Source organism: Phocoena sinus, chromosome 8, assembly GCF_008692025.1.
Source record: "Phocoena sinus isolate mPhoSin1 chromosome 8, mPhoSin1.pri, whole genome shotgun sequence".
NCBI classification, from domain to species: Eukaryota; Metazoa; Chordata; class Mammalia; order Artiodactyla; family Phocoenidae; genus Phocoena; species Phocoena sinus.
In genome coordinates, this window is record NC_045770.1 from 85179524 (window position 1) to 85467881 (window position 288358).

At 43.9% G+C, this 288358-nt stretch overlaps 4 protein-coding genes across 8 annotated transcripts; 1 reads left to right on the top strand and 3 right to left on the bottom strand.

The window, feature by feature from the left end:
- Window positions 1–28616: 28616 nt before the first annotated feature.
- Window positions 28617–164579, top strand: KIAA1549L (KIAA1549 like). The gene is given in 23 exon segments (XM_032641184.1): window positions 28617–28638; window positions 32293–33990; window positions 34367–34660; window positions 34663–34717; window positions 34719–34975; window positions 36995–37110; window positions 39735–39954; window positions 40783–40916; window positions 46968–47130; window positions 48636–48695; window positions 58440–58591; window positions 63893–64064; window positions 74606–74769; window positions 80719–80909; window positions 87867–87994; window positions 94480–94658; window positions 101945–102162; window positions 108953–109082; window positions 136474–136824; window positions 148200–148297; window positions 150890–151038; window positions 152188–152339; window positions 164298–164579. Coding segments are annotated over 23 exon segments (5385 nt in total).
- Window positions 164580–187435: 22856 nt separating this feature from the next.
- Window positions 187436–195024, bottom strand: C8H11orf91 (chromosome 8 C11orf91 homolog). Of its 2 annotated transcripts, none has more exons than XM_032641334.1 (2): window positions 188926–189423; window positions 187436–187688 (listed from the first exon to the last, which is right to left on the bottom strand). In XM_032641334.1, exons 1-2 carry the CDS (start codon window positions 189419–189421, stop codon window positions 187603–187605), a joined length of 582 nt encoding a protein of 193 aa, XP_032497225.1. In that variant the 5' UTR covers window positions 189422–189423; the 3' UTR covers window positions 187436–187602. The 2 variants fall into 2 exon arrangements, 1 of the variants encoding a protein (XP_032497225.1); XR_004351180.1 differs by lacking the exon at window positions 188926–189423 and adding an exon at window positions 194891–195024 and having other exon boundaries at window positions 187456–187688.
- A 12084-nt stretch (window positions 195025–207108) lies between these two features.
- CD59 (CD59 molecule (CD59 blood group)) lies at window positions 207109–228185 on the bottom strand. Its single transcript, XM_032640862.1, has 4 exons — window positions 228058–228185; window positions 218605–218689; window positions 214778–214879; window positions 207109–208654 (listed from the first exon to the last, which is right to left on the bottom strand). Exons 2-4 carry the CDS (start codon window positions 218669–218671, stop codon window positions 208452–208454), a joined length of 372 nt encoding a protein of 123 aa, XP_032496753.1. The 5' UTR covers window positions 218672–218689; window positions 228058–228185; the 3' UTR covers window positions 207109–208451.
- A 3210-nt stretch (window positions 228186–231395) lies between these two features.
- Window positions 231396–263684, bottom strand: FBXO3 (F-box protein 3). Of its 4 annotated transcripts, none has more exons than XM_032640234.1 (12): window positions 263524–263651; window positions 259066–259155; window positions 256959–257122; window positions 248173–248287; window positions 246450–246654; window positions 244838–244883; window positions 241896–241980; window positions 240928–241050; window positions 239520–239635; window positions 237684–237874; window positions 233920–234105; window positions 231396–232532 (listed from the first exon to the last, which is right to left on the bottom strand). In XM_032640234.1, the coding sequence occupies exons 1-11, from the start codon at window positions 263625–263627 to the stop codon at window positions 233962–233964; spliced, it is 1383 nt and encodes a 460-aa protein (XP_032496125.1). In that variant the 5' UTR covers window positions 263628–263651; the 3' UTR covers window positions 231396–232532; window positions 233920–233961. The 4 variants fall into 4 exon arrangements, with proteins under 4 accessions (XP_032496125.1, XP_032496124.1, XP_032496126.1 ...); XM_032640233.1 differs by having other exon boundaries at window positions 233915–234105; XM_032640235.1 differs by lacking the exon at window positions 233920–234105 and adding an exon at window positions 261476–261891 and having other exon boundaries at window positions 263524–263639.
- Between the last annotated feature and the right edge of the window lie 24674 nt (window positions 263685–288358).

Sequence of the window (288358 nt, forward strand, 5' to 3'; positions counted from 1 at the left end):
ACTGAGTAGATTAAATTACTTGTTAAATAAATCCCTACCATCTGAACTTTGATTACTCTTTTGATGATGCTCAGAGAGCAGCTAATGCACTGGGTGGCATCCCTCACTCTCCAGACCTGTATCCAAACTCTCCTAGGTTAATACTTATATTTCATATATTTGGGTATTTGGGGGTGGGAGTGGGGAATAGGGAGTCTGTATTCCCACCCTAGAATGTAAGCGTTATTGAAGGTGGAGTCAGTTTCCATCCTAGCCCTATGGTTTATTTAGCACAGCGCCTGGCATGTAACAGGTGCTCAATGAATAGTTGTTGATTGAATGAGTGAAGAGAATGTTATGTGCAGAGGCTTAACGCTCCCTGAACCAGAGTGAACATGCTCATCTCTCCATTCTGGTTTTTGTGCAGTTAGTTTTTGGACCAACTTGTAGGACCTCAGAGTTATCTCTATTTCCTCTTGTTAGATCTTGTCAGGATTTAAATCTAGAGCTTTCTGTCTCTAAATATAGTACTCTTATGGTGCTGATATGAGAATTAAATGAGATAAAGTATGTATAAAGCCCCCAACACAGTGACCGGCATGTAAAGGCACTCAGTTTCCTGATAGAGAATTCAAATTCATTCCCCATGAATAAAGCAAACAAACAAGGAGCACACATGAATCATTCTCCTTTGAAACTCAATGCAGTTCATAGCAAAATAAAGGAATTTATGTGGGGGTCTTACTTAGCTCCAAACACCTGCGTTCCTCATATTATGAACCATAAAGTAGAGTATTAGGGAGGGCGGGAGGGAGGGAGACGCAAGAGGGAAGAGATATGGGAACATATGTATATGTATAACTGATTCACTTTGTTATAAAGCAGAAACTAACACACCATTGTAAAGCAATTATACTCCAATAAAGATGTAAAGTAAATAAATAAATGCCTTCAGCACATTTGGAAGCTGTTGCCGTTGCTGTTCGTGGTGCTGAATCGTTGTTGCCCGATCTCCCTCAGAATAATATTCTAAATATCAGGATAAGGAATGGTAACAAGGAAGAGAAGGGGCAGGAACACAGAGACAAAGCAAACAAAATCTGTTGGAAAGGCCTATTTGCTTACAGAAATTTCCAGGGAGAAAAAAGTGAGCCCTTTGTTTGCTGTTCTTTTCAAATACAGACGTCACTCGTCATTCAAACTTGGGATCAGCTAGCTACAAATATATTTTCAGATAAACCCCCTGCTCTCCAAACTCTTGGTACTGGTACTATTATAAAATCAGGAATCAAACAGATTTGTATAACACAGTATCTCTGACAGTTCAAACTTGCTATTTAATCTCAGAAACTTAAATAATTTAGGTAACGAAGGACAATTGTAATTGCAGTTCATTTATTCTAGTAATGTGTACTGAGCCTTCTGTGTCTCGGGGACTGTACTTGGCAACCAGACACAGAGGAGTGAACAAGAAGGATGAAATCACTGTTGTCATGGAGATAACATTTTTGTGGGAGAAGACTAAAGATAAACAAATAAATATAAATAATTTGAGATTCTAGTAAGTACTATGAAGAAAATAATCAGCAGTTATCAAGAAGGAAAATTATCTCTTTTCTTGGCAGTTGTATGTGTATGTGTGGAGGATATTGTATATAATTGATAATACTAACAAGTACTAGCACATATTTAGTGTTAGGTGACAGGCACTACTGTGAACATCTTACCTGTATTAACTCATTCAATAATTACAACAACTCTATGGTGTGGCTACTGTTTTTATCACCCCCATTTTATAGATGAGATGGCTGAGGCACAGGAAGGTTAAGTACTTGTCCAGGGTCACATGGTAAATCAGGGATAGAGCTGAAATTTGAGCCTAGATAGTCTGCTGTTAGAGTCCACCCCAGAATCTGAGATGCCCAGAAGCCAGTGGTGAGAATGAAAGGAAAATGGTAAGAGAAGAAAGGATAAGAGCAACCTCCTCAAGCAACCTCTCTCGGGAGAGGTTGGCCTTTCAGAGAAGCTCATGCAGAACTTTGCATCTTGCTTTTGCAGAGCTTAACCTTCCAGTCTTCAGGAATCAGTCTTCATCTTCCCCTCTTTTTACATCTGTGATTCTATTGCTGAGACCGGATTCTTAGTGGGATTCTGCTCCACAAGCTTCTGGATAGAGCTCCATTCCATCACTCATGAGAAGTCAGTTTTTTTTTCTTTTATAAATTTTTAATTTTTATTTATTTAGTTTTTGGTTGCGTTTGGTCTTTGTTGCTGTGCGCAGGCTTTCTCTAGTTGCGGCGACTGGGGGCTACTCTTCATTGCGGTGCACGGGCTTCTCATTGTGGTGGCTTCTCTTGTTGCGGAGCACGGGCTCTAGGCACGCGGCTCAGTAGTTGTGGCACACGGGCTTAGTTGCTCTGCGGCATGTGAGATCTCCCCGGACCAGGGCTTGAACCCATGTCCCCTGCATTGGCAGGTGGATTCTTAACCACTGTGCCACCAGGGAAGCTCTGAGAAGTCAGTTTTAATTGGGAATTTTTATGTTACTACCTTCGGTCTCTGAGAGGAACTTCAGAGATAGGGAAAAAGGCTTAGGTCAGTTTGGTTTATGAAAAATTTTGTATTGAAAGCTTTAAACACTTCTTCAGAGCATCCATTTTTCCTTTATGTGAAGGCAACTTGGTGATATCTGAATCTAATTCTCTCTAACCTGCCCTCAGGCACACTCACTTTAGGAGTCGTTTTTTAGTTTCTCAAGTTGACCATGTAAACTTAGTTCAGAGTTTGTCCTGGAGTTTTAGTGTTTTATTCACAAAACTATACAAAAAGTGACATCTAATAGGAATATTGGTATCTTCAACTTTAAATGTTCATGAAACCTAACAAGCAGATGCCAAAGACAGATATATCAAAGAAATAGTTATTTTTATTACCAGAACATGCTTCATGGAGTATAATGTGGTCTCATGGAAAGAGCATGAGCTTCTTAGTCTGTGAGACCTGGTCCAAACCTCAGATCTACCACTTGTGAGTTGTGACCTTGAGAAAGTGATAATCTTAGAACCTTGATCATCTTGTGTCTTAAAATGGGGATAACCTCATACAGTTGTCTGTCAAGGTCAATTGGAATCATGCAGATAAAGTTCCTAGCACAATGCCTAGCTAGTAATTGCTAGTTGATTTCTTTTTCTAATGCAAACTTTGTATGAAATATATACAATAGAAAAATGCACAAACCCTAGGTATACAGCTTGATGATTTTTTTTCAGATGAACGCATCTATATAACCACACCTAGATCAAGAAACAGAACATTACTAGCCCACCTGAACACCCCCTTATGCCGCTTCCAGTCACAGTCTCACCTTATAGATAAATTTTGAATGTTTTTGAAATTCATATAAATGGAATTATAGATTAAATTCTCTTTTGCGCCTGACTTCTTTTCCTCAGCGTTATGTTTGTGAGACTGAACCATGTTGGTATGTGTAATTGTGATTGTTTATCCTCCTTGCTGTATAGTATTACACTGTATGAATATATCACAATTATTAATCCATCCTGTTGTTAATGGGCATTTAGGTGGTTTCCTTTTTATCTATTATGGATTTTGCTGCTAATTATCATTCTAGTATGTGTCTCTTGGTGAACATATGTAGGCATTTCTATTGTATATGTATATTTTTTATTGGGCATATTTCTAGTAGTGGAATTGCTGGGTTATAGGATATGGTAGACGCTGTCAGTGTCAGCTTTGGTAGACACTGTCAGTCAAATGGTTTTACAAAGTGGTTCTACTTCTTCCTTTTCCTTCTACAAAGGAATATATCTCAAGGTTTTTTTAAATAAGTGAGTATGTCTGGGTGTGTTTGTAACTTTATTCCTGAGAGTTCCTTTTCCTGGGAATTATTCACTCTGCCACCAGAAAGTCATCTGACAGTTTCAAATATGTCAGGGCTTAAACTGGTTGATTTTCAGTAGTAGCTTCAGTGTTTATGCCAAGCTTTTCTCACCTTTCAATTCTGTGAGTGTAACCCTTGAATTATTTACTAGCTCTCACTGAGTCTTGGCTTGAAGCAGGGACAGTTAACAGAATACACCCACTGTCATTATTCAGCTCAAACAACATTCACAAAAATTCTGCCTTCAAAATGGCCTAAAGGATTGTTATTTTGCAATCTCCCGTTATGTAAGTTCTCCCCTTGCAATTTAAGAAGTTTGATGCTGCCTCCCATCTTTACTATCCCCGTCATTTATTGCTTGCCTCTTGTGAACAGAGAGCGCAGAGTGAATTACTTTACATGTGTTTCATTTAATTTTCATAGCAAGGCCATCAAAGAGGAATCATCACAGATTACTGAGCTAAGGCACAGAGAGGTGTTAAGTTGCTCCACAACAGCTCCCAGGTGGTGGAGTCAAGGTTCTAACCACAGTGCACAGGACTCCGAAGTCAGACCTCTTTCCTTCTATCACACGTCTTCACATCTCTGTATCCTTCCCTCAGAAGTACTTAAATCACAAAGAACAAAACACCCCGTGCACAGAACTGCCTGAAGCGAATGTTCTGTTCACTCAAGTTCATTAGTTGGTTGTGAGGAGACTCTCCAGTGAATGCATTATCTGTGCTTTTAGTCAAGTAAAGGCTGAAAACTCTGCATCTGTGAACTTTTTGTCTCTCTTCTCTCCTTGCCAACTAGCGCAGTTATTCTGCGGCCAACACAGCCTTTCTCTCCTATTCCTGTTACCTGATACCCCATGCTCGATTCGCATTGGGTTCCAAATCAATTGTAAATTTTTAGCAAATTGCAAATCCAGGCCACCTCCCACTCCTGCTCTGCACCCCCTCCCCATTTCCCTCTGTTTATCTTCTATTCCCACTGCCATCAAATTGAGCCTTCACCTATTATGTCTGCTCATCCTCTATTATTTCGGGTCCGAGCAAAGCAATGGAGACTTCCTTTCTTGTACCATCTGTGCTCTCTAGGAGGTTAATATAGCAATATTTGTGAAAATTAGTGAAAAGGAATCTTCTCTTTGATCCTTCCCACCTGTAGCTACAGTTCTGGGTTTTTGGTTTTTTTTTTTTTTATGGCCAGATGTTTGGCATCTGGGAATATGATTCCAAGACTACAAAATCTTTCAGTGGCAAAGGGAAAGATTCTGATGTTCGACCTCCACAAAAATAATGGCTTCTATTTATTAAGCTCCCAGACCTGGGATCAAACCCATGTCCCCTGCATTGGCAGGCGGATTCTTAACCACTGCGCCACCAGGGAATTCCCCATATGACATATTAATTTATCAACATGACAACCCTATGAATTCTGTTCTTCTCATTTTACAGATGAGGAAATTGAGGCAGAGAGAGTTAAGAAATTGACTCATGGTTATCAACTTAAAAATGGCAGCATGAGGATTTGAACCCAGAAAGTCTAACTCTAGTAATGTTTACTCATTCTGCTCCCCTGCCCAATGGTGGATGAGTCCTGGAAAGAGCTCTGTATCTGAAGTTAGGAAACTGGGATGGTTCCTGGCCCTGCCATTTATTAGCTGGCCGTTTAGAGTGGAGAGGTCGCTCAGTTTCCCTCTGTGTAAAATGAGGACAAGCTGGGTTGATGTGATGTCCCATGAGAGTGCTGCATGTAAAAGTTCTCTGTGAGCTACGAAGGCTAGAGCGGCATTATGAGTATTGTCTCCTCGCATTACTCTCCTTGAGGTGCAGCCTCAGTTCATTTAGATTTGATTCAAAACACATAATGGGGCTGCAAGGAGCTGGCATTAATAACCATTTGCTATTTTGTCAAGCTGGTGGGTTTTTTCATCACCATTTCTGCTACCTCCAAACTATGAAAACAGCCAGATTTTGGCCCATTGGAAGAAGATAAAAATATTTGAAGTGTTTCTGAAATTAGGCTTCACTTGACATTGGAGCTCTACTTTAACAGGTCTACCGATACCAAAATCCAGTTTGTTGCAGGAGCCCCACCTCTTCCTAAACCAGGCCTCAGATACATGGAGGGCATGATGCTTGGGAAGAACCTCCGAAGGGTTGAGGTCCTTGGAATAAATAGGGTCCAGCCCTGTTCAGTTTTCTTTGCCAAACTCCTGAGCAGCTTGATTTCTAGGGAAAATACCTAATTTCTGGTATGACAGTACCTTAAGTGGGAAACAGCAAGGCGTAGTGGAAAGAACACAGGGAGATTTGGGTCCTTTTGAATGATGGCTTCTTGAAATACCACCAGATTACCTGCAGCCAAGACAAGGCTGAGTTTATTGTTTGCTTCAGTCGGGCGAAGGCCACCTTGATGGAGTAGCACCTCAGGGTGAGGAAAGTTAAGATATTTATGAGCTTTTGAGGAGGTCTTGATAAGGATTGGGTGAGGATCAAGGTAGAATATTGATAGTTTAGGATTAGGGGACACAGCAAGGCAAGAGTTTCTAAGGGTCTTGGAGTATCAATAGTCATTTGATGCTATCATTGAAAAACCAGGCAGTTTTAAGTAGGTTTTTGGGAAGTCTTTGAAATGAATAATAAAGTTATTTGTAACTTACATCTTCCTGGCCAAGAGTTTCCTGGAAGAGCAAAGTCATGTTGATGAAGACAGTGGAATAGTACAGTCCTGTCACTGAAGCCAGTGGAAGAGTCCCATTAGTGTAGACAGTGAGCTGCAGGTGTAGACAGTTTTCACCTCTCAGCCTGACCCCTGGTAGAGCTTACCAGCTGTGTAACCTACATCATTTTGTGTGAGATGGAGTTACTCGTGCTTACTTTACAAGATAGTTTTGAGGATTGATTCATAGAACGTATATAAAATACCTCGAACGAGTAAGTACTGGACTATTTGTAAGTTTCTGAACTTTCAAGAACAACTGCCAAAAACTATCTTGAAGGACTGTGCTCTGAAAAATCAGGAAGCTGCTATCATAGCTGATGGTTTGAGAATCACGCTGCTATAGCCACGACCCCTGGCAGCAGAGCGCATGTGCTACACCGTCCTTTCTCTGCACGTGACTTAGCTCCAGATGGAAATCTTGTGCGGTGCATATACTTGTTGGAACCTAATTCACACACAAAACCCCAGCTGCAAGGGCATCTGGTAAATATGGTTTTTGGTTTTCCAGCCTCTTCATGCTACAAAGCGGTTGGACTGGGTATTGAGCAAAACAGTCAGTTCACATTATCCACATAGACAGTGTGCTACTGAAACCTTACCCAGACACTCTGCTCTTTCCCCATCCTTATCATTTCACTGCCTGTTAGACTCCTAACCTCCAAAGGAAGCAAAGGCAAGGAGTGAAAGAGAAATAAATTGCTCTGCTTTGCTTCTTGCAGATGAAAGAGGTAAGGTTAAAATTAATGGCTGCTGGTATAGTGCACAGAGCTCCAGAGTTGTGGAATTACACCTGAGTGTCTACTCAGGTTCGTTGTCCTCATTCTGCTTACCCCGGGCTTTGGGCAAGGTGATTATCCCCATAACGCAGATGTGGCTCACATCCTTCCCCTCCTACCGCTACCATGTCTGTACTTAGCCTGCTCTTCATTTAGTCATTTATTAATCAGACCACGTTACACACTTGCGTGAGAAATGGATGTCTCTGTTGTGCACCCGGACATCTCCCACCACCAACTTGCAAATCCCTTTGAGATCTCTCCTCTGAATGAGGAAGGGAAAGAGCAGTGTTCAAGTAAGTGGAAGCCTGGATTTTTGCCTTAGGGCAGCCCATTTCTCTGCTGTGTGTATTGGTCAGCTCAGGCTGCCATAACAAATACCACAGACTGGGGGGCTCAAATAATAGATACTAATTTTCTCACAGCTCTTGAGGCTGGAAGTCCAAAATCAAGATGTTGGCAGGTGTGGTTTCTCCCGAGGCTTGTCTCCTTGGCTTTCATGGCTGCCTTCTTGCTTTGTCCTCACATGGCCTTTTCTCTGTGTGTGCTTATCCCAGATGTTTCTCTCTTCTTATAGGGACACCAGTCCTATTGGATTAGAGGCCCATTCTTATCCTCTCATTTAGCCTTAGTTACCTCTGTAAAGACCTTCTCTCCAAGTACAGTCACACTGAGGGTTAGGGCTTCAACATACAAATGGGGGAGTGGGCACAATTCAGTCCCTAACACTGTGTGGTCTTGGACAAGTCGTTTAACATCTGACCTCCATTTCCCCATGTATAACCTGAGAGGATTGGGGAATATGACTTCCTTTCAGCTCTTTGATTCTACCATCTCTTGGGGGGAAGTTCAGCTCCTAAATGACAACTGAGGGGGTGACTTGTTTTCTGAAGAGAGACCAGTGGCTTATGCCACCTTCTCTTGACCTTGACACCCCACTGCAGACTCCCTTCCTGCTCAGTTTCCATCACTCTTCTAGCATTCTCCATACTCACTGCATTGTACTTGTAATGATTCTTTGGCGTGTCTGTCTTTCCCACCGTCTTTACAGACAGGGACTGCTCTTTATCTTCTTAACTTTAAAAAGAAAGGCCAAACCTACCCTGCGTGATTTGCAAACAGGAAATACCAAAGCACTGTTCTAGGTCCCACTGTAGTTTCTGTATTTTACCTCCAGCAGGAAAACTTGCACCTGCTCCCCCTTTATTCTTGTTCCTTACTCCATTATCCCAAAAGACCGCCTATTTTATCACCAGTGGTGATGGGATCACATCAGATAACATTTGTGATGTTCAAGAAGTACAAAGTCGGGCTCCCCTGGTGGCGCAGTGGTTGAGAGTCCTCCTGCTGACGCAGGGGATGCGGGTTTGAGCCCTGGTCTGGGAAGATCCCACATGCCGCGGAGCAACTAAGCCTGTGTGCCACAACTACTGAGCCTATGCTCTAGAGCCCGTGAGCCGCAAGTACTGAAGCCCACGAGCCTAGAGCCCGTGCTTCGCATCAAGAGAAGCCACCGCAGTGAGAAGCCTATGCACCACAACGAAGAGTGGCCCCCGCTCACAGCAACTAGAGAAAGCCCGTGCGCAGCAACAAAGACCCAACTCAGCCAAAAATAAATTAATTTATTTGAAAAAAAAAGAAAATAATTATGGTACAGTGGACTCATTTTTCTTATACACACAATTAGACTTTTAATTTGGCCATCATTTTCTTAAAATATTTACCTTTTTTTTTTTTTTTTTTTTTTTTTGCGGTACGCGGGCCTCTCACTGTTGTGGCCTCTCCCGTTGCGGAGCACAGGCTCCGGACGCGCAGGCGCAGCGGCCATGGCTCACGGGCCCAGCCGCTCCGCGGCATGTGGGATCTTCCTGGACCGGGGCACGAACCCGTGTCCCCTGCATCGGCAGGCGGACTCTCAACCACTGCGCCACCAGGGAAGCCCAGAATATTTACCTTTTAATACCGCAGTGGTGGTAACGATTAATACATAATAGTCACATTTTTTTCAGGCAATCTAGTTTATTTCTGTTTTATAACAATCCCAAGGCAAGGAGGTGGTTCTACCTCACAAAGCCATCCAGGGATTCAGGTGCTTTTCTCTTGCTCCTTAGCCATGTCCTAAGGTGTGTCCCTTGTTCATACAGTACAAGCTGGCTTACCAGTTACGTATGTTATGTTCCAACCCAAAGGGAGAGTATGAAAGAATGGTGGAGGGACAGCATTTGTAAGAAATAGAATATTACTTTTGTTCACATTCCACTGGTGAGAACTTAAGTAACCCGGTCACGTCATTTGCAAAGGATAACGAAATATTGCTGATGGTTACTATGTATTGTACTAGGCACTATTCTGAACTCTTTTAATGCCATGTCTCCTTTAGTCCTCACATCAGCTATGTAAGGAAGGTATTTCATAGGTGAGAAAATCGAGGCAGAGAGAAGTAAAAAGCGACTTGCCCAAAGTCACACAACAAGTGTGCTGGGATTTTTATCTGGGTCTGTCAGGTTCCAAGGCTCACGTTCATATCCACTGAGACGGAAGAGAAAAAAGAAAGCTAAGAGAAAAATTGCACAGGGTTGAGAAATCTGAGCTCAGGTCACCTTTGTCAGTGTCACATTGGCTCCAGCCCCCTTCCCCCACTGCATGCTTGATGATGTGGTGCAGTTGTCATCAGGACACAGAGACAGAGACTGTCAGCAGCGCTTTCTCCCAGGCCTCCCCTACATGGTGGCCAAAAGTGTCAGTTGGGAAGCTTTCCTCTAAATTTATAGTCAAATTCATCAAGTGTCTTTAAGAAAAAATGAATTTCAGGTGTTATTATGGTGTTTGGGACCGTACTGAACTGTTCACAGATAGACTCCCAAAATGGGGTAAAATGAAAGTAAATCAAATTTCTTCCAGCTCAACAGAAAATCCCCTGGTGACCTAGAGTCTTATAGTGGAGGGATTGACAGTTTTCCTCACAGGGTTGGGGTGGAGGTGGATTGCAAATGTACAGAAGGTTTGGATGGTTGGAGTCTTTGGGTGCCGGTAACACTCATACTAGCTGAACCAGAGATGGGGGTTTTATTGGAAGGCTGCAGGGGTACATCAAGGAACCCCAGAAGAGAGAGTACCCCCAGGCTTGGTGAGAGAAGAACCAGCAGATCCAGGGCCGACCATCTCTGTTTCTATTGTCTGTCTCTGCCTCTCTCTCTCTCTCTTTCTTATCCCACCGCCCCAATTCTCTCATTTCTGCTTCTCTCTGGTCCTCTCCTTTACGTTTATCTGAAAACTTTCTCTGGGTCCATGGTATTCAATACAAATAGCCAACCTGAAAGGGCAGCATGGAGTCCAGTGTCCGCCCCCCACCCCCAACACCTTACTGAAGCTCTCTGTGGCCCAGGGACAGCTTGATTGCTGCAAGGTCAGGTACAGTGAGCTCCCCCTGGGGCAGGTGTCCACTCTTGGACACCTGAGTGTCGGCAATAGGGGATGAGAGCAAACCAGCTTCATGTTTTCAGGAGAGGGCGCTTACTGGCAGAGGGGCTGTGCACTGGACAGAAGCTCCAAATGGTGTCTTCTGCAGCTGGACAGAATAATGACTGTTTATTGGTCATTTACCTTGTACCAGACTCTCTACCATCTGAAAATGGAAATCAAGACTGCCTTGATCATTCCATAGTATCTTACTCATACCCCAATCTAGGGCATCTGGACAGGTCCAAGGCCCAAGGAGGTAAATGGCAAAGGCAGATTCAGTTACAGCTCTCTTTGCTCCAGGTACAAAGGTCGCTCGCTTGGAGAGTTTGGTTCGTGTTGCAACGTGAGCTGCACAGCTGCTCCTCGCCGTTCCAGGTACCTCTTTTGAGGCATCTGGGTGACTTCAAGGTTGACAACCGGGAAAAGCTCCAGAGGTTTATCTTTTTAGAGGTTAAATGTTACACGTGGTCTTGGAGTCAACTAGAGGAAGAATAAACTCAGCAAAACTAGAGTAGTATTTTATGCAAAATCGCTAAAAAATTCAGAGATAATGAAAATTTTAATCTGGAGCGTTCATTTCCCAGAATGTGTGGTGGAAACCGCACACCGATCAACGCTTTGCAAATCGCATGACTTTTACAGGTCTACACTGCCTGATGCTGGCCATGGGGACATATCAACAGGATCTTCCCTCCACCTTCTCATTTTCTGTACCAGATTTGGAGGACTTCAGTGAAAACCCAATCCTTGCAAAAGTGAATTGTCTTTTAAAAAGAGTTTATCTCTCCCTACTTTATATCACTTTGCTTTCCTACAAGGAGGCTTCGGAGCAGTCTTTCAACAGGCTTTGCCTAAGCGCTCACCGACACTTTATTTAATCATAGTTTTATGAACTCTTCCTATGCCACCAGCCAATTTTACAGCCCCAGAATCTTGCTTAGGAGACAGACACTGCATTTTCCCACAGTCGATTTTAAAGGCTTTACCGTCTGGGATTTTTAGTAACTTGTGACTAGCAAACGGGTGCCATGTTTTCAGGACTTTGCAGCCTGAAAACTCTAGGGTTGTTGTGCAGAAATGCCTGGTAATAAATAAATGACATATACTTGTTTCACATGCATTTGAAAAGCTAGCCATCAAAATAGATTTTAAGTAGCTGATATCTTGTTTAATTTGATGTATTGCCTTAGTGCCTTACTTGGTGGATAAAAGCCAGTACATTATTGCAAAGGTTACCGTATTATGTCAGATTTTCTGAGAACATTTGACCTGGAAAAGGATACTATTTCTCATCTCCTCCTCTCCACAGCTGTCATTGTGTTCATAGAAAATGGAAACCAACCAGGGTTAGGTTGACTTGGCTGAGGTCATATTTGCTTGCAAAGAACAGAAGCCACCTGAGCTAGTTGAGGCCAAAAAGTCTTATATTTTGGGAATCATGCAAGGGTATGTCACAGAACACAGTGGTCTGGACCCCAGCTGAGTCCCCCTAGAATGTGGAACCAGAGCAGCTAATCTGTCTCTTCTTAAGATTACATGGTCTCTTGCCCGTGCAGCTCCTTGCATCTGTTTCATTCTTCTCTCTCTCTTCAAACCAGCATTCTCTGTTTTGGCATGTATGTGTGCCAAACGTGGCTTCCTGTTCTGTATCACTTCCCTAGTCAAGCACCCAACACAGAATGACAATGGTCTCCAGGTCCCAGTTTCAGATTCTGGGGAAACAGTTCGGTTAGCCCAGCTCTGACCAGTTATCCATTCCAGGTCCAAGCATCTGTGACCACATGACCAGAGATCTGCTCAGATGGGGCTATAAGAGTTGATGCTCAGGGATGGAGCAGGGGAGGGGATACAAGTAGGTTCTCTCAGGTGAGTGGTGAGGAGGAAATTGTCAGTATCTTGGACTCACTAGGTGTGGAAACAGCTAATTTGCATACCCCCTGTAGCCTGGAAGTCATGTCTATCCTCTGACCCATCCCTATTAATCTTGCTGATCTTTTCCTCTCTTTCATTTGGTCCCGCAATCATTCTTTAACTTCCTCTCTTTGCTTCTCCTCACTTCATTTTCTCTCCCCTGTCTCTTAGTTGATGCTTCAGGAAAGTAACATGATGCATCGGGTGATAGAAAGCACATGGTCACTGGGAATCCAAGACCAGCCTCTAATTCGTACTTGCCCAGAGCTAGACCTTGGCCAAGTCACTTAACCACCCTTGGCCCTGGTTTCATCTTCTGAAAATGAATGGAGCTAGGCTAGATGCTGGAAGAAATCTTAGAGATCACGTTGTCCAGGCTGCTAAATATCTATCTGTCTGCTAATGCTGCCATTGTGCAAATATGGCATCTGTGGCAGACATTACTAATAGATTCCAGCATGCTTCCCTGCTGATCCAGAGCTGTGCTTAGAATCCTTCACAGCAGTCTGGGCAGCCACTACCAATCAGTTGGAGGCAACCCACCTTTGAGATGAGACCGATTAGCCATCTCTAAAGCAAGAAATCAAGGCTCAGATGTCTACCAATTTTTCTTCCTTTTACCTTCCTTAGAGGGATGGGGTATGTGAAGTCACTATTCCTAATTTCCTGAAACCTTGAAGAAAAAATAAATGCCCTCTTCTGCCCTTTTCTTCCTAATATTCATTCAATCCAATCCATCCAGTTCAGCCTTTAATTTCTCCTATGACTGAAAAATTGACAGTTCTTTTAGCAAAGATGTGGAATCGGCCACATTTGTCTGAGAGCCTCAGAATTAGACTGTCTCACTTTGCAACTGTGTGGTGGAAGGCAACAGTGAGCGTTATTTTACTTCTTGAAAATATGTTTTCTGCAGTTATATTTGGACTGAAAAAAGATCCTTGCATTCTCAGCTCAAATTATGTTCAATGTTCCTAATTGCTGTTACCCTCAAATACGATATTGAGTGAGGTCACATCTTCAATTCACATTTCTCATCTATATTTACAAATGAAACAGCTTTGGAACATCTGCTCTGCCTACAGAACACTCATTTTTGCAGATGATGCAGCTGTAATGGCTGGTGGCAGAATTGTTTCCTCGACGACAATGCTGGGAAACATATCTTTCTCCCTTTCTGCCTTTCCTGCTAGATGCTGTTTTTTTAAGTCGCCTTCTGGAGTTCATTTCCCCAGGAGAGACGGGTTTAAACTTCTAAGGTAGCATATTCCAATTATTTCTGCTGAAAGGCTGCCTCCTTAGAATAATTACTGATGGCAGCTTCCATGTGGTTAGGGTTAGGACCACCTTATGTAACGGCCTTGAGGTGGGGGAGCTGTAGGTCTAGAAAGGAGACTGATTGTAAGTAGAGGGATGAAAGGAAACTTTTCCAAAGAAGACCAGACCTGGGAGAAAATGCCTGTCTCCAATGCATTGGAGCTGGGAGAAAATGCCAATCTCGAATGCATAGGAGTCTAGAGCTGGCTTCCTAGTAAAAAAGAATCCTTGCTGTTGGTAGAGAATCTGGCCGTACCACTTTATTCCTCCTTGGAAAGGAATAGTGCTCTAGGTGAATGAGGAAGAGTGGGGTTACAGTCCATAAAGACTGCGTTTAAATGCTTTTTTGTTGTTGTTATGTACTTCCCATTTAAAAATATTACAAGGTAATAACAGTGAGGACTTAAATGCTTTCATTTCTGGAGCCAACTGTCATTTGCAGGAACTTCAGAGGACAGAGGTATATGTTGAATTGCATCGTGAGTAGGTGCTGACCCAGTTCAGACTGTGGGAACTCTGCAGGTTCAAGGTGACACATTGTAACGTCACAAAAGGAATGGAGGGCAGAACCTGGAGATTAAAAGATACCTAAAAGACATAACAAGTTTTTGTTTGTTTTTGGGCAAGATTAATATATATCTAGGATGATAAAACTATTGAAAAATAATTTCCTAGATTAAATCATGCCATAATTAATGGGCTCTTCTAGATGATCAGTTTTACCCTCTCATGTTACTGAGGAAGAACCTGGGACCCAATCAGACAAAGTAATTTGCTTCACATCTAAGTGGGAGAAGGTAGGAGAACCATGGTCAGAATCCAGATGCCCTGGCCCATGTGTGATGTTTCTACTACTCCCCGAGTATGATCTTTGTCATACATTAATTTTATCTTTGAGTTGACTGAAATAGATAAGATCACAGCAGAGCCACGTACATATTGGAGACTACTTTGTGTTAATCTGTTCTGTTACTTGCTTTTCAAGCAAAATTGGCTATTTGTCCTTTATATAGTGGCTGTAAGGAAGCCCAGGAGCTGCAGCATTCTCTGACTTTCAGATTCAGAGCATAAAGTTATTCTTTTACTTTCTACTTGTTTTGATATTATAAAGTCACTTTCAATGTTCAGCACTATTAAAATGCTCTAAAGTTGCAATTAAAGCTATTAAATAATCTTTACCTTTGTTATTAAATTTCTTTTTTTCCCAGTAGTTCTTCCAGCACTGATTTAAATTACATATTTTCACATGTAGCACTTCTTCTTGGGGAATTCATTCTTATATAGACTGGATGTTTTGAAAATGGGAACTACCTGATGTAGGTTGGCATGAAAAATAACTAGTTAAAATTTCAGAATTCTGAATAAAGATGTGTATCACTACCATGAAAACAACTTAGCCAACAAATTCACCTTCTAAAATAGATTTAGGATTTAAATTATTCAATATTTCAATATAGTTTGAGAGAAAATAGATTTTAATGAAGTCTCTATAATAGAGATGTTGATTTCTATATGACATATATTTGTCATTGATTATTTCTATTTTTGAAAAGAGCCAGGATTTCAGGATCACTTACATGTAATTAACAACCCAACCAGTGTGCCACAAGAAACATTTAATTTCTCTTGGTATTTGTAAAGAGTGAACAAAACATGCTACTATTTCACTGGTAATGGTTCTAACAGTTATTTACTGTGAAAATAATAGTGTTAACAATTCAGGGTAGAAGAGGGAATTGTATGTTATTTATTTTGCCGGTAATAGTGTATGTTTTTAACTTCAAGAAGCTTTATATTGATACTAGGTGGCAGTTCGGCAGGAACACACAGCATCTCCCCCCTTCTCCCACCAAATGGTGTGTAGTCAGTCATTCCTAGGCTTCTTCTGGACCAGAGTGGGAACTGTGATGGATAGGCCAGGTGCAGAGAGTACCAGCGTTCTGGTTGCCTCTTGTGGGCAGCCCTAGTTCTGGCCAGACTCTGTTGCTAGTCACTCCTCTCTGGAGGAGACTAGAAAGATGAAGGAAAATCCATTGCCAATACTGAAAAATCATGTCTAATGATTCTGGTTAATACTAGGTAAGCCAAAGTATTGGGAGAGAGAAATGGAAATTCTGTTGAATGGAATAAACTTAATATAGATAGATCTTACTATTTTATACCAAATGAGGGAAAATGTAGTCTCAGAAATGTCTAAATTATAGAATTCTTAAAAAATAAATGCTATCTTGATAGGACCACATGTGTAAACACTAAAGGCAAATAAACTATAACTGAACTAACACAACATTGTAAAACAACTATACTCCAATAAAAATTAATAAAAAATAATGTAAACTATAAATGGAAATTGCTATGAACATATTGGCTATCTTATTGAATTTTGGTGCTTCTAAAGGGTTTGAAAATTATTTACTTAGAATGAATATTTTCTTTTTTATCTTAGAGGTAATCGGCTTGATCATTATTCAGTCCTAATAGAGTTGATCAATAATTTCTTCCTACAAGGATCTGAATTAATAAATCCTGAAATAGTGATATTCATATTAATGAAGTTAGACTTCTGTAGTAAAACATATGCCTACATCAGTCACCAGTGAATATGACTTAAGAGTCAGTAATAATATTTGTATTAATATTGGCTACTTATTCTGCTTCTTTGGTCTCCACATAGTTACTTGCAGGTTTTTAGTGTCTAATTGTAAGAAAATCATCAGTATCCATGAAGCATCACACAACCTTTTCCAGTAGAGCACTTTTTTTTTTTAGGTCTCCAGTCAGGGGGGAAAACAGTCAAGTTATTGATATTATTATTTTACCTAAATTAAATTAACTTAATGCCCCAAGAAGGCGTTAGAGCCATTCAGTATAATAATGGTGGCCCTTTACGTTAGTGACAGTGCTTTACAGGTTTCCTAATGGTTACCCTTGTGTTATCTCAGTGATGTGCATCGATAGAAGAGTTCCTGAATAAGTCTGATAAGGTATACCGGGAAACAAGCAAACAGAAGCAGAATTTGTCAGCTATATAATGACCAAGGGTATGTTTTCTGATTCTTTAGTGGATTCAGTCCACCCATCAGTGCTTCTTTAGTTTTTCTGTGTGTCTGAAATTGCTCGAGGGCAACAACTTTAAATTCTGCAGTGATCTAAGCTAGAATTCCAAAGTGTTCTTCAGTTGGGATATTAAGTGGTATCAAGCAAAAAAGAAGAAGAAAAAGTCCCACAGTCAACCAGCTTGAGTATTTTCAAGATGAAGTAGATCTTTTGTTTATCGCACACTTTTCAGAGTCTTTAGTGTATTTGTTTGCACTGTGAATCTCCCACAAGAAATTTCCTGAACTGTTTGGAATACAGAACTTCTTTTCCCTCAGATCATTGCATGGGACCAGGATTTATTGGAACAGATGTTGGGAACTGGTTGTCTTTCCTTTTTCTCAGGTTTAAGAATGTCAGGTTGTCTGGATGTCCGTAGGATTATTTTCTTATCAATATAAAAAAAAATCGTGTGAGATACAAGATGAATGAGAAGGACTCTGCCTATCATGAATAGCAATGCAAATGGTACAGAGTTGAGGTTGCACACATTGAGTCCAGAGTTGGGCCTAGGGTCATACTATTTGGTCTTTAAATGCAGTGGAAAGTTTTACATTCTCCTTTTGTGTGTATGGATATTTTGTGCATGCACTTGTGTGTGTGTTTGTGTTGACTGTCACAAACCTTATAAAATTTTTATTATTTATTAATTGATAATTTATGCATTGCATAATTTATTACTATATACACATACATAATTTTTATATAACTGCACAAATGTATCTTGGAGTGTTCACTGCTGTCTTTTCCCGCCCCCTACATACACAACACTTTTGCTTGGCTGCCTTGTATTCACTTACATATTTTGATCATCGCTTATTTGTTTAATATATCCATACTGGATTTGGGTGTTAAAGCAGTACTGGTTTCATAAAACAAATTGGGGACATTTTCACATATTTCAAAGGCCTGAATTAGTTTAATAACATTAGAATTACCTATTTTTTTTTTAAGTTAGATAGCTCTCAGCTGAATATATCTCATTCTGGTGCCTTTTTTAGTAGTGGCTCTTCTTTTTGTATATTAATTTGTTTAGGATTTTCATATCTGGTTTAATTTTGGTTATCAAAATTTTTCTCATGTAATAAGTAAATAAATATTAATAAATACATTAAGTTTAAAATTTGAGATAAATATGTGAGAAGCTCTTGTTCTGTCTCTGTTTTCTTCTCTCAGAGTCTCAGCGATAGTTGTAGTTAGATTTGTAAAGAATCTTATTGGGAAAGTGTTCACTTGGCAACTATGCTGAATAAATCATCTACAAAACCACATTCTTGACTGTGGAAATAAGCAGGCTTCAGGGGAGAAATCTAATGCAGAAGCTCTGTGAGCTCTTACTAATGCCTAAGAAAGCCAGATGGATTATTCAGGTACTCATTGGAGAATTACGGCTGGGGAAAAGGGATTCATTGTAAGGAAAGAGAACTATTCCTGAAAAGATAGAAGAAGTTTACCCTCAAAAGTGGGAGTATAAGAATTTATTTTTATCATAGTTTAGAAAAAAGATATGCCTCTGAAACCTCTCAGTTGGATTTTGTGCCCCTTGATGATAATCATAACAAGTAACATTTTTTTTAGCATCTTTATTGGAGTATAGTTGCTTTACAATGGTGTGTTAGTTTCTGCTTTATAACAAGGGGCAGGACAGGAATAAAGACGCAGACATAGAGAATGGACTTGAGGACACAGGGAGGGGGAAGGGTAAGCTGGGATGAAGTGAGAGAGTGGCATGGACATATATACACTACCAAATGTAAAACAAGTAACTTTTTTTTTTTTTTTTTTTGGTACGCTTGCCTCTCACTGTTGTGGCCTCTCCCGTTGCGGAGCACAGGCTCCGGACGCGCAGGCTCAGCAGCCATGGCTCACGGGCCCAACCTCTCCGTGGCATGCGGGACCTTCCCGGACAGGGGCACGAACCCGTGTCCCCTGCATCGGCAGGCGGACTCTCAACCACTGCGCCACCAGGGAAGCCCCAAGTAACATTTTGACTGCTAACCACATACCAGGTTATGTTTCAAATACCCTACATGGATTAATGCATTTAAGCCTCAAAACAGCCTGTGAGACAGCAATTCCTACCATCCTCATCTTAGAAGGGGGGAAGCAGGCATAGAGAGGTACTAACTTGCCTAAATTTACACAGCTGGAACAAGGCCATCAGCTGCTCTGTCCCCAGGTCCCACACCCTAAACTGTGACCTTTGCCCACCTTCCCAGTGAGATCAGTTTTTTTTTAAATTTTTTAAAATTTTATTATTATTTTTGGCTGCCTTGGGTATTTGTTGCTACACGCGGGCTTTCTCTAGTTGTGGTGAGTGGGGGCTACTCTTCATTGCCGTGCGCGGGTTTCTCGCTGTGGTGGCTTCTCTTGTTGCAGATGGAGCACGGGCTTCAGTAGTTGTGGCTCGCGGGCTCTAGAGCGCAGAATCAGTAGTTGTGGCACACGGGCTTAGTTGCTCCGCGGCATGTGGGATCTGCCCAGACCAAGGATCGAACCCGTGTCCCCTGCATTGGCAGGCAGATTCTTATCCACTGCGCCACCAGGAAAGCCCTACAGTTTGTAAATCTTTGTAAAACAGCGACAATCAGATAAAGCATTCAATATGTATTTGTGGAATAAATGTTAAGTGATTGAGCAAATAAGGGAGATAACTGGCTGTAATACTAAGCAGAAGGGAAGTAACTCTAATAGAGCTAAAAATAAAGAGTTGTGGGAACAGTGCCATCTTAATTATGGGACTATCACTTAGGAGTGGTTTACATTTAAACCTTTCAACGTGGGGGAAGACTAGTAATATGTTGTCTTTTTGCTCAACTCTCTAAGCTCCTGTTACTGCTTTTCTCTAGGTCCAGAATTTCCTAGATCTCCAGTATCTTGCTTAATGGATTTAAATGGTCTCAACTCCCCTTAAGCCCATCAGAATGAAATAGTAAAAATTAATACAAAATTTGGAAAGGTTTGCCAGTAGGATTGCCCTAGTTGTGAAGGTCAGTTATTGGTGGTTAATTGTGTCCTCTGTCATTGAGTTAGGCCATCATGAAGTTTTAAATTTATAAATGACCCTATCCGAAAGATCAGAAGGATGCCAGGGCATAGGGGTAGGAGAGAAACTCCAAGTCCCATTGGTTTATTTCTCTTGATGCAGATGATCTTCTGAGTGTATGGTGTCCTAGTCCATAAGAGGAGGTCATTGTATCTGTCCCATCTGCCACATATGGATTTTGATGACAGAATTGGAAGGAGATGAGGCCATTATTTATAATACTGAAAATTTATAAGCAACCTGTATCCTAACAGTTAGGGGATAGTTAAACAAATTATGATACCACATCTTAGAGGAAATAATATACAGCCTTATCCAATATGGAAAAAGGCCTTAATATAATGTTAAAAGACAAGAAGTAGGTGCAAATTTGTATGTGCAGCGTGATCACCAGTCTGAAAAGCAAGCTAACCCAAACTTTCCCAAGAATGAAGTCCGGAAGTACAAGTCACCACAGTATGAATCCTAGTTTTCTTGGTGTAGCTGGACATGCACATGGAGGGGGCTGAGGGCAGCACGGGGTTATTTTTCTTTTCTTTCTACTTTTCCATCTTTTCTGAATTTTCTGTAATGATCACATATGCCAAGGTTTTAAAAAACTGAAAATGAAATGTATTACTGTTTATAAAGGGGGAAGATAAACTTTATTTTTAAACCTGTTTCACAAAGGATTTGAGAGCAATAAACTTTTTTTAAAGTTTTTAAAAAACTTTTTTAAAAGAAGAAAACAGGGGCTTCCCTGGTGGCGCAGTGGTTAGGAATCCGCCTGCCAATGCGGGGGACACGGGTTCGTGCCCCGGTCTGGGAAGATCCCACATGCCGCGGAGCGGCCAGGCCTGTGAGCCACAACTACTGAGCCTGCGTGTCTGGAGCACGTGCTCCGCAACAAGAGAAGCCGCGACAGTGAGAGGCCCGCACACCGCGATGAAGAGTGGCCCCCGCTCGCCGCAACTAGAGAAAGCCCTTGCACAGAAACAAAGACCCAACATGGCCAAAAATAAATATAAAATAAATAAATAAAGTTTAAAAATTGTAATATGTTAAAAAGAAAACAGCTGTGAAGGAGCTTTGAAAGTTAAAATGCTTCTGTCGAAGCAGTAAACAGAACCTGTTTGCTGGCATCACTTCAAGGAATGGCAATTTGATTCTATTAACTGGTGCATTTCATTTTAAAAAGCCCCAGGAGAAATCATCTTAGGCAAAAACATCCCAGCCGCCAAACTTCAGGACTGTGGGGTCTGGGGTATGGGGTGGATGCTTCAGCGTAGCAGTGATGCTTAATCCATCTCTTCTGACCTTCTGGGAATCGAAGCCTGACAGGTCTTGGTGATTTAGAGCTGTGTTCCAGTAATGTTTGCCAAAGCAGCACCAAGGAGAGAGACTCATCATCAAACTCAGGAGAGGAGGGCAGCTACCATGTGGGCTGGAGGATGGAGCCTACCCCAGACCTGGAGATGGAGCAAGACCTCCTCATGTGGAACAGAGAGCCTTGGATCTGAGGTCAAAGGGGTTGACTTGTACTTGGCTATAGGGTCACTCTCAGAGTGACCTTGGCCAAGCCAGCACTTGACCTCCCTGAACCCTGGTTTCTTCACCTATAAAATGGGGATAATAACCTTTATCTTCTACCTCACAGGAACTGTAAGGAACAAGGTGGGTTGAGGGTATGACAATACTGTGCAAACTGGAACGGGTTCCACAGATGTGTGGGATTGTGGCAGTGCATGATCTGCAGGCATTTCTAAGTTCTGACTGGTATCCAGATCCTCTGAGGAGGCTTCTGAGCCTCCATGTCTACTCTGGGCTCAACAGGTAATAAAATAACAATAACAATACTAGCTAGCAGTATAGGAGCACTAGTACCAGGCAGTGTTCTAAGGACTTGACATGTATCACCTCATTTTAATCCTTAAAACAATTTCGTGGTACTGTGGGTGCCATGAAGTAGGGACTGTAATTGTCTTCTGAGGAAACTGAGGCACAGAGAGGTTAAGTAACTCGTCCAAGGTCACACAGCAAATAGAGGAGTGAGTGGGATTTGAATCCAGGCAGTCTGACTATGGGACCTGGTAGAAAGCCTCAGCTATTTTTCTCTGACATACAAGGAAGAAGAGTTTGGGATATTTATTAATTGGTTGCCTTAGTTTCCTACATTTAAAGGTTGTTGGGGATCAGGTTTGCTTTCCTTTAAGTGCTGCAGGGAGCAAAACTGCTGGTGAGTGGGGAGCGGGACAAAGTGGATGGTTTCTCGACCTTGGCTGGAAACGCAGCCATGCCTCATCACGCATTAGGCCGGCTGTGGAAGGCTGTCTTCCCCTCCATGTCGCCAGCAGTCAAAGAAAGGAACAGCGCTGATTGGGAAAGGACTGTGGCGGGGTTACAAGAATGGTTTTGAGGAAACCAGCAAGCAACCCAGGGAGGGCAGCGTAGAGGCCCTGTGAACCTGAATGAGAATGCTCCTTAAGTAGCAGACTCTGAGGGCTTTGGAAAAGAGGGTCTCTGAAAACAGCCATGGCCAGGGGACTGACACAGGCCTGGGGACTGAGGAAAGAGGCTCAGGTGAGAAGCTGCAGAGGAGTCTGCTGTACCTGGGGGCTTCTGTGAGGTTAAAGAGTGCCCGGTGCAGGCAGCGCATCGCAGCCCGGCTCTGCGTCTTATGTACAGGTACTGAGGATGATAAACGAGCAGCAGCGCCAGGGGCCTCAGGAAGACAGAGACCTGAACAATCCGTCATTATGCATCTCCGTGTTCCCACATGGATCTCTGAGGTCTGGGGAGACTAGGGAGGTAGTTCTCACCATTTTGACATTAGTCAGTGACAGACTCTGCCTCCAAACCTGGCCAAGCACTTTCTTAACTTTTGATGTTTCGTTATGTTAATGATCTGTTTCTGGACTCTTTTCGTTGAAGGCTAAGTTTAGTTGCCCTGGGACTCTGCAAACTTGCTGAGCAACAGAAGCACTTGATGCTTAACCTGTGCGTGCAAGCTTGTGCACTTTATTATTAAGTCTGATATTTGGACAGGAGTGACTTATCACTTTCCTGAAGCTCTGAGAGTCATGGTTTTATTTAAACCTGGCTCAGATAAGCTTGGTTTAAAATGCGTGCGTGTCGGTTGTCTGCTGAGCAGCATTTGTGTGACCACCCATCCTTGTTGCCCGAAGAAGGGAAGAGCTGACTCACGTTAATTTTCTTTTCATTATTTTGAGCGTCTTCATCTTGCTTTCACTCGTTTGCAACATAAGTTGATCTTTGCTCCTTGTCTTTCTTCATCCAGAGCCTCCTTAAATCTCTACCATCTAAACGACTTCCCTTTACAGTTCTTTAGATTACCAGTCCCTTTGTGGGAAACACTGTCCAAACAGAAGGTAATTGTTGGCTTGTCCCTGGAATGGATGATGTTTGTAAATGTTCAGAAAGGGTAGCCAGCCTGGGGCTTGTGCGGAAAAACACCAGTCTTTCATCTCCCTCTGTAATGTGTGGGACTTATCTTTGCTTTCTGTACATGTTTTGAAGACTGTTACCATATTTTCAGCAAAGAATAATCCATTTATTCTAAATAGAAGAAAGTTATGGGGGAGTGGAGATTGGAGAGTCAGCGGGAGTTCATTTAGAAAAATAAGAATTCAGTAATTTGATTAGAACGGTGTGGCTTTTTTTTCCCCTGAAAAATGGGATTTAAACAGAAGAGTACACCCACCCTGTTTCATAGCAACATTCCAACGTGTCTGGCGCTATTTGCTGTGGCTTTGTTTCTGCTCTTGCAAAGCCCTGTGTTCTCTTCAAATAACTTCCTCCGAGTCGCAGGTACTGTGTTAGAATTTTTACTTCACAGCTGTTCTCTGTGATAGTCCAAACAAACATATTAATTTGTGCTCCTTTTCTGCTGACTTGAGTACACCTTCTCGCCATCCTTCATGCTGCACTTCAGCCATGGTACCTCGTGCTCCGTCTCTGCTTCCTTCATTCCCTCAGCACCATATACCCTTCCACAGCGTGTTACTGCCTACTTATATCAGTTTTGAACTGTTGTGTAGTCAACTGCCACAAACTGTACAGCTTAAAACAGCACACATTTATGATCTCACAGTTTCCATGGGTCAAGAAGTTGAGGATAGCTTGTCTGGGTCCTTCGTACAAGGTCTAATAAAGCTGCCGTCATGGTGTCAGCTGGGCTGTGTTCTCATCCAGAGGCTTGGCTGGGGAAGAATCCACTTCCAAGTTCACTGAGGTTGTTGGCAGAATTCTTTTCCTTGTGGCCGCCAGATTGAAGGCCCAGGCATTTTGCTGGCTGTCAGCCGGAGGCCACCCTCAGCTCTGAGCCGCCACTTGTAGTCCCTAGAGACCACCTGCAGTTCTAGAGGCCACCGACAGCTCTTTGCCACACGGGCTTTCGCAATATGGCGTCTTAATTCATCAAGCCATCAAGAAGAGCGAGTCTGCTAGCAAGATAGAGTCTTGTATAAGATAAGATCATGAGGGTGACAGTCTGTCACCTTTGCCATAGTCTCTTGGTTAGAAGCATGTCACAGGTTCTGCTCTTACTCCAGGAGGACGGTCACACAAAGGCATGACCACTGAGAGACAGGGATCATGGGGCTGTCTTAGTCTGTCCAACATACCACCTCTACCAAGCTTCTACTTCACTTCCTTTGAGTGTGTTTTAAGCCCTCTGTAATTTGGTTTTGTCCTACTTCTTGTAATTTACTTTCCCTTCTTCTTAATCTATACCACCTACCTTTCATTTCTCCTCAAAATTTTTCTTCCCTTCTTCTTTCTGTGATGCATCTTTAATTAATACAAAAATATTTAAAATTTTTATTATTTATTTATTTTTGGCTGCATTGGGTCTTTGTTGCTGCACGCGGGCTTTCTCTGGTTGTGGCAAGCGGAGGGCTACTCTTCATTGCGGCACGCGGGCTTCCCATTGCGGTGACTTCTCTCGTTGGGGAGCACGGGCTCTAGGTGCGTGGGCTTCAGTAGTTGTGGTGCGCAAGCTCAGTAGTTGTGGCACATGGGCTTAGTTGCTCCGCGGCATGTGAGAACTTCCGGGACCAGGGCTCGAACCTGTGTCTCCCACACTGGCAGGTGGATTCTTAACCACTGTGCCACCAGGGAAGTCCAGTACAGAAATATTTTTATTAGCAGAGACAAAGTTCTAAAATCTTATGTGTAAAGCAGAAGTATTTTTCATTGAAATGAAGGCTTCTTAACTGTCTTTTTGGCTTCTGAATCCTTTTGAGAATCTAATCAAGGGTATAGAGACTCACTCCCAGAAGTGAGGGACACAGCCCTGTACTGTTTCAGTTATTATTTCTGCACAACATACCACCCCTAGCTAAGTGTTGTAAAACAACAGCCATTTTGTTGTGCTCATGGTTTCAGGAATTTAGACAGAGCACAGAGGGGATGGCTTGTCTCTGCTTCTTGATGTCTGGGGGCTCCATAGGGAAGACTCAGACAACCACAGTGATTCAGTTGGTTGAGGGCTAGAAGTATCTGGAGGCTTTTTCATTCACCTGTTTGTGCCTGGACTGGGATGACTGGGAAGCTTGGCTCAGCTGGGACTATTGACTGGAGTACTTGTGCGTGATCTCTCCACATGGCTTGGGCTGCTCACAGAGCAGTGTCTGGGTTCCAGGAGGAACAGTGAGGGAGGGGTATGGAGGGGAGCATTCCAAAGACCAAGCAAAAGCTGCTTTTTATGATGGTAGCCTCAGAAGTCACATGGCATTATTTCTGCCACACTAATTGGTTTAACAGTCTCAAGTCCACCCAAGGGATGGGAACCTAGACCCCCACCTCTCAACGAGAGGCATATTGGAGAATTTGCAGTCATTAAAAAAAAAGAAAAACCCACCACATACACAAACACACACATTTTTTTTTAATTCAAGTTTTTATCAAACACCAATGCTTCATAGACATGCAGGACATGACCATACTATATTTCCATATTTTCCACAGAAGTGTGAGGGATCACATGTTGCCCACGTTTTCCTTTTTTCCACCCATTAGTGAATCTTTTTTTTTTAACATCTTTATTGGAGTATAATTGCTTTACAATGTTGTGTTAGTTGCTGCTGTATAACAAAGTGAATCAGCTACATGTATACATATATCCCCATACCTCCTCCCTCTTGCGTCTCCCTCCACCCTCCCTATCCCACCCTCCCTATCCCACCCCTTTAGGTGGACGCAAAGCACTGAGCTGATCTCCCTGTGCTATGTGGCTGCTTCCCACTAGCTATCTATTTTACATTTGGTAGTGTATATATGTCCATGCCAGTCTCTCACTTCATCCCTGCTTACCCTTCCCCCTCCCCATGTCCTCAAGTCCATTCTCTACGTCTGTGTCTTTATTCCTGTCCTGCCCCTAGGTTCTTCAGAAACTTTTTTTTTTTTTTAGATTCCATATATATGTGTTAGTATATGGTATTTGTTTTTCTCTTTCTGACTTACTTCAATCTGTATGACAGACTCTAGGTCCGTCCACCTCACTGCAAATAACTCATTTTCATTTCTTTTTATGGCTGAGTAATATTCCATTGTATATATGTGCCACATCTTCTTTATCCATTCATCTGTTGATGGACACTTAGGTGGCTTCCATGTCCTGGCTATTGTAAATAGAGTTGCAATGAACATTGTAAACACACATATATTTAAAGGAATATACTATCTTGAACTCTGAGAATTGAAAGGGACTGAGAAGGATTATCCATTTCAATCTCCCACCCATGGCTCAGCTCCTCTTTACAACTTCCTGTCATCGCATACCTGGACCACAGCAGGTGTTTCCTTCCTAGTCTTCTGTTGTCCACTCTTGCCCATTAGAGTCTGTTCTTCACTCTGTAGCCAGAATGATTGTTCTGAAACACAGATTTGCTCCTGTACATCACCCACCCTCAACTACATTCCCTCCCACTCCTCTTTGAACTAAAATCTGTGACACTCCAATGGTCCAGTCATCAACTACCTCTTCAGCCTTATGTCATGGCCACTCATGTTCTACTTGATCTTGCTGTGGTTACTTTTTTAGTTCTTTGTACTACTTATGCTTCTTCCTGCCACAGGGCTTTTGCATATGCTCTTCTCTCTGCATGGAATGTTTTCCCCTACCCTCTTGGCTTGATTAATTTTTCCTTATTCTTTGGCTCTCAACTTGGTAGTAACTTTCTCAGTGATGTGCTTTCTGACCTCCCTGATCAGGTCACATCCTCTTATTGCATGCTCTTAAGGACTATGCATCTTTCATCTGTAACATGTATCATTTTCACGTTTGTGAGAATGTCTGATTTAACTCCACATCTCCCATAAGACTGTGAGGTCCATGAAGCCAGAGACCATGTATGTTTTTTGTTATTTATTCTTTATATATTTATTCTTACATACAGATGTTATAAATATTATTTCCTAAGTATGCAATAGTTTTTTATTTTAGGAGTGAAAAAAATTTAATGCAGCCTAAGAATTTATACTTTCCTTGCTAGCCTACATTCCTATTGTAGCTTATAATGAGCTCCAGTCAAACCTACCTATAGTTAACATAAGCTATCCTTAAAGGGAAGCTCCCCCATTCTGTTCTTGTCTGGGTAATATGTGGATTAAGGGTAAGCCTTTATACTTAATCCTAATTTATGTCTTCCTTCAACAATAATTTCAGTCAGTTGACATGTCTTTGAAGCGTGTTTCTCTGGAATTCTTCATATCAATTATTCTTTTGAATTTGCTATCATTTGCTAATTCAGTGAACATGGTTTCTTCCTTAGCTTTGTGTATATCGGTGGGGTTTTTTTTGGTCACCAAGTTCTGAGGTCAAATATGTTTGAGAAATATCCTAAACATATTTCAGAAGTTAAATATACTTGATCAATTTTGGCCAAAGTTTAATTAAACCATCCAACATCAATTCATGGAGTTTTTACTGCATCCCAGGCACTTATGTTTTCTTGATTATGGGACTTCTCAGCCTTTATTTAAATGTTGATATACATGGGAGTATGCCCATTTAAGTTCCAAATCCACTCTGATACCAATTTCTGAATAGGTTAGGGTAAGTTAGGTTATGCTTCAGTAACAAACAACCCCAAACTGCAGTGATTTAAAAGAGCAAAAGCTTATTTTTTCCTCATGCTACCTGGACACACTTTTGCAGCAGAGGGCTTTTACTTATTTCAGTCCCTAAGGGACTCAGGCTGGTGGACCGACCTACAAACATTTTGAAGATTGCTAGGTTCCTTCTCATCCTTCTTCATAACAGCTTACTGAGATATAATATTGCTAGGGTTTTTGGGTTTTTTTGTCTTCAGAGGAAGCAAGTTCTGGAGAGTCTTACTCCAGCATTGATTATGAATGTTCCAGACCGGAAGTGACACTTGTCACTTCTGCTCACAACTCATTGACCAGAACTAGTCACATGGCCCCACCCAACCACAGAGGTATCCGGGAAGTGCAGTCCTATTATATGCTCTGAAGGTAGAGAACCAGAAATATATGGTGAATAACATTAGTGACTGTTAGGTGTGAGTGTAGTATACAACACTTCTCAAAATTGTTAGTTTGTTGAAACTTTTCCTCATGAGGCATCTTGGGACACTGTGTTTTGTAAGGGATAGCTTGGGAAACACTGGATTCTAGTCTAGAAACAACAAGGTTTAGCAGAGGCAAATCCACTAGAGACTGTTTCTTTACTTCAGCCTCCTTTGGCTGTGCCCATTCAGTCAGTTACAATCCCCCTTGTATTAATCATCCAACACCCACTTCCCCTTCCTGTTTGTGAGATTTTTATGAAAGAGTTTGTAAAAAAATATTTCTGAAAGCAAAAACTGCTTTGCCTGTCACATCCTTTTTGACTTAGAAGGGTACTTACTTGAAAACAATTTAATTTGGTATGACTCTTGAATCCATGAATTGAACCCATGGTTGACTCTATTTCGATGAGAGTACAAAAGAAGAAATTCTACATAGATTCCATCTGACATGCCAGTAATAAAAATGGATTCTAAATTGTTAATGGAAAATGCCAAAATGCACAAACTACATTAGATGGATGTTATATTCACTCATGTAAGTACCGCCTATATACCTAACCAGACAAGACTGCATGACAAGTGTGAAGCTGAGTCTATCTAGGAGATAAGCATTGTGAACAAGAAGGACTGAGGCATGACAGTAGTATCAGCCTTCCATGTAAAATTGCAATCAAGGGAGCATGGATACTTCCTTAGGCTGAGTTTGGTAACAGAAACACAATTTTCATTGCAAACCATGAGGCAGTTCCCAGGGAGTGCAGATATTTTAATGAAAGGCTGTGTAGACTTTTTTGTCCTATAGTTGTATATACATTTGGCACTTTTCCTGTAAAAGGTGCATTTTTGCTAACAGAGGCAGGAGGAAGCTTTGGGTCCTGCAGGTAAGGGCTGTAGTGATTCTGATCTGGCGACAAGGAGACAAAGAGGCTGAGCCTGGCTTATGAAGATGGCTTGCCCAGGAGAAGGGGTTGGTTCTCACTTGCAAAATTAAATGAACAAGGCCGTCGACCGCTGTAAGTATTGGCTTATATCCTGATGTGTTCTAAAAATGACTTACGGCTAATTCCTTGGGTATCTGTAAATCCCAAGAATGGGGAATTTTTAAAACAAGAAAACAAAGAATCAGAAAGGAAAGTTATTTTTTTTTGTATTAATTCAGAGTAAAAGACAGCGTTTGTCCTTGCTCTTTCCATCTTAAAAAATGAAACCGAAAAAAATATTTCAGAACATCATCACTGTTAGCCTTTTGTGACTCAGAGTATATTTCATATTCTAAAGGCTCAAATATATGAAAGCTTCAGCTTTAGCTATTTGGTTTTCTCGCGGCAGGATACAACGGGGGTGGAGTGAAGGCTAGAACTGGTTTGGGAGAAGCAGTTGGGAAGAAGACACTGCAATGGGAGTGAGGAAACCTCGCATCTGGACCTGCTTCTGTCCCTGATGGGTTATGTGGCTTCTGGCAATGATGTCTCCACTCTGGACCATAGCGTCCTCTTTTGTGAAACAAATCAACAGAAAACACAGGGACTTAGAGCCTGTAATGACCGCTTACTTGTTTAGTGATTTTTTTTTTTAAGCATTTGTTTGGTGCTTTTCTGCTTGGGGAGCCCTTCCTTCCACCTCCTTGATCTCCTCTGTTCCTCCCAGCCAGCCAGTGGGGCAGTTAGAGTGTGCTTGTTGCCCTCACTCCTGCCACAGCAATCCACAGATGCACACACGGCCGCGGGGGGCTAGAGGGTGCGTGCGGACCCAGGTCTTCTGACTTCCGCTCTTGGTATGCCTGCGTCTATCAGATGGTTCTAACGTTTTTTTGGCCAATAACATAGAAAACTCTAGGAGTACCTTTTCTTTGTTATTTTTAATTTAAAATACTATTTAAGGGCACTTAGCCACCTCTGGGGGGTCATCAACACCATCGGCACCACTGTGGAAAGGGGGATCAGAGAATCCTCAAGCAGGATGTCATTTCTCTTCCCAAGCATGGAATTCCCGGCTTTCTGATCAGTTATTCCTGCGGAGTCACCTTTTGGCCCCGTCTCCTCGCCTTTCTGCCTGCAGTTTTGCTCATTAGTACTGACAGTTCTGGTTTCTCTGCAGGTGCTGGGAATGACACCAGGCCTCATGAGAGGTGTCTCTGGTCCTAGATGGGATGTGAATAGCGTTTCTCTCAGAAATAGCCTAATTTGAAAGAAATCCCCTTTGCTATTTGACATGGTGTGAACGATAGCATCAGGAATCCTTTTACATCCAACAAAATAAATATGTCTCCTTGGTGCCATGTTCCCAAACACAGGCAACCTCAGTTATTGTGCTTGAGATGCCCTAGGGTCTGAAATAAAAAAGATTTGCATTCAGATACACAGTCCTTTCCCTTTGCATTTTGGATTATTGGATGGGATTTATTTTGGTGTCCTTGGCCGTGGCAGGGAGCCATGTTCATCTTTGATTTTCCAGGTTGTGAGTTTCACAGTCCAACCCTTGTAGGGGGAACAGAAAAGAGATTTAAAATACACAAGTATCTTCCACATCTTTGCTTAAACGTCACTTCATCAGAGACCAGTTCTCACCAACCCTGCCCTGTAGGTTAGCTGCAGCATCTATGTATTTGTAATTACCTAAGTTATCATTTGAATGTGTTTAATGAGTCTCCTGTGATGTGGTGGAAGCTCTGTGAGGTCCGAGCGGTGCCTGTCTGGCCTACCCTTCTCTCCAGGACCTATGATGAGCCGATGCCTGACTGCTTGATCCTTTGTTTCACAGGAAGGGACGATCTACAGATCACTGTCACCCCAACCCCGGTGTCATTTCCTCATGGGAAGTTGTTACCGATTTCACCAACATGGCCTTTGTCCGAAGTCCAGTCTTCCTCAGCAGTGGATAGAACGAAGCCTGTGCCGGGACGGCCCCCTGACAACACGAGCTGGCCGCAGTCTGCCCAGACGCCTCCACCCAAGACACAGCACCAAGCTCAGGCCCACAGGCACTTCTCTCCTTCCCCTTACCAAGGCAGTGGACATAGCGTCTCCCTCGAGCCTTCCAAGGATTCTACTGAGGCCCTGGTCCAACCAAGACCTCCAGGGGGAAAAGAAGCAGCCGCCGTGTCAGGTTTGCCTCACACCAGCATGCTTCCCACACTGTCCCCTCTCCCACCAGTGGCGTCCTCCCGTGCTGGCCTCCCATCCTGGCCACCGTGGGTAGGGACTCCTTCCATGGCAGAACTACATTCCCTGAGGGCAGACGCTCTCCCCTCATCTTCACCTTCTTCATTGGCTCCTGCCTCACCTCATTCCATCATCTTTTCTAAGCCAGCAGAGCAACCCATCAAAGTGCTTTTATTCCCCCAAACAGCTCCAACTGACTCATCCTCAAGTCAGAGCATAGCTAATCCCCTAAACCCATTTGCTGAGGAAATGAACCACACTCCACCCAAAAATGCCCAGGATTTAATAGGCGTCCCTCGTCTAGGTTTTCCAGCAGAGGGTCCTCACTCAGCAGTCTCTCACACACCTGAATTTCTGAGCTCCGTGGCCGACCTGGCCCATCTGTCTCTCCCTCCCCTAGCTCCCGGAGGTCTTCTTCAGCTTCCAGGTGGAACACCCTCATCATCGGTGTTGGAAGGGGCTCCAAGTCCTGCATCCACCCAGCCAATTGAAGCTGAGGTGGCTGAAAGAGCACGTAATGGGGTGTCTCTGCCAGCCTTTAAGAGCACCGCGGCCCATGAGGCTGTGTCTTCACCTGTCCAGGCTGCAGAATCGGTGGCAGTGGGAATGATCAGCCGAAAGGCAGCCCCTGCTACTGCAAAGGACTCTGCTCACCCCCTGCACTTGTCAGCAGCTCCAGAGAATTCCAAAAGGCCCACCCTTTCAGCAGAACACACATCCTCCCCTTTGGTGCCTTCTCTGCCTCTCACCCCAGCCAGCCGAGGGCAAGAAATCCTTTCTGGGGAGGTTCTCACATCCTCATCAAATGGCGCAGTGGCGGACTTCCCCTCCATGCCTTCTTTCCTCCAGCTGGCAGGGAATCATGCCTCTCCATCCGCCATGCCCCCAATGCCAGCTCCTCAAGAAGCAGGCAATTATGGATCCTCTCCTACTGCAGCTGCAGACCTGCTCCTCTCAAGCACATTTCCTAATCTTCCTTCCACGACTTGGACATTTCCCCTGCAGAAAGAAGGTAGCGGAACAGATGTTTTAAAGAAAAACAAAAAGGCAAATTTGACAGTTGCTCTCCAGACCGTTTCAAGTAAAGAGAGGCCAAGTCTTCACACTGTAAGTGGAGTCACCTCTGATTTTAGCACTGATCGGGTTTCTTCAGACATTACACTACCAAGAACAAACCTCCTTCCTTCAGAATTATCTCCATCTTCCATCCCCTTCGCACGAGCCACCCAGACTGTTTCCCCATCTCATAGCTCTTCCAACACCAAGCCAGATACTTACACAGTTGTGACGGACCATTCTGAGTTGCCAGTTTCAGCTTCCAAACAGGTGACAGCACTTCCCTCCTCCAGTGAGGGCTATGATTTCTCAACAATGGGAGACATGAAGAAGCCAGCAATCACAGATGTTTTCTGGCATTCTCTTGCAGCAGAAACTGGATCCCGTTCAACAGAACCAATGATGTCTGGCTTGCTGCAGCAAACAAATTATGATGTGAACGGGCACACAATTAGCTCCACAAGTTGGGAAACTCACTCAGCTTCAACTGCTCCTCCCGGTGGTTTAAATTCTGCTGCCAGTACAATAAAATCTCGGGATTTCAAAGGTAATGTTGGGCATTTAGCGACTGCAGAAGGCTTTAGCGTTCAGGATCCAGTCTCTGGTACAAGCACTAACCAGCTCGTCCAACAGTCAGACGTTACCGTGGTTGGAAACCATACAGACTTCTTGTCTATAAACACTAACAACTATTCCAGAGACTTTCAGACAGCTGAGGTTGAAGATGACCCACCCATAAGTCAACATTCTGTGTCTCATCCCCATCTACGGCTGCCTGGCCATCCAACACACTCTCTTGTGCTGACCTCTCCAAGTCTAACTTCCACAGCTAGCTTATGGGAAATGCTTTCAGATGGAATGGATACAAATTTCCAAACTTCCGGCAACATCTATCCACCTCCGGTGATAAATGCTTCCCCACCGTTCCAGAGTATCCCGAGATATCACTCTACTGCTGAATCTCCTCCTCTGTCAACCAGTGCCTTATTCAGGACCCCATCCAAAGCACTGCCGGCTTCTCAGCGCCCCGAGAAGTGGACAGGTGCAGCCACTAATGCAGGTAGTTTGTTTCCTGGTACCCCCTCCCCCAAAATAGGTGTGACTGCTTCTGGGGCCAAAGCATCTTCAAGCTCAACACAGATACCCAGCATTTCCAGATAGTCAGGCCCCTGATCTTCTGCCGACTTGATTTTTTGGAAAGTATTCAGAATTTAAGGGTCCTTATTTCCAACCATAGCTTTGCTCTAAGTGGCATTCTCATTATGGTTAATCGACTTAACGAACCTAAAGCTGTTTTGCCTAAATTCCAGTGCTCAGAGACTTTTCACCCCAGCAAATCCATAAGTTACATCCATTCATTCCCACAGTGGTGTGTACGTTCCGGACCAATGACAAACTTCGCTTTTCTCTCTTTGCAGTGGACTCCTCGGTGTCGCCCAAGGCAGAACCAACAGCAGCAACCATGTTGTTTCTTCGGAAACCAAGTCCACTGGTGCTGTCTGCAGCCCTGGTTGCTAAGGGCGCCGGCAGCAGCCCTTCGGCCGTGGCCTCGGGATTAGTCAAGAGCAGCTGGACCACTGCTGTAGCTAAAAACGTCACAAGCAACGCAGCATCTGGCCCAAAGGCGACACCAGGGGCAGCCCATCCAGCCTTCTCGTTCACGCCGACCTACATGTTTGCAAGAACAGCACACACCGTGAGCACTCCCATGGCCATGCAAGGGAACACGGGCACTGCCTCTGGCCTGTTGTCCACAACACACCTCCCCAGGAAACCACAAGCCATGTACACGGGCTTCCTGAACCCCACCAACCCAGACATGCCCAAGGTGTCCACCGCACGCCCGCTGACAATCACGGCAGCCTTGACGTCCATCACTGCACCAGTAAGGGCCACCCGGATGCCGCCTTTGTCAGCAGAAAACACAGACGCCGCTCTTCCCTCTGTGTCCATGGCCATGGTCACAACTGGCAAAATGGCATCCAACCTGGAGTGTCAGATGTCCAGTAAGCTCCTGGTGAAGACAGGTAAGAGTCCACTGTCCTGATTTGACTTGAAAGCAGCAAGTGCATCGTGGCCTCAGAGGTGTAGCGGAATTATTAGATTTCTTTGAGATCAGTGGTTCTCAACCAGGGGGCGATTTTGCCCCCCTGCCCAGCCACCAGGGGACATTTGGCCATGTCTGGAGATGTTTTTGGGTGTCTACAACTTGGAGGGTAGGGAGGGTGTTACGGGCATCTAGTGAGTTACAGACCGGGGATGCTGCTAAACATCCTACAGCGCGTGGGACAGTCAGGCAACAAAGAACGATCCAACCCAAAACATTGGTAATGCCGAGGTTGAGGAGCCCTGATCTTTATCGAGTGACAGGAGAGGAGCAGCATGTGACATGGATCCTAGTCCTGGGATCCATCCTGATATCAGAGGCCCCTGGGAAACCAGTTCTGCCAGTGAGTCTAAGACAACAAATGTACACCAAAGTTTGCGTGTAGAGACCTCGGTGATGTCTCACACACGTGAATGATGTGATCAGTAAAATGCAGAGTCTTGGGAAGGGCTACAGAACTCAGAAAGGCTTTCTGTCGTGTGTTTTCTCAACCAGCAGATACTAACAGTACAGCTACCGTACACTGTGTTGGCGCCCAAGATTTCTTCTGATGTTAAAAAGGAGACCTTCTTGAAAAAGTCGCGTAGATGCTGTCTTTTTTAGCCCCCGCCTCTGAGTTGCAGCAGACGGGCCAGGAAGGCACAGGACGCTTTTAATAGTGTGGCAATGTCTGCTATAAAAAGCATTAGACACGTTATTTGAAAGAACATGCCAGTGTTGAATGCTCACGTCCCGCCTTCCTCTTCACCCCGCAAAGAATTAAATGAAATTATCTCTTGAGACGTGTCTTATTCTAAAATGGGAAATTGTGAAACTAGGCAGAGCAGAAAGCACAGTATCTTTTTCAGTTTCTCAAGCAGTTATACCATCTGGTTTTCCACATCCCAGCCACCTAGGTGCAGAAATCTGGAACATTCTCCCCTCCCTCTTCTTCACAACCTCCCTTCACCCCAGCCACCCCCAGTCAATGACCGGTTCCTTCCAGTTCTACCTCCTAAATACCTCTTCCCTCCACCCTCACTGCCGCTTCCCTGGTTCACACCGTCACCATCGCTCACCTAAATTTCTGAAACCACAGCCAGATTTCTCTATCTGCCTGCAGACTTCCCCCACCCTCCAATCTGTTCTCCAGTCTGGAGTCCAGGGAGCCTCCTAAAATACATGCCTTTGCTTTAAACCCTTCATTTCCCACTGCCCCAGGACCGAGCCTGATATTGTAGGCTGAAATATTCACTTCTCTCCCCTGTGCCTTTGCACTTGGTCTTCCCTCTGCTGAGAGTGGCAGGGGGCAGTCCCTCTGGCTTGGGCCTGGTTCTCGCCCATCATCCTCCAAGACTCAGTGGAAGCGACAGTTCCACCCGGAAACCTTCCCTGATCCCCACCCCCTTGCCCAAGTCAGAGCTGGATCCTTCTCCAAGGGCCTCCAACCACATCCTAGGCTTCCGTTCACATAGCACCTGTCACGTTCAATCACAAATGCCTCTTCTCCATGCCAGGTCTCCATTCCTGTCCCTGTCCCGCTTGTGGGGTGAGGACTGCACCTCCCGATGCAGGGTTGATTTAGGCTGTTTTAGGATGCAGGGCCTGCAGTTAAGGAGGTTCTCAGGGATGCTGTTCCAGGAATTTCCTTGCATGCAGACCGGTCAGGGGCAGGCAAGGCTTAGCCTGGCTTTCAGGGTCAGAGGCAGCGTTGGTCAGAAGTGAAGTGCCACCAGCATGCTAGCTCTCTCTCCACTAGGGCCACACGAATGGCTGGGGCCTTCTTTCCTTAGGACTTGAGCGGGACCAACGGAGCTGCTGCCCCATTGGTTGGACCTGTGCCCACTAGCTTTGCTCAGAGCCTGTAGGAGGTGGTGGGTAGCTGGGGAGGAGAGGAGGGCTCATTAATTAGGAGGTCTGCTGCCTTATGCTGATTGCATGCTTCTGTTTCGCCCCACAGTTCTCTTTCTGACCCAAAGGAGGGTGCAGATCAGTGAAACCTTGAAGCTTAATGTAGCCAGAGGGCTCACACAGGCATTGCGGAAGGCATTTCACCAGAATGACGTCTTGGCTCATGTAAGCCCCCTGCTTTTGTAACCAGGCTCGTCTATCTCTTCCTCTTGGGTCCAGAGTCTGTTTAGATTGTTTTCCTCCTACCTGGGTACCATAGCCACAACAGAAGTAGGATCTTTCATCATTTGGGCAAATAGCTAATGCATGGTAGCTGGAGAAGGTCAAATTCTGAGATGGAAACTTGAGGATAATTGCCTTATGTCTAGTTTTTTTTTTTTAAGCCTGGAGGTTCTGTTTTAAATTGTCCCATTATCCTGTTGTTTGGGGAAAGTATTTAATTGTGTCAGTGTAATTTTGCAGAAATCATCCATTGTGTTTTTCCTTTATCTTCCTCACCATTGTGAACAATTAGTGATTTATTTCTGGACATTTAAAAATTACTCTGACTTATAAACTGAGTCCACCTGTGCTTGAATTGCCAGCAGCAGATAGGGAGGTAAACATTTTTTTTCTCTAAACACTTTAATGCCAAGAACTATTTAACAACCACTAGCTGATTTTGATGGCATATCTAAGTGATGGAAGCCTTGCTTTACACGCTTTTGGTTTGATTCCAAGTTTTCAAGCAGAAATGTGATTGGCAGTCAGTGGACAACCCTTTACATCACTAAAAAATATTGCTCTCGCTTCCTCCTTTGATGCTTTGTGCCCCAGCTGCATTCAGATTAGGGGTCCTTCCCCACCACCACATGAAGGACTAGGAAGGAGATTGGGCACACAGTTTATTGGTCATTGTTAATCTCTTTTATGTAATTCTGAAAAAAAAAAAAAAGAAGAAGAAATGCTCTCCGCGAGAGGCATCTGTGGTTTCTGCACCAGAAACTTTATTTGAAAGTTGAAAATGTGAATGCTTCCATGTGGTTACCTGAGAGAGTTTTCACTAAACTTTGGTCGTTTGCAAATTACCCTCACAGCTTTTGCCTTTTTTTCATATCATCACAGACCGCTGTGACAATTAGTACATGTTAGTTTTTTTTTAAATCAGCTTTTATTTAAAAAACACTTAAGATTGGGATTGACATACACTACTGTATATAAAATAGATAACTAATAAGGACCTGTTGTCTAGCACAGGGAACTCTTCTCAATACTCTGTAGTGACCTATATGGGAAAGAACTTAAAAAGAGTGGATATATGTATATGTATAATTGATTCACTTTGCTGCACACCCGAAACTAACACAACATTTTAAATTGACTATACTCCAAAAAATTTAAAAAAAGAAAACACTTAAACACGTTTCTGTTGAAAGGATGTTTGCTATTACCACCATAAATGGCAATCAGGATCATTTGCCACAAATAAAAGGTAATCATAAAAAGGGGAATAGGGAGTTCCCTGGTGGTCTAGTGGTTAGGATTTGCACCTTCACTTCCATGGCCCAGGAGGTTCAATCCCTGGTCAGGGAACTGAGATATTGCAAGTCGAGCGGTGTGGCCAAAACCTTTAAAAGATAAAAATAAAAATGAAAATAATGGAGACAGTCTGTTAAATTCAAGCTAGACATTGTTGCTTACAGAATGCATTAAGGCTGGGCCTGGTGTTCCTTTGTTTGTTTAAAAATATGGTTAGCAAGGATTAGAGAGGCGTTAAAAGTCAATTATCCTCAAACTGAGACCTGCTCCTTGAGGTAATTGGAAGGGTTGGAATGGGAGTAACTTTCTTGCTGGTGACTTGGTGGCATTTGGTGCTGAGTCCATGTTCCATCCAGAAAGTCACCTAAAGTCACCTTGAACACTGCCTTTAGGTAACAACGTGCTGGGGAGCACACGGTGTGGAGGAAGCAAAGGCATACCCAGCCTGCTGCAAAATCAATTGTCTTGGTTTCTTTGGCAAATACACATGACACTCCTAATGGAGATGCAAGAATAAGGGGGAGGAAAGCAGGTGTTAAAAACACCCTGAACTGCTGATATAAAACACTAAGAGAGCAAAACAAAGTAAGAATAAAATCGAAAGTCTCAGAATCTTCCGGTTGGGTCAGAATGAGCTCAGATCATCAACATCCCTTAGGACTCAGCTGTAAGAGAAACTCTCCATGGCCCATCCCTGCCTTGGTCTTGAACCAGTCACAAGCTAAGAATGGAGTGAAGTCTGAACAGTTCTTCTCTCAGCTTCTAAAGAAAGGAATTCACCTCATTTACTACCTGACCCCTGTCCTGAAGGGCCTCCACTTAATCTATCACTTCTGCCTTTTAATGTTTATAAATGATGAGAAATATGATACAGCTGTTTTTCCCAGCATTCCATTCCCTGGAAATCTCTTTTGCCTGCCGTCTCCTGCCTGCCTTCTTGGGTGCTAATTGATGCTCACTGGATTATACTGAGGCACTTAAAGAATAATAATAAAAAAAAAACCCCACATTTAATTCTATTCCAGAATTAAATTAAATATAGATTGAATCCCATATCCGTAGGTTCAACATAAACTATATTTTGTTGTATTCTTGTATTTTGAGACTTGACAATCCCCATAGGCTTATGGGATTGTTAGAATATTTGTCAAATGGGAGTGTCCTATTACTTAGCCATGCTGAGTAACAGTTGTGGTTCTAAGAAACACCAAGAAGAACTTAAAGTACCATGGAAATGAACACTGAGTTCTGTGGGTCCATTTGTTTTGTAGGTGGACATTCTGGAACATTCTCACAACGTCACTGTTGGTTATTATGCTACCAAAGGGAGGCTGGTCTACTTGCCTGCTGCAGTGATTGAAACGCTGGGCATTTATGGGATCAGCAATGTCACTGCAGATCTGAAGCAACACATCCCAGCCTTGCAGTCTGTGGCAGTACTTGCCTCCCCGTGGACTCCCCAGCCTGCAGGCTACTTGCAGCTGAAAACAGGCAAGTAACTCAGAAGGAAAGGATTCCTATCGGTTCTGGGATCCGCGGTGGTACCGAGAGGACACCTGTTTGAAAACTCCATCACTGGCTGCTCTGTTACTTCTTAGAGTCATTGTGTACCTTCCTCCAAGGGCCTTGCTAATCAAATGTCCAAGTTCCCTGCACAGCAGCCTAACCTTTTCCAACCTGGACTCATTAGAAATATTCCTTCACAGGAGGCTTTCTTCCCAATTTATATAATTATGAGTCTATCGTACTTGTGAGCATCATATACTGTATTTTTTTTTTTCCTGTATTAGCAATGGGTACTGAGGAGAGTTGAGCGTCCATAAAATCTGTGCTTTGCAGCAACACATTCCAGATGCCCCTGAATCAGAAGCTCTGAGCTTAGGCCTTGGAATCTTTCTTTCAAACTCCCTGGTGACTCTGATCTGTGGTTTGTAAACCACAAGAGTAGAGGAACCATTGAAATTGAAAGACTCAAACAACTTAGTCATGCAGGCCAATTGATTGTTTTTTTTCCCCTCCAAAGAAATAGAAGACATGATCACTCTTAAGCCATTTTGTTGTCTTGGAGCAGATGTCTCCATATGCCAATCAAATGAAATCACAAAATCCTTTGCATTGGAGGGAATCTCAGGTTAGATCCTGCTTTTAATTCTTCTGTGTTATAAATCATTTTAAGAGCCACTTCCAAAACTGCAACTGTCCTTATTTGCCTGATTTCTCTGACGTAAAATCATGCAGTTTTATATCATGACTGCTATTAAGTTCAAGGAACTAAGACACAGAGCTTTGGTGAGCACTGATTTATTACTCTCATTCTAGTGCTACAGTTTGTGAGCCAGTCGGACAACATACGGTCCTGCAAGTTTGCTCAGACGATGGAACAGAGGCTACAGAGGGCCTTCCAGGACGCCCAGAGGAAAGTTCTGAATACTAAAAGCAACCTGACGATTCAGGTAAGGAGGAAGGTGCTTCAGCTGTGTAGTTGACAGAGGCCAACCGGAACACAAATGTTGGCAAGAAGTGATTTGGTCCCGCATTTCAAAGCTGCCTGGTGTAAATGTAACTTTGTACTTCGGGCATGTGATATCAACAGGAGAAGGTGCCACTTTGGGGCCACCGAGTTGAGTCAGGCCTGGCAATGATGAGGATGTCTGGGGTGTGGTGGTCATGACAAGGGGATGCTGTGACACTGTGTACCTGCTGTGATTTGGGATTTAATATTTATTTTCCCAAGCCTTTCTTGGGAAGGCTTGAAGCTTCCTTAAGCCTTTCTAATACATTTATTATTATTATTTATTTTATTTTATTTTTTGCAGTACGCAGGCCTCTCACTGTTGTGGCCTCTTCCGTTGCGGAGCACAGGCTCCGGACGCGCAGGCTCAGTGTTTTTTTTTGTTTGTTTGTTTTGTTTTTTTGCGGTACGCAGGCCTCTCACTGTTGTGGCCTCTCCCGTTGTGGAACACAGGCTCCGGACACGCAGGCTCAGTGGCCATGGCTCACAGTCCTAGCCGCTCAGCGGCATGTGGGATCTTCCCGGACCGGGGCACAAACCCGTGTCCCCTGCATCGGCAGGCAGACTCTCAACCACTGCACCACCAGGGAAGCCCCTCAGTGTTTTTAAAATTGACATTTAGCATAAGTGAATTATCAGCAAAGCCAATATGATGTGAAAAGCATACATTTTAATTTGAATGAGCAGTCGTCCTTTTCTAGATTCACCCAAAGTATATATGGAAGTATCTCATTATGATCTGGTTCATATTAGACCAAGATCTAAAAACATGTCACAGACATAAGATTTATGTAAGGAGTGTGACTCAGCTCCTTTTTCTTTCTGTTTGCATTTATGATCCTCACAGGTACATGAGCCTTATTGGAGCTTGGCAGTGGAACATATTCTAATTATATTCAAGAAGCACAGACTTATCGACTAGCTTCTCTTTATCAGGCACTGGAAGGGACACCAAGATAAATAAGCTGCCCTTGGCCTTAAGAAGCCTCTCTTGTGTTGTCGTATGATAGTCAGGGGCCGTGAGATGAAACTTTATAAAGCAAGTAACAAACATTCCTTGGAAAAGACTACAATGGGCAATTAAATAATTGCATCTAAATAGATTTTAGATGCTCTTGAACATATCCACAGCTTTGGGTGAATTGTTTTATTCACCCTCTTTCACTTTTTGCCTTGGCTGGCAGGAAGCCCAGAGCCAAAGTTGTTGTGTGGATTTAGTAACCCTCTAGGCCCCTATATCATGCATAGATTGCTACATGCTAATCATCCCCCCAGGGTTGTCTTTTTTTTTTTTTTTTTTTTGTGGTACGCGGCCTTCTCACTGTTGTGGCCTCTCCCGTTGCGGAGCACAGGCTCCAGATGCGCAGGCTCAGCGGCCATGGCTCATGGGCCCAGCCGCTCCACGGCATGTGGGATCTTCCCGGACCGGGGCACGAACCCGCGTCCCCTGCATTGGCAGGCGGACTCTCAACCACTGCGCCACCAGGGAAGCCCCAGGGTTGTCTTTAATCTGTTTTTTCAGGACCTGGTTTTGTAATTAATAAATTACCATTTTATTGTATTAAATGTAATTTGTGGGGCACCTTGGATCTTTTGTGGAATAGGACCATGTAAATATTTAATTTGTTCAGAGAGTCATCAAAAAAGTGACTTAATTATTTTTTACTTGTATAGCATTGATATTAGGGGCTAGAGTATAGTAGACTCAGTTAGGACTTTTTGATTATAAGCAACAGAATCCAAGCTCACAGGCTTATGCAAAAAAGAGGAAGTGATTGGGTCATGCAACCAAAAGGTTCACAGCTCCTTACTTCAGGAGCAATTGGATCCAGGTGCTTACATGATTTCTTCATGACGTTCTCTCTTCGTCTCTTGGCTTGCCTTGCTCTGGGCGGCATCATCCTCAGACCCCTGGCACCTCCAGGTTTGCCTCATCCTTATTACTTACAGTCTCATGGATCCAGAGTGCCTTTTTTGTGTCATTCCAGTCAAAATCCTGGATTAGTTTTCATTGAACCCTCTTGGATCACGTGCCCATTTCTGGACCAGTAACTGTGGTCGAAGATATGAAATATCCCAGTCAACTAAGTCTGGCTGAGATGCCCACTCCTGGAACCTGAGTGGGACAACTGCAACGAAAGCAGGTGAACTGATTGGAGAGGAGGAGGTGTTTCCCCAAGGAGAATTGTGGTGCTGACAAGGAAGAAGGGAGAATGGATACTAAGAATGAAAACAACAGCTTTCCATTCTGTCAGCGTTGTGGGTCTAATTAGCTAAATAAATCATGGCGTGAGTGAATGGGAAGTAAGAGATACGGTCAGAACTCATACGAGTCTAAATGTAGAGGGGTAATGGGAAAGTATCCCCTGCAAGGCACAAGGCATGACTATCAAGGAACAGTGATATGACCTTGGTTTCAGGCCTGTGGATCTCTTCTTATTTATGAAGTTGTTGTTAAGCAGCCCCCAAGAATGGTCACACTTTTCTTAGCTATAAAAAAAAAAAAAAAGAGTACAGTAAAGAAAACACAAATAAATGGAAAGACATTCTGTGCTCATGAATTGGAAGACTTAGTATTGTTATGATGTCAAATACTACCCAGAATGATCCCTGTGCAATCCCTATCAAAATTCCAGTGATGTTTTTTGCAGAAATAGAAAAATCCATCCTAAAATTCACCTGAAATATCAAGGGACCCCAAATAGCCGAAACAATCTTGAAAGAGGAAAACAAAGTTGGAGGTCTCACACTTCCTGATTTCAAAACTTAGTGCAAAACTATGGTAATCAAAGCAGTATGTTACTGGCATAAAGACAGACATATGGACCAATGGAACAGAATAGAGAGCCCAGAAATAAACCCTTACATATATGGTCAAATGATTTTTGATAAGACCATTTGGTGGGGGAAGGGACGGTCTTTTCAACCAATACTACTAGGAAACTGGATCTCCACAAGCAAAAGAATGAAGTTGGATCCTCACCTAACACTGTATACAAAAGTTAACTCAAAATGGATCAAAGACCTAAATGTAGGAGCTAAAACTGTAGGACTCTTAGAAGAAAATAGGGGAAAAAAGCTTCATGACATTGGATTTGGCAGTGATTTGTTGATATGACACCAAAAGCACAGGTAACAAAGGAAAAAATAAATAAGTTAGATGTCATCAAAATTAAAAACTTTTGTGGCTCAAAGGACATAATCAAAAGGCAACCCACAGAATGGGAGAAAATATTTGCCAATCATGTACCTATAGGGGGTTAATATCTAGAATATGTAAAGAACTCCTACAGCTCAGCAAGAAAAATACCAAACAACCCAAGTAAGAAATGGGCAAAGGACTTGAATAGACATTTCTCCAAAGACGATATACAGGTAACCAATAAGCACATGAAATGATGCTCGACATGACTAATCATTAGGGAAATGCAAATAAAAACCACGAAATACCACTCACACCTACTGAGGATGGCTATTACATAAAAAAATAGAGAATAATAAGCATTGGTAAGGAGAAATTGGGACTCTTGTGCACTGCTGGTGGACGTGTCAAGTGGTACAGCTGCTGTGGAAAACAGTATGGCATTCCCTCAAAAAACATAGAATTACCATATGGTCCAACAATTCAATTTCTGGGTATATACCCAATAGAATTTAAACCAGGGACTTGAACAGATATTGGAACACCAGTGTTCATAGCAGCATTATTCACAACAACCAAAAGGTGGAAGCAACCTAAGTGTCCATCCATGGGTGAATGGGTAAGTCACTGTGGTATATACATGTGATGGAATATTATTCATCCTTAAAAAGGAGGGAAATTCTGGCACAGGCTACAACATGAATGTACCTTGAGGACATCAAGCTAAGTGAAAGAAGCCAGTCACAAGAGGACAACTACTGTATGATTCCACTTATAAAAAGTATTTCGTTTTGTCAAATTAATAGAGAGAGAAAATAGAATGGTGGTTTCTAGGAGCTAGGAAGAGGAAGAAATGGGGCGTTATTTAGTAGGTACAGAGTTCCAGTTTGGGGTGATGAAAAAGTTTTGGAGATGGATGGTGGTGATAGTTGCACAATAGTGCGAATGTACTTAACGCCACTGAACTGTACACCTTAAATGGTTAAAATGTAATGTGTATTTTACCACAAAAAAGTATGAAACTGATATAATGTTGTATGTCAGTGATGTCTCCTCAATAAAAAAATTCTCATCTGAAAAAATGTATAACTTACCTGGTCGAGTGTAGTATGTACAGAGATACCATACTGCAAGCTCTTTGGGATCCAGTGAGATTTAGTTTTGTTGAAAAGCAAAAAAATAGAGTGTTCGGAATAGAGATAAAGGTTGCAAAGTTATTTTAGTTATTATTTTTTTAGGTGACAGTGAAGTGAGGTCTTTTGAATTATTCAGAAAGAAGTGCCTTTTTTCTTGGTACCTTGGGAGAGATATGAATATCTGTGGCTAAACCACATTCCAGAAATACTGTTGGAAAGGAAGTAATAGTTGACCAGAAAAGTTGACTCCGTATATCGTTAATCATGGGACTCTAGCTACTGTGTTAGAGAATTTAAAAGGAACTTCCACTTATGGGAACAAGTTCGAAATAACATGAAGAAGCTATTCTTGACGGTCTTCCTCAAAGTAAGGTTTAAAAGGAACGTTGCAGAGATATTTATGTCTGAGCACACAAAGGTCTGGGACAGACTGGGTATCAGTTTCCGGCAGAAAGAGAGGACACATTCAAATGAAGATAATTTGAGGAAAGTCCAATGAAAAGGACTTTGTTGAAGTGTGGGCGGGCTCTAGGGAAACCACAGGGACAGGGCAGCTGCCAAGGCTGTGACAGTTGGGGCTGATGCGGTGAGAGGAGCCAGCAGTTGTGGGAAGCCTGAGGCCAGAGCTGCCCAGCGTGAGCTGTGACCCCACGGGAGGGAGTCCCTGACACCAACTCTGACCTCACTCTCCTCCTTCTCTCCCACATCCTCCTGAGCTCCCTGCAGCTGAAGCCAGGGGGCCAAGGAGCCCATTGACGTGGTCCACAGGGTTCTGCCTCTGGGGGCGCTGAGCAGAATGAGGGCAGGGTGGCAAATGGATCTGGAGGGGGAAGGAGCAGACGCCAGCACAGAAGCCCATAAAGAGTGTCTCACCAGGCGGAATGCCTTCCTACCGCATCTGTTTTTCAAAGCTCATCTGTGGGATATTTTTATGTATACATTGACCTATAAAAGTCTCATTTCCTCATAACTAAAAAACTGACTTAGACAAGATTCGAGAAGAAAACCACACCATCTCATAGTAATATTAACATGTTTTACGTTGAATTAATAGACCACAAGGAAATGGAATCTCTCTCTAGAGAAGCTGTTTTCTATTTCTGAATTCTTTTTGTCATCAGGTTCGGTCACGCTGTCCATGACTAGGTTGATGATGGACGGTGTGCATTCCCTGTCCTTTCAACTTTAAAACCCCCATAAGTTTGACTCAGGCTTTCTCTGTCTGAGCAGTTGACTCCTCCTTAAATTTACCATTCCTACGTTCTGTTGTGTATTTTCAGAACCATAAAAGTAGCCTGAGACCATTTAGCCCCTGGAAAAGATACACACACCAGTGGTTAAAACCCGAAGTCAGGCTGCCTGGGTTGGAATCCTGTCTCCGTCACTTATTAGCTGTGTGACCTTGGGCAAGTCCCTTGATCATTCTGGGCTTCAGTTTCCTCCTCTGTAAAAGGGAGTCATAACAGGATACACCTCCTAGGGTTGCAGTGAGGATTAAATGAGATCATGTGCCCTTAGCACGATGTCTGGCATGTTAGCAAGCAATCTGTAAGTGACAACTACTGTTATTCTTATCTCTTCCTTGCTCTCTTCCCACCTCCCTTTCATTCCTAACCTCAACTTCTCCTTAAACTTCTCCTCCCACGGCCTCCATGAAACAGACCCTCATCTTATTTGGCATGTCTCCCTCCCCTTTCCTCCTGTGTCGATTCAGATGGTGAGCACGTCCAACGCCTCCCAGACAGTCACCTTGGTGTACGTGGTGGGCAATCGAAGCTCCTTCCTCAACGGCACCGTGGCCAGCAGCCTCCTCCGCCAGCTCTCCGCTGAGCTGGTGGGGTTCTACCTCACCTACCCGCCGCTCACCATCGCCGAACGTGAGTATGTCCACGTCCTACAGGGACTCTGCCATCTTCTCCGGGGCCTTGTCTGTTTAGCAAACCTCCATGGTGCCAGGCCACATGCTACCTCTTTTGTCATTATATCACAACTGAAATATGTGATCAATGGGGATTGAATTGATGAAAACTTTATTACACGTTGAAAAAAGCACTAGGTGCTTTTACCCTTCACTTATCTCATATCTCATTTAATCCTCACAACTACCCTATAAGGTAGGTGCAAAATTAACCCCATTTTGCAGATGGGAAAACTGAAACTCCAAGAGTTTTAACAAGATGCCTACTCTGACATAGCTCACGAGACATGGAACCTGGGGTTTGAACCCAAGCAGTCTGCCTTCTGAGCTTATAACGCTGCCTGGTATAGCATCTGTCCTTGTGGCAATCTGGGTTGCTATGGTTTCCTCCACTTCTGCCATCAGCAGATGTTCCTGGGCCTACAGCCCTTGCCCGGGCTATAGATATTATGATGCAACTCATGTGCAGTCAGCATCGTGACTTCACTTAATGAAGTCCCCGTAGGCTTGTGGCCTCATCTTCCTCTAATGCTTCAGTTACATAATCCTCATTACCATTCAGCAGTCATAGACTTTGAAGACGATGCAGCCTACATTTTGTACCCAAACATTTACTTGGTAGCCAAAGGAAGTAAAGATCTATGCTCTTAAATTTAATCATTGGTACATTTCTAAAGGTCACTGGGCAAGTTATTTTTTTAAACATGTATTAGCAAAATTGTTTCTATTTCCTTCTTTTATATATGGTAGATAAGTGAGATAATGTGTGTGAATGTACTTATTAGCACATAGTAGACACTCAGAGTTTTTTTTAATGTTTGTTTAATGGCAAGCTTTTGTGACTTTCCATATACTAGGGAAAGATGCTTCTGGATTTTATGGAAAAGATGATGTCATTAAAGATGGCATTACGTCACCTGGCAGCACATGAAGAATTTCTTTTTTCATCATCTTGATATTCTGAGAATAATAACAATAACACAACTATGATTTATTGAGTACTTAATATGTGCCAGGTACTATGCTAAGCCTTTTACATGTATTAACTCTGATGGTCACCACACCTGTAAAGAAATGGTACCGTTACATTTGGCTATAAAACTTAGTCCTTGACACTGGAAAAGTCCATTCAAGAAATAATTATTCCTAAAAGTGTTGTGATGGTTGGATAATTTTTAAAGAGAAAGCTATTGTTAAGATAGGTTCTACCTGTAGGTCTTGACAATGGAAGTGTTTCACTTAAGAAGGTTTTGATGGAGAAACCAAAAGCAGACACCCAAAAGCCCTTTACTGAGCACTTTAGTTTTCTGAATAGCAAGTTTCAGTCTGTATGTCCTAGAATTCCCAAGAATGATAAAGCAGGATTTAGCTGCTTGGTATTTTGTCAGCTATGTCTATTTCTCTGAACAATATTTACATATAAAACCTGTGAAAGTAATTTGGTGTGTTTCTTGTTTGTTTTAGCACTGGAATACCCCAACCTTGATATATCAGAAACAACCAGAGACTACTGGGTAATTACAGGTAATCTCTTCTTTCATTTCCCCTTTCACCCTATCAGGTTGGTTTATTTGTTTCTTTGTTTCTTTCTTTCTTTCTTTCCTTCCTTCTTTCTTTCTTTCTTTCTTTCTTTCTTTCTTTCTTTCTCTCTCTCTCTCTCTTTCTTTCTTTCTCTCTCTCTCTTTCTTTCTTTATTATTTTTTTAACATCTTTATTGGAATATAATTGCTTTACAATGTTGTGTTAGTTTCTGCTGTATAACAAAGTGAATCAGCTATAAATATACATATATGCCCATATCCCCTCCCTCTTGCATCTCCCTCCCACCCTTCTAGGTGATCACAAAGCACCAAGCTGATCTCCCTGTGCTATGTGGCTGCTTCCCACTAGCTATCTGTTTTACATTTGGTAGTGTATATATGTCCATGCCGGTCTCTCGCTTCATCCCAGCTTACCCTTCCCCCTCCCAGTGTCCTCAAGTCCATTCTCTATGTCTGTGTCTTTATTCCTGTCCTGCCCCTATGTTCTTCAGAACCATTTTTTTTTTTTTAGATTCCATATATATGTATTAGCATACTGTACTTGTTTTTCTCTTTCTGACTCACTTCACTTTGTAGGACAGACTCTAGGCCCATCCACCTCACTACAAATAACTCAATTTCGTTTCTTTTTATGGCTGAGTAATATTCCATTGTATATATGTGCCACATCTTCTTTATGCATTCACCTGTCAGTGGACACTTAGGTTGCTTCCATGTCCTGGCTATTGTAAATAGTGCTGCAGTGGACATTGTGGTACATGTCTCTACTTGAATTTTGGTTTTCTCAGGGTATATGCCCAGTAGTGGGATTGCTGGGTCGTATGGTAGTTCTATTTTTAGTTTTTTAAGGAACCTCCGTACTGTTCTCCATAGTGGCTGTATCTATTTACATTCCCACCAACAGTGCAAGAGGGTTCCCTTTTCTCCACACCCTCTCCAGCACTTATTGTTTGTAGATTTTTTGATGATGGCCATTCAGACTGGTGTGAGGTTATACCTCATTGTGGGTTTTTTTGTTTTTTTTTCGGTACGCGGGCCTCTCACTGTTGCGGCCTCTCCCGTTGTGGAGCACAGGCTCCGGACGCGCAGGCTCAGTGGCCATGGCTCATGGGCCCAGCCGCTCCGCGACATGTGGGATCTTCCCAGACCGGGGCACGAACCTGTGTCCCCTGCATTGGCAGGCGGACTCTCAACCACTGCACCACCAGGGAAGCCCCGCTTATTGTGGTTCTGATTTGCATTTCTCTAAAGATTAGTGATGTTGAGCATCCTTTCATGTGTCTGTTGGCAATCTGTATATCTTTTTTGGAGAAATGTCTGTTTAGGTCTTCTGCCCATTTTTGGATTGGGTTGTTTGTTTTTTTGATATTGAGCTGCATGAGCTGCCTGTAAATTTTGGAGATTAATCCTTTGTCAGTTGCTTCATTTGCAAATATTTTCTCCCATTCTGAGGGTTGTCTTTTCGTCTTGTTTATGGCTTCCTTTGCTGAGCAAAAGCTTTTAAGTTTCATTAGGTCCCATTTGTTTATTTTTGTTTCCATTTCTCTAGGAGGTGGGTCAAACAGGATCTTGTTGTGATTTATGTCATAGAATGTTCTGCCTATGTTTTCCTCTAAGAGTTTGATAGTGTCTGGCCTTACATTTAGGTCTTTAATCTATTTTGAATTTATTTTTGTGTATGGTGTTAGGGAGTGTTCTAATTTCAGTCTTTTACATGTAGCTGTCCAGTTTTCCCAGCACCATTTATTGAAGAGGGTGTCTTTTCTCCAGAGTATATTCTTGCCTCCTTTACCAAAAATAAGGTGACCATAGGTGTGTGGGTTTATCTCTGGGCTTTCTATCCTGTTCCATGGATCTATATTTCTGTTTTGGGGGCAGTACCATACTGTCCTGATTACTGTAGCTTTGTACTATAGTCTGAAGTCCAGGAGCCTGATTCCTCCAGCTCCGTTTCTCTTTCTCAAGATTGCTTTGGCTCTTTGGGGTCTTTTGTGTTTCCATACAAATTGTGAAAATTTTTGTTCTATTTCTGTGAAAAATGCCATTGATAGTTTGATAGGGATTGCACTGAATCTGTAGATTGCTTTGGGTAGTAGAGTCATTTTCACAACGTTGATTCTTCCAATCCAAGAACACAGTATATCTCTCCGTCTGTTTGTATTCTCTTTAATTTATTTCATCAGTGTCTTATAGTTTTCTGTATACAGGTCTTTTGTCTCCTTAGGTAGGTTTATTCCTAGGTATTTTCTTCTTTTTGTTGCAACGGTAAATGGGAGTGTTTTCTTAATTTCTCTTTCAGATTTTTCATCATTAGTGTTTAGGAATGCAAGAGATTTCTGTGCATTAATTTTGTATCCTGCTACTTTACCAAATTCATTGATTAGCTTTAGTAGTTTTCTGGTAGCATCTTTAGGATTCTCTATGTATAGTATCATGTCATCTGCAAACAGTGACAGCTTTACTTCTTTTCTGATTTGGATTCCTTTTGTTGCTTTTTCTTCTCTGATTGCTGTGGATAAAACTCCCAAAACTATGTTGAACAGTAGTGGTGAGAGTGGGCACCCTTGTCTTGTTCCTGATCTTAAAGAAATGGTTTCAGTTTTTCACCATTGAGAACGATGTTGGCTGTGGGTTTGTCATATATGGCCTTTATTATGTTGAGGTAAGTTCCGTCTATGCCTACTTTCTGGAGAGTTTTTATCATAACTGGGTGTTGAATTTTGTCAAAAGCTTTCTCTGCATCTATTGAGATTGTCATATGGTTTTTATCCTTCCATTTGTGAATATGGTTTATCACATTTAATTGATTTCCATATATTGAAGAATCCTTGAATTCCTGGGATAAACCCCACTTGATCATGGTGTATGATCCTTTTAATGTGCTGCTGGATTTTGTTTGCTAGTATTTTGTTGAGGTTTTTGCATCTATGTTCATCAGTGATATTGGCCTATAGTTTTCTTTCTTTGTGACATCTTTGTCTGGTTTTGGTATCAGGGTGATGGTGGCCTTGTAGAATGAGTTTGGGAGTGTTCCTCCCTCTGCTATATTTTGGAAAGTTTGGTTTATTTTTAAAAACTGCATGCCATTCAGTGATAGAATTGGCATCTTTTCTTGGCTCCTGTGTTATACACCAAGGAGTTACTTCCCTAGGACTGGAAGTGTGTGGAGTAAGCTGAGATAGGAAAAGACAGCACGCTGAAGATGAGGGTTAAATAACCAATTCAAAACAGCTACGCTGCAAGTCCCACCCAGGAGCCTCCTCTTCACAAAATGTGTGCCCATCAAAAGGTGCGGCATTAAGCTGTGGACATCTGGGGCATGTCCATGTGAATGGGTGTCTATTCGTTTAAAGATCATTTAAAGACCGTAGGACTTTCTGCACTGCTTTACAAAACCCAAATGAAAGTCAGAGGAATGCCAGGCATGCATTTTTCTCTCTCCCCGGTACCCCGGGCGCTGATCCTGGTGGAGCCCGGGCGTGTCCTGACAGTGAGGGTGGATGAAAGTAAAAGGGTGTTTGGGTGGCAATTTCCTTTTTTCTTCCTTGACATTTCCCAGCTGAGATTTATGAAACAGCAAAAAATTTTTGCTTGTGTTTTTCAAAAGCCAGACAGTAGCTCTGAAAATTAGAGGAGCGAGGATTGGAAGCAGAGAGAGAGGACAGATGCTTGTAGGAGGGAAAGTGACCAGCCGGGCCATAAAGGGTGATGCCAAAAGCTCAGCTTCTCAGGCTTCCCAGGTGGCGCAGTGGTTGAGAGTCCGCCTGCCGATGCAGGGGACACGGGTTCGTGCCCTGGTCCGGGAGGATCCTGCATGCCTCGGTGCGGCTGGGCCCGTGAGCCATGGCCACTGAGCCTGCGCGGAGCCTGTGCTCCCCAACGGGAGAGGCCACAACAGTGAGAGGCCCGCGTACTGCAAAAAAAAAAAAAAAAATGCTCAGCTTCTCTGTAACTGGTGACACACTGAATCTCAGAGATGGAGTTTTGGGTGAAGTAGAAAAGGATAGCTTCATTGCTTTGCCAGGCAAAGCAGAACACAGCAAGTTCCTGCCTTGAAAAACTATGTGTCCCAACCAGGGAGGATCTGATGAGGAGTTTTATAGCAATAGTTCAAGGGTGGGGTTGCTGATAAGATTAGGGTGTGTGCAGTGTCTGCATGCCTTTACTCTCATCTCAGGTGGTCCGTCTCCTAATCTTGATGAGTTTCTCTCGTCCCTTTAATCTCGCCTCAGGTGGTCTCTTGGCTGCTTCTCCCTTGATTAGCAACTGTTCGAATCTGCCCTTTGGAACCCAGGGAGGGTCATGGAGGCTGGAGTCTTGCCTACAAGAAACGGGGGACAGGAAGGCTTCCATGCCCAGGAGCCCCACAGGGTCCTCCTCAGTTTCAAGGGGAGGGACGGAAGGGTGTTAGTCTGCTAGAGCTGCCGTAACAAAGTATCCCAGGCTGGGGGAGCTTCAACAACAGGAATTTATTTTCTCATAACTCTAGAGGCTGGAAGTCTAAAATCAAGGTGTCAGCTGGGTTGTTTTCTTCTGAGGTCTCTCTCATTGGCTTGTAGATGGCCATCTTCCCTCTGTGCATGTCTGTGTCTTAGTTTTCTCTTCTTATAAGGACACCAGTTGTATAGGATTAGGCCGCACCCTGATGACCTCATTTTATCTTAATTGCCTCTTTAAAGGCCCTATCTCCAAATACAGTTGCATTCTGAGGTCCTGGGAGTTAAAACGTCAACATGTGAGTGGTGGGAGGACACAATTCAGCCCATTACAAGGAGGGAGGAAGGTTTTGCAAGTCCTGGAAGATGTGCCTGAACAAGCAGGCCCTCCCGAACCGCCTTTGCTTGCCTGTCTCCTCCCTCCCTTGCTGTCCTAAACAAGCAGTAGATGGGCTGCTGCCTGGAATACTAACCAAGGAGCTTGGTGAAGCTCGCTCAAGATCTCTCCTAAATTGCATTTCTTTCTCCCCTGCAAAGCCGTGGATTTGTAGAGATTATTTTACCTGCTAAGAAGGCCAACTAAAGAAACGTTTAAAAAGGAAACAACAACAACCCATCAGAGTTTACGCTCAAGAGAGACAATGCAACACATTTTGGAAACCAGCACGTTATGTAACATTTACAAAATCATGTTTCCTGCACAGGGAATGCTGTTTTTTTAACTTGTAGCCATTTCCTCCCTTCTCTTAACTTTTAAGATTTACATTCAATGGTAAAACATCCTGTCCTTGACAGACTCCTGTTTCATGCTTTCCTCATGTACCTGTGTCTTGCCCTGCCTCTGTTTTAGTGACATAACCTTAATAAAAAGCTCCATACATGCTCTTGTTTTCGGGATTCTTCTGGGACTTGACCCCTGCCCACTCACCTACGTACCCAACTTTGTTATCACTGTTGCTGCCTGTTGGTAGTCAGCATACACAGTGGCACCCATCCCTGTGTTTGGGGCTGATTGGATCAGTTGATTAGTGCTTGCGGGGGAAGAGGGGACAGGTCCAGGTCTCAGGATGACCCTCCTGCCTTCCCTTTGGCCCATAACCACTTTCTAGACCCATGGGTGGCCACCACCAACTTTAACCATCTTTTCCAGAAGGGGTAGGAGATTAGGAACTGAGAGATGAAGACAGCACTTGTTCAAACCTACAAGCCCTAGAATAACCTGTCTGCCCAGATATTCATCCCGGGCATCCTGTCTTCTGCTCATTGCTAACAGCCAAGAGGATTTGAAGCAACTTTTCTTCCTGTAATTTGTATTGTAAAAGCCTAACATGTTTTCATCTGTTTTCCAACTAAACTTATATTAAATATGTTTTGGCACACTATCCACTTCTCCCCTCCCTGAGTGTGGGTCCCGCTGTGGTGGAAAATCACTGGCTTAGGGTGACTCCTGCAGCCCCTCTTTACAGAGTACCCAGGGGCTACCCTGCTCTCATGGATCCTGCAGTCAGGGGTGTATATATGAGGCGGGGTAGAAATGTACAGACTTAATGTTGCTGCCTGACAGAGGTGAGAGCCCCTCTTAGGTTTATTCATCTGTCTTTATTTCACCTACCAGAGTCAAAATGTCCCAGACCCAGCAATTACAGGATTTCTTCTGGTCTCAGCTCTGCTACTGACTAACCTAGTGTGTCCTTGAGCAAGTCATCTTAGACCCACTAGGCAGCACATGCTCACCTTTAGAATCAGGGAAAGATGTGAACTGAGGATTGAGGTTCTTTTGGCTCTGAGTATGTGAGATTCAACCATGAATAAAACAACTTAACTTGAGTTCACTTGGCCTGATCGTTGGAATCTTAGAGCCCAGTGCAATTGTAAACAAAGAAGGAATGAGAGACCAGTGATGTTACAGCCACCAAATCCTCTGGACAAAGCTCCTAGGAACACAGCTGGGACTTGCCCGCCTCCTCTGAGCTGAATCAGTGGTGGGTAAGGGTGGGTGGCCAGGGCCCTGGCTGATGTACTGAGGGGCTGCGGTCCTCCTGGGCCCCCGTGCCAGGGTCCAACCCCTGCTACTGCTTCCGTGTCTCTGTGAGAGCTATGGGCACACACCTCTTTCTACTTCCTTCCGGGTGGGCAGAGAGGGCCAGGAGCCTGAGGTCCGCTGTGCTTCTCAGGGGAAAGGAAAGGAGCTACAGTCCTGCAACACAGCTCTATGTTTTCCAGGCAGTTCCTTCCTCTGGTGAGGATGTGTCTAGTGAAGGAGGAGGCGCGTTTGAGCAACGACAGCTACTGTTTACGGGCACCCACCTCTTAAGTGCTTTATGACACTATGCTGGAAGCATTTTTGTATAAAGTATACTGTTCTTTGCAATGATACAGTCAGGAGGAGCTTATGATAACCGTGTTTTCTGATGAGGAACTGGGGCCCAGAGAAACTAGGCAACTTGCTCAAGACACTCGGTAAGCGGGCATCAGGATTCAAACCCAGGCCCCTGGCTCCAACCCTCTGCTCTTCTCCAGCCACCTCGAGAAGGACACCTCCTCTTTGCAACTAGAGCCACGAGGCATGAGGGAGCTGCCCAGTTGATTCCATGTAGCTCTGTGGCTGGTTCCCACGGCCTCCTGTACTTCCCTGGAGGTATTTTTTCTCAATTTTTAAAACTGTGGTAAAATAAACATAAAGTGTGATTTACCGTTTTAACCTTTTTTAAAAAAAATATTTATTTATTTGTTTATCTTTGGCTGTGTTGGGTCTTTGTCGCTCTGCCCGGGCTTTCTCTAGTTGGGATGAGCGGGGGCTGCTCTTTGTTGCGGAGCGCGGGCTTCTCCTTGCGGTGACTTCTCTCTTTTTTTAAAATATCTTAATTGGAGTATAATTGCTTTACAATGGTGTGTAAGTTTTTGCTTTATAACAAAGTGAATCAGCTATACGTATACATATATCCCCATATCTCCTCCCTCTTGCGTCTCCCTCCCACCCTCCCTATCCCACCCCTCTAGGTGGACACAAAGCACCGAGCTGATCTCCCTGTGCTATGCAGATAGCCATTGATTTTCCCACTAGCTATCTGTTTTACATTTGGTAGTGTATATATGTGCATTGGCTTCTCTTATAGTGGAGCATGGGCTCTAGGCGTGCAGGCTTCAGTAGTTGAAGAACGCGGACTCAGTAGTTGTGGCTCACGGGCTCTAGAGCACAGGCTCAGCAGTTGTGGCGCATGGGCTTAGTTACTCCGCGGCATGTGTGATCTTCCCAGACCAGGGCTCGAACCCGCGTCCCCTGCACTGGCAGGAGGATTCTTAACCACTGCGCCACCAGGGAAGCCCTTAACCATTTTTAAAGTGTACAGTTCAGGGGCATTAAGTACATTCACAGTGTTGTGCAACCATCACCACTATCTATTTCCAGAATGTTTTTGTCACCTGAAGGCTTCGACTCTTCTCTTCTTTGATGTCTGCCCTTGCATCATCTCTGGGATTCCTGTAAAGTAACCCATGATGACGTCCCTCGACCATCCTGTGTCCCCTCTCTTGCTCTTGTCCACCAGTTAGGAGAGACCAGTGTAGAAGTAATCCTTCAGCAGTTGGCGCTGTCCTTTTACGGGAGGGGTGTCTTTGAACGCGCAAGAACACGGGCTCTCCTTCTGGGGTCAGGAGGCTGGTCAGCCCTTCCTCAGCCTGACAGCTGTGTCAGGAGGGTTCCAAGGGGCCACAGTGGGAAGTGCAGGAGTGTTTTATCTTTGTTTGCAGGAGTTCTGCTGAGCTGGGAGTCCCTCATGAGGGCCCTGGAAGGAAAGCTGCTTTATGCCCTCCGTGGGGATTATTTAGCATTTGTGGTTTCAAAGAAATGATTTCTAAGACTCAGCTGTGGGTTTTATTTTTCTCTTGATTGGTTTAAACATCGTTCTCTGTATCTCGTTGTCATCCGTTGCGTGTTCTGGCCCTGTTAGAATGCCATCATAGCAACAATGCCGTCTTTATATCCAAGCTATTGCCAGATCCCAGTAGACGGGTGGTATTAATGGTCCTTGGCTGGACTGTAGTAGAACAAACTCTGCTAAATGAAAAACCTTGTATTACATTCCCAGCCCTTGTAAGTTTTGGTCTAAGAAGACGAGAATTGCTTTTAGCATTTTTGTTTTCAGGGATGACTGTGTTTGGAGGGAGTGTTTGTGTGTTTGGGAAGAAGTGTGCTTCTTCCCAAGGGTCTCGGAGGAAGGGCTGGCATTGGGGGTAGACAGCAAAAGGCAGTCGCCCCCATAGTAATTGACCACAGCAGTCCTTGGACGGCCCTGGTGTTCACTAAATTCTCTCCCGTGCACCAGCCATTGCCTGGAATTCCATCACGAACGCCTTAACCCATTGATTACAGACACTCTGGATGTGGGTGAAGCCCAGCAGTGAAGGAGGGATGGAAAGAGAGGGTTTCATTTGCCTTCCGCACACCAGGCTCTATGCTAAGCTGCTATATACACCTTATTTCATCTCAACCTTAAAGCCCACTAGAAATATATTTGCTGTGACGTAGCCCTTCTTATTCCGTTTTACAGAAAAGGACTTGGACTCTGAGAGGGCCGGTGGTTTGCCCAAAGTCCCCCAACTGGCAAGGGCCAGCACTGAGAGAGCCCACTCTTTCTATCACACGATCCTTCTCTCAAGTGAGAGAGACCCCAGGGGCCCTGGGCAGCTTTAGGGGTGAGCCCTGAAAGGACCCCATTGAAGAGAGAGGGAAGAGGACACCGAACAGGGTGGTTTGCCCATGTGGAAGGGGCTGAGTTGCAGGATGGAGCTTAGATTTCTCACCAGAGCTGTTGGGAAGGAAAAGTAAAATCAGGGTAGCGCTGAGCCAGGGCTTCTGAGTGGGAACCACCAAAAATCCAAGTAGTTGTACCCATTAGCGATGCTGTATTCCCATATGGACTCTGACAACGCATACTATCTTAAATAAGGTTGGGACCTAATACAGCAGCGTTACACCTGTCACAGCTTGTGAAGGACAGAGTGCATGCTTTGGGGTTCCACAGGCTCGGGTTTGAGCCCTGGCTTTGCTGATTACTAGCTGTGTGACCTTAGACAAGTCACTTAACCTTTTCAGCATCTCGAACAGGTCAATAGCGATTCCTAACTCCTGGGGCTGATGTGAGGGTAAAGTGAGGGAAGGATGGCCAAACCCTAACGTGGGGTCGGGCCCATGGCCCTTAGTGGCTGGTGGGGGCCAGCGGTGGCGGCTGTGGTTCCGAGTCAGCAGGCAGACTGTCCTCTGACAGCCCCTCTGTGTCCTGTGTCCACAGTGCTGCAGGGCGTGGACAGTTCCCTGGTGGGCCTGCACAACCAAAGCTTCGCCCGGGTCATGGAGCAGCGCCTGGCCCAGCTGTTCATGATGTCCCAGCAACAAGGCCGGCGGTTTAAACGGGCCACCACCCTGGGAAGCTACACCGTGCAGGTGGGTGTGCGCAAAGTCACGGGGGTCTTATAAGAAGGGTGTGGAAATGTGCTTCCTGAGCCTAAAGAAAACCATGCTGCGTGCCGAGGAGCGCTCACATTGCAAGCTGATGAGGTCCGTTAATCCACACTGCTCTTAGGTTTTGGGGGGGGGAGGGGGGCGGGTGACAGTCATAATCATCGAAATCATGAAGGAGGGTGAGAGCTGCTCTCCCGACTGCTAGACTCTAGGGAAAGGAGGTCTCGGAAGAAATGCTGCCCACATGCACATATTTATTAAACAGAAGGCTATTAGTAAGCAAGCGCAACTCCTCTGCATCCTGTTCTGGAGGCTGGATGACGTCCCAGCTTTCAGGCCTCTCAGCACCATGACTGTGATCAGCAGAGACACTGATCAGCCTTACAGGTGTGGGATTCTGTTAGCCTTGTCGAAACCGTTTCAACAAATTGAGCCCTCTACGTTTATAATGGACACGTGACCACACAGGGATTCAGGGTAGGGAGCTGTAGCAGACACCACTGGTGTCCTGCCCAAACCCCCTTCTAGTTTCTATGATGAATGCTGATGAACTCCCGGCATCTCTTTATTGATGGGCTGCTCTTGAGATGCCAGAACGTCCTTTGCCCAGCCACGGCTGGCCGGAAGCGCCTGGGAATTCACCAGTGGTGGAGGTATAAATGCCACAGCTCTCTTGCTTCTTGGCTGGGAGGATTCTGAAATGTATGCTTTAGGATCATTGCCAGAGCTTTCCCGCAGAGAATTACACTTTAGTTTCCCGCTGCGGTGACTGGCTTCATAATGCGTCCATTGTTAGCGCCCTTCCACCCCCTGTCAGTTCCCTGCATCTCTCCAGTAAATTACAAGCATTCAACTCATCTCAGAGTCTGCTTCAGAGGGAACCCGACAGAGACAGTAGCCATCCTGAGGGTAGAGGCTCTCTAGATTGTTTATCCAGTTCAAGCAAGAGTGGGAGTGTCTATAGCATATTCTGGCCAATCCACGTATCTTGAGTACCACTAATTTCACCAAAAGAGAACCCATTTCTAACATTTGTTATGCTAATTAACAAGCTCTCTTGAGCAAGGTATCAAATTACAGAAGTGCTTCTGGTAGTTGCCTCTAGGAAGTGGGCTTCTTATTTTCTGGGATCTAGCCGACTGCCCCTGGATTGGTAATTGACCACATCTAGTGTGTAACTTAACCCAAACACACATGCATGGTGTCTAACTAAGAGGAAGCTTTAAAGGAAATTGCAGACATTACCACCGTGTCTGCAGATCATGTCCCCAGGCAATCTTGGAAGTACAAACGACCCATCTTCTGGAACACACTTCCCTATGTTAGTCAACATCACGCCCCTGAGGGAGACTCCAGGTCCCCCGTTCGCAGTTGGTGAATTTGGCCGCTTGTCCTATTGGATGTTGCTTTGGTTCTAAAAATCTTTGTGGTCTGAGACAGCCTTGTCATGAGGTAAAGCGATAGTTAATTTCATGTGCCAGGTTTGTGATTTCCCTTCTGTGGGTCCACGTGAGCCCTACAATTCACACTTTTCCAAATGACAGAAAGGAAGTTGCTGGGCTTCAGACAGTTGAAATGGGATTTGCCTCAGCTGAAGGGGAGGAAAGAATCACCCTACATTGCCAGTGTTATTTGTAAACCTAAGAAACCCAGAACATTCTAAGTGTCTAAAAGAGCCCAGTGAGATGCTGTTTCCTCTTTTTTTCTGAGTACTCAGTGTGCTTGGTCCCTTTCGTTGCCTGGAAAGCCTGAGTGAAGTAAGTAGGGGTTTATTTCTGCAAATCCCCCATTTACCGAGGCTGTAGACCACCTAACAACATCATCCATGGAGAAATTTGGTAAGAAGAATTTGCTATTAAATTGAAATTGAGCAAAGTTATTAGATACCTGAATGTTCATTCACCTTGTACCTGGTTATACTAACGCTCTCCCTACCTCCTCTGCCACTGGGGACAGAAATAACACCCCCAAGTTTCCCAAATAAAGTTCACTCTACACAGCTTACATCATCCTTCACCCAGAGAAGTCCTTTGTCTTGGCTCAGATCATTTGTAAAGATGAGCCACCTTCATGAATATGGAGATTTTAATGTCTAGAATCTAAAGGTATTTCTCTAGTGGATGTATTTGAGAAATTGAGTCCAAAGAAGATATACATATGACCAGTAAGCATTTTTAAACATTTAACTCTTGTCATCAAAGTAATGCAAGTTTTAACTACCACAAGATGCCATTTTCAAGATGAGTAAAATGGTACTATCCCGTGTTGATGAGGATGCAGTGAACTGGGCACCCTCACGCACGGTAAATGGATATGACCTTGCTGGAGGGCAGGTGAGCAATTTAGACAAGAAGCTTTTAGATGGTCACAACATTACTCCTGTAAATTCATCTCGAGGAGATAGAGATGAACACAAAGATGAAAGGGTAAGAGCAGTGTTTCTCAGGGAGGATCCAGAAAATGACTCTGTAAGGTGCCCAGAGGCAAAGGGGCTTTCTGGCCAGGGCAGTTTGGGCAAGGCTGCATCCTGTAGAATGTTCTTGAAGATTCCAAAGGCATATTGGCATACCAAAGACTCTAAAAAAACCTGCAAGTAAAGAAATCTCCTTGACTTTCTTCAACATACTGGTTTCTACATTTAAATGCCAATAAGACCCTTGTTTATAATAATATCTACATTTCCCCAACATTTTATTATAAGCATTTTCAAAGTCACAGAAAAGTTGAAAAAAATTATGACGTAAGCACCCATTTACTCACCGTCTAGGTTCTACAATTAACAGTGTATTATGTTACTGTTTTATATTTGATAACATATCATTTCCATACCGTAGATCAGTTTGGACTGTTCTAGAACCTCATATAAGTGGAATCCTACAGTATATTCTCTCTTGTATAAGGCTTTTTTGACTCTGTGGTGTTTTTGAGATTCATCCATGTTGTGCTTTTATTCAGTAGTTTATTCCTTTTTATTGTTGAATAATATTCCCTTGTATGAAATATACTACCGTTTGTTTATCCATGCTTCTGTTGATGGACACCTGCGCTTTTCCCAATTTTTAGCTATTATAAACAAAGCTTCTATGAACCTCTTTTGCAGGTCTTTCCATGGCCATGTGCTTTCATTGCTCTTGGGTATGTAGGAGTGGAATTCCTGGGTCATAGAGTTGGTCTATGTGAGTTCTAGGAGAGACTGCCAGACCTTTTCCCAAAGTGTACAGTTTGACGTTCCTGCTCCCACCAACCAGATGTGGAGTTACCCCACCTCCTCATCAACATGGTGTTGTCAGCTCTTCTTCTTTTAGCCCCTCCGGTGGTCGATATTGATGACTTGTGTTCGTTTTTTTTTTTTTTTTTGCGGTACGCGGGCCTCTCGCTGTTGTGGCCTCTCCCGTTGCGGAGCACAGGCTCTGGACGCGCAGGCCCAGCGGCCATGGCTCACGGGCCCAGCCGCTCCACGGCATGTGGGATCTTCCCGGACTGGGGCATGAACCCGCGCCCCCTGCATCGGCAGGCGGACTCTCAACCACTGCGCCACCAGCGAAGCCCGACTTGTGGTTTTAAATTGAATTTCCTCATTGAGCATTTAAAAAATATGCTTATTGGCCATTCAGATATCTTCCTTTGTGAAATGTCTGGTCAGACTTTTTTAAAACCCATTTTTTATTGGGTTGTAGTAATATTTATTTTAATTATTTTTTATAGCATACATACATAGGAGCATAAAAATATGTAGAGTTTAAAGAACACTAGTAAAAAAGAACCCACAACCCAAAGAGTAAGAACATTACTGTTACCTTATCCCAGAAGCCTTTTCTGTGTCTTTTCTGATTATACATACTCACTTCCTTCCCGTCAGAGTTGACTGTGCTTCTGAATTTTGTATTAAATCACACCTGTGTTTTCTGTATAGATTTTACCATCCTCATGTGTATCCTTAAGTAGTACATCATTCGGTTTTGCATTTTATATTCTGTAATTTGTTTCTTTTGCTCCATATCAGGCTTTTATATTCACCCATATTGATACAAAGAGCCATAGTTCATTTACATGACTCTATAATATTGCATTGTGTGACTGTACCATAACTCACGTATCCATCCTACTGTTAGTGAATTCTGAATTTTCAGATTTTTTTGCTATGATATGAACAATGCTGCTATAAATATTTTTGTAACATCTTTTAATATCCTCTGAAACTCGTAATCTGTAATGTGCACTTCGGAAAATACTATATTATGCCAATAATGTTTGTCGATGGTTAATTACACTAGTAAAAAGTTGAAAACAACCTAAATGTTTAAAAATGAAGGGTTAGTTAGGTTTAAGAGACATGCATACAGTAGAACATTATGTAGGTTTTAAATTTATGTTTTCTGTATTTATAATGATTATCAATTGTTAGTTACAATGCTGAAAAATGAGTAACAATTTAAGTGTTCAACAATAAAGGATTGGCTAAGTTTATGAGGCATGCCTTGGAATGCCGTGTAGAAGTTAACATTTATGCTTTTGTTATATTTAAGCCCATTATGGATGCAAGTAAAACTGGCAGTATATAATACTATATAGAGAGTATGATAAATAATTTTGTAAAATGATAAATAAAAGGCCTGTGTGGAAAAAACAAAGAATAGAAGCAAATACTCCAAAATGGTAATAGTAATTAGCTTGTGGTGGAAGGATTCCAGATTGTTTTTATTTTATTTCATTTCTCGATGCTTTTTTGTATTTAAAGATTTTTCTGTAGTGACGATGTGTGACTTGTACAGTGAGGAAAAGCAACAAAGGGTATTTTAGAAAAAGAGCTTTGAGTCTCCAAGTACTGCTTTTGTCAGAGTTCTTTTGAATTGCAGACATATAAGTTCTTTTTTTTTTTCCTCTCTGGCAACTGCAGGAATTTGAAATTAGAAATCTTGTTTGAGAATAACCTAACATGCCCTGAATTAATGTGGAGGCCTACTTTCAAATGAGGCCAGAGTTCTCTGGAGGCTGGAAGACATCACCATTTCAACGTTTCCTTCTCCAGCCTGAAACTGTTCTTTCCAGATGTTTATATTTTCAAAACCCTTTTCTCCTCACTGCCTCCCTCCTCCGGCCATAGCAGGGTTTCTTGAGACGTTGGTGATAGGGAGGTATGAGAAGGGTGATGTCTAAAATATACATCATGGGTCCACTTAGCCATGGAAGGCTTCGCAGTCGGGAGACAGCCTGCTGATTGCCCAGGTGATTGCAGAGTTGATGCAAGATGCCCTGTAAACATGGCCTGTCTTTTTCTGAAAGATGGTAAAGATGCAGCGGGTGCCAGGACCCAAGGACCCCGCGGAGCTGACTTACTACACCCTGTACAATGGGAAGCCTTTGCTGGGGACTGCAGCTGCCAAGATCCTGAGCACCATTGACTCCCAAAGGATGGCCTTGACCCTGCATCACGTTGTCCTTCTGCAAGCTGACCGTAAGGGGATAACCTTTCCATTCATTCATTTTTAAATTTTTAATAAATTTATTTATTTATTTTTGGCTGTGTTGGGTCTTCGTTGCTGCGTGCGGGCTTCCTCTAGTTGTGGCGTGTGGGGGCTACTCTTTGTTGCGGTGCGCGGGCTTCTCATGGTGGTGGCTTCTCTTGTTGTGGAGCACGGGCTGTAGGCGCGCGGGCTTCAGTGGTCGTGGCACATGGGCTCAGTAGTTGTGGCTCGCAGGCTCTAGAGTTCAGGCTGTGTTGTGGCACGTGGGCTTAGTTGCTCTGTGGCATGTAGGATCTTCCCGGACCAGGGCTTGAACCTGTGTCCCCTGCACTGGCAGGCAGATTCTTAACCACTGCGCCACCAGGGAAGTGCCATCATTCGTTATTTTTAATACCAGTAAATGTTTCCTGAATCACTTGGATGTTATTAGACCCAGAGCTAAACATACTTCTGTTCTAGAAGGTTCTCAAATCAACCAGTTGTTTCCTGTGTTGTTTGAAGCAATAGGTTTTGGGTCAGGGCTATGTTTTGGCTACTAGGATGATGATAATACTGCTTTTCCCCAGGTCCTATCCTCTCTTCCTCCTCAGTATAATCTTGTGAACAGTTAGAAAAATCACCACAGCTGAGCTGGTATTTGTCTGCTGGGGAATTAAAGGTAATTTCATTCAATAAGCTTTGTAGAGTCCTGCATGAACTGTGTGTTCAGTGCTGGAGGACATATAGAAGTGGGCAAGTCCCAGTCACTGCCTTTAAGGAGCAGAGAAGGCGTTAATACAGATATAAAGGCATAGAATGCAGGAATGCTTTGAGGAGACAATGTGATTGATACAGGGCTCAACCGAGGGACAGATTGCTCCGAAGGAGCATCCAGGAAGGATGAACAGAGAAAGGATAAGAAACATAACAGCTGCCTCTTTGAGGACCCTCCCCTGGCAGCTACTATGCTTGTTGCTTTACATAGATTTTCTCAATTTCTCTGGGGCAACTTTATTCAGCTCCAAATTACAGATGAGGAAACCTAGGCTGAGAAAAGTTAACTAACTTGCACATCACAGAACTGGGACTTGACTTGCCAAGATATGAATCTGGATCTGTTTGACTTCAAAAGTGTGTTCTTGGGCTTCCCTGGTGGCGCAGTGGTTGAGAGTCCGCCTGCCGATGCAGGGGACCGGGTTCGTGCCCCGGTCCGGGAGGATCCCGCATGCCGCGGAGCGGCTGGGCCCGTGAGCCATGGCCGCTGGGCCTGCGCGTCCGGAGCCTGTGCTTAGCAACGGGAGAGGCCACAACAGTGAGAGGCCCGCGTACCGAAAAAAAAAAAAAAAAAAAGTGTGTTCTTAACTGTATTGCATGCTACAGTTTCAGCAGAGGGAGAGGAGGATGTACTGTCTAGAAAGAGGGAGCAGCAGAAGCAATAGAAGGGAGGTGAAAAGTACCAAGGGTGCTTGAATAAAAGGAGTTCCAGTTGCCTGGAGTGCAGAAGCGTGAGGAGGAGGTGATGGGATTAGAAACGAGCATTGCTTAGGAGACTCAGGCGTTGGATGGCAGAGGAAGGAGATTGTGCATGATGTGATTGGCTGTGGGGAGCTGTTGGACATTTCTGAGCAGGGCAGTAGTATCACTGGAAGTACCCATTATCTAGGGAGGTTAATCTGTCGGCAGTGTCCAGGATGAGAGGGGGCAGGACTAATGAGGCTCTCTGGTGGCCCAGGCACTGGGGCCCCAGAAGAGGGCTGTGAAGACAGCAAGGGGAGAGGGGGTTGATGAAGATGAGAGATTGTGTGGTAGAAATATTAGATTCGACGGCACACTGAGCGTACAGGGCCTGGAAGGTCATCTCCTGTTGATCTCCTAGTTGATGTCCGTGTTCCTCAGGAACCTGACGCCTGGCTCATGGTTTTCCTCTCCTCCTCGTCTCCTGCCTTCGTCCAGGGTAGGTGTGGCTTCCACAGGGATGGTCCAGCCCACATGTGGTTACGGCCCTCACTTCTGCTCTGCCAGCACATCCTCACAGACGCACCTTTGCCTGGAAATGATGGTCTCCCTCTACAATCTTGTCTTTGAAATGACTTTTTAACCAAGATTCTCTTCCTTTGCACCTCTCTCCTTCCCTCCCTGTGGGCTCTGTCCCATCTCTGGTCAGGTCAGCTACTAGCTTCATCAGTTTTACTGCATCTTCTTTAAGTGGGTTCCCCAGGGCTCCATTCTCAGCTCTTTCTCCGTCTCTCCAGGTAGAGAATGAATTGTAGAGGACTGGAGTGAAAACCATTGTAGGTGCCCAGGTGAGAGGGGAAGGTGTCCGAGGTGGAGACTCAGAGAAGTGGTTGGATTCGGGATATTTTTGGAGACAGAGCTGTTGGGGCAAGGTAATGGATTGTGTGTGTGGCAGGAGGAGGTGAGGGCTGGAGGACTCAAGGGTGACTCCCAGGTGTTTGCTTGAGCACTCTTTGTGGTGTCATTTGTTGAGATGCAGAGAGGAGAGGAGGAGGTTTAGTGGGGCTGCAGTGGCGGTGGGGGAGATGGAGTTGAAAGTTTGCTTTTGGACATGTGAGCTTACACATTCAGGGAGAGCTCAGGAGATAGGAACTCGGCGGTCATCCACACAGGTGACATTTAGAGCTAAGGGAGTAGGTAAGATTAACCAGATTTGCCTTGATTTAGAACTAAAGAGAAGAGGGTAAAAATCAGGCCCAGGGCATCCACATGAGGGAAGAACTGGAGCCAGCAAAGGACCCTGGGAAGGAGCATCTGGGGAAATGGAGGAGGTGGTGTCTAGAAATAAGTGAAGAAAGTGAATGTCCTGGGAGGGCGGGAGCTGCTGCGTCATCTTCTGTTCTGGAAGGATGGAGATGAAGTGAATTTGGTAAACTGAAGTTTGGTGGTGACCTTGGCAGGAGGGGTTTCCAGGAAGAGGTGGTGGAGACAGCTTGGCTGGAGTGGACCCAGGAGACGGTGGAGGTGGGGAAGCAGTGACAGCAAAGGGAGAAGATTAATGGGACAGTTGCTGGAGGGGCATATGGGAGGTATTGGGGTACGTTTGAATATTATGGGTGACTAATAGCAAGGGAGAAATTGAAGATGCAGAAGAGAGACGAACACTGCAGGGGTGAAGTCCATATGTGCTCGAGGGGGTGGCACGGGTGGAGGGTTCAGACTCAGCGAGGAGCAGGGATGGCTCAACCTTTTGCACCAGGAAGGAAGGCAGAGTACAGGGGTGTGGGTGTCGGTCAGGGGGTACATTTGGTAACGGAAGCCTGAGGATGTTTCTGTGGTTGTTTCTGCTCTCTTGAGGCATAATGAAGTTGGCAGCTGAGGTTGAGATTGTGTGGGGGTCATTTGAGCAAGGGTGCAGTAGTACACACTGCATCAGCAAACTGATGAGAGAAAAACCGTAAGATTGGCAAGGCTCCCCTCCTCCTGGGTCCTCATTGCTATGTTCAGGCCATTTCTTCTATTCTTTCAAAATTCTAGATGCTTTGAACTGCCCCTTCCTCACTGTAGTCACCTCTAGAACCCAAGCTGGCCCCCATCATCCTGGTTCATTGTCTCTTCCTGTGCATCGCTTCTCCTGTCCCAACCCATCCTCTACTTTGAGGTCAGTTCCTTGACCTCCTCACATCTACTCTAGGCCTTGTGGTACTTGGGAAGGGGCAGAAATGGGAGAGCTGGCCTTATTTAGAGCAAGAGGTGAATGGAGTGTCAGGGGGAGAGGTAAGGGGACTTTGTTGATGGAGATGGATGGGAACAGTGTCTGAGAGCATGGGCAGGAGAGAGCAACACATCAAATTAGAAGGTGCATGGAGCCTTGTGGAAATGAGAGTCGAGAGGTCATCTAGGGGTGACCTTAGAGGTTTGACTCTGGCTCGGAGAGCCAGGATTCAGACTCTGTTCCGCCTGGCTCCGGAGCTGCTAACCCTCAACCTTACTTCTTTGTTTCCTTCAAATCCACCTGGCTCTCTCGGTTCCCTCCTAGAGTAACTCACAAACTGTTTCCTCTTCTCCATTTCATCATTATCTCCTCTTGGACTTTGCAGGTGCTTCCCAAATGACTCAGCCTCAGCCTCTTTGCCACTAATGTACCATCCACACTGTAATTAGAGTCGTTATAATAAACACAGGTCCTGGTCTTACATCTACTCCATTTAAAAAATACTTGGTGGCTCTCTGCTGTTCATAGAATAAAATCCAATCTTCTTAAAGTGGGTCTTTGAAGCCTTTCACAACAGGTGCTCAGCAAATGTTCAGGGCCCTTGACAACCTGGTGTCCAGGCTTCTTTCCCAGCCGTACAGCTACTCTTCTCTCCTTCAGACCTAATGCTTCAGCCACATGGGAGGATTCATTCTTCACATTCCCTATGCCTCTGAAGCCTTCCCTGACCCCTGAAGCATGACCCCTCCCCGAAGTTTCCCTAGTTCCAGGGGCCTCCATTGCCCTTATCACACTGGACAAATGAGTTGTTTTCTCGCTTTTCTCCCTCATGAGCTCTTTAAAAGCAGGTACCACATCTCATTCCTTTTTGAATATCCAGCCCCAGCTACTGCCTGGCTCGATCCTTGTGAAGGCAAAGAACCCACTTTTGCTAAATGCCTCTGCCAGGCACTGAGGGAGGCCCGTGGTTGGAAGACACCATAGCAGAGCAGTTGAGAGCAGAGCCTTTGTAATAAGACCGAAGACAAATGAATGACCCTCTGACCTACATTTTCCTCATACGTAAAATGGTGATATCAAAAACACTGACCTGGTAGAGCTACTGGGGGGATTAAATAAGATAATTATTGCATGTAGAGGGTTTAGTACCATTTACTACGTGTCTATTAGGCACGTAGTAAATGGTAGCCGAGTGTCTCATTTATCCATAAGGTAGAAGGACTCGAGGAGAGGCAATGAAGAGGGAAGGGAGATTTGAACGTTAAGAGCCTGTATAATTCAGAGAATAGGGTGCTTTTAATGAAATTAGAGAGGGGGTTAGAGTGGAGAAGCACTTTCAGGAGGGAGAAGGTGATTTACTCAGTTTGGACCATGTGGAGTCTAAGTGATGAGCTATTAAGGGGTGTCATGGGGGTGTTGAGGGCTGAGGTTAGGAAAGTTGTTGGAAATCCAAGCCTGGATCCCAGGAGAGAGGCCTAAGTTAACACTGTGGATTTTGAGAATGTTGTAGATACAGGGTAGCATTTAAATCCTGGAGAAAATTCGAGTCCTGGAGGGAGTATAGCTAGATGACAGACCCTGGGAAATGCCTCCATCCCAGGATCAGATGAGGAGGACACTAAGGCCAGTGAAGAAGAGGAGAAACAGAGAGGTTTTAAATCTCATTTTCTCCTAAGAGCTTTGAAATCAGCCTGAGATGTGAATCTGAGGTCAGCACTTTGAATAGAGAGTCATGGTGTTGAACAGACACCTTGTCCCTCTGAAGGTAGGGTGTAGCGTTCTGTGTGTTCCAGTGTCTTCTAAATCGCTAGGTCTAGGGCCGATGTGCAGTGCCCTACAGTGGAATATATGATGCCCACTCTACCCATGTCATCTCTGGGTAATGGGGCAGCAATGACTTCTAAAGAAGCAACTGCATTCCCGATGGAGGTTTTCATCCACTCCCTTTGCAGGATCTGGAGTGAGAGGCCCCTCAGAGAGGTTATCCAGCTGATGGAGTAGGGAAAATTCTCCCCATGCAGAAGCAGTCCAGGGCGGGAATTGGTTTACCTTACACGGCCATCAGAAATTTATCTCAAAAAAAATATCACTTAAAGAAAGCCATAGACTGACCCTTTGGTGAAGGGAACTCTCATTCATTCCTTCAACAAATATTTTTTGAGCACCTGTTACGTGTCTGGCACTGTTCTAGGCACTGGAGATACAGCCGTGAGTAAAGCAGGCAAAAACCTCTGCCCTCATGGACCTTACATTCCTGAGCGGGCAGGTTAAACAGACAAAATAACTGAATAATATGTTAGATGCTAATAAGTGCCATGGAGAAAAATTAAGCACAGAAGGGGCTAGGGGATGCCGAGGAGATAATGGCTGTGATTTTAAATTGTTGGGGTGTCGAGAAGAGGATATTGAGGAAGTAACCTTTGAGTGACCACCTGAGGATACCTGGGACAAGATTCCAGGCAGGCGGGGAGGGTTTGAGAGCCAGCGAGGAGGTCCCGATGAAGGAGAGCCCCAGCGATGAGGTCAGAGGTGCAGACTAGGGGCCACGATCGGTGGAGCCCCATGGGCTGCACCCAGGTGGGGTGAGAGCCACGGGAGTGTGTGGGCAGGGGCAGGATGGGCCTGGGCTCTCACCAACTGCTGGACCCTCCCCTGTGTCCACTCACAGCAGTCATGAACTCTGATGTTTTGACAGCCACAGAAACGAGCTGGGAGCTTTTTCGAATGGATTCCTTCTCCTTTCAACATTTACTCCACATGAGAATAATTATTCTGAGTTTAGGTTATGTGGACCCTTTGACTTCATTCCCTCTGACAGATACTTTGTGTGTGTGTGTGTGTGTGTGTGTGTGTGTGTGTGTGTGTGTGCACACGTGCACAAACTTCCATTCATGTGTGATAACTCAGAACTGACTTAAATTGTATATTTCAGAGAAATGAATTTTTTGGTAAAAAAAAAAATATCTAACCTTCCCGGGGCTCAGTTTCTTCATCTGAAAAATGGGTATAAGAATCTTGACAAAGAGTGTATCCCAATGCCTAACGCACAGTAGAAGCTCAAGAATGTGTTGTCTCATTTTCCTATCCTTCCTCTGACATTCTTGTAAGTTAAATAACCATTTGTTCGTTTTCACCTCTGTACATGACTTTGTAGTTTTAGTATGCCAATGAATATGCTGGGTTTGGATGACTTCAGCTGACCTAACTTTACTATCGCTTTGACTGTTCAATGAATTTATTAATGTACATAGCGTAAATTTGTTCTCTCCCCATTTAAATAGAGGTGAAAGGATTTTCCATACTGCATCAAGAAGGCACACCTCCATCAAAACAATAAAGCTGAGTAAAAGCAGAACACATGTAAATATTTCATTCTTGCTCACGAAAAAACTTATATACATATATAACTATATTTAGGAGATCATGTTCTGATCCACTATACATTTTTCTCCATCAGGATAGAACAACAGAGCCGAAAAGAGGCATACTGAGATTTTTCACAGAAGCACGGAGCTTTAAAAAATGTTAATGGCCTAAAACTCACATATAAATACTGAATTACTAAAAGCAGCAGCAATTACGTGTTTAATGTCAACAAGAGCACATTATCAAATGAGCTGTTTTCGGAAGTTAATAATGTGATTAATCACTGACTGACAAAAACTGTGGAAAAGAAGTTCTTTTGTACTAATAGTACTCCCGAGGCAGTTGCTGCCTGACGAGAGGTGGATCTTGGCTAATGAGGTGCCAGTTCAAGTCAGGGGCTGGTGGAAGTCAGAGAAAGATCAGCTGGCTCCTCAGGCAGGCCCTCACCATGTGGCACTTACTGGTGGGGCCTTTGTATTCCAGAGTCCAGTCCTCAGCTTTGTGGGTCTAGTAGCCCCCAGAATGAAGCAGGATCAGGAGGACCAAGTCACGCTAACCAGACTTATAAGAGATTGATATATAAACCAGATTGAAAGTATTTAGTTTAAAATATGGATTAGAACGACCAAGGAGAGGGGATTTCTTTAACTGGCTGTTACTCTATCCTTTGTGGAAATCTGTATGGGGAGCCAAATTGCAAAAGGAATAATGGTAGTTCAGTTACACATTCATTCAACTTTTAATTGAGCACCTACTATGTGCAAGGCACTGTTCTAGACCCTGGGGAATGCAGCAAACAAGGGACAAAAAACCTCCCTGCTCTCTTACGGTGTACCTTCTAATGGAGAGGCAGGGGGTGACAGATGGTGAGCAAATATATATGTATCATGGCAGATGGTGGTACGTACTTTAGAGCCTCACCACTCCAAGTGTGGCCTGGGGGCCTGCTGCATGGGTACCCCTGGGGAGCTTATTAGGCATGTTACCGAGTCCAAGCTTGTACTGCTCACCACACGACAGGCTGATAAATCGAGAGACGAGTTGTTGGGGCCAGGAATAGTGACTTTATTTGGAAAGCCAGTAGACTGAGAAGATGGTGGACTTGTGTCCCAAAGAACGTATTACAGGGGGACCCATCCCAACCCACAGAATCAGAATCCACATTTGAGCAAGATTCCCAGGTGATGGGCATGCACATTAAAGTTTGAGAAGCACTGGTTTAGAGAAGAATTAAGTAGGAAGAGGGGGATGGAGAGTGCTAAGGGCAGGGATTGTTATTGATATTTTATAGAGAGTACAGGGAAGGCCTCACAGATATGGTAACACTTGTTCAGAGCCCTGATGGAGGGAGGGAGGGAGGGAGCCACGTGGATATGTAGGTGAAGAGCGTTCTAGGTAGTAGAAGAATAAGCTGGTGCAAAGGCCCTGAGGCAGGAGCATGTCCTGCATGTTTGAGGAACAGTAGGAGGGAGGTAGGCTGGAGCAGAGTGAGTTGAAGGAAGAGTTGTGAGGGCAGAGAAGTAACTAGATGGTTGGTCGGGCAGATCACTTAAGGTCTTATAGAAATTATAAGGACCCTGGCTCTTACTCTTAGTGGGGTTGGAGCCTCTGGAGGGTTTGAGCAGAAGAATGTTGTGATCTGAATTTTTAAAGGATCACTCCAGCTTCTGTCTTGCAAATAGACTATAGGGGACAAGGGAGGAGTCCATTGCGGTAATTCAGGTGAGAGATGTTGGTAGCTTGGACTATAGCAATAGAAAGAAGTCATGTATTTTGAAGATGGAGATGACAAGGTTCGTTGCTCAGTAAGATACTGAGTGAGAGTGAAAGAGACAGGTCAACATTGACGGCAAAGTTATTGGTCTGAGCATCTGGAAGGAAGGAGTTGCCATCTGTTGGAGTGGAAAATATCACAAGAAGAACAGGTTTGGTTGGGGGGTGGGGGGATTGAGAGTTGGGCTCTGGATATATTAGAGACATTTCTTAAGTATCCAACTGGAGATTTGAGTTGATGGGTGGATACAGGAATCTGGAGTTCAGAGTAGTGGTCCTGGTTAGAGATATAAATGAGCAGCAACAGCACAGATGGTTTTTAAGCCTTGAGTCCATGAGATCATCCAGGGAGTGGGAGAGAAGAGAGCTTGTGTGGTATTAACAGTATCACCAAGCTCAAACAGCCAGCTGCAGCCATCTTGCCCACCAGATAGACCTGCCATCCGGCCAGGTTACCCATGTCTGCTGGTCGGGGTACCCTCCCCTGGCATGGATAAATCTTTGGTTCTCTTTTTCTAGATTTTCTGCAGACCCCACTCCCTTCCAATAGCTCTTTATTCCTATAAACAATTATTTTGGTTACTGTTTTCTTTACTCCAGTCCTTTTGATCGGACTGAGGTGTTTCCAAAGCTTCCCCACCTGGGATCGTGGGGGGAGGACTCATTCATCTCCTATCAAAGGCTTTTTCTTTTTCTCACATTTTCCTAACCCAGCTTACTAAAAAGTTGAAAGAATTGTTCAGTGAACACCCATGTTGCTACCACCTCGATTCCACAATTAGCGTTTTACTAGATTTTAATAATCACATCTCTGTTCATCTATTTTTCCATTCATCTGTTAATCCATCATATTTTTTTGATGTATTTCAAAGTAAGTTGCAAACATCAGTAGACTTCAACCCAAAACACTTCAGTATGCATATCATTGCCTAGAGTTCAATATTCATCTGTGATGTTTTAGATAAAATCAACATACAGTGACATGAACAGCTCTTAACTATACCATTTGATGTTTTGACAAGTGTATACACCTGTGTGACCCAAACCCCTATCATGATGTAGAGCCTGACCATGAACCTGTTGCCCTTTGCAAGTTAATTAATGCCAGCCCCACCCTCCTTGAGGCACCTCCTGTTCTAATAACACATTCTTCCTACTGACAGTCACTTTCATTACTCCGTTTCACTCTGGCTCTGAGAATAGCTGGATCGTTTTGATTAGACAAGGCATTTCCACGCCTTCCCAGCCAGCCATCGGGGGGCGGGGCAGATCCGTCCACTCAGGTATGTTTTATTCGTTGTTCACTCAGCGGGTGACTTAGCTGCAATATTTAGAGTCATCTCTCCGTGGCCTTTGCCGCCTGACTGCCCCAGTGTACTAATCCTCGGGTTGCTTCTCTCTTCTTCTCTTTTGACTCACGGACATTACCAGTGGGGAAACTTGATACCAATCCATCTTCCTCTTCCTCCTCTTAATCACAGTGAAGGCTCACATTTCTTGAGCACCTACTAGGGGCCACACCAAAGCACCACATGTACCTTGCCTCTCTGATGCCTTGCAACGTGATAGCCCCATTTTACAGATGAGGACACTGAGGCTCAGAGACTTTGAGTAGCTTGCCAAGGCAAGAGCCTTTCTGAGCCCAAACCATCTCACGACCTGGGACTGGAGGGCATTTATCTCCTGCTTGCTTTCCCCTTCCCCGAGCTCCTTGTCATGTGCTTCCCTCACTCTTCCCTGCAGCCGTGGTGAAGAACCCGCCCAACAACCTGTGGATCATCGCTGCGGTGCTGGCGCCCATTGCCGTGGTCACGGTCATCATTATCATCATCACCGCCGTGCTCTGCCGGAAGAACAAGAACGACTTCAAGCCAGACACCATGATGAACCTGCCCCAGAGAGCAAAGGTACGAGACGGAAGCTGTGAGGAGAGGGGCAGGAGCTCTGGCCCCTTGGGGCTCCACCTGTCTTTTCTCTCATGGCTCTTGAGGTCTCTTTGCAAGTACCTTCAGAAGCATCCTCATGAGTCCTCATGTTGAAGGAGACCCTTTATTTACTTCTTTGAATGTTTTAAAAATTGTGGTAAAATATACATAACATAAAATTTACCATCTTAGTCACTTACAAGTGTACAGTCCAGTATTCTTTAGAATATTTGCATTCTCGTGCCACCTTTATTTTTATAATGAGGACACGATAGCTAATGCTCATCTAACGCTCACCCTTTGCCTTAAATGCTTCTCAGGGCTTTGCATATACCAGCAACCCCTAATCTTGCCAGCAACCCTTTGAGGAAGAACATTATTTTACAGATGAGGAAACAGAGGCACAGAAAACGAGTTGCTAGCTAGACCTGACAGGGGCCTCAGAGGTCATCTGATCTGACACCTTCCCTTTTACAGAGAAGTGACTTCTACACAATGGCACAGTTAGTAAGTAGCAGAACTGTTAGTAGAACCAGGTCTCTTGGATCCTAACTCAGTGCCCTTTGGGGCACATCAGACCCTCAAAATTTTCCTTCTTCCGCTGGCCGGAGTGGCTGATCTTCAAAGGCTGCATGACGGGCGAGCTACAGATACTTGGCTGGGCAGCCATCAACCCCCAGTTCAGTGGCTCCCCTGAGGACCGGCCAGGAGCCCCGTCCACTTTCCGCAGCCTCCATAGGGCCGTACCACCCATCTCCAGTACTGGAAGGGGAATGAACTGGGGAAATTCCAAAGGCTAATTCTCCAGTCACATAGCTCCCTTCACAATAGTCCCCAAAAGGACTATAATAACCTGTAATACCCAGTGTTTAAATAATGCCTTACAATATCCTGGGCTATCCTAGGTCTGTCACCTTGTTTGCTCATCACAGTAGCCCTGTGAGGTAGGTTATAGTCAGGGCAGCATTTATGATTTTCATTTTACTGCAGAGAAACCCAAAGGAAAGAGAAACTGTGGGACTTACTCCACAGCAGTGGGGGAGGTACTCAGGCCCATATCTGAGTCTTTGGGCTGTGTCTACTGTATACCCCTTCCTGAGCTCTGAGATTTGGTGGGTAGAATCCTCTTCCAGCCCTGAACATCTGAGCTTCATCTACCTGTGCAGGAATGAAGCAGCAAATGGAATTTCACATCCACTGGGATGCATGACGTAGTGATCGTCCTTGCTGGGAGTCAGGCATGTCTAGTTCTTCCTGGATGATCATACCTTGCTTCAGCAAAAGAAATCAAATGCATTTGTTTGTTAAGCCGAGTCACCTGTTGAGAAGCTGCGGCTTGCTGAGACACTGTCTAGTGAAGAGCCCAACCCCAAAGAATGTCGTTCTGTGTCTGTTGACATAAAGCCACCCGCTGCGCGGACGCGGCATGATGTTGGTAATTACCCAAGCAATGAAAAGTGAAACTATTCCAAGAAGGGGTATTTCGTTTCCAGCTTAGCTTGGTTATGATCTGAGCCTTGCAGACATAACAGTAATTACCAGAATCTAATTGCAGCTGAGTCCGGGAATGCAAAACATGCCATACTGAGGTGGTAACTGCCATCTTTGTGTGCTGGATGAAGCCAAAATTTTACTAATTTGCCGAGATGAGTGGGGCAGCACGTGATTTCAGCATATCTTCTGGCTGGAAAGCTGTCTGAGGCTGGAACAGATTCATGTGTGTGGGTTTTCATAGCCCCTTTTATGTCCCTTCCCGGTGCATTGTGCTTCAACAGATACCCGGCTGCTGTGGAAAATCAAGCAAATTTATGTTCCATGAGATGATTGAGTTCACTTGTGCGGGGAGATGGTGGTTGTTTTCTCTCTCAATGAGACTGGGCTACGCACTTGATTTCCAAAGCCCTTTGATCGCGGGAAACCAGCGGGGTGGAACTGCCTCTTTCTTACCGCAGTCCTGCCCGTTGCAACCCAGGGGCACTGCAGTGTTTGCAAGAGGAGAGAGCCGCCTGCATCACTTCTCACAACCGTTGTGTGTGAGCAGAATTCATTTAACGCCAAGGGACCAGGCGGGATGAAAAAGTTAGCTTTCGCCACCAATCCAGAGACCGGGAGGGTGGTCTCCAGGGACACCACTGTGCCTGTAAGGATGCGGGCTGCAGTGGCAGAGGACATGGCTGGGGATCCTTGCTGAGCCTCGCTAATGACTTAACATCCTAAGAGGAGGTGAGTGTGGCTGTCCCGGGAGCCAAGACCCAGCCGTGCACGCCCACACCCTTCTGCAGAGACAAGGTACCACAGATGTAACCCTATCACCATTGCTGTCATCCGGGCTTCGGCAGGTAGAAGGTTGAGAAAATGATCAGTGCAGGAGGAGGGCCAGGCGTCATGCCTTTGTCGCCTCCTTTCTTCCTAGTTCACTTTTCCCTCCTCTTTGTCACTGGATTCATAGCCTTTTCCCAGGTTTTCCCTTCAACTGAAGAGAACATGACCCCCTGGAACAGGCCACCTTAAGAGAAAGTTGTTAGGGCCATATCCAGGTGCAGAGCGAGCTTGGAGGGCCTGCACTAGTTGGCATGACCTTCTGCTTGGGATGGGTCTGCTTTAGTCACCCCCTAAAGATGCCCAGCTGTCTCCTGTTTCTCACGTATTATCTATATGACCATACTTAACCTCTTTGTGCCTCAATTTTCCCATCTGTGAAATGGGGGTGATAACAGTATTCACTTACAAGTTGTTGTGAGGATTAAGTGAGTTATGTGAATTACTTTGAGTGTACCTCGTACAGAATAAATATTATATATAAGTTCATGTTATTATTACACTTGCTTTCTTCTTAAAAGATCTGGGTAACATGTTTACCTTTGAAATTGTTGGAGATTACTTTGATTTGATAATTTTACAAGACTCATTAAAGCAACTGTAGATGTTTCATGATGTTGTATTAACGGTGTTAGGGGTCACTAGTGTGTGTCCCGTGGGCAGTTGGTTAATCTCAGGTGATTTTCAAGTTGGAGGCTGAAAGACCACTATCTTGTCAGTCAGAAGAGTAAGGTACTAGTCTTGAGTCTTTCACCACTTAGCTGTGTGATCTTGGCCAAGTCACCGAACCTCTCTGAGCTTTTGTTTTCTTACCTATAAAGTGAAGACTGTGCTGTTTGCCCTGCTTTCCCCATGTGGTTGTTGTGAGAAGGAAATGAGGTGTCAGTGTTCTGCAGGCTGTAAGTACTGAACATGCACAGGGATTGTTATTATTAACCTAATAACAAGGGCCGCCTTTTAAGCTTGTCATTCCTTAATGTCTCCCTGCTCACCCACCGTCAACCCAGTCTCCTGAAGTATCTAGCGGGTAACTTCAGCCCAGTGTGAAGGGTGAGAGGCCAAGTTCAGAGAGAGTGAGGATGAGGGGGGCAAGCCAGAGCTAGCTCGTCTTCCTCACTAGGTTCTTAGGTCATCTTAGCCTCCAGTGCAGACTCCCAGTACCTCACACACAGGCCAGGGGTCTCAACACAGGAGCCAGACCAAGTGTGGTGGAAGATGCCAAACCAAGATGGCAGGCTGCAGAAGGAGAGGAGAGGCCGTGGGAAGAACCATCAAGCAGTGGTTGGGTGTTCTGGCTCTGGGTCATATAGTACTGGGTTCAAATCCCGGCTCTACCATAGACCAGCTGTGTGAGCCTGGGGAAGTTGCTGAACCTTTCAACCTCAGTTTCTTCATCTTTAAAATGGGGAACCATAACAATACCTACCTCCCTGAACTACAGTGAGGATGAAATGACATAATTTATGCAACATATTCGATACTGTACCAGTAATATCAAGTGAAGCTGCAACTGTGAGCTCCTTGAGGGTAGGGGGCCAGTTATTATTCACCTTTATGTTTCCAGCACCAAGCGCAGTCCCTGACACAAGCCAGTGCTCAATAACTAGAGTTGGAACAAAACTGAATAGGATAATGGGAGGATGGGGGTATGGCATAAAAGGGACCAACAGGAGATGAGGCTGGGCACGTGGGTTCAGACAGAATGTGAAGGGTCTTGAGTGCCTTGCCAGAGGGTTTGGGTGCCATGGAGCGTTTTTAATGAGGGAGTGATGATGACCTGACATGGTTCTAAGGGAGGTAACTTTGGAGGCTTGTCAAGGGTGGCCCTGGAAAGGAGCAGAATGGAAGTAACAAGACCAGGGCAGGGTCAGTACAACAGTGGACCTGGAGAGAAAAGGTCAGCTTCCAGAAACATTTCAGTTGAATTCAATTGGTGATCAGTTGTTTGTAGGAGAAGCAGGTGAGTCAGTATTCTAGGAACATCAGCACATCATCTGAAGGCTCCTTAGTATTTCATGTACCACCAAGGGAGGGGAGGGAAATGAACGAACACTATTTCAGAAGCACATTCCCAGATCTTAGCATAGAATTTTAGTGGTTACCACGTGGGTCAGAGTGTGTCTCAGAGAAGAAGGACCAGTGACCACACCTCCCAGAGTGAGTTAGCCAGGGAACTGTCCGTGGCTATACTACAGACAGCTTGAAGGCTTTGCTGGATTTAGCAAGAAAACTCCATCCTATTCTGAGACGCTATTTGATGGGTTGGGCCATGGTCTTAGACCATGAAATCTGGCTGGAGCCTTCCTGTTACAGTTCTTAGCTAAGTAACCTGCTGAAAGAGGAACTTCTGATCGTATCAAGTGCTGATAGAACCCAAACAATAGAGGTTAAGTTTCATCCCAAATTTTCTTAAGGAGAATCCACTGATGTCCATTTCACCTAGCCTATGATTTAGTAGGCAGGAAAGCAGTATTAACTAATATTGATTGAGCATTTGCTGTGTGTCAGGTACTTAGCTAAATGCTGGACTTGAATTTACTTATGTAATCTACACAGCCTCCTTTTGAGGGTAGTTAAATATCACGCTCACAGACATACACATTTGATCCTGCTTACGCTGTTATTCTCTCCATTTTACAGGTGAGGAAACGTGCAGAGAATTTCAGTAACTTGCCCAAGGTCACCCAGCTAATACATGTCAGAGCCAGGATTTGAATCCAGGCTGTCTGCTTTTGGAGCTGCTGATCTTAACCTCCCCATCGTCCTGCCTCAAATCTGTGTTGTGCTGTTTTGGGGTGTCAAGCAGAATAGAGACACTCGCAGGAATTGTTTAAATATGCTTCTTGGTTTTTTCATTACCCCACTAATAAATGTCTGTTGGGTTTTGCTCACAGTTGCCCTATTCACTTGGGATTTCAGACATTGTACAACAAAAGCCTTGCTAATTTTTCAGTAATGAATTATAGGAGAGCCAGCCTGCTTAAGGGAGAGGTCTGGATTAAAGAGTGATTCTATAAATTCCATTTTATTATTAATAATTGTGCTGCCTCGCATGTGGTAGCACATTTCCTCCCTCTGTTTTCAGATCTGTGATCCCCTTTAATACTCAAGGGTGGTGGAGGTAAAGCAGATATGATTATCTTCATTTCTCAGATGAGACAGCTGAGGTTCAGAGTTCAAGTGACTTGGCAAGGCCACACACCTGCTATTAAACAGGATTTAAGGGATGACAAAATATTCCTAGGTAGGAGAAGACGCGGGACCTGTTTAATGTAGCAATTAAGAGCTTCTAATTAGCAGTATCCTGTGACTTAAAATAAGTGGTCTAAAATCCTTGAAAGCATTTGTTCTCACACACATATTTGCATCTTGTTTATGCTAGTCATTTTTCTGAGTCTTATCATCTATAGAGATTCTGTAGCTAGGTGGAATTAACACGGATTTTGATTTTGCAGAGACAGAAATTATGATGGAGATTTATGTTAACTCTTGTTCATCAGAAAGCTAAGTATGGTCCCAGCACATGCACTTTCCCACCTGTCTTCTCTTAAAGCTGCTGTGAGCGTCTTGCTTTGCCAGAAACGTGACTGCAAATCTGTTTCCTCTTTGCAGCCTGTGCAGGGCTTTGATTATGCCAAGCAGCACCTGGGCCAGCAAGGGGTGGACGAAGAGGTCATCCCCGTGACTCAGGAAACGGTGGTCCTCCCACTGCCCATTAGAGATGCTCCTGCCTCTCAGGAAAGGGATGCCCCTCAGGATGGAAGTACTATCAAGACGGCCAAATCCATCGAAACCAGAAAGAGGTAGGCACTGGGCCAGCTTCTGCCTCTCTGTCAGCAAGAGAAATAATGGATGGGGAGAACAGCTGAAGCCCTCAAGTTAATTCCTCTGTTCTCTTTAAAAATTCCCCTTCGTGCTTGTTTTGAATATTTGAGAAGGAGACTAAGGGAGATGATAAGAATCACAGTACCTGCTTCTCATGAGCCACTCGTAAGGTTTTAGATGACTGATCAACCACAACGGAAGAGGTTTAGCTCTTATACTTCTTGTAACAACTTTGGCACTGATGTCACACTTATATCTTTAATTTATCTCAAGAGCAGTGCCTTTGGTTCAGGATACTTGTATTTTATCTGGCAATTTCTCTATAGAGCTTATGATTTTAGTTCAAAAACCATTTATTGAGTTTTTACTATGAACAGAGCACTTTGACAGGCATTGGGAGGACTACAAAAAGGTTTAAGATTGATTCCTGACCCCGAGCATCTCCTGATGGAAAGACAGAAAGAAATTGCTGGAATACCAAACGTGATGGGCAGGTGCCCACAGTGGAGTCTGAACCAAGTCCTGGGGAAAAGAGAGGAGGAAGAATTTAATTCTGATGAGGGAAAACGTCGTGGAGGAGGTTATGTTGTAGCCAAGCCTTGAAGGGCAAGTGGGATGCCCGTAGGTGGGAAGAGATAAAGGCATCCAGGCTGGCAGAGCCAGGAGAGATACGGACATCCATGCTCACTTAATAATGAGTGTCTCTGGGGCTTAGAGCTCACAGTGCTTGGGTTATAGTGAAAGATTAAACCAGAAGATAGATGAAAACTGTGGAGGGTCTTAACTGCCAGCCTAAGGAGTTTGACCTTTATTCTCTAGGCATTGGTAAGGCACTGAAAGTTCTTCAGGGAGACAGCGATGTCCAGCCTGTATCTTAGAAAGGCTACTCCAGCGGCAATGTGGATGATAGATGGGAGAGGTTAGGCTAGAGGGCAGGAGCTTGTTAGGACTTTGCAATAGGCTCACAAAGAGGTAATGAACTCTGGCCAGCCCTGTTGTCTGGCTAAACCAGCTCCCATTGCCAGCCTTGCCTGGGACCACAGTGGCGGCTGGAAAAGCTACATCCTCTCTCCCTCCTTCCCTCCCTTCACCTAACATATTTATCGATTGCTTGCTGTCTCCTAGGCACTAGGGATACTGCAGCAAACAAGACCAAGTTCCTACTCCCGTGGTGCTTACAATTTGGTAGGGAGAGATAGACAATAAACAAATAGAGAAATAGAAATATAGGAGGTTGGGCGGTGATGAGTACAAAGAAGAACACCAAAGCATGATAAGGGAATGCAGAGTTGGAGAGGGGAACATGAGGCTATTTTAGCAGGAAGTTGGGGAAGGCCTCTCTGATAAAGTGACATTTGAGGAAGACCTGATTGAAATGATGTGTGAGCCTTGAGGTTATCTTGCAGAAAAACTTGCCAAGCAGATGGAACGGTGTGTACAAAGCCCAGGGGAGGGAACTTCTTGACTTGCTTAAGGAAGAGCACGAAGGCCAAAGAGGCTGATATGAACGAGGGGGGACGTGGTAGCAGGTGGGCCAGAGGAGCTGCCTGAGGTTGAGCGTGTCAGCTTTATAGACCAAAGTCAGGACTTGAGATTTTGTTGTGAATAAAGATCAGAGGTCATTGGAAGGTTTTGAGAGGAGCAGTGATGGGATGTGACTTGCAATTTTAAAGGTTCACTATGGCTGCCATGTGGAAATAGACTGTAGAGAAGCAGAACAGAAGCAGAGAGACCCATTAGGAAGCTATTGCAAGAGTGGAAGAAGTGATTGGGTTCTAGAGATGTTTAGAAGGAAGGACTGACAAGATTTGCTGATAGATTGTTGTGGGGTATGGAAATAGAGAGGGATGAATTTGCCGTTTATTGTGCTGGGGAAGACTGGAGGAGAAGTTCGTAGGGGACGATCAAGAGTATGGATGTGGGTATGTTAAGTTTGAGATGCTCATGAGACATGCAAGTGGAGATGTTGAGAGCTCCGTTAACCACATGAGTCTGGAGTTCAGAGGAGAGGTCCAGAGTAGAAATATAAATGTAGGAGCTGTCAGCGTTTGGTTATAAAAAGCTCTGAGACTAGATGGGCACCTAGGAGAGTGTAGCTAGAGAAGAAATCAAAGAACTGACCCCTGGGACATTGCAATGATTAGAGGTCCAGATAATGAAGATGGATCAGCAAAAGAGTCTGAAAAGCATCAGTAAGAAAGGCACAAGGAGAGCGAAGCAAGAGTGGAATCTGAGAAGCCAAGAGAAGGGAGTCGTTGCAGGAGGAAGGAAGGATTGTTTGTATCAAATATATAAATTTTGCATTGGAGTCAAGCAGCAAGGCTCTGTGCTTTTCTCTAGGAGATATTGGTACTTAAGAAAGAGGTACAGAGAAACAGGGATGGATTTCAGCTTGTGTGGGAAAGAATGTTGAGGGCATGTGGGTTAATTATCTGTTGCCCTCTAACAAACCACTCTAAAGCTTATCAGCTTAAAACAACAACCATTTATTTAGCTCATGGTTTTTGGTGGGTCAGCAGTTCAGGCTGAGCTCCGCTGGGTTGTTCTTCTAGTCTGAACTAGGCTTGGCTGATCTCAGCTGGGCTCACTCATGCATCTTTAGTCAGGTGGAAGGCCTGCTGGGCTGGCTTGTTGATGACAGCCTTGTCTGGGGTGGCCAGATAACTGGGACCTCTTGACATGTGGTCTTGAACCCTCCAGCAGGCTAGCACTGACTTTCTCACAAGGTGGTTACAGGGTTCCAGGAGCAGTAAGAAAAGAAGCCCCAAACAAGATTCAAGTCTCTGCTTTTATCATGTTTGCTCCTGTCCTGTTGGCCAAAGCAAAACACATAGTCAAGTCCAGAGTCAGTGTGGGAGGGGACTACCCTAAGCTTGGTTACTGGGAGGTGTGAACAAATTGGGACCTTAACTGCAGCAGTCCACCCCAGCATGAAGTTGAAACATACAGAGAAGCAATGGATGATTTATCTGAGTTGACTGGCAAGTAGTATTATCTATAGTAATTATTCTCATGATCTTTGCCAAGTACCACCATAAAGGCATGTTAACAGCTTATCACCTATTTAGAGGACACTGAAAAGAAATAAATAGAATTACTAAAATTAGAATATTAACATTATACTGCACTGCCAGGAAGAATAGAAACTTTTCCACCCATTCTAGTTGAGTGGTTTAAATTGTGCAAAGATTTCTTTTAAAAAAATTGTTTTAGAACAAGCTATTTTGTTTCTTGAATTTGCAAGGAGTCTACTCTTGCTAATCAAATTTAAATACTTAACCTCAGATTTTTATTAAGAAATATTAGCTTATGAAACAAATACAAGTAAAGAAAACAATGCCTACCCTATTGAATGATTTCTCCATTTGCTTCATAATTTTACCATAACGATATACTTTTATTAAAGACTGGCTATATCATTGCCATAGCTGTGGGAGAAACATCACCTCTGTTCAAGTTCAGTTGATCACAGGAATCTCTGATCATTTGGGAAGATTTTAGGATGCCACATCCAAGAGCAAGCCCATCACGCATCTATGTTTCTAGCTTCCCCAACTTGCCACTTCAGTTTCCTCATTTCCGCTAGAGCAGGACCGCATGACCCTTCAGAATGGGGCCGTTAGATGGTCCAAAAAGTTGTGCAGGTGAAAAATAGGGGAAGCCAGTGATCTGGTGGTCATTAAGATATCTTTAAAAAATTTGTTTTAAAACTGAAGGAAAAATGAAGATTCAGCCACTTGCAGACGACCAGATGATGTTTCAGGTCCTTTTCCTTAATGTAGGCTTTTGGTGATGGCTATTTTGTTGTTCCATGACTGGGATTAATGAGCAAGGATAGAGAAGCAACAGCCATTCGCAATGGGTACTTCAGTGCAGTGATTGGTCATGATTGTTCAGCGGTTGATTAATCCCCACCCCCAAGATTGTTCTTCCAGGATCCATGTGCACCCATACTCAGAATGGGGACTATTGAGTTCAATAGACTTAAACTGCAACCTCTCAAGGGACACTTATTTCAAAGACATTTTTGTTACTGTCATGAGTGGACACACACACACACACACGCACATACGTAGATCTCACTCTCTGTTTTTGATCAGAAATTCTGAGTTGACGGGTCCATGTAAACATAAGTCTATAAGCTGATGCAAAGAATAAAGCCGAGCTGGGTTTTTTTTTTCCCCTCCAGAAATGTGTTCATTCATACCTTTCCTCGGAGCCAGAGTAATAGCCAGCAAATCGTTTCAGGATCAAATGAGGGAAAGGGTACGCAAACGCTACAAAAACCATTAAATATTTTGTGCACGTGAAGTAGGTTGCTAGGAGCCTTTCCTTCGGGACCTCAGTGAAAGCCTCGTTGTGCCAAGTTTGCCAGTTGGAAGAGTAGGGACCATTAACTGTGAGGTTCTGAAAACGATCCAAAGGTGTGTGTGTGTCTGCACACCCAGCACTCAGTGATCAAATAGTCAATGCCTCATTCATATTTTCCTGAACTACGTTCTTTGTATTGCTTTTATGGTGAAAGAGATTGTGGCCAAACAAACTGGGAAGTGCTGAATTAAACACAACAAGATGAGTCTCTTTCTGACAGGACTGATGAGAGCTTTTGATATGCTGATGTGCTGTAGGAATATCCAAAGAGGGAGTATAGTGATTGACATCTCCCAGACTCGTGCTTGTCTGTGCATCCTTGGCGGGGAGCATCTCCCGTGGCCCCGGCGGTGCTCTGTGGAACGCTCGTGGCTGACTCTGCCTTATCCCACGGTTGTGAGCGGGCACTTTCATTGTGCGTGGTTTTCAGGGTGCTAAAGTGCACAGAAGTGTACAGGACTGAGAATCCCAAATTCCCAGAGGATGAGAGGGGGATGGGAGGAGGAGGTAGAGGAGCATCCACCAGGATACGCGGCTTCCACCTAAGAAGCTGCTTACTTACGGGTCAAGGGCTGCATTTTTTTTTGAATTTTATTTTATTTCTTTATACAGCAGGTTCTTATTAGTTGTCTATTTTATACATATTAGTGTATATATGTCAATCCCAATCTCCCAATTCATCCCACCACCCCCACCCCCCGCTTTCCCCCCTTGGTGTCCATACGTTTGTTCTCTACATCCGTGTCTCTATTTCTGCCCTGCAAACCGGTTCATCTGTATCATTTTTCTAGATTCCACATATATGCATTAATATACGATATTTGTTTTTCTCTTTCTGACTTACTTCACTCTGTATGACAGTCTCCGTCCACATCTCTACAAATGACCCAATTTCGTTCCTTTTTATGGCCGAGTAATATTCCATTGTATATATGTGCCACATCTTCTTTATCCATTCATCTGTCGATGGGCATTTAAGTTGTTTCCATGACCTGGCTATTGTAAATAGTGCTGCAATGAACACTGGGGTGCATGTGTCTTTTTGAATTATGGTTTTCTCTAGATATATGCCCAGCAGTGGGATTGCTGGATCATATGGTAATTCTAGTTTTAGTTTTTTAAGGAACCTCCGTACTGTTCTCCATAGTGGCTGTATCAATTTACATTCCCACCAGCAGTGCAAGAGGGTTCCGTTTTCTCCACACCCTCTCCAGCATTTGTTGTTTGTAGATTTTCTGATGATGCCCATTCTGACTGGTGTGAGGTGATACCTCATTGTAGTTTTGATTTGCATTTCTCTAATAATTAGTGATGTTGAGCAGCTTTTCATGTGCCTCTTGGCCATCTGTGTGTCTTCTCTGGAGAAATGTCTATGTAGGTCTTCTGAAGGGCTGCATTTTATTCCAGTCAATTTTCCATTATAGGGGCCAGATGCCAGTAGGTGCTGAATTTGGACAACTGACATCAGAACAACAAGGGATTTGGTGAACCTCTGCATAGCTGCTTCCTGATTGTCTCCCACAGAGGAGAAGGCAGTGGGTCTTTAGCTCAGCCCACCCACAGGCTGATGTGATCCAAGGAGCATGAGCCTTAGCAGGGGTTCCCAAGAGCCCATTTTCCCACAGGTTCCAGAACACCAGTGAGTGGCCCCAATGGAAGGCGAGAAGGCCCTGTGGCTTGCCCTGTGTAAGGCCTGCCTCATCTGGGACATTGTAGGAGACAGAAAGGGAAGGGGCTCTGGCCTGTGGCGAAAGCTCCTACCCGCAGGGGGAGCCCTGGCTTCCAGGGCGGATTCGCCACTCCCAACTCTGTCCTGGACAAAACACCTGGCCTCCTGAAATTCCTCACTTGCTAACAGAGGTGACAGTCACCACGTCAGTGAGTTGTCATAAGGATGCATTAACAGTTTGGAAGCATTCAGCACAGTCCTTGGCACATGGTAGGGGCTCGTGGTGGGGAGCTTTTGGAGAACCTGGGTGGTGTCTTCATATCGCTGTATACCTGTATACCTGACACAAATCCACAGACGAGGTGCACATAAAGCCTTTCCTGAATGAACGAATAGTTCGAATTGGTAGATTCAAATGTAAGTGGTTGCCAGTTAGCTTGAGTGACTTAATCTTTAGGAGTCAAGCTCTATTCTGTAAAGAGACCAGCCGAAGAGAACGATGTTTTACGCATGTCCCTCAAGATGCCATGTGAATCAGACACCCCGCAACACTATCCAAAGTGCCGCGTTTTAAAGAGAGGGCACACGCTTCCAAACGCCATTGCTGTCTTGTCCCTGGTCACTGGGGGTTCATGAAAAAGAGATGGGAATGGAGCGCTGCGCTCATTGAACTTCTCTGAGGAGCCCAGCACTGGTAAACACACTTCACAACAGCCAGGTCCTTAACCCATGCTGTGTGTTGGGTGTGTTTTTTTCCTTTTCCTGTATCGTGTCTTCTCTGTGGCTAAAACCGGAATGAAAGGCTGCAGACACACACTGTGCGAATAAAATAACCTTGAGAGGAGGCTGCTCTAGTTGAAACTTACCGTCTCCCTGTTGCTATGGTTACCTCCAGCAGGTCGCCCAGTGAGAATGGCTCTGTCATCAGCAACGAATCAGGGAAGCCCAGCTCGGGGAGGCGCTCACCCCAGAATGTAATGGCACAGCAGAAAGTGACAAAGGAGGAGGCATGGAAGAGAAATGGTGAGAAGCCTTCCCTGCCAAGCAGCATCCCCAAGCCCAGTGCACACGTGCACGCACAGACGTGCACAGGCTCGCACACCAGTGTGCTTCAAACCACCGCCCACTCTTCTCTCTACTGTGTCTCGGAAAGGTCCTACCTACCTCTTGAGGTAGTAGTGCCTTACGCCCTTGCCTGAATTACTCTGTTTCACTTTGTCTGCCCTCTGTGCTTATGGAATTGTGCAGGGCCTGAGAAAAACCCTATACAGATTGAGCTGATGTTTGCTTAGAGATTTTTCTCATTTGGGGGTGAATTGCCTTGGTTTGTAGCACCAGGTCCACGAGGGTGGCAGGTTTCTGAAAGGCTGCTTGTCTTGGGAGAGTCCCCTCATTTTCTTGCCCTGACTCGCTTGATAAGTTTCAGGGCTTCAGTCTGTGCCAGTGAGTCCAGATATTACAAATCCACCTCTCCCAGGAAAATCAAGACAGTAATAAATCTCTCATCATAAAAATCAGCCTGAGGTTGTCTTTATGCTCCAGGGAAACTTAACCGTTTAGTTTCTCCCTCGTGCAGATCTTTTCACCACCTATAAAGGATTGGTGTTGGGGGTTATTTCCAAGTTGTCAGTGCTGCCTTAGTGTGCTGTGGCACCACCTGGAGATCTCACCTCTTAGACCTCATTGTGCAGCCTCCTTCCTCCTCATCCCACTTTTGTTCTGAGCCTCGTCTCCACTCGGTCCTTCTGTGTGTGATGCTGGCTTCCTAAAGTGCTGCTACTCAGATCAGGGAAAATTCCTTTTGGATATCAAAGGGTTGTAGGTGGAGTCCTACAGAAATGCTGGGCGAAAAGGCAAACCATCTGGCACTCTGGTTAGCTGTGCTTCCCTCGTACAGGAATCTGATGAAGTGTGGTTCAGGACTCTCCCTTGAAACTAGTGCCAGAATATTCTTTTGTTTTCGAACGTCACTGACTTCTTTCTTTTTTCTGACCAAAAAAGAAAGAATGGCACAATGCATTTGTCTTCTGCATGGAAAATGTGGTCCCTGTTCCCATTTCCAACCATTGTATAAAGCATTTCTTTAAACTGTCAAAGTGATTTGATTCTTACATTTTTTCTTTTCCTGATCCCCCCCATGCCACACAGAGATTGTGCTTTCCACACCAGAATCAGGGTGTGACCTGTGGGGTTTTCCTGGAATATCACCCTACGCGGGACCACCAGAAATTCTGCCCGTCGGCAGTCTGCCAAGGCAGCTCACAGCGGGCCACAGGAGCTGTGGCTTATAAAGGGAGATGTGAACTTAGCCACTTTCTCCTCTTTCCTCCCAGAGTGAGATGCTAAGGAAGGTGGTCAGAGGGAGTGAGGCAACCCAGAGGCAATGCAGTGAAGCCATAGGGGAAGGTTGTTTTAACCAACTGCGGTGACTGCCATTGCCTCTAACCGAGATGCCCCCCCTACTCCCATCACACCCCTCCTTCCCTCCTTCCTTTATATTCTTCCAGGAAATGTATAAAGTCGAGTCAAATTCCATCCTCCCCCAGATACCCCATCACCCACCCCAGTCCTCAAATGGCCTTGAATAACTCAATGTGTGTCTCTCTCAGACTTTTTTACTATGCATATGACAACACACATGTATCTTCACATGTATCAACACATGTTTTTTGTTGTATTGCCTTATTTTACTTTGTGCAATGGGATCAATGTACACACTGTTCTGTGCCCTTTTTCTTGCTTAAAAATATGCAATATACAGACTCCTCTGTCAGTAAATACCCACTGACAAGATGATGCCTTTCCCGGTGCCCTGCATTTAGTCTGTAGAAGAGGAGGGGGCGGGGTCAGTTTCAGACCCCATCACTCCCCACCCAGCTGGTGAGGCATTGACTTCCCTAAATGTTCCCACTGACCTTCCTGTTCTTGTTTTCCCACCCTCTCTACCTGCCTTCTCATTCTGTTTAGGTCACTTTGATTATTTAAATATCAGGTTCAGAAAGAACAACAGCCGGGTGCGTGAATAAAATGCAATTACTGTGCCAGGTTGAGGTCTTAACGTGTTTGTTTTATTAGAAAGCCATCCTTTCTCCAAGTTTACCGTGCTTCATTGCATTTTATTTTTGCCAGAGGTAAACCCACTGAATTTTCAGACTTGGTCACTTCTCTTTGCCCCAACGTTCTCGTTCAGTGAAGTTTCACTTTGAACATTTCAAATAGAAATAAGAGGACCAACTCATTTGATGTAAAATTCAACAGATGCTGAAGCACATCAGAATTCTAGACTGGACCTTCAGTGGAACCTACACTTGTCCTTTTTTTTTAATCACAGGGCCCCCCTTTATCACAATACTAGGTTAGAGTTCACCAAAAATATCAATAGCATATTTTATTGGATTAGAAGATGAACAGAAGAAGAAGGGAAGGAAGGAGGGAGGGAGAGAAGGAAGAAAGGAAGGAAGGGAGGAAAGAAATAACGTTGAATGGAATTGTGGAAGAACTAAAAGGTGTAGTTCCATCACATTGTCAGCTTGCAAAAAGTACTTGATTGTGTGAATGTAGCCTCTGAGAATAGATTATTCTCTTGGTGCGGAATAATCAGAAGTTGTTTTTATGGCTTAGTATCCATTCTAGAGGTTAGGGTTACTGAGGTTAATTAATAAATGTTCATGTACCAGGCTGTCATTCTAAAACTCTTCTTGTTTTCCACCAGGTTTGTTGCATATGTAGCTTCTAATTTTCTACTTTTTTGTGAAGATAAGAACTTTAAAAGGAAAAGACACTATTCCACTAGCAACATGGCTGGGGGTGGGTGAGGGGGAGGTCCTTATAGCACAATGGCCTCGTTAGTTACCATAACTGCAGGCAGTTTTAGAGTCTGTTTCAAGGTGACGTTTAAATATAAGTGGGAAAGATAGATGCCCAGAGCTAGGATTTTGAAAGCAAAACAATTTGGCATTCTCTCAACTAAATACAGATGCTTAAACTTCTGAACCCAAACCAATGTCACCTTAGAAAGAGTGCTTTCCAGGAAAGAGTTAACAATGAGTTCAAGGTGAGAACACTACGTATTTGTACCTTCAGTCATTTAGAAGAAAGAACCGCCATAAACCCTTAAGGGTGCACCTTCCTTTAAGACACCAAGATTTCACCACCAGGTTTCAGAATCTAATCACACCTTGCCTCCTAGTTGTCGTGGGGCAGGTGGGACAGGAGGAGGACAAGCATCAGAGAGCTTGGAGGATGAATCACTACTTTCTTAGTAGGAGCCCTTGAGGATTTGTCAGAAATATTAGCCCCAAAACAGTTTTAGTTTATTCTTTCTTTGCCTTGCCAGCGAGATGAAGACTCACTTATTATTTGATAAGCAACACCAGAGGGCAGTGATTCTAGTTGTAAATTATTTGTCTTTGAGCTTTAATAAAGATTCCCCCAAAAGAAAATGGTTTAAGAGCATTTTCTGCTTCACATGGGAAGGTTCTCCCCATGCCAGTTCAAACATAAAGAAATGAAATCTCCCTTTCCAGCCTGATATACTGAAGTTCACACCAGCAATGCAAATAAAACACAAATAGATACAGGGTGGATGCCTGGTGGCATTTACTGTGATGATGTGATGATGTTCTAGGATACTTCCTCAATTTCACTGTAGCCCTTTTCTTTAGCATTGTCCCATGCTTTCTTCTTTAGGGACAAATTACGCTTTAAATATTCCCACGAACCTGCTGTACTCACATAACATTTTAATGTATTAATATTTAATGCAATGCCTTTTAATGTAGTTTTTCCATACAGTCCTTTTGGGGGGAGGATAACTATTTTGCTCTTAAAGAAACCTAGAGGAATTATTTTGCAAATCAGAATATATGACTTTGAGTGATAGTGGAAAGGAACTGCAGTTTATACAGTTTCTAGGGTGTTCTTTTCCTGTCCCATTATAGTTATGCTCCCCCCTTTCCCTCCACGGGGTGAGGATTAAGGGTGTCACAACCCAGAAGCAATAAGAATGCTAGGTATCATCTCTTCAACCTCGGAATGGTTAACTTTTACATGTTTAATTGTTCTGCAGGTACTAACAGCACCTCTTTTTCCAAGTCAGGAAATTTTAGTCATTCCTTCATTCATTTATTCAGCAAATCCCTATTGAAAGCCAACTGCATGTGAGACGTTGCTAAATGCAAAGGCATGAGCCTTTAAAAAGATGGACAAGAGTTTAGCTCTTCTATTCTAGTGGCAGGGGGTAGGAGTCGATTAAATCAATACAACAAACCAATAGTGATAAATGCATTGAAGAAAATACAACAGAGTGATGAGGTGAGTTTTTTTTAGATTGGTGGATAAGGACAGTCTTTTTTAAGCTGAAACTTGAAAAATAAGAGGGAACTAGGCATGTAAAGAGCTGGGGAAAGAGCAAATGCAGAATCCTGGAGGTGGGAACAAGCCTGCTGTGTTCAAGACGGCCATTGTGGCTGGAGCAGAGTGGCTCAGGGAAGAAGTAGGAAATGAGCTCAGCAAGGTAGCCAGGGCCACATGGTACAGGACCTGGTAGGTCACAGTAAAGACTCTGGATTTTATTCTGAGAGAGATGAAGCCTTCAGAGGGTTCTGATCAGAGGAGTGCTGTGATCTGGTTATCTTTTGAAAAGATAATCCATCCTGGCTGCTGGTGGAGTGTGTATTTTAGAGGTAGGAGGACAAGAGTGGAAGCTCAGAGGAGGGGCATTGTTTAGGAAGTGTATTGGTTACTTATCACTGCATAACAAATTACCCCAACATCTAGCAACCGAAATGACAATCTAAATTTATTATCTCACGTAGTATCTGTGGGTCAGGAATTCAGAAGTGGTTTAATTGGGTGGCTCTGGGTTCAGAGTATCTCATGAGGTTGCAGTCAAGATATTGGCCTGGGCTGTAGCCATTGAAAGGCCTCGCCGGGCCTGCAGAACCCACTCATAAGATGGCTCACTCACATTATTGTTGTCAGGAGTCTCAGTTTCTTGCCACATGGACGTCTCCATAGGGCTCCTTGAGTGTTTGCATAACATGCCAGCTGACTTTCCCTAGAGGGAAGTGATCCAAGAGAGAGCAAGGTGGAAGCAACAATGCTTTTTTACGACCTAGCCTTGGAAGAGATACATTGCCATTTCTGCAATTTCCTGTTTTGTTACACAGGTTAATCCTATGTGGTTGTGAATATCGGGAGGCAGGAATTACTGGGTGCCGTATTGGAGGCTGGGTTTCATAGGAGTTGTCTGGTGGGAGATAATGGTAGGAAAGCAAGAATTGCCCAGCAAAACTACACTCTAAAAAGATATATGCCTCTGGTAACACATCTGAATAGAGATCTTCCTCTGTCATTGGCTTCTTGGTGGCCTGCTATTTACAAATCAGTCCACAGAACCCAAAAATACTCCAGTTATAACCCATGGTTAGACTCTGAGGTGTTTTAGCCACATGGCAAACTAACAATTTACTTGGCTTAATTTGACAAATCTTCTGTGATTATGATAAGTGACAGAATGGTACAAACTATGTTTCTCGATAATTTAAATGACATCCCAATCTCTCGAGACGGGAGGAAAGATGAATACACTTCTATTACATTCGTATTTCATATAACACCTATTTTGCTCCTAAATTGCCGGCTGGCTTGGTTGTTTGAACAGGCTTAATTTATCTCTTGCCGAGCCATGCTCCATAAACTGTCATTCGTATGGTTACTTAATGGGAATGTGCTTTAAGAACAAGTAAATCAGCCAGGTACCGCTGGCCCTCCAACGTCCTCCGTCAGCTTAGCTGTGGAAGCGCAGGCAGATGGCTGTCTTTCAGCAATCACAGCAGAATCCTCTGTCAGAGGGGAGAATTAATTCAACAGAGTGTAGGTGGAAATCGCTCTACTTAATTAGGGGAGTCGTCTGTAGCTTTGAATTCGTTTCTCGGGTGGTTATTTCTTAACTTTCTTTTGTTTTAGTCACATGAAAGAAACCAAACCCTAGTCATTGAAGAAGCAGTCTTTAGAAAGAAAGAAAAAGTTTCAGGAGCAATTGCTGTGGCTGGTTGACCAGGGAAGACTCGTGACCTTCACATGATGCCAAAATGGGTAGCTTTGGTGGCAGAGACTAAACTGAATGCTGTTATTCTCGATTGTCATATTTTAAGAATAGTTGCCAGGTTTGGCCAAATGGCACTTTTCCCACCTCCGACTCAAACATCGAGAACAAATTTACTTTTTTTTTTCTCAAGTGTGCTCTGTCACAGTTCTGAAGGAATGGTTTTTACTTTTTGAATTCAAACCAGTGGAGGGGTGAAGAGTGTAGATCTTAAAAAAAAAAAAAAAAAATGGAAGAAAGCCACGAGCAGGAGTGAGCCATTGGCACAGAACCAGACACTGTCGTTCCTGAGGTCATTTTGAGCAAAGTCATATCCTTCGGCGTGAGCCTCTCATATATTCCCCCACGGTGGCGCAGCTTCCGCACACCAGAAAATCAACGTGTTTATGTTGTGCTTTAGTGCCGGCGAGCGACGAAGAGGAAGGAGCCGTCCTCTTTGACAGCTCTGGCAAGGCGGCTGCTGATCCCTTTGACACGTCTTCTGGGTCTGTGCAGCTCATCGGAATAAAACCTACAGCCCTACCCGTGTTGCACCCCACCTCGGACAGGAGCCAGGAGCCGGTCGTACTCAACGGCGAGGTGAGCACCTGAGGACCAGAGCAGGAGAGAGCGGGTGCAGCCAGGCCTCCGTGGATGCGGACTAAGGAGTAGCACCTGGGGGTCCTGGGTGCAGGTTGCATCCAGGTGTACGGGGCTCTGGGGGTCATTTTTACCTCTGCATGCGCGGGCCTCAGCAGAACTAATCAGGGCACAAGTCACCCCAAACCAGTTTGCTGAGTGATGTTTTCAGAGCATTTTCTACCTTCATTAGAAAGCCCAAAGGGGACTTTTTAAAAACTGTAGTTGTGAAGAGAAACATCAGAAATTCTGTTTCCCCAGCAGCTCACCCACACAGCCTGCTGTCTTTCTTGGTACTAAACTGGTCAGGATGGCACGTCTGTTGCAGTGGTGGTGAGAGGCACTTGAATTGATAGGGGACCGGAGGAGATCCAGACCGGGATGTGGCCCGCTATCTAGGCTTTGAAATGACTTTTACTACTTTGAGCAAGCTTGAGACAACCCTTTGCCTGCTTCCAGGAGGATATCGATGGATATCATGATGTTAACCAATTTCCCTAAGTCTGAAGAAGATTATTAATGTACACGGGAATAATGATTCCACCAAAGAAAAACAGATAGATGGATGGATGGGTCGGTGGATGGATGGATGGAGATAGATTGATAGAGGCAGTTTAGAGGAGAGCAACATAGTAAATTGGGTAAAAATTATCTGCCATTTCTCCATCTCCTGCAGCAGAATGGTCAGTGGGCTGAAGGTGTTTATGATCCTTTAAGGCCATGCATATGGAACCTGCATGTGAATACATTACACACGTATGCACGCACACACGTACTTTCATATATTTTTCTCTGTTGTTAAGCTGTCAGGTTGGTTTTTCACTTCATTAGTTTATACCCAGCTATGGTTACCTGCATCAGGAGGGAGATTGCCTAAGCTTTGAAGTCTCTTTACCATCACACCTGGAGGACAATGCGACAGCCCCATACAGCTGTGTATTGTAAGCGCACTTTGGCGGCTTGTCTGCATCCCCCATCCGGGCCACGTATAAAAGCCTGTTACAGGGCTTCCCTGGTGGCGCAGTGATTGAGAGTCCACCTGCCGATGCAGGGGACACGGGTTCGTGCCCCAGTCTGGGAAGATCCCACATGCCGCAGAGCGGCTGGGCCCATGAGCCATGGCCGCTGAGCCTGCGCGTCCGGAGCCTGTGCTCTGCAACGGGAGAGGCCACAACATGAGAGGCCCGCGTACCGCAAATAAATAAATAAATAAATAAATAAATTAAAAAAAAAAAAAAAAAAAAGCCTGTTACAGACCTGATTCAGGAAGCTCCTCTGGTTTTCTGGACAGAAAGACCGAACTGCCCAGAGGTGTGATGAGTTGAGGTTCATCAACTTTTAAAAAGAATTTAACTGGGAATTCCCTGGTGGTCCAGTGGTTAAGACTCAGTGCTTTCACTGACGTGGGCCCAGGTTTCATCCCTGATCGGGGAACTAAGATCCCACAGGCCGCGCGCCATGACCAAAAATAAATAAATAAAACTAAAAAGAACTTAACTGGTTGTGGACTTATAGAGCACTTCTATTCCGACCTCATTCTTTTTAGACAAAGCAACTGAAGCCAGAGGGCTCAGGTGGCTTGCTCAAGGTTGCAGTGCAGGTTATTGTGACAGCATGGTGCTCAGGTCCCCGGTCCCCGGCCCCCTGTCCAGTGCTCGCTCCTTCCCTCTCTTTGACTTCCTGTGGCCCATTAGTGAAAAAAAAGCATTGTGCTTGAAAGAGTATGGACTCTCCAGCCATGCTGCAAGAATGTGAATCCCAGCTCTTCTACTTACTATCTTTGTGACCTTAGGCAGGTTAATTTATCTGTGCCTCAGTATCTCCATCTGTACAATGGGACTGTTGTGAGGATCAAATGAGTTAATACATGTAAAGCACTTAGAACAGTGCCTAGCCTACAAGTACGTTATTATTACTGTCATCATCATCATTAGTCAGCTAATGAGCAAGGATTCACTGATCGTGTACTTTATGCCCTTTGGCCCTATAATGTGGGAACCTGTATATCTTCCTAAAGCCAATCACAGCCAGTGAATCTTCCCTTATAAACAGTTCTGCCACTGGACATGCAAGCCCAGTGATTAGAGGCCTCTGAGGTTATCACTAACGCACTGGTAACTGCTCTTCATTAAGACCCTCTGCCCAGTATGGGCCCAGGTGATGGCTGCCATGCCTGGATCTTTTCATCCCAGCTTAGCCATGCGAGTGTCCTGGGGACAGGTTCCAGATCTCGGCTAAATCTAACTTACCACTCCCTTTTTCTGCCAGGCCCCTCACCCTGTCACAGGAGAACAGATGAGCATTTTCCCTGTCCAGAAGTGGATGCATGTTACACTTTGGTAGCTGAAGGAATAGACCTTGCTGACATTTGGATTGGAAAGGAGCCCTGAACTGTTCTCTGTAATTTACTGCCTTGTGGCATTTGAGACAGATTGTCTTATAATTTTCCTCTTTCTCCTCTTACGGGCAGCTTGTATAAGTGAAGAAGGTACAGCCTCAAAGCCATAAATTTCCCTTTTATGAATTATAGGTAATTCTTTTAAATATTATTTTAAAGAAAACATAATAACAGCAAAGTTCAGAAAGTAAGAAAGATCACTGTAACTTCACTACCCTAATATATCCTCTGTTTTCATTTTTTCCACCTTCAAGCTTTTGATCAAACTCATGATATTTTAGAATCTCATCATAGACAGACAACTTTATATCTTGTATCTTAAGCATTTGCTATGTTGCTATTGTCTTTCTGACGATCATTGTGAATGACTTGATTGAGTAGGTGCACCGTTGATTGGGAAACTACTCTCCCATTGTTCAAACCAGGTATTTTTGGTTTTAGTTTTCATGCATGACTTTTAAAAAGTTTTTATTTTGAAAATAATTTTAGATTTACAAAAGAGTTGCTGTAGTAGGAGAGAGAATTCCTTTACCCAGCTAGTTCTTTACCTGCTACCCCTACTGTTATCATGTTATGTAACCATAGAATAATGATCCAACCCAAGAACATAACATTGGTACAATACTATTGACTAATGTGCAGATCTCATTTGAATTTCACCGGTTTTCCCGCTCATGTCCTTTTCCTGTTCTGGAATCCCGTCCAGGATCCCACATGGCATTTAGTTTTCTTCTGAGTCTCCTCCAGTTTGGGACAGTTTCCTTCTTTGAGACCATTTGTCTTTCATGACCATTACTCTTTTGAAGCCAGTTACCATGTAGAATGTCCCTCAATTTGGATTTGTCTGGTGTTTTCTTATGACTGGATTGAGGTTATGAAGTTTTGGCGTAACTATGGGAATGTTGTGGCCTTTCGTGGGCATTGCATCAGGAAGTACTTGATACTGATATGTCTGATTACTGGTGATGTTAACTTTCATCTCTGACTTTGAACTTCTCTTGGAATGTTGTTTCAGGAGAGATTCCAGAAATGGATTCCTGGCTCAGAGGATGTCATGCTACCTTCTTCTCTTTACTGGTTTTCTCAGTGGCAGGCAGAATGAGGGAACAATTAAAGATTTGTGAGATGCTACCAACCTAAAGATACCATCAGGGCCCAGGTTGGGGAGATCTTTGCAAGAGTTAGAAAAAATATGTCCTTCAGTCTGTTTCTTCAAATGCTGTAAAAATAAAGCATCTAAGATGCAGCCTCGTGTCAGTGAACCTTGGGCTTTGTACGTGGGTTGATACGTATCTTACCACTGGATGAATTCATTGGTAGGATAACCTAGCAGTGTGGAGTGTCAGGACTGGAGTCTCTGCTTGCACATTGAACCACATCCTGGGCATTTGGGAGTTTATCTTAGAGGATGGGCTATGGTTACTCAGGCTCATGACTCCGGAGCTAGCTGCACGGATCCTCGAATGGGCTTGGATAAAACACCACACTCTCACCACAACTTGTTGGCCAAACACAGATAGTGCTATATCTAATCCTCAAAGCCCCCAGGTGTTGGTTTGCATTGTTATAGGCTGCTTCTTGCAACTGGCTTGCCCCTTCCTCTTTCCCTCCTGAAACAGGAGCCAGAAAGGATGCAACCAGAGTAACTGTCATGGGCAAGAGGAAGGAACAGGGACATTCCAAGACTTCAGTGCAGCCTGTGGCCTGTCTGCCTTCCTTTGTTCGTGCTGCCCCTGCCCCAGCACACCCACTCCCACAGTGCTGCACCCATGCTGCTCAGCCCAAAGCCCCCTCACTGCCCCACTCCACCCACGTCTGCTCACCTTAGTGCTCTGTGCTCCCAAAGCTACTCATTCCCCTTCCCCTTCTCTCCGTCAAGCTCCCTCTCCCTTACTCTTAGATGTAAAGGAAACCCAAACAACCCACGTTAGCGATAATAACATTTTAAAGTCGTTCTCAGTGGTGGTCATGTTGCAAGCATGCCATGCATGTGAACTCATGCAAATCCTCACAACAGCCCAACGAGGGCAGCAGTATTATCTCCCTCTTCGCCTAACGAATCTGAGGCACAGAGAAGTTAAGTAACGTGCCCAGGGTCACGTAGCTAGGGAACGACAGAGCTGGGATTTAAACCAGGCAGTTGATCTGGTCCCCAGAACCTATACCCTTAGCCACAGCTTTATGCTGCTCCGTCATTAGAGCGTAAACGACTGAAAGCAACGGTATTATCCTCCCGAGTGTGTTTGCATAATAGCCCACTGAACTCTGGTGAACATTTCATGAAGAGTTGGGAATGAGTGAGAGACAGAGATTGACTTTAAAAGGAGATTCTTCCCCTGTGTTGCTTTCAAGTAAGTTTGGCTCAAGTGGGGACCCTGCTCCTATGCTTACCTGTGACAGTGGGGGGAACTGGGGGAAAGAGGGGAGCAATTCCCTCAGCAGAAGGGAGTACTGCCGGCCTTCGTTTTTGGAGTCTTGATGTTCTAGCAGATTTTAAGTTAATTATCCAAATAGAAGAGCCTTAAGAAGAAAAAGAGCTTAATCTAAAGTATCGTCAGCAGCACGGGCAGTGAGTCAGGGATTCATGGGCCCGACTGGCCAGAAGCCCAGCATCCCAGGCTGTGGGTCCTTGCTACCTGGGGGACTTTCAAGTCCAGGAGGGACACAAAGGGCGTAAGACAACTGTACCCTTCCCTCCCTCTGTGCCCCGTTGGCATTGGCTGCAACAGTGAGGAAGCTCCTGTGCCACGTCCCGGGGGCCTCAAGTTTCTGAACCCAAGACCATTGGACCTTATGCCTTCTCGAACCCCCTAATCCTTTCTTCAAACATGCTGTTTTGTAGCAGTCTAATATAGAACACAAACAGGAGCGTGGTGGGCTGCTCTGTTGGTTGGGGACCAGACCCAACAGCTTAGCTGTCTGCTTTTTTTTTTTTTTTTTTTCGGTACGCGGGCCTCTCACTGTTGTGGCCTCTCCCGTTGTGGAGCACAGGCTCCGGACGCGCAGGCTCAGCAGCCATGGCTCACGGGCCCAGCCACTCCGCGGCATGTGGGATCTTCCCGGACCCGGGCACGAACCCGTGTCCCCTGCATCGGCAGGCGGACTCTCAACCACTGCGCCACCAGGGAAGCCCATTAGCTGTCTTCTTGCTGCCTCCACACTTTCCTGGCTCCTGAGGACTCTCCTGGAGCTCTGGGGCAACAGTTCTTAACCCAGGTCCCTGGACTTGCTGAAGCTATTGGCTTTTGGAGGGCAAGACTCCTAATTCTCGTAAGATTCTCAACCGACCTTCCAAAATGACACAAATCCATGGAATATAATTTGAAGACCAATGCTCAGTGCCAGAGGTTTCTCACCCAGGTGCTGGACCAGAGTCAGCTCTGGGACTTTTTTCAAACTACAGATGCCCAGGCCCCACTCTTGAAGATTCGGATTCAGTAGGTCTGGGGTAGAGTCTGGGCCTATGGATTTTTTGCCAGCTCTGTATCCAGCGCCAATGCACTGCCAGATGACCATTGCCTTGCACATCTTCCCAATGGAAAGACCCAACTCTGGCAAGCCCACACCAACCTCAGCCCTCAGCCATTCTTGGGGTGGAATCTACCAGTCCAGGGGCTTAGACTTTGGACCTTCTATACTTCCTCGTCTTCTCATCCTGAGAGGCAGTGTACATGGTAGCTAACTGTGCAGACTCAGAGCTCTGACATGGGCTGTCCAAGGTCAAACCCTGACCCCACCACTGATTATCTGTGGGGACCGTGAGAAAGTTCCTTAATCTCATCTGTACAATGGGGAATGAAATAACCTGCCTATGGGTTGTCATGAAGGTTAAGAAGACTTCACTTCACACACATTAAGTCACTCCAGTGATTGTACATCACAGATTCTATAAGGGGAGCTCTTACTTAGTTTGCTGGGGGTCCCAACTCTGCAGTTTACTAAATTAGCCGTTTGGGGGACGCAGTTTCCTCATCTCTCAGGTGGAAGTCATCCCCACACTTACCAGACTTTCCATGATTGTCCCTTGAAATTACAGCTGTGAAAATGCTCTCTGCAGTATACATGATTATACAGATGTAGTCAAGTCCGATTACCAGCAGCACTAATGGTTCTCCATATTGTTCAGTGTCAGGCAGATTTCACCATTCAGCTCTGTTTGTGGGAGTAACATCCTCATCATTTGTTACTTATTTAGCAAAGTCATCTGCTTGTATCTTTGACAGGTAAGCAGGAACTGGCTGGCAACAGCGACCATGCAAGGCTTCTTTCAAGAAAGCTATAGGTTGACAAGAATAAGCTCTCAAGTGCAGGTCGATAGAGTGGGGAGACCTTGGGAGCAGGGTGTCTGCTCCCCCTTTCCCACCCCATTCATCTCAACTCTACTCCTTCAGGAACTGGCTGTCTTATCCAGCTGAACAGCAGCCAGACCGCCAGGGGAGGCCACTGGGCTGCTCAGGGCTGGAGCTAGTGTCGGAACCCCAAGTCTAGCTGGGTTGCGAAGTCCGAGTCTTCCACACAGGGGAACCAAAAGGGTTTAGGCGGGACTAAGGCCCACACCACAAAGCTAAAAGTGCAGAGTCAGACCTAGAGCCGAGTAGACTCGAATAGATGGGCAAGGAGGCCCTGCGGGAAGGTCTCAGGTGACTTAGGCAAGTGCCAGGCTCCACACTGTTAGTGGTCCACTCTTGAGGGCTGGTCTTGGCATGGGACACAGGTGGGTCTGGCTGGCTCAGAGGACCAGAGGTGAAGCCCAGGATGGCTTTTCCAGGAGTTGTGACTGTCTGATGAAGCTTCCTGTCTGTGGGCTGGGCCTGGTCAGGTGTGGGCCTGAGACTGTCTCTCTCCCCAGGTGAACAAAGCCCTGAAGCAGAAGTCAGACATCGAGCATTACCGGAACAAGCTGCGCCTCAAAGCCAAGAGGAAGGGGTACTACGACTTCCCTCCGGTGGAGGCGGGCAAGGCTCAGATGGAAAGAAAAAAGATGTATGAAAAAGCCCCAAAGGAAATCGAGCACGTTTTGGATCCAGACCCAGAAATGTGTGCCCCATTCACTGAGGCTAAAAACAGGTGCAGTCCCTAAGGGATTCTCTGAAGTTCGCTGTACCATTAGTGGGATGAGGGCAGGGTGTGCCTCGGGCAATACAGTCTGGGTCTCTGGATCTGTTTGTTACCTTAGGACTATCGTCTTTGCAGGCTGCTGGTCTGGGCCACACTGGTCTGTACGAACAGGAGTTCCACAGTGAGTCTGGAAGAGAATAAAATTGAAGCCGTTAAAAAAAAAATACTTGTGCAAACAACCATAATTGTCCTTTAGCTGAATGATGTTTTCAAACCTGTAGCTGTTTCAGAGCTGGGTTCAGATATAATTATCACCCACCTGGCTATGCAACTTCCAGATCAAGGGACAGTGTATTCGTCAATTATTTTAGTGGCTCTTGCATAAGAAAAACAGAACGCATGCCTCACCTTTTCATTCAGCTTCAGTAAGTATTTACCGCACCGCTACTCCAATCTCCATGCCGAGTTCCTCTTTCATTCATAGACTTGTTCATTCACTTGCCATTTATTGTCACCTGCTCTGTATTGGGCACCACGCATGATCCTGGATACTGTCATGGTCACATGTTCATTCATTCAATTCATTCCAAATTTTATGGTGGACAGGACAGCCCAATCACTGCTCTTGTGGAACTTAAGGTCTGATGGGAGAGAAAGATCACCACCTCAAAAGTTCATTACTCACAAGTGCAATGGGTGTTTGAAATGTGAGCTGCTGTGACAGTCGAAAAGGTGGGCCTGGCCTAGCAAGAGACGGGTAGGCCTGGTGGTTGGAATTGGCATCTCTCCAAGCTTTGGGGCTAATTCAGCAGGGAGTGGCCTCACCTGCTGGGAAAAGGGGTAGAGGTCAGCAAAGCTAGATAGGCCCGCCTTTCTTCTTTGCCTTCCCTCTGAGGTATTTCCCCAAAAGCATTTTCATGATTTGAGAACATCTCTTTCAAATACTCCTTGGCAGTGGCCCCTTGACTTTGAGCTGCCAGTGCTCCAACCCATCCTGTAGCCTTGGCAGACGTACCCCCTTCAGAGGTCCCCGGGGAGGACAGGATGGTTCCTGGCCTGAGTGGGTATTTATTCAAAGCCAAAATGACTATGTGGCAGGCTTAGATGGAAGCCATAAAATCAAGCTGCTACATTTTATCAATGGAATCACCATAATTTATTTTTAATAATGAAAGGGGAGAATTCTAAGCCAGTGCTTCATTTACCAGGCTTCTCATTAGGCTTGGTGGGGATACCAAGCTGTTGATCTAAAATCATACTGTGATGGGATCACAATGTGTGTGCCACCAAGTTGATAACTGTAGGAAAAAAAGAGAAGAACATATGTAGATTTTATTGGGAGGCTGGGGCTTCTTTAGCTTCACTTTATACTTTGGGGCTTTTTACTTCAGGGGTCTTTTATAGATGAGGGCGGGGAGTTTTTTTGCTGGGTTTCCTGCTGATACTTGGAAAATGAATCAAAAGCCCTGTACAAGTAAGAGGAACTGAGTTTGGAAATTATTTGAGAAATGAAAATTTCCGTTAAGGTATTTTATAAGGAGAATGAACAAAACTTTTTTCTGGAGAGGTGCGTCTCCACTGCCTAACAAAAGGTCAGGCCAGATTCTTAAGGCCCTTTGATGGCCTGCTGATGCTGGGATGATAAAGGTAATTTTTAGGAAATGTCTGTTGAAGAAATGATTTAATTAAAATTTTTGACCAGTTAAGGGAAAAATAGAGAAAACCACAAATCAGGTGAGGTGGGGGGTAGGAAAGGAGATGGGGTCAGCAAGAGACTGGGACGAGAAGAGAAAGCTTAAGAGAGAAAAGGAGAGAGACAGAGGCTCAGTAAGCTCTTGGGTGCTATTCTTTTTTTTTTAAGTTTTTTAAAAAAATAATTTTTAATTTATTTTTGGCTGCGTTGGGTCTTCGTTGCTGCGTGTGGGCTTCCTCTACTTGTGGTGAGCGGGGGCTACTCTTCGTTGTGGTGCACGGGCTTCTCATTGCGGTGGCTTCTCTTGTTGTGAAGCACGGGCTCTAGGTGCATGGGCTTCAGTAGTTGTGGCCCACAGGCTCAGTAGTTGCGGCTCAGGGGCTCTAGAACGCAGCCTCCGTAGTTGTGGCACACGGGCTTAGTTGCTCTGCAGCATGTGGGATCTTCCCGGACCAGGGCTCAAACACGTGTCCCCTGCGTTGGCAGGTGGGTTCTTAACCACTGTGCCACCAGGGAAGCCCCTCGGGTGCTATTTTTGTCACACCCCACTGTTGACTCCAGACACTGTCCACTGCTACCTGCTGTGTGTGTTACCTGTTATCACAGGTTAGACTTGCCTGTTAATTACTGTTCACAGTTCAACTTGTTAGAGGTTCTGCTCTCAGTGACCTAACCCCTGCAAGGCACAAGTAAGGGACTCATTCTCTAGGCCAGAGGTAGCATCAGTAACCAGAATCTTACTCTGAGACCTAAATAAATCAAAGACAAAGTTTAGATTCCAAATGATGGCTCATCCTGATACCCTTTAAAAGAGTTTTCACAGGGCTTTCCTGCTGGCGCAGTGGTTGAGAGTCCGCCTGCCAATGTAGGGGACACGGGTTCGTGCCCTGGTCCGGGAAGATCCCACATGCCGCGGAGCGGCTGGGCCCATGAGCCATGGCCGCTGAGCCTGTGCGTCCGGAGACTGTGCTCCGCAACAGGAGAGGCCACAACAGTGAGAGGCCCACGTACTGCAAAAAAAAAAAAAGTTTTCACAGCTTTTTTTTAAAAGTCAGAGCACACCCCCCTTTTTATTTTATAAACTCTTACCCAGAGACGCAGAGTATGTAATATAACTGAGGCAGGTGCTGTCAGAGGCCCCCTCCATGTCCCCTCAGCCCCCCTATAGGCCAGCAGCATCCTTCATCTGTGACTCTGACGTGCACCCCCGACCAGAAGTGTCAGGTAGTTAATGTGCTCTGGAGCAGCTGTAGTCACTGACAGATGGGAACTGATGGATAAAGACCCCTGGCAGAAGAACTATACACTGTTGTCTGGTTTCTATGTTTGATGATTTGACATCTGGGACCTTGCCCCTGGAGAAACTGCCCCTCCCAGGGCTGGCTAGCCTTTTCTTAGGGATAGTAAGCCTCACGTGCAAGTGCACTTGTTAGACACAAACCAAACAAGCTGGAGCCCAGACTCCAGCTGCCTCTTGCACACAGGGCTTTTGCAATCTGAGCCCCCAGCGTCCCTGCCCGAATCACCCTGGCCAGGTACCAGACAAACAGGGACAGCTCCCATGTCCCAGAGTCGGCCAGAATCTTTCAAGTGAGCCAGCCCTAAGCCTGCTTACCCTGCCTTGCCAGTTCTTTCCCGTGAAAGCCACAATAAAGGCTCTTGCCCACATTTTCCCCACACTCCCACTGCCTTGTGACTGACCTTTGTGCTTTCCATGTGGCCCTCCATAGTGTGGCATGCCCTTTCCTCTTGAGACCTGTGAGTATACGAGCTATCTTTTCAATGGCGGTCATCCCCTGATCTGTTGGTTTTACCATACCTGAATAATAATGAAACCTACATTTTATTATTTTATTTTATTTTATTTTATTTTTTTTGCGGTACGCGGGCCTCTCACTGTTGTGGCCTCTCCCGTTGCGGAGCACAGGCTCCGGACGCGCAGGCTCAGCGGCCATGGCTCACGGACCCAGCCGCTCTGCGGCATGTGGGATCTTCCCGGACCGGGGCACGAACCCGCGTCCCCTGCATCGGCAGGCGGACTCTCAACCACTGCGCCACCAGGGAAGCCCGAAACCTACATTTTAAAACATCTGTCTCCCACACTTCTCTAGTGAGTTTGAGCCCCAGATGCCCAAAACACTGATCTGCTCTGGATCATATCCTTTATTGGCCTCCTTTCCTTCCCTCTCTCATTTTCCCACTTCCCAACTTGTGCTTCCTGGAACCCCCTCCCAAATAAACCACGTCTACTTCTACTCAGATCATCACAGAGCTTGCTTCTGGGGGAACCCAACCTAAGGCAATAACCTATAAAGACAGAGTTTCTCTGATAGAAGCAGGGCGTCCTCCTCCTTCTCAATGGTTCTAGTCCATCTTTATGGAACCCTAGGGTTCTGTAGAACACAGTGTGGAAACTACATTCCTAAACTATAGTGGTTAATCCCAGGCTCCAAAAAAATCCAAATAATATTTATCGTTATCCTCCCAGCAGTATTTTCAAAGGTTAAAAAGCTTATATCTCAAGTTTGCAAGTTTCAAAATTTGTTAACTTTTAAAGAATATAGCAAAAATACCAATAGGAAATGAATATACCTAAGGGAACTCTATTTGATTAAAATAAGTAATTTCTCTACCTGAAAGCCTAATTTATCTCGAAGTAGTTGCTTGCACATCAGGCACACATTGGTGATCTGGTCAGTTGAGCTCCATGTCAAACAGCAGTCTTTAAGATGTATATAAAAGAACATTGTCTTTGGCGGAAAAGGAGACTGGGGTGTATGCCAGTGTCTAAGGGCTCACCCCTGTTCATGGTTCTTGAAAGGGCTTACACAATCTCACTATTGTATTTCTAATACTTCCAAAATAAACTACTTAAATGACAATTGCTAATCCTAGTATTTACTCCTCCATCACCTTTATTAGTAATTGGCAATCTCAGGACAGTTGTGAAGTCTGCTTCTTCCAAAAATGATTTGTAATTAGGTCAAGGGTAAGAATTCTTTGGGATCTGCCTTTAACGTGTGAATCACTCAGAAGAGATTCTGTTTCACGAGGCTGTGCTTCTTTCCTAAAGGAAGCCTCTAATTGCAGATAACTGCAGGGCACGTTTGATAACACTAGGTGGTAAGTTCCTATATTAGTCAGGATTCTTTTGGATGTAAATGATGGAAAACCAACACAAACTGGTTAAATAAAAGGGGAGTTTACCATTGAACAGGCCAAAGCTTCAGGAGTGGCTAGATCTAAGAGGTCATAGAATGTCTTCCATGTTTACCTTGCTGTTTCTTCACTCTTTGCTGGCGGGTTTTCAGGCAGGCTTTTACCTCAGAGTGGCAAACTGGTTACCAACAACTCTAGGCTTATATCCTATCTTCTTAGAAACCTCAATGCCAAGAGAATGCCTCTTTGCTGGTTGCTGTAGCAAAAGCCTTGAGACTTAGTCTCATTTGACTAACTCAATTGCCCACCCTCTGACCAGCTGTTATGGCCATGGGGTTGTGATGCTATGACTGTCCAGCCTGAGTCACATGCCTATCCCTGGAGGAGAGCTGGCCCCCAAAGAACATCCTAGCGCTCTTACCTAAAGAGGGTTGTCCTGGGTGCCAGCGAAGCAAAGACCACGGAGGCTCTCTAAACAGGTATAAGCTCCTCATGGTGAGGGAGTCGGTCTAATAGTGTGTTTTATTCCCTAGACTAATTGCAAGGGTAGTGTCTTGCCTTGGGAGTTCTAATGTCTGCTCTAGACTAACAGTGTGTGAGTGTCATGCTGTGACAAACTGGGTGTGGGATCATGAAAAGGTATCTATATGTCCCAGGTTTCTTCCATAGTCACTGGGAATAAATAATGCAACCTCTTTTCCTTCAACCAATGAATGGATAGAATCTTAGAACCGAGACACAAAATAGGTGGTGTTTGGGGAGTTCTCTGAAGGCAGATGCTCTGAAATGCAAGTTACTTACGGAGAGAAACTTACTGTTGGATGAGAGGGAAGTAGCCAGTGATTTTATACCACCTTTGTGGGATGAACCCTGCAGGATCATGTGAAAGTCCCTGCTACTGAGAATTGACTCTTGTGCAAGAAGAAAAGCACAGCCACAGCCCTCACTATGTTACTGTTTCTTTCCCCCTCCTCAAAAAATTCCTCTAATGACAAGTGGAAACAAGACAGTGATGATGCATTTCCTAGTGGGAGCTGAGTGGAGCCTCCGAACATGCTACCCCCTGGGCCTGAAATGCTCTATGCCTAGATTGGCGTGTGGCTGGCTCTGTTAAGGTGTCTGCCAAAATGTCACCTCTCCAGAGAGGTCTTCCCTGAACATCCTATCTAAAGTCATCCCTCATCCTATCGCCATCTGTCACGTCACCTCGTTTTTCTTCCTAGCCCTTATTTCTCTTGGAAATTATCATGCGAATTGTCTGTCTCCCTTATTAGAATGTAAGCTCAGGAGAGCGGGGCCATGTCTGTCTTGCTCACTGTGAATCTTCATCATCTTCCACAGTGCCTGGTACATAGTAGCCACTCAGTAAATACTGGATGATGAATGGATGGATGGATGGGCCCCAAATTGCCTTTTGGTTTATAGCTCCTTAGCCCAGAAGGGAATCCACTGTGGTAAAGGTAGAAAAGAAAATCCATCAACACTTGTGTTTGAGAAGCTCATTAGCCACAGCATTTGTTAACGCATCATGGAACCCTGCATGTGAAATCAGAAAGATGAAAAGGAATAGGAGGCTGCCAAGTCAACAAAGCTAACAAAAGCAAGTTTGTTCTTCCAGCATTAGCTGTCCTAGAGGGTCAAGGGAGAGTCCGTGGCCTTGCCATCAGCAGAATTTTAGATGAGGTTGCAGTGTTGCAATTGATTATAGTTACCTAGTTTCCATACAAAAGAGCATTTACAATTCAGCCAAATGGTTATAGCATCTGGAAGAAAATTCTTTATTCTACTCTTTCTACAGCCCCTGATGGCCAGGGAACAAATACCATCAATTCTGAGATTCGTGAAGCAAATCCAAACCCTTCATTGGTTGCCCGTAGTTTGGATCAGTGGAGAATTCCATCTGTCAGGGCATTTGCTGCATCATAACAGTTGTTGAATTTTCTTCAGGCAACAGATGAAGAACTCTGTCTACCGGAGTCGGCAATCTCTGAACAGCCCGAGTCCGGGGGAGACGGAGATGGACCTTCTGGTGACTCGGGAGCGACCTCGGCGTGGAATCCGTAACAGCGGATACGATGTAAGTCTCTGGTGGGCCGAGCTGAATACAGCTTTGCTTTGTCCTGAATGCAGAGGGGAGAGAGCATCCTATAATGTTTCAGTTTACTGCATATTAGTGGAATTTTAAAATGCACTCAAATGGTTTCTGTTTTATTATTTATTACCTGTTTTGCAAAGTAAGACTAAGTGGAATGTGTCAGAGTAACAAATGATTGCTCAAAGGAGCTCAGTGTCTAAATTCAACCGTTATATGAATAGTACGTTATTGACCTTAAACTCAACAGCAATTCTAAACGCCCTTAATTTTTTTTCCCTTTGTCCTTACAAACTCAGTAGGAACTATGGCTGTGGGTTAGAATTCATTTGAACATAGGCTTCTTTTAATCCATAGCACCGTTGAGAAGTTGGATTTGTTCCTGATTTCATAACTCCTCAGTATGCCATGGAAACAATGAGATTTCCAACAGAGCGATTTGGTGATGGCATATGATAAAGCACATGCTTATGTGCAAGGATGCTCCAAGCTGTAAAAATGCTTCTAATCCCATCAAACGTCCCCAGATGATGACTTACAGTTTGGTGCCTCCTCTCACGTTGTTTACATCCCGTCACATGTAGTTGCTCTCATGAGCTCACGAGAACAGTACTATGCTGGGATGTTCAGTAATGCTTCATTCTGCCCCAAGATTTCAAATGGCCTTGAATATACTCTTATGTTTTATGAAAATGTTTCTTTCCCTTTCTCCTAAAATGTTTCGCTAATTACAAATAAAAATTTTTATGTAACAAGAGTTATGATTCAAATATATCCAGATAAGGTTTTGTTACAATTGTGGGGTTGTAATTTGAAAATGACACTTGATTTCTTAAACATCCGGTGCTAATTTGAAGGCAATAGGATTTCTCCACCCTCAGGACTGGTCATTGTTTGCCACAAAAACTTAAACTGGGATTTTTTTAATGGTCCAATTAAAAGCAGAGATATTATACCTAATTTGAATTCTAATTACCTTCCTTACATTTAAACTTGATATTTGTGTTGGTGATGATGCCCTTATCTTTTATTTCTCTTTCCTTTTTTATAGAAAACAGTTTGATGGTTTAGTTTTGTAAAATTCCAGATGCTTTGGGAAAATCTTTTTTTTCTCCTCCAGATTAAATTATTCAATGTTAAATTTTCTCCCCATACAAATATTTCTTATACTAAACTTGATCATCAATTTGATAATCAGCCTGTGGTTAAAAATAGGGTGTTTGAAATTTCCAATTAATCTCTCCCTGCTAACAGTGAGTATTCTTCCTGGATGCTTGTAGTTTGGGGAACTTCTTCTTCTGCTCGGGACTATTCTGCTGAGGTATGATAGCATTCTTAATTTATTTGAAGATTTGTATTAATAGATTTCTCGTGAGGTTCTAGACACAGACATTTTTACAGTTTGAGGAAATAGGCCAGAGGTTTCCCTATTAGTCTTGAAAAGAGAACACTGCAGGGTTTTTTTTTTACCACTTTGCCCATACTTGCAGTACTCACCTAATACTCCTGGAATGTTGTGTAGAACAGTAGGAGAGGGACGATTTTTTAAAGGCGGTTGCTCACCTCTCACAAACATGTATAAATATTCCAGTTACAGATTACTTTAGGGAAAGGACACTTCATTTCAATAGATATTTTAAAATATACAATTCTTTGAAAAGTGTGTGTGATCACAAAAACATAAGCAAATATGTTCCCTTTAGAGAAGATGATCACCTAGGGAACAACTTCAGGAATTTAGACTGTTGATGCTGAGAATGAAATTGTTTCTTGTATCTCCTCCTGAGCCTTTTAATCCCATGAGAAGTATTTGCTATCATCTCCTGACTGCGCACACGAGACCAGGTCCTATTCTAGTCTTTTTACGGGTATAATCTCATTGAATTTGCAGTCACCAGTCAGGTAGGTGCTCTCATTATGTCCGTTGTACAGATGGGAAACCAAGGCTCCAAGCAGTTACATAATAAGTTTACCCGACTCCAGAGCCCATCCCCTTAACCACCACAATACGACCTGCATGTGCCCTCACAACACTGTATATCTGTCTTCTCATAACATAATATATGCCCAGTATTTCTGATCTCTATAAGATGTCAGGTCTCACAAAATTCTTGCATGGATAACCCACACAAGCAAAAACTGGACCAGCAGATAAAGTAGAAAAATAAGAGTCTTAGTTTTAAACAATGCATGCATTCGTTTTCTGAATCTTGATTTTCTAAAAGTCCTGAATCACTCCTGGCAAAAGAATCCGTTAGCTCAGCAGTGAACGGGTCATTCAGTTGGAAACACGTCATGCTTCCTACTGGGTCTGGGGATCTTGAAGCTAGGCCAACATTTGCAAGTCATTTCTGCCAGATTAGGGAACACCAGAGGGACCAGCTCCTTTTTTTTTTTTCTTTTGAATTTTATTTTATTTATTTTTTATACAGCAGGTTCTTATTAGTTATCCATTTTATACATGTTAGTGTATATATGTCAATCCCAATCTCCCAATTCATCACACCACCACCACCACCCCCTGCCACTTTCCCTCCTTGGTGTCCATACGTTTCTTTTCTACATCTATGTCTCTATTTCTGCCCTGCAAACCGGTTCATCTTTACTATTTTTCTAGGTTCCACATATATGTGTTAATATACGATATTTGTTTTTCTCTTTCTGACTTACTTCACTCTGTATGACAGTCTCTAGATCCATCCACGTCTCTACAAATGACCCAATTTCGTTCCTTTTTATGGAGAGTAATATTCCATTGTATATATGTACCACATATTCTTTATCCATTCGTCTGTCGATGGGCATTTAGGTTGTTTCCATGACCTGGCTATTGTAAATAGTGCTGCAATGAACATTGGGGTACATGTGTCTTTTTGAATTATGGTTTTCTCAGGGTATATGCCCAGTAGTGGGATTGCTGCGTCACCTGGTAATTCTAGTTTTAGTTTTTTAAGGAACCTCCATACTGTTCTCCATCATGGCTGTATCAATTGACATTCCCACCAACAGTGCAAGAGGGTTCCCTTTCCTCCACACCCTCTCCAGCATTTGTTGTTTGTAGATTTTCTGATGATGCCCATTCTAACTGGTGTGAGATGATGCCTCATTGTAGTTTTGATTTGCATTTCTCTAATAATTAGTGATGTTGAGCAGCTTTTCATGTGTTTCTTGGCCATCTGTATGTCTTCTTTGGAGAAATCTCTATTTAGGTCTTCTGCCCATTTTTGGATTAGGTTGTTTATTCTTTAATATTGAGCTGCATGAGCTATTTATATATTTGGAGGTTAATCCTTTGTCCATTGATTCATTTGCAAATACTTTCTTCCATTCTGAGGGTTGTCTTTTCATCTTGTTCGTAGTTTCCTTTGCTGTGCAAAAGCTTTTAAGTTTCATTAGGTCCCATTTGTTTATTTTTGTTTTTATTTCCATTACTATAGGAGGTGGACCAGAAAAGATCTTGCTGTGATTTATGTCAAACACTGTTCTTCCTATGTTTTCCTCTAAGAGTCTTATAGTGTCTGGCCTTATATTTAGGTCTTTAATCCATTTTGAGTTTATTTTTGTGTATGGTGTTAGGGAGTGTCCTAATTTCATTCTTTCACATGTAGCTGTCCAGTTTTCCCAGCACCACTTATTGAAGAGACTGTCTTTTCTCCATTGTATATATTTGCCTCTTTTGTCATAGATTAGTTGACCATAGGTGTGTGGGTGTATCTCTGGGCTTTCTATCTTGTTCCATTGATCTATATTTCTGTTTTTGTGCCAGTACCATATTGTCTTGATTACTGTAGCTTTGTAGTATAGTCTGAAGTCAGGGAGTCTGATTCCTCCAGCTCGGTTTTTTTCCCTCAAGACTGCTTTGGCTATTCAGGGTCTTTTGTGTCTCCATACAAATTTTAAGATTTTTTTTGTTCTAGTTCTGTAAAAAATGCCATTGGTAATTTGTTAGGGATTGCATTGAATCTGTAGATTGCTTTGGGAGTATAGTCATTTTCACAATGCTGATTCTTCCAATCCAAGAACATGGCATATCTCTCTATCTGTTTGTATCATCTTTAATTTCTTTCATCAGTGTCTTATAGTTTTCTACATACAGTTCTTTTGTCTGCCTAGGTAGGTTTATTCTTTTTGTGCCAGTGGTAAATGGGAGTGTTTCCTTAATTTCTCTTTCAGATTTTTCATTATTAGTGTAAAGGAATGCAGGAGCTTTCTGTGCATTAATTTTGTGTCCTGCAACTTTACCAAATTCATTGATTAGCTCTAGTAGTTTTCTGGTGGCATCTTTAGGATTCTCTTTGTATAGTATCATGTCATCTGCAAACAGTGACAGCTTTACTTCTTCTTTTCTGATTTGGATTCCTTTTAAATAAATTTATTTGTTTATTTATTTGACTGTGTTGGGTCTTCGTTTCTGTGCGAGGGCTTTCTCTAGTTGCGGCGAGCGGGGATCACTCTTCATCACGGTGCACGGGCCTCTCACTGTCGCGGCCTCTCTCGTTGCGGAGCACAGGCTCCAGACACGCAGGCTCAGTAGGTGTGGCTCACGGGCCCACTTGCTCTGTGGCATGTGGGATCTTCCCAGACCAGGGCTCAAACCCGTGTCCCTTGAATTGGCGGGCAGATTCTCAACCACTGTGCCACCAGGGAAGCCCTGGATTCCTTTTATTTCTTTTTCTTCTCTGATTTCCGTGGCTAGGACTTCCAAAACTATGTTGAATAATAGTGGCAAGAGTGGCCATCTTTGTCTTGTTCCTGATCTTAGACGAAATGCTTTCAGTTTTTCACCATTGAGAATGATGTTTGCTGTGGGTTTGTCGTATATGGCCTTTATTATGTTGAGGTAGGTTCCCTCTATGCCCACTTTCTGGAGAGTTTTTATCATAAATGGGTGTTGAATTTTGTCAAAAGCTTTTCTGCATGTATTGAGATGATCATATGGTTTCTATTCTTCAGTTTATTAATATGGTGTATCACTTTGATTGATTTGCGTATATTGAAGAATCCTTGCATCTCTGGGATAAATCCCACTTGATCGTGGTGTATGATCCTTTTAATGTGTTATTGGATTCTGTTTGCTAGTATTTTGTTGAGGATTTTTGCATCTATATTCAGCAGTGATATTGGTCTGTAATTTTCTTTTTTTGTAGTATCTTTGTCTGGTTTTGGTATCAGGGTGATGGTGGCCTCATAGAATGAGTTTGGGAGTGTTCCTTCCTCCACAATTTTTTGAAAGAGTTTGAGAAGGATGGGTGTTAGCTCTTCTGTAAATGTTTGATAGAATTCACCTGTGGGGCTTCCCTGGTGGCGCAGTGGTTGGGAGTCCGCCTGCCGATGCAGGGGACACGGGTTCGTGCCCCGGTCCGGGAGGATCCCACGTGCCGCGGAGCGGCTGGGCCCCTGAGCCATGGCCGCTGAGACTGTGCGTCCAGAGCCTGTGCTCCGCAACGGGAGAGGCCACAACAGTGAGAGGCCCGCGTACCGCCAAAAAAAAAAAGAATTCACCTGTGAAGCCATCTGGTCCTGGACTTTTGTTTGTTGGAAGATTTTTAATCACAGTTTCAGTTTCATTACTTGTGATGGAGCTGTTCATATTTTCTATTTCTTCCTGGTTCAGTCTTGGAAGGTTAGACCTTTCTAACAATTTGTCCATTTTTTCCAGGTTGTCCATTTTGTTGCCATTGAGTTGCTTGTAGTAGTCTCTTAGGATGCTTTGTATTTCTGCGGTGTCTGTTGTAACTTCTCCTTTTTCATTTCTAATTTTATTGATTTGAGTCCTCTCCTCCTTTTCTTGATGAGTCTGGCTAATGGTTTATCAGTTCTGTTTATCTTCTCACAGAACCAGCTTTTAGTTGTATTGATCTTTGCTATTGTTTTCTTTGTTACTATTTCATTTATTTCTCCTCTGATCTTTATGATTTCTTTCCTTCTGCTAACTTTGGGTTTTGTTTGTTCTTCTTTCTCTTGTTCCTTTAAGTGTAAGCTTAGATTGTTTATTTGAGATTTTTGTTGTTTCTTGAGGTAGGCTTGTATTGCTCTAAACTTTCTTCTCAGAACTGCTTTTGCTGCATCCCATAGGTTTCGGATTGTCGTGTTTTCATTGTAATTTTTCTCTAGGTATTTTTTATTTCCTCTTTGATTTCTTCAGTGATCTCTTGGTTATTTGGTAACGTATTGTTTAGCCTCCATGTGTTTGTGTTTTTACGTTTTCTTCCCTGTAATTGATTTCTAATCACATAGCGTCATGGTCAGAAAAGATGCTTGATATGATTTCAATTTTCTTAAATTTTCTGAGGCTTAATTTGTGACCCAAGATGTGATCTATCCTGGAGAATGTTCCATGTGCACTTGAGAAGAAAGTGTAATCTGCTGTTTTTGGATGGAATGTCCTATAAATATCAATTAAATCTATCTGGTCTGTTGTGTCATTTAAAGCTTGTGTTTCCTTATTAATTTTCTGTTTGGATGATCTGTCTTTGGTGTAAGTGAGGTGTTAACGTCCCCCACTATTATTGTGTTACTGTCGATTTCCTCTTTTACAGCTGTTAGCAGTTGCCTTATGTATTGAGGTGCTCCTATGTTGTGTGCATATATATTTATAATTGTTATATCTTCTTCTTGGATTGCTCCCTTGATCATTATGTAGTGTCCTTCCTTGTCTCTGGTAACATTCTTTATTTTAAAGTCTATTTTATCTGATATGAGTATTGCTACTCCAGCTTTCTTTTGATTTCCATTTGCATGGAATATCTTTTTCCATCCCCACACTTTCAGTCTGTATGTGTCCCTAGGTCTGATGTGGGTCTCTTGTAGACAGCATATATATGGGTCTTGTTTTTGTATGCATTCAGCAAGCCTGTGTCTTTTGGTTGGAGCATTTAATCCATTCACATTTAAGGTAATTATCGATATGTATGTTCCTATTACCATTTTCTTAATTGTTATGGGTTTGTTTTTGTAGGTCCTTTTCTTCTCTTGTGTTTCCCACTTAGAGAAGTTCCTTTAGCATTTGTTGTAGAGCTGGTTTAGTGGTGTTGAATTCTCTTAGCTTTTGCTTGTCTGTAAAGCTTTTGATTTCTCCGTCGAATCTGAATGAGATCCTTGCCGGCTAGAGTAATCTTGGTTGTACATTCTTCCCTTTCATCACTTTAAATATACCATGCCATTCCCTTCTGGCTTGTAGAGTTTCTGCTGAGAAATCAACTGTTAACCTTATGGGAGTTCCCTTGTATGTTATTTGCCATTTTTCCTTTGTTGCTTTCAATAATTTTTGTCTTTAATTTTTGTCAATTTGATTACTATGTGTCTTGTCGTGTTTCTCCTTGGGTTAATCCTGCCTGGTTCTCTCTGCACTTCCTGGACTTGGGTGGCTATTTCCTTTCCCATGTTAGGGAAGATTTCGACTATAATCTCTTCAAATATTTTCTCGGGTCCTTTCTCTCTCTCTTCTCCTTCTGGGACCCCTATAATGCAAATGTTGTTGCATTTAATGTTGTCCCAGAGGTCTCTTAGGCTGTCTTCATTTCTTTTCATTCTTTTTTCTTTATTCTGATCTGCAGTAGTTATTTCCACTATTTTATCTTCCAGGTCACTTATCCCTTCTTCTGCCTCAGTTATTCTGCTATTGATTCCTTCTAGTGTATTTTTCATTTCAGTTATTGTATTGTTCATCTCTGTTTGTTTGTTCTTTAATTTTTCTAGGTCTTTGTTAAACATTTCTTGCATCTTCTCAATCTTTGCCTCCATTCTTTTTCTGAGGTCCTGTATCATCTTCACTATCATTATTCTGAATTCTTTTTCTGGAAGGTTGCCTGTCTCCACTTCATTTAGTTGTTTTTCTGGGATTTTATCTTGTTCCTTCATCTGATACATAGCCCTCTGCCTTTTCATCTTGTCTATCTTTCTGTGAATGTGGTTTTTGTTCCATAGGCTGCAGGATTGTAGTTCATCTTGCTTCGGCTGTCTTCCCTCTGATGGATGAGGCTATCTCAGAGGTTTGTCGGGACCAGCTCCTTGACATGTTAGAAACAAAAGCACCAGGAGGTTGATTTAAGTGTGAATTTTTCAAAGGTTGCCTGCTTTCGAGTCCCAGAGGAAACACCTGCATGTAAAAATAAATGAATAAATAAACAAATAAGCCAACAAACACTCTCTTCATGGGCAAATCTTAGTCCCAGGACTGATGGCAGCCTGGATTGTTTCAGAATTTTTCCACTGAACAGGAAAAGTGAGGGCCTACGGAAGAGAGACTCTTAGCTCCAAGGGCTTTGGGAATCCCTGTGTTTTGCAGCAAGAATTCTCAACCACTTTGCCACCCTAACAGCTAAGGGGTGCCACACACTCCTGGCATTTACTGGGGCTCACTTGGATAGTAATTTTCAGAAGGAGGAACCCCTTTTAGAAGAAGGCATGATTTTAGAAGGATGTCCAAAACTGATCCGTCCTAACAAGGACAGATCATATCTTTAAAGTAACTTTGAAATTAATTGAAATTAATTCCTCCAAGTGCAGAAAGCGGGTAGAAAAGATAATGTCAGCCTAATATTTCAAAACAAAAATAACTATTTGAAATTTTTTTAAAATGTTATTTTCCAAATGGAAGTCATATAGAAAATAATGAAGCAGTGGGGAAAGGAAAAGAAAATGCCCCAAATGTGATTTCTCAGGCAGAATAAAGACCCAACTGTTTTTTCCTACATCAGCCAAATTGTTAACCCCTGTATGTGGATGATGAATCAGTCTTCGCTTCCAAAGGGCAAGTGATAATCAAATCATTCCCCAGAAATAGAAACGCACTTCCTCAACCTTGATTTGCATTTGGACTTCAAAAACCTATGACAGGAATAGGGTCAGCTATGTGCCTTGGCCACGAGTGTCTCTGAAACAATGGTTTGAATTATAATGTTGAAAATGGGTGCTGACCTCCCAGAAGTAGAGAGCTTTACAAGCATTTCCCTTAGTTTCTCTCCAGCACCGTGTCTGGAATTCCACACCCTGGCGGTGCTCAGACCTTAACAAACATGTGGGCAGTGAGTGAAAATGTTAAGAAGGATGATTGATCCATTGATGCGTCTCAGTAGAGGTGATGTCAAAGGCTCTGACGTAGCCATCACCAGCACTATTACAACCTTGGGGGAAATGTTTTGATATGTTAGCGGAAACCAGATGATTTTACAACTGAAGAGTTTGTAAACCTACAAAAAGGGGCGCTGCATCAGGCAAGGTTCAGCTGCAGAAAACAGAAAACATCGAGCCTTTTTTTTTTTTTTCTTTGCGGTACACGGGCCTCTCACTGTTGTGGCCTCTCCCGTTGCGGAGCACAGGCTCCGGACGCACAGGCTCAGCGGCCATGGCTCACGGGCCCAGCCGCTCCGTGGCATGTAGGATCTTCCCGGACAGGGCACGACCCCGTGTCCCCTGCATCGGCAGGAGGACTCACATTGAGCCATTTTAAACAGACAAAAAGGAACTGTAAGGAATTAGGTGCTCCCACAATTATCAGAGGGCTGGAGGAGTGTTCCAGGAAAGACTGAGAACAAAACCGCAGGGCTGGCCCTGCAGAGGGGCCACTGCTTGTGCCCCAAGCAAGAAGGTGAGGGAAATGGGCTGCCCTGGAACTGCTGACCAGCAGAAAGGTGGGCCCTGCCTCATTCCCTTGGTCCAAACCACACACTAGTGCATTTACTTGACAGAACCTAAGTCTCAATCACAGCCAGTTCCTCCTGGAGGGCCCCAAGTGCATGTTAGCTGTTAGCCTTCGAGCTACAGGAAAGTGTGTAAAAAAGAGGTTGCCAAGGCCTGGTCCAACATTCCTACCGTGGCACGGGGTAAAAGCAAGATAGAGAATTACCAGGCAGAGCAATATTTGGGAAGCATTTGGGGGAACTAGTGGAGGAAAGCATAGCAAAGAGGAAGATGGAAACACCGCTCAGAGCTCAGTACCCACCCAGGCTGCAGGCTGGGCGCACTGTGTTGTGTGTGATGGGCTGTTTATCTTGCTGGCGTCTCTTGGCTGACAATGAAGCCAGTTTCCTTTGTTCCAGGTGAACAGTGGTTACTGGAAGGAGGCCAAGGGATTAGAACAGTTGTTTTGACGGTTTCCATTTTCAGGGAGATGAAATATGATCTGGAAGGCCCCTGACTGCCTGAGATAGCATACAGCACGTCTGGGGCCTTCTCAGTAAACTTGTAAATCCTATTATTAATGGGAGTCTCTCCTGCTCACCTCTCCCCTCCCTCCCCCAGCGTCTTATGGCTTTGGCATGATAGTAAGAGACCAAGGCAAAGCACAAGGATGCCCTGGCACTGCCTGATGTGCCCAGTTAAGGGTACAACCAACTTTTGCTTTCATTGGGAAGCAGATGGTTGGATTTGGGGGTTTTGTCCTTTACCAGAAGCAACCTGCCATTGCCCTCTGAACTAGGTGCCCTGTGTTGGCCCTGACCCCAACACCATCACCTCCTAAGCATCCCACGTAGAACTGCCTTACAGACGTCTCCCATCTCAGCCTTTCATTTCTTTCTCCTGCCTCTCCCAGCTAGTTTAAGCTGCTAATAAGCCTGGCTTGATATGTTATCTCAAGTTAACTTATAGTACATTGTGTTTTAACAGGGGCCTTTAATCCCAGGGAGATATCTGATAATGGGAGATCAGGCTCCCTGGTTGAGGCTGAGGCAGAGGTGGAGGTGTTTGGTGGTGAAGTGAGCCTTTTGGTGTAGTCCAGACCCCAGCGGGCTGGTGGCTGCCCACAAAGATGCTCGTTAATCCCACAAAGATGGAGGCCTCTTGGCAGGTGGAGAGCAGGAAGTAGATTCTTGTTTGCAGATTTTGGGGGTGGAAGGCCAGGTTTCAGGACTGCCTAGTGACCCCACTTGGTGCCAGGCCTCCCCTGCTGAACTTTCCCTCCCGTGCCGGCAGGTTCCCACTGGGCAGGAGACAAACCGCTTCCCTTCCTTAGTGAGCACTCAAGTGCCATCTGCCTGCCTGTTCTCTCTGGTTCCCTGTGCTCTGGACGCTGCCTGTTCCTGCTCCCCGCCTACTCACCCTGCCTCTTCTGAGCTCTGAGACCTCTTAGCCTCGTGAGGGCAGCCACTTACTGCAGGCCAGCGTCCCCAGCATGCTCTTGGTATGGACACCTGTAGGGGAAGGGAAGGAAGCAGGACTGGACAGAGTTAAAGGTCGGGCTATGGTACAGGAACTACAAGCCCTCAGCTGACCCCCGGGGAGCTCTGTAGCTCACATGGCCCCGAAGAGCTGTCCCAGGTTTTCGAGACGCATCTGGGCTCTTATCCTCTAGCACTGGCCAGTCCCTAGGTGTCCTTGGGAGAGGCAGCTCTCTTTAGCCAAGGACAATTCCCAGCGAGAGAGTTGCCACTGCCGGTTCCCACTAATGCCCGGGGAGAGTGAGGGCGATTCCCAGTTGACACCTGAGGGCTGGCGGCGTGCCCAGCAGCTCGGGAAAGAGCCCTAGAGTCCTGAGCAGCACAGCACCATCCACCCCACGCTAGTGCCTCCCAACCCTGGTGTTCCTTGGCCCACTGTGGCCCTTGAATGCCTGCAGGAGCCGAAGGCCAGGGGACAAATGAGAACACCCCTTGGTAGTTGCTACCCCTTCATTTCCTCTAGCAAACATTTCTCACGTGCAGTGGAACCACTGCATCATATTGCGTTTAACATACGCAAATTCGGTAATATAGACCCTGTAAGACAAAGGAAAGAATTTTAAATATTGCAAAAAAAATAGCTTTTGTCTGTGTTCTGTTCATATCATGCATTACAGGTGATCTGTTTCTTTTCACATATTGTTCTGTAAGGCCGTGCATGCTGTACCATATGGATGATTTAAGGACTTCTCAAAGGTTTAACTACATGATTTTTCCCTTCTTTGCTGGCATTGGCATCTAAGCCCCACATGTGACTACCTGTGTGAGGCTCTATGGAGAAGAGAAAGGTAGATTAACTAGTGCTTGCCCCGAGGCGCTTTTGCAGACTAGTGGAGGAGACAGGTAGAGACATATGCAGCCGGTTGTGCCAGTGAACTTGGATGGGAACAGGAAGTCTTCCTGAAGGTCTCTTCCTGTCGGTCCCACGGCTGCCAGAGGAAACCTTCTAAAACACATACCCTTGTTTAAAATCCTTCAGTACCTCCTCAGGGCTTGGGCATAAGACTCAAACTCTAAGCTTCCGGCTCAGGACTCATCTGCTCTGGCTGGCCTGGGCCTGCCCTTCTGGCTGCGGCTGCTGCTTCTAACCCACCCCTTGGCTGCGGCCCTACACGCCCTTCCCAGACTTGCCCTGTGATTTCACATCTCTGCGTCTTTGCATGTGCTCATCCCTCTTCTCAGAACATCCCTTCCCTCCGGCTTAGCGCAGGCCGAGGTTTCTCAATTCAGCACTACTGATATTTGGGGCTGGATAATTCTTTGTATGGAGGGCTGTCCTGTGCATTGTATGACGGTTAGCAGCATCCCTGGCCTCTACCCACCAGCTGCCAGTAGCACCTCCCAGTTGTGAGAGCCAAAAAATGCCTCCAGACGTTGCTGAGTGTACCCTGGGGTACCCCAGTTGAGAACTGCCTATTCAGGCAATGCTTTCAGAACTCGGTTAAGCATCATCTCCCCGAGAATCTTTTCCTCGACCCCACGTCTGTGGTCTGACATAAATGCCGTCCCTCGTGTTCCAGGAGCACCTGGGACTCACCCCAATCAGAGCCCTTACTCCCCATTCTCCCTCTGTGGGCTTATATATATTATTTCCCCCGCTGCCCTCCTCAAGGACAGGAATCATGTCTTCTTCATCCTGGGAGCCTCAGCACTCAGAATGAGAACCAGCGCATGTTAGATGCCGTGTCTCTGTTTTTTGAGCAAATGAACAAGCAAGTGTCAACCAGAAGTGACTCCGGAGCTGAGACTTGAAAGTATGGGGCAGATTTCGCTCTGAGCCAGATAAACAGTTGATTTGACTGGCTTATCAACACTGTAGACAAATGCCTGTTAGTGTTTGAAGTTCAGTCTAAATGGTGGTTATCAGTTAGGATGCTTTGGCTAAACTAACAGAAAACTGAACCCAACTCAGACTGTCTCTACTCATTAAGGGCATGTATTGGGTACAGTAAATCTGGGCCTGGTCTGATTGATGCTCCCGTTCCTTTTCTCTGCATTATGCAGTGCTGTCCCCCTCATGCTTTGGGTTCATCTGCAGGTTGATTCTCTCCTGTAGGAAATGGCTGCAGCGGCCTCAGGCCTCGTGTCTACATACTGCGTTGGCCAACGCAAGAGAGGATATCTCTTTTCCCAGCCATGAAACAAAGCTTATGGGTTTTACTCTAACTGAGCCACGGTAGGTCAAGTGCCCACCCTATCCCTGTATCAAGCGGGGTGGGGGGAGGAGGGGGCTTATACTGATTGATTTAACCCAGTCAGACCTCAGCAGCAGAGCTGGGACAGGCTTATTAGTCCCTGCCGGCCCCCCAGCAGAGCCCCTGTCTGAGACCCAGGGAGAGGAGTGGATGGATGCTGAGGCCATTACAGTACCTGCGACTTGAGGAACATCAATCTTTGGGCCTTTTAAGGGGCAAAACCAGCACAGTCCTCCGTGTCACTTGTCCCTCCAGTCTCAGTTGTGGGACAAACACCTCTTTGGTTGACCGTCCATAAAGGGAAAGATCGGCATGGTGATAAGCCCATGACCATTTCTCCCTGTGGGCTTGGGGAGTCCTGGCTAGGTTGTGTTTTAGATACAGAGTGACCAAGAGGGATTTTGTGGGTCTGTCTGGCTTTTTCAAGAGGTGGAAGGAGGAAGAGCAGATTTGAGTTGGTGACAGGGAGAGCCTGTTTGGCTGTGGATTCGTGTCGGCTCTCAAAATTGAGCCTGAGTCCCCTTGCTGCCTGCAGGGCCAACTCAGCTAAGAAGATGAGAAGAAGCAGGTGATGACTCGTCTCAAGAGCAAAAAGCAAAATAACTTCCCATGAGAGAAAGCCATTCTTGTGTGTTTACTTTCAGGTGGATTTTTTATTTTATTTTTTATTATTTTTATTTTTTTGACGCGGGCCTCTCACTGTCGCGGCCTCTCCCGTTGCGGAGCACAGGCTCCAGACGCGCAGGCTCAGTGGCCATGGCTCATGGGCCCAGCCGCTCTGCGGCATGTGGGATCTTCCCGGACCGGGGCACGAACCCGCCTCCCCTGCATCGGCAGGCAGACTCTCAACCACTGCGCCACCAGGGAAGCCCTCAGGTTGGTTTTTTAAAACGTATTAGTCATTAGTTGACTCTGGCTCATGTATTGTTCTCAACATTCACAATCAGTACTGTGTAATGGTTATGCTCATGGCCTCTGGAGCTAAGCTGGGTTCACAGTCCAGCTTGGCTAGACACTGGCAGTGTGAAGCTGGGCTAGTTACTTCACCTACGTGTTTTAGTTTCTCCACCTGGAAAATGGGCATGCAGGTTGAACCTGCCTTATAGGGTTGTTGTGAGGATTAAATGAATTAATGCAGGTAAAGCACCTAGAAGATGCACAGTGAACAGTAGCTGTTGTACCTGTGGCTAACAGATTACATGAGGGAGAGAGGGATACTCTTTTTTCTGTTTCTTTTCCATTGTAGCACTTTAGACATCGCAGGACTGCTGTGAATTGTCTCACCCACTGTGATATTGTGATTTATAATAAGAAATAGATTATTTGGTCTTAGTCCTTGTTGCTGGCCCGGAGCTCCAAAACCCCTTGGGATTTCCTGAGTGATGGGAGCATTAAATGTCCTTTATGTTAATGAGGTGACCTAGAAAGCACCTAAGGATGGGGGCTGGTTGCCAGTGGAGCCCACCATGTGATTAAGGGTTGGAACTTTCAGTCCCACTCCCACCCCCTGACCTCCAGGAAGGGAAGAGGGGCTAGAGATCAAGTTCAATTTCCAGTGATTAGTCAATCGTGCCTATGTAATGACGCCTCCATTAAAAACCTAAAAGGACTGGGTTCGGAGAGCTTCCGGGTTGGTGAACACGTGGAGATTGGGGAGAGTGGCACCCTCAGAGAGCGTGGAAACTCCTTGCCCTTCCCCATAACTTGCCCTATGCCTCTCTTCCATCTGGCTGTTCCTGATTTATATCTTTTAATAATAAACCAGAAATCTAGTACGTAAAATATTTCTCTGAGCCATTACAGCTGAACCTGAGGAGGGAGTCGTTGGAACCTCCAGTCTATAGCTGACTGGTCAGAAGCACAGGTGACAACCTGGACTTGCGACTGGCATCTGAAGCGGTTGGTGGGGTGGGGTGCGGGGCAGTCTGGTGGAGCTGAGCTCTTAACCTGTGGAATCTGATGCTTTCTCCAGGTAGAATCAGAATTGAGTTGAACTGTAGGATGCCCAGCTGATGTCCAAGAACTGGATGTGTGGGGAAAAACTCACACATGGTGATCAGGATTGTACACACTAAAGAGAGGATTGTGTTCCTCAACTCCTCAAAGAGTGCCTTTCTCCAGCATGATGGGGCTGGAGAAGGGCTTTGTAAAGGGTGGCCCTGACACAGGCCAGACTTCCAGAGGTGACCTCTAAGAGCACGCTTTGCCAGACCCGGGGTTGCCAGTGGTTATAACTTGGTAAATGTGATTTGCTCAGTAATTGAATTTCCACTGCTCTGTGGAGGGCAGCAGGTCATGGGGAGAAAGACAAGAGGATGGAGCCGGTTCCTGAGACTCCTGCTTCAGGATGAAGACGTTTTGCTTTGGGAGCAGCGAGTAAAGCTGAGACTTGTCCATTTGCTGAGGACATTGGACACCTTCTTTTACCCTTGATTGTCCATCCCCATAATTTCAGTGTAATTATGGGTCACTCTTTGGAAGATGAGAAAGAAAAAGAATGTCCCTCTTCTTTAGAAATCTATGAGAGACCCCGTAAGGTTTTTTCTACTCATCTGAGACAGAAACAGCATGCTGTTTTCATGTCCCTGTAGCTTGGAAGTGATTGTGGGTCATCCTTTGGAAGACAGTCAAAGTGAAACTTGAAATTTTGCTGAGATTTTTAACAAATTCTTTTTGTACAGCCTGTTGCAGAAGAGAAATCATTAACCATTATTTTGAAGCCCACTATCTGTTCTGAGGGATACCAATCTCCCTCTATTGTCAGAGAAGGTTTTGAGGTGTAGGCTCAGGAGGAAGCTGACCCTGTGTCGTGATAGCTCTTCTCCCCACAGAAGTGAAAACTCCTTGAACTTTGGTTTTCACAAGTGGCTTTGTAAATGTCTCTGCTCACTCAGTGACAAGCAGCACTTGCAGTGGGGCTGTAATAGTCAGAGCAGACATTGAACAGAGAGAAGCAGTAGTTTTGTGTTGCCCAAGGGACCCTGTTGGTGGAGAGAAAGATGGTCATGGAGCCAGATCAGTTCATCATGGCCATATGGCCCAGAGATGTATCTTGCTGAAACCCACACTTGATCTTGGGGCTCTTGCTGTGAAGATGCAGAATTTGCTCAGAATCTGTTCTCCATGTTAGATAGAGCTGTGATTGGCGCTGAGTTGACAATCAGGGGCTTTGGGGCAAATTTTAGAGAGAACCTTCAAATTTTTGTGCTTCAGAAATGAAGTGCCAGGGTGGGGCAAAGTGCTGTTGCACACACTTGTGTGTCCTGCAAAGTATGACCTTGTAAGACATCTGTCCACTTTGGGGCTCATAACTCAAGAAATTCTAGAATAAATGGCTTCCCCAGTCCTTCATCCTTCCTCTTCAATTCCTTTCTAGATAGGACTGCCTAATTCATTTTAGACGTTTGGAATTGTCTTTTACTGTTAAAGACTTTTGAGCAGAAATTCTCCAGGCTTCTTTTAAGATTAATTTCCATCCATTCATTCATTCAATGAGCATTTATTAAAGTTCTACTATTCTGGGATGCAACAGGACACGTGACAAAGTCCCTGCCCTCATGACACTTATATTCCAGCAAGGGGAACAGATAACAAACACGTAAGCCCATAGATACACAGCACAATGTCAGAAACGCTATGGAGGGACCTAAAGCAGGGCAAGGCAATGGAATATTGAATATAGAAGAGCGTAGAAAATATAGACTATCAGGAGGTGCTCTTCATAGGTTGACCAAAGTAGGGCTCTCTGGGGAAGCGACTTTTGAGCAGGGACCTGAAGTAAGGAAGCCAGCCAGGCTGACCCCCAGGGGAAGAGCATTCTGGGCAGAAGGTATAGCAAGTTGAAGCGCCCAGAGGAAGATGCGTGCTTGAGGAGCTCAGAGAACATCAAGGAGACCGTGTAGCAAGATGCCCTTTCTTGGTAAAGGGTCTCAGCTCTGACTCCTTCCCTATATCCCCACATGTCACTATCTACAAGTCCTATCAGCCCTCCTCTAAAATGCATCTTGAACTCAGCTGCATCGTCTTTGTCCATGACCACCCTAATCCAAGCCCCTGCCATATCTCTTCTTGCCTGGATTATTGCAAGAGCCTTCTAACTGACCTCCCATAAATTCCAATCACATTTCAACCCGGCTTAAATTTCTTCAACACTTTCCCATTGCCCTTTGAAGACAGTCCAGCCTTCTTACCATGGCCTTCAAGACCCTACAGGATCTGGCCCCTGCCTGCCTCTCCAGCCACATCTCCTGACAGTTGGAGCTTCAGCCACATGGTCCATGTATTTATTAGTCAGCTCGGACTGCCATCGCAAAGTACCACAGACCTGATGACTTAAAACAACTGACATTTATTTTCTCACAGTTCTGGAGGCTGGAAGCCTGAGATCAAGGTGTTGGCAGGGTGGCTTCCTTCTGAGGGCTGTGAGGGAAGGATCTGTTCCAGGTCTCTCTCCTTGGCTTCTAGCTGGTGGTCTTCTCCCTGTCTTCACATTGCCTTCCCTCGTTACATGTCTGTGTCCAAATTTCTTCTTCCTATAAGGATGCCAGTCGTATTGAATTAGGGCCCACTCTAATGACCTCATTTTAACTTATCTCTGTAAAGACCCCATCACCAAATACAGTCATAGTTAGGACTTCAACATAGGAATTTGTGGGGTCAGGGTAGGGATGGGGACACAATTCAGCCCATAACAGTTACTTTTCTCATCCTCAAATACTGTAAGCTTTTCCCATCTCAGGACTTTTCATAAGCTTTCCTATGATCTTCACATGGCCACCCCATTTTCCTTCAGGTCTCCATAAATGTCACCTCTTCAGAGAGGCCTTCCCTACCATCCCCATCAAACCAGCTATGATGCCAACCCATGTTGTTTGTTTCATTAAGCCAAATTTATATATGATAACGTGTACGGGTCTGTAGTGTACAACTGGATGGGCTTTGACAAATGTAGATACCCTTGTAACCACCAGTGCAATCAAAATGTAGAACATTTTCATCACCTCTGGAAAGTTGCCTCATTTCTCCTTTCAGCCAGTCTTTACCACCACAACCTCAGATGGCAACCACTTTTCTGATATCTACTATCATAGTTTTACCTGTTCTTGAATTTCACATGAATGGAATTATTCAGTATGTACTCTTGTGTCTGACTTCTCTTGCTCAAAATTTATCAATGTTTTTGCATGTATCAGTAGTTTATTTTTTTGTGGCTGAGTACTATTCCATTGTATGAATATACTACTATTTATCCGTCATCCTATTGTTGGACATTTGGGTTGTTTCCAGTTTGGAGCTACTAGGAAAAAACTACTGTAAACATTTTCACATATATGTTTTGTGAACATAGGCACTGTCGTCTAAATGTGTGTGTCCCCCTAAAATTCAGGCTTTGAAATTCTAACCCCCATATGTTGGTATTAGGAGGTGGGGCCTTGGGGAGGCGAGCAGGTCGTGAGTGTGGAATCCATGAATGGGATTAGCGCCCTTATAAAAGAGATGCCCGCAAAGCAACCTCGCCCCTTCCTCTATGTGAGGATACAGTGGGGGGTGTGCATCCTGGAAGAGGGCCCTCACCCAACCACGCTGGCACCCTTGGACTTCCAACCGCCAGGACTATGAGAAATCAATCTTTGTTGTTTATAACCCACCCAGTTTGTGTTATTTTATTCTAGCCGCCGGATCAGACTAAGACAATATGTTTTTATTTATCTTGGATAAAGACGTAGGAGTGGAATTTCTGGGTCCCAATGTAGGTGTATGTTTAACATTTTAAGAAACTGCAAACAGGTTTACAAACTATTTCTGCTGTTTCCCTTCCCATCAGCATCGTGACAGTTCTAATTCTACTCCTCAATCTCACCAACATTTGTGATTAATCTTTTGAATTTTAGCCATTCCAGTGAATGTGAAATGATGTAATTTCCCTAATTACTCATGATGTTGAACACTTCTTCGTACATTTATTGAACATTTATGTACCTTACTTAATGAGGTGTCTATTCAAGCCTTTTGCCCAATTTTTAAATGACGTTGTCATTTTGTTATTTATTTGTAGGAATTCCTTATATATTTTGGATACAAATCCTACTATTTCTCCTGGTCGGTGGCTTGTCTCTTCATTACTTGTATGATAAAAAAAAAAAAAAAAAAAAAAGCTGGTTTTTAATTTTGATGAAGTCTTAGGGCTACAGAATGTGTTCTAGGACCAGGCAATATGATGGAATATTTTCCAGAAAGAAGATAATTAGGGTTCCTAGCAGGGCTATAATTTCCTTCAAGTTTGGTCCCATGGTGTGTCATGTGAATACTTAGCCACTGCGTGGGCCTTCCTAGGTGTGCGAGACAGGTGTGCTCTTTTAGACAGTGTTGAAAGGATCGCAGATGTTTACTCCGTCCGGTGGGCACCCTAAAGCTCAAGCCCCGAGGCCCGTGTGTTCAGGTATGAAGAAGAAATGACGTTAATTTCTTCTAAATTCCTGTGGCCTTTGCCGCTGAGGATATACTTAGATTACCAGCTCAGGTCTTTGGTCTCTTTACTCAATAGAAATTGATAAGAGACCAGACTAGGAATTCAGGCAAGACTTTCTTGGGACTCCAGCTACAGCAGGAGGGCGTGAGAACAAGAAACATGTGCCCTTGCTCACTCCCTGAGGTGGGGGGCGTGAGCTGGTTCCTTAAGTGGGGTGAGGGTGAGGGCGGATCCAATGGGTCGGGCAGGAGGCGTGGCTTAGGTGGCCTGCCCACCCCGTTGGTGGTCCCGTGTGCGGGGATCATCCGCAGAACCCTCAGAAATGGTCTGTGTCCTTTTTGTATCTTATTGTTCATCATTTGTCCCAACTGCACTTGTGTGCAGTTATTCTTAGTCCCTTATAGTTTCTTTGTATTCTGTTGCTGGAGATGTTTGTCCAGGTGCAAACACTGCAGCAAAGATTCCCAGGTCTCAGCCTAGCTCACTTAACACCATAAATATCCAAAACCTTAAATATGGGCGTTTCCTCTAACCTGGTAATTCTACTTCTAGGAATTTAACTTAAGGCTAAATTTATGGTTATATGCGAAATTTTAATCACAATATACATATGTCAGCTTTGTTTCTATGGTAAAATATTGGGAAACCACCTAAAATAGTGGATAGTTAAAAATAGGTTGTAGGGACTTCCCTGGTGGCGCAGTGGTTAAGAATCCACCTGCCAATGCAGGGGACAAGGGTTCGAGCCCTAGTCTGGGAAGATCCCACATGCCACGGAGCAACTAAGCCCGTGAGCCACAACTACTGAGCCTGCGCTCTAGAGCCCACGAACCACAACTACTGAGCCCATGTACCACAACTGCTGAAGACTGCTCGCCTAGAGCCCATGCTCTGCAACAAGAGAAGCCACAACAATGAGAAGCCTGTGCACCGCAACGAAGAGTAGCCCCCGCTTGCCACAGCTAGAGAAAGCCCGCGCACAGCAACGAAGACCCAAGGTAGCCAAAAATAAATTAATTAATTAAAATAAATAAATAAATAAAAATTTTAAAAGTAGGTTGAAAACTCGATATAGCAGAATGCTATGAACTCTTTTAAGGTTATTTCCTATAAATACATATTTTTATTGACATATTTATTTGTAATATTGTATAAAAGATTTCCAAATATTATATATAATTCCATTATATATATATGTAAATCCATTTATATTCATATATATAGGAGGATTTTTATATAATGGGACATTCAATTTATATATATTTATAAAATATATATGTGTGTGATTATTCTGTTTATAAAATCATGACCCAGATGGCTCTGAGAAAGTATCTAAACTCAAAAGAATTATGTCGACAAAAGTAGATTTTAAATGCTTCTACTTCTTTACTCATATTTTCATATATTGATACAAGAAAGCTATCGGTCATGCCCAGTAATACTTTTTCAACTTCCTTAATTCCTTTCCCATTCACATGCTTTATTGCTGCTTTTGCATCTCTCTCCAAAATCTCACTAAAAAAGTCCTGCCGCCCACTCCGCTTCTGCCTCCTTGCCCTCCCCCACTTCCTATTCTCCATCACAAAAGCCAGAGAATCTTGTGGCAAGTGGTGAACTCTCCTTGGAAGAGGAGGAAGGAGAAACTGACTTGGGCCAAGTCAGCATTCTTTGTAGCTGCCTGGGGTGGGGTGATGGGTGAGGTGGGGGAGTAGAGAGGAGAGTGTCCGTAATGTGCCACCATTCATAATCTTCATCTTATTTCATATGCATAGGAAACATCTGGAAGGGCAAGCACAAAGGTCAAAATGTTAACATTAGTTATCTCTGGTGGTAGGATTAGAATGGATTTTAATTTTCTTCCTTTTGCTTATCTGTGTTTTCTAATTTTCTACCATGAACAGACATTCCCTGATTAATTTTTTAGAATTTTTATTGAAGTATATCTTGATCAATTTATAAAAATCATTTTAAAAAAAAGTTCCCCAGTGCTTCTCTGGAGTATGAGGTTGGAGAGGCTAGTATGATAAACTCCAAGTTAAGGAGGTTTAAAAATATATTCTCTGTCCCAGATACGCCACTGACATTTGTACCCAAGCCAGCCATCAGTCAACACTGGGAGATGTGTCTTTGTGCCTGTCTCCCTCTTTTTGTCAAATAAAAGCAAAAGGTATTTTCAAAATTGTACAAGTTAGGAAGAAGGACTTGGAGCAGGTTAGGCCAGTTGACACATACGCCTTATCTGGAAAACGGGTACAGCCATATGGCCCTCTGGGATTGGTGAGGGACCACAAGTGGAAAACCCAGCACAGGGCTAGCATATCACAGGTCCTCAAGTAACTGTGAGCACCTGCTCTGTTCAGTTCTTTTGCTTAACAGGCAATTACTGGTTTCAGCTTTGGGCTAAGCTCTGAATTGGAGGCTGTGGATATAACAAAAAGACACTGACCCAGCCTTAAAGGAACCCACAGCCTGTGGGGAGGAGGAGATAATATGGGAGTGTCTGCCAGACTCTCTTCTAAGCGCTTGATATTTGCATATTGATGCTTTACATCTTTATAGTAATCAATAAGGTAGATTTTCTCAATTATTATTACTTTTATTTATTTTATTATTATTTTTTGTGGTACGTGGGCCTCTCACTGTTGTGGCCTCTGCCGTTGCGGAGCACAGGCTCCAGACGCGCAGGCTCAGCGGCCATGGCTCACGGGCCTAGGCGCTCCGCGGCATGTGGGATCTTCCCGGACCGGGGCAGGAACCCGTGTCCCCTGCATCGGCAGGCAGACTCTCAACCACTGTGCCACCAGGGGAGCCCTCAATTATTATTTTATAGTCTGTCTTCCTGGTCACAGATATCTGTTCATCCCTCTGCCAGAGCCAATATCTGTGGTACGGTAATGGACCTGTTTATGTATGTGGTGAGTAAGAGCTTGGGTGCTGGGAATCAGGCTCTCTGGGTTCAAAATGCAGCTCCATCAATTATGGGCAGCATTGATCTTTCAATGCCTCAATGTCTTCATTCGTAAAATAAAGATAGGCATAGTTGTTGCCTCATAGATTACTGTAAGGAAAAAGTGGGTCTATATAAAGCACTTATAACAGTGTCTAGCACATAAGCTATTAGTAAATGTTAGCCGCTGTTATTACTGTTGTTGTTATTTGTCTCCTTCTATAGACTGGGAGCTCTTTGAGGGCTGGGACACTATCTTATTTATTGTTGTATCTGCAGATCCCAGCCCAGGGCCAAGCACAGGGTTGAAATCAATGATTATCTGTTAAGTAAAAGAACAAACATCACTACTCATATATTGATATTTTGAGATAGGGGAGGAGGTGATACAGAGGGTGGGGAGGGATTCCCCTTATGAGTGGACATCAGATTCCCCCCAGGCACGATGATTGTAGGAGGAATCTGGGCTCCCTTAGAGCAGATAGCATCCAAGAAATCAACCTAAATCACAGTAAATGTGAGAACCAGAAGGGACTTCCCCAGACCATGGTTAACACTCCCATTTTTCGGGTGAGGAGCCTGAGGCATAGGGAATTTGCATGGCTCGCCTGTGGCTCTGCAGTGTTGGGGGAAATCTGTTAGGGAATGAGGGCTCTTTATCTTAACCTCAAGTTCTTTCTACTCCATGGGCAGTTGACAGAATTTTTTATTTTGGTTCAGTTTCACAAAGCTTTCTTGAATGCCAAGTGTCTTGTGCTAAGTTCATGAGAGACAAGTGAAACGGGCGCAGAGCTTCGAGACTTGCTCAAGATTAAATAAGCAAATCAGGTGTGAAGAGGGGAAATCCCAGGATATAATGAGAGCTCATCTTGTTTCCATCTGTAGATATCAGGAGGCTAAAAAAGCAAGTGAGAAGAGTGGGAAAAGGAGTTCTTTAGCACCAACCTCTTGAGGTCACACTTGGGTTATGACTCTGGCCCTCCAGTTAAAGGGAGCCCCTGCCCACGCAAAATGAAAACTCGGGGCGGGGGGAAGCGCAGGTTGATTTGCGTTGGGGTGTTAACGGGGTAGATGCAATGGGATTCTGGAGAATGTCTCCACCTCCCCAGCCAAGATAGTATCTTCCCTGAGCCTTACTCGGAGAACCCCTCCCCGAACTCAGTACAGCCCCACCCCAGGGCTCCTGGGAAAATGGGTGAGTAGGAAGTTGTTGCTAAGAAATATATTTTTGCCCTGCTGAAGTCACAGCTATAAATTCACATAATAATCGATCCACCATGTATGACTATGCATAGCCCAGCTCAGGTGTGGGAAAAAATCATAGCCGTCCTCAGCACCATTAATCTTCCACCTGGGAGTGGCTTAGCACTAAGCATCCATTATTTATCCGGGAGACTGGGGATGTGAGGAGGAAGGGCCGTGTGTGGGTAGCAGCCAGCATTGACAGGGAACTGTGAGAGGTAATGGGGTGCAGCAAGATGTGCAAGGAACAGGAGCTGGGAGAGCAAGGCTCTGCCATCGCCACCTCTGGTGGACATTGGGTAAGTCACTTAACCGCTCTGGCCTTGAGTTTCTCATCTGGGGCTTGAATTAAATGGTCTCCTAAAGTCCCTTCCGGCTCTGAAATTCCATTCAGAATGTTCTAAGCGTTGTAAGAAAATTTTTTGCAGAAGTTGCATTCACTACCCTAGAAGGTATCACTGGGAGCACGTTTCCTGGAGAGGGATTTCAAGCCTTTCCCTAAAGAACCCCGATGCATGAGGGCCCCGGGGCGTCCCCAGCCCAGGGTCTGGGGGCATACACCCAGGCATGAAATGTCTTTGAGTTCTTGTTTATTATTATGAAGGTAATTTTGCACTCTACTCCATAACCTGTTCTTGCATGCGTTAATATAAAAATAGTATTCTGAATTACTGTTGATGTACGTTGATAAATCTAGACTTGCAGGTCCACAGAAAATCTTGTCTTTTGATCTTGAACTATAGCCAAGCCCTAATTCTGTGTGATAAGATTACAGGAAATGTCTAATTTCTTTTTCATGCTTTCTGTAGTTTTTATTCTCTAATGTGTGTGTATTAATACCAAAGAAAAGTACATAAATGTTTAAAACATGAAAAATAATGTAGTTCTGACCTTCCACATCTAGATTATTTTTTTTTTTTTTTTTTTTTTTTTTTTTATGCGTTACGCGGGCCTCTCACTGTTGTGGCCTCTCCCGTTGCGGAGGACAGGCTCCGGACGCGCAGGCTCAGCGGCCATGGCTCACGGGCCCAGCCGCTCCACGGCATGTGGGATCTTCCCAGACCGGGGCACGAACCCGTGTCCCCTGCATCGGCAGGCGGACTCTCAACCACTGCGCCACCAGGGAAGCCCTAGATTATTTTTAATTTAATTTTTTTTGTGTGGTACACGGGCCTCTCACTGTTGTGGCCTCTCCCGTTGCGGGGCACAGGCTCTGGACGCGCAGGCTCGGTGGCCATGGCTCACAGGCCTAGCCGCTCCGCGGCATGTGGGATCTTCCCCGACCGGGGCACGAACCCGTGTCCCCTGCATCGGCAGGTGGACTCTCAACCACTGCACCACCAGGGAAGCCCCACATCTAGATTTTTAGGAGGGAAGGGGTCCCTTTAATGAATGGGTTCCCTGATGACATTTTCTTGCTGTGCTCATTCCTATATGTCCGAGTGCTTTATCCGTGAGAAATAACGTGTGGTTGAATGAATAAAAGTAATAATAATGACAATTATGAAAACAACAAAAGCTACTATTCCTGTGTTTTTACCATGTGCTGCTGTTCTAAACTCTTTACCTCTATCACCTTGTTCAGTCCTTATAAAACCTTTTGAGGCAGTTCTTATTATTATCCTCATTTTACAGATGAGGAAACTGAAACATCAAAAAGTTAAGTAACTGTCCTGGTTGGAACATCTTTTCTGCCCGTTTACCTTTTCGGATCGCCTTTTAGATCTGGTCATTGCAGCAGCATCCTTCCTGCACGGTAGCAGCTTGACTGTGTTACCCTAACAGTTCCCCATCTCTTGGCTTTGCCCTGAGGCTTCTCTGCACTATTCTGTGGGACACCCGTGGGACCCCATTCTGCCCACCTGGCTCCTGCACAGATCTCAGAGTGCAAGGACAGTCTCTGGAGGGTCATTGACTCATTCCTCGGAGGTCCCCAGAGGGATTAAGCCTCTGTGGCCCACAGCAATCATTAACTCAGTACCGCGACTAGCTTTTCTTCCTTCCCCAGTTTACTCATTCTAGGCCCCCAGTCCCCAGGAATTCTTTTCCAAAATGAATTATCTGTATATAAATGTACGTCTCAGGTTCTACTTTTTGGAGCAACCTAAGCTAAGACATTGCTCAAAGTCACACAGCAGTTAAGCTGTGAAACCCAGGTAGGAAAATATTCACTCTATGTAAAATAATTATAAGCACCTAGAACCAGGATATAAATACATAAATCTTTTTAAAGGGGCATGTGTTCACAGAAGAGGACTGTACACACAAAATCAGATAGGTTTAGGAATGGAATAACTACGCCAAATGTAAATGAACTTTCTTTATTTTTTTCCCTCTTGCTTATCTGTATTGTCTAACTTTCCTAAAGTGACAGCTGTTTCTTGTATCATGGATGGAGAGCAGGGTGGCAAACTGATTTATGCCAGTTTATTCACACAGAACCCTCAGGTTCTTTTAGCAGATAGCAGTAGCCATGGACATACTTGAAGTGGACGTGGGTTAACCAGTCTCTGCAACCTCACTATCATTTTATCACAGAAGCAAGTCTCAGACCAAAATGTGCCACACATGCAGACTTATTAAATAAGCGTTCATTAGCAGGCAAACATAAGACAGTCCAGGCAGCCTGCTCTGGAAGCTGACCAAGTCCTAGCTCTCTGCCCATCTGAGTACCGCAACTGCTCCCCGAATGGAAAGTTCACTGGAAGAAGGCAGAAGAACATTCTAGAGCAGTGGGTCTCAAACTTGAGCAGGCATCAGAATCTCCTGGAGGGCTTGTTAAAGCACCGATTGCTGGGCCCTGACCCCAGAGTTCCTGACTCAGGGGGCACTACGCTTTGAGGTCTGGTTTTGTTATTCTCTTTGATAACTGGCACCAGGCAACCAGCCATTCCCTCAATGGCTGGGGCACAGGACCATTTAGGGGGTTAGTCTATGGTCTAGAACACCAGCCCCTGGGGTGTAGACTACAGGGTGCTCTAGATTCTTTTACCTGAAAGGCCTAAGGGTGGAGAACATCTCTGAAAGGTTTTAGAGGATACCACTAATGTCATCAAGGAAAAGCCATTTCTCATCCTCATTATGCGAATTAGCAAAGCCTGATGCATTCCTTAAGGTCCAGAAAACTGAAGTTCACAGAGATAGTTGTGTGTGTTCACATAGATAGCGTGGCCTCACTGATATAATGCTAGCTGACTACCCCTGTAGTGTGAATGCTGGGAGAGGGCACCGAGGGTCTAATATAAATTAGCGCAAATGTCTAATGACACGCGCCTAAACAGAACGTTTTAGAGTAAATTAAAGACATCGTTAATGGGAAGGAAAGTTCATTAACAAATTGATGGGCATTTGTTTGGTCCCACAGACGGAGCCTGAAATCATAGAGGAAACCAACATCGACAGAGTGAATGAGCCCCGGGGCTACGCCCGGTCGAGGCAGGTGAAAGGCCACTCGGAGACCTCTACGCTGAGCTCGCAGCCCTCCATCGACGAGGTCCGGCAACAGATGCACATGCTGCTGGAAGAGGCCTTCAGCCTGGCATCCGCAGGACACGCAGGCCAGAGCCGGCACCCAGAGGCCTATGGCTCCGCCCAGCACCTGCCCTACTCCGAGGTGGTGACCAGCGCTCCTGGGACCATGACGCGGCCCAGGGCTGGGGTGCAGTGGGTGCCGACCTACCGCCCAGAAATGTACCAGTACAGTCTGCCCCGGCCGGTAAGTCAGACATCCCTCCACGTGCCTGCCCTCATCAGGTCAGCCCCGGCCAGGATGTTCTGACAGGGGTTTCAGAGCGGGGACTTTCCTGATGAGCCACCTTGGGATTTGGAAACGAACTTTGCTGGGCTTTCACACGTCCTCCACCCAGGATCCAAGCCTAAGCCTTTTAGTCCTGTGGACACAGACACACAGGAAGCCCTTATGTCTGACCGTAATATGTTTTAGAATGACTTCCCTTTTTTATCCCTCCTGTGAAGGGCTGACCTCACTCTTCATGCACTGGTTGTTTTCTACAACCCCACGTTTAAAGGCCCTGGTTTAAATGTCAGAACGTGTTGCAGAGCCCCATGTTAGGGGGCCGTGTAGCCTGGTGGCTCCCAGCAGAGGCTCTGGAGGCGGGTGCCATAACTTTGAATCCCAGCTGACTTTGTAACTTGGGGACTTAAATTTTCTACAGGTAAAGTAAACAGGTAAGAAAAATAACTGATATCCTAGGGTGGTTGTAAAGATTAACCAAGTTGATATACATGAGGTACTAGAAAAATACCAGGCACCCAGTAAATGTCATAGAAGTTTCAGCCATGATTATCTCATTAAGTGGTAACTGTACTTCAGTATCTGAGAAAGCATCCAATGACTAAAAGCTTCCATGATTTAAACAACGATTTTAATTAGTTTGCATATAATTAGTTCATCGCCATAGCATCTACAGATATCTTTTTAAAAAGACAGACGTAGTTTTATAAGCCACAGACCATAATAGGCAATGCTTTGTATATGTATAGATTCCACCCTTGTAATACTTCATGCCCTATCCCCAAGGGTTACTCATTAATAGAGGTTTATAAATTGTCGTTGTGATATGTAATTACCCAGTAAAAGCTAACATTTATAGAGTGCTTCACCGTTACTAGGTACTGATCTAAGTGTCATGTGTATGTTAACTCATTTATTTAGTCCTTACTACAAGCCTCTGAGACAGGTACTAGTTTACTAGTTTTATCCCTATTTTACAGATGAGGAAACTGAGGTTACACAGCTTGTTCAAGTCACACAGCCAGAAAGGGGCAGAGCCAGGACCCAAAGCCAGGCCATCTGGTGACAGAGCGCATGTTCTCAACCTGCCTTGTGCTGTTACATTGTCTCTCCATCGTATTCTTTCATTTTCAGTAGACTGTTCTGGATACCTATGGGCTTGTGGAGCCTTTTGATAACTCCAACCACCACCCCCCCAAAGCACACACTACAGTGGCACTTAATAAACTGCTGTTATGCTACGTAACTACCTAATCTACACACTATTGTGAATTTCCTTATGCTTTGCTCCAGATTCCTCCTGACCAGGTCCCCGAGATGTCTCCCCTTCACACTTCTCCTAATCCCCTCAGTCTCTCTTTCTGTCGGTGCCCTCTCTTTGAATGTCAGTCTCTGGCCCAGCCTTTCCCTGTTGATAAAACTCTGTCAGGAGAGACCAAAGTTTATTTCAAACTGAGCCTTTGGGGCAGGGACACTTGTTCTTGAGTGCGGTCATCATCACTGCAAGGGTTTGTCCTTAAGTCGGCAGGTGCAGAATTTCTGTTTTATCTGTTCACTCCAGGGTGATCAGATCTTGCTGAATAAACTCACAAAAACTACTTTATTATTAAGAATATTAACTTACAAACTTGCTGTGAGATGCTGAGTGATCAGGTGGGCCAGAATACTTGTTTCCTGGTCTTTCCTGTTAATGGTCTTTCGTTAAGTAAAAGCCAATGCAGGGGAAGTACGACATTATCAGAAGGAGAACTGGTTGGTATTGGAGTCATCTTCCTCAGTCTGTAATATGCAAACCCAGAGAGCATAGTCAATAAAGGAAATAGAGTGAATGTGGGACCTGTTTTTTCGCATCCCATTTTCTGAGATATGGGTAGAATAAAATGCAAAATTCTTAATATAATGTTTAAGTTAAAATAGAAGACTTTGGGGCAATGCCCAGATCTCAGCAATAGGAGTTTGCCTCTGCCATCATGGAACTTTTCTGAATCTGTTCAAGAAGCACTGCCTTCCAGAAGAGTGTCAGCAACTCGGGGGCCACCACTGGCCATGCTCCCATCAGATGAGATTCCAAGTATCCTTTTTTTCAGAAAGAGTTAGAAAAATGCTCACTGAGCCTGGCAAATCTGTTACTTTAAAATACTTTCCCATGACAGTCGTATTATAGTTTCCACAATTACAGTTTTCTTAACTAATTGCCCATTAAATTGGTACTCTTCTTTATGGGGAAAGAAGGGATTTTCTCACTGAGATTTAGAAAACACTCTAATCTTACCACATTTATACCTACCTCTTAAAGTGGCTGTCCCCTGTATCCACTCTATACTGGTCCACACTGACTTCAGTGTCATTGGCTCATTCTTCCTGATTCCAGACATTAACCATGTCCCCGAATTTTCCCTCAGCCCAGAGTGGAACGGCACTCACCAGCTGAATGACCTCAGCCAGCGATCGTAACTCTGAGTCTCAGATCCCTCAGCCGTAGAATGGTGGCGAGAAGAGGGCTGCAGTGAGGAAGGGATGATAATTTGTGTGAAATGCTCAGCACGGTCCTGGCATTTAGTAAGCACCTAACACGCGTTAGCGGATATTAATCAGAGTGCTTCATATGGAGCCTAGCGCATCAAATTACTGGATAAATGGTAGTCATTGTTATAAAAATATTCGCTTCTTCTCCCTGGGTTCCACTCGTTATCTCCCTTTCCCTGACAGTTCTGAGAGTACATCTTCTTTTCCTTCTGCCCTGTTACATTCTTTTAAGAGCCTGCTCTGTGCTCAGGGAAGCTTCACTTCTGCTTAAAGATGATTCTCAGGGATGACTGGGCCCCTCTAGCTGGAGGCCAGATTCTGGGAATCTGTGAAGAGATCTGGGTTTCAGAGAGAAAAACTGAAATAACGGGGTTGAGTCTTCCGATGACAGGCAAGAAGATGCCACAACCCACATCCATATGCCTCAATTGAACAAAAGCATCTAAAAATGTCATTGTGGGAATATGAAAACTTGGATGGTTCTGTTTGTTATAATTCAGGGTTGGCGGTTGTGCCAGGAAGGGCAGAAACATTAGCATCATATACTTAAAAAAATGAAGCCACCGAAAAGTGGAAATGGACTGAGAAATAACACAGCAGAGAGATGGGCCGTCAAACTGAACAACATCAAAGGCAGTTCTTTCGTTATTAAGGTTTCCTTTTGCCAACAAAAAATGAGGTCCTTATTTTAATGAAAAGAGAAATGGCTAACAATACACAGTAGCAGTGATGATTCTTAACCCAAGTTCTTGCCAAGCCCTCTGTGCTATGATAATGTGGAAATCCATGGACAGGGTGGCAATTTTGAATGATAACTGTGATTGCTTTTCAGCTTCCAAAAAGGAAGCACTCTGAGCTCTGCTGTAGGATAGTGGGAGGCAGGTGGTCCTAAATGCACTCGGCCAGGCTGATGGCATGTACGTCGTGGAGAAGGCTACTGCTGGCAGCTGGGGATTTCTGCGCTGCAGTTCAGGAGACCCTTGATCATATTCTATCCCTTGAATCTGGGAGGAAATTGGACTTGACACCTAATGACCAATCCAATTTTGCTAGCAGCCGTAATGAGTCTGCGCCAAGAGGAATGAAAACATCCTACAGCCTTCCTGTTGGTGTCAGGGATTCCGAGAAAGGCGGGGTGAAAGCATCTTCCCCATTAGAGACCTTACAGATGCAGCTAACAGTAATAATAACAGCACAATACCAGCTGCCCTCTCTTGCGCTCCCGCCGCCGTATACAGGACATTAAGCTAAGTGCTACTGTCTCTTCTGATCTGACACCCACCCTATGAAGTCAACATTACTATCCCCGTGTACTCCACGGGAAACTGAGGCCTGGAGAAGTGAAGAACCTTGCCCAAGCTGACACAGCTCTAAAGGGCAGAACGGGGTTAGAGCTCAGGACTCTCTAACTTCAAAGCCCATGCTCTTTCCACCCTCTGGCCAGGTGAGCCAGAGGATGTCCTAGTCTCTGATGGGAACTCAAATCTCCTAAGCTTCAGAGTGTGATCCTGTAAGGAAGCTTATCCAGTTTGATGGGGTTTTGTCCATTCCTATCATCGCCCCTTGTAGGAGAGACATCTCCATTAGGATGGAATTGAAAATAATATTACAGCCCGTTTTCCCCCTCTCCCCTCAAAAACAAAGCAAAACAAAACCGAAAATCCCCTTCTGAAACCTTCATTAATGATGAGATATGCAGGCATATCAGGAAGGAGTTTGCATCCACCCCGACACTTGGCTTCAAGAAACGTTGCAATTCTTATGTTTCTCCAAATCAAATTTGAATCTGTTCTGAGCTCCCATCTGGCCAAGTTTGGTGGGGCGGGAAAGGACGGGGGGAGGGGGAATGGGAATTCAATGTCAGTTATGCACAGAAGTCATTGGCAGTTTGCTGAAGGTGGAACGGCGGGAGAGGGTCTACCCCAAGCAGTGTTGATGGGTGCTTAAGGATGGAGGAAACACACCAAACCGAGAAAGTATCTGGAGACTGAAAAATGAGGCAGGTAGCTCCATTTAATCAATGGATCAGTGTATTATAGGGTAACTTACATGCAGGGTAGGATGGAGCAGATGGCGATCCAGAAGCATTCACAGGCTGCATTCCACACCACAGAGGGGCTACTGGGACAATTTTATAGTTAACCTGGGGTATGGGGGTATGTGCTTGGAGACAGGGCGTGCATTCCTACGTCAAGACTTACGGTGGGTAATTAGTCTTGTGGGTGCGGGGACTACATCATGAAGGTCTTTATCATTGTTTGGAGAGTAACAGAGCATAGAGGCCACCTGGACCTAATGGTCATTAAATAATATCTATTAACTACAAAGCCCTTGACAGCAGAGAAGTGATTTACCACGCAGTACAGTCTTGGGTAGGGTCAGTGGAAGGACAGGAGGAACTGAACGGGTCCAAGATGGCATCATTTATGCTAGCAGCCAGACAATGGAGCGTTGCCCAGCTCCCAGGAGTCCACGAAGGTAGGTCGCTCTGTATTACCTGGGACAGCCTGGGCTGGGGCTGTTTGCCTTTGGACTGCCCCAAGGAAGCCCCCTCTGAAAACCAACAGAGTACCCAGCGTCTGGCAAAGGCATACCCCTCTAAGCTTAATCGTTCGAGTGAGTAAAAACCAGTTTGTACAGGAAGGCTCTGTGGAAAGGGAGAGAGGGAGGGAGGAGAGGAGTATGTATCTTAGCTCACAAACTCAGGTGTGCAAGACACGTGAGTTTATTTTCCTGTAATCTTCCAGCGCCAAAAGTTCAGTCTCAGTTCAGGGTTTCCGTCCCCACCTCTGATTAAAGCTTAGTGTGTTGGGGGGGGCGGGGGAGGGGGAGCTAAATGGTGCAAAGCCTGGTCAGGGTGGGGAGGAGGCTTCAGGACTTGGTCCCAGTTTGCTCTCATCTAACTGCTCATCTGGCTGACGTCCCAGAGAGCTGCTTGTTTCCATCTAGTCTGCAGGTGTTAGTCCAGGTAGAGCACAGCTGTGTCCTGGTCCTCCTGCTTAAAGCTCTCTCCAGATCCCTCCTTCCCCTCCTCCCATGCTTGAGCCTTTTCTCTCCCTCTCTCTCTGCCTCTCCCCTCTCCCCCTCTCTGTCTCTCTCTTTCACGTGCACGGGCCTGCGCGCACACACACACCCTTGCCCCTCTCCCCTCTCTAGCATCTTCCTTATATTTATTCTCTCCTCACCTCCCCATCCCCCTGTGCTCCCAGATTGAGGCGCTTCTCTAGACCCATCAGCATCTAAGCTCTCCTCTTCTTCCTAACCTAAGGGTGTTTAGAGGGCAGAGTGGTCTAAAAGTACCTCACTTCTTCCAACTCTCTTGTTTTGGCATCAGCCTTCAGCCTTCAGTGCTCTAAGGGCTTAGGTTTTTGCTATTCAAAATCCTAAATGCTCGCAATTCAGTAGCTTGGACTTTTGAAATGCCCGTAAGACTTGGCTCTTGGGCCATCTTTAGTGGGGGTGGCCTTCCTTCCCTGGGGCAGGAAGGTGCGATGCCCTCACTGCTTGGGGCAGGGGAAGGGCTGTGGATTCAAGGAACCGTGGTGGCAAAGTCTTGGTTACTACAATTACTATATCAAAATATTATCTTGTCTTACAAGGAAGAGAATATCATTTATTGAGTACCCACTATGTGCCAAATGTCTATTAACATATAAAATGAGTCTTCTAAACAGGCTTTGAAATGGGGGTGTGATTCTGTTACTTTCATCACCTAATGAGAAAACAGACAGAGAAGGTAAGTTACTCGAGGTCAAGCAGCTGGTAAAGATCAAGCCAGGATTCAACTCCAGTTTTTTGTTTGTTTTTGTTTTTTTTTTAATTGGAGTATAGTTGTTTTACAATGTTGTGTTAGTTTCTGCTGTACAACAAAGTGAATCAGATCCAGTTTTGTCTGACTCCAAACCCCTGCCCTCTGCATCACGCCACCCTTAGCTCAGAATTGCGAGATAGCGCCCTTAACTGGCTATGTGATTTTGAACGAGTCAGTTCACCTCTCTGGGCTTCCATATCTCCCTGTGTTAAGGTAAGAGGTGTGGTCTCCTGCTCTTTCCAACTTGAACCTTCTATGATTCCCAGGGCCTGGAAGCCTCAGTGTTGCTCCATCAGTAACTCCTGGTGAACTGACAGATCAAGATAAGCTCTGGGTCTGTACCATGGGGTCAGTCTTCCATTACAGTGCCCTCTGTTTTCAACTAAATAAGAACTATCTGCTGGAAGATTCTACTTTGTGCACCAGGATGTAAAGTTATTTGTAGCTGCATGCAGACTTAGACACTTGTTGTGCCCGGAGCAGTACTCGCAGGGTCAGCACAGTGCGGTGGAAGGGGCACCTTGCAGTGGAACCCAGCATTGCCGGAAAGATTGGCACGTTCGCTCTGACCTGAGGCTGACTTGCTGTCACAGGACAAGGGCCTCCAATGAGGGTGGGGGGCTTTGGCCTGTTGTTCCTCGTGCTCCCACCAGTGCAAAGCCTGAGACCCCTGACCTGTTCCTCCAGCTGCAGCCTGCCCCTTTGACTTGTCACCCCTCTAGTGCTACCCCTTGAGGTTGATCTTCACCAGATTCCCCCTCTGGATGGATGCACATGCCCAAGGAGGGTCCAGCACACAGTGGGTCTCACCCGGGCTCATTCTCCACTGGGTTTGCTAGAAAGAATGGCCCTGACCCACCCCCTCGCCCCCTGCCCAGGGACATCAGGACTGGAGCTTTGAGCAAACTGTGGTCACCTTCCCTTCTACTTTTACAACCAAACCTCTGAGCCCAAAGAGTGGCCTATTCTTGTCACATCCAGGCTCCTTCCACCTCAGAGACTTGAGAGCTATTTATAAAGACTGCCTGCAGTTCTGAGTGTGTGATCTCCTTTCTAGTCAGAGGCCAGGTGTCCCAAAAGATGGTGTCCTTGGGCGCCAGACTGGGCCCCTCACGGCCACTGTCACAGAACTGGAAACTTGGAACTAGGTAACAGTTTTGAGCAATAGCTTCTAGTGGGATCCTAGTCACAAAGCAGCCCGCAGGGAGCCAGGTTCCAAACACATGGAAAGGGGAACCAGAATGCGAATCCAGGACGACTTAGAACTATGGGGAAACCTCACAGGGGGAGGTCAGAAGACACTCCTGGGGGGATTTTCCTCAGCCATTAGCACAGGGCACAGGTAGCCTTTCTGCTTTTTATGTGGTCTCTGTGGCTGCAGGGAGCCCCGAGGATACAGACAAAAGGAGACCTTGATCTCCTGTGTAGTCTTGCTTTGTACCTGGAAAAATCATCCAAAGAAGGAAACTCCCTTGGTACTTTTTGTCAAAAGTTCAGAACTTTTCATCAATTCCTTGGTGAACTGTTACAAGACAGACATAAAATGCATTTTCTTGGCTGGAAAACTGTGTTGACTACAGAATAAGCCTTCCAAGAACCAGGGATAAAAATAGGTTGTCTGTCTCCTCTACTGATATCATGAGAGGCCAGAAGAGAGAAGAGGGGCTATACACCCCTTTCTCTATTTGGGGAAAGACATATCCTTACTTGTTGGTTTGTTGATAATAATGGAATGCAAAGCTGGAAGGACCTCCGGGACAATGATTTTCAAACTCTGTAAAACCATAGGGTTCAGGGAGGTCCCCAGGGTGTCATCATGCAGGTAAGCAAAGGGCCAAAGTCACCTAGGCATCCCTACCCCCAACTTCAACCAGAGCAGTTCTGCTTTAATCTGGTTCTGTATTCAGGTCATGTCAGAATGGTTTCATGGCTAAAGAAATGTTTGTTTGGAAGCTCATGAACTACTCCAATGCTGTATTTCACAAGGAAAACCAAAAACAGAAAAATGAGATGCAGAGAGACTGAATGACATGTCCACAGAATGTGAGTGGCTGAATCAAGATGAGAGCCTGGGTCTCCTGACTCCTGGTTCACTCAGCATTCATTCAACAAATAGTTATATAGCACTACTAGGTGCAAAGCCCTTTGCTTGGTAAGGCGGGAGAGCCAGGATGAGAAATGTGCTCTTTCTGAACCGCAAGGAGCTTAGGATCCAGTGGAGCTTAAGATTTTGGTCCCCTGAATACTACCTTAGCATACATACTGGGTTGGCCAGAAAACGTCTTATGGAACATCTTACGGAAAAACCCAAACGAACTTTTTGGCCAACCCGATAGCTTACTGCTGCTGAAAAGGAAGATGCAGCATGGTGATTTCGCTTTTCATATTGATCCAGCCAGTACCTCTAGATTTGGGCAAAGGTTTTTTCATTCTTTTTCTGGAAAATTACTGTTGCTGATACATTTCTAGGTTGACAGTTATTTTCTTTGAGCACTTTGCATACCATGGTCTTCTGGGTGCTGTTGAAAAGTCATCTGTCAGTCTAAATGTCATCCCTTTACAGGTGATATGCCTCTTTTTTTCCTCTGGCTGCTTTTAAGACCTTCTCTTTGTCTTTGGTATTCTACCATTTCACTACAGTGTATGTAGGTGTGTATTTTGTTTTATTTATTATTCTTGTTATATATTGTACTTCCTAAAATGGTTATTTATTTCTTCAGTTCTGGAAAATTCTTAGTCATTGCTTCTTCAAATATTGTTTCTTCTTTCTCCAACTTTTCTCCTTTGGGACTTTGATTAACTGCATGTTAGACCTTCGTATACCATCCTCTATATCTTTTACTTCTCTTTTATATTTTCTATCTTTTTTTTTATCCATCTAATGAGTTTCTTTTTATTTTTTTTTGAATGTTAGTTTATTTTTTTATACAGCAGGTTCTTATTAGTCATCGTGGTACATATATACAGTGGAATATTACTCAGCCATAAAAAGGAGCGAAATTGGGTCATTTGTTGAGACGTATATTTTCTATCTTCTTGTCTCTTTGTGTTTCATCCTTAGTAATCTCAATTCCATTTTCTAGTTTATATTTCTTTCCATCTGTGATAAATCTATTATTTAATTCGCCTATATTGAGTGTTTTATTTCAGTAATGTTTTCACTTCTAAAAGTTCTGTTTGTTCTTCTTCAAATCTGCTGGATCATTTCTGATAATGTTTCTGTCTGGTCAGTTATTTTCTTAAAACATTTCTTACCTTGTTACTTTCTATTTTGTATCTGGAAATTTCAAACTCTAAAGTCCTTTAAGGTCTAAATTTGTTGTTTTTTCTAACTTTCACTTATGTTTTCTGGTGTGTCTTCTGATATTTGATTATGAGCTCCTTTTTGCTTCATCTCAATCTGTGCCAATCCCGAGAGCCTAGGTTAGGAATATCTCTTTCAAAGAGGACTTACAATTGCTTCTGCCTGAGCCTGGGAGCACTACCAACCTTCCTCCCTGGGAGGAGCCGATGTTAGCCCCTTCCAGGTTGGCTGTAAGGGTCTCAGTTTCACCTGCCTCACCTTGCCCTATCCCAGGCTTGATCTCTTAATTGATTACCAGTATGGCCTTTGTTTTCCAGGCAATCCCACCTTTCATATTTTTTACTACTCATTGTTTCTACCTCTGATTTCAGCTCACAGTTTTTATTTTAGTTTGCTGAGATGTGAGAGGGATGGTGTGGGTAGTGAGTGGAGTCCTTAAGATTTTCCTTATATCCTGCAATTCCTACATGCATTAAAATCCAGGTTTTATCCAGGATCTACTTGTTATTTACTGGGTAGGCCCTTATGAGTAGGTAGTCTGCCATGATGCTGAAGGGAGAAGCCCTCATTCGGTTTAAAGAATCCTGTGTATGGATTCTCTCTGCTTTTACTTTCTATCTGGATGCCTTCAGGTCTAAAGCCCTACGATCTTGTTCCTCAAGAGATCTGGCAGGCCTTGATACCTAAAGAAAAAAATGAATGAGAAGCACAGCCAATCTTTGTCTTCGCAGAGAACATTTCTAGATTTTCTCCTGCTCAAAGAGGCTGTGGCCTGGCTGTCTGGTCCTGTCTCTGACCATTTTCCTTTTCTCGCCTCCTATGTTGATTAAAGTCTTCACTTTTGTGGCATTTCTGATCCCTTATCTTTGAATAGTGCTTTATAGATCACAGCATACTTACACATACACTCTCTTGCCTGATCTTTGCACCCACCCCCTCTGGGCAAGGTATCCTTGTCCCCATTTCAGAAGAATACACTGAGGCCCAGAGAGGTCACCTGACTTGCTTAGGGACATAAAGTCTATTCATCAGCAAATTAGGGCCTCCACCCATACTTCCTGACTCCAGACCCATTGCTTTCCCCCACTAAATCTACTTTCCAAGAGTGAGAAAGTAAACGCAATCAATGATTCATTCCTTATCTAATATTTATTGCTCATCCATGATATAACAGGCACTGTTCCAGGCGTGAGGATGCAGCTGAGAACAAATCCCTTGCCCTCATTACAATCTAGTTTGTGGCACATAATAAATAAGCAATGATATGATACCAGAGTGACAACTGCTATGTCAAAAAATAAAACAGAATATGGAGACAGAGTAAATGGGGCTCACAGGGAATATGGGGCTGGATGAATGAAATGAAGGAAGGAGCCACGGGAAGGACTGGGAGAGAAGCATCCCAGGGGGAAGGGGCAGCATGTACAAAGCCCGAGGCAGGAAGGAACTTGGCAGATTTTAAGAACAACTGAAGGACTCTGTGACTGCAGTGGCCCAGCAAAGGGGAGAATGGTGGCAGATGAGATAGAAGAGTGGGCCGGGGAACATGTTAAGGGAGATCGAAGGGGAAAGTTTGAGGAAAGAAGGAAAGTCTAACCCTCAGAAATTTGCTTCCCTTTCAAGTAAGAAGAACCTGTGTGTTGATGGGCACCGGGTTTTAACACATCTCCCTCTATTTGCTCGTCTCTTTCACAGGCCTACAGGTTTTCCCAGCTTCCTGAAATGGTCATGGGCTCTCCCCCTCCACCTGTGCCTCCGCGGACTGGCCCAGTGGCTGTCGCTTCTCTCAGGCGGTAACACATTCCTTTCTTTGCCTTATTTGGAATATTTGCAGAGGATTTGGTCCTGTGCGCCCCGCCCTGAAAGATTTCCTTCCTGCCCTGCCCCATTCAGGGTGCATCACCTGTACAGACAGCCATGTGCCTGGGACACCCCAAGTACCATGAAGGAAGGGAGTGGGGGCCACAGAGGGTTGACCTACTCTCTTACCATTGAAAACTGAAAGTCCTGTAGAACCCACAGTTGAAAAAACCCAAGGTCAACTGCCCCATACCTTGACCTTGAACATCTAAAAATTACTCCAACTTGGGCCGTCACAACAGCCGCCTCAAGTCTGGGCACCTCCTGCCAGGTGTGTGCACCCAGAAGGCCCTTAGTTATTGAGGGATAGTGTCCGAGAGGCTGGGGAGCGGCATGTCTAGGCTCCTGCCCTAACTCTTGACTTGCAAGATGGAGAGGATGAAAGCCCACGAACTTGGATAGGTCCGCTGTGAAACATATATTCAGCATTCTCTTTGCTCTGTAATAATATAAAACACATGTTTTAAATAAAGATAGACAAGAAACAACAGCCAAGAGCGTGGGGGAGGTTGGAATAGTCATCATGTCCAAGGCCAGGAGAGACACCCGTGCCCTGGGGCCTGTACGGGCCACTGCCCTGGCCCTCCTACCATAGCTTCCTCCAACATGCTGATCACACACTATTTGTGGGCCACAGGTCTGAACTTTGTCAAAATGGTGAAAAGAAATGAGTTTTCCTCAGAAACGACCTGCCTTCATTTCCAGCAGTTTAGGATGCCGAGCTGTGTGTAGACACCACCCTTTGACCCCAGTCAAGCTTAGGGTGGGATGGGAAGCAGCAGACCAGGGTTCCACCCTAACCTGCCAGTAACGTGCTGTGTAACTCCAGGCACATTGCCTCACCTGTCTGACTCCTGTTTCCTTATCTGTAAAATGAGGGCACTGACCTAAATGATCTCAAAGGCTCTGGGAGTCCTCAAAGGTGGCCGAGTGTACAGAGCAGAAGCCAGGGATTTTCCTAGGATGGTTTTCTAAAGGAGTAGCAGATGCCTGGAAACAGCCTGTGGGAAGCCAGGGCTGTGGGAGTGAGCAAATGGGAGAAGGAGGGACGGAGAAAGGAAGGGAGACCCTACACTACTGAGCCCCTAGCAACCCACCCTGATGTGTAGTTTAATCCTCACAGCTTGTGTTTGACCCTCCCTGGGGAATAGTTGCTCCTGAGGGTTCTGGATTGGAGGAACTTTTCAATCAGTCGTTTCAGCTATGTTTGCTGAAGGCCAGCACCTATTTCTTTTTTCTTTTTTCTTTTTTTTTTTTTTTTTTTTTTGCGGTACGCGGGCCTCTCACTGTTGTGGCCTCTCCCGTTGCGGAGCACAGGCTCTGGACGCACAGGCTCAGCAGCCATGGCTCAGGGGCCCAGCCGCTCCGCGGCACGTGGGATCCTCCCGGACCGGGGCACGAACCCGTGTCCCCTGCATCGGCAGGCGGACTCCCAACCACTGCGCCACCAGGGAAGCCCCAGCACCTATTTCTTCTCTCAACCACCAGTCTCCTCTCATGTCCGGCACCGTCTGCCATCCTTGCCAGATATCAGGAGGTCACTGCCCTCCTTATGAACCCAGAGGGTTAGACCAGGGAAGAACCTTTGAGGTGGAGTCATCCTCCCCTTTCATTTTACAGATGAGGAACTGGGGCTCAGAGAGAGGAGGCAGCCGGAACCCAGGCTCCCGATGCGCTCCCTTACCGCGCCTCTATTCTGCTCTTACTGTGAAAGCCTGCCTCTGCTTAGAGGGTGGCCCTGTGGGCTGGCAGCCTTTGCCTCCCTCCACTCTAATTTTAGGAGAGCCCGAAGCGCCTCTACCAAAGGGAAGACAGAGCCTGGCTACAGCACCCTTTATACTAGGGGGAGAGGCCCGTGCCCTCACCCCAGCCCGCTCTTCTTACATGGCTTTCTGAGCTATAAGTGGAGAGAGGTGTTAAATGCGCCAGATTCTCTGCTTGCCTGTGGAACTTAAAAAAAAAAAAGTGTTCTTTCATTCATAATGCCCAGAAAGTACTAGGCTCCTGCTTCCGGGAGCAGCCCGAGCTTCCCAGAGCCTAGGGCTTCTTGCTTCCTGCCAGTAGCAGCAGGGAACGCAGTCCCCGCAGCCCTCCAGGGTCTCGGTCCTGGTGTCAGGAGGGGGAGTGGCTGCGCACTCCAGACGGAGCCTTCCCGTTGGCTGCCGATGATGTCATCACCTGCTAGGTCGACCATCCCCAGCTAAGACCCAGCGCTAATTCTTGGCGCATTTTTATGTGGAAATTAAGTGTTCTACTCCCCAGAGACATGAGAGTCACCCTCAGGGGAGCACTGACCTTGAATATCTAAAAATGACTCCAGCTCGGGCCACCGCAACGGCTGCTTCAGGCCTGGGCTTGTAGGCCCCCTTTGTTATTCGGGGCAAACCCAGGCCTGAGGACCCCGCCGTCCTGGGGCTTGGAGGCCGAAGCCATCCTCGGCCGTGATCTGCCCCAGGAGCCCCGCCTTGCCCGGCCGGCCGCGGTCCTGGGAGGCGGCTAAGGCGGCCCCTTTCCCCCCCGCGCAGGTCCACCTCGGATATTGGGAGCAAGACCAGGATGGCCGAGTCCGCGGGGCCTGAGCCCGCCCAGCTGCACGACAGCGCCTCCTTCGCGCAGGTGTCCCGAGGCCCTGTGTCTGTGGCGCAGTTGGATCAGTCGGCTTTAAATTACTCAGGTGGGCAAGAGGAGAAAGGCCTGGAAGAAGCCCGCGCCCTGCGCCAGCCCCCGTGCTGTGCACTTTGTCTTCCCCGCTCTCCACCTTCTACCCGCCACCGTCAGGAATCAAAGCAACTGTATTTCTGGATCCCCTCTGGACTTCAGTAGCCCTGGCTAGAAGAGCTACTGCTTTTATTTCTTAAAAAGATCTGAACTCTGACAAAATATTAAGATAGGTTACGGTCAGAGTGGATGTTCACATTTTGCCAGACTTAAGGCCTTTTAAAAAATTATTATATATATCTTTAAAGCATTCCAGATACAACTATCCACTCCCAACTCATTCCCCTTCTCCCCAGAGGTAATCACAGGCTTTAAGTCTTGGGCTTTCACTCCATATGTATATCTATACAATGGTATATGTTAATGCTTTGTATATTTTAAATTTACGTAAGTGATGTTAAGCTGTACCTTTCCTTTTGCACTTTGTTTTCTTGGCTTAACATTGTTTTCAGGAGTTCTCCAGGTTGTTACACACATGTTGATCTAGTTCATTTGTTCACACTGCCATATGGTATTCTATTATGTGATATGCCACCATTTATCCTATCCCCTAGTGAGAGACATATTGGTTGTTTCCAGTTTTTTGCTATTACAAACAATGTCAATGAACACGGAGGTTTGAACATGCCCTCATGGGTTTTTTCATTTATCCAAACCATACCTTTTAGGCTAAAACTGCAAACACCCGGTTGTCAACACTTACTAAAGCATACTGTGTCCAGAAATGCCACCAGTGAAATCTATTCCTTTTGGTTCCTCTTCTTGGCTTTTGAAAAATACCCATCCTCCTGGGAGGAAAACACCTGGCACCCCAGCAGGTCAGGGGTGTTGGGGTGGGGATGGGGGAGTTGGTGAGGGCTCGGCAAGGATTGTGAGCCATCACTTCTCAAGAAAGCTAGGTCTGAGTCCCAGCAGGTGATGCCTCCACTACTGTCTGGGCAGGTGAGCAGGGCTGGGGCTGCAGGTGGAGGTGTGATGCCTTCCCATCAGCCCTTCCCCCAAGGCCAGAGTCCTCCCATTTCCGAGCTTCCCCCAGCTTGTGCATATGTCAGCCCAGTGGGCGAGGTGCCGGCCTAATCTAGCCCGTACATCTCCTCCATGCCAGGTAATACGGTGCCGGCAGTGTTCGCCATTCCAGCTGCCAGCAGACCCGGCTTCACCGGCTACTTCATCCCGACGCCTCCCTCGTCCTACAGGAACCAGGCCTGGATGTCTTACGCAGGAGAGAATGAGCTCCCGAGCCAGTGGGCTGATTCGGTGAGACCCTCGCTGATTCCCTCACAACTTTACCTGCTTGACACCCTACAGGGAGAAAAGGGATGTGAGGCTGAGACTGAGTGTTTTGTTATCTCAGGCCCCCTTCCACCAACCAGGTGGCTAAAATCAGCTATTAGAGGAGACAGTGCGGGGGAGGGGAGTGTGATGTCCTTTGACACAGGAGCCTTCAGTCAGATTCCACCTCTTTCCAGAGGGCACCCTTAATCAAATACAGTTTTATAATAACTACCATTTTTGAAGTATTTTCTATGTGCCAGGCACTATATTAGATGTTCTATTTATGTTATCTTATTTAATCTTCACGAGACCTGTCATGTAGGTATTATTCCCCTGATGTGTCCAGCAGTCAAACCTGCATCTTTCTGGCTCCAAAGCCTTTACTAAATTTGTTCCTTTCAGCTTTAAAATCCTGTGAAAAGTTTAGATGCAATACCAGAAAATGAAGTATTAGAAACCCAAGACTGAATTACTTTGCATGTAGATCTAAAGTTTTCTGCCTGTCTTCCAGCTGAAGACTGTCTTTTCATGGTCAGCTGGTTTCTTCCTTCATTATACTAGTAGGAGTTTATGGCACAGTGGACCTGGCCCAGCCTGGACCAAAGAGGGGCAGCAACCAGATGAACCTGGATATTCACACCCAAACCTGCCTCTGAGCCACCTGTCAAGCACTGCCAAGTGAAAAACAAAAAACAAGCAAACAAAAATAGCACAATGATGGCCTCTAGAATGAGTTGCTCCACTCCCTGTGTGAGATCATCCATCATGGATAAGAAAGGCAGGCTGTTTCCTAGGGCCCCGTGGTGCTGTATGTCATTTTAGGGTTTGGTCTCAGCATTTGAAATACATCCTAGATTTAGGAAACACATTGACACCTGTGTCATCTTTTCTCTCTGTCCAAACCCCTGGGGTCCATACTTTCTACCCCTACAGGTTCAATTCAACCTCAGCATTGCTGTCTCTTCTCATTGTAGTGATGCCACATTTAAACAACGTCGTCAGGGTAAAACTACCCTACGTATATTAATTTTCCTAATAATCAAAGCTATTCCTTTAATTTCCAAAATATTTAAAAAATATATGCCACCCTGAATTTTTAAATTCTGGAATGAATTACATCCTTCTCCCGTCCTTCTTTAAAAGAAAAACATAATTTAATTCGTCTTTAACAAATGATTCAGCGTCATTATTATGGCTCACTGTACTAAAATGACATTTGTCAGATGGGCTCTGACGGCTTGTAGGATTATTGCCCCTATGTCAGACATCTCTAAACTGTTATAACTTTTGGAATTATTATAAGGCTTAGTATGTTTTTTCTTTCTCTGACCTTGCTCCCAGCTCACACCTTGCTCAATTTCCCCACTTTCAGATATATACTCACCTTTAAATATGCTTTTCCTAATGCTCGGTTATCTGCAAATGAGGCATGTCTGAGCTCATTAGAGTTGTTTGTAGAGCTGGAGTAAGTAGTCTCTGAGAGAGTAACTGGAGGGGTTCCCTGCTGTTCAGTCTACAAGTCTGAATGCGGGAGTGTATGGCATCTCTGTTGGTTGGTTGTGGGCCTGTTTTGCTTCCTTTGTCATGCAAACAGCTGCACTCACTGGATGTGAGTTGGTCAGTTCAGAGGTTATTCACCTCCATAATGCCACTTGCAATCTAAACATAATGTGTACTTTTCAGAAAGTAGTTGATACTTGTGCTAATTAGGCAGTAGGCCTGCAGCTTTGTCAGCTCACCCTCTGCATGCAGGGTGCACTGGGTGCTTTGCAGGAGTCAGCAAAAGTATTTACAAAACATTGTCCCTTGCCTTCAAGATACTTACAGATAATACTTAGCCAGGCTTCTGGTGACATCCAGATACCTTTGGGTTCACGTTGCCTTAAAGATGAAGGAAAAGGAGCCCAGCAAATCAAAACTTAATCTTTTGGACATGATGACTTGATCACCATGCCACCCCCCCATTGTGAGGGAGTGCTAGTTTCCTATTAGTTGTTTTTAAGAGGAAAGTGATTGCTGCAGCCTAAATGGGTCTTTCCTGGAGCCCCATTACCACCTTCAGTTAAGCAGGGTTGCGCGCCCATGCGTGGAGCACGGAAGCCAGGAACCAAGCTGGGAGGTCAGGTGCTTTATTGCATTTGAAATTCAGCACAGGAGGCTCAGAGGGACCAGATGTGGGCTTGAGAAAGGTAATCCAGTGGGAAAATGTTCATCCTCCACATCCATGTGAGAAGAAAAAGCCCCCACCATCATTTGGATGTCTGACCCTCCTGATCCCAGGTATCCAGATATAAGGAGCTAGCTTGTATAAAATCACCTGGACCTGGTTTGACAAATAGGTTTCATCCTTGGTACTGGATGGAGAGGGATTGAGAGGGGGTTCCCAGGCTCATCAGGAAAGTGTGCTGTGATCAATAGGTGATGCCTGCCACAGGCACTGGCTTGGGAAGGAGTGGTGTTTGCCAGCCCTGGATTTTGGCCCCCAAGGTGTGGTGGCTCCCGCCTGCATCTACTGTAAGGGAGGAAGAGTGTATCATCTCCTCATCTTCCCTGCTTCTGAGTATTTCCCTGAGGCCACTCCAGTGGCCTCAGGTGTCCCTGGCCTGTCCCAGCCACAAGCACCAAGTTGCTTAATGCTGCAGAACTGGGAGGTCTCAAGAGTTGGACACTGACCCTCAGCTCCAGCTGAACTTGAAATGCAGGGAAGGGGGACATGGCAGCTTCCTTCACAAACATACAGCACCAGCTGGTCATCCTTCGGTGATTTTCAAATTGTGCCGCTCAGAACCCCAGGTCTGAGACACTCCCTACTGTGTACCGTGCACAGTTCTGGGCACTGGTGCACAGTGATAAGTAGGTGAGACACAGTTCTGCCTTCACAGTCGATGCCTGAGACAGGCGATGGTATTGTGAGTGATGACTATTATGCTAGACAAAGTGCATGGAAGGACCTTACAGGGAGCCCTCAGCTAATATAGGACTGGGGAAGGTCTCCCGGAAGAAAGGGAGTTTGAACTGAGACCTGACAGGCAAGTCCCGTGTCCTGGCCTTGACTCTCTGTTAGCCCCCAGTCACCTGTGCATTCCCAGCTGTGTGGCCCAAGGGCTCGGACAGTCCGGCTCTGATTTTCCTCTGAGATGCAAGTGAAATATAGTTGCTACTTTGTCTTCCTTTACCGGGTCTTGTAGGGGAATTAAAGCCCCAAACTTTGGGACATCCATCCCATCACTTCTTCCCTCACTTGGGTCCTTCCCGACTCTTACCTGGTCCATTGAGGTAGCCTCAGAACTTATCTCCTCTCTACCTCCAGTGGGTCCACCTCCAGAGTGTCCTTCCTAAAATACAGACATTTCCCCTGCCTGACACCCGTTGGTGGCTCCCAGGCCAGGCCTTCTCCGGAGGGGTTGTCAGAACCTCTGGCAGGGACTGGGAGAGGCCTGCTTTCCTACTACACATTTGCCCATACAAAATTCTGAATCCTCACCCAACCCCATCCCACTCCATCCTCACCAGCGCCCAGACATCTCTGTAAAGAATGGAAACACACTCAATTCCTTAGAAGTGTGCCATAGAAAACTTTACTCCGTAGCCTGGCGTTCAGCAGCTTTTTGATCTGGCCCTGACTGCCTGTCTTCCTGAGCTCCCCTCATACCCCACATACCCTCTCTGGTCAGGCCAAATCACTGAACCTCCCTGGGTGCACCTTCCTCTGTGTACCTCCAGGCCTCTGCATTGCTTTTCCCTCTGCCTGGAATGCCCCTCCCACCTTGTCTTCTGAAAAACAGCCTCTTCATCTTCCAGACTCAGCTAAGCTGCTTCTCCCAGAAAGCTGCCTGACTCCTTACATGTGTCCCATTCACGGTAGCACCCCATACCGACGTCATCCATGGGCACTTATCTTGCGGTGTTGCAGTTAACATTATGGGATATAAAGGCCTTTTGTGGATTACCGTGGAACAGCATCCCCTTTTATGGCACTGTTTCTGTGGGAAAGTTGATCCTGAATTCCAGATCATTGCCCTGTCCTTATTACTGTAAGTGTCCATATATTAAAGCACAGAACTGTGTATCTTCCACTTTTAATGAAAAGAGAAATTTTTTTCAAGAAACCAAGATCATATTCCAGATCCAAGACAATATAGTGCAGTGACTAACTCCCAGCCTGGAGCTGCATCTCTCAGTGGCTTGTTAGCTGTGGCACCTTCGATTGAGGCACTGTTTGCTTCAGTTTCCTCTTCTATAAAATAAGGGTAGAAATACCTACCTCCTAGGTTGTTGTTTTCAAATTAAATGAGAGCACGATTGGAAAGCCCTTAGCACAGGGCTCATTAAGTGTTAGCTATTATCATCAGTGATAAATTCCAGAGTCTGTTTTTTATAAAAATATATAATTAAAGTCTATTTAATTTTTTAAGCATCTTTATTGGAGTATAATTGCTTAACAATGTTGTGTTAGTTTCTGCTGTATAACAAAGTGAATCAGCTATACGGATATATATATATATATCCCCGTATCCCCATATCCCCTCCCTCTAGCATCTCCCTCCCACCCTCCCTATCTCACTCCTCTAGGTGGTCACAAAACACCGAGCTGATCTCCCTGTGCTATGCAGCTGCTTCCCACTAGCTATCTATTTTACATTTGGTAGTGTATATATGTCAATGCTACACTCTTACTTCGTCCCAGCTTACCCTTCCCCCTCCCTGGGTCCTCAAGTCCATTCTCTATGTCTGCATCTTTATTCCTGCCCTACCACTAGGTTCATCAGTACCGTTTTTTTTACATTCCATATATATGCATTAGCACAGAGTATTTGTTTTTCCCTTTCTGACTTACTTCACTCTGTATGACAGACTCTAGGTCCATCTACCTCACTACAAATAACTCAATTTTGTTTCTTTTTATGGCTGAGTAATATTCCATTGTATATATGTGCCACATCTTCTTTATCCATTCATCTGATGGTGGACACTTAGGTTGCTTCCATGTCCTAGCTATTGTAAATAGTGCTGCAGTGAACATTGTGGTACCATGTCTCTTATTGAATTATGGTTTTCTCAGGTTATATGCCCAGTAGTGGGATTGCTGGGTCGTATGGTAGTTCTATTTTTAGTTTGGTAAGGAACCTCCATACTGTTCTTCATAGTGGCTATATCAATTTACATTCCCACCAACAGTGCAAAAGGGTTCCCTTTTCTCCACACCCTCTCCAGCATTTATTGTTTGTAGATTTTTTTGATGATGCATTCTGACCAGTGTGAGGTGATACCTCATTGTGGTTTTGATTTGCATTTCTCTAATGATTAACGATGTTGAGCATCCTTTCATGTGTGTGTTGGCAATCTGTATGTCTTCTTTGGCAAAATGTCTATTTAGGTCTTCTGCCCAGTTTTGGATTGGGTTGTTTGTTTTTTTGATATTGAGCTGCATGAGCTGCTTGTATATTTTGGAGATTAATCCTTTGTCAGTTGCTTCATTTGCAAATATTTTCTCCTATTCTGAAGTTTGTCTTTTTGTCTTGTTTATGGTTTCCTTTGCTGTGCAAAAGCTTTTAAGTTTTATGATGTCCCATTTGTTTATTTCCATTTCTCTAGGAGGTGGGTCAAAAAGGATCTTGCTGTGATTTATGTCGTGGAGTGTTCTGCCTATGTTTTCCCTCTGAGAGTTTTATACTGTCTGGCCTTACATTTAGGTCTTTAATCCATTTTGAGTTTATTTTTGTGTATGGTGTTAGGGAGTGTTCTAATTTCATTCATTTACATGTAGCTGTCCAGTTTTCCCAGCACCACTTATTGAAGAGGCTGTCTTTGAACAGGCTATCCTGTTCCATTGAGCTATATTTCTGTTTTTGTGCCAGTACCATACTGTGTTGATTACTGTAGCTTTGTAGTATAGTCTGAAGTCAGGGACCCTGATTCCTCCAGCTCCGATTTTCTCTCTCAAGATTGCTTTGGCTATTCAGGATCTTTTGTGTATCCATACAAATTGTGAAGTTTTTTATTCTAGTTCCGTGAAAAATGACCTTGGTGGTTTGATGGGGATTGCATTGAATCCGTAGATTGCTTTGGGTAGTATAGTCATTTTCACAAGGTTGATTCTTACAATCCAAGAACATGGTGTATCTCTCCATTTGTTTGTAGCATCTTTAATTTGTTTCATCAGTGTCTTATAGTTTTCTGCATACAGGTCTTTTGTCTCCTTAGGTAGGTTTCTTCCTAGGTATTTTATTCTTTTTGTTGCAGTGGTAAATGGGAGTATTTCCTTAATTTCTCTTTCAGATTTTTCATCATTAGTGTATAGGAATGCAAGAGATTTCTAAGCATTAATTTTGTATCCTTCTACTTTACCAAATTCATTGACTAGCTCTAGTAGTTTTCTGGTAATGTCTTTAGGATTCTCTATGTATAATATCATGTCATCTGCAAACAGTGATAGTTTTGCTTCTTCTTTTCTGATTTGGATTCCTTTTATTTCTTTTTCTGCTCTGATTGTTGTGGCTAAAACTTCCAAAACTATGTTGAATAGTAGTGGTGAGAGTGGACAACCTTGTCTTGTTCCTGATCTTAGAGGAAATGCTTTCAGTTTTTCACCATTGAGAATGATGTTGGCTGCGGGTTTGTCACATACAGCCTTTGTTATGTTGAGGTAAGTTCCCTCTGTGCCTACTTCCTGGAGGGTTTTTATCATAAATGGGTGTTGAATTTTGTTGAAAGCTTTTTCTGCATCTATTGAGATGATCATATGGTTTTTCTCCTTCAATTTGTTAATATGGTGTATCACATTGATTGATTTGCATATATTGAAGAATCCTTGCACTCCTGGGATAAACCCCACTTGATCATGGTGTATGTCCTTTCAATGTGCTGTTGGATTCTGTTTGCTAGTATTTTGTTTAGGAGTTTTTGCATCTATGTTCATCAGTGATATTGGCCTGTAGTTTTCTTTTTTTGTGACATCTTCATCTGGTTTTGGTATCAGGGTGATGGTGCCTTGTAGAATGAGTTTGGGAGTGTTCCGCCCTCTGCTATATTTTGGAAGAGTTTGAGAAGGGTAGGTGTTAGCTCTTCTCTAAATGTGTGATAGAATTCATCTATGAAGCCATCTGGTTCTGGGCTTTTGTTTGTTGGAAGATTTTTAATCACAGTTTCAATTTCAGTGCTTGTGATTGGTCTGTTCATATTTTCTATTTCTTCCTGGTTCAGTCTCAGAAGGTTGTACTTTTCTAAGAATTTGTCCATTTCTTCCAGGTTGTCCATTTTATAGGCATATAGCTGCTTGTAGGAATCTCTCATGATCCTTTGTATTTCTGCAGTGTCAGTTGTTGCTTCTCATTTTTCATTTGTAATTCTGTTGATTTTAGCCTTCTCCCTTTTTTCTTGATCAGTCTGGCTAATGGTTTATCAATTTTGTTTATATTCTCAAAGAACCAGCTTTTAGTTTTATTGATCTTTGCTATTGTTTCCTTCATTTCTTTTTCATTTCTTTCTGATCTGATCTTTATGACTTCTTTCCTTCTGCTAACTTTGGGGTATTTTTGTTCTTCTTTCTCTAATTGCTTTAGGTGTAAGTTTAGGTTGTTTATTTGAGATTTTTCTTGTTTCTTGAGGTAGGATTGTATTTCTATAAATTTCGCTCTCAGACCTGCTTTTGCTGCATCCCATAGGTTTTGGATCATTGTGTTTTCATTGTCATTTGTTTCTAGGTATTTTTTGATTTCCTCTTTGATTTCTTCAGTGATCTCTTGTTTATTTAGTAGCATATTGTTTAGCCTCCATGTGTTTTTACTTTTTACAGTTTTTTTCCTGTAACTGATATCTAGTCTCATAATGTTGTGGTTGGTAAAGATACTTGATACAATATCAATTTACTTAAATTTACCAAGGCTTGATTTGTGACCTCAGGATCTGATCTGTCCTGGAGAATGTTCCATAAGCACTTGAGAATAAAGTTTATTCCATTGTTTTTGGGTGGAATGTCCTATAAATATCAATTAAGTCCACCCTGTTTAATGTGTCATTTAAAGCTTGTGTTTCCTTATTTACTTTTTGGATGATCTGTCCAGTGGTGAAAGTGGGGTGTTAAAGTCCCCTACTGTTATTTTGTTACTGTCAGTTTCCCCTTTTATGGCTGTTAGCATTTGCCTTATGTATTGAGGTGCTCCTATGTTGCGTGCATAAATAAATATTTACAACTGTTATATCTTCTTCTTGGATTGATCCCTTGATCATTATGTAGTGTCTTTCTTTGTCTCTTGTAATAGTCTTTATTTTAAAGTCTATTTTGTTTTACATGAGAATTGCTACTCCAGCTTTCTTTTGATTTCCATTTGCGTGGAATATCTTTTTCCATCCCCTCACTTTCAGTCTGTTTGTGTCCCTAGGTCTGAAGTGGGTCTCTTGTAGACAGCATATATACAGGTCTTGTTTTTGTATCCACTCAGCCAGTCTGTGTCTTTTGGTTGGAGCATTTAATCCATTTACATTTAAGGTAGTTGTCGATATGTATGTTCCTATTACCATTTTATGAATTAATTTGGGTTTGTTATTGTAGGTCTTTTCCTTCTGTTGTGTTTCCTGCCTAGAGAAGTTCTTTTAGCATCTGTTGTAAAGCTGGTTTGGTGGTGCTGAATTCTCTTAGCTTTTGCTTGTCTGTAAACCTTTTAATTTCTCTGTTGATTCTGAATGAGATCCTTGCTGGGTAGAGTAGTCTTGGTTGTAGGTTTTTCCCTTTCATCACTTTAAATATGTCCTGCCACTCCCTTCTGGCCTGCAGAGTTTCTGCTGAAAGATCAGCTATTAACCTTATGGGGATTCCCTTGTATGTTATTTTTTGTTTTTCCCTTGCTGCTTTTAATATTTGTTCTTTGTATTTAATTTTTGATAGTTTGATTAATATGTGTCTTGGCGTGTTTCTCCTTGGATTTATCCTGTATGGGACTCTCTGTGTTTCCTGGACTTGATTGACTATTTCCTTTCCCATGTTAGGGAAGTTTTCAACTGTAATCTCTTCAAATATTTTCTCAAACCCTTTCTTTTTCTTCTCTTCTTCTGGAACCCCTATAATTCAAATTTTGGTGTGTTTAATGTTGTCCCTGAGGTTTTTGAGACTGTCCTCAATTGTTTTCATTCTTTTCTCTTTATTCTGCTCTGCAGCTGTTATTTCCACTATTTTATCTTCCAGGTCACTTATCCGTTCTTCTGCCTCAGTTATTCTGCTACTGACTCCTTCTAGAAAATTTTTAATTTCATTTATTGTGTTGTTCATCATTGTTTGTTTGCTCTTTAGTTCTTCTAGGTCCTTGTTAAACGTTTCTTGTATTTTCTCTATTCTATTTCCAAGATTTTGGGTCATCTTTACTATCATTACTCTGAATTGTTTTTCAGGTAGACTGCCTATTTCTTCTTCATTTGTTTGGTCTGGTGGGTTTTTACCTTGCTCCTTCATCCGCTACATATTTCTCTGTCTTCTCATTTTGTTTAACTTACTGTGTTTGGGGTCTCCTTTTCGCAGGCTGTAGGTTCGTACTTCCCATTGTTTTTGGTGTCTGCCCCCAGTGGGTGAGGTTGGTTCAGTGGCTTGTGTAGGCTTCCTGGTGGAGGGACTGGTGCCAGTGTTCTGGTGGGTAGGGCTGTATCTTGTCCCTCTTGTGGGCATGGCTGCGTCTGGTGGTGTTTTTTGGGGTGTCTGTGAACTTAGTATGACTTTAGGCAGCCTCTCGTTAATGGGTGTGGTTGTGTTCCTGTCTTGCTAGTTGTTTTGGCATCAGTTGTCCAGCACTGGAACTTGCTGGCCATTGGGTGGAGCTGTGTCTTAGTGTTGAGATGGAGATCTATGGGAGAGCTCTCGCTGATTGATATTATGTGGGGCTGGGAGGTCTCTGGTGGTCCAATGTCCTGAACTCGGCTCTCCCACCTCAGAGCCTCAGGCCTGACACCTGGCCAGAGCACCAAGACCCTGCCAGCTTCACGGCTCGGAGAAAAGGAAGAGGAAAAAAAGGAAAAAAAACCCCAAAATACAACAGATAGAACCCCAAACCAAATGGTAAAAGCAAAACTAAACAGACAAAATCACAGAAAGAAACAAAAAACAACAAAATAGAAACAAACAGTCAGAACCCTAGGACAATGGTTAAAGCAAACCTAAACAGACAAAATCACACAAAGAAACATCATATACACACTCACAAAAAGAGAAAAAAAGGAAAAAAAATTTTAATTAAAAAAATAATAAACTAAAAAAAGAGAGCAACCAAACCAATAAAAAATCCACCAATGATAACAAGCACTAAAAACTAAACTAAGATAAACATAAGAATCAGAAACAAGTCAGATGCAGAAAGCAAACCCCAAGTCTACAGTTGCTCCCAAAGTCCACCGCGTCAATTTGGGTAACATTCATTGTCTATTCAGGTATTCCACAGATGGAAGGTTCATCAAGTTGCTTATGGGGATTTAATCTGCTGCTCCTGAGGCTGCATGGAGAACTTTCCCTTTCTCTTCTTTGTTCACATAGCTCCCGGGTTTCAGCTTTTGTTTTAGCCCCACCCCTGAACGTAGACAACCCTCAGGTGTCTGTTCCCGCCCAGACAGGAGGGGTTAAAGCAGGGGCTGATTAGATCTCTCTTGCTCACTCAGGCTGGGGAGTGGAAGGGGTACAGTAGTCATAATTGTAATTCGGGGCGAGACTGCAGTGGCAGAAGCCAACATGACATTGCAACAGCCTGAGGTGTGCCATGTGTTCTCCTGGGGAAGTTGTCCCTGGATCTCAGGACCCTGGCAGTGGTGGGCTGCACAGGCTCCTGGGGCGGACGGGGGTGTGTGTGGGTAGTGACCTGTGCTTGCACACAGGATTCTTGGTGGCAGTGGTGGCAGTGTTAGCATTTCACGCTTGTCTCTGGGGTGTGAGCTGATAGCTGCGACTTGCACCTGTCTCTGGAGCTTGCTTAGGTGGTTCTCTGAATCCCCTCTCCTTGCGCACCCCGAAACAATGGTCTCTTGCCTTTCCGGCAGGTCCAGACATTTTCCCTGACTCCCTCCCGGCTATCTGTGGCATACTAGCCCCCTTTAGGCTGTGTTCACGCAGCCAACCCCAGCTCTCCCCCTGAGGTCTGACCTCTGAAGCCCAAGCCTCAGCTTCCAGCCCCTGCCCATCCTGGCGGGTGAGCAGACAAGCCTCTCAGGCTGGTTAGTGCTGGTCAGCACTGATCCTCTGTGCGGGAATCTCTCCGCTTTGCCCTCTGTACCCCTGTTGCTGCGCTCTCTTCTGTGGCTCCGAAGTTTCCCTCCCACCCACCCGCAGTCTCTGCCCGCGAAGGGGCTTCCTAGTGTGTGGAAACTTTTCCTCCTTCACAGCTTCCTCCCAGAGGTGCAGGTCCCATCCCTATTCTTTTGTCTCTGTTTTTCCTTTTTTCTTTTGCCCTACCCAGGTATATGGGGAGTTTCTTGCCTTTTGGGAGGTCTGAGGTCTTCTGCCAGCGTTCAGTAGGTGTTCTGTAGGAGTTGTTCCACATGTAGATGTATTTCTGATGTATTTGTGGGGAGGAAGGTGATCTCCGCGTCTTTCAGCTCCTCCATCTTGAAGATCTCTCCCGTGAGTCCTTTGACATCCATAAAGAACAACACTTCTTTTGGCTAGATGGTGCTTATATTAAAAAGGTAGCCAGGTAGATTCAGATGTAGATTCAGGTATGTGCCCACTGTTTGCATACTGTTTAAAACACGTATTTAATTCATCCAACCAGCAGATCCAGTGAGTCCAAATCACCTATTTTCCAAACAGACTCCAGCTTTTGTATCTGCACAATGGTGCGTTGCCTTCATTTTCCTCTAAATCTCTTTCCTTGTCCTCAGTCCCCTCCTGCTTTGGTATCGAGTGCGTCCTATGACTTGAGCCGCTTCCTGACCCCAGGTCCTTGTCTTCTCTCCCAACATGCTTTGTAGGTCCCCCTCCCGGGGTACATCGAGGCTTACCCCCGGTCCCGGTATCAGCAGAACTCGCCCTCCAGGCTTCCTCGCCAGTACAGCCAGCCAGCCGGGCTGCACCCCAGCTTGGAGCAGGCCCCGCTGCCCTCCGCAGCAGCCTCACAGCAGAGCCTGGCAGAGAACGACCCGTCCGACACGCCCCTGACCAACATCTCCACAGCGGCCCTGGTGAAGGCCATCCGGGAAGAGGTGGCCAAGCTGGCCAAGAAGCAGACGGACATGTTTGAGTTCCAGGTCTAATGCCTTCGCCCACTTCCAGACTCTGAGGAAACAGTCTTTGGTTTTCTCCAGCCTGGCTTGATGGGTCTGGAGGCACAGACGATGTGGGCGTTTTTCTCACCCTCAGTTTCTAAAAACGTGAACAGTGGGGCTTCTGGGGAACAGGAAACTCTTGAACAACTGGATGCTTGGCTTATTCAACTGATTGTATGTCAACAAGTCCCCATGTGGGACCATATGTTTGATACTCTGTTACATTAACTGTTTGAACTGAGGGTGTATTTCCCTACGGAGCCTTAGTCACGAGAGATGCTCGCAAATCTGCAGATTTCTGTCCAATGCCATATTTTAATAAATCACCAGAATGGGGAGAGCACAGCTCTATCTTCGGTGACCTCTGCATGTTAACTCTATATTTCTGTGTTAAAGGCAATGCAGGCGTGCGATGAAGTCCGACTGTACTCTCTCTCATTCAGCCATGGCTGTAATCATTGCAATCACCTCCCGTCTCCAAGGGAGACACTGACTCCAGCCAAGAGAGCTGAGTCCTTTTCTTTTAAAGGTTCATATTCAAAGTCAAATAAATTGGATGAAAATCAGTACTGTCAGTCAATGACTGCACCTATGAACAGTCCTGACTCTTTTCCCCCCGCAATTAATTCAACAAAGGCCAAGAAAGAGAGAAGATGAGAGGGAATGGTGGATTCGTGTTGACAGGTTTTTGAAAAGGTGTTGTCATTTTGGAAATAGAGTATTCTGCGAGTTGGGCTCTGGCTGGAAGAGAATCGGTGCTAAGAGCTTTAAAGGTCCTACAAAAGAAAAACTGGTTTTCTTTGCCCTGCAACGAAGGTGGCCTGAGAACGAAGCTTCTCTCTTTTTGGGGACGATAGACACATCGACTTTTACAAGGAAACCTCTGTCTCTTCAGCGATGATGTCCAGCATGTGCTGCCCAGTGATACAAAAGGAAATAGTCATTGATGCCTGTTAGAAGCAGGAACAGTGGACCCAGTCTCCCCAGGCTGCAGCCTCTGTTCATAGAAGCTTCTGAATGCAGAAAACCTGTTGATTTACATTGAAATGTAAATAACATTTTTAAAGGTGTATGGAGTTAGCCAGTCCCCTCCCGCACTCCTTCCCATAGTTAGTTAGTTAATAGACATAGGAGGACATTTGCCAAAATGGCAGGCTTCTGACCTCATGACCGTGATGTTGCAAATCAGCCTCCCTGGCGTGGCAGGTGAGCCTCCAGAGCTCTGGGTGGACAATACCTTGCAGCACCAGCTGCTGACTGTCAGTGCAAAAGCAAAACAGGTACTGACTTCAGGTAGCCCAGGGGAGGGGACACCGTGGTGCCCTCACCAACTTTGGGAGCTATGCTCAATGTTGGGGACTTACTTGGTGTCTGTTGGAGAGTGAGGTCCTGTCCTGCCTTCTCACCCATGATCCATCTTGTATCCATCCCCTCTGAGTCCATCTTTCCATTCTCCTCATGAGTTTCTTTGGTCTTTATTGAGAGAAGAAGCTGGAAATTTTAACATTCAGAGAAGAGTAGGAGTGGAATTGATTAGAGTGGGAGAGTCAAACTGTCAAAGCACAGACTTTTCAAAGAAGCTGTTTTTATTTCCCAATGGCAAATTGCCCTTTCTGGAATGTTCTGGAGATGCTGTGTCATGGAATCCCCAAACGAGTCTCTTGTCCTGATGATATTAGGTAGTGTCCTTTTGGTATGCCGGTTGATCTTTCATAGTGTTAGTTTTTTGTTACTTAAAAAAAAATCAGCTATAAATAAAATGTATTTTTGTAATTTCCATGTGTATATATGGTATATTTCTACCAATGGCCGCTTGTTGTAGTCCAAAACCTAAATCAGTTTGCAAAACACTTTGGACAGTGCAAGATGTTACTGACAGATTAACACAATGCCTAAGTCTATCCAAATAGGTATTCTGTGCACTTGAATGAACAAAGAGCCAAAGAAACTCAGCCTTTTCATGCAAACGGTATGAGTCCGATGAAGTCAGCTACATTGTCCTGCCTTATCAATGATATGAATATTTCATCAGTGCAATGACATCAACCCGGTACTTTGTCTACTTGGTAAATGCCTGGAAATACTGTATGTTAAAATGAAGTTCCAGGACCTTAGTGTAATTTAAGTGTAGGCACATGCTTTCAAGACAGTGTCTGTGGTTTGGATGTACCAGTGACTCGCAGAAGAGGAGCCCACGGTGTGTGGTGGTCTGGCTCCAGCTGGCTAAGAGGATGCAGAAAAATCATGGTGAGCTGTGTAGAACCCCATGAAATACTGAGTCAGTCGATGGAGATGGCTAAAAATACAGCATGCTAAATCAGACACTCTTTTAAACGAGATACTGCAGGTTTAAGAGCAGTATATGGGAGGAAAACCTTAAGTTGAGAAGAAATCAAATCTGTTTGTGTTGTCCCACCAATGCGAAGATGGCCGCCATTGTTTGATATTCTGTGACTAAGATGTGGTCCCTTTTCTGAAGAGTGTCCTGACCTCATGGAGGTTATGGATACCTGAACAGCTGACTCTGAGAAAAGGCAGGTGGTCAAAAGTGCCCTGTGGAAGTGAACACAGAGTTCCACACAAACCCAGAGGCTCTGTGTTCCTCATGACCCTCCAGACAGTTGAAGAAGCCACAGAGGACATTGGTGACCTCAGAGAAGGAAGCTAAAGTCCGAAGAAGTGGACTGACCTGCCCGAAGCCTCCAGCCCAAGCCCACTGACTCATGATCGGGCTTGCTTTCCATTTCACCATGCTGCCTGCACGCTTGCCTGCGACACGTTTCTTGAACTGTGCTAGGAAGTTCAAAAAGTAGACAAGGGTCATATGAGGGACTATCTACGTTCTTGTGAAGAAAAAAGATAATTGAATATGTAAAGAACTTCAGATAAAGTGTATGAGGACAATGCATTTGTGGCATAATAAACATTTTTCGGAACTAGTTTCAACGTGAGTTTTCTGCATTCATGAAAAGAAAGGCATTTTGGCTTTTTCCAGAGAGCACCATCGAGGAAATGGTGTTCTCTACTGCTGTTCAAGACTTCAGGGGTGTGTTCTTCTCTCAGTGCCATGGGTCCAAACAGGCAGGTGGGGAGGCCACAGCAGCTTGTCACCGAGAGGTAGCCGATTCTGCACTTTGCATTGGGGGGGCGATCCCGTGGTACAGGAACGTAAAAGTCTATTGCGTGCCCTGGTACCCACCACCTGAGATGCATTGGTACCTGTGGAATAGGAACTTGCCTCTTTCAGGGTGTGCTATGGACTGAATGTGTCCTCCGCAATTTCTTTGCTGAAATCCTAACCCCCAATGTGATGGTATTAGGAGGTGGGGCCTTGGGAGGTGCTTAGCTAGTGAGGGGAGCCCTCGTGAATGGGATTAATGCCCTTATAAAAGGGACCCCAGAAAGCTCTCTTGCCCTCTTTTCTGCCACATGAGGATAAAATGAGAAGTCGATAGTCTGCAACCCAGAAGAGGGCTCTCACCAGGACCTGACCATGCTGGCACCCTGATCTCGGACTTCCGTCCTCCAGAACTGTGAGAAATAAATGTCTGTTGTTTGTGAGCCACCCAGGCTATGGTTCTCTGGTATGGCAGCCTGAGCTGACTAATGACTAAGACAGGGTGGATCACGTAGGAATCAATTCTCCGGTGCCAGAAGAAGTTACATTGGGCATGTGCTAATTTAAGAATTCAGCAGGGGCTTCCCTGGTGGCGCAGTGGTTGAGAGTCCGCCTGCCGATGCAGGGGACACGGGTTCGTGCCCCGGTCCGGGAGGATCCCACATGTCACGGAGCGGCTGGGCCCGTGAGCCATGGCTGCTGAGCCTGTGCGTCTGGAGAGACCACAGCAGTGAGAGGCCCACGTACCGCAAAAAAAAAAAAAAAAAAAAAAAAAAGAATTCAGCAGAAGGGCATGTAATTTCTGAGCATTCTTGATGGAAGAATGGGTAGGATATTGTTAGATTTGTGATATAAAAAAAGAAGACTTATGAGAGTCCGGATGGAGGAGGAGAAAGATTTAAATACCTGACTAAAATAAGTGCTTCTCTAACAGGCAGAAATTAACAAAATAGATCAAAAGATTTAAATCCCGATTACCAACAAATAAGCTTCTTTTTTCTACGTAACACACAGGCACTCATTGTTTAATGAAAAAAAATAACAGGGGGGCTTACCTGGTGGCGCAGTGGTTGAGAGTCCGCCTGCCGATGCAGGGGACATGGGTTCGTGCCCTGGTCCGGGAAGATCCCTCATGCCCCAGAGCGGCTGGGCCCGTGAGCCATGGCCACTGAGCCTGCGCATCCGGAGCCTGTGCTCTGCAATGGGAGAGGCCACAACAGTGAGAGGCCTGCGTACTGCAAAAAAAAAAAAAAAGAACAGATATTATTTTAAAGTTTGAGAACAGAATTTAAATGTAATCCACTCCTATTACACATCAGAAAGTAGTTTGGACTTTTCTAACAAAATACAGCCAAATACGCTTAGGGAAAGATAATCATTTAGCAGTGACTGACTTGGGTCCAAGTATTAGAAATTAAATGCAGCCATTTAGTCCAATCTTGAAGATATTCTAGTCAAGGACCTTTGTGAGGACCAGAAACCGATTCACACTTGCTCAAATGTAGAGACTGACTGAGCAAATACAGGCAGACCTCAGAAGTATTGTGGGTTTGGTTCTAGACTGCCACAATAAAGCAAATATCACAATAATGAGAGTCACCTTAATTTTGGGGTTCCCAGTGCATATAAAAGTTATATTTATTTACACTATACCGTAGTCTATTAAATGTGAAATAGCATTATGTCTAAAAAAATACATACCTTAATTTAAAAGCACTTTATTGGTAAAAAGTGCTAACCATCACCTGAGCCTTCAGCGAGTTGTAATCTTTTTGCTGGTGGAGGGTCTTGCTTCAGTGTTAATGGCTGCTGACTGATCAGGATGGTGGTTGCTGAAGGTTGGCACGGTCGTGGCAATTTCTTAAAAGAAGGCAACGATGAAGTTTGCTGCATTGATTGACTTCCTTTCATGAACGATTTCTCTATAGCTGCAATGCTGTTTGATAGCATTTTGACCACATTAGAACTTCTTTCAAAATTGAGTCAATCCTCTCAAAACGCTGCTGCTGCTTTATCATCTAAGTCATATTCTAAATCCTTTGTTGTCCTTTCAACAGCCTTCACAGCATCTTCACCAGGAGTAGATTCCATCTCAAGAAACCATTTTCTTTGCTCGTCCGTAAGAAGCAACTCCTCATCCGTTACAGTTTTATCATGAGATTGCAGCAATTCAGTCACATCTTCAGGCTCCACTTCTAGTTCTCTTGCTGTTCCCACCACATCTGCAGTTACTTCCTCCCCTGAAGTCATCCATGAGAATTGGAATCAACTTCTTCTAAACTCCTGTTATGTTGATATTTTGACCTCTTCCCACGAATCACAAGTGTTCTTACTGGTATCTAGAATAGTGAATCCTTTTCAGAACGTTTTCAATTGACCTTGCCCACATCCATCAGAGGAATCACTGTCTATGAAGCCTTACAAAATGCATTTCTTAAATAATAAAGTCAAAAGTACTCCTTGATCCATGGGCTGCAGAATGGATGTGTTAGCAAGCATGAAAACAGCATGAATCTCATTGTACATCCCCATCAGAGCTCTTGGTTGACCAGGTGCATTGTCAATGAGCGGTACTATTTAAAAAAAGAATCTTTTCTGAGCCGTAATCTCAACAGTGGGCTTAAAATATTCATTAAACCATGTTGTCAAACAGATGTGCTGTCATCTGGGCTTTCTTGTTCCATTTATAGAGCACAGGCGTGTAGATTTAGCATAATTCTTAAGGGCCTGGGGTTCTTGGGATGGTAAATGAGCATTGGCTTCAACTTTAAGTCACCAGCTGCATTAGCCTCTAACAAGAGAGTCAGCCAGTCCTTTGAAGTTTTGAAGCCAGGCATTGGCTTCTCCTCTCTGGCTATGAAAGTCCTGGATGACATCCCCTTCTAATATAAGGCTGTTTTGTTGTATGGCTGTTAGCATAACTGATGCCATCTTGGACGCTTAGTTTCTCCTGTCCTTTTACTGACCTCACCCAGGACTGTATGGTGCAGTGAATCACCTCTCTGTCATCAAAGGCTTTGTAGTTAATAGATACTGTTTAATAATCGTTAGGACCAGGTAGCCTCTATGCCCTCTAGTCCCCCCAAATGATGAAGACCTTCCCTAATGTAATCCCGGTGCCCATGAGACTAGTTACCCATCATAAATCTTGACTTAGGAATGCACGTCCTGTTTCCAAGCACATACCTCCAATATTCTAGGTTAGCCATCAAATTGTCCCAGTGGCCCCTCGGCAGTGCAGAATGCTTCTGGATTGTTGTCCACCCGATCCCACCCTGTGAGTAAATTACCCTATAATAAACTGATCCGTTGATTACATGGAGCTTCCTGACTAATTTTTCAGTCTCAAGATGCCTTCTCAGTTTGGTGGGTACTTTTCATTCCTTCTGTCCTCCAACATCCATCTACACTGACAGTCTGTTTAGTGCAGTCACCTTCATGAATCATCTCAGCTGTATCTACCGGGTGACTTGCTGCAGCTTCTGCACCGGCACTTACTGTTTCACCTTGTGCTTTTATGTTTTGGAGACGGCTTCTTTCCTCAAAGCTCATGAACCAAACTCTGCTGGCTTCAAGCTTTTCTTCTGCAGCTTCCTCACCTCTCAGCCTTCATGAAATTGAAGAGAGCTGGGGCCTTGCTCTGGATGGGGCTTTGATTAAGGGAATGTTGTGGCTGGCTGGATCTTTAGACTACTAAAACTTTTTCCAGACCAGCAATAGCCTGTTTTCTTATCATTGGTGTTTTCACTGGAGTAGCACTTTTAATTTCCTTCAAGAACTTTTTCTTTGCGCTCACAGCTTGGCTAACTGTTTCGTGCAAGAGGCCTAGCTTTTGGCCTGTCTCAGCTTTCAACATGCCTTCCTCTCACTAAACCTAATCACTTCCGGCTTTTGCTTTAAAATGAGAGACATTAGACTCTTTCTTTCACTTGAACATTTAGAGGGCATCGTAGGGTTATTAATTGTCCTAATTTCAATATTGTTGTATCTCAGGGAATAGGGAGGCCCAAGAAGAGGGAGAGAAGAAATGGGGGAACAGTCAGTCAGTGGAGCAGTCAGAACACACACGACATTGACTGAGTTTGTCCTCTATATGGGTGTGGTTCGTGGTGCCCAAAACAATTACAATAGTAACATCAAAGATCAGTGATCCCAGACCAACATAACAAATATAATAATAATGAAAAAATTGAAATATTGCAAGAATTACCAAAATGTGATACAGAGACATGAAGAGAACAAATGCTGTTGGAAAAATGGTGCCAATAGACTTGCTCGACACAAGGTTGCCACGAGCCTTCGATTTATAAAAAAATGAAATATCTGCAAAGTGCAATAATAAAGCAAAGCGCAATAAGACCAGGTGTGCCTATGCAGGGCCATTTCATGGAAACAAAACAGCTCCCGGTGGGGAGGGATGGAGACCGCCGTCCTCCCCCCGGCTCGCTGTCTCCTGTTCTCTCTCCACACGGGCTTTCACCTGTTTTTCTCTGCATACCTGCTCCGTTCTCCTGCTTCGCTCGGCCTACTGTCCTTCTCTGTTTTCTCATTAGCGTGTATGTAGCTGAAAATCCACCCCAGGACCCACTCTGCACAACTTTACCCTTTCATTACCCACCCCTCTCTGGCTGCCATCTCTGTGCCCCCAGGGCAAATTCTTGAGACTCGGATCCAGTTCAACCATCTACGATGAGCCACCCTTGGGTCAGGTGCCTATACAAACAGCTGTCAGCAAGGAGACAGGGGTCATGTGACATAAGCATGGCGCCCCTGGACTGACCCTTTCAGTGAGGGCTTTTGCCGAGGGCTTGTACCCAGAGGAGGAAGCATGAGTGGGTAGGTCCTTCAAAAGCCTGGAATTGGCCACTACCCCAGGATGGCAGCCAGCAGTGGGCAGTCCCTGTGGACACTGCCACGGAGAGGCGAGGGCATCCTCGACTCCCACGTCAAGTGAGCATGCATGTGCTTGCAGACCTGCCCCCCACTCCCACCCCATCACCTGCCCTGTTGGAAGTGCTGCTGGGTCTAGGAAGTGACTTCTGGCCGAGGCCCAGTTAGCACAACGTCTTGCTTAGCAGATGATAAATACTTGTAAATTGAAACAAATGATCTTAGCTCAGGTGATGTTAATAGGGCTCCTGGCCACACACTTGCATGATGTGAAAACTGATGAGCTTCTCAATAGAGTCTTTTGAAACGAAATTGGTCTCTAGTAAAATTGATATTATTGTGTCTCTTCCCTTCTAAATATTTAATAAGTTAATGTCCCAAGAATTGAAAAGTCTCTTGATTTCTTAAGGTGAACTGTGACAGAATCCTAGCCTGTGATAAGTGCTAAAATGTAGGGTGTTTCTGGGAAGGGATATTTAGGAAGTATCAATAGAATTAGTGCCAGAAACAAAATTCTTGTAGAGGATATTAAGTTGCTTTGATTATGCAGGTATCAAAAACAGAGAAATTTGTGATGGGGCAGAATTTGTCTTCATAGGACAGATCCACACTTTAATGAAAGTCGTTATATAATGAAATCTTGAAATTGATTATCTTCATTCTCTGACTTTGGCCAGACTTTTGTGAATTATGCAGGGAGGCCATCAATGTATTTTACATAAATTAACTGTGGCTTCACTTTATTTTCCCCCATCTCTACCTTATGACTAAACTGGCTCCCTCCAAACCCACACACAAACTGAGTCGAGAGATGGTTTGACCGAATAGAATCAGAGGAATATCTTTGGTCTGGAAGTTTTGAGAAAAGCAGAAATAATCAAGGCCTTGACAGTTCACGTTAAACCAGTCTCTGGTTCCTCATCCGTGAAATGGGTATAAGGACTTTTGCATTTCCTACCTCCCGTGGTGGTTGTAAGGAGCACGTGGCATAATGTATCCGAAAATGCTTTCAAAAGTATATTTGAGGGGCTTCCCTGGTGGCGCAGTGGTTGAGAGTCCTCCTGCCGATGCAGGGGACGCGGGTTCGTGCCCCGGTCCGGGAAGATCCCACGTGCCGTGGAGCGGCTGGGCCCGTGAGCCGTGGCCGCTGAGACTGCGCGTCCGGAGCCTGTGCTCCGCAACGGGAGAGGCCGCAACAGTGAGAGGCCCGCGTACCGCAAAGAAAAAAAAAAAAAAGTATATTTGAAGATGTTCTTACTAAAGTATTAGCTTCATAATTCAGTTTCATCCAGCGAAATGTTTTAGCTCCTTCCATCTACTGAACTAATTGGTCACATGTTCTATAAAATGTTTAAAGTAGTTATATTCTGTAAAATAAAAATACAAAGATGATCCTAAGTTTGGAACTGCCCGTAAAAGCCAGCCTCACCTGGAGCTGTGTTTTGCTGTTGCTGCCTGTGATTTGGAGGACATGTAAGTACTTGTGCCTGCGCTTTCGCTCTGGGGGGGTAAACCCAGGCCAGGAATTCTCACCAAACATGTTAGACATGCTGGGCAAAGGCAAGTACCGAACAGGAGCTTGACTGTACCTGTTATAATGTGATGCTCTGCTTCCTAATTAACTTTGTACGTCCTTGGCCTCTGCCAGGAACAGTGTTCATATGCTATTAGAATTTTTTATGGTAAAATAAAATGGCAAAGGCTTTCACGCCCCAAAACCTGCCTGCGCCTCATTTTGCCTACTCCAGATGGTGAGATGGACTCACAAATCAGTTGTACAGCAGTGCCCACTGGGGGTTGTTAAAGGACAGTTGTGGGTCTGGCAGACCCCCTGTGGTGTCAACCTGGGGCATGGGCTCATCAGCCAAAAAGAGCTCACCCCTGGCCATCCACAGGCCCCTGAGAAGCAGTTCCAGCCCATCCACCACTGTATTCTTGGGGCAGATGGTGTCCAGGGGCAGAATAAGCCAATGTTTGCTTACCTGCCCTTCTCAGAACATAAAGAAGTCCCATCCGGTGCTCCTGAGGAGTCCAGGGATGATGTTAGTCTGGGACATAAACTCCCAAGTCCACCTATTTCCTCATTGCTAGTCCCAGGAATCACGATGCCAGCCTTATGTTTAGACCTAACCAGAGACTATGTGTTATACTCCATGCTCTGCCCTTTGATCCAAGCTGGTTGGACAGGAGGCATATCTGACCCAGGAGCCACAGATTCATAGGCTGACCAGCCACCAAAAAAATGCGGCTTAGCACATGGGGCTAGGCCAACCAGATTCTCTCTCTAGGAAACACCAAGAAACAGAGTCTGTTAGCAGCAGGTGTTGAAACTGAATGGTCAAGACTCAGAGGCCATGATGGGCTGTATTCAAAACAAAGATCTAAGAAATCAGAACATTGACTAAGAAGTAACCTTGAAGCCAAGGAGATTAGAAATAAGAAAGCCTATCTCCTGTAATAAAAATAGACCAAAACCCCAACTCTGAATGTTTCAGAGGAGTCCCTATGCCCTAATGGAGAGACACGACCCGGGGCTTTTGCGGCTCCAGTGAGATTTGGGCGGCAACACAGTGATGTTCCTCGTTTCAGCCTGACTGCTGAAGCTTTCTGCAAACATTCAGAAAGCACCTAGAGACCGAGGGAGCGATTCTTCACTCCACTCTGCCCCTCTGTAAAGAAAGGTCAACTATGTACAAAAGACTCCCCCGAAGCTGCTGTCTTGCTTCAGTGACGAGGAATAAACTTAGAGCCTCTGCAAAATGCTGTTGCAGGGCTCGCCATGGGGTGGAGAGCACGGCATAGGAGAGGACCAGTGGGCCCAGGAACGGAGGGCTTCCCTGCTCCCGCATTTGCTTTTTCCTTCCTCCTGGACCCTGGCTGCTCCTAGCTCTCAGGACCAATGACATGATCAAATGGAAAGAAGTGGCTGGTGCCTACTTCCGTCCCGGGAATGGCTGACAGACACAGCCCCAGGGAGCTGGAAAAGGCACATGACAAAGCCAGCCCCTCCTTGCTGGTCCCCATTAGAAAGAGGAGAGCAAACTTATTCCAAAGGATGATCTCCAGACATCTTTTAGGAAATGTCATGCATCCAACTCAAGAGCTCTGCTGGCCACTGGAAGCCAGAAAGGATGTGCCTAGGAAGGACTATGGAACCAAGTAATGAAAACATTAGTGAGAGTGATGGTCAATTAACTGTAAAATGTACACGGACGGTTAGAGGGAAACACACTTGCTTTGAGTCTCTCTATGACATTTTGGAGGTACAGTTATGACAAATACTGGTTGGCACAGTTGGGTCCTTCATTTTAACAACATTCCAGTGTTCATATTTGCACATAGACAAACCCACATTTAGGGAGAGGTCATCTGACTCCTCAGAACTGAAATCAAGTTTTGTTAGCATAACAGTTTCACCACCTACCCCTCCTCCAAGCCAAAGAGCTCTGGCTAACTCTTGAAGGGAAAACACTGCAGGTTACCCGGTCTCTGATATGGGCTCTGTGTGCTTGCTCTGGACTCTGCCCGGCCTTCACAGAACATATAAAAGGGCTTGCTTTTGCCCCCAGTGCCCACTCTGTCACCCAGCTCCTGGTGGCTGAGGCCTACGGGAGCCCCACAGGGCCTGTGGAAGCCACACCTCTTGAAGCCATATTCCCAGTGATGCCGACATAACCTAATGAAATGTCAGGCTACCACCCAGATGTCTTACCTATGGGACGTTTAGAAACTATTGGACTGGGGACATAGAGTCGACCGATGAGTCATCTGTTGGACCGGATTTCTCATGCTTCGGCTGGTGGCAAGGCCAGAAACTGTTTGCATGCTCCTGGAGTAGTCCATTTTCTAGATCAAATTTGACAGCATCAAGAGAAAGGGCGTGGATAGTCTTAAGACCGCGAAAACAAAGGGTTGCCAAGTTGCCCGAGTTGCTTCATGTATTAATGTTCAGGTGCTTTGGGAGCTAAAAGTTTGCTTCTCTCGAATGTAAGGTTTTGTCCCTAAAATTGGAAGGTCCCAGACAAGCTTTCTGTGTCCCAGGGACCAACTCTTTTAATGGTCCAGGTAAAAGAGAACCAAATGCTGAGACCAGAAGCTGTGACTTGAGCAGATACGAGGCCCGGAGAAGGGCTGCGGGGCTGTCTTTCTGCCAGGGATGTGCATGTCTGTTGATTGTTAATCTTTCATTTAACTGGAACTGTACAGGAAGCACTGATAGAAGCTTCCACATAGCCATCCATTCAGTCCTTCATTGGCTGAGCAAACTTTCCTGAATTCTTACTATGCGTCAGACGCCATGCTAGGTGATCGGGATTCAGCGGTGAGCGAGACGCAGCGCCTCCCCTCACAGAGTTCACGGTCAAGGGAGACTGATCCTTGAGACGCAAAGCCCAACATATGAAGGACTCACCATGCATTCAATGATTTTTCTACCTCATAAGAGCCAGCCGAATGAAAACTGAAGTCCCCTTCTTTCTGGAAACATTTAGGTTTAGAAAATAACAGACTCTGCAATTGCATCTTCTGGTTAGGCTACACACAGCTTTCCTTCCCAAGGATCTCTAACCGATTAGTAAGGCACCCACAATATACCAGTGGGGATAGAGAACAAGTTGCCAACTGCCAAGAATCAACAAGTATTTGTTGATTTCAGGAACCATATATTCAGTACTTTACGAGTGAAACCACGGTGCACCGAACACTCACTTTGCATTGTTCATATCAGTACACTGCCATTCAGAACGTACTGGATTATTAATGAATGGGCTTGGGTTTTTATTCAGCCTCTGAAATATAGCGCTCTGGGGAGCAAATCTAAACAGGTGAACCAGGTAGAGCTCTGCAGTGATACCATTTCTTTTTCTTTCTTTGTGATACCATTTCTTTTTCTTTCTTTGTGATACCATTTCTCTGCTGCATTAGCCTGTTTTCCTTCGTTGAAATTGTGTTTGTTTACTCCTGGAAATTTTGCATATGAAATAAAGCACATCGTCTTGCTGGTAATTTTCTTTCCAAGGTGTTAGTGGATCTATGTGTTCACATTTTGTCTTTTCTCTTGCGTACTAGTTCTTTCTCCATTCCCCATAAGGAAAAGATTTTAACAAGCGTTTACAGATTCTCATAATATTAGAAATCACCATGTGATGAACTGATGTCTCAACTGTTTTTGAAATTATAGGATCCTAGACTCTTTTAGTTGGAAGAGAATTTACTGGGGAAATGATCCAGGTTTCTACCCTGCAATCTACCCCATGACCTGTGGACACTATAGAGGCCTACCTGGTCAAAGATTAAGCAGAATTAGGACTTCAGCCAGGCAGGTACTCAAAATGAGGGAGAGGGGAAAGAATGGGGAGGAGATGGAGGGTTTTAAATATAATTTAATATTTAGGGGAAAAAAAGCAATATAGTCACCATTGAGTGGGAGTGGAAGAATTTCCTTGATTTTAAATCACGCATGGAGTGAGAGGACACCAAAATATTTTCAGTTTGGGGTCTGAAAAGTTTTACTCTAGCTCTGAATCTATGTCAAGGCCGCTGTTATCACACTTTAAAGGGATGCCCATGTTAGGATTTGGGGTCATCCAGGACTAGATTGGAACCTCACCTTTACCACATTCTAGCTGTGCTCCTCTGGGCAAGTCATGTCCCCTCTCTGAGCCTTATCTGTGAAATGAAGCTGGGATCTAGTCAGTGAAGTGACTATAGAGCTGGAAGGAGAGAACACAGAGTTTCCAACTGCAGGGCACTCTATGAGCATGATGGACTATTGTTATTTATTAGTCTCTGCTTGAATACTTCTAGCGTTGGGAAACTCACTATCTTGCCAGAGCCGAAGCATTACCCATTGATCCACCAGGAGTGACTCCTATGCTCAGCCCCTTCCAGCCCCAACTGTGGACAGCCTCCCTCTTCAACAGCTCAGGACACCAATAAGCGCCCCCCAAAAGAGGGTGAGCTCAGGACACCTAGGGAGAGGTGGCTGGTGCTATGATAGGAAAGGCTCCTCATCACCTGGCTGCGGTGAGACTAGCTAGAACCGGCTGGAGATCTCCCACAGATTCCACGGTCCCATCACTCCCAGGAGTCATTCTTCTGAGCACCCAAAAGACTCAACTCACCCAGGGCATACCATCCTGGTCCTAGCAAGCAACTTGCAAAACACCTGAGCTTGGTGCATTTAAAGGTCTGGCAGCAAAGACGGTCGGCTCTGTAAGAATGACATGGAACTCATTACCAGAATCATATGGTAAGCCAGAGGAAAATAAGATTCTATTTAGTAAAACTCCATGAGACTGCTCATGTCACTGCTCAGGGACAGCGTTGCTAAAGTGAAGTTCTCCTGTGCTGGATTCAGGAGAAAACTTGCCTGTCCTTATCTTGGAGTCCAGACTCTTGTCAGTTATGACATTTGCCCACACACTCTCCATAGCAGCTGGCTGAGGTGGGCTGGAGGGGAACAGGGAAAATATAATAAACTGAAGCCAGTCAAGAAACAATGAGCTACGGGTTTAAGTGTTTGGGCTTTAGAGCAGCTTGGCCACATCCTAGCTGTACACTTCTTTGTGCCTCTGTAAGTGGGGATGAGGACATATTCCTCATAGGTTCAGGCTATAAACATTAATGAGATGCTATAAGTAGCATGCTGAACCCAGGACCTGGCACAGAGAAATCCCTTCATAACTAGTGCTTGATAGTTGGTATCATGTGATGTTGTGGCAGGGCTGGGGAGAAACTCCCAGAGTGTCACTAATCCCCAGTTGTCTCTCTTGTACTCAGACCCCAAGACACCTCTTCTGGTGCTAGAACTGGTCTCGTCAGAGCATCTTTGCTCTGTTCCTAAAACAAACTATAAAATGACATCAGTTCTTGAAACGCACCTGTAGTAAACTGTTTCTTTGGGATGGATGGGGAAGGATGCAGTGAGCAGTTCAGATTTGGACACCACCCTCTTTCCCGTGCAGAGGGTCACACAACCTTCTTCTGCAAGAGGCCTGATTGTGTACATGCCCGCGCACACACGTGCACAAACACCCCACATCTTGGACAAGCGAGCCTTTTCCTGATTGTCCTGTGACTCTTCCCAAATCTCCTCCAGGAGGGATAAAAAGGGAGCCTAGCTTCCTGGAGGCTTACACAGAGAGGAGCTGCTACTTGGAGGGAGCGGGTGGGCTCAGCTGACAACCTACTGTGTCACCATAGGCAGTGGCTTCACTTCACTGGTTTGTAAAGAGATACCACTTTGACCTGCTCCCATATCACTTAATGCTGGAAACCAAGCCTATATTAAACCCCAAACTTCCCTCTTTCCAAACTCAACACGATCTAATCAATTAAATAAGGGGGAAAAAATAAATATATATATAGAGAGAGACCTGAGCTGTCCAGTATGGTAGCCACTAACCCCATGTGTCTATTTAAACTGAAATTTAAATAATTAAAATGAAATAAAATTTAAAATTCAGTTGCTCAGGTGTACTAGCCACATGTCAAGTCTCAATAGCCATGTGTGGCTAGTGACTTCCATATTAAACAGCACAGATACAAAACAGTTCTGTCACTGCAGATGGTTCTATTAGACAACATAGATCTGCCCCACTCCACCCCGCCCCACATACATACGTTGAAGCCTTAATCCCCAGTGTGTTGGTATTTGGAGATGGAGCCTCCGGAGGTAATTAGGTTTACATGAGGTCATGAAGGTAGGGCCTTCATGGTGGTATGAATGTCCTTATAAGAAGAGGGAGACACACCAGAGCTCTCTCTCTCTCTCTGCCATGTGAGAACACAGCAAGAAGGTGGCCAACTGCAAGCCAGGAAGAGAGCCCTCACCAGGAACTGAACTGGCCAGCACCTTGATCTTGGACTGCCAAGCCTCCAGAACTGTGAGAAATAAACATCTGTTGTTCAAGCCACCCCGTCTATGGTACTTTGTGATAGCAGCCAGAGCAGACCAGTGCAGATAATAAGTATTAATGAGTTCAGTCCAGCTTCTTTTATTCATGTGAACTGGGTTTTTCACCTTGAAACTGGTCCTGGAAAAATATTTTCCCTGTGCAAGTAAAACGTGGCTCCCAGCAGGTGGCCACCTGCAGCTTCTGAGAAGGGCCTGATGTTGCACCCGTGTTTATTTTTGCAATGAATGCCTGCAATGGCCACAGTGTCTCCTCCTCCCTAAAGATTTCCAAATGGCATTTTCTTCTAGATAATAAAGAACAAGCTTGTAAATATCAGCCCTGGATGTGAGGGGATGGGGGCTGTTTCATCCCAAGTCTAAATCCATGCTGTCACCTAGTGGATTCCCCCCGCCCCACATGAGAGGAACAAGGACTTTGTGTTAATGACCAGAAGCCTTGATGCAAATTTGCCTGGCAAACCCTAGGAAGGTGAGCATTAGCTGTGTGTCAGGTGGTAAGCTGAGCAGTTCACACACATTATCTCAGTTAATTCGCAACACCAATTATCATGCACATTTTCCATGAGGAAAAGGGCTCAGAGAAGTGAAGAACCTGCTTCACTGACAGAGCCATTGGATGAATAAATGAATGACAAATCAGTAAAGGCATGCAGGCTTAGTTTATGTGCACTGCATTCAGATAAACTCTGCAGAGATTAATAATCCTGGGGGAGTTTGGGAATGGATAGATGGAATAGCTAACATTCCTCTGGAGGAATCCTCCCTCAGCCTCCTGTAGAATCATCCGCTGATTATAGGACCTTTGCTGCTCTGTCTCTCCTGGCACCTGACTTGTGACCTAAGCTCAAAGCCAGCTGGCAAGCCGCTCCCATTCTGCTCTTAGGAACTGGAACTAGGAAAGGTTCCTGTGAATGGGGAACCCGAGTGACTCTCTAGGAGGAAGCTGACCAGAAAGGCAGGAGGTGCACAGGTGTGTGGAGTGAGAAGGAGTTAGGAGGGCAACTGCCTGGGCTCCTGGTGGCTTCCAAGCCCTGGTGCCAATTGGCGTGAGGCTTGTGATGTGGTGTGTCTGCAGATGCTCCCCAGCTCCAAGGGCTTCTGGTGGGGCTGCGATCACAGGACCCTGGCCACCGCTCCCCAACATGGACAGAGATGGACATGCAGCCCGGACGAGCCAATCACATTTGCTCTCCGAGGAATGTGGTTGGAGCTGTGTGTCCAGTGGCAGCACCTCATTCCTTTCCTCCTGAAGGCCTGGATGCCTCCTTTGTTTATTTCTCTTGAGTAAGTTTCTACTGTTTGTAACCAAACAAGCCTACTGGCATCTGCTCTTGTTATTTAAGTAAACTAGTTTGAGTGGCCTCTTTCCTCTCAACCAGAAAATCCCCTAGAATACGTGAATCTCCAGCTGTGCATCACTGATGCATCTTCCGATTCCTCTCCAGTCACTTTCCCTCCAGTCGCCACACAGATGGCTTCTTGGATGTGCTGATGTTCTGCTATGGACGGGATAGAAGGCCTGGGCGATGGCCAAAGCTCTCCCTTTGGGGCACCACCTCCAGAGGGGCCAAGCCCTTGACCTCACCTGATATGGCAGATGTGATGCTGCCTGGGAGAAATGTGGCTGGCCCTCTCTAGAAAAGAACCACCCTCTTCCCCAAACTGCCTTCCAGCCACGCTCACCCACTTGCTACTTTTTGTGGGTGGAGCTCTAGGGCCCTGCAAATTCAACGTTTCTCCCTCCCTGCTGGTCAGGCCAACCTCCAGCTCAAACCCCAAGGCCACCACCACTCCCTGTACTAGTAGCTCAGCAGTGAGGGCTGAGTCCTAAACTGGGTGGGAAACAGTAATGATGACTCCCAGCTGGGGGCAGTTCCCCATCTATCACCTTGTTTGTTGTCCCCACCCAACCATCCCATGAGAGCAATGTCTCCATTTCCCAGTTGAGGAGACAGGCTCAGAGAGGCTAAGTAACATCCCAGATATAACGTCCCAACATATCTGGTTGGGGACGGAATCTAGATGCCGTTGAAAGGAAAAGGCCAGTGTGCATGATGTACCAACACGGCCTTCATCTCCAGCGAGAGGGAAGTCTTTAAAGCGGTGATTACATCTCTTCTACTCCTGCTCCGAGAAGCCAGGCCCCCGCGGGCGCTGGATCCGGCCTGACCCCTTTGGCCATAGAGTGGGGCACAGGTTACTTGGCTGAGGGAGTGGCAGGTTTTCCCATCACACTTGAACTCTACTTCCCTCAGGACTGACAGATCCTTTGATGAAGCAGTCATGATCTAAATAGTCGGTTTCACACTCTATCAGGTTTCCTGCTCCATCTTGCTCAAACCAGTTACCATTGGAGAGGATGTACTTCAGTCCCTCACCCACAGGCTGTTCCCTCTGCGCGCCCTCTACCCTGATGTCCTGAGAGTACAAGTTGCTAATCTGATTGGTCGGAGTCCAGGACATTCCCTGGGCCCTGCATCACCAGTGGCCGAGCTTACTCCATCTTAAAAGTCAGTGCACCTGTGCTCCCTGAGCGCCTGTTACAAGGTAAAGCCTGCCTTTGTGAGCAGGCATGACCAGGTTCTTCTTTCCTAGCTCTTCCATGTTGGTAACTAAGTGGGCAATCAAGCTGGAGGCAGCAGGGAGCTCCAATCATACCTTCAGCCCAACTTTGAATGCTCCAAAGCAGCTTTCCCTTTAGCTCAGCTATACATTTTTTTCCTGTTTATCTGGTGGTGTGCCGGTAAATGTTTGACAACCAAGTCTTTATGGAGGTTGGGAAGGGTGGAGAGGACAGGAACAACCCTGATTTGTACATTTGCCAGTTTCCATAGTGTAAATACTCTCATTGTGGCCAGTTTCAAGACATCAAGTGGCATTATTAGGAAGGAATGTAACATTAGCACATCGTTCTATAGTATTTCTGCTCTACAGACCCAAGAGCCATAAATAACTTCGAGTGTAGGTAATTGTAAAATGTAGCAAAATAATTAGGGAGTGCTGAATTTTGAATATTTATTACCTTAGTTTTAAATATAGTTTAATTGTAAGTTGATATAGTTTAATTTTTAACAGTGGCTGTATTTAACAACCAGCTTACAAAATTCCTGAAAATTTAATCACTGGCTCTCATGAGCTGTTCAAGCTGGCTCCAGCACTCTATTATTCCTCCGCATAGGGTGTTCGCTCAACTGGGACCCCATCCTGTTTTCATCTGCCAAGCAACCTTCTCTTTGGGGAACAGCCTCTTCCATTCCATTTCATTCTGGAGGGGCTGACAATCACAGGACCTGCCTCGCTCACCATCCTGATAGCAGGACCTGTGACCAAAGCCATGGGATGAAGGGATAGGTGACAGGGCTGGGTGTGGGCATTCCTAGGACCTTGGCTGTGACACCATAATACCGTCAACCCCATTCTCACTTGGGAAATTGTGGGAAACAACTCAGCCGACCCCAAAACTATGTCTTGCCAGTATTGAGCCTAATGTTTCCTTCTGATAGCTCACTAGGGCTTCCCCTGTACCTGTACCCCATGCCGCGGGACAGCCTGGGTGATCCTTGACAGGCCTGAGTTCCAGTCCTGGCTCTGCCATTCCCTAGCTCAGTGCCCAGGAACAGCAGGGGTGGCGGAGGGGGGTGGGTGTAAGCTACTTCACCTTTCAGAGCCCCTGTTCCCTCATCTGTAAAACATGCCAAGAGCGGCTCCTATTTCACAAGGTGCTAGTGAGAATTAGATTGTTCACGTCAACTGCCTCCCTCTGTGCCCAGTATGCACTTAACTGGTGGCCAATTTTCGAGCCTGGAGGGATGGGGGTGGGGGCTATTGGGCCTCTGGAGAGGGACTGGGAAACAGGGTCCCACTGGACAGCCCTGTCTCCACCTGAACTCTGCGCTGGGTTTTCTTGATGCCTAGTTTATTCTCATTTATTCTCATTAAGAGTCTCTAGCTCCCCTCACTGCACTTGCCAGCCTGCAGTTTTCTAGAACAAGGGAGCCTCTCTTGTAACAACCAGCCTGGGGCAATGGGAATCTGGCTTCTTCCTGGAGAGGGGAGATAGGGCCTGGAATGCCCAGGGTGGACAGACTCCCATGGGTAGAACAGAGGTTGCAAACTCTGGGGGACCGTCCAGCCTTTATATGTCCCGCATTGGGTTTTGGAAACACTGGAATTCATTGCTAAGATTTACAACCCAAGAGCTTTTGCCAGACACTGGGCCCACACTCCTGGCTGGGCGGCAGTGGCTGGAACTGACCCCGCCGTCAGGCAGGAGCTCTGGGGCTTGCCAGCCTCCCCCTGGCTCCCGGCATCACACCCAGGGTGTCCTGCTGGGCCTCACAGGCATGCACATTTGCATCCTCAAGCTAGAGGTCGCTGCACAAACTTAGGGGCAAGTGTATGTAACACCCAGGGCTCCCACCACCCCATCTACCCATCTATCAGCGTCTGCACCCTTACACCGCAGATACAACCTCCTGCTATTACAGATAAATCATCTCTGCTTCCATCTAAAGCCAATCCCTCCACTGTAAACTAGACCCAACCCCACTGGTTCACTCACGGATACCATTCCAGCAATTCCTCATCTCTCTGAAACCGTGGGTTAAATCCATTTCACCTGCCTTCACTAATCAAGGTCGTTTTAAGATTTGCATGTCCTCCAAGCAGCACAAAGCCTAAACAGTAAGATTTTTGCCTGAGTTTTTGTCCATAAACTTGGAATCAGCTGTGTCTAATTCGATCTGAGTGGGTTAAGACTGGATAGGACCGCTGACCCTCTAACTGGGCCTGTGCCAGTGTCCGCTCAGTGACTTTTTTTTTTTTTGCGGTACGCGAGCCTCTCACTGTTGTGGCCTCTCCCGTTGCGGAGCACAGGCTCCGGACACGCAGGCTCAGCGGCCATGGCTCACGGGCCCAGCAGCTCCGCGGCATGTGGGATCTTCCCGGACCGGGGCACGAACCCGTGTCCCCTGCATCGGCAGGCGGACTCTCAACCACTGCGCCACCAGGGAAGCCCCCGCTCAGTGACTTTTTGACATCAGAGGGCTAAAACCTCCACCCTCAGAACACGCAGAGGCCTGTAGCCGAGTTACAGCCGAGCAGAAGGACAATTACCGCACCTTTCTCCAACCACCTCCCCATGCTCCCCACGCCTCCGGCCACCCTGAGTCTTTATTCACTACCCCATAAATACCCCAGCCCCTTGCCTTAGGGCGCGGACCATACCTGACCTGCGGCTTGTTCGCACAGCTTCTCATCTGGCTGCCTCGCAAATCAGCCCTCTCTTCGCTGCAAACCTTGGCGTGTCAGCATTTGGCTTGCTGTGCGTCAAAGGAGCCTCTTCTACCTCGTCAGTTTTTCTCTACTGGGTCATTCTCCATCAAACCACAAACGTCTGGTCATTTATTCCTTCTTAAAAAACCATTCTGTCAACCCCGCTTACTCTGCCGGCTCCTGCTCAGATCTCGGCTTTCCTTGAAGCTAAGCTCCATAAAAAGTCATCTACACCTGCTGTCTCTAGCTCATCTGTTCCCGTTCTCTCCCCCAAACTACTCCACTCAGGTGTTAACCCCCATCGCTCAACCAAAACTGCTCTGGGCAAGATCACCGGTGCTAAATCCAAGTTGCTGAATCCAAAAGCGAATGTTCAGGCTCCTCTCACTTGGCCGAGCAGCATTATTTGTCAGAGCCGACGGCTTCCCCCTGCTACACCCCTTCTTAACCTGTCTTCTAAAATACCCGGCTCACTGCTTACTCCTATTAATTCTCCAAACTTGATGGATTCTTTGCCTATGTTCTACTGTGCTGCTGGCACGGTGAGGGCACAAGGGAGTCTAGATGCCAAGCACCAAAACGTTACATTTGATGGAAGATTTTTTTCTATCAACTACGTTACCCTTTGCATACTCCTGCGCTGAGCTGTTGCTCCTCCTGGCCATAGAGGCAGCACCTGGCAGAGGGACGGCGGCTGCAGCGGGTGCCCCATAGGGGGACCCAGCAAGGGGGAAAGGGCAGAAATGCTGTACCATCGCTTCTTGCTTAGCTGGATTATTAATTCCCACAGCCTCCTGCTTTCTCTGCGTCCCTCCTTACCCTGTTCTCAACATAGAGCAAGTCAGATCCTGTTACTCGTCAGCTGAAAACACTCTAACTACTTCCCATCCCACTCGGAGTAAAACCCCAAGTCCTTACTATGGTTTGTAAGGTCCCGCTCGAATGGACCCTCTCTGTACTCGTCCCTACCACTCTCCCCCCACTCCTGCTCCAGCCAGCTGGGCTCTCTGCTGACCCTCAAACAACCCACCTTCAGCCTTCGCACCTGCCCTTCACCCTGAAACACGCCCCCAGGTTGTCACCTGGCTGTCGCCCTTAACCTTTGTCAAACCTTGTTTAGATGTTGCCTCTTCAAGAAACCCTGCTTTCCTCCTACCCTCAGGACCATCCTCATCCCTACTCTTTTTATTTTCCCCTTAGCCTGTCATCTTCTGAGACCATATTATGGTATACTTATATTTATTGTCTGCATCCCCCAGCCCCAAGAGCCTAGGAGGGCGCCTAGCACATAATATGCACTCAAATATTTCTTGACTACATGAATTTCTAGGAATGACCGTGTCTTTGATCAGATTATCGAAGAGTTTTGTGCTCCAAAAACCATTTAAAAACTAAAAACATTTCCAAGGACTAAAGCTGTTTGAAACAAACTAAGCCCTTGTTCCAGTCCTCAAAGATCCTTTCCGAGCAGGGTCACAGCAACAGATCCAAATATATGTTGCCCTTGGCTTTTCCCAGTCCCCCCACCCCGACTTGGCAGTGTTGGGTATCCCCTCCTCCCTTGAATGCCAGCTGGGCAGCAGCTTCCAGCCCCCATGAGAGTGCTTCCCCAGCAGCAGCACAGACAGGAGAGAGACCATGAGCTTTACCACTCAAGTGGGCACTGTATGTAGAGTATGTGCTGGCATCAACGAGAACAGCAGTAAATACAGAACAAAAAATAACGATCTTTGAAATGACAACAAACGGGGCACATTATCTAAGCACTAACACCTAAGGAGGCCGCTGCTTAGGCTCTGGTGGGCAGCTCCTCAGGAGAGAGAGGCCGACTTCTTTCCAGGCTGCCTCGTCTTCAGGCCTCGTAACTTTTCATCTTTCAGCGCCTTCAAGAATTTATCTGCAGGAGAGCAAAACAAACTTAGCTGTAGGAGACATAAGGGTTTTTTCTAACACTTCCAAAGCAAGCTTCTGGGAAGCAATTGTGTGCTCCCTACATGAGCCCCAAACCCATTATGACCCAAGGTGCGTGAGGGGGAAAAAACCCTAACAGCCAAAACACGTCAAAGTGGAGAATAGGTGGTTGAGAAATCCAGGACTCAGAAAAGCCCAAGTATTCCTGGAGTTTTCTTCCCGAGGATGTGAGGAAGGAGACATTACAGGGTGCCTGATGAATTGGGGACCATTCCTATGGCCATATGGACCTAAACATGTCTGTTATTTCACAATAATGGGGATGGTGTTTCTACAACCATCTACCCTTTTCCAGTGGTCAGGGGCTAGCCTTAGCCAGACAAGGTGTTGGGAAAAACAAAATCTGTGGAACAGCCTATGGCTGTTTGGTCCTTCTGGGAGTAGAATATTCTACAGTGCAACTTGGTCCTTCTGGGAGTAGAATTGGGTTTAACAAATTTACTCTCTAACATCAAGGACTCAGTCTGTGCAGTAGAGGAATCCTGCCCACATCAGCACAGCTGGTGTGCTCTGGTCTGCCCAAGACTTCAGACCTTAGACCAGACGGCAGAGACAAGGACCCTGGTGAAAGGGCGGCCAGGGGTCACAGGAGGCTACCTTACAGCACTGAGAAATTGAGGATCCCAAAGCTCCTCAGTGAACATCCTTGGGCCTTCTGGGTCTTACACCTCCCTCTACAGATCAACTGACCCTCACCTACTTCCCCCTCCTCCCATTGAGGACCCCAGTTTAAGATAAACACTAAAAGTCAGGTCTCTAGAGACAGGGGCTGTGTGTCCCGGGCGGGGGTGGTGGTGGTGGTGTGTGAAACTCCAGGGTGTTGGTATCACTGTGCAGGAGGCTTAAAGTTCAACTTGGGGGTTGTGACGGACAGAGTTCCAGGTTTAGAGGCTCAGAGTCCAGACTAACAAAAGGGCTCAGGACGGAGGGAGGTTGGAATTTGGGGCAAAAGGGGCCGTGAAGTCCAGATTTACGGTGGGCAAAGGAATCGGTTGAAATCCAGGATGGAGTGTCTGGGTTCTGAGGGGATCGGTTTGGGATCAGGGATTCCTGGAAGCTGGAGTCTGAGCCCAAGGCCACACTGAGGGTGAGGGGCTCAGGGGGCATGGAGCCAAGGAGGGAGCAGAGGCAGGCTAAGGGTGGGCTCGGCCGAGGTTACACACAGCGCTGGGAGTCGAAGCCGTCCCCAGTGATGGTGAGCAGCTCCAGCTCCTTAATCCGGATCTCCAGCTCGCACAACTCCTCGGGATGGGAGGCAGAGGCTAGCCGGGGGGTCGTGGGGCCGGGGGCCAGGGGCGAGACAGCCACCTCGGGCCCCGGCTGTGGCGAGTAGAAGAAGCGCAGAGGCTCGTAGGGGATGGAGGCCAGGCCGGAGGGCCAGGGCGGGGGACAGGGGCGCTCACTGGGGGAACCCAGGCCAGGCGGCGGTGGCGGCAGGGGCGCTGGGGCCGGGAGCGCCTGGGGCAGAGGCTGGCTCCCAGCCGCCCCTCCCGCCGGCGCCCCTCCCGCCTTCAGCGGCACGAAGAGCTTCTTCCAGATGTTGAAGTCGCTGAGCGGGGACGAGGAGATGCCGCGGTCATAGAGGGACGGGAAGTAGAGGGGCGGGGCCGGCCGCTGGCTCCTCGTGGGGCTCTGGCTGCCGCGCCGCCCCTTCGGCATCTTTTGAACGGGAGGGTGAGTGGGAGGAACCCCGTGCCGGGAGACGCGAGCCCTGGCCCCGAGTCACCCTGGTTCTGAGGTTCCACAGGCCACGCCCCGAGGGAGAGCGGCCCCCACCCTTTCGCCCGGCCCCGCCCCAAACAATCGAGATTCTAAAGCCCCGCTGGCCACGCCCCAGAATATGACCCCGCCCACCGACGCGCCCCTAGAGTGAGAAAGGCCAGCGGAATAGATGGAAAGGGAAATCCCGCACGTACGCCCTGACGTGCGGCCCGTCCCCTCCGGGCGCTCCGCCAACATCCTCGACGACAGGTCCGGGTCCTCCAGATCCCGCCCCACGACCCCTCCTACCGCCCCTAAATTCCGCAAGCCTCACAACCGAGCTATTGCACCCCTGGCGCCTGCTCTCGAATCCCGCCATAACTTCATGCAAAAGTAGGAAGCTGGGAGCTGGTCAGAACTCCTAGAGAAAACTTTCTTCAGTCTTCCTCTCCTTCTATAGGGAGAAAAAAAATTCCTAGAAACTTGCCCCCTGCCCCAGCAGACTTCCCTTACCACTCCTCATTGCAAAGAAGTTTAGGGACAGGAGTGTCTGACTTTTCCTCCTTTACAACGGAAGAAGAGGGTAGATGGGAATGGCTGTTAGAGCCAACCCATGTTTCTACCAAATTTCCCCATGTTGTGGACGATTCTGGAAGAAAGGGACCCTGGTATGGATTTGGAATAGATCTGAACTAGGTGTCTTCAATGAAATGTAGTTTAGTTCTCTTCCGAACATTCATTATCAGGAGCTAACAGGCAGTAAACGAACCACCAAAAGGAAATCCTGCAGAATGGCCCTCGAACAGCTCAGCTATTCTTTACGGTGTCTTGGACATACTGTCCAAGGGACATGCCCAGCTCATATAGGTGAGTAGCCTGTACTAATCATAGACTGAGGGTGAGTAAATTTCCTTGAAAACGTCTGCCTAATGATATTGATGTAAATGAACAAAGATGGGTGGGGGCCAGTTTAGACTGTTGGACAGTCAAGATCTGAGTCAGTACCAGCTCCACTAGCAAATGCTGTGTGTGTGTGTGTGTGTGTGTGTGTGGCAGCAAAGCAGAGAGTCAGATATCCAAGATGGACAAGTTGCTTGACTTCTAAGATGGATTTCTGTAAAATAAAAATAAGAGAACCAGGCTGCCTCATAGGGTTGTTTGTGATAATCAGATGGAAGACAGAATAGTGTGTGTGAAGCACTTGTAAACTTAGAAACTCTGTCCAAATGTAAGGAGCAGCAACCCCCACTGAGGGGCTTGTGTGAAGCTGAGAAGATTTTCCTCCCCACACTTACCTGTAAGCTCCCTGAGGGCAAGGGTCCAGCCCAAGGATCCTATAATGCTGAGCATATAATAGGACTCAGTAAATATTTGGACACTTTTAAAACAGTCTTATGTGTTGTGGGAACTGAAGGGGATCACAATATACCACCCTCAAATATGCCACTTTGGCATAAGAATTATTTTAAGTTGGCAATTGAAAAAAGCAGACACAGGAGGAACTTCCTCCTCTCCTTTTATGGCCTAAAAGCAGGCCATAAAATTCCCTTTGTAAAAGTAACAAAATTTCCTTTGTAAAGAAAATAAATTTCCCTTAGTGAAGGTGTCCCCAACTCCCTCTCCCGTGCCAGGAGGAAGAGATGACTCTTATTACTGGAGATGGCACTAACTTGAGCCTGAATAACAGACCTTACCAAACAACCCTTATCTTCCATAAGTTTCCCCCATATACTTACCTTCCCACTATTTACCTAGAAATTAAAAGGCCTAGAAATCCAAAGCCCTTTCCCTTTGTCTTATCATTTGTTCACAATTTAACACCCTTTGTTGAAATGGTTTCTGAGCTCTCAAGCCTAAATACTTCTTTGGGTTTTCATTACTTTTCTGTAAGGCCCACATATGCATACATAATAAATCTTTTCTCCTGTTAATCTGTCTTTTGCTACTTTAATTCTCATGACCCAGCTACTGAACCTAAGGAAGTCGAGGAAAAGTTTTTTTTCCCATTCCTACAGTAGTAGGAACCATAGTAGTGGTAAGAACCAGGGTTTGGGACTCAGACCTGGGACTGAGCCCTGGATCCACTATGTATTTGGCTGTGTAGGTTGAACCTTTCTGAACCTGTTTTTCATCTATATAATGGGACTAGTAATGGTACCTAATTGCTTGGATTGGCAAGATTAAATGAGACAATCTAAGTACCTGGCCGTAATACCTACTCAGTAAATGTTAGCACTTATTACCTATTGAAGATCCTTAGAATGGAAAGAGATTTTGCATTATGTTTTTTATAGTTTATTTTTATTAAACTATATTATTTACTACTACTAATATTATTAAATAATAAAATAATATGATTAAATAATATTATTAAACTATTATTTTTAATTAATTTATTTTTGGCTGCGTTGGGTCTCTGTTGCTGCGCACGGGCTTTCTAGTTGCAGTGAGCGGGGGCGGGGGTGCTGCTCTTTGTTGCGGTGTGCAGGCTTCTCATTGCGGTGGCTTCTCTTGTCGTGGAGCATGAGCTCTAGAGCACAGGCTCAGTAGTTGTGGTGCACGCGTTGCTCCGCGGCATGTGGGATCTTCCCGGATCAGGGCTCGAACCCGTGTCCCCTGCACTGGCACACGGATTCTTAACTACTGCGCCACCAGGGAAGCCTGCATTATGTTTTTTTAATGATGTGATATAATCACATGTTTTTACTTGTATTTATCCATTCAAAGAGAAAAGGCTTCCAGATGTTTTTTCTTAACCCCAAGATAATCTAAACAGATTTGATACTGGATGTCTTGCTTATAACACAGTTGTATGAGACAATGGGTTAAAAAGGTTGTTTCCTCTAACAACCACACTACAAGAAAACTCAGGTGCCACAATGAACAAACACTGAGATAAACCCCAGTTTGGAGGTGAAGTCCATATGGGGTCATAACAAACCATGGTAGTTAAGGCAGAACCCTACCGATTATTTCTGCAAACAAAGGTCCGGGAAATTCAAGTTGCTAATGAAAAGATGAGCAGGCTTGCATCCATTTTAAACAGAACTTTTCTCTCCCTGGGGTCTAAAGCTCTTGTATCACCTGCCTCTTCCCCAAAATCTCCATGAAGTGCCAACCTGTTGGGACTTGAGGGATACAATTCCTAACACCCCTGCCCCCTGCCTGCATTTGGAACCAACTGAGAAAGACACACAAGAGTCCTTTTTTGCTGATAAAGGTCAGCTGGAGGATGCTGTGATTGGTCTGGCAGCCAGGCGGGCTTACTGATACTGCACCTCTCAGGTGAGCTCACCCACGCAGCACAAGGCCCTCTGGGAAAACCACAGGCCTCGTGTGCAGGGAAAGGGCCTTTACCGGCACAGTGAAGAGCTGGCTAAGAACTGACCTGGTCCTTTCTCCAAACTCACTAAGCAGGGCAGTCCTTCCTCCACTCTCTGGAGAAGAGGGGCCAGGAGGGTCACTCTTAAGAATCATGACACTGCGGGATGTAAGTTCCTCCCAACACTCCGATTTAAATTTTCTATTTAACCCAGGCTGCCTCGCTGCAGTTGGGGTTTGTAATTTTCCATTGCCACAGCCCTCTCCAGAAGGTCCTGGGAGTACCTGGGGTGCTGTTCACCTGGTTCTCTCCGTCATGGGACTGCTGGAGATGGTACAGAAAGCCTCCCCTGGGAGTCCCCTTCCCCTCCATCACTCTAACTCTGCATCTAGACACACTGCTGGCCGTCACATCTTCACTAGGGTCTCCGCCTCTTGAGGGGTGTGTCATGATTTGCCATGCCTGCCTTGGCCCCGGGTGGCTTTTAGGGACATGCAGTGTTTGTGGCTTGGAATACAACAGAGTTTTTTATGAAGAGAATATTTGTGTCCCACCCAAATTCATATGCTGAACTCCTAACTCCCAGTGGGAGGGTATTAGGAAGTGGTTAGGGCATGAAGAAAGAGCCCTCCTGAATGGGATGAGTGACCTTAGAAAAGAGAGCTCCCTTGCCCCTTCCACCACATGAGGGCACAGGAGACAGCCACCTATGAACCAGGAAGTGGGGTCTCACCAGACACCAAATACACTGGAGCTGTGATCTTGGACTTCCCAGCCTCCAGAACTATGAGAAATAAATGTTTGTTGTTTAAGCCACCCAGTCTATGGTATTTTTGTTATAGCAGCCTGAACCGACTGAGACAAGAGTCGTGTCTGAATCAGGACCCCTTGTGACTCTGCGAAAGTCATGCCACCTCCCTGATCCTCCATTTTCTGACCTATAAGATGAAGATAATATCTACATCACAAGGTTGATGTATTTGATGAAAATATGTATAAGCAGTACCTGGGACACATCACGGGTGCTCAATGAGGTGTGACTATGATTAGTATTCAGTTACACATGGCTTTCTTAATTCACCATTAGGTCCTGGTAAATTGATGAGAAAAATGGAGCAGGGGATCCCTCCTCGAAAATCAAACCCACTCCAGATTGAAAAGCCCTACACCCTAGAAGCTGATTCCCTGTTGTCCTGCTGAAGACAGTGGTAGTGAAACCGCAGAATGCGTTTCGGGACTTAGTAGAGCATAGGTTCTCCTGTCTTGGCACAGAATTCAGTGAGAGGCAGAGTGACAGGTAAGGAAAGAGTTTATTAGTAAAGGATGCTTGTGAGAAATACAAGCTGGCAGGCAAGGGAGTGACACCCTGAGAACTTAGTGGGCTACAGTTTTATAATCAAAGGAAGAGTGGAGACGGGGAGAAGAACACTTTCTTCCTCATTCTTGAGTAGACATCAAGCTTCCATCATTAGCTGCTCCTCCACAGCAGGGCGGGGGGGGGGGGGGGGGCGGGGTTTCTTGTCCCTACATAGTCAACACAGAACTGTCATGGTGCTGTGGAAGTGAGCAAAAAGGTGGTAACATATAGTAAGATATGGTAAATCATCTCAGGTTTCAGTATAATGTCACCTTTCTCCTATATTTCTGCTCTTAGTACAAGCAGAAAAATCCCCTTCTCAAGGACCATTAACTTGCTGACTTCAATGGGTGTGATGTAGGACTCATTCCACAATTCTTTTATTGTTTGGGGGCATGTCTCATGCTTCTGTGGTATGGTTTTTTTGCCAAGCAAGTCTGTGTGGTTTTGTTGCTAGGCAAGCCTGCTTGGTTTTGTCACTAAGCAAGCCTGCATTCTTGAGTGATCGTGAACTTACAGGGGTCTTCCATACTGTTCTCTATTTAAGATCCTCTTTGGGATGAACTATTTAATCACCTACTTTGTCCCTTTACTCTGTCCCTATAGTAGTAAACACATAAAGAGAGGCTACTGCGTGCCAGGTACTTGTCTTCACTAATTTTGTCTTTCTAGCAACCCCTAGAAGTAGGTGTTGTTATCCCCATTTTCCAGATGAGGAAACTGAGGCACACAAGGTTAAGTAACTTACCTGAGGTCCTGTGGTCGGTTAGCGTCAGAGCTAGTGTTCCACACAGGCAGGCTGGCTCCAGTGCTCAGTCTCTTCACCACTCCCTGCTACAGCCTCCCAACTGTTCTCTCAGCCCGCAGGCAAGGCCACCTTCCTGCCCTCTGGCTTCCCGTCCTCTTCCTGGCAGGGGGCTGGCTCTAACTGGAAGTTGTTTGTGCCACAGTTCCAGGGCCCAGCTATTCTGGGAAGCATGGAACAATCTTTTCTTTATTACTCATTTGAAGTAACCATTGTGTTGGTCTGAACCTGGGTGTGGGTAGGGAGCAGGCATTCCCACCTCCCTTCCCAGCATCCACGATTTCAAGAAAGTTTCTAAAAAATGCAGCCCAGCCCTTATTCTTGTTTCTCTTGGTGGATGTGTTCCTCTGCATTTTCAGAGTAAGTACAGTTTTTAACAAACTGAAGCCTGGGAGGTAGATTCCCTGGCATGGAGAGTACAGGGGTTTGGAAGATAAGAGCTGAGTCTAAGTCCCATCAACCAGCATGAACCAGCTATGCAAGCTTGGATGAAATAATTGTCACTAACACTTATTGTCCACTTACTGTGTTTTCATGTATGCTGACAGTAACACTTACAGGGGTAGGTCTGTCAGAATTTTCTGTTCACAAGCAACAGAGGTTGATACTGAGGATTTACACAGAGGTCTGTGAGACAGCTCATGGAATTAAAAGCTTAAGAATTAGGTTTAGGGCTTCCCTGGTGGTGCAGTGGTTGGGAATCTGCCTGCCAGTGCAGGGGACATGGGTTCAAGCCCTGTTCCGGGAAGATTCCACATGTCCCGGAGCAACTAAGCCTGGGCGCCTCAACTACTGAGCCTGCGCTCTAGAGCTTGCAAGCCACAACTACTGAGCCCACAAGCCACAACTACTACAGCCCATGCACCTAGAGCCCGTGCTCCACAACAAGAGAAACCACCGCAAGGAGAAGCCCTCGCACCGCAACGAAGAGTAGCCCCCGCTCACCTCAACTAGAGAAAGCCCGCGCACAGCAATAAAGACCCAACACAGCCAAATATAAAAATAAATAAATAAATTTATTAAAAAAAAAAAAAAGAATTAGGTTTAGAAGGTGCAGAGACCAGGGCAGCTTTTGGGATCCAGGTAGGAGGAAGGAATCAGTAGCCTGTTCAGTGTGGCCAATAGGGTGGTAGATGCTATTGGCTGGCTATTCTCAATGACTGTTTTTAACCCTTTTCCCTTGCTGCCTTGCCCTACAGAGGCTGGAAACTGTGCCAGCCCCCGTGCAGCTAGGAGTAGCCATGAGACACAGTTCTAGTCAGAAGACATGAAGAAGGTACCTGGGAGCTTTCTGGGAAAGATTGCACTTTCCTGATAAAAGGGACAGAAACAACTGAAGCTTTCGCCTCATCTCCTTTGCCTGCCTAGAACCCAGATGCAATGCTGGCACTTCTGTAGTCACTTTGTGATCAGGAGGGAAAGACCAAAAATAGCACAAATATCCCAGCCCAGACATCACTGAGCAGCTAAAACAACACTAGTGGCTGCCCACCTCCAGGTTGTTTATGCAAGGAAACCAGACTCTATCTGATTAAACTACTCTAAATTGGGTTTTCTGTTACTTGTACCTTTCCTGAGACTCACAGCTTCAACCAAAAAATTTTTATCAACCCTTGCATAATTCAAGACTCAAATTCCCGGAGAGAACCTGCCTGTCTTTTGGCTAGAGGAGGCGCAGTGGTTGGGACCAGTGGTTAGACCAACTTTATTAACAGTTCCACCAAGACTGCACTTAAAGGGTGAAAGTAATTCCCCAAAAGGTAATTATGGCTCTGTTACAAGAGGGGAGGAGGAGAGATGCCGAGTGGCTAAAAATCAAATGTCCTTTACTGTAGGTACCACTGTTACAACTGATGACGATACAGAGGCTCAGAGTGGTGAGGTGGTATGCTCAAGACCTCAGAGCTAGCCAGTGATAGAGGCATAAAAAGGACTCTTTACAACTATGCTGCATATGTACGGCTTTTAAGTAAAGGTCTGTTGCAGCGGGGTTTTACTGTAAACCTAAACTAAAAAAAAAAACAACTCAAAGCTACTTTATTCACATAATATACGCATTATTTCCATTCCAATTTTTAGTGTACTCTTAACTGCTGCCTATAGCTCAGGGAGGAAGGGGTTTAGTTAGCAACTGTCAGTTAACCCTTCTCACTCGTAGTTGTCTTCATCAGGGATGTCTGGTTGCAAAGAACAGAAACTTTCTCAAATTAGTTCAAGCAATCTTACTGAATCCAAGGGCGAGTCACCTGGGCCCCACTGTCCCACTCAGTGAAATGGGCACGGACTGTAGTTTGTAAACACTCTGATGGGTTTGGGTATAGGCAATACTATTGCATAGTTACTGAAAAAATTTAAATGAACTCATATAAATACAGTGCCTAGACTAGTGCCGGCACACGGTTAAGCCCTCAAGTTGTGACCCACTATGCTCCCTGTTCAAAAATTTGGAGCTGGTCCCATTTTGTCTACCCTAGTAGAGTTTACAAATTACAATGCTAAGTTCCAGTTCTGGTCATAGCACCGTAAGCCAACACTGCTCACATACAGGATCAGCATGCTGGGGTTGGCTAACTTGCATATGGCTGATAATAGCAAGGGTGGGAAAAGCAGCACCCCCAGGGAAGCTGATCACAGGAAGGAAGCTCCCTACTCCACAATCGGAGTCTTGAGTTTCCCAGGCCAGTGCACTCGCCCCCTGTAGGGTTCATGCTGTCCCGTCCCCTCTCCCAGAGGCTCTGGACTCCCCAGCTGCCAGGTGGGAAAAGAACATCCTTGCCTACAAGGGATCCTTGTAGACACTGACCTGGAAGTTAAGTACTGTGGTCATTTATTTTATTCCAAAACAACATGTGCCTATGAATAGGAAGCTTTACATTTATTTAGATAAATAAACAGTTTATGGTGAATAATCCTCTAAGAAAATGTTAAAGATCATCTCTGGTCAGCTTCTACTTTGGTCAAAGCCAGAGGTTAGTAAACACACTGTGGTTCCCTGTAGATTCTGAGACCCCTGTAGCTTCAACAACCCTGTGCTCCAGGTAACCTACATTTTTATTATAGTCCACTTCCCACCTGCTGGACACTACAGATGCATGACCTCAAGCCTCACAACAATTCTCTGAGGTAGGTGCAGGAAGCCAGAGCTCAGAGGTGTTCAGAAAACTTGTCCAGGGACTTCCTTGGCAGTCCAGTGGTTAAGACTTCACCTTCCAATGCAGGGGGTGTGGGTTCGATCCCTGGTCCGGGAGCTAAGATCCCACATGCCTCGCGGCCAAAAAACCAAAACATAAAACAGAAGCAGTATTGTAACAAATTCAATAAAGACTTTAAAGATGGTACACATCAAGAAAAGAAAAATCCTAAAAATAAATAAAATAAACAAAAACTTGTCCAGAGACATAGCCAATTAGTGGAAGAGACAGGATCCGAATTGAGGTTCCCAAAGGCAAACTCCATGCACTTAACAGCTACTATCCTGAAACAAAATATTTACAAGAATCAGTGGGCCTTTTGAAACAGACTGGCAAACACAGTGTTTTGAAATTACCTCCTGTTTCTGGAAAGGTCTAACTAGGTATGTAAAGCTCACACCATTGGGTAATCTAACTGTCAGTAAAAGACAACTGTACTTAATATTTTCCTTTCTAAGAAAAGGCAGGAATTGATTCCTTCAAAGCACAAAGGCACGAGGGTCCCATTCCAGGTTTCTTTCCAGAGTCAGACTGGAGTACATTTAGAGCAGTACATTTAGGGCAGCTGAGTGGCTGACCTGGGGAATTGAGTGGGCATCCTAAACTTACCAACATATTAACTTGGTGACCTTGAGCAATTCAGCTAAGTTCCCCAGATGAAGTTTCCTCTTAAGCAAAGTGAGATAATGACAGTACAGATAAAAATACTCTGTAATGACCTATAAGGGAAAAGAATCTAAAAGAGTGGATATATGTATATGTATAACTGATTCGCTTTGCTGTACAGCAGAAACTAACACAACATTGTAAATCAACTATACTCTAATAAAAATTAATTTAAAAAACTACATGTGAAACACGCTGCATAGAACCTCACACTAGAAAGCACCCTTCATCTCAGTGCTCGGCATGTCAGTACAACCTCCAGTCAGCTCTGCACCTTCTCAGCACATCAGCATCCCTTAGAGGGAACTGTTAGCATCAGTCAAGATCTGTTTGGAAGCAGTAAGACCAATGTGAGCTAGTAGACTTTCAATATTGATGAGGGACTTACAATGTGCAGATAAACAATCTGGCCCTGATGAGGGTTCAAACTCTCAAGGGGCCCAAAGTCCAAAACATGTGGGCTGGCAGGCTCTTATTTTATCAGGACACACACTGCATGATGTTAAGTCATGGGGCCAACTGCAAGGACACAAAAGTAGATCTGTACCTCGAAGCTCAGTACTTCCCAATGTTGGACACTGGGCCAGTATCCTTCAGGACATACTACGAGTTCCGCTTATCTACCCACTGGGTGTACCTTGCATCTATCTATAGCGCATCCCCCAAAAGAGACGATCCAATGGCGTTGTCACCACCCAATACTGAACACGAGACTATTGACTCTCCAACTCATCTGGCCTTTACAGTATTGCCTCCGGGTCCAGACATCTAACCCTTTGTCTGTGGTATCAGTCATAGCAACTATCTGCAGAAAGAAACCTCGAAGCTTAAGGCCATTTATATGGCCCTTGCTGATTGACTCCCAGCAGCCCTCTCCCCAGCTCCCCACGTAGCAACACCCAGATTCTGCCTTAGAGAATTACCCCCTTCTCAATGTACTCTGGCCCCAAAGTGGGCACGAGACCCAAGAAAGCAGTCAGACAGTCTCACCCTGGCATCTGAATCTTGAAAGAGATTTCTGGAACTGCCCAGCTCCTGTTTTTTTTTTTTTTTTAATCTCTCTGACTGACTCTTCTGCTCTCCTCTTCCACTTTTAAGGGTGTGTGTGATTACATTTGTTTCACCTTCTCCCTATTTTATTTTTATTATTTTTTAATAGCTCTTTATTGGAGTGTAATTGCTTCACAATACCGTGTTAGTTTCTGTTGCACAACAAAGCAAATCAGCCATATGCATACACATGTCCCCACATCCCCTCCCTCTTGCGTCTCCCTCCCACCCTCCCTATCCCACCCCTCTAGGTCATCGCAAAGCACCGAGCCGATCTCCCTGTGCTATGCTGCTGCTTCCCACCAGCCATTTACATTTGGTAGTGTATGTATGTCGATGCTACTTTCACTTCGCCTCAGCTTCCCCCTCCCACCCCATGTCAACAATTCCATTCTCTATGTCTAACTCTTTATTCCTGCCCTGCAACTAGGTTGATCAGTACCCACCTTTTTTTTTTTTTAGATTCCATATATATGCGTTAGCATATGGTATTTGTTTTTCTCTTTTTGACTTACTTCACTCTGTATGACAGACTCTAGTTCCATCCACCTCACTAGAAATAACTCAATTTCGATTCTTTTTATGGCTGCGTAATATTCCATTGTGTATATATGTGCCACATCTTCTCCATCCATCCATCTGATGATGGACATCTAGGTTGCTTCCATGTCCTGGCTATTGTAAATAGAGCTGCAATGAACATTGTGGTGCACACCTCTTTTCTTTAAATTTATTTTATTTATTTATTTTTGGCTGCTTTGGGTCTTCATTGCTGCACACACACGGGCTTTCTCTAGTCGTGGTGAGTGGGGGCTACTGTTCATTGTGGTGTGCAGGCTTCTCACTGCGGTGGCTTCTCTTGTTGAGGAGCATGGACTTTAGGCGCATCGGCTTCAGTAGTTGTGGCATGTGGGCTCCAGAGTGCAGGCTGAGTAGTTGTGGTGCACGGGCTCAGTTGTTCCGCAGCATGTGGGATCCTCCCGGACCAGGGCTCTAACCCATGTGCCCTGGATTGGCAGGCGGATTCTTAACCACTGCTCCACCAGGGAAGCCCCATGTCTCTTTTTAAATTATGGTTTTCTAAGGGTATATACCCAACAGTGGGATTGCTGGGTCATATGGTAGTTCTATTTTTAGTTTTTTAAGGACGCTCCATACTGTTTTCCATAGTGGCTGTATCAATTTACATTCCCACCAACAGTGTAGGAAGGTTCCCTTTTCACCACACCCTTTCCAGAATTTATTGTTTCTAGCTTTTTTGATAATGCCATTCTGACCGCATGAGGTGATTACCTCATTGTAGTTTTGATTTGCATTTCTCTAATAATTAGTGATGTTGAGCATCTTTTCATGTGCCTCTTGGCCATCTATATGTCTTCCTCGGTGAAATGTCTATTTAGGTCTTCTGCCACTTTTAAACTGGATTGTTTGTTTTTTTGATATTGAGCTCCATGAGCTGTTTGTATATTTTGGAGATTAATCCTTTGTCTGTTGTTTCATTTGCAAATATTTTCTCCCATTCTGAGGGTTGTCTTTTTGTCTTGTTTATGGTTTCCTATGCTGTGCAAAAGCTTTTAAGTTTAATTAAGTCCCATTTGTTTATTTTTGTTTTTATTTCTGTAACTCTAGGAGGTGGGTCAAAAAAAGGATCTTGCTGTGGTTTATGTCAGAGTGTTTTTCCTTTATTTTCTTCTAAAAGTTTTATAGTGTCTCATCTTACATTTAAGTCTTTAATCCATTTGGAGTTTATTTTTGTGTACGGTGTTAGGTAGTGTTCTAATTTCATTCTTTTACATGTAGCTGTCCAGTTTTCCCAGCAGCACTTATTGAAGAGGTTGTCTTTTCTCCATTGTATGTTCTTGCCTCTTTTGTCGTAAATTAGGTGCCCATATGTGTGTGGGTTTATCTCTGGGCATTCTATCCTGTACCATTGATCTATATTTCTGTTTTTGTGTCAGTACCATATGTCTTGATTACTGTAGCTTTGTGGTATAGTTTGAAGTCAGGGAGCCTGATACCTCCAGCTCCGTTTTTATTTCTCAAGATTGCTTTGGCTATTCGGGGTCTTTTGCGTTTCCATACGAATTGTGAGATTTTTTGTTCTAATTCTGTGAAGAATGCCATTGGTGGTTTGATAGGGATTGCATTGAATCTGTAGATTGCTTTGGGTAGTATAGTCATTTTCACAATGTTGATTCTTCCAATCCAAGAACATGGTATATCTCTCCATCTGTTTGTACCATCTTTAATTTCTTTCATCAGTGTTTTATAGTTTTCTGAGTACAAGTCTTTCACCTCCTTAGGCAGGTTTATTCCTAGGTATTTTATTCTTTTTGTTGCAATGGTAAATGGGAGTGTTTCCTTAAGTTCTCTTTCAGATTTTTCATTGTTGGTGTATAGGAATGCAAGACATTTCTGAGCATTGATTTTGTATCCTACTACTTTACCAAACTCATTGATTAGTTCTAGTAGTTTTCTGGTAGCATCTTTAGGATTCTCTATGTATAGTATCATGTCATCTGCAAACAGTGACAGTTTTACTTCTTCTTTTATGATTTGGATTCCTTTTATTTCTTTTTCTTCTCTGATTGCTGTGGCTAAACTTCCAAAACTATGTTGAATAATAGTGGTGAGAGTGGGCAATCTTGTCTTGTTCCTGATCTTAGAGGAAATGGTTTCAGTTTTTCACCATTGAGAATGATGTCGGCTGTGGGTTAGTCATATATGGCCTTTATCACGTTGAGGTAAGTTCCTTCTATGCCTACTTTCTGGAGGGTTTTTATCATAAATGGGTGTTGAATTTTGTCAAAAGCTTTTTCTGCATCTACTGAGATGATCATATGGTTTTTATTCTTCAGTTTGTTAATATGGTTTATAATATTGATCGATTTGTGTATATTGAAGAATCCTTGTGTTCCTGGGATAAACCCCACTTGATCATGATGTATGATCCTTTTAATGTGCTGTTGGATTCTGTTTGCTAGTATTTTGTTGAGGATTTTTACATCTATGTTCATCAGTGATATTGGCCTGTAGTTTTCTTTTTTTGTGACATCTTCGTCTGGTTTTGGTATCTGAGTGATGGTGGCCTCATAGAATGAGTTTGGGAGTATTCCTCCCTCTGCTATATTTTGGAAGAGTTTGAGAAGGGTAGGTGTTAGCTCTTCTCTAAATGTTTGATAGAATTCACCTGTGAAGCCATCTGGTCCTGAACTTTTGTTTGCTTGAAGATTTTTAATTACCGTTTCTTACTTGTGATAGGTCTGTTTATATCTTCTAATTCTTTGTGGTTTTGTCTTGGAAAATTGTACCTTTCCAAGAATATGTCCATTTCTTCGTGGTTGTCCATTTTATTGGCATATAGTTTTTTGTAGTAGTCTCTTATAAGCCTTTGTATTTCTGCAGTGTCAGTTGTGATTTTTCCTTTTTCATTTCTAATTTTATTGATTTGCACCTTCCCTCTCCCTTTTATTCTTGATGAGTCTGGCTAAAGGTTTATCAATTTTGTTTATCTTCTCAAAGAATCAGCTTTTAGTTTTATTGATCTTTGCTATTGTTTTATTCATTTCTATTTCATTTATTTTTGCTCTGATATTCATGATTTCTTTCCTTCTACTGACTTTGGGTTTTCTTTGTTCTTCTTTCTCTAGTTGTTTTAAGTGTAGGGTTAGATTGTTTATTTGAGATTTTTCTTGTTTCTTGAGGTGAGATTGAATTGTTATAAACTTCCCTCTTAGAAATGTTTTTGCTGCATCCCATAGGTTTTGGTTCATTGTGTTTTCATTGCCATTTGTTTCTATGTATTTTTTAATTTTTTCTTTAATTTCTTCAATGATCTCTTTGTTATTTAGTAGTGCACTGTTTAGCCTCCATGTATTTGTGTGGGTTTTTTTCCTGTAACTGATTGCCAATCTTATAGCGTTGTGGTCAGAAAAGATGCTTGATATGATTTCAATTTTCTTAAATTTTCTGAGGCTTGATTTGTGACCCAAGATGTGATCTATCCTAGAGAATGTTCCATGTGCACTTGAGAAGAAAGTGTATTCTGCCACTTTTCAGTGGAATGTTGTATAAATATCTATTAGATCTATCTGCTCTATTGTGTCATTTAAACTTTTGTTTCATTATTTATTTTCAGTTTGGACGATCTGTAGATTGTGAAAGTGGGGTGTTAAAGTCTCCTAGTATTATTGTGTTACTGTCAGTTTCCCCTTTTATGGCTGTTAGCATTTGCCTTTATGTATTGAGGTGCTCCTATGTTGCTTGCATATTTACAACTGTTATATCTTCTTCTTGGATTGATCCCTTGATCATTATGTAGTGTCTTTCTTTGTCTCTTGTAATAGTCTTTATTTTAAAGTCTATTTTGCCTTATATGAAAATTGCTACTCCAGCTTTCTTTTGATTTCCATTTGCATGGAATATCTTTTTCCACCCCCTCACTTTCAGTCTGTTTGTGTCCCTAGGTCTGAAGTGGGTCTCTTGTAGACAGCATATATACAGGTCTTGTTTTCGTATCCATTCAGCCAGTCTGTGTCTTTTGGTTAAGGCATTTAATCCATTTACATTTAAGGTAGTTGTCGATATGTATGTTCCTATTACCATTGTCTTAATTGTTTTGGGTTTGTTTTTGTGGGTCTTTTTCTTCTTTTGTGTTTCCCCGCTTAGAGAAGTTTCTTTAGCATTTGTTGTAAAGCTGGTTTGGTGGTGCTGAATTCTCTTAGCTTTTGCTTGTCTGAAAAGCTTTTGACTTCTCCATCGAATCTGAATGAGATCCTTGCTGGGTAGAGTAATCTTGGTTGTAGATTTTTCTCTTTCATCACTTTAAGTATATGCTGCCACTCTCTTCTGGCCTGCAGAGTTTCCACTGAAAAATCAGCTGATAACCTTATGGGGATTCCTTTGTATGTTATTCTTTGTTTTTCCCTTGCTGCTTTTAATATTTTTTCTTTGAATTTAATTTTTGTTAGTTTGATTAATATGTGTCTTGGTGTGTTTTTCCTAGGGTTTATCCTGTATGGGACCTCTGTGCTTCCTGGACCTGGGTGACTATTTCCTTTCCCATGTTAGGGAAGTTTTCCACTGTAATCTCTTCAAACATTTTCTCAGACCCTTTCTTTTTCTCTTCTTCTTCTGGGACCCCTATAATTCAAATGTTGGTGCATTTAGTGTTATCCCAGAGGTCTCTGAGATCATCTTCTTTTCATTCTTTTTTCTTTATTCTGCTCCTTGGCAGTTGTTTCTACCATTTTGTCTTCCAGTTCACTTATTTGTTCTATTGCCTCCGTTACTCTGTTATTGATTTCTTCTAGTGTATTTTTCATTTCAATTATTGTGTTGTTCATCTCTGTTCTTTAGTTCTTCTAGATCTTTGTTAAACATTTCTTGTATTTTCTCAATCTGTGCTTCCATTCTATTTCTGAGATTTTGGATCATCTTTACTATCATTACTCTGAATTCTTTTCCAGGTAGATTGCCTATTTCCGCTTCGTTTATTTGGTCTTGTAGGTTTTTACCTTGCTCCTTCATCTGTGACATATTTTTTTGCTGTCTCTCTCTCTCTTTTTTTTTTTTTATGAGTGGGATTGCGTTCCTGTTTTACTGGTTGTTTGGCCTGAGGCTTCCAACACTGGAGTTTGTAGGCTATTGGGTAGAACTGGATCTTGGTGCTGAGATGAGGAACTCTGTGAGACCTCACTCCAATGACTATTCCCTGGGGTCTGAGGTTCTCTGTTAGTCCAGTGGTTTGGACTCAGAGCTCCCACCACAGGAGCTTCCCCCCCGACCCCAGGCTCGCAAATCAAGATCCTGCAAGCCGCGTGGGGTGACAAAAAAAAAAAGAGAGAAAGAACAGAGTAAAAAATAAAATTAGACTAGGAAACTAACAGATATGTTAGAAAGAGTATAAAAATAAAAATATAGACGAATCAACAACTGGAAGGTACATCAGTACCAAAATAGTAAAAAAGAGGACGGAAAGGAAAAAAAGGGGGGGTAGGCCTTGGCTGTGGAGGGCGGGGCCTAATCAAGGGCAAGTTTTGGGCAGTGGGCAGGGCCTATGTTCAGGACCCACAGGGCTGGAAAAGGCCCTGGGGGCTGTGGGGGGTGGGGCTCAGGCTCAAGGAACAGAAGGGGCCCAGGCGTGCCCCCCCAAGCCCGTCTGAGGGCAGCGGACCTCACTGGGAGCCCAGCAGGCTTCCTGGGCTCGAGTGGGTGGGGCAAACACCCTCCTCTCCTCTCCTGCTCCTCCAGTCTGGGGTCTGGGAGCACCCCTCCCGCCTGCATCTCTTGATCTCCCTGGCTTCCCTCCTATGTCCCCAGGTCCAATGCAGTCGGGCGGGGGTGGGGGTGGGGGATGGGGGAGGCTTGGAGGGCAGGGGACCCGCCTGGGAGCTCAGCAGGCTCCCCGTGCCCAAGTGGGCCAGGCGATCGCCCTCTGCTCCTCTCCGGCTCTTCCCAGAGAGTCCCTCCCACATGCCTCTCCTGATCTCCCTGGCCTCAGGGGTGCTGATCTTGTCTTCTCCACTTCTCCTCCCCCCTCGGTCCCCCTACGTCCTACTGGTTCACTTTGGGGTTCCTCCCGTCTCCTTGGGGGTCAGAGTCCCCACCAGCGGCCGGCAGATGCCCTATTTGTGGGGAGACGCTATCTCCGCATCTTCCCACACCACAATTTTGACTCCTCCTCTCTGGCTTTTTTTTAACGTTTTAATTTTTTTGGCTGTACTGCATGGCTTGCGGGATCTCAGTTCCCCGACCCAGGATTGAACTTGGGCCACAACAGTGAAAGCACTGAATCCTAACCACTAGACCACCGGGGAACTCTCCCCAACTACTGGTTTTTTGCAGTTTGGTTGAATGCCCCTTCAAAGTTCCCCCAAATTTATTTTCTGCTTAAGTGAGTCAAAATTGGTTCTTGTTCCTTGGAACTAAAAGGCACTGCATGAAATGAGCCACTTTGCTGTGGGCATGGTCAGTCCTTTCTTGGGCAGAAAAAGTTCTGTTGAGGAAAGAGTCACACCTAGTATTTTGTCTTTGAACAGAAGATTAAAGATGATGTAAGGAAAAGCTCTGAGCCAATAGGGAACACAGAGCACCAAGGTAATGCTAGGTTTTGATGAGGAAGCCTCTGTTGGTCTGTGTTTAAGTAAGGGCATCAACAGAAGAAATCTGGTACTGTCCAAGATCTCTTCTTTCATTTGCTACCATCGGGCGTGTCACCTATGTTGTTACCCTTTGGGCCAATCACCACACTCATGCATTTGATGAGATTTTATTTTCAGAAAGGCAGTATTCATTCTGGTTTGTCCAACAGATCACATAATCAAGGTGGTTTTTTTTGTTTTTTTTTTAAATGTTAATCAATAAATTCCACTCACGTCGGCAAAAGTCAGACTGTGCTGTTAAATACAGCCAAGACTGTAAGCATACAAATGTCACTGTCTACTGGATCTTACATTATTCACCAGTACCCACAAGAAAGAGGCAAAACTTTGTCCTCCTGAAAAGGTGTATCACTTTTTAGGAAACCGGTAGCGCTTCTGAAAGCCTCAGCACTCGTGATTACGCTAACAGCCCTTACAGATGTATTTTACACTATCTGTGCTGACTCAGCTAGGAGCCAACAGGCTGGATGTCGGCAGGTAAAACACATCCCTGCAGACCTGTTGCTATTCATGATGACATCTGGAAATCTCAAATCGCAACCCCAAAGGCTCCTCCTTTTCCATTCATGCATTATACACACACATATGAAGAGTTTTCCTACCAGTAACATTTAAAATAAGCACCCTTAATAACTGCAAGTCACAAGTAACATAGAATGTTCAAATGTTTAGTTTTTAGCTGTGTGTGACAAAGCTAAGACAGCCTACCATTCCAATAAAAAAGACGGGGAGTGGGAGGGATAGTTTTAACACACCATTAATTTATGCTACTGAGTTTTTCTACTGAAAGACAGCAAAGACAACTCAAAATTTAGGGACAGAAGAAAACACAGATTTCAGCCTCTGGTACCTCTCTAAAGATAAACCTTGTGCTTCCGTGCCCTGCCATCTGGAAAGCTTACCTCCTTCCCAGCCAGACACCTTCTAGCTGAGAATACAACAGTCATTAAGAATCTCATTGTCCACAGCCCACACCTAGAACATGCACCATGCCTACCTGGCAATACAGGGGCCATGAAAGGCGAGAATAATGCATGCCTTGTGAGAGACTGTTGAAAAGGAGCCCCCTGCCCCAGTCACCCAAAAAAGTACTGATCACATTAACTACATCCAAGGAACCAGAGGGAAATAGCTGAGGACTGCAGAGAATCTACTCAAGCTGTCACTGCAAAGAGCAGAGTAAGAAGCATACAACTTTACTCAAATCACATGCACTTCACTCAAACTTTTTCCCTCAAACAAGTCTTCTCTGCCAACAGAACTGGTCTTCAGAGTCCCTCTGAGTTCCTCTCTCTAATTTAACTTGCTCAAGCTAGTTTTAGTCTTTCCCAACAGGATCCAGCTGGAAAATATAAAGCCTTTGGAACGCAGCAGCACAGGAAATGAGGAGTATACAGAGACAGGAGATTTAGGAGAAGCCCTTCTGGTGTAGATTTAGAGACAAAAGCTCCAGACCGCCACCAGCAGCAGGATGACCAGCAGAGCTGTTTTCCCTGATATACTCGTCCCGTCACTTTTGTTACACAGGTTCTCCTGGCAGCAGTGGTACTTAAGCTCCTTCTCCGCTAAGGCTTTCGCAATGGCTTCGAAATTGCAACGGTCAAACATCCAACACTGGTAGTACGTTTTCGTTGGCACTGTGGGGGAAATACACACACACAAAGATAAGCAGTCAAGCAGGTAAAACTCTGCACCTGTCTTTGAACTCTCAGTTCTACTTCTTAGAACTTATCCTGGGGAAATAGAGACATTTGAGTAAAAATACGTATCCCAGTTAGCTTATAAAGGGGAAAAATTAAGTATATAATGATCCAGCTCTGAATGGAACTTTTCCATAAAAGCAGAGTCTCATCAGAGCCAATACAGTTGTGTGTTATGGAAGGCAACAGGCAATCATACTAATGTTTGAGAGAGTTACAAAGATTTTTAAACACATGGCCTCTTTGATCCAGCAATCCCACTTCTAGAATTTACCCTATGAAGTTACTTGAAAAAAGGTTAAGATATATGCTCAAGAATGGTCACTGCACCACTATCTGTAGCAACAAGAAACTAAAAGACAAACAGTCGGTTAATAAAACAGCACTTGAATAAATTATGGTAGAGTTCCACACAACGAAGTTCCATGCAGATAAGGAATGCCACAGACCATGTGTATTGACATGGGAGGAGTTTGAGGGTTTTTTTAAATGCAGAAAAATAGTTAAATTGGACTTCAACAAAATCAAACTTTTTTGCTTCAAAGAACACTATTTTAAAAAATTAAAAAGACAAAACCCACAAAAAGTGAGAAAATGTTTGCAAATCATATATCCGATAAGAGTATAGTATACAGAATCTATGAAACACTCTTACAACTCAATAATAAAAAGACACCCCAATTAAAAAATGGGCAAAGGATATAGATACTTCTCCAAAGATATACAAAGGGCCAATAAGTGCATGAAAAGATGGCCAACGTCATTAGCCATTAAGAAAATACAAATCAAAACCACAGTGAGGATCAATTCACACCTATTAGGATGGCTATAGTCAAGAAATTGGAAAATAACAAGTGGTGTCAAGGAAGCAAAGAAATTGGAATCCTCAAATATTGCTCGTGGGAAGGTAAAGTGGTGCAGGTATCTTGGAAAAGTCTGGCATTTCCTCAAAAGGTTAAAAATAGTTACCATATGACCTAGTAATTCTACTCCTAGGTAAATATATTACCCAAGAGAATTGAAAACTATGTTCACACAAATGCTTATACACGAATGTTCATAGCAGCATTATTCAAAACACCTAAAAAGTGGAAACAACCCATATGTCCATTAAATGGTAAATGATAAGCAAAATGTGGTATATCCATTCAATGGAATATTATTTGGCCATAAAAAGGAACGAGGTACTGATATATCCAATAACATGGGTGAACATTAAAAACATTATGCGCAGGGACTTCCCTGGGGGCGCAGTGGTTAAGAATCTGCCTGCCAATGCAGGGGACACGGGTTTGATCTCTGGTCCAGGAAGATCCCACGTGCCGTGGAGCAACTAAGCCCGTGCACCACAACTACTGAGCCTGTGCTCTAGAGCCCGCGAGCCACAACTACTGAAGCCCGTGTGCCTAGGGCCTGTGCTCTGTGATAAGAGAAGCCACCGCAATGAGAAGCCCATGCACTGCAACATAGAGTAGCCCCCTCTCACTGCAACTAGAGAAAGCCCGCGAACAGCAACGAAGACCCAATGCGGCCAAAAATAAATAAATGAATAAAAAATTAAAAAAATAATAGATTATATACTTTAAAAAAACAAACAAACAAAAAAAACATTATGCTAGTGAAAGGAGCTAGTCACAAAGGACCACTACACTGTTATGGTTTGATTTATATCTAAATGTCCAGAATAGGCAAATCCATGGAGACAGAAAGTAGATTAGTGCTCCCTGCCGGGGTATGGGCAAGGGAAGAATAGGGAGTGACCGCTAATGGGTATGGGGTTTCCTTTTGGGGTGATAATAATGTTCTGAAAATGAGTGGTGATAGTTGTACAGAGTTGTGGATATACTAAAGGCCACTGAACTGTGCACTTTAGCATGTACTTTGGAACTGAGATATGTGAATTATATCTCAATAGAAAAAAGCCTAGATGCAGAACAATATGTAGAATGTGACCCATCTGTATAAAGTATATGTGTGGGGGTGAGTATACTACTTTTCTCTGGAAAGATTCCCAAGTAATTTCACAGTGTTACCCTCACAGAAGGATATCTTTCATTTATAAATTTCTCTGTAGATTGAGATTTAAAATAAAAAAATCACTGGATGAATTTATTTTAAACATAGCTTAAACTTCCTTTAAAAATCATTAGATTATTCCGTAAAGCCGGAAAATGTTCCAAAAGAACGTGCCATTATGGTCCCAATTTTTACACACAAAGGAAAATGCAGGCCAAAATATACAATGCCAATTAGCTTATAGTGATTTTTTAATATTGAGAAAAATTACGTTAAATATTTTAAAAAAGTGAGAGTTGAGAGAGAAGAGAAGTTAGTTGTGCTAGATGCTGGGGACACACAGATATAGAAGGTTGGTCCCCGCCCTGGAATCATTTTCTTTTCTTCTGTGTTGGAAAGAAAAAAATACAGATGCTTATTTTCTTATTTAAGGCCAGTAACTAGTTTATTCTATTTCATTCACAGCTCAGAACAAAACTTCTAAGTTTATAACTGCAGGTATAACTGTTCTGTCCTCACCCTCAGAGGAGATGAGTGTTTGGCCTGGATTTTAATGAAGTCTGGTCAAGTGGCAGAGGCCAGATAAGAGTGTTCCAGTGACTCTACCTGCTTGGATCATAAATATTTAAGTGGATGCTTCTAATACTGTACTAAAGAATGCTGTTGAATAGGACAAGTTACTGTCTTATGTAGTAGTAATCAGGCTTTGGAACTGCGAAAGCATGAAAGTCACCAAAATGTTAGTTAGGGAAACCTAACAGCTTGGGGAGAGCAGATAGTAATTTATTAATAATTGCTACCAATTAATCACTTACTATGTGTCCTGCAGTGAGCCACGCACTTTACTTGAATGATCTTATTTGCATAACAACCTTCAATGGTGAGCTTCTCACCAAAGCCACTATCAGAATCACCCGAGTAAAAGTGGATCATATCACAGAGTCACCGGAATGTTAAAGGTTCTCTCTCTGCTAGGCACAGCCTCCCCACTCTTCGAAGATTTGCCTTGAGTCTGCCTTTACCAAGCAGTAGTCCCCAGTTGCCTTAGGCATCCTTCAGTGTGTCCCTTATTTGAAAGGCCATTACAGAAATGATTGCTTGGCACTGTCATCAAAGGCTCTGCCAGACTCTCAGTACATGGTTTATATTTCCAGGACCTAGCCAGGACGCCAGTGAATTAGTGGCTGAAGTCGCGCCCATCTGTCTCTCTTCTAGACTGAATCTGCACAGCACTATCACGCACATTTCTCCACTAACTAACTGCCCCACTGACCCCGGGAGGTAAGTATTCCTATTTCACAGCTGGGGAGAAAATGTGGCTAGATTAATTAAATAATTTCTCCAATGTATGCCTGGCCTTTGATTCCTGTTTATGACAGCATGCCTCGCCTCTCCCAGGCTGATGTCAATCAGAGTCGGAGGGGCATTTAGATGTTCTGTTACTATCTGCCTTACTGTAAGGTCTGAATATCTATATTTCAAGAACTGCTGTTACCACATGTCTAGCTGAAGTTTTGGGACCTATGTTCATGAGAAGAAGAAAACTATTTAAGATTCACATTATCCTTAAAAAAATAGATTTTATACTTGAGAGTTTTAGATTCACAGCGAAACTGAGCAGAAAGAATATAGTTCCCATAGAGCCCCCGACAGCCCCACCTCCACCCCAAACAACCTCTCTCACTATCAACATTTCCCGCCAGTACATTTGTTGCAACTGATGAACCTACATGGACTCATCATCATCACCCAAAGTCCATAATTTACATTTGGGTGCACTCTGGGTGTTGTACATTCTATAGGGTTTGACAAATGTATGACATGTGTCCATCATTATAGTATCACACAGAGTCCTAGCTTCGTTGCCCGAAAAATCCTATGCTCCACCTATTCATCCCTCCCTCCTCCCCCACTTCACCCCTGGCAGCCACTGACCTTTTTATTATCTCCTTGGTTTTGCCCTTTCCAAAACATCACATAGTTGGAATCATAACAATGTAGCTTTCCCAGAGTGGCTTCTTTCATTCAGTAATACATATTTAAGTTTCCTTCATGTCTCTTCATGGTTTGATACTTCATTTCTTTTTAGTCCATTCTCTGGATGTACCACCGTTTATTTATCCATTCATCTACTGAAGGACATCTTGGTTGCTTCCAAGTTTGGGTAATTATGAATAAAGCTGCTATAAACATCCATGTGTAGGTTTTTGAGTGGACATAATTTTTTGACTCATTTAGGTAAATATCAAGGAATGCAACTGTTGAATCTTATGGTGAGAGTACGTACTGTGTACCAATTTATATTCCTTCCAGCAATGAATGAGAGTTCCTGGGGCTCCACATCCTTGCCAGCATTTGGTGCTGTCAGTGTTTTAGACTTTGGCCATTCTAATAGATGTGCCTCATTGTTTACATTAATCATTTTTACAAAGCATAACAGTTCATTATAAGATGAGTAAATTCTGGGGAATCTAATGTACAGCATTATGACTGTGGTTAACAAGACCGTATTGTCTATTTGCAATTTGCTAACAGAGTAGATCTTAAGTGTTCTCGTCACACACAGAAAGGTAACAATGATGGATTGCAGTAATCATTTCACAATGTATATGTATATCAAATCGCCATGTTGTACACCTTAAACATATACAGTTTTTATTTGTCAATTATACTTCAATAATGTTGGAAACAACTAAAATGAAAGTTTAACCATTCAGGTAGGAAACAATGGGATTTGTTTCCTAGTCTAGTCTACTTCCCTCTTTCCTTCTCTCCACCTCTACCATCTGACACACCCATTTCATCAATAAAAAAGAGAGGCCGGAAGAACTTACTGGTGGCAAGACAGAGATCAGAGCTCAAAGCTTCTAACGGATAATCTAATACTTATTCTACACATAATATTGCCTTTATTCTCTCATTTGGAAATTATACTTTTTGTAGTGGGGGTCCAAGAGACACAGACAATCAGGGTTAAGAAGTAGGTCTCTGTGCTCATAGATAATTGGTGCTCAAATATTTGTGGAGTGAATGACTATTCTCTCTGGGGGCCTCACTATGCTTTCTACATTAACAATGAGTTAATACAGTCCTCCAGGTGAGGCAGAGGAACTGCCCCCTACAGAATCAAGGACCTTACATGTAGGCCTTGGAATCTGAGCTGTATTCCAGGAGTTTATATCAAAATTATGAGGTACTCCTGTTCTTTAGACAGGATAATTCTAATTTGTCCTTACTTATTGAGGGATTCTTCCTTTCTGGGGAAGTGAAACTCCTCCTCCTTTCAATCAGGTTTCCTAAATCCTATTTTAATAGGATTTATGGAGGAAGCGATTCCATAGTCTAACCAATTTGGAAAATGCAGATTTGACAAAATTTGTCAATGTTGACAGTTCCCTACCCCAAGCCCATGAGTGCCTTATTCTCTGAGGCCACCAAAGCCTCGGTAGCTACTGTTGCCTTTCTTGGGAACACCCTTCCTCTCTTAGTCCTCTTACTTCCTACTTGTCCTCTGAGCTCAGCCTGAGTCCCCTCAGGATTCTGTATGTATTAAATTCCCCACGGAATGAGACACGGGTATCAATAAAGACATCTGTAATAGCTACACAGGCCTCTTTCACAATTTTCATCATCTCCTTTCTTCATCTCTGTACCCCGACCTCCTAGCTCAGGCTCTGGCACAGGGCAGGCTCTCAAAAGTTTGCGAGGCAGCCAGTGTTGCTGTTAAGAGCACAAGTGTTGGAATTAGATGGATTCCCACGTTCGGATCCTGAGCGCGTTCCTTGACCTTAGTCTGTTGCTTAACCTGAGTCTCAGTTTCCTCATTTACCAAACGGGAATAAAATATTACCCCGAGGGGTAGACGGGAAATATTAAATAACGAAACAAATGGAAAGTGCTTAGTGCCGCACACAACTGGCGCTATTAAATGGTCGCTATTACTTGTTGAATACGAGTCTAACAAGAATGAGAGCGGCATAGATCTTTTCCCAGGCTCTCTTCATCCCATTACACTCAGGAAGAGGGGGAGGGGGAGGCTCTTACCGGCTTTAACGATGAGACAAGTATCTTGATTACGTGAACAATTGACGGTGGTAGTGCAGCCATTAGCTGGGTTAATACAGCTGTAGCACTCCAGGCTGTGACCTAGGATCAGGAAGAATGCCCGTCAGAACCTGGTAGACCGGCAATGACTCACCCTCCTGGCAGCAGAAGCAAGCCCACCAGCTCCATTAGTGTGGGTCAGAGGTCAGCAACTCAGAGTGGGCTTCCTTCCCGCGTATATCTGCAGCAGATATATTTTTCCAAGCTCAAACTACAGTTCCAGCAGCAGTTTTTTGGACCCTGAGGCAAGTGCAAAGGGAATTTCCAGATTTCACAATCCATTTAACTGTGCAGTTGAGAAGCTTTTTCCTACTTTCAACCGGAAGTGATTAATCGGCAATGACATATTAAAAGGAATCCATCAAGAGGATAAACTAACGGAATTCTATAAACACCTTCCAAGCAATGAATATGCTCTATCACATAACATTCTCACGGACTGATCATCAGAATTTGGCAGTACCTATCTGTGTGAGAAGACATGCTCCAAGACGAAATGCCTGGAATCTCATTACAGATCAGTATTAACAGATGAACGTTTGCAACCAATTTGATGATGGGGAACACTAACTTTTGAATCCCAAGTAAGCAAAATGTTATTCTCCCAGAAAGAATTCCATTCTTCTCATTAGTAGATCTGTATTGTAAATAATTGTACTCAATTATTAAATTTTTGAATTCTGTCAATTAAAAACTTGGAGAAATTTGTTTTCTCTCTTATTTATATAAAAGCCTACATAATATCCTTGATTTTTGTCTCTTGGCCTGCAAAGCCTGAAATATTTACTATCTGGACCTCTGCAGAACAAGTCTGATGGCCTCTGGGATAAGGCGTCCTCACTGCAGCTGTTCTCTGCTGAGGGACTGACCCATCGCCAGAAGCAAACACAGTCAAGGGGCAGGCAGCAGCCATACACTTTAAACCCCTGTGGGTGGGAAGACATGCACAGTGACACTGAACACGAGGGTCGACTTATATCAGAAGCAAATGCCTCTGGTCCCCCAATTTGAAAAATGACTACCGCTCCCACTCATGTTCTTAGGATTCATCTTTGGTGGCTAGACTTCAAGTTTCACTGGATTATTTTCCCTTCTCTGTTTTTATAACAATGGTGATGGAAAAAGATGAGTCATATTCCACATCTGTGATGGGAAGAGTTGGAAGCAAGTTTTCCTGATTCATGTGGACATACTCTTTGCTACAATAAGAGATCACCTTCTTCTGGCCACATGGCTTCTGCCACGTAATCAGTATTTGGAAGTACCTATCGGTGTGAAAAGACATTTTCAAAGATGAAATATGTAAAATCTCATAGAAGAATGGCATGGTTAAACCAAGACGAAATGTGGGTTTTAGAACCCAAGAGCTGACTTTTAGTTCTAAGGCCAAAGTTCATCACCAGGAAGAGGAATTCTCCAAAGGCCAGAAGAAAGTGGCTCCTCTCTTCCTGAGCACAGATAGAAGTGAAGCTCTCTATAACATCTTTTTTAAAAAATTAATTAATTAATTTATTTTTGCTGCATTGGGTCTTCATTGCTGCAGGCAGGCTTTCTCTAGTTGTAGCGAGCGGAGGCTACTCTGTTGTGGTGCGCGGGCTTCTCATTGCAGTGGCTTCTCTTGTTGTGGAGCACGGGCTCTAGGCACGCAGGCTTCAGTAGTTATGGCACACGGGCTCAGTAGCTGTGGCTCGTGGGCTCTACAGCGCAGGCGCAGTAGTTGTGGTGCACGGGCTTCGTTGCCCTGCGGCATGTGGGAATCTTCCCGGACCAGGGTTCGAACCTGTGTCCCCTGCATTGGCAGGTGGATTCTTAACCACTGCGCCACCAGGGAAGTCCCTATAACATCTTAAATGGCCAGGTCAAACCTTCAGACAGAGGAAAGAGAACTCACCTTTGGAACTTCTGTGAGGCAGAAATATTCACAGCTAACACAGTGTTCAAATACCTAAACTTTCAATCTTCAGAGAATTGCTATAAGAGGCAGGCTCAAGGATCTCCATCCCCATTTTTCAAGAGAAAACTAAGACCAAGACGTTAACTAACTTGTCCAAAGTCACATGGCTACTAAGAGGAGAGCTGGGACTCACACCCAGGCGATCAGTTCTGAAGCCCATGCTTGGTTTATTTACCGTGATGTTCTTCTAATTGTCCTGAGTGGGAAAGAGAAGAAACCAGGACCAATTATGGGGGAGACCGGGTCAGGGGCAAGCAATAAGTCAGTGGCTGTCTGATATTCCAGCTACTTAGCCAGGGTGGAGGGGATCTTCTTCACACTCCGACTCCCTCAGGAAAAACCTAAGTGCCCCCGAGACCTGTCACAGAACAGCTAACAGCACCAAACCCAAGCCTGATCCATAAACAAATGTAGACTGCTGGAAAGCAGGTATGACCAGCCTATTCTTACTACAGAAAATTCACTGGGTAGAAGAATTAAGACAATAACGTATGTTGTAACATAGCGAACCACATTACAAACCTCCGTGACTATAATCAACAGACGTGGGGAGGGAGGGGGGTCGTGACTTCTGTCTTTTCTCAGAAAGGGGAAACTTGTTCAAACATGTCCTTGGGCTACTTTGTTCTTCGCTTCCGTTTCCTCAACTGTAAGATGGGCGTAATAGTACTGAGCCCTCACAGGATGGTTGGAAGGATTAAATGAGCCAGGGTCCGGTACAGGCCCTAGTACCTAGTAAGCATTCACCATATGGGAGCTATTTTAAAGCTACAAGCTCTAAGACATGCTCCAAAATGCAGATGCCTCTGTAGTGCCCACCGCATGGCGACTTCCTTTTCTGCCTCCTGTCCCCACCCCTCAAAAATAACAGTTAGTAGGGCTTCCCTGGTGGCGCAGTGGTTGAGAGTCTGCCTGCCGATGCAGGGGACACGGGTTCGTGCTCTGGTCCGGGAAGATCCCACATGCCGCGGAGCGGCTGGGCCCGTGAGCCATGGCCGCTGAGCCTGCGCGTCCGGAGCCTGTGCTCTGCGGCGGGAGAGGCCACAACGGTGAGACGCCCGCGTACCACACACAAAAAAATAATAATAACAGTTAGTAGTACCAATGTGACATAGGCAGAAAATGACCTTTGATGTTTACAGTGAAGCAAAGCAAGCAACACAGGTGTTCCTACTGTTACAGAGATAACGAGGATCTCCAGCAGACAGGGAGGGGTGGCCCCCAGAAGGAGCTGGGGCAGACACTCTGGTGCCAGGCTTATTTGGGTTCAAATTCTGGCTGTACCACTTTGCTGTGATATTTTACAAGTTATTGAATCTCTTTGGGCCTCAGTCTTGTCACCTGTAAAATGGCAAGAAAAATAGTCCCTGCTCCACAGGGTGGACATGAGGATTAAATAAGCAAATACATGTAAAATGCTGAGAATAGTGATTGGCACGTGAATGCTACAAGATTGGCACGTGAAGCCCAGGGTGGGCGGCTGGCCTCAGCACTCTGAAGATGGCATCTATCGGTAGCCCCAGCGGCTGGTGGTGAGTGCGGTGAAACTTAAGCAGCTCAGTGTAATCGCTCCCCACTGAAGCAGCTCTGTCACCCAGGATGAACTGTAACTCAGGAAGGTGCTCCACTCAGGGTAGGGCCGTAACACAGGAAGGAGCAGTCACACCACCCTGGACCTGTAGCACTGATGGTGAAAGAACCGAAGCTCGGCCCGAGGTCCTTGGCATCAGCTTGGTCTTCCTGAGGCCTAAGAAAAAGTTTAGGGCCAAGGCGGCCTACCTGATCCAGATCCATGTCCCTGTGGACCACTCACCTACATGGCAGACGACAGCCAGGCTGAACAGGAGCCCGAGCAAGATGAACCCTCCTTTGCTTCCCATTGTGACCGGCTACAGGTTCTGGAAGAAAGGAACACAAAGCATTGTCATGAACCAACAGGTGATTGCCAGGCATCTCAGAAACCAAGAGCTGGAAGGCCTGGGGGCTTCAGGAAACATGGGAAGGAGTGAGCAGACCAAGAAAGCAGGGAACGTCCGGGCTGGGTGCGATGAACCTAGGGTGCTCTCAGGTGGGGCAGTGCTTGGTCCCTCCCTGGCTGAGACCTCGGCTTACTGAAGAAATGCTGCTGGGCCTGGTGGGAGGGGCAGCTGCAGGGAGTCAAAGCACACCGGGCCCACCCCAGCTCTCACCTACAGTAGCCGTGCACCCTTGAATAAATTCAGTTCCTCTGAGCCTCAGTGTTCATGACTGAGCAGTGGGACAGCACTATCTTCCCCCTCAGGGTCGCTGACTCAAGGGAGAATATTAACAAAGTACGTAATGCAGCACCTGCGATTTCAGCTCTGCAGGCCCCACCCCCAGCTGCTGGCTGAATTGAGGCTGAGCCCAGGCCACGCCACTAAGTGCATCAGATGGAAGGGGTAACTCTGGAGGGCAGCAGCGTGCATTCAGAACAGGAAGCAAAGGCTTAGCGTGCACAGAAGCTCTGGCTCCCCACCTCCTCCTTAATCACGCTGGAAAAGTAAGGAGGGGTTCCAGGTACCTCTGGTGACAAATCCCCATGACATTAATGCCTAGATGTGTGGCAGTGAGCATCAGGGGAGAAGAGGGGAGGGCTGAAACACCTTGAACCCTCCTTTTACCTGAGCAGGAGGCCAAGACACAGGGAGGTTTTTTTTTTTAGACTTTATTATTATTATTATTATTATATATATATTTTTTTCCGGTATGCGAGCCTCTCACTGCTGTGGCCTCTCCCGTTGCGGAGCACAGGCTCTGGACGCACAGGCTCAGCGGCCATGGCTCATGGGCCCAGCCGGTCCGCGGCATGTGGGATCCTCCCGGACCGGGGCACGAACCTGTGTCCCCTGCATCGGCAGGTGGACTCTCAACCACTGCACCACCAGGGAAGCCCTATTATTTGTTTTTTAAAGATTTTTTTTTGATGTGGACCATTTTTTAAGTCTTTATTGAATTTGTTACAATATTGCTTCTGTTTTGGTTTCTTTTTGGTCCTGAGGCATGCGGGATCTTAGCTCCAGGACCACGGATCGAACCCACACCCCCTGCGCTGGAAGGTGAGGTCTTAACCACTGGACCACCAGGGAAGTCCCCACAGGGAGGTTTTTAACTTGCCTAAGTCCAAATCATGAGCAGTAGATCTAAGGAGTCTCCCGACCCTACCCCGACTTCCCTGAGGCCATCCTCCAACAAGGAGGCAGCAGCTGCTCCAAACCAGGGCGGCTCCACATTCTATTCTCCTGGGCCGCACAGGCCAGGATTTCTGCCTGGTAGACAGACGGGGCTCTTGGTGGGTGGGCCCTGCCCTCCTCTGGGTTGGAAATGGCATCTCTCACACCTTTGAAGGCCATGTGATGCTGAGGAGTTGGCTGAGGAAGGCCGGGGAGAATTGGGAAGCGAACAAGGCAGGGCCTGGCATTGCCCAAAGAAGACACCATTGAGTAAAGCCACGCCCGGGAGAGAGACAGGTTGCTTGCTGACGTGTGGGAAAGTGGGGAGAAAATCTAACTGGGCCTGGCCTTTCTTTACAGGTTGAATACCCCCCACTTCCCTCTGGCACCTGCAACACCTACCACAGCCTACTAATGCCCCCCGCCACCGGGCTTACCCTCCCGGGGCATAGCTGCCCACAGCACCCCTGTGCGGTGAGGACCTAAGGCTGCCCAAGGCCAGTGGTCAGAAGCTCAGACTGGGCTGGCAAAGACCTGGACACAAGGTCTGGCTCTGCCACAGCTACCAAGCCTCATTCTCTTCACCTATAACAAGGGGCAGGTACATGGGCGCTTTCCCACACCAGAAGACTGAGGTGAGATAAGACAAGTTAACTATGTGCTTGACAGTCACAGAAAAGTAGTGGCTGTCACCGCTTCCTACCTCACCCTGGACGTCCTTCCTGACCACACCCAGACTTCCTGCCCAAAGTCAGGCACGTCCATACCTCCGGGTCAGACTATTGGCCTCTCCAGGCTCTCTTGTTCCCTGAGCCTGAGAGATGGAGGCAGCAAGGTCTCTGCATCCTAATAGCGCAGGGAGAGGCCCCTGCCCCTCCTGCCAGCACCTGACGCCCCTGCAATGCCATCTGTCGGGAGCCAGACGGGTCAAGGGAGAGAATCACAGCGTTCCCGCGCCACTGACCCCCCAGCCAGTGGCCCAGGCCCAGCACATCCCAGCTCCCTGCCTGGTTCCTCATGCTCGGGGGCATCTGGGTAGAAAGGATGATTCACACGCTCAGCTTAGGCAGGCCTGGGGCTGGGAAGAAGTGCTGCAAGAGAACAGGAGAGGAAGGCACCCATCTGAGGTCCCCGAACAGGGACGCGGAGAGCACCAGACTCTTCCTAAAAGTTAAGAACATCTGCTTCCTCAGGTAGCTCTATTGGAGGAGGAGGGAGGGACCTCCTGACGGGGGCAGGTAGGTGCTGGAAGGGCGCCGGGCTGGCAGGAGCTGCAAGCTCCAGGAGACTTCCCTCGGAATGGTCCTTGGCATGAATAACACCATTACAACAAAGAGGGTGCAGTGCAGTGAACTCGCCCTTGATGACACACATCAGAAAGAAGGGTCTACTAAGAAAGGCTCATCTCTTAACAAAAGCTGCGGAAACGGCACAGTGAACTGGTCTAGGGACAGGCTTTCTCGTCGACCGGTGAACAAAGCCTTGAATATTTCTGGCTCTGCCACTTATTGCCGTGTGTTACTCAACCTCTGGGCCTCCCTTCTTCACCAAGTAAACACAGAGATAATCACAGGTACTGCACAGCGTGGTGCCTGGCCAAAGAAGGCCCTCAAAAAGCAGTAGCCACCATGAGTATTACTGGGAAGTCACGAGGTTCCCAGGAAAAGAAATTGGGCAGGGAGGGGGTGTCGGCGGGTGGAGGGTGTGGCAGAGAGAGGAAGTGATCAGTGTACGGATGTCGAGCTGTTCGGATCGGAAGACCGGGTCTTCATTAACCACTACTAAAATATGAATTTCCAAGAGCGATATGTTGTCATGAAATGGCAGGGGTCGGGGACAGAAAATAGCTGATTGTTTTAAAGCTATTTTATAAATGCCCCCAAAATGCTGATAGTAGTAAACACTAAGCAGGATTATTTATAATCTCTTATTTCTCTTCCTGACCTTTTACTTTTTGCCATACCTCCCCAAATATTCTATAATGAGCCAAGCATTATTTTTATAATTAGAAATAGGAAACTCCGCACATTACAAAACTTTCCCTTTTAGTAGTCACAGATCACCTGTCTTCTGGCAAGTCTGTTACAGAATTAAAAAAGAGAACCGAACCTCATGGCTTGAAACTCTTCCCCCTAGACTAAAACGTCCTCCATTTTAAATTTAAAAATGATGCTCATAAGTTAAGTGTAGATCAGATGGTAGATGAACCGAGAGCTGCCATTACTTTTTCAATCCACCCAACCAAACACTTAGATGCAAGATGCATCCAGAAGACCTCATCACTCTTTTCTAAACATATTGAGACTCATTTAAATGGATTTAATTATTGGAAACAGCCCAAAGTCATTCTGCCTCCCATCCAAGTACTAACCAGGCCCGACCCTACTTAGCTTCTGAGATCAGATGAGATGGGGCGCGTTTAGGGTGGTATGGCCGTAGACCCAAAGTCATTCTGGAAAAGGTCCACAGAATAAGATAGGTGAGCCTATTGGAAAACACCATTTGGGAGTCACAGGACACGTCTGGAGCCAGCCTTAGGAAGTCTGGACAGATTTTCCTGGGTGGCTCTGAAGTTGACTCTAAAGGGAATTCCTTCAGGGGCACGCCAAATAGGCTTTTCACCAGAGGAATAAGTAACAGTCAAGGATATATAAGCATTGTTTAAAATAGTAAAAATTTGGTAACATACATTTCCAACAAGAAGATGAGTAAATTATGGTACACTTCCATGGTGGGGAACTACACAGCCATGAAGAGTAACAGACATGGAAGGCTATTCACAATGTATTAAGAAAAAAAGCCAGTTTAAAAATAGCTATAATTTTATTACTTTGTCTTAAAAAAAAAAAAAATATATATATATATACATACACACACACTCGTATAAAAAAATGCTTGGAACACCTTCCAACTTTTCCGAACATTTTGGATCATGGGATTAACAGCATGGTAGAATTATGAGCAGCTTATTTATGCTTAAATATATTTTCTTAACAATGAACATTTTTATAGAAAGAGCTCTCAACATGAGTGAAGAATGTTTTAATGTACTTAGGTGTCATTTCACTTGCAGCTTAAGTTTTTATTTTTCTACTACTCCACCTGATTAAGTATTAAAAATATATACCACCTTTCAAAATTTGCTACATTAAGGTAAAAAATATTTCATGGATATATATTCTCCTATGTCTAAAAATAGTTATTTTAGTCACACCCTATATTTGTAAAAAAAAAAAAAAAATGAGGCTTGTGTGATTTTCTAGTCATCCTGAAAGACCTATATTCTAATCCCAGTCTGCTGTCAATTTATATAACCTTAATGCAGTCAACTACTTTACTTCAGTTCCTAATTTGTGAAGTGTTAATAATGATTTTATAGAATGATAAAATATAAAAATAAGACGAGGGTTTTAAAGCTCACTATGGGCTAAAATGTTACGTGGCATTTTAAGGAACAGACAAATGCACACACAATCCTGGGGTTACTCTGTCCTGGGCTTAGACCTGAGCTGGAAATAATATTTTTACTATTAGGTGCCAGATTTCTGAATTTCTTCCAGTTTATCAGGACAGCAAAGTACACAGCTGTAAAAGCCAGGAGAAACGGTTGGGAGAAACCAGGGCTGTCCTATTTGGAAAAGTATAGTCAGAGACAGTAACCATCTTCAAATAGGGTAACGGCCACCAAGGAAGAGAGGGAGAGGTTATTCTGTGTAATTTACAAAGACAGCATTAGGATCAATTAGGGAGGCATTCTGAGCTTCCTAAGAGCAACTGCTTGCTATCACTCCACCCCTTCCTCCCTCCCTGCCATGTGCCAGGCACTGTGCAAAGTGTCAGCACATATGGAAATCAATTCCCTGGTGAAATGTGAAAAACTCCCCATCACTTGGAAATGTTCACACAGACAGCAGAGATCACAGATCAGAGATGATGCAGAAAGATGCCAGCAGAAAGCAGCAAGGGGTTAAAACAAAAGATCTCTGAAGTACTAGAGATTCTCATCCTACAATAAGAACCAACCTGATCATTATTTATTCATCTCCATCCACCTGAGATGTAAGGGGAAGCTACAAGTTGCAAGGTGATTTACAAATACAGGCACCCCTAATCAAGTTCCTGAAAATGTTTTGGGTAGCCAGTTTATGGATAGTGTAAGCCTATATTCCATTATTTTAAATAGAAAAACAAAGACGTGTTGCTGTCCATCCAAAGACCCCAGCCAGTCCCCCCAAATATCTATCTATCTACCTATCTATGTATCTATCTATCCATCTAAACAATCCAAATAAATGTGAACATAAAATATTTAACACACCAATGACCCAACAAACTGAAGGAATACATCGGTGCATATATTTACTCTACGAAGTAAGTTCAGTCTCGGCACCTACCCCCCAGTCATCTCCACAACGGTCATTTATGAGCCCACTGTGAGCTAAGCAGGTGCCATGCTAGGCACTGGGCTACAGTGACTGCTGAACCAGGCGAAGCCCCACTCTCAAGAACCTTACAATCTAGCTGAGGGGGACACCAACTAACACTGAAGACCAGGAAGAAAATAACATAGGGTAACAGTATTGGTTCTCTAGCTTTACTGGGCATCAGAATCACCTGGAGGGCTGTTAAACACAGATTGCTGGGCCCTGACCCTGTAAGTTCTGATTCTGCAGGTCTTGGGTGGGGCCCAGTTAGGAATTAGCATTTCTAACTGGGGACCACACTGAGCTGAAGATTCAAAGAGTGAGATGGACTTTGCCCACCCATGGGGATTCTGAAGACAGAGCAAGGGGGTCACAGCTGAGGCATACAGGTGGCCTCTAGAAGTGAAGAATGGTCCTTAACTGACACTCAGCCAGGAAATGGCACCTCAGTCCTCCAACCCCAAAGACTGTACTGTGCCAATAGCCCGAATGGTCAAGGGGACAGATTCTCGCACAGAGCCACCAAAAAGGAACACAGCCCTGCTGACACCTTGATGTGAGCCCAGTGAGGCCCGGGTCAGATTTCTGACAGATGGAACTGTAAGATTAATACATTTGTGTTGTGTTAAGCCACTAGGTTTGTGGTGATTTGTTTCAACAGTAATAGAAAATGAATACACCAACCTCAGAACTGGTACGTGGTAGAGCAGCATCTAAACCCAGGTCTGAGCTCTTAACCACAGTTAAACTCTCTGGTGGGGAAACTTCTTGTGAATTCAGCTTCTGAAATAAATTGGTTAACACAGGCCACCAGAGAAGAGATTTTACATCGGCAACGTTGCCACAAGATTCACAGATGCCCAGGAGTATAGTTTCTGTTCCTGGGAGCCTGGAGCCTTAGAGGCTGATAAACTTTAAGGCTAGAAGTATTCTCAAAAATTAAACCCAACGTTCCTATTTTATAGGAAATTAATGGAGGCCCCAGGGGATGAAATTACCTGTTCCCAAGGCAACAGGTTAGTTGCAAAGACACACTGGGTGGATCTTGCTTCTATTTACCAGGGGCCAGTAACTCACAAGTAGCTTAACATTACCTGGAGGCCAGTAGTGTTAGTGGCTTGGGGCTTTGCCTCCTTATCACTTTGTACACACACAGCCTGGCAAGCTGAGAAGATCACTGATCTTACACAAAGATCACTCAGCTCAGAGAAGTCATTACATCAGCAAGTAGAGACAAACAGAAAGCCACCATCATAATGAACAGCCCCTCCCAGCTACTCTGAGGTGCCAGAGACAACCATCTCAGAACTCTCTAAACTACACAAATGGGAAGCTTCCTCAACAAGGAAGGGCCTTCCTTGCAATTTGTTCCAGGAACTCAAGTCTCCAGTTCTCCAAAGAGGGCCCTTGTCAGACAGCTTCGTCACGGCCCTGCCCTTTGAGATTGTACATGGAGAGCCAACTGTGTAGTGAAGATATTTCACAAAATATAGGGTGTAGTAATAACATGTCCTCCGCTTCGGAAATTCTCAAGCATCTCTGGGCTTGGTTTTGTTTATGGCGTCTTTGCTCGTGAGGTTCTTCTGGAGCTGGCCCAGAATTTTTAATGCATTTCTTTTCAAGAGCTTGTACCTGCAGCTGTCAAAGTTGAATTCCATTAGACACCCGCTCTCCACACTCTAACATCCATTTTTATTTGGACTTTTACCTTACAAGCTACTCAGCATAATGAGGTGTTTTCCTTATAGTTTTCTGTTTGAAAATACAGAAGCCATAGTTTCACACATTTGGTCCGCAGTCAGGCACCTCCCTCAATTAACATTCTGAGCTGCATGTGCCTTCCTTAGAGAACTGGGAGTAAGCTGCCCCCAACGGGGAACATGGGTACCGAAACATTAACAGCCACATTTGTTCTCCACTTACCAGGTGCGCACAGAGTCCTTTCCACGAATTATCTCATAATTGGTGAGATATTCGTGTCCTCATAACACCCTAAGAAGTAAGGCCTGTTATTTTAGCAATAAGAAAATGAGGTTAAATAGCATGCTCAGAATTACGCAGCCAGTAAGAGCAGAGCCAAGGCTCAAACTGGTGCCAAGCCCAGGCCCTTGACCACACGTGAACTTCATCACTTCTCTGCAAGCAAACCATGTCAAATTGTACTTATTTTAGGAGCATTCCAGAGCCATCATCACCGACAGATGAAGCTAGACAACGGAGAGCAAGGTGGTAGGAAAGAGCTGTTTCCCTGATCTGTGATTCTCAGAATTGCACACAAAGTAATCTTCGGATTAGCTCGCCTGTATTTGAGGTCTCTCCCTCCTTTTCAAGAAACGTCTGTCATCACAAGCAACCCTGATATGGTGTGGGCTATGTCTCTAGGGCTATGTCTCTAGGTAAAACGTATGGGCTGATTTGTTTAGAATGAAATAGAATTATTGCAGTTGAGAGTGGTGGGCAGGTCTCAGCTGGAGCCCCCTGATATCCTTAAAAAACTGGCCAAGGGGCTTCCCTGGTGGCACAGTGGTTGAGAGTCCGCCTGCCGATGTGGGGGACACGGGTTCGTGCCCTGGTCTGGGAAGATCCCACATGCCGCGGAGCGGCTGGGCCTGTGGGCCATGGCCTCAGGGCCTGCGCGTCTGGAGCCTGTGCTCCACGACGGGAGAGGCCGCAGCAGTGAGAGGCCCGCATACCGCAAAAAAAAAAAAAAAAAAAAAAAAACTGGCCAAGAACAGGATTTTTAAAAGAATCAGCTGGCCACGGCAGGAGGCACTTTCAAAGCGGACATGAGGCATTATAGGAAGGAAGGAAAGCACTGGTCAAAAGGAAAACCGGAGGAAGCCTGGGCCAGAGCCTTCACTAGGTGGCAACCAGGCCAAATCGCTATTTCACAAAGACTCCGAGGGCACGGACGAGATCCGAGTTTCAGAAGTCACACAACTACTGCCAGGGTGAGTCACAAACCCCAGCTCTTCCAGTGAGTTCTGCGATAAGGGGTGGAGCCACCTACGTCGGAGGAGAAATGGAACGTTACCTGGTACATTTCCAGGATCCATGGAGAAAACCACTACTTAACGTTTCCTTAAGTCTGCCGTCAGACTCTATGAAGGGTGCGGCCCAAGCTGGCCCAAGCAAACTAAAATTGGACTCAAAATGTCTAAGTCACGACCCCACCCTGCTGTTTAAAACTCAAAATTTAAACCTCCAGAGGGAAAGAAGAATGTCCATAACTTCCAGGGATGGCATTAACCTCCTTTCAAGGTGCGATGCGATTTCTTTTCCCTAAACTACAAGAGCTTCCCTTCAGATTCAAATTTCGAAACAAATACTCCCAGGAGAATGGAGGGCAAGGCCCGCGTAATTGGGGGTGTTTTGGAAAGCGCGCCCGCTCCCCCCTTCTCGTTGGTCGTATACAAAGGAATCGCCAGGAGGCTACGGGCCGCGAGCGGGGGGAAGGGCGCCGGATCTCGCCGTCCCTGGGCGCGGAGGCCGGCGCAGGGTGGGCACGGCCCTCTCGGACCCTCCAAACACCCCAGTCCCGCGATGGCAGGGGCCTGGGCCCAGCTGCCCGTGGGCGCATGCTCCGGCCCAAATCCCCGAGTGCCGGACTCGGAGCGCGGCTCCGCTCCCCTCCTGGCCCCCAGACCTCACCTTCCAGCCCCCGTCGTCCGCTTCTGCGCGGGTACGCCTGCTAGGATCGTCCAGTCCCGTTTTATCGCCTCGGCTGGGGCGGGCTCCGCCTCCTCCCGCCGGCCCCACCCCGCCCAGACTCCGGCCTCGCCCTGCGCGCCGCAGTTTGCCAGCGAAGGTCACCCGACCAGGCGCAATTGCGGGCTCCAGGACCCGGTGCAGAAAAAGCCCTGTGGCCAGGACTAGATTAAGACCTTTATGATAAAACACTGAAACGGAAAGTTTATGATGTTCTTCCTCCGATTTGTTATCGAAAACAAAAACAATATGAAACTCCAACACTTATGAATTTTCCTCCTTTGTTGAAAAAAATATGAAAATGTTTTTCGAAATGTTTGTGTGCCCTTGCCAAGCTCCCAATTGGCCTGGCTGTCGGGTTAGCCAGCCTGGCTGCAGCCTGAGGCTCCTTTCTGCTCCCAGGCTCTGGTAGCCTCCAAGTACCCTTCAGCCATAGTCACCTCTGTGACTTGTTTGGAACCGAGATGAAGTTCTGCTGTGGGGGGGTGGAGGCGTGCCCTGCAGCTTGTGGGATCTTAGTTCCCCGACCAGGAATGAAACCCACGCCCCCTGCAGTGGAAGCCGGGAGTCTTAACAGCTGGACCGCCATGGAAGTCTCTAGAACGTTATTTTTAGGTGAAGATGTAATCTGAAGCTTCTGGTTATCACTTTGTCACTACCCACTGCAGAACCGGCTTAAAGAGGGCCATACAAGGGGGAGTGGGAAAAGCAGGCCAAAAGTACAGGTCTTTCTCCAAGAGATTGACCTCTATTGGGGACTGTGAGACTCCTTGAGGATCAGGGTAAGAAGGTATTGCATCTCAGGACTGCTCATGTTGAATCGGGAGCGGAGGAACCCATGACAAAGTTCAAGCAGGGGAAATCATATGACAACTGATCATGACACGTGCCTTCTACCATGATCCTCTGATGGCTTTGGGATGTCAGGGAATGAATTTCATTTGGTGGTGCCTTAATCTTGGTTTATCTCTATACAAACTGTATTCTCAAATCAGAAAGATTGGCTTTGATATTTAAAGTGTGTCTGCTTAAATCAGCTAATACATGTGTTTCCTATGATAGCTTTACAAAGCTCTTCCACATGCATTTTCTATGCATCCTATAAGCTCTTCCCTCCTTTAAACTCTCTTGGGTTCTGAGATGCCACTCTCTCCTGGTTTTGCGTCCAGTTCCTTGACCTTTCGGTCTTGAGATTCTTTTGTGTGTGTGTGTGTTTTTTTGCGGTCCGCGGGCCTCTCACTGTTGTGGCCTCTGCCGTTGCGGAGCACAGGCTCCGGACGCGCAGGCTCAGCGGCCATGGCTCACGGGCGCAGCCGCTCCGCGGCACGTGGGATCCTCCCGGACCGTGGCACGAACCCGTATCCCCTGCATCGGCAGGCGGACTCCCAACCACTGCGCCACCAGGGAAGCCCTCGGTCGTGAGATTCTTTTCCATTACCCCCTCATAGTGTGGTGTTGCCAGGGTTGGACTGAGAACTGTGGCTGTATGTTTTCCCTGGGAGACTATAGTGCACCCACTGTTTTACCTTGGGAATACAGTTGGCCCTCCATATCTGTAGGTTCGGCCAACCAACTGCAGAATATGCAGTTACCAAGGGCTGGCTGTATGACACCATTTTATATAAGGGACTTGAGCATGTTTTGGTATCTGTGGAGGTCCTGGAATAAATCCCCTGCAGATACCGAGGGATGACTGTATGTATGTTTGCAGATGATTTGCAAATCTGTATTCTCCAGTCCCGACCACTCCCTGGATCTTCATATTCATATCCAACTGATTACTGGACAACTCCATTTGTATGTCCCACAGACACCTTGAACTCAAAATGTGTCCAAATGTTCCACTGCTTTTCCTGCAATTTTTTTTCATAAATGAAGCCCCGTACCTGGAATCAACTTCTATTTCTTCCACTCCTACACAGGCAATTACCAACTCCTGCCTATTTTATCATTTAGCTACTTCAATTTCATCCTCTCTTCACTCTACTCCTACTGATACTGCCCTAATTCATGCCTGTAGCATGTCTTACTTGGGCCATTACAATTCCTTCATACCAGGTTTACAGGCTGCCCATGTTAATACCTGCATCTCTTGCCCCTTCTCTACTTTTGCTCCTGCTGGAGACCTGGCTGGTTTACCTCTCTCCAGCCTTATGATTGACTTTTTACTTTCCATTTAATTTTTCCCTTTTCTCATCATCCTTCCTGGAATACAATATGACTGCAGTTGCTATCTTGCAGTCATGAGGTGACCTTAAAGATTAAAGTCTGCTACAAATGGTAGAACAGGAAGATGGAAGGAACCTAGAATGTTGACACCATTGGGCCACCTTATCAGTCCTGAGCTAGTTACTTTCTACTTTTCACAAGAGAAAAAGAAAACCCTAAGCTATTTAAGCTCCGGTTTATTTACATATCTGCCTCATCCTGATACATCAAGCTTCAGACAAATGAGTAAAAGATAAGTGGTTTTCTGAATGGACCTAGGAGCCAGAAACGGGCTTCACTCCACCAAAAGCAGTCTGATCAACTGTTAGATCCGTTTTCTGTGTGAATACACATTCTTGCCAATGAAATAAAACACCTGAGGTTGTTATCAGCTAATCAATCACACCTTAGTAAGAAATAGAGACCATTCATTCAACATACTAAGAGAATGAATTCTGATGGAAGGATAAGCAAGCCTGAAGCATTCTGAGGAGCAAGGATTGGATGGGGTGGCAGGGAGATTTGGGACATCATGAGTACTCTGGGAACTGAGAGAAGAGAGGCCATTCTGAAAAAAGAAAGATGCAAAGAATGGCAAGGTATCCTGACTCCAGCTTTAACTTCCAACGTTAACTAGTTTTAATTAAACCACTACTTTACTGGGGAAGTTTATTTTTCAAAAAACCAGTGGGTTGATTAAAAAAAAAAAAGGGGATAGGCATAATAGATTTGGGAGCCTATTTAAAAAGAAATAAGCAGGAAAAACTACTTACTCCACTTCAGAACATTTTGACATGTGCCAGTATGAGAGACTAAGTTTGCCTTCATGGTCCCTGATGGGAGCTGCTTAATCCTGTATATACCTCCCTCTTCCTACAGTTTTCCCTACAAAAGAACTGTTCCTGGGGGAATTGCGAGGTGGAGTACATGACAGAGTATCATCAAAGCCAGGAAATGACTTTGAATGGGCCTCTGGCAATAGGCCAATGAGTTTTGATCTCATCTTCCATCTTAAGAGCAAAGGCTTATTAATATTAGTTTATGGGAAATAGGCAATTATACAAAATACAGGATCGGAACCAAAATATGTTTTCAAAATGTGAGTTTTTGACACTTGGAGGATTTCATTCCAAACTCTCAATTACATAATTACAAAAAAATCCATGTTTTAGGGAAACATACTTAATCTTAACTTAAAATTCATGTCACTTATCACAAAGTTAGACAGTCAAGTATATAGAGGGGAAACAAAACAGAAGCAGTATTTTCAAATTTAGACTACATGAGATATTGTGAAGAATCTTTTGTTAATAAGCAAAACAATACATACTTTTACACACTACACTTCAAAAATGATGCATCTGTGAACAACATGATAAAGGTCATAGTGTTGAAGACTTTAAGTTCAAGGTTGGCAGAGTTGAAGACTAAATTCAAGGTCAAAGTCATACTGATAGACTTTAAATTCAAGGTTGTTGTGATGAAAACTCTAAATTTAAGGACAGATTGTCTAAGAAAGGACAACTAGCATTCAAGCTATTTAGTCAATTAGTTCCCTGTGAGTACAAAATATATAGGACTCACTAAATGGATTAGCCTAATTACAAATTCTGTTCATTTCTAAATAACTTATGTCTTTTCACAGAATCATTCAGTCACACAGTTTCTCTCTATCCTTGTGTAGGTATTTCTGCTTCATTTTAAATCCTTATTCTACTCCCTCCCATTTCCATATTTTTATAAGTATAAAATATCTTTAAACAAAAAAAAGTCTGTTCCTTAGCTAGAGAACTATTCTCCCACTGACTTCTAGAAGAGGAAAAAAAGATTCCCATTTCCTCCTCTACCTCAAAAACACTAAGCAAACTCAAACAATCCAGCTCCTAAAGTAGTGTCATATAGAACCCAGGTCCTGGCACAATATTTCATGCTAGTTTTCCTGCTATAAGCTGAGAACAATTTAGTTATTTACATTACTGAGAAATCTATTTAACAGGCTGATTCACCCCGGGGCTTCCATCAGCAGAGGCTTGCTAAAAAAGGCGAGAGCAGCGGCGTCTCCGAATAGGAACATCAAAGACTCTCCTCCGTCTCTCCTCCTCGTCATCTTCATCAGATTCATCCATATCTGCCGAATCATCATCATCGTCTTCCTCCTCCTCCTCCTCCTCTTCCTCTTCCATCTCTTCATATTCATCAGGACCCATTTCCTTGAAAGAGAAAACAATCTTTTGATAAGAACTTCTATCAGTTTTTTAACTCTTATTTAATATAAGTTCTCATTTACCTAGAATCTAAACAACTGGGCATGCCAAATATGAATTTTTATAGACTTCTCAGAGAATGTTTATAGATTTTTAAAATAGAATTTTATAGCCTTTTATACATTTTCATAATGCACATGCTGATGCAAATTCTAGAGTATATATTCTATCACAAGTTTTAAAATGCTCAGTGTGGTTTTAATGGTAAATATATTTCATCAGTATAGTACTTATTTTTTACATGGTGGTTGGTAATTCACACAATGTAGCAAACAGACCACTCCTAACAACCCAAGATAAAATTTTACTGAACTTATTAGTGTACTGAATAACAATTCTTTATTAACCTACATGCTTACAGAAAAGAGGATCTGAAAATATTGCTAAGGTATGACCTCTACTGGTAAGTTTTATGTACTGTCAACAGGAGGTCTAAGAGATTTCTATTGAGCTCCTAGTATAAAGACAATCAGCATCGGTAGCCTCTGCTTTTAAATTAATTTGTTGAAGGCTCTCAGAATAAGGCAGTAGTGATGTTGAACATCCAATATCTGAACATCTCTTGAGAACTTCAGCTCCTTTTAAGCAGTGTCTCTAACTGAGTCTTGACCCATTCTGCTGTTGGTTTTCTCTCTCACACATTTGAAGACTCAGTGAGAGGACCTCCTGTATTGGACAGAATTCTGAACGGCAAGGAGGACCTAGCTGGTAATGTGGCAAGTGTTGGGAAACTTGGGATGTGATGGCAGCAAAAGTCCTTCCACCAAGGCTTTTATGGCATTGCATATACAGCATCCCACTACCCCGTGATCGAGTCTCTAACCACTCTCCCCTGTTCACTGCCCTCCAGCTACACTGGCCTCCGTGCAGTTCTTCAGACGTACCAAGCACATGAGTGCTTCAGCACCTCTGTACTTGCTGTTCTTCTGCTTGGAACACCCTTCAACCACACATCCACCCAGCTCCCTCTACTTCCTTCAAGTCTGAACTCAAATGTCACCAAGGCCTTCCCTGACACATCTTTATATCAGAACAACCCAACAGTATACTTCTTAGCTCCCTTACTCTGATTTTTCTCCCAGAGCACGTATTACTACTTGACATAAGTGAGGAGTGTGTATTTGCTACACTTTGTCTCTTCCAACTAGAATGTAAATTCCAAGCCAGAGATTTTTTTTTTAATCTCCTCAACTTTCTTCTTTTTTTATTTTTATTGAGGCATAATTGACATACAACATTATATTGGTTTCAGATGTACAACATAATGATTCAATATTTGTATACATTACAAAATGATCCCCACAATAAATCTAGTTAACATCCATCACCTTACATAGTTACAGGGCTTTTTTCTTGTGATGAGAACTTCTAAGATCTACTCTCTTAGCAACTTCCAAATATGCAGTACAGTGTTATTAACCATAGTCGCCATGCTGTACATCACATCCCTGAAGGCAGAGATTTTGATTATATCGTTCACTGCATTTTCCCCAGCACCTAGTAGGTACTCAATAAATATCTGTTGAGCAAGCAAATTAATTAACGTGGGGGAAAGGAAATGTCCTTTAGAATTTGTCAAAGGAACTGTCACTTGGGATTTATTATAACACTAACGACAACAATCAGAGAAAATATACATAACTATATTTCATTACTTTATCTTTTGATTTTTTTAATCTGGGAAATAAAAACTTTAAAATTCAGTAGAAGGTACAAAAGGGGGAGAGGATTAAGGCTTAGGAAATTCTGAAACATTAAATCCAGGTAGTATGATTATTAATTGTCTTAAGGAAGAAAACAGAAAAACTGTTAAAGAAATCAATGTAGCTAAAGAGGGAGATTGCTGATGATCTCAGACAAAAGTGTACATATACAAACAGTAGATGGAAAGAGGAACACACAGACAAGAATGGAAATAAATAAGCAGCAGGAGCCTCTAAAGTGTCCAAAAACAAACTACCTAGACCAAGAAAAGGCTTAAGACCAACCAAAAAATGTTTTATAGCAACATTCAAAGTATAAAGCAAAAGGAAGTATTAAGTATGATAATATATGGCTAGTGGACAAATAAGGGGAACAACTCAACTTCCATATCAAAAAAACTAATTTTTAAACAGGAAAGGTACAATACAAATAAACACAATACAAATACAATCCCCACTGCCTCTTTCATGTTGATTAGAAATAAGTCCAGAATTCTCATTTCATTTTATTGAGTTCTCATCCTCGAGAAAGAGAAAACATTTTCCACAAGGCAGATCAAGATTTTATATGCTTCTTTGTGGTTGGGAGGAAACTAAAACTCTTAAGTAAGAACATAGTTAAGAGAGGGTCGAACATGTAATGAGTTGTATTATTGTAATTTGAAATTATAAATTTAAAAATTTAAAACTTTAAAAAAGGAGTAATATTATAAAACTTCTCAGTTTTAATTTTTAACATGATAAATGTCATATAACCCATAAAAGCAAGAGTTCTTTGGAGTCCTCAATAACTTTTAAGAGCTGAAGGGGATCATGAGATGGAAAAGTCTGAGAACTATTGTCCTTAGATAAAAACTACTCTATCCCCACCCTAACAAACATTGAAAACAAGCCTCAACAGGATCGACTGACCCAATAGTAACTGTGCAAACTACCTGTGCAAACAAATGTCAACACTCTTTACGCTTTAGGTCAGGAATATATAGCAACTTTAGGGCAAGGAATATTGCCATAGATAGAGATTTTATAACAATAAAAGAAGCACTTCATTAAAAACATGTAACAATACTAAACATATTTGCATATAATTAAAATACATGAAGCAAATTAAAAAGAGAATAAAAATTCAGAATTAAAAAAATAGACAAAACTGTAATTATAGTTGGAGATTACAACAATCATCTCTCAGAGAACACACACACATACAAAGGATCAGTAAATATATAGAAGACTTGAAAAACAGTCAACCAATTTGACTTGCCATTTATAGAATTAATATTCCCCCAAATATCAGAACATACATTCTTTTCAAATACACAAGGATCATTTACCAAGATAGACCATAATGCTGGGCCATAAAACATTTAAAAATATTGAAATTATACACAGCGAGTTCTCTAACCATAACAAAACTAGAAATCAATAACCAAAAGGTAACTGGAAAAGCTCCAAATGTTTGGAAATTCATACATTTCTAGAAAAGACATAGATCAAAATTAAATTACAAAGGAAATCTGAGAATATTTTGAATTAAATGTTAATAAAAATAATGCATCAAAATTTGTGAAATGTAGCTAAAACAGTGCTTAGAGAGAAGGTCTAAAATCAATAATTTAAACTTCTACCTTAAGAAGTAAAAAAAAAAAAAAAAAAGCAAATTAAGCCCACAGTAAGTGGGAGAGAAATAATGATAACTCCAGAAATCAATGAAATAGAAAATGAACAAATAGAGAGAAACAGTGAAACCAAAAATTGTTCCTTTAAATAATCAAGAAAAGTGACAACCCCCTGGCTAAGATGATGAACAAAAGAGAAGATGTACATTACCAATATTAAGAACAAAACACTACATATAACTATAGCTCTTACAGCCATTAAAAGGATATCAAGGGAATACTGCAAATAACTTTTATGCTAATAAATTCAACATTTAGACCAAATGGACAAATTCCTTGAAAGACACAAAATTACTGAAAGTGAAACACGAAAGGGAAAATATGAATATTAAAGAAATAAAATTCATATCTCAAAATGTTCCAACAAAGAGAACTCCAGCCCAAGATGACTTCACTGATAAATTGTATCAAACATTTAAGGACAAGATGATACCAATCTCATACAGAAATGGGGCTAGTCAAAAATGGAAGACTGTTATAGGAAGTAGCAAATTTACAGTATTGGAAATATACCACTGGGAGGGAAGCTAAACTTCACTTCTAAACCCAGGCTGTAGACTCTTTTCACCAGAAATACCACAAGTATAATGGCCTAAAGTCTCATCATCATCCTTCTCTTTCCAAACTGAAGTTGTGAATGTATCCACTCTAAGTCAGATTAATATCATGTCTATCTTCCCAGACTTCCATTAGACCCACCCATCAGGGTCATCCCAGGAGCTAGAGGGCTCTTTATGAACATTTGACACCTATGACTTGATTATATTCTGGGTATGCAATTCATTATTTATTCCTATTGTATAACTCAAGTGTCATAATTTTCTTTAATCATTTTATAGCCTGTAAGATTGGGGTTACTGCTATACCTGTCACCCTAGAAATGAGATTTCAAAAAAACAGCTAGTTGACTTAGGAAATGATCCCAAAGAGAGACTACTAAAAGTGCAAGTCTACCCATTAAATCTTCTTTGTAATGATTTTATAGGATATTTATATTATTTTTAAAAATTGGGAGTTTTAGCAAAACCACTGTAAGAAATTGCTTCCCCAGTCTTAATGAAATAAAATAAGGGCGATTCTAACTGGTCTAGTGTGGTGATTCTCATTAGGCAACAAAACTGTTTTTGGAAGCTGGAAAAGACACTGAAACTTTGAAACCAATAACTACTTTATATGATACTGTAATGGTGGATACATGTCATTATACACACATTCAAACCCACAGAATATGCAACACCAAGAGTGAACCCTAATGTAAACTATGGACTTTGGGTGCTAATGATGTGTCAATGTAGGTTCACCAGCTGTAGCAAAGTTACCACTCTGGCGGGAGATATTGATGATGGGGGAGTCTATGCATGAGTTGAAGCAGAGGGTATATGGGAAATCTCTGTACCTTCTGCTCAATTTTGCTGTGAATCTGAAACTGCTCGAAAAAATAAAGTCTATTTAAAACAAACAAACAAATAAAAACAACAACAAAAACATAACAGCAGAGTTACTCTGATTGAAGAATCTGGAGCCTAGTTTACTTACTGTCCACCCCCCCAACATATTCACACATCTCCCCCTCCCTCCAAAGATATTTCCCTCAAAATCTCTAGGGTTCTCTGAAATACCATTTACAAACTATCTGTCTGGGTAATCAACAAAGACCCTCTGTGGAGTTCATTCTACAAAGTCATGTAAAAGCAGCACCAGAGGAAAATTTAACCTACCAATCGAGCTATAGACACCCTGAATGTCGGACATGCCATATGGAATCGGGGAATGGCAACATTAAAGATCTTGTCTTTAAAGTAAAGGAAATGGAAGGTATAATATCCTTCCATATAGCCTGATGTTGTAGAGAATGTGGTACAACTTGTGTATTCATATACCCGGCCTGGGCTGATGATTGGAAATTCACCTGCAGAGAAAACAGTAACAATAAATTAAAGTATAATACTTAGTTCTTCATTATAGCAAACACGATATGTCCTCTTTAAACTATATTAAAGAAAATGCATAATTAGAAAAGATCTAAAAGGAACTATAACAAAATGTTAATATTTTAGGATGGGATTATGAGTATTTTGACATTTTTTTGTACTCTCCTAATTACCTATAGTGTGTTGGGGGTGGGGGGGGTGATATCCAGTAGAATGAAAATTAAAAAAAGAGAGGGGGGCTTCCCTCGTGGCGCAGTGGTTAAGAATCCAACTGCCAATGCAGGGGACACGGGTTCAAGCCCTGGTCCGGGAAGATCCCACATGCCGCGGAGCAACTAAGCCCGTGTGCCACAACTACTGAGCCTGTGCTCTAGAGCCCGGGAGCCACAACTACTGAGCCTGCGCTCTAGAGCCCACAAGCCACAACTACGGAGCCAGCATGCTGTAACTACTGAAGCCCGTGTGCCTAGAGCCCGTGCTCTGCAACAAGAGAAGCCACTGCAATGAGAAGCCTGCGCACCGCAACAAAGAGTAGCCCCTGCTCACCGCAACTAGAGAAAGCCCGTGTGCAGCAAGGAAGACCCAACACAGCCAAAAATAAATAAAATAAAATTAATTTATAAAAAACTAATTTAAAAAAAAGGAGTGGCATTGAGGACACAATCTTTAAGACACTGGTAATAAAAAGTGTCACATATTCTAGTTCAAACAGAGATAAGGATAATCTAAATGTTTAAATGTAGCAAGAGACTAAAACATAAAACTCTGAAGATGCATCTTAAGCATTTAGCCCAGACAAAATGGCAGTCACAAGGGAAAGGTTTTATACCAATAGACAAAATGACAGAAAAAGAATTACAGCTTTAATAAAATTCTTTAATATCCAGGAAAAATTCCTTAAAAAGACACGTAGAATATGAATCTATTTGTGGCAATTAGTTACAACAACTTCAATTTAAACTGAATTCTACATATGCTTAGGACCAATAACAAAAGCGCATAGCTTAAACAGTATTATTTTCCTGAAGTACACATATAAAACGTGAAGAATCTGAGGTCTCATAAACTTATGATAAACATAATTTTTTAAAAAGCCAAATGTCAATGGTAATCAGAGGCTAGAGATGATTGAAATCAAAAAACAATAAAATCTGTGCTACTAAGTTTAACATTTCTCCTGAAGTTTCAAAAAGATGACCAATATGAAATTTATTTTCTCTTTCTGCCGTACACCCTGTAACCCTAGAGAATATGATAATGAATAATTATCCAGCTAAGAAAATAAAGCAGTTAAGAAGGAAAAGCAAGAAACCCGCGTGATCTACAGAAGGGAAATTCAATCCCTGAATAATTGAGTTTGCTATAATTTTAGAAAAGTTCATGTTTCAGGTACTAAACTGATAAAATAATGACCTTTACACATTATATTTATGAAGCAAAATATTGTAGTTAGGAGAAAAATTCAGAATCTATGATATCTTTCACACTGAAACACAGCTATTAAAAAGATGCAGTCTTATCCACTAACTACATCATGCATTTGCCAAGCTATGTATCACATATATACCCTCCAAAATGTTTTAGAAGCAACTGATGTATAAACCCAAATCTTGGGATACATACCAACTACTCCAGGTCCTTGAACTTCTTCCACGTCACCTTTAGCATTTGTTATTCTCCAGTAGCGACTGTCTAACTGACATGCCTTCTCAGGAAGTGCATCTTTTGACATTTCAATCCTGGAGAAGAGAATGGAGTGGTAGAGACACGTTGGTTTTTTCTGTTTAAGAGCTACAGTATTTTGAGCTAAGCCAGTGAAAGGGATTTCCAAAGGAAATTAAGAAACCCAACCCAAAGTCTGTGTAAATCATCTCTTCCTGTAAGTTTGCAAAGATTCTGGCCTAATTAGCTGGACTCCCCCACAGAAATGGTTTCATTCAATTTACACACTTGACTTTCATTTAGGATTTAACAATAGAATGGGCAACATAAAAATTTACAAACATAGTGGTGACAACAATCTTTTGCTGTTCAAATAAAGACCAATGTGGGAAACACTTTCTAGAATATGGTGCCATGAAAAACTTCTGTTCTAAAAAATGGAGTCTTTTCTTTCACTACAAGGCTATACAGCCCTTTTCTCCATTAGCTTCTAGAAAGCTCAGAGCAAAATGTCACTATTTCGTGCATCTACTATTTAGTTACTGGGGTTATACCTTGACTCTGTTTTCCAATACTATTATTTCCCTCCTTTTTCTGAGACTCTGATTTTCATTTAGAATACCGTATAAGCATGTGTAGGTATTACTATTTTAAGCTTATCTCAATCCTAGGCAGGATTAAATTAAACAATTAAAACAACATTCATCTGAATATGTGTAACTGGACATATCAAAGGCTTCATACAATACCAAAATCCTAGAATGCTTTCTGGTTAAGTATACATTATTATTTCTAGTAATGTATATATGCATGTATATGTATTTTTTGAAAATATATATCATAAAGTATTTAAAAATATGTCTAAAAACAAAGCATTCTTAATCCCTTAGGGCAATGAGTTATCTTTACCTCACAGTACAGAGTACTTCTAATTAAAGTGTATTTAATATTTGTTTTTTATTTAACCAAATCCAGGGCTTGCTCAGCACTATGTCTAATATACAGGCTGTACTCAATAAATATTTATTACACTTTTAATTAAATATAGACAGGCAAGATAAAACTGAAATGCATCGTTTTATCTTGGGCAATTTCATAGCTTTCAGAACGCATTATAACTCTAATACTGACCTTTCACGATGATTACAGCTTAGTGGTCCACCTCTCAAAGTACCTGGCACAAAAGTTGATACAAACTCAAGGTGCTTTACAAACACTATATTATAGAAAATTTGTTTGTTATCCACCTACTTCCACACTTTAGCCAGAAGCTGCCTTTCAGAATGTGTTTTTATATCATGTCAAATGGGGTGATAACAACACATCCATAAGGTATATCCCAAAAGGCAACCCCATTTAAAATTCTCACCTGATTCGGTATGTGAAGAAATAGTGGGGTGGATGTACAGAGCTCAGTTCTGGCAGAAACGATGTGGAAACTGAAACTGTAATATCCCCAGTCGTTGCTACACACTCTGCATCATGAACATATCTAGGTAATTTTAAAAAATTAAACATTTTTTAATCAACAAACATCAATTCTGTAAGATAAAAGATTTAAAGATTCAATGCAAAATAGTTTATATTTTACTTTACGGTAAAAACAAATTTAAATCATATTTGGCACCTCAAAGGTATAGTTATTAAGCTTAAAAGAACAAACAAACTAGAAAACCTTGAAGACTCTGAATCAATAATGATAGCAGTCAAGGTTCAACCAGTGGTTGACCAGTGGTTCAAATAATGGATCAGTAACTAACTTGGAAACTAAAAAGAGCTTATTTCAGTCTTTAGAGCTAAGGAAACTTTTGGAACATCTGAAAACCCAGCTATGCCCTATACACAGTGACTCTGACAAGAAAAATGTGTTAGTATTGTTATTCTAGAGGCCTCTAATGTATAATTAACGTATCATTTCTGCCAACTGGACTACTGTGAACCAACCTCTAGTTCCATCTATAATACCTGAGTGTTCCATTTAGAGATAATGACTAATATTTCCAGGAGCTAATAGTTACTGACTTGCTATTCACAGTAAATCTGTTATTGGCAACAGCCTCCCACTCCACCGCCAAAAAAACCCCACAACTATGTAACTACTATAAAGCCACAGCTTCTAAATCAAAATCAGTTTTTTCTCTTGATTCTTCAAGATGAAAAAAATACTGGCTGTTCAACTGTTTGGATGTGTTGGCTTTAAAGTGAGAATAAAATAGTGAGACTTAAGATGAGAGGTTCTGTTATTAACCTTCAGGGGAAACTTCATCTCATGATCTGTAACTGATGTTTTTTTCTGATTTATAATCATTCCAATCCATAAAGCCCCAAGTGAAATACCTGAAAATTTGGTCTCTGATGATAGGGAAGCCACCTGATACAACATTGTTGACATAAGAAGTAAACCAGTCAGTAAAAGTAGCACCTGTAAAAAAGGAAGGGGAAAAAAAAGAGAAAAGGACAAATAGGTTTTTTTAAATTTATACAGGAAACAAGGGGGAAAACGACAATTTCTCTATGCTTAATAGTGATATCTAGTGATGCCAAAACTAGAAATATTTATATATACCATTCTACTAATCCTTTATTAGGTAAATTTCTATCCTCAGTTCTATCAATCTTATTCCAAACTACCTTGCTAGGGAATCCTCCGACTACCTTCAAACTACTTTTTACACTTAAAACTAAATAGTTGACTTTTAAACTTTAATTTGTTCTGGTACAAGAATGAAAAGCCTTCTGTCTATAATTTCTGGAACATATAGAACAAAGGAGATATAGCTATGTCTAGGAAGAAACTACAGAAAACGTATCAGCACCTATCCTCATATGATCAGGGTACATCCCTGGTCCAGGCACATCCTGACTCATGCACAAAATTCTGGCAGAAGCCAGGATCAGTCTGGACATCTAATAGGGGTATAGCACTGTGGAGTTCTGGGCATCAGGCCAATCCCAAAGTAGCCCAGTTGCATTACTACAGATTCAAATGTACAGCGGTCCTCCATATTCTCAGTGACCAGCTCAACGCAGAGAAGAATGACTGGGATAGTCCAGTCCAGACCATATATCCGTGACCTAGTGACTGGATCAATAACAAGTATTTACATGAATTATGTTGCCTCTTGTGGGTAATACAACATAACTTTCTCAGACCCCCATCATTTACTGTTAATACAGCTCAGTGCCTAACACATACTAGTCCCTTAATCAATGTTGTTTAATGAATTTCTTCATAATCTTGTTTCTATTAACCCAGTTCCTGTTCTCCGCCACACTGAAAGTCAGATGCTAAATTTATAGTATGTATTTACTTATAATTCTATTTAGGGAATGACTGAAGATACAATTTAAGCTTGAGTCTGAGAGTATACAGCTTTAAAATTTTAAAGGTATCAACTGACAGAAGGTAAGCTACAATAGTTTACTCTTTTTTCAATGCCTATTAATGGCCCACTCTAACCCTTTATTAAATGCTACTTTATTCAAATGATCACTGATCATCTTCTATCCACTTTGAGCTAGATATTAAGGGGCCACATGAATGTTTTTAAATTCATAGAAGGTACAATTTTCTGTTTTGAGAACTAGCAGTTTCCCTGCAGAGTTTAAAAAATCATTTTGTAAATTTCATGAACTAAAATGTTATATAAGAAAAAAGAAATTTCTTATGATTTACATGAAAAAAGAAATTGGCATGGTGTATTTTAATGTGCCTTAATTTATTACAACATATACCGAAGTGTGTTCTTTAAAATAAGGATAAAATTTTCCATGCAGCCTTCACCACTAAACTTATCTGCACATAGATTCCAGTTTTCTTAAATATGTATTAATAATTCACTGAATATCAGGAGATTCCGTCTTACGTTTTACCAAAAATTCCAAGAAAGTCAAACTTAGTTGAATTAAGATGTAATTTATATGTTCTACAGTAATTTACCTTTTAAAGTAAGCCCATATCTTGCAGTTCCTTTGAGAGTATTGGGGTTTTATCAAGGTAGTGTAAAGGCAGATCAGATGCTTTCTCATCTTTCCTCCCAGCACTAACTTCTCACCTCATTTCTTCCAGTGCATCTCAAATCTTTTGCTTTACTCTCTCATTCTAGGAGAAACCCCAACTCCCAGAAGAGTATTCTCAGACCTTTGTACTCTGCTGTAGTGGTGGGGTCTTCCACACCATGTCAGACCAGCACCAAACTAAGACTAAGAAACTCACAGAGCCTAGCCGGCAGCTTACCTTAGAGCTCAGGCAGACTTTAGTTTATAGACTGAGCAGCACCACTGGGCTAGAGCCAGGACGATCATGTTCTCAGAGTATGTGCCACCCAGAGAAGCCAAAGAGGGCAACGAGCAAGGGCGGAACCCCCAGAGGGTGCTTAACTTAGATACCACAGACCACAGGAATCAGGGTTAGCTGAAGGCTAGGAACCAAGCTTAAAAGTGTTTTATAACTGACTGCGCAGGGGTGAGAACTTCTTGATATTGTGAAGTATGCCACAAACCTAGAATATGCCGTAGTTTGAACGCACAGAGACTTATACTCTGTTCAAGGTTCCAATTAGGAGATACAATTTAATACAGATGCCTTGGCCTGCAAGATCCTTTTACTATTAATATATAATGATGTTTAATATGTTCCAGAAATGCCTTTAAAAAGCAGCATGGATAGTCAGGAAGCTTCTCTTTGTCTTCTATGTGAGCAAAATCTAAGCAAAACAAGAATGGATGAATAGCACAGGGGGGAGCTGCTCTTGAATACAAATTGAATTGTTCTCAAAATCCTATGAGAAATACGCTTTTCAGGCCAAGAAAAACCAGGTGTGCCAAGCAGTTTATAAGGCCCAGTTTATTCTGGTCTCTGAAGACTGCTGGTCTGAGGTCTCTGGTGTGACATCAGTATTTTACTATAGCACTGGCACCAGAAGAGAAAAAGTGTAGTTATTTTATGTATCTATATCTCTAATTATGTATTGATATGATCAATGGAAAATGCATGTGTGTGTAAGGGAACTATATACACATTCTTAGCAATTCTATACATTTCACTGTTCTATAGCAGAATCCTAAGAGCACAAGGTTGTATATGGCACAGCTTTTTTCCAAACGGAAACCCAAGTCAAATAATGTACAAGGGCTATTCTAATGAGAACCTAGTTATAGTACTTTATGAACCAGCAAGCTTTAAGAAATACAAATATAAAATTGCCAGTTGATCAAGTAACAGAAAAGTTTTTACCAACTTAATTTTTTCGACCAGAAAGAAGAGACTTTTCTCTTACCTATGATAAACATGTCAATAGCAGCTGGATTCCGAGCCATTTGGTCCTAGGTGAGAAAAAGAATATTGTAATCAAGGAAAATACATTTTACTTAATTCCCCATTGTTCACTACCTGTATCCTTCTCTGGGGACAAGACAAAACAGATAAAAATAACTTAAGTGCGCTAACCAATACTCGGACATTCCTCACACTTCTCAGTTTCTGCTCTTATGATTTCTATATTTAGGCTCTTCCTATTAGTTACAATGAACTAATAAATGATCCTTCAAGAAAACAATTAGGACATTAAAACTGTGAGAAGACACATGGCCTATGAACCCAGAAGACAGGGCTTTGAATTCAGTCAAGGGACCTGAACAGTTCTAGATTAGTCTCCTCTCCCAGTAAATGGAGAGACCAAGTCATCATCCTACAACCTTACAGAGCTATCAAGTCAAAAATGAGATAAAAGATGTGAAAATGCTTAGAAAAAAAATTAAAAGCTATGCAAGCTCTTTAAATAATTTAAATGTTATATGGAGTCACATGTTTCAGATAACTATGAATTTTTTTTTAAAATAAATTTATTTATTTATTTTTGGCTGCATTGGGTCTTCGTTGCTGCACGCGAGCTTTCTCTAGTTGTGGCGAGCAGGGGCTACTCTTCGTTGCGGTGCACAGGCTTCTCATTGCGTTGGCTTCTCTTGTTGCGGAGCACAGGCTCTAGGCGCGCAGGCTTCAACAGTTGTGGCACGCAGGCTCAGTAGTTGTGGCTCACGGGCTCTAGAGCGCAGGCTCAGTAGTTGTGGCGCATGGGCTTAGCTGCTCCACGGCATGTGGGATCTTCCCGGACCAGGGCTCGAACCCGTGTCTCCTGCATTGGCAGGCGGATTCTTAACCACTGTGCCACCAGGGAAGCCCCTGAAAAATATTTTCTATTTAAGTTCACATCTAGGCAAAAATGAAAGCAGAAGGTCTGCAACTGAGGAATGACTGAGAACTGAAGAAATAAGAATGAAACCAACTGCCATATTTTCTGTGCTTACATTAAAATCATAACAAAATCCTCTTAAAAAAGATCTACATTTTTCAACAACTCAAATACCTACTGAAGAAAGAGTTTAGAAAGTTTCTATTGCACTCAGAACTTGAATCCAAAGCGAATGATGATGGATGATGTCCAAAAGCTAAAGTTAGAAATTTATATTACAATTAATCACTTCAACGAAAAGCTCATTCATTTTTCTTTTTTTCATAACAGCTTTATTGGACTATAATTGCTTTACAATGGTGTGTTTCTGCTGTATAACAAAGGGAATCAGCTATACATATACATATATCCCCATATCCCCTCCCTCTTGCGTGTCTCATTAGTTTTTCTTAAACTTAAAATGTCCTAATACAAATCACAGCTTCCCTCTGTATGCATGCTAATTTTAAAAGAAAATGCTAATTTTCTTTTAGCACTCCATGCCATTATATCAGAATATTAGCCCTCTAGTTAGATCCGTCTATAATCAAATTGCATAATGCTCTATACCCATTCTACAACCCTGAAAATTCTTAATGCACATTTTATACAGCCATCAGAACACATCTTAAAGGCACATTTAAACATGCTTCCTACTTACTGGACACTGGTAGAAGACTTCATTTTTGTTTCGGCCCTCCGCAGCTTCCACTGCTATGTACTGACTCAAACCAGTGTGTATGCAAAAAGTTAAAGGCAGACAGTATTTCAGTCCCTGTCTCTGCTGGAAGCCTCCAGCAGCCGTGTCGACGTCTAGCAAATCCTCAGAACGATAGTGATTAGACAGTGCCATGCTTCCCAACAACCTGAGAACATAGACTCAAAAATTTAGTCAACTGCCATCTTTTTGATGAATAATAAGTTCACATTGACAACTTTATAAGAACGATTAACATGTCAATTCTAAACCAGGAATACCCCAAACACTACAATTTCTGCATATATTAAATTCAAACTCTTGAGTGGAAAGATTCTGATTTAAATTAAAAGCCTAAATGTCTAAACTGTCTAAATGCCAACCTTTTAAAAAGAAAAATAGTTTTATTGCTTTCAAAACTCTATCTTGCCATAATTTGCCAGTGTTTTGCTATATATATATGTATGACTAATTTCATGTTTAATGTTCTCTCTGATACCTTCATCTTGATACAACCTTTAGCTTACATTATCCTACCAGGCAGTATAAATGGAAATCAGCTTAATCCTTGTCCAAATTTTCATAAACTTGGGATGTATGGGGTCTAAACTCATACGTATGAGAACAACACAGGTGTTGGTCCTTGATGAGAGTCTCATCCTAAGTCTCACTGTTTGGGCTGTGGGTAGATAAAAATCCCTGTGTTGCATGATCTGTTTGTCATGTCAATTCTGAGCAACGCTTAGTATAGTTCTCTCCTGTTGGTTCTTGAAATATGACAATTTTGTCAAGCTTCAGCTTGACGGGAAAACAGAATAGGAAAAAACCCAGTGATTTAGGCTTATCTAGTCCCAACTGCCCAACATTTGACTTCTGAATACTACCTTGTAACCTCAGTATGATCACCTCCTAGATTCCCTGTACTCACTCAACTCTGATCTGAAATGGTAACAGAGCCTCATATGGTTCTTCACACACAAAGAGATACCAAGTTCTAATAAGAACAATGCAAAGTTCTCCCTAAATTCCTATCAGTATGTCACAAGTGCAATGTCTCTGAAATACCTTAATTTCATGAGGGAACAAAGGGAGTAGAACCGTTAGAAGCATGTAGCTTTAAAAACTGTGAGTAAATTTGAGAGCTACTGCATGGTCTGCTTTTACAAAAGGTTCCACAGTGAATACTTCATATCTTTTAGAAGTAAGTTTAAAATAGGCCATTCAATTATAGACTATGCTCGAATAGGACAAAACTAATATTTTCTTTAGTTAAGTGTATGTAGCTCTGAACAAATTACTTTTAACGTGTATGATTCATAGAACTTATATCAAGCTTTCTAAAATACTTTACTTGGCCTGTAACAGGATAAACACTTCAAGGATTTGAAACAGGTTTAGTTAAATTTTACTTAAATTATACTCACACACACATCTCCTCTCCTGTCCTGTAGGCCCACCCCAACCATTTAACTGTAAAGATGTGTTGATAGAAACCATGTTTTTGAGACATTATCTATTTTGGTAAAATCAAATTCAAGCTATAGATTTTGTCTTATGGATTGTTATAAGGAACAGGAGGAAGTTCTTATACTTTTTAATCTGTTAAGAGTAACTACAAATACAATTTGTTTACATTCTAGAAAATAACTTGTATCATTAAAAATAACTCAAACAGTGAACATCTCACCCAGGAACCACTAACTTCTGCCCGTTGTGGATACGATATGAACATCGATAATCATCAGGAAGCTTGCAGCCAATCTGAGCTTCCACAGCATCTAGGTCTTCCTCTCGAGCACCCTCTGCAGATGCACAAAAAAGCAAATTATCAAGAAACCATAAGCCTTAAATCTAAGAAGAAATGCAATCTATCTGCTAGCCAATGATACAATCTTAGAGCAAGTGAATTCTGTCCAAAATGTACTTGCTGAAATATAGGGAAATGAATTGAAAATTCAGAGAAATATTATATCACTTTAGATTAGCTCTGACAGTTGAAGCACTGAGGAAGCAAATTTCTCAGTTTTTTCTCTCCATGGGGAAAACACTGGCACTAAGCAAAATATGGAATGGCAGGCACCAGTGAAATCCACAATAGTTTTTTCGCAGTACAATACAAACTTTAGAGCATAGCTCATTTTTCTTAATCTAATACACTCAAATTTCTCTATTTAAAAAACTCTCCAGAAGTTCTCTAAATAGATGTTGTTCAAGAGTGTTAACCTAGTCTCTTAATGGGAAATATAGGACATAGGTGTAGGTTCATGCTGTGAGGAGGCCATTACCTTGAATTTGATTTTCACGTTTATAAGCTTGCCATATATTCTAGTTTTAAAAAGCAGTAATTACAAATACTAAGAGAAGACATTCACTCCCAGCAATGGCCCACCAGGTTGTTGGACCAAACGTTTTGCTGAGAACTAGAAAAACTGAACAACAGAAAATTGGTTTCAAGGCTTTTGGAGAACCTCAAAGACAGTGAGAACTGGCAGGGGTGGGGTGGGGGAAGGTTGGTCCAGAAGAACAGGGAAACTGAGAGTTTAGCCAGGGCTTTGGAGCCACTTTGTCTCTGAGGCAACTGCCACTTCTGAAAGCAAACATGATGCTGAGAGGCCGAGAAGCTGAGCAAAGCTTTCAGCAGTACCACAGGGTTGAGAGAATTTTCCAAAACTGATGAAAACATCAAACCATAGATTTAAGAAGCACTATAAACCCCATGGAGAATCATTACAAAGAAAAACATTATCTAGACACATTACTGGAAAACTGCTGAAAATCAAAGACGAAGAGAAATCTTAAAAGCAGTCAGATAAGGGGAAAAGCCACAGTCATCTTCAGAAGAGCAACAATAAGACTTAACAGAACAATACAAGCTGGAAGAATGGTATCTTCAAGTGCTGACTAGAATTCTATATCCAGTGAATATATACTTCCAAAGTAAAGATGAAATAAATATATTTTTCAACAACAACAAAAAAATCTGAAAATATTCAGCAATAGCATTCCCTCGTTAAAAACAAAACAAAACAAAACAAAAAGGAATTCTCCAGGCAGAAGAAAAATTATCCGAGATGGAAGCATGAAGATTCAGGAAGAAATAAAGTGCAACCAGAAAAGGTAAATATTCAGGTAAATCTAAAATAATGTTGAACATGTAAAATAATAATAATGTTTTCAAGGATATAAAATATGTTGAAAACTAAAATCACAAAACTATAATACAAAAGACAGGAGGGAGGTAATTGAAATTAAAGTATTCTAAGGTTCTTTCATTGTTCAGGAAGTGGTAAAAATACTAATTTACAATAGACTTTAAGTCAGAGATACATGTTTTAATCTCTAGGCTAATCACTAAAAAAAAGTTAGATAAATAAGAAAGGAAAGGAAGTATGGAATAAAAGATAATTAAGAAGAATGCAAAAAAGGAATACCTGCTCAGGTGGCACCAATATAAAACAGAAACATGGTATATTTACACTCAAATGTATTAGTAATTACATTAAATATAAACAGACTAAATAATCTAATTAAAAGACAGACTAGATGAAAAACAAAACACAATCATATAGAAGAGGCACATCTTAAAGATGTAGATACAGAAAAGAAAGCTAAAATAGCTACTAAAATCATACAAAATAGACTTTAAGGCAAATAGCATTATTCGAGGTAATGGAGGACTTTTTGTAATGGCAAAAAGGTTAAATTCACTACACAGGTATTATAAGTTTAATTTTGTGCATCTAATGACACAGCTTCAAAATACTTTTTTTTTTTTTTTTTTTTTTTTGCGGTACACAGGCCTCTCACCGCCGTGGCCTCTCCCGTTGCAGAGCACAGGCTCCAGACGCGCAGGCCCAGCGGCCATGGCTCACAGGCCCAGCCGCTCCATGGCACGTGGGATCCTCCCGGACCAGGGCACGAACCTGCGTCCCCTGCATCGGCAGGTGGACTCTCAACCACTGGGCCACCAGGGAAGCCCCAAAATACATTTTTTTAAATGACAGAATTAAAATGGAAAAAATATATATCTGTAATCATAATGGGTGTATTAGTTTTCTACTGCCACAATATTAGCCGCTTAAAATAACACTCATTTATTATTTCACAGTGTCTGTAGGTCAGAATTCTGGACATGACTGAATTGGATCTTCTGCTCAGGTCCCACAAGGCTGGAATCATGGTGTTAACTGGGGCTGCTCGTGCACCTTATGCACCTTTTGGTTGGGGTTCTCTTCCAAATTCACTGGTTGTTGGAAGAACTCAGTTCTTTGTAGTTGCAGGACTGAGGCTCTCTACTCTTAGAAGCCACCTGCCATTCCTTATCACCTGGCCCTCTCCACAACGTGCCAGTTTGCGTATTCATGACCTGTAGGAGACACACCCAGGCTTTGAATCTCTCTGACTTCTGGAAGGGCCCAGTTCCTGTTAAGGGCTCACCTGATTGGGTCAGGCCTGCTCAGGATAATTTCCTTTTTGATTAATGATTAATTCAAATGCAACTAATTTGGGACCTTCATTACATCTGTAAAACCCTTTTGTCATCTAATATGACCTAATCACAAGACAGAAATCAATTATATCCATTGTACAACTCACACTCAAGGGGAAGCTATCATTATACCAGGCATGTACCACAGTGGGTGAGAATCTTGGGACCTATCTCAGAACTCTGCCTACCACAGTGAGAAATTTTAACATACCTCTCTCAGTAACTAACAGAACAAGGAGACCAAAAACCTCATTAAGAGTACAGAAGATTTGAACAAGATCAACAGTATTTGCCTAATCATATATATAGTACTAAATGGCAAGAATGGCAGAATATACATTCTTTTCAAGTATACATGGAACATTTGCCAAGATAAATTATATGCCGGACCACAGAACAAATCACAATAAATTTCAAATGACTGAACTCATATAGAGTATATCCTCTGATCATAGTGGAATTAAAATATAAATTACATTAATAAGATTACTAAAAAAGCCCCCAATGTTTAGAAATCAAGCAATACATTTCTATATAATCCATGGGTCAAAGAAGAAATCACAAAATATTCTGAACTGCATGTTAATGAAAATACAGCATATTAAAACTTGTGGGATGAAGTTAAAGCTATGTTTAAAGGGAAATTTATACCCCTAAATGCATTTGAAGAAAACAAGGAAGGCTGAAAAATCTATGATCTAAGTAATCATCTCAAGTCAGGAGAAAAGTGACAGTAAACTTAAAGAGAAGTAACCAGAGAAATTAATGAAATAAGAAATAAGATATTAACATAGAGAGGATTGACAAAGGCAAAAGTCAGTTCTCTGAAAAGACTAATAAAACTGATTAGCCCTTACCTAGCAAAACTGATCCAGAACAACAGAGAGAAAGCACAAATAATATAAGAAATGGAAAGGTGAAATCACTAGAGATCCAACAAGCATTACAAAGAGGATAATTATGAAAAACTTTATGGCAATAAATTAGAAAATGTAGATGAAGTAGACAATTTCCTAGAAAAACACAACTTATCAAAACTGACATAAGACTAAGTAGAAAATCTGAGTAGTCCTAAATCTGATAAAGAAATTGAATCCTTAATTTAAAACCTTCCCACAATGAAAACTCCAGGATTGAATGCCTTCACTGGTATATTCTACTAATCATTTAAACAAGAAATAAGACCAAGCTTACATAAACTCTTCCAGGGAACAGAAAAAGAGGCAACACTTCCCGACTTGTTTACAAGGCCAGCATCATCTTGATACCAAAACCTGACAAGAACATTGCAAGAAAGGAAAATTACAGGCCAAACTCTCTCATGAGCGTAGATGTAAAAACCCCAAATACTAGCAAATCAAATCCAACAATACATAAAAAAGATAATACATTCCAAGCAAAGTAGGTTTATTCCAAGAATGCAAAATTGGTTTAACATTCAGAAAATCAATCAATATAATTCAGAGCATTAACAAAATGAAGTAGAAAAATCATATGATAATGACAAGGCTGGAAAGGCATTTGATAAAACTCAATTATCTGTTTAAAGCACAAAAACAAAAAACCTTTTCCCAAACTAGGATCAGAAGGGACTTTCTTCAACATGCTAAAGAGTGTCTACTAAAAATCTACAGCAAACATCAGCTTTAAAGGAGAAATGTTGAAAGCTTTCCCTCTGCAGTCAGAAAGATAAGGATACTCACTATTATCATTTCTATCCAACACTGCACTGAAGGCTCTAGCCAGTTCAATAAAGCAAGAAAAATAAAGTAATGACATATAGGGATTGGAAAGCTAGAAATAAAACTATCATTCTACATCCTTGAAGAAAAGCAAATTAAAATCACCACTACACACCCACTAGAAGGGCTAAAATAAAAAGAATGACAACATTATTAAAGTGCTAGTAGGAATGTTAAGTGGTAAAACCACTTTGGAAAAATAACAGTATCTTCTGAAGTTTAATACAAGCACACTATACAACCCAGAAAACGCAATCCTAGATATTTACCTGATAGAAATATGCTCATATGTACATCAAAAATGATTTACAGCATTATTTGTAATAGTCAAAGACTAGAAACAACCCAAATATCCAACAACAATAGAATGAATGTATAAATTGTGGTCTAATCATATAACGGAGTATTTATGCTGTAACAAAAATGAACAAAATACTGTTACACACAACACTGCTGAATCTCACAAATGAAACAGAAATAATTCACACAAAAAACATACTTAATCATGCCAATTATATAAAGTTCAAAAAGAGAGAAAACTACTCAGTGGCATTAGCAATCAGGATAGTGGTTACCCGAGAAAGACGGAGGGTTCCAGGTACACATAATTATTCTACTTCTTGACCTGACGGGTGTTACAATGGGCATGTTCACCTTGTGACAATTCACTGAGTTGTACACTTATGATCTGTGCACATTTCTATAGGTTGGTTAACATCACTAGTGATAGGCTGTGGATATCACATACCCCCAGCTATGTGATGACACACCTCACCTCGCTGGTAACCTGAAAACACATTACTCCAGTCTAATCGTGAGTAATACTTTAGACAAAGTCAGTTTGAGGGACATTCTGCAAAATACCTGACCAGTACTCCTTCAAACTGTCAGCGGTGTGAAAGACAAAGAAAGACTGGGAAGTGTCCACAGACCAGAGGACACTAAGGAGACATGACAACTAACAACTAAATGCAATGTAGTATTCTGGATTGGATGCAGGAATTGAAAAAGGATTCCACTGATGGAAAATCTGGTGAATTCTGAATAAAGTCTAGAATTTAGTTAGTAGTAAGGTGCCAGTGAAGACTTTAGTTTGACAAATGTCCCATGGGTTGGTACGTTAGGGGAAACTGAAACTGTGTGAGGGGTGTACAGAAATTCTCTGTACTATCTTTGCAACTGTCTTGTAATCTAAAATTAGTACAAAATGAAAAGTTTATTTTTTAAAAAGTTCAATACAAAAGAAAACAAGCTGAATAGCTGCCTGAACCAGAAGGTGAATGAGAAAAAAACCACTAATATTTATATAGTTAGTGCTACACGTTGGACATTTAACATGTAACATTAAGAAGCCAAGAATTTCTTGAAAAGAGAGAGCAAGGCAGGAAAAAAAAGTAAAATAACAACAAGCAAACACGGCAAAAGACAAATATAAGGAAATACATTTAGAGGGGCATCCTACTATAATAGAGTTTGGGAGCCAGACAGACCAGGGTCAAATCTCAGCTCTACCAATTACAGCTGGCTTTCTGTATCCGGATGTGGAACTCAAGGATACAAAGGGTCAACTATGGGACTTGAGCATCTGCATATTTCAATATCCTCAGCAGGTCCTGAAACCAATGCCCGGTGGATACCAAGGGATGACTAGACTGACTGTGATCTCTGGCAAGTTATTTCATCTCTTTAATCCAGTTTCCTCATCTGCAAGACAGAAGATAACACCACCTACCCAGGAGAGTTACAGCGAGGACTAAATAAGCTTCGTGCGCTTAACAAAGTGCTTTCCTGGCATACAATAAGTGTTTATGTACTTCCCTTGCCCCCAGCTTATTTGTATGAGGGAGCAGTGAAAAGATTACTAGGAGCCAAGAAATCTAGATTAGAGTTCTATCTCTGTTACTCACTAGCTGCGGGACCCTGAATAAGTCACCTAAACTCTCTGAGCCTGTTCCTTCACCTGTAAAATGAAAGGGCTGGTATAAATCAGGGATCCACAAACTACAGCCTGCAGGCCAAACCTTGGCCTGCGGCCTATTTCCATAAATAAAGTTTTCTTGGAACACTGCCACACCCATTTGTTGTTATATTGTCTATGGCTGCTTTCCCACAATAGCAGAGTTAAATAGTTGTGACAGAGGCCATCTGTCCCTCAAAGCCTAAAATATTTACTATCTGGTCATTTAAAGAAAAAGTTTGCTAATCCCTGGTCTAAATGATCTCTAAAAGTCCCTTCTGACTTTAAAATTTTAAGCCAATACTTAAGGTTAATATGAAATTCAAAGATATGAGATATATACCATGAGATAGATTGGTAGAATGTACATCAATATACTATAATTTCAAGATACTTAATAAAAATTTTCCCAAACCCAGTGCCTATTTGCTTTCCAAATTTCCTTCCTATCTGTGATCTCTATACCCTTGAAACTGAGTCAGGTACTATGGCCCCTGAGATGAGCAGCTAGTTTCCTGATTCAGCCCTAAAACTCATAGGTCGACATTAATAGAATCTCCAGCTTTCTAGATATCAGAGCCTTTGTCCTATTCCAATTTATGGCAAAGACCCCAGAGAACTGGCACCTGGGAGTAAAACAGGGGCTGACAAGGAATTCTCTGACAACCTCACCTTCAACCATTAAGTACAAAACAGTGAGCAGGGAGCCTGTGAATACCAATTGAGTGTCCCCTCAAAAAATTAAAAAAGAAAAAAAATAAAGAAAAAGGAAAAAGGAAGAAGCTGCTATGTATCCTTAGTTTCTTCCTTTCCTGGTAGCTCTGTGTCTCAAAGGAGAACCATGTCTATATTCCCATATTCCAAATATTCTAATATTAGACTAGCTCTCTAAGACTCCTAACACATTCTAAACAAAATAGGATAGGTCTTCTCTCCCTTCAACAGCTGGTAAGACCACATCTCTGGAGTCAGCCCTATATTCAAATCCTGACTCTGCTCTCCTTTGTGATAGCAAACAACTTACTTAGCCTTTTATGCCTCAGGTAGCTCACCTATAAAATGAGACTAGTAATGACCTACCTCATAGGATTTTGGCAACTTAAATGGAATAATATACAGTACTTGGCTTAGTACCTAGCTTTGTGTTTAATAAATAACAGCTATTGCAAACCCTTACATATTTTACTTATCATTACCAAATACCTATTTTCTGAATTATTTTCCTCTTGAAATTATTTAACCCCACACACCAAGTGGATAATATTTTTCTTTTCTTCCAGGAAAAAAACCTATTAAAAATATTAATCAAGGGTACTTTCTTTCAAAGCTGTACTCTCTCTGCCAAATCATTCTTTCTTTTACCTCCTAGCAATTCAGTTTTAAGTACCTGGTCATTCAATCATGATCTGTATGAAATTCATATTTGCATGGAAACGTACAGCAGAAATATGAAATGTAAAAGGAATGCCATGTCAAAAGAGTCCTTAGTTCTAAAGGTACACATTTGAGAAGAACTGATCTCAATTTCAGCTTAGCAAAACCAAAACACATATAAAATTCCTTTTAGTGGAGAAACTTGAAAAAAACTTGGAGGCTAGAGCAGGTAAGTAGCAATATATCTGCAATCCATTTGTGTATTTCTTGGGCGTAAATTTAAAAATCAAAGTAATGGGAAATAGCTTGTTAATATTTCTTGCCAAAATTGGACAATAATAGTATAGTAGAGACAGCATAGATTCTGGGGTCAAATAGACCTCAGTTCAAATCTTAGTTTTCATTATTCTGTAAATGTCAAAATAGGGATGAAAGTTTTCCCTACTCTGTTAGGCTGCTCCTACATGCTTAAAGACCCAGTCTGTAATATTTGGTCTTTCAAATATTAGATTGTCAAATAAACATTTACTTGTACTAAAAAGAGGGAAGAGGGTTGATACAGCAGGCAACTTTTCAAATTAAAAAAAAAAGTCTTTTAAAAGAAATTACAAGTTATCCTCAAGCAACAATAACATTACTAGTTTCCTTATGTAAAACAAATGTAAGGATAAAAAGAAGCTTTCACTGCTAATAATCATGTGGATGCTGAGGTAGGCAAAAATAGGGCAAGCACTAGAACCAGGGTCCTTTTAGCAAATTAGGCTTTCTATGTGCTTGACCAAATGCGAATGGTGAATTACAGATAATGTTGGATTAGCACAGATTAGCACAGATGATAGAAACCCAAAGTTATTTAACCTATCTCTACTATGAAACTAAAATGGGGAAGGGAGACCCTGCATTCCCAATACCTTTCAGAGATAAAACCATACGAGGACATCTGGGTTCCAAATATTTCTTGAGATCATCCCAGGCCTTTTTAATAGCAGCATAATGGTCAATATATCTTCCTACATCAGAGTAAGTATCAATGAAGAGGGATTTCCAACACTGGTTCTTCTGTGTTTTCTCTTCCCTAAATAGATTTAAAAAATAAAATTAAAAATCTTTTGAAATGAAATTAGCATATATTTTAGACACTTATACCAACATACTTTATTGGGAATTTATGGTTATTTTTGTCTTCATTTTCATTTATTGTAGCTACAAGTGAAGACTAGATAACAAAAAGTGACACATACATCAAAAAATTTAACAAGTTACTGCTGGCATGGTGGGATTATGAGTCACTTATTTTCTTACTTTCTACTTATTTTTTTTCTAAGTTTCTAATCCTTGATAAGATATAATGTGAATAGTATATGGGATATGAATTTCAACTTACTCCTAAAAACATGCCAGTTACACAATTTTTAAACATATATTTAATTTTTCTATTTTAGAGAATATTTAGAATCTAATGATACAATAATATTAATCTAACTTATCTACATTGGATTAGCTAGAGAATCATATAGCATATCAAAGGAATCACACAATTCAACATTCTTATTTGGTACAATTCCACAAACATTTACTGTCTACTTAGCTACTGAGGACATTAAAAGTAAGGCACATTTTTTGCCTTCAAAAATGTATAATCTAATCAGGGAGAAAGAAGGAAGTATAAATTTAAGAGTCAGAAGTGGTACAGGATAAGGCAGCCAGAAAGGGCCTTAAGGTAACATACGAATGAGGCTGACCTTATCCTGTAGGGAATGGAGAGCCACTGAAGAGTTTTAACAGGAGAGTTAAAAGAGCAGAATTGTGGTTGTGGTTTGGGAAGGGTGTACACTAGAGCCACAGAGATGGACTGGAAGGGTTTTGCAGCAGTCTTGGTAAGAGATGATGAACTGAGCTAAAACTGTGGTGGCTAGATGAAATGAGAGGAAACATTCAAGAAATATACAGGGGCTAAAATCAGAAAAGCTTGGTAATTGAATGAATGTAGAGACAGAAGGAGAAAAGAGATCTAGAATGATTCCTGTTTCTGGCTTGGAGGGCGGGATGGATGGTACTGCTATGATGATATGAATGCAGGAGGATCAGGTTTAGGGATGGGGAAAAGAACAATTCAGGGTGTTGTATACATGTGCTTGCGTTTTTCGGGGTGGGGGCAGTGGTGGAAGGGAAGTATCTTTTTATTAATCTAAGTAATATACATATATATTATTAAAACCAAAAAGTACTGAAGAACTTAAGATGAAAAACTAGGCAGTCTCCTGTTCTAAGTCCAACCAACCTCTCAAAGGAATCTTTAGTTATTTCTGGAAGTTATCTCTATAATTCTAAATGTTTATGCCTCTAGTTCTTGGTTTCCCAATTTATATCTATCTACTGATACCCCAAAGTAAAAGACCAGGATACAGCAATACTTAAAATTCCCTCTTCCTCATTCTTCTTCCTCCCAATGTTTGGAGGCTCTGTTACTAATTTTTCATTCTATTGAGTAGCTTGCAGTTTTAAGTAGTATATTTAAACCTCTATTTCTTGCTTCACCAACTTCAGTCACTACCTGACTCCCCTCAACCTAAGAAAAAGATACTAGCAATCCTACCCTCTTTCATCTTTCCCAACTCCCTCCCACCTTCTGTCATCTACCCTTTTATTCTATCAAATTTATTAAAATTTACTGAATTCAGTGAACCCTGTGGGTTATCCAGTGGAAGGATCCAGCAGACGGTTGTGCAAAGAAATCTGGAGCTCAGTGGGAATGTTAGGGATGGACACTCAGGTTTGGGAGTTAGAAGCATACAAGTAGTCTCTACAAAGTGCAACAGTGCATGCAGGAGACTTCACGGACAGAGAAGGGTAGTGAGCCAAGGGCAGCAGCTTGGAGAACACCTGCATTTACTGGCAGGCACAAGAAAGGCCACCAAAGGGGTTAAAGAGACAAGGGTTAGAGAGAAGAATCAGGATAGACTAGCATTACTGGAAGCCAAGGGCCAAATTTCAAGAATACATTTCCCAAACACTCACTCAGATATCAGCCAGTATTTTTTGCAATGTCTTCTCCACAGCGGATCGTGACTGGATAGCTGGCTAAGTCTTCGACTGACATAGCAACAACTGGCAGTAACCAGATTCACAGTTAGTATAAAAGAAAACAAGAAAACAATTTAAAAGTAAAGATGAAAATATTCAATGTTAAGTTTTATTCCTTTTGCTTTTCTGCCACTATCTACCTTTATAACTGCAAAACAATCTTTTCTAAAACCTGTTTAACACATTAGCTAGTATAATTACCTTGTGAGTAGTGAAATCTTAACTATTTGAGTTCACAAACCACAAAATGTCTACAATTGTAATTTTCATACGAAAGTCTATAAAACATATAAACCATTGGAGTTAATTTCAAATCAAAGAGCTTTCCTATATTTATTATTGGGGCAGTAATCATTTCTGCATATAGAAATGTTATTCAGGTGTAAACAAAGTGCTTTTTCTTTTTAAGATCTGTGAGACATTTGATATTAAATACACAGGGTTTTTGTTTGTTCTAATTTTTTCTTAACAGAAAGAAATATTACAGCCAAAAATACTTTTTAACTATAGCAACTATTGGAAAGCCCACCTATAAAAGGTGTCAGATTCTCAACAATTCTGTTTCAATATCCATAGCTATTCAAGTTACTATCAGCTGCTCAAAAATTTGGAATGTTAGAAACAAATAATTTTCTTTTTATACAGAGATTTCTAATACAATAGTGCTTGAATCCTGTAAATCCTACCCTACATAGTTAATTTTCAAAAAGAATGAACTTAAGATTTAAAAAAATGCATTTCTATCCTTTCAGAAGAGAAATCACAAGTTATAGAAAGTAGGTATAAAAGATTTCACTTGGGCAATAGCTAATCAATTAAGGGAATCTTAAATCACATGGGATTTGTCAAGGCCATAAGTGGGGCATGTTAAAAAACAACTGATGGTAAACAGATTAGCCTTTGTTCATTTTTCAGATTTTATACAAACATAATTCTCATCCTTTTCTGCCAAGCTCAGGAGATGCCCAAACTAACATTTGCAAACATAGGAATCCTTCCAGTTTTGTGAATTCGGAGTCCATCACTATCCCAAGAGTTAACATAAAAGAATCTCTGGAATATGCACCAAAGGTGATTTCTGATGCAAGTCAAGGATGAAAACTACTATCCTAGAGCTTCTGACTCAGTTGGCATGGGGTGAGATCTGTACCTCAGGCATGTGTATGTTTAAAAAGTGCCACATGTAATTCTGATACACAGTGAGATTCAAACTATGCAGTTTATATTACATAATGATCCCAATGGACTAATTCAATCCAACCCAATCCAGTTCAGCAAATATGTACCATAACCTTCAGAGCTTAGCAATCGGCAGGACACCTGACAAATTTGGGCTATAAACTACGGGAAAGAAGTTGCAGTACACTGGAAACTTTTCTGTGGATAAAATTCTATGGCATTTGTGTCAACATTCCTGGGCTAAGGGATGCCCAGATAGCTGGTTAAACGTTATTTTTTTTAAAAACATTTATTAGCTGCGTTGGGTCTTTGTTGCTGTGTGCGGGCTTTCTCTAGTTGTAGTGAGCGGGGGCTACCCTTCGTTGTGGTGCGCAGGCTTCTCATTGCGGTGGCTTCTCTTGTTGCGGAGCATGGGCTCTAGGCGCGTGGGCTTCAGTACTTGTGGCTCGTGGGCTCTAGAGCGCAGGCTCAGTAGTTGTGGCGCACAGGCTTAGTTGTTCCGTGGCATGTGCGATCTTCCGGGACCAGGGATCAAACCTGTGTCCCCTGCATTGGCAGGCAGATTCTTAACCACTGCGCCACCAGTAAAGCCCCTAAACATTATTTCTTGATGTGTCTGTGAGATGTTGCCAGAAAAGATTAGCATTTGAATTGGTGGACTAAGTTAGCCAGATGGCCCTCCCCAATGTGGGTTGGCACCTTCCAATCATCGAGGGCCTGAATAGAACAAAAAGGCAGAGGAAGGTTGAGTCTGCTCTCTGCCTGACCGCTAAGTTGAGACACTGATCTTCTCCTGTCCTTGGCACTCCTGGTTCTCAGGCCTTCAGACCCAGACTGGGATCTACTTCATCAGCTCTCCAGCTCTCAGCCCTTTAAACTATACCACCAGCTTTCTTGGGTCTCCAGCTTGCATTTGGCAGACTGTAGGACTTCTCAGCCTCTATAATTCATGAGCAAATACCTTATAAAAAAACCACACACACACACACACACACACACACACACACACTCTCTCTCTCTCTCTCTCTATTGGTTCTGCTTCTCTCGAGAACCCTAATACAGTATTCAACTCAGTTCACTTCCACAAACATTTATGGAGGGATCACTTCTGTTTGAAATGTTGATTACTACCAAAAGCATTTAAAATAAAATCCGATCTCCTCACCTTGTTTTACAAGGTCCTGCATGATCTCACTAGTCTCTTCCCAAGCCTCTCTGCCTGTGAATCATTCCCTAATTCCTGCAACACCAGTCTTCTAGCTCCTCCAACAGGCTATGCTATTGTCCAATCAGCTTCTGAAAACACCGTTCCTTCTGCCAGGACTGCTCTATGTTATCCGTCATATACAGCAGCTCCTTCCAATTTGAATCAATTCCTTAACAGACCAACTGGTTCACTTCCTTCATAGCACACAGCAGCTCTTGTAATTACGCACTTATTTGTTTTCCATCTTGCCCTCTAGACTGTAAGCTTACGAGAGGGGCCTTGTCTGTCTTGTTCACTATTGTTTCCCCGACATTTAATAGGCTGGCACACAGCAGGCACCCAAAAAAAGCAAATCTGTTGAATAAATGGTGACTCTGCAAAGATAAACAAGACAGTCGTTACATTTAAGAAATGCATAATCTATCTGGTATGGTAAATACCTCTCCTTCTGCAGAGGAAGGAGAAAGGTAGAGACTGGACTCGGGAGAGGGGGTCCTTAAAGGAATTCCATCTTGCCAGGTTCAGAAGAAGGGGGCATGGCATTCCAGGCAGGGTCAGGAGTTTAAGCCACAGAACAAAAAAACACAAGGGTGCTGGCAGAGGTCTATTTGGCCAGAGTAGACTATGCTAAATAATAAGGGCCTTAAATGCTCCCAGAAGTTTAGGTTATAATCTGTAAATAACAAGGGGCATTATAGGTTTTTAAGGAGGATGACAGCCAGATCTGTCTTAGAAAAATCACTCTGGGAGCAATGTGGCCCACAGATCAAAAAGCGTCTGTGTATGTGTTAGATTTCTAAAAGGCTATAGCAACAGAATATTTCAGATGAAAATAGTTTGGAACTGTAACAGCCTTTTCGAAAGAAAAAGATAAACTTTATTACAAGCCTGAGTAGAGAAAAATTTGTTTTCTAGAAAAATAAAAGTGTTACAGGTACTAATATAGACAGCAGCCAGAAACTGGAATTATCCCTCTGTCACCACTTAGCTAAAACCAACCAACAGCTACCAGTAACTTCAAGAAGGCTGTATTTCTAAAAGGATCCCTGACAACACAGGGTACAATCAGCAAATGACTAAAATCCAATGGTTAATCCAAAAAACAAAACAAAAGAAAACGAATCTCGCCTACCTATCCTTAAGAGGGCGAGTCTGCCTCCTTTGCAAATATATGTGGTGGCACAAGAAAGACCCATGCCACCAGCTGTCAAGGGTGTAAACAGCGCCATTTCTTCCACCATCCCAGACGGTCCCAAGCGCTGAAGTAACTGGGCATTTAACCACCCCTACCAGCAACCGGTGTTTATTTTTGGAACAGATGCCGGTAACTTGGGAAACCCAAAGCATACAGGAGGGAAAATGGTCACCTGTACCGCACCACCGGAAGTCAGTACCAAAACACAAAATCCAACATGCAACCGTGAGAAGGAACGCTGAAAGCGAAACAATTATCTAGCACAGAAGTCCGAAAGTGAGCCCTGCCAGATATTACGTTGCTGCGTAAGTCGCACCCAGGGATCAGGGGGTCGCCTGGCTCCTCTCCGGCGTCCCACCTGCCCACTTTGGCGCCTGACTCTACAGGCTCCTGGCCCAGGCAGAGAAGAGCGCTCGGCCCGGACGGGGACTTTTCCAAAGCGGCCAGGGCTGCCCTTAGCGGGCAAAGGCCACGGGGGCCGGGAGGTGCGGGGCGCTGGGGTCCGCGCGGCGGCAGCGGGGAGCACTTGGCCCCGCTTCCAACTGGGCCTCGCCACAGCCTGGGAGAAAGAGCTGTTGTCGCTCCTCAGGCCTGGGCCTGGGACGGGAGGAAGACCTCAAGGCGGGGCCCTTTCCGCCCCGGTCTCGCCCCTGCCCCCGGATGGCTCTGCAGGATCAGGGCGGCCCTGGCGTCACCTCCTGGCTGTCACGGGAGTCCAGGTCCTGTCGGCGAGCCGGGCCTCCGTCCCTCTTGCCTTACGCCTCCTCCCCCACCCGTGACCCCACCCCTGCCGTGCGCATCGTCCCATTACTTGATTAGGTCCCGGTAGTCCAAGAAGGATAAGATAAGGAGCAGGGGATCGGTGGGCAGCGATTCTAGGGTCAGGGGCGCCGACTCGGTCTCCACGGCCGCCATCTTGCCTGGCCCAGTGCAGGCCTGGCCCCGCCCCGGCCCCGCCCTCTCCGCCACCGCCCTCGCAGTTCCCTAGCCGATTGCACAGGTTTGTTGTGTAATCGACAGGATAGCCCCGCCCACGGGGAGGCCGATGGGCGGCTCCCTGGAAGGCTCCGCCCACCGCCCTGCGGGTCAAGTGCCAGCGCGGTGGAGTCCGTCTGTGTCTCGGGTACCTCTTCAGCCAAGCTGCGCGAGCTCTGCCAGGTGCCCACATGCTCACCCTTAGATCTCCCGGTCTCTCTCCTCCCATTCCGGTCCCTAAACTTGCCCAGCCCGGACCGCTATGAGCCTTTATTACTAAACCTGCTTGGGTCACTCCAGCCCCTTATGCGAAATTTTACATCCGGTATCCTCGAAGCGTGCCCCCAGATCTCACAGTAAGTTCTCTCTCTGCCCTTGGCCCCCAAATCCATCGCTTCTCTTCGTTTTCCGACCTAGAAATTCCTCGTTTCTCCCTTCAGCTTCCCTCGCCCGGCGTGTCCCTTGCACAGAGCAGGAACCTTGTCCGCTCTGTAGTGGGCAGAGTTGGGAATCAACTAGAGGCTCTTCTTCCAAACTAGGGAAATGGTCGTCGAGGGCATAATTTTAACGCCCTCCCAAGTAAACGGTGCATGGGGTCTGAATCTAAGGGTCAGCCTCTCTCAATTAGGTTGTCACGGTTATTTTTCAGCACATTAGGGCAATGCAAAGCGTATATTAAATGGATTTTTTTTTTTTGCCAAGATTTAATCTCGGAGGGTTAAGTACTTCCGGTGTGAAGGGATGGGTTGAGACGCGGCTGGGCTTGATTGAGGCACATGATGGCCACTCTTCAGCTTAGACAAGATGGTATTAAAATGGGGGTGGGAGACGTGTCATGGATTGTGAGCTAAGGAATACATCACTTATCGGATTTCTTTTCCGTTTCTTTCCAAAGGCAATATGGTGTAAGCAGCTGTAGGGAGTCTGGTCAGACACGAACTTCACACATCTGTTATTTACTAGAAGTGAGATGGTGGACTAGTTAACTATACCTAAGTTCTATGAGCTTGTTTACTCTAAAAACCAACCATTCCCTAAAGTGGTTTATGGATGCTGATAAAGATTTTTGCAAAGTGCCTGGCTAGATATTCAATAAATGTTAATTTCTCAAGCCTAAGTATACATCCATCACTAAGTTTTCCAAACTCTTCCACATCCTGGAGAAAGTTTTCTCCTAACTATTTGGAAAAGTGGAAATGATTCTACCCCTCCCATCCCACCCACCCCCAACAATAAAACACTCCATTTCCTCTATTCACCATGCCATTAATGCTTTATAATTATGATTTTGTCTAATTTTATAACCCCTCTCCTCCCCCCCCCCGCTGTATTAATTACATTTTTTATTTTCTGTGTCTTATGATGTTTTGACATCCTAAAAATCCTGCTGGCTGGGGAGAGACTGCCCCCCCTCCCCCCAGGGCTAGCTCGTTCCTAAAGATAGCAAACAACTTACATGGACGCACCTCTCATATGCAAGCCAACCACCCCCTTTATCTAACTGTCACACACCGAGCCCTGCCTAAATTGTCTCAGGGCTAGGTACCAGGCAATGAGAGAACACCTCTATAGCCCAAAGCCCACCATTTATTGTTCAAATTAGCCAATCCCAAGCTGTTTACTTGCCCTGCCCAGTGCAAACTCCAATAAAGTCTCTGGCCTAAATTTGCCTCTTGCTCCTGCTTCTGCCTCCTGACCCAAACCTGATGCTTCCACTGGGCACCTTCACAGTGTCGTGTGCCCCTTTCTCTAGGGAAATGCAATAAAAATCTTCTTTCAATGGCACTGATCTTGCCATGTCATCATTCAATCACCTTCATAAACTAAAATCCCACAGGTAAAATGAGAGCCACCCAGCAAAAACCAAAAACTAAAACAAAACAAAACAAAACCCTCTGCTTACATCTCTGTATTTCCAAACTATTTATGCACATATTTACAGCATTAATTGAACTGGATTCAGGTCAGTTGTTCCCTGTTTGTCTCTCTCACTAGGCTGTAAACTCTCAGTCTTTTTCATCCTTGTAACCCCAAGGCCTTTCTACAACAAGTAGAAAGTTTAAGTTCAGGTTGAATGGATGAAGACAGAGCTGTCATTTCTGTTTACAAGGGAACCTTGCCTGTTGATATAGGTAAATGCTTATAAAGGCATTTGATTCTAATTCATTTTGTCTATTTCTCCCTCAGATGGGCTACTTTACTTGTTTTAAATCGAAAAACTGGTAGGAGTTTCAAGTGGACTGCATTTGCTTCTGCTATCCTATTGCATTTTCCTTCCCTTTGGACTTTGTCCAGTTATGACCTAATGAGAAGACCAAAAGTGTGAAGTTAATCTGTCATGGCCAGGATTAAGGTGAGGCAAGATTTGCGCTCACTTGGGGCACAAAATTTAAGGGAGTACCAAAAAAACCAGTAATCAAGATGATGTTAATATTTTAATACAATACTTAAAAAAATTATTGCAAAAACCCATGATGAACAAAATCTTAAACAAAAACGGGATCCCACAGTGCTATGCAAGCCATACTGGAGCCTAAGGCAAAAGGAAAAATACATGTTTTTATGTCTTTTCAAATGGTTATTTTTTTCCTATAAGGCCAGGAGGGGGTGCTCAGGCAGGGGACTTGCTTCTCCCATGTGGCAGGGCTCAGAGCTCTTGCCATCCTTGGGGAGTGACATCAGGTTGCTGGCCCCTGCTGTGACAGCCCACACCTCCCTGGGGAAGTGGTCCCAGCCCAGGCTCCATTTCTGTCCCCAACATGGTAGAAGCAGGTAGAGGAAGCTGGGGGAGCAATGTAGCTGAGCAGGACCCAGGACAGCCCTTTCCTGGGCTGTGGCTTCCTGTTACCAACCCCCATACCCCTAATCATGGCTGGAAAGGGGTAGGAAGAGAAAGCCGGGACTTGGCTATTTGGGTCCCCTGCGCTAAGGTTGAGGGTGAGGGCTCCATAGCCTTTGTGCCTTGGTGGGAGAAACAGTTTCTCCGAGTCTGCTAATTGTTTTGGAAGCTAGTGTCTAAAGGGCATGGAAGGATTTCACCAAAACAGAATTTGCTTGCCATTAATATTCCTATGGTAGATCAGAAAGCACAAGGTTCTGAAAGAAGAGTTCATGTGTGGCATAAAAAAAAAGATTTCTCTATTCTCTCAGGAATAGAGATAATGCCTGAGAAGTAAATATACTTACATGTTCTCTTGCCTTCACTGGCAAGCAGTTTTTAGTGCACAATGCCTACCTCCTTACACATGATTACACCTTAGCTTCAAGGTTCCCATTGGCTGTTTTGGTAAATCCCTCAGACATCATTCATACCTTATCACATGCAAGGGTCTGGGCTCAGGACTGGAAGGGATCAAGACACGGTGCTGTTCCTGCTTTGATGCAATGACTCATTAGAAGGTGAGCGATACACCTGTTTGCTCCGCATGGCCCTGCAGTCTGTTTTCTCCCTCGTTTTCATGGTTTAGCAAGTAGCTGCATCAGCAGATCTGAGTTTGCTGGCGAGCAGGACAGACAGCAGACACTGAGCTTTAGAGGCGCTTGCTAAATGGTGTAAATGGTGCCCAGGGCCCCCCCCCCCATGTGTAAAACACCATAGTTTAGGGTCCCTCTCTATTGACCACTCTCTGGGATGTGTCCAGTCTTCTGCCCAGCCTAGGTGTGCCTCCCAGTGGGACAATGAAAGCTGTGAATTGGGATGGGGAGGGAGGTGGGGTGGGGTGGGAGTTCACGTGCATTCTCCTCCTTCTCTGCTTGTAGATCCGCCCCGAACATTGTGTGTTGACACTGCGTGGCCTTGGTGGCATGCGTCCTGGGCCCATGAATAGCAGCTGCTCGAAGGTCAGACTCCACTTTGTCTCATGCTCAGTGTTTTGGGAAAGGGCCTTGACCAATTGGGCCTCTCAGGGGCAGGATACATTCTCAGGGGTTCCTGGCAGGTTGTAGGGCAGGCCTGGGACTGGACCGTGCAAGCCTTGGTGTCAGCTCTCCTAGTTGTGGTGAGGCAGATGAGGCGGTGGGAGGACCAGGATGGGACTGCCAGACACCAGCTCCCCGAGACAAGTGCGTCATCCAGAAGGAAAACCGGGCTGCAAGGCTGCTGGTGATTGGTCAAAAGGAGGCCTGCCTCTGCAGAGCCCAGGAGAAGTCAAGACTATGCTTATGCTTCATGGCTGAAAGCAGGGAGAGGAATAAAATTACAGGGTGGTAGGGAGGTTAGGGGCTGTCAATGCTGCTCAGAAAGGCATCCAGCCTGATGGGTTGATGCAAAAATCTGGAAGGGATTTAGCTGTTTCTGTGGAACAAACACACAGACAAACCCATGGCTAATGAGAAGCCTAGAATGAAGGTAAGATTTAAACGCACAGTTCCAGCAGTCACACAAATGAGTTTCTGGGACTCCTGCTCTTCCCGTAGACAAGACTTTAAATATTCCTGAATTTGCTGAGCATATGTCTGTTGTTTTGTTTTGTCTGGAACATGCTTCTTGATTTCTTGCAACCTGTATAATTAATATGAATTTTCTGGACACATGGTGAATGGACCTGCTTATTGGACGCAAAGTGTCCCCTTTTGGTGGCTTCTACTATGGTGAATACTGAAGGTGTGGCCAAGAATGGCCTGTAATCCCAAAGCTTACCAAGATTGCATCATGGAAACAACAGCTCCTCGCAGGGACAGAGAAAAATGCAGTGTTCTCATACAAGATGTTATACAGGTCAGGGAGCCAAATAACGCCATCCAATTCAATAGCCTGCAGGGCTGGGGAAGCCGCTAGTGTTTGGAGTCTTACTGTGTCCTTTTGAGGCTTATGCAGGTCAGTTTGTCCATGTTGTTGCTATCGTACCTGACAGACATCATAAGAGTGGCTGAACTAGTGATGCTTGGTGTGTGGGCTTGGACGGGCCAGTGTTTTTTTTGGTGGGGTGGCAGGATACTTTCCAGGAAGAAGGGGAAATTCAGTCTCTGACCTATGCTCATCTCTGTGTCCTGGGAGGCTGATCTCTATGACCTCCTTCACCTGGGTTCTCTTGTCATCTGGCTTCTGGTGGGGTTCAGCCAATGGAAAGCATTGGTCGGCAACTGAGGAGCAGGGGAGAAAAGAGAAATTAGGGTATTTCTCTGTGTAGACCAAACTTCTTGGTGCCCTCTTTTAAGTCTTTGGCTTGTCCCACTATGGTAACACTATTCCTTCCCATTGCTCTTTCAGGCTTGGAGACATCTCCCCCCTGTTTACTAATCCCTGGGCACCTCACCATCCCTTATTTGTTCCCTCATCCTGTTCATACCTCTTACGTGATCTCCTCATTAAATTCTGTTCAGTAATGTCCCTTTGAAAGTTTTGTCTGTTTTGTTGTAAGGCCCTGACTGATATCATTTGCCTTCACCCACCCAGGCAAGCAGTACTGTAAGAAACTCCCTAGTACATCATCAGTGGGTTGAACTCAGGCTGAAACAGTGAGAACTGCTGCTTGGGGCCAAACATTCCACTATATTGATGACACAAGCATTGAGTGTACTTCATGCATTCCATCATGTCCCATGTTGGAAAAATTGACCAAAGATGGATGGGCTCAAAAACTTTTGGAGGTGATGGATATGTTTATTACCTTGATTATGTCGATGGTATCACACGGGTATGTATATGTCCAAACTCTTCAAAATGTGTACAGTAAATATGTGAAACTTTTGGTATATATCCACTATACCTCAATAAATCTGTAAAAGAAAAAAAAAAAGAAGAAGAAATGATTCTGCCACTCATGGGACCTTCTTGGGTGCTTCCTGTGTGGCTACTAGCTATGGGACTGGAGGCCCAACCTCTGATTGGCCTATTTTAGAAACAAGACTCTCCGTATCTAGGAATTTCACTACAGCCTTTATATACCAGACAAACAACCACACGTGGGGAGGGGGCACATGTGGCAAGAAGCCTGGAAAGTGATCCAGTCATCAGTAAAGCAAACCTGTGCTGGAGGCCTCCTCTCCTATCTCCTTACCACCCATGGAATCACAGATACCAGTGTTCAATCTCGAAGCAGGTTGTAGACTGTGGAAATGGGACTCTACTTTCTCGTCAGCCAGGTCTACAAGAACTTCCTTCTGTTGCCAAGCCTGAAGCTAGCCCATTCTGGAAAAAGAGACTGTCAGTGAAAAGAAAATGACTCTGCCACCCGACATTCTCAACTTGCATTGAGTCCTATACCATCTGAACTGGAATACCCAGAAAGTTCTGTAGTGCTATAGAAATGGTTCCTCCAGTCAAGGCCCAAGCCTGTTTCCTGATACCTCAGCCAACTTCAGGAACAGGTGGCTGCCCACCCGTTAGACACAGAGAGACCCACCTACTGTTAAACGTAAGCAGTTGGCTCACTGGGGACCTCTTCAACAAGACTTCCATATGACAAAAAAGCATGGTTCACTGATGAAACAGCTTGCTTCTGAGATGGGCAAACCCCATGGAATGCCACAGCCATAAATTGTGGAGTTCAGCACTAGACATGCTGAACAATGTGTTAAACTTCAGATGCTATTCTTGGCTGTAGGGCACACTGCCCCAAGATGGACAGAAACAAACCTTTACGCAGTGTGTCCATTAGGGTCCTCCAAGAAACAAATGCTGGGATAGGATTAGATTCATGAGAGATGCACTGCGGTTGTGAGTAGGCTTGTGAGGGATAAAAAGTAGGGAGTGAGAACAGGCAAAAAGAGCCTCAGACCATGATGCAATTCTGATGCTTGGGAAAAGAGAAGGTGGAGGAAAGAGGATTGGGAAGGAAGAATCTCAGACTGGACTGCAGCTCTGAGAATGTCTCAGCCAGGCCGATGGAGAGTCCTTGAGCTAAAGTTGCCCACTGGAGTAGTCCAGAGACCCACGGGATTGGCCTGCGCTAACACCCCACCATGGTCAGGCCTGGATTGGGAGCACCCCAGAGGAAGTGTGACCTTGATGCAGAAACGTTGTGGGTATCAAACGGGAGTTGTCAGTTAATGATGCCACCTGCAGCAGGAGATCTGAGCTATTTCCATGGCTGTCACACACAGAACATCCCTAATGGTCTAGCAATTGGTCAGGCCGTTGGGCCACCCAAAGACTGAATTAATAGAGGCATACCAATATGGGGCATCCCCTGTGGACATAGTTATGAAGTGGCAAAATCTAGAGGCAAACAACCTACTTAAAAAGACTGATGAGGTATATATGGGTTTTGTGTCTATCCATGGCAGCCCATTGAATCTATGCTCTAATCCACTACACCAATGGAACCACCAAAAGGATGAGGATACCCAACTGGAAATTCTTTTGACAAAAATAGAAGCTACTGCTACTGAAAAAGCTTGCGTTCTTGTCCCGCTCTGTCCAGTGATGACCTGGTGGTCTCTACAAGCCTGGCCTGTTCAGCTGTCTTGGGCCATTTGTAAGTTGCACACTGTCATAGTACCCTCTGCCTTGGCTGAGCAACTAGGCACCTGGGAGTCAAGGAGGAGGCACAGAGGAAAATGTAAGTGGGAAGAGGACACTCTTCTCTCCACCCACCCCCTTATCATGGAATAACACACAGTTGAGGAATGTATCAGGTTACTCTGGGGAAAAAGAATTCATGCTCCATATTTCAAAAGAGGAAATTTAACACAAAGAATTGTTAGACAATGTGGAAAGGCTGAAAGAGCAGGGAAAGAATACTGAGGGGATCCAGAAATTAGGACTGCCAGAAGCAGCTACCACCCCAGGGCTCTGGAAACAAAACGGAAAAGAGGTTATAGAACAGAGGAGCTGGAAGTATGTGCCTGAGGATCGAATGATCAGATGTCTAAGGGAGGGATCCCGTGCAGCTGGTGTCAAGATCTCTGAGAGGGGTCACCTCACAGCTGGTGCTAATGAAATCACTAGGTGGTGTTTTGGGGGGCTTTGAGCTCTGGTGTTTTATGCTTTAGCTGAGAAAGAATTTAGTGAGAGGCAAAGTGATAGATAAGAAGTGATTTATTAGGCTAGGAGGCTTGTGAGGCTTACAGGCGGGTGGGTGAGAGGGTGCTGTGCCCCAACAACTTAGTGGGCTACAGTTTCATAATTAAAAGAAAAGTGGGGAGGGGGAAAAGACCACCTTTTTTTTCTTTTTTCTTCTTCTTTTTTTTTTTTAGTAGACATTAAACTTCCATTATTAGCTCCTCCTCATCAGGTAGGAGAGTTTTCTTCTCCCTACATGGTTAAGCCGGGACTGTCAGGGCACTCTGGTAAAATTAGTTCCGGTTGTAGTACAATGAGGGTCTTTCACTTTGAAATGCCCCCTTTCCATAAATTATTTTTTTTATGTGTGCAGAGATCGCGTCCTAGGGATTATTAACTCACTGAGCTTACTGGGCAGGATGTGGATTTCATGCCACCATTGTTTTATTGTTTAGGGGCATGTCTCATGCTTTTGTTGCATGGTTTTGTTGCTAAGCAAGCCTGCTTGGTTTTGCAGTTAAGCAAACCTGCTTTCTTTCTTTTTTTTTTTTAAAAAAAGAAGATGTTGGGGGTAGGAGTTTATTAATTAATTAATTAATTTTTGCTGTGTTGGGTCTTCGTTTCTGTGCGAGGGCTTTCTCTAGTTGTGGCAAGCGGGGGCCACTCTTCATCGCAGTGCACGGGCCTCTCACTATCACGGCCTCTCTTGTTGCGGAGCACAGGCTCCAGACGCGCAGGCTCAGTAGTTGTGGCACACAGGCTTAGTCGCTCTGGGGCATGTGGGATCCTCCCAGACCAGGGCTCGAACCCGTGTCCCCTGCATTAGCAGGCAGATTCTCAACCACTGCGCCACCAGAGAAGCCCCAAACCTGCTTTCTTGAGTGATCATTAACTTACAGGGGTTTTTTTTATTTTATTTTTTTTTTTTACTTACAATCCCCTAGTGGGATTAACTATTTAATTACCTACTTTGGCCCTTTACTCTGTCCCTATCACGAACATATCAGAGCAGGTAACTCACAGCAGATACTCAGAGTCTTGAAGTCACCAGATTTAGCACACATACACACATACCACCACCACCACCATCACCACCTTCAACAACAATAAAAAAACAAAGGAAAGACAACGCCACCAGGAAACCTAGTTAAATTTGAATGATTTCTAATTGCTTATGTGCATATACATTGAAATAAAAGAAAAATATCACATGGGACATATTTATACTAAAATATTATTCATTCTCTATCTGAAATAAATTATAACTACATAAGTTACCTACCTGTTTTTTTAATTATATTTCCCTGGTGATTTGGGTCTCCCTAACGTTTCTTTGTGTCGCAGAATTTGCATGTATAAGTCCTTGAATTTACAATCTGTTTCATTTACATTGTAAAATAGTTTCTACAGTGGTCACATCCAGCTTATTTTGTTCTTTTGTCTACTGAACGTCCATTAATGAGAAAACACGGCTCAACAATTGCATTGTGAGCTGGTGTGCTGACGTGTACTGGCTGTCACCGACTGGCTCAGTTTCAGAAGTTTGGGGGCTATCTGTGATTTGCTAACTTTCTGTAGTGCGGGTTATTGGAGTGAGGCTGTCATTGATTGGTTGATTTTCAGAACACAGGTTATCTCTAATTAGTGGTGGTTTCTTGTTCATAACTTGGGACTTTGACCAAAGAACAATCTTTTTCTTTCTTGATGATAAGAAGAATCAGTACTTTAATTCTCAAACCTCCTTTTTGGCCTATCCTAAGTCAAACCTGCAGGACAGACCATGTTGAATTGTCCATAACTATATTTGTGGAGGTATGATTTTCAGCTATGTTGCATTCAAGTGACTTAAGCTTCAATTACTATAGCAAAAAAATACTCTAACTGCTGATACTTGGTAATTTATTGGAAAAGAAAAGCTGTCTAGAGGGCATTGAAGGCATTGGGGCAAAGTCAGTACAGAATACAGAGCACAATCATTAAACACAAGACATGTCATATAGAGGAGTCCTGGCAACCCTACTCGAAAGGGTACCACTTGATTGGTATTGGACCTTTGAAAAGGACAACTTCACAGCTAGTGATTTGGATCCTGAAAGGGCATCCTGGGGCTGGGGATCAGAGTGCCTAAAGACCTCTGGAGAGAGATATGCAGGGCTGGAAAACAGCAAGAGACTCCCCCGTCCCTCCTTCCTTCCAGTCTCCTGCCAGTGCTTCCCAATAGGCAGTGCCTAACCGGAATCCAGCTTGCAGAAGCATCAGGGAAGTGTCATTTTCAGTCTTACAGGCCCACCATCACTGAATAGAAAACATAAGGGCAGCCACAAGCTAAAAGACAAGAGGTAAATAATTAACATAAGGAAGAATTAGTCAAGAAAAAAAAAAGCATCCAAATCAGAAAAGAAGTAAAATTATCTCTGTTTGCTGATGACATGGTATTATATATAGAAAACACTATAGACTCCACCAAAAAACTGTTAGAACTAATAAGTTAGTTCAGTAAAGTTTCAGGATACAAAATCAATATACAAAAATCAGTTGCATTTCTATACACTAACAACAAACTATCAGAAAGAGAAATTCAGAAAACAATCTCATTCACAATAGCATCAAAAAAGATGAGATACTTAAGAGTAAATTTAACCAAGGAAGTGAAAGATCTGTACACTGAAAACTTTAAAACACTGATGAAAGAAATTGAAGAAGACACAAATAGATGGAAAGATAGTTCATGTACATGGATTGAAAGAATTAATATTGTTAAAATAGCCACACTACCCAAAGTGATCTACAGACTCAATGCAGTCCCTATTAAAATTTCAATGGCATTTTTCACAAAAATAGAACAATCCTAAAATTTGTATGGAACCATAAGAGGCCCTGAATAGCCAAAGCAACCTTGAGAAAGAAGAACAAAACTGGAGGCATCACATTTCCTGATTTCAAATTGTATTACAAAGCTATATTAATCAAAACATTATAGTATTGGCATAAAAACAGACACATAGATAAATGGAACAGAATAGAGAGGGCAGAAATAAACTAGTGCATTAGTTAATTGACTAATGGTCAGTTAATTTTAACCAACGCACTAAGAATGTACAATAAGGGATAATAGTCTCTTCAAAAAATGGTTTTGGGAAAAGTAGATATCCACATGCAAAAGAATGAAACTAGACCACTATCTTACACCATACACAAAAGTCAACCAAAAATGGATTAAAGACTTAAAGGTGAAACTGTAAAACTCCTGGAAGAAAACATAGGGGTAAGCTTTTTGACACTGGGCATGGCAATGATTTTTTGGATTTATTATCAAATCAAAGGCAACAAAAGCAAAAATAAGCCTGTGGTACTACATCAAACTTAAAAGCTTCTGAACAGTAAAGGAAACCAACCAAAAAAAATGAAAAGGCAATGTATGGAATAGGAGAAAACATTTGCAAGCCATATATCCAATAAGGGATTAATATCCAAAATATACAAGGAACTCATACACCTCAATAGCAAAAAACCAAATGATCCAATTAAAAAATGGACAAAGGACCTGAGCAGACATTTTTCCAAAGAAGGCATACAGATGGCCAATGGGTACATAAAAAAGTGCTCAACGTCACTAATCATCAGGGTAATGCATATCAAAACCATAATATAATATTACCTCACACTTGTTAGGGTGGCTATTATCAAAAAGACAAGCAATTACAAATGCTGTCAAGGATGTGGAGAAAGGAGAACCCTTGTTCACAGTTGGTGGGAATGTAAAGTGGTGCAGCCACTATGGAAAACAGTATGGAGGTTCCTCAAGAAATTAATAATAGAACTATCCAGCTATCCCACTTTTGAGTAAAAATTCAAAGGAAATAAAATCATTATCTCAAAGAAATATCTGTACTCCTATAGTCATTGCAGCATTATTCATAATAGTCAAGGTATGGAAACAACCTAAGTGTCTATAGATAGATGAATGGATAAAAAAGTGCAGGGTATATAATGCAGTGGACTATTATTCAGCCTTAAAAGAAGGAAATCTTACCATTTGCGACAACATTGATTAACCCTGAGGGCATTATGCTAAGTGAAATATGCCAGACAGAGAAAGACAAATACTGCACGGTATCACTTATATGAGAAATCTAAAAAAGAAAAGGTTGAATTCATAGAAACAGAGAATAGAATGGCTGTTGCCAGGGGTTGAGGGGTGGGGGAGGTGAGGAGAGGTTGGTAAAAGGGTACAAACTTTCAGTTATAAAATGAATAAGGTCTGAGAATCTAACGTATGACATGTTCACTATTGTTGATGACACTGTATTGTATAATTTGCTAAGAGAGTAGAATTTAAGTGTTCTCACCAAAAAAAAAATTTTTAAAGGTGAATTTGTAAGATGTGTTAATTAACTTGATTGTGGGACTCCTTTTGCCATGTATATCAAATCAGCATGCTGTACACTTAACTACAATTTTGTCAATTATACCTCGATAAAGCTGAAAAAAATAAAATGGGAAAGATAAAAAATAAACACAAATATAATAAAAAAGAAATGCATAAATATTTTTAAAGGATTCTCCTTATATTTTTGTACAACTTGTATTTTTGGAACAGATTGTAAACTTTTTTCCTTCTTAGGAAATATTCATCTACATTATAATTATTAATGACTAGATGTATGTTCCTTAATATGAATGCATCATATTTTACTTAATCTATTATGAGACATATAGACAATTTCCAATTTTGTTATAATAAAAGCATTGTGATAAGTATCCTTGTACATTCATGTTTGTGAATTGTTACGGTTACGTTCATAGCATAAATCTTAGGTTTGGAATCACTGGGTCAAATTTACAAACTTTTAAATAGTTTGTCACCTATTTCTAAAGGACTCTCAAAATAGGCTACAGACAAAGCACTGAGTTCAAGGTATAGAAGTAGTACAGACCCACATTCTCTGACCCAAATATAGTAAAATCAGAAACAAATAATAAATGTATATTCTCAAAGTCCCACCAGTTTAGCCTCAAAAAGCAAATAAATGAAAATATCCTCTAAAAACCTCTTTGGTCAAAGAAGAAATTAAAGCAGATATTACAGAATTATTTGACAGTAATGACAACCAGAATGGCATATAATAAAATTTTTTATTTTTCTGCCAAAACTTTCCCTAGAAGCAAATTAAAAACCTTAAATATTTTCTGTATTAGACAAGGAAGAATATATATATATATATATATATATATATATATATATATATATATATATAAATTAAGGAAAAGTATAATGGAAAGAATTAGGAATAGAAAATAGTGGAATTGACATGTAAGTTCCATATCTTGCTCTATGTTTGTGTAAGTGTTGGTGCATTTCTGTGTGTGTGCGTATTCACATGTGCTCAAAGGAGCAGGGAGCACCATGGAATCTTCCCACGTTTTGCTGACAGTTCAAGAGACAAGAGAAACCTGACCTCACTTGCAGTGAGATTAACTGGGATAATGTCAGTGTCAGCAGAGCGTCATGAAGGCACAAATGTGGAAGTGACTAATTTAGCAGTGGGCGGGTCAGTGAAGGAAAGCGGCCTAAAAAATGTGACAGCTGAGTTGAACATCATGGGATGGTTCGGATTTTGCCAAGTAAAATGCTTGTAGAGAGAAAATGAAGCCTAGATGTGTGACTGTTTTCAAGGAGCTAGAATTTTTTTCCATGCCTAAGCAGTCCGAGACATTCATGGGATTATTAAAGATGCAGCCTTATCATTTTTAATTATATGCTTTCTTTTAAAACTGTGATTCTTTTGATTGAGGTCATCTATTTTTAGAGCCTGGTTTATATTATTAGTAATTACGGCAGAAAATGAACTTCATAGAAATTAAATGTCTTTTTGTTTCTTATCTGTACTTAGCTGATGAAGTTAGCATGCAAAGATATATTGAAAACCTACTTTATCCTATGAAAAGGACATGTTTCAAGGATCTAAATGTGGTCAAGGAATGCAGTCTGTTAAACCATATGGAAAACTTTTCATTAATTTTAAATTTTTTAGGGATTTATCTGTTGGGTATACCATGACTAAGTTACAGTATTTTATATACTAAGTATGTAATGGGAAAAATGAGGTATGTAGAACTTCTTTTTCCAGAAAGATATACTTTTTACTGTCCTTGTTGTTATGAGTGTTTTCAAAGCTCAAACTTATAAATTCAGTTGAGCCCTTTTTTGGGGGAAAGAAACAATGTTATCATGGGTGTGTGTGTGTGTGTGTGTGTGTGTGTGTGTGTGTGTGTGTAAAATCAAGGAGAAAGGTGTAAAAAGATATATTTTTTAAAGTGGCTTCTCTGGGGATGGAGACGGGAATGTTGTAGAAAACGTGAGTAAGGAAAATAAGAGAGCATGAAGGGAGACGATTATTTTATTTCTTTTTGTACATTTGTGTTGTTTTGTTGTTACAGTGATAACTGGTGTGATGGTTAATTTTATCTAGCTACTCCACTGGACAATGGCATCTGGTCCAGCATTATTCTGGATGTGTCTGTGAGGGTGTTTCTGGGTGAGATTAACAACTGAATCAGTAGACTGGGGCATCTATGAAATCCCCACGGCTAATGTCACACTTAACAGGGAAAGACTGAAAGCTTTTACCTGTAGGATGAGGAATAAGACAAAGATGTCTGCTCTCATCACTTCTATTTAATATTATACTGGGGATTCCAGTCAGGGTAATTAAACAAGAAAGGAATAAAAGGCATCTAGATTGGAAAGGAAGAAGTAAAACTGTATTTGCATTTGACATGATCTTGTTTGTAGAAAATCCTAAGGAATCCACACACACACAAAAATACTATAGCTAATGAACAAGTTCAACACAGTGGCAGGATATAGGATCAATATGCAAAAATTAATTGTATTCCTATATATTAGCAATGGGCAATCCAAAATGAAAAATAAGAAAACAAATCCATTTTCAATAGCATCAAAAACAATAAAATACGTAGGAATAAATTTAACGAAAGTGCAAGACTTACACACCGAAAACTCTAAAACATTATCGAAAGATATTAGAGAAGGCCTTAATAAGTGGAAACTTATTGTTAAGATGACAATTCTTCCCAAATTGATCTATAGAGTCAGTTCAATCTCTATTAAAATCCTAGATGGTTTCTTTGGAGAAATTGATAAGCTGATCCTAAAATTCATATGAAAATGCAAGAGACTCAGAATACCAACACAATCTTGAAAAAGAAGAATTAAAGTTGGAGGACGCACATACCCTGATTTCAAAACTTACTAGAAAGCTACAGCAATCATGAAAGTGTAGTACTGGCATAAAGAGAATTATATAGATCAACAGAATAAAATTGTGAGTCCAGAAACAAACCTGTACATTTAAGTCAATTTTCAACAAGGATATTAAGACAATTCAGTGAAGAGAGAATAATATTTTCAACAAATAGGGCTGGAACAACTGGCTAGTCCCATACAAAAGAATAAGATTGGGGCTTCCCTGGTGGCGCAGTGGTTGAGAGTCCGCCTGCCGATGCAGGGGACACGGGTTCGTGCCCCGGTCCGGGAGGATCCCACGTGCCGCGGAGCGGCTGGGCCCGTGAGCCATGGCCGCTGAGCCTGCGCGTCCGGAGCCTGTGCTCCGCAACGGGAGGGGCCACAACAGTGAGAGGCCCGTGTACCGCAAAAAAAAAAAAAAAAAAAAAAAAAAAAAAAAAAAAAAGAATAAGATTGGATCCTTATACAAAAATTAATTCCAAATGGGTCAATGACGTAAATTAGAGCTAAAACCATAAAACTCTTAGAAGATAGCATATAGGTAAATCTTCATGACCTTGGCAATGTATGTATAAAATAGATAACTAATAAGAACCTGCTGTATAAAAAAATAAATAAATAAAACAAAATTAATAAAAAACACAATAAGGCAGCACTTCACATCCACGAGGACGGCTATAATAAAAAAGACAGATAATAACAAATGTTGATGAGGGTGTGGAGAAATTGGAAACCCCACATATTGCTGGTGGGAAGATAAAATTTTTCAGTCACCTTTTTCTGATAAAAAATTATTTAATCCAAACAAGTTTACATGTTGACACATGACGTGACTAGAATAAATCTATCCAAATTAAAATTGTGTTAAGGACCAAACAGATGACTGGTTTATATAATACAGAGTTCGCTCAAAATAGTGGGTCCTAGATCTAGCGTAAGACCTCTCAGTTTGGCAGTTCCTCAAAATATAAAATACAAATTTATCATATGGTCTAGCAAACTCACTCCTAAGTATATACCCAAAAGAATTAAAAATATTTGTTCACACAAAAACCTACACATGAATATTCATAGCATCATTATTCATAACGGCCCAAAAGTGGAAACAACCTATATGTCCATCAACTGATGAACAGATAAATGAAATGTGGTACATCCATACAATGGAATCTTATTTGGCAAAAAAAGAGAAATGAAACAAACCGAAGGACAGTGGTACAATGCGGATGAACCTTGAAAATATACTAAATGAAAGATGCCGATCACAAAAGAACAAATATTGTATGATTACGTTCACACGAAATGTCCAGTATAGGCAAATCCAAAGAGGCAGAAGGTGGATTAGTGGTTGCCAGAGGATGTGCTGAGGAGGGAGTGGGGAGTGATTGGTAACAGGTACAGGGTTTCTTTGGGGGTGATAAAAACATCTGAACTTAGGCAGTGGATATGATTACATAATTCTGTGACTATACTAAAAACTGTACGCTTTAAAAACGAAGTCGATCATTTTTTCATATACTACGTGTTCTCAGGAAAACAGTTGGATAATGCTGCAGAAATGAATATACTCAGTATAATGAACACTGCCCACCTCTACGTAATTACACCATATCTATTTCACAGTCCATATTGACCATTTGGAGAACCCATCAGAAGTGCACATGTGAGTCTCTGTGCTTGTCACTGTCAGAGCCCAGTCAGCCTAAGACCACAATGGACAAACCTGCAGTTTGACAAAGTCAGGTTTATTGGCTCATTTCAATGAGAAAAACCACACAGTAGAGTTAGTTACTATGGAGCTTCTCAACAAACAAAGGGAAAAGTAGAGTTATTATAGAATTTGGGGGAAGGATGGAATCTGGGTAAAATTCAGATGAAGTAGGTGTTTTAATGCATTTAAAGCAATGCAGGGTGAGTGCAAAAGGGTCACAGCATGGCTAGACTGTGAAATGGATCCAGGGTCATACTTCCTTGGAAACCACTAAGATAAATGTGGACTCTTGTGTCCAGACACCTTTATCTGAATGTCTGCACCTGGGTTGTAAGTCAAGGTCGCTTCTTTGTATCAGAGTGTCTTGGTTATTCCAGGCAAGACTGGAGGGGGTTTCATTCTTACCGGAATAACTTCAAACAGCAAAGTTTCTGATAGTCTGATTTTAGAGGACAGGTGAATGGTGAGTAGGACAGCAGTAGTCATCCTAAGAAGGGGTCCTATGGCACTTTTCAGTGTTTCCTTGGGAGAAATACTGTTTACTGTGAACTTGGCAGCCGTCTTTATTTGTGTCTGTTGTCCCAGCCTGATGAATGGCAGGGATGGTTTTTCCTTCCTCAGTATTTGAGGGAGTTACAAAGATTAATGTGATGTTGTTTGTGCTCTTAAGACCCTAGAGGGAAGAAAGGCAATACTTTGATTAAGGAGGGACCCAGGCAGGTTGCCCTTGTGTTTTGGTGGTTTTCAAGGTGCTGGTCAGCAGGACTGAGTTAGCTCAGAGGAAGGACAGTCTGGACTCCAGAGGCGTCTCCTTTCTAACAAACCGATTTCCTCAACCAGGAAGACCTGCTGTAATGTGGACTCCCCCATGGCCCCCCTTCCCTTTCCCCCCTAGAGAAAGAGCAACACTCGGCGGCCAAGAACTTACTGCAGTGCCCAGGCCAGCCCTGTCCGGCCCTGACACACCCTGTGTGCTGAGCTGAGAGCACGTAGGAGGTTCTGCCTCCCCTGCCCCTGGGTGTCCCATAAACTCTATTTGTACTGCGTGCGACCTCAGTGGGGTGCATACCTCTGTATTCCCGCATGAGGGTTCCGACCACAGAGGCACACGTCCACTTTGTCTCTAGTTTTTGCAAGTGGTCATTTGAAGCCGGGCCACCATAGGGGTGGCAAACATTTCTTCTCAGGGGTCGTGTCAGGTCTCAGGAAGGGCTGGAGAGTGGGTGAGGGTCTCAGAGTTCGGGAATCCAGATGCTCGGGGTGGGTGGGCTCTGAGATCGGGAAGGGGAGCGGAGGGGTAGCAGCCGCAAAGCGAGTGCGCCATTTTAAAAAGGTAGATTCACTATAAGAGGAAAAACCTGGTAGCGAGGCTGCTGCCAAAGGGGGGCGGGTGGCAGAAGCAGAGGATGGAAAGGCAGCGGCGGGTAGAGAAGACAGGCAGCAGCCGCTGCCTGACTCGCAGCCAAGCTGGTGGGCGGATAAGAAAACCTGGCGTGGATTTCGCTACTCCTGGAGGCAAAATCCCTGAGAGGCTTAGGGTACAAAGGGAAAACCAGGAATGGCTCCAGGAAAATTACAAACACTGGACCAGCAGGAACCAGGACTAGGTCTGGGATTTAGTCCCTAACCCCTCCCTCTCCCGCAAGAGGATGCTCAAAATTTCCTGAATCTGCTGGAGACCAGAGCTTACGTGGCTGGTTAGTAGTAGTCAGTTCTTTTGTTTGTAGGGACAAAATTATGCACGATCTTGGGCCTTTGAAGGTACTGATTAGAGACGTTCAGAGCGACCCCTGTTGGTGACTTCTAGAAACAGTGGGCCAAGGGCACTGCCAAGAATGACCTGCACTCCTAAAACTTGATGAGATAGAATCAGTTTTGTTCCTCTTACCAAGAAAAGGAAAAACAAAACAAGCAAACAAACAAACAAATCAAACCCCGCGATTTGTAGGAATCTTGCGTTAAGGAGGTTCTGCAGCTCTTGGCGGCTCCGTGTTCTCTTAGTGACAGTATAACTTCCTCCTTCCCCAGGGGACATCTGGCTTCCCATCTTGTATTACACCTGTCCTCACCTCAGGCCAGAGTTTGGTCTTGTTCTTGGTAGTCGGGGAATCCCCTTGTCTTCCTCTTCTCTCCTAGGAGACTGAATGTCCACTTTTGTCTTCTTATTTTCAAATGTATGGGGCTAATCCTAGCCAAGGCTTTTTAAATTTTTTATTAAAAAATTTTTTTTTGATGTGGACCATTTTTTTAAAGTCTTTATTGAATTTGTTACAATATTGCTTTTTCTGTCTTATAGTTTGGTTTTCTGGCCACGTGGCATGTGGGATCTTAGCTCCCTGACCTGGGATGGGACACGTACCCCTTGCATTGGTAGGTGAAGTCTTAACCACTGGACCGCCAGGCAAGTCCCTACGCTTTTTAAAAATGGGCTTCAGGGAATCAAATAAGGTCCAGTTATCATCCTCAAGGGTCAACCAGTAGTATTTGATGAATTCGTTGCATAGAACTAGAGAATAATGTGACATGGAAAGAAAGAAAAACCAATAGTGCTGTGAGGTGGGCAGTGATGACCAAGGCTCAGAGAAATGATCTTGCCCAAAGTTGCAGCGAATAATGATAAAGCTCACAGTAAGCACTCACTTCCCAGGCGCTTTACAAATATTATTGCATCATCTCAAGTCTCCTACTTGGCTTTGCTGTCTCAGGAGCTCCTCTGAACCTTTATCCTTCTGAATTCCCCTCACATCCAGCAGGGAGATCCAGAGGGCTGGTCCTGGGGGAACATTATTTGTTGTAGGGGAAAAATGGGAATGGAAATGTCTGTGAACCCATGAGTCTGGAGAAGCCAGGCCTTCTCTTTTTCCTCCTCTTCTTTTTAATTCTTCCTATTCCTCTTCTCAGTTACATTTTTCCTGACCCAGGTTGAAACACTTGGAGGTGGAAGTCTTCCTGTAGTGAGCAACCTGACCACCAGATGGCAGCATGAGACCATGGCTGTGTCTGAGCATTAACCAGGTCCTTCTAATGAGCGCTTCCCCACCAAACATGAGGATCTCGGGTTCCCAATCCTGTCTGCACATTGGAATCATCCGATGAACTTTTATAGAATCACGACTGCCTGGGCTCCATCACAAGCCAACCGCATCTTACATTCCGGGGAATGGGGCACAGGCGTTGCTAGTCTTCAAGTTTCTCAGGTAATTCTAATATCTATAAAGGGTTAAGAATCACTAATGGAGAACACTGAATCCTGAAAACTGTACAGGCTTTTAGGAATCACCCATCTCAGCCTGTCTGCTCCCATTTCACAGCTTCAGGACCTGAGGCCCAGAGATAGAAACAATAGGCTTAGGGATCATTGGAGGACAGAGCTCAGGACCCTCATGCTCAGCTTGTAATCATTCCTCCATAGCACACGTTCTTCCATGTTTATACCAGGCCTAGGCATCAGAAGGCAGCAAGGAACAGCTCTTTCCTCCCCTCTGATCCCAGGGCTGTGTGGTCCCTGGCTAAGGAGGCTCCCCATTGATGGAAGAATTCAGGAGAAACAGCTGGAGAGCAACCCCAGCCATGTGAGTGCTGAGGTTCAGAGCTCACGTGCTCTAGGAAACCATAGGAGGGAGAGAGGGTATGAGAGCGGCTACAGTCAAGGAAGGCTTCCTGGAGGTGAGGCGAGAGTAGAGGACAGGCTGGATTTCAGTGCCCACCATGGATGGTGGAAGCCACATTCCACACCAGAGGACCAGGACAAATGATGGGCATTGGTGGGGCCACGTGAGCCAGTAGGAGTGGGCAGAGGTGAGGCCTGGAGAGCAGTGAGGGTTAACACCGCAGACAGAGAAGGGGGCACAGCCCAAGGACAGAGGAACATCCAGAGGAACCAAGGCTTTGAATGAAATGTTCTAGGTTTCAGCCTGGATGCAGTGAAGAAACACGGATGCGAGGGGCACAGGTGAGCTGGGCCTTAGAGAGATGCTGCTGGGGTAGGATGGACTAGAGACCCAGAGACGAGACAGCGTGTATGGGGGCCCCATCCAGGGAACTCCCTTTGCATCATCCTTTTCCAGGTCCTCAGAATCTAAAAAAGATGTGACTTTTGGAAGGTGTCCTAGAAGTAACTGCTGAATAGAATGGAACCTTTAGTAGAAGAAGGAGCTCAGCAGGGGGTTGTGGCCAAGGACAGCATGGTAGAAAGATACGGAGGGAACAGAGGGTCGTTTGGAGAGTAGCAGGGGCTCCGTGTCCAGAGGCCTTCTAAGTCTGACAGTTAATGGGGCTGTCAGAACTGTCATAATCCCAGGGGAGCAGGACAGTGGTGTTCAGAGTGAGGCAACCTCCCTCTTTCCCATCCTCTTTCTCCTCTAGTCAGGATATTCTTGGGGATCCCCAGAAACCCCACTTGAGAAAGCTCCAGAAGTCCAGCATTAACCCCGCACCCCATGCTCATGCATCTTTAGAGTTTTGTTGACATGAGGGCTCCTCTTTCCCATGGTGTTGTCCGTGATGTGTCCGGTCCAGTTTTGCCCAATGTAGCCAGCTCTCTATGGGATAATGGGAGCTCAGGAATCCTGTACACTCTACTTTTTTGCTTGTAGGATCCCCCCACCCCGTAAAGCCTACCATGTGGCACTGATGGTGTGTGCCCTTGTCTTTCTTGCATGACATCTGGTTACCACATAGGTACACACTCCATTTCCCCCAATGCCGGGTGTTTTTGGAAGAGACGTTATTCAACTGGGCATCCCCAGGGACAGATGGGTAATATTTTGCTCCTAAGCATCCTAGCAGGTCACGTGTTTTTTTATGGGGGGGGGGGCAAGGAGAAGAGCCAGAAAACACTGCCCTCTATTTGAAAGGCAATACAAACTTTTCAGAACATCATGTCTGCTATCTGTTCCGTCATTCACTGGAACCTTCCGAGGTAAAGAGTATCCTTATTAGGAAATGGCTGCCCAGAGATGGCCCCACCTGCACTGCCCAGCCAATCCAACAGAGAAAGGGGGTCTTTTCCCCTAAAGAAGTGCCCAGAGAGTAACCTGTTTTCCCACATTGGGACATGGGCATGAGGAGATGGGAACACCAGAATTGTTAAGCGTGAGGGAGTCATTCCAGTAAAGGACCAGTTTTGGTAATAATTATGCGGGTTGAAGGCTGTATTGGCACTAACATCCTTTGTGCACTCTGGGATGCCATGAACAGTCAGCGGGTGCAGTCACAGATTCCACATAGTTCCCTTTGGTGTCCACCCTCCTGCTAATTAGGAAGATTTGGCAGGTCTTGAAAACATCACCTTCTCAAGGTGACACCATTGCTCTCTCCTTCCTTAGGGAAGATCTGGTCCCTGGTCTTTCAGATTTCATCTGTCTTCAACTCAGCTCAGGGTCCCGGCACTGCCATCTTCATATAAATGGGTACGGGCATCCACCCGCCCTAGACTGGTAGTCGGGGGTGTTTGGTCATAACTCTCGGTAGTCCAGAGATTCGCTTTGTTTTCCATTTCTCTCGAAGCAGCTGGAAGCCCACTTTTATCTTCCTCTTATTTCTGTAGGCAGGGCCTGATGTTAGTCAAAGATTTATTAACTTTGGGTCCATACAACCAAATAAGGTACATATACAGCCTCCATGGAGGTCAATCCACTGAAATTTATATAAAATTTTATGGGTATGTGCATGCTTCTTTGAGAGAAAGTGATTCAGAACTGTTGCCTGAGACTTAGCAGCTACTGAATAATCCTCAGGAGAGGCTGGCTTTCCTCCTTAGTAATGGGGATGAGGTGAGGATGTCTGGTCTCTCCAGTTTTATGTTTGTTTGTTTTTTAACATTGTGCTGGAGGTCTGAGCTAGCGCAAAAAGGCATACAGATTGGAAAGGAGAGACCAAAACTTTATTTGCAGATGATATGATCAGGTACTCGAAAATTCTAACGAATCTTAAAAAAAATCTACTGGACTATTAAGTGAATTTAGCTAAGTCACAAAATACAGGGTCAATATCACAGTAATCAATTATACTTCTATACATTAACAATGAACTGGAAAAGGAAAATTTTAAGTACCATTTATAAAAGCATCTAAAAAGGTGATATATACTAAAGGAAAATTTAATGAAATATGTGAAAAACATGTATGCTGTAAACTATAAAGCGAAGCTGGGAGAAAATAAATGGAGATATATACCAGGCTTATGGATTAGAGGACTCAATATTGTTAGATGGCATTTCTCTCTAAGCTGAGTTACATATTCGATGCAACCCCAATCAAGATCCCAGCAGGCTTATTTCTGATTTTTAGAATTTGACAAGCTGATTCTGAGATTTTATACAGAAATCAAAAGGTCATAAAATAGAAAATTTTTGGAAAAGAACAAAGCTTAAGGGTGTAATCTGTCTAAATTTTAAGACAATGTAAATATACAGTAATCAAGTAGGTTACTATAGATTAAGTATAAAAATAGAAATCAATGGAATAACAGTCTAGAAGTAGACCCATATTCATTGATTTTCAATTAAAGTGCCAAGGTAATTCAATGGGGGAAATGATGGTGTTTTCAGCAGATAATGCTGGTAAAATGGTATATCCATTTGGGAAAAGAAGGTGAATGTCAACTCTTATCTCACATGATACACAAAAGTTGACTTAAAATGAGTCACAGAACTAAATATAAAACTATAAAACTTCTAAAAGAAAACATAGGAGACAATAGTGTAAACTTGAGGTAGGCAAAGATTTCTTGTGGGGAAATATGAAGTGTGAACCATAAAAGAAACAGCTGACAAATTGGACTTCATCAAAATTAAAAATTTCGGTTCTTCCAAAAACACCATTAAGAAAATGAAACGGCAAGTTAGGGGCTGGGAGAAAAATATTTGCAATACATGTATCTGTACAGGACTTGTATCTGGAATTTATAAAGCACTCATATAACACAGTGAGGAGGAGACAAACCAGCCAATTGAAAATGGGTGTGGTAGGAAGAATTCTAAGATGACCCATGCCCATGTATAATAATCTCCCCTACAGTATGTGTGGGACCAGTGAATCTTGTGGATGTCACTCCTGTGATTGGATTACATCATATTATATGAAGGGATTGACAGATGTAATTAAGGTTCCTGATCAGTTGACTTTGAGTCAGTCAAAAGGGAGATTACCAATGGGTGGGCCTGACCTAATCAGGTGAGCCTTTTAAATGAGGCTCTAGAAGCAGCGGCAAAGCTTTCCCTCTGGCCTGAATCACCATGGGTTCTACAGCTGCAAGGAAGTGAATTCTGCCAACAACCATGTGTGACTGGAAAAAGACCTGCAGCCCTGGCCAACACCTTGTGAGACCCTGAGCCAAAGGCCCAGCTCAGCCAAGCCTGCAGGACCCATGGAAACTGTGAGACAATACATGTGCTTGATACTTGAATAGCCAATGAGTACCTGAAAAGATGCTCAACACGATTAGTCATAAAACAAAAATGCAAATTACAACCAAAATGCATACCCCTCTATACACGCGATAGAATGGCTAAAGATAGGGAGAAAAAACTGGCAATACTAATTGCAACATCTAGAACTTTCATGGACCACTATGGAAATGTAAAATGGTAGAGCCACTTTGGAGAACAAGTTTGGAAGTTTCTAGTAAAACTAAACATAGATTATCACATGGCCCAGCTATTCGCCTGTAGATATTTACTCAAGAGAAATAACGTGCATCCACACAGACGTATACATTTTCACTGCACTTTTTGTTCATAATAG

Bases quoted from the DNA above. Each gene is read 5' to 3' on its own strand.
- CD59 (XM_032640862.1), bottom strand. From the start codon at position 218,671: ATGGGAAGCAAAGGAGGGTTCATCTTGCTCGGGCTCCTGTTCAGCCTG. The intron at 214,880-218,604 runs GTGAGTGGTCCA...TCCTGATCCTAG, and splicing joins GGCTGTCGTCTGCCATGTAG to GTCACAGCCTGGAGTGCTAC. The intron at 208,655-214,777 runs GTAAGAGCCTCC...TTTCCCCCACAG, and splicing joins TTGTCTCATCGTTAAAGCCG to TGCCAACGAAAACGTACTAC.
- C8H11orf91 (XM_032641334.1), bottom strand. From the start codon at position 189,421: ATGCCGAAGGGGCGGCGCGGCAGCCAGAGCCCCACGAGGAGCCAGCGG. The intron at 187,689-188,925 runs GTGTGTAACCTC...GCTCTCCTGCAG, and splicing joins CGGCTTCGACTCCCAGCGCT to ATAAATTCTTGAAGGCGCTG.
- FBXO3 (XM_032640232.1), bottom strand. From the start codon at position 263,627: ATGGCGGCCGTGGAGACCGAGTCGGCGCCCCTGACCCTAGAATCGCTG. The intron at 239,636-240,927 runs GTGAGAATTTTA...TCTCTTCTCCAG, and splicing joins TTCTTCACATACCGAATCAG to GATTGAAATGTCAAAAGATG. The intron at 232,533-237,683 runs GTAGGTTAAATT...TTCTCTTTCAAG, and splicing joins GGGTGTCTATAGCTCGATTG to GAAATGGGTCCTGATGAATA.